The 288,358-nt window shown below is 46.4% G+C and overlaps 1 protein-coding gene across 3 annotated transcripts; it reads left to right on the forward strand.

Moving 5' to 3' along the window:
* The first annotated feature begins 90,845 nt into the window (after window positions 1-90,845).
* Window positions 90,846-227,056, forward strand: INTS3 (integrator complex subunit 3). 3 transcript variants are annotated; one of them, XM_077255031.1, is made up of 31 exons: window positions 90,846-91,020; window positions 93,866-94,089; window positions 94,967-95,050; window positions 95,682-95,765; window positions 152,702-152,815; window positions 152,944-153,028; window positions 153,164-153,230; window positions 189,171-189,315; window positions 189,798-189,927; window positions 190,786-190,883; window positions 191,529-191,720; window positions 191,792-191,879; window positions 194,304-194,383; window positions 196,793-196,884; window positions 198,151-198,257; window positions 198,430-198,561; window positions 198,659-198,815; window positions 198,914-198,968; window positions 199,049-199,152; window positions 199,222-199,266; window positions 199,404-199,523; window positions 200,637-200,790; window positions 200,873-200,941; window positions 201,041-201,116; window positions 201,201-201,314; window positions 201,393-201,441; window positions 201,875-202,042; window positions 202,375-202,475; window positions 224,541-224,613; window positions 224,771-224,924; window positions 226,796-227,056. In XM_077255031.1, the coding sequence occupies exons 2-31, from the start codon at window positions 94,021-94,023 to the stop codon at window positions 226,871-226,873; spliced, it is 3,084 nt and encodes a 1,027-aa protein (XP_077111146.1). In that variant the 5' UTR covers window positions 90,846-91,020; window positions 93,866-94,020; the 3' UTR covers window positions 226,874-227,056. The 3 variants fall into 3 exon arrangements, with proteins under 3 accessions (XP_077111146.1, XP_077111160.1, XP_077111152.1); XM_077255045.1 differs by having other exon boundaries at window positions 90,870-91,020; window positions 198,686-198,815; XM_077255037.1 differs by having other exon boundaries at window positions 90,876-91,020; window positions 93,958-94,089.
* Window positions 227,057-288,358: the final 61,302 nt, after the last annotated feature.

A 288,358-nucleotide genomic window follows, 5' to 3' on the forward strand; every position in this document is an offset into this window, starting at 1 on the left:
TTTTTGTTCCTCCGATATGTGATGGAGGATGTGTCAGTCAGGCATTTATTAAGTATTGTGTCATACTTGATGATAGGCCAATATTTGTCTAAGACTTCTTTCATTAGTGTGGAGTTATTTGAATACGTAGCAATAAATCTCACCTGATTGGATGTCTGATTGGATTCCTTTTTTGTTTTTAAAAGATTCATTCGATCTATCCTAGAAGCTCTTCTCTTGCATCTACGAATTGTTCTTGATGAGTAGCCACGGTCCAAGAATCGATTGGCGATATCCTCAGCATGTTTCTGATATGTCGCTTCTTCAGAGCAGATACGTTTAGCTCTAAGGAACTGTCCATAAGGGATACTGTTCTTAAGGTGTCTAGGATGTGCTGACGTAGAGTGCAGCAAGCTATTAACCGATGTCTCTTTCCGATGTAGATCACTTTGTAGCAGACCATCACTGCCCCTGTGGATACGCACATAACGGTGTCTGCCGCTCCCTGGTGTTGTCCTCCACTGTACAAAGCTGAGCTTCAATCTTCAGGCTCTCATTAAGTAGTTGTTGTTAATATGTGTGGTTGGGGCCTACTAACGGTGTCTGCCGCTCCCTGGTGTTGTCCTCCACTGTACAAAGCTGAGCTTCAATCTTCAGGCTCTCATTAAGTAGTTATCGTTAATATGTGTGGTTGAGGCCTACTAACGGCGTCTGCCGCTCCCTGGTGTTGTCCACTGTACAAAGCTGAGCTTCAATCTTCAGGCTCTCATTAAATAGTTATTGTTAATATGTGTGGTTGGGGCCTAGTAACGGTGTCTGGCCCTCAAAGGTGTTCTCCAGGTTTACTTGCCTGAGCTTCAATCTTCAGGCTCTCATTAAGTAGTTGTTGTTAATATGTGTGGTTGGGACCTACTAACGGTGTCTGCCGCTCCCTGGTGTTGTCCTCCACTGTACAAATCTGAGCTTCAATCTTAAGGCTCTCATTAAGTAGTTGTTGTTAATATGTGTGGTTGGGGCCTACTAACAGTGTCTGCTGCTCCCTGGTGTTGTCCTCCATTGTACAAAGCTGAGCTTCAATCTTCAGGCTCTCATTAAGTAGTTGTTGTTAATATGTGTGGTTGGGGCCTACTAATGGTGTCTGCCGCTCCCTGGTGCTGTCCTCCACTGTACAAAGCTGAGCTTCAATCTTCAGGCTCTCATTAAGTAGTTGTTGTTAATATGTGTGGTTGGGGCCTACTAACGGTGTCTGCCGCTCCCTGGGGTTGTCCTCCACTGTACAAATCTGATCTTCAATCTTCAGGCTCTCATTAAGTAGTTGTTGTTAATATGTGTGGTTGGGGCCTACTAACGGTGTCTGCCGCTCCCTGGTGTTGTCCTCCACTGTAAAAAGCTGATCTTCAATCTTCAGGCTCTCATTAAGTAGTTGTTGTTAATATGTGTGGTTGGGGCCTACTAACGGTGTCTGCCGCTCCCTGGGGTTGTCCTCCACTGTACAAAGCTGAGCTTCAATCTTCAGGCTCTCATTAAGTAGTTGTTGTTAATATGTGTGGTTGGGGCCTAGTAACGATGTCTGGCCCTCAAAGGTGTTCTCCAGGTTTACTTGCCTGAGCTTCAATCTTCAGGCTCTCATTAAGTAGTTGTTAATATGTGTGGTTGGGGCCTACTAACGGTGTCTGCCGCTCCCTGGTGTTGTCCTCCACTGTACAAAGCTGATCTTCAATCTTCAGGCTCTCATTAAGTAGTTGTTGTTAATAAGTGTGGTTGAGGCCTACTAACGGTGTCTGCCGCTCCTGGGTTTTCTCCAGTTTGGTTTTCTTGAGCTTCAATCTTCAGGCTCTCATTAAGTAGTTGTTGTTAATATGTGTGGTTGGGGCCTACTAACGGTGTCTGCCGCTCCCTGGTGTTGTCCTCCACTGTACAAAGCTGATCTTCAATCTTCAGGCTCTCATTAAGTAGTTGTTGTTAATATGTGTGGTTGGGGCCTACTAACGGTGTCTGCCGCTCCCGGGTGTTGTCCTCCACTGTACAAAGCTGATCTTCAATCTTCAGGCTCTCATTAAGTAGTTGTTGTTAATATGTGTGGTTGGGGCCTAGTAACGATGTCTGGCCCTCAAAGGTGTTCTCCAGGTTTACTTGCCTGAGCTTCAATGTTCAGGCTCTCATTAACTAGCTGTTAATATGTGTGGTTGGGGCCTACTAACGGTGTCTGCCGCTCCCTGGTGTTGTCCTCCACTCTACAAAGCTGATCTTCAATCTTCAGGCTCTCATTAAGTAGTTGTTGTTAATATGTGTGGTTGGGGCCTACTAACGGTGTCTGCTGCTCCTGGGTTTTCTCCTGTTTGGTTTTCTTGAGCTTCAATCTTCAGGCTCTCATTAAGTAGTTGTTGTTAATATGGGTGGTTGGGGCCTACTAACGGTGTCTGGCCCTCAAAGGTGTTCTCCAGGTTTACTTGCCTGAGCTTCAATCTTCAGGCTCTCATTAAGTAGTTGTTGTTAATATGTGTGGTTGGGGCCTACTAATGGTGTCTGCCGCTCCCTGGTGTTGTCCTCCACTGTACAAAGCTGAGCTTCAATCTTCAGGCTCTCATTAAGTAGTTGTTGTTAATATGTGTGGTTGGGGCCTAGTAACGGTGTCTGGCCCTCAAAGGTGTTCTCCAAGTTTACTTGCCTGAGCTTCAATCTTCAGGCTCTCATTAAGTAGTTGTTGTTAATATGTGTGGTTGGGGCCTACTAACGGTGTCTGCCGCTCCCTGGTGTTGTCCTCCACTGTACAAAGCTGATCTTCAATCTTCAGGCTCTGATTAAGTAGTTGTTGTTAATATGTGTGGTTGGGGCCTACTAATGGTGTCTGCCGCTCCCTGGTGTTGTCCTCCACTGTACAAAGCTGAGCTTCAATCTTCAGGCTCTCATTAAGTAGTTGTTGTTAATATGTGTGGTTGGGGCCTAGTAACGGTGTCTGGCCCTCAAAGGTGTTCTCCAAGTTTACTTGCCTGAGCTTCAATCTTCAGGCTCTCATTAAGTAGTTGTTGTTAATATGTGTGGTTGGGGCCTACTAACGGTGTCTGCCGCTCCCTGGTGTTGTCCTCCACTGTACAAAGCTGATCTTCAATCTTCAGGCTCTCATTAAGTAGTTGTTGTTAATATGTGTGGTTGGGGCCTACTAACGGTGTCTGCCGCTCCCTGGTGCTGTCCTCCACTGTACAAAGCTGAGCTTCAATCTTCAGGCTCTGATTAAGTAGTTGTTGTTAATATGTGTGGTTGGGGCCTACTAACGGTGTCTGCCGCTCCCTGGGGTTGTCCTCCACTGTACAAAGCTGAGCTTCAATCTTCAGGCTCTCATTAAGTAGTTGTTGTTAATATGTGTGGTTGGGGCCTACTAACGGTGTCTGCCGCTCCCTGGTGTTGTCCTCCACTGTACAAAGCTGATCATCAATCTTCAGGCTCTCATTAAGTAGTTGTTGTTAATATGTGTGGTTGGGGCCTACTAACGGTGTCTGCCGCTCCCTGGTGTTGTCCTCCACTGTACAAAGCTGAGCTTCAATCTTCAGGCTCTCATTAAGTAGTTGTTGTTAATATGTGTGGTTGGGGCCTACTAACGGTGTCTGCCGCTCCCTGGTGTTGTCCTCCACTGTACAAAGCTGATCTTCAATCTTCAGGCTCTCATTAAGTAGTTGTTGTTAATATGTGTGGTTGGGGCCTACTAACGGTGTCTGCCGCTCCCTGGTGTTGTCCTCCACTGTACAAAGCTGAGCTTCAATCTTCAGGCTCTCATTAAGTAGTTGTTGTTAATATGTGTGGTTGGGGCCTACTAACGGTGTCTGCCGCTCCCTGGTGTTGTCCTCCACTGTACAAAGCTGAGCTTCAATCTTCAGGCTCTCATTAAGTAGTTATTGTTAATATGTGTGGTTGGGGCCTACTAACGGTGTCTGCCGCTCCCTGGTGATGTCCTCCACTGTACAAACCTGAGCTTCAATCTTCAGGCTCTCATTAAATAGTTGTTGTTAATATGTGTGGTTGGGGCCTAGTAACGGTGTCTGGCCCTCAAAGGTGTTCTCCAGGTTTACTTGCCTGAGCTTCAATCTTCAGGCTCTCATTAAGTAGTTGTTGTTAATATGTGTGGTTGGGACCTACTAACGGTGTCTGCCGCTCCCTAGTGTTGTCCTCCACTGTACAAATCTGAGCTTCAATCTTCAGGCTCTCATTAAGTAGTTGTTGTTAATATGTGTGGTTGGGGCCTACTAACAGTGTCTGCTGCTCCCTGGTGTTGTCCTCCACTGTACAAAGCTGAGCTTCAATCTTCAGGCTCTCATTAAGTAGTTGTTGTTAATATGTATGGTTGGGGCCTACTGACGGTGTCTGCCGCTCCCTGGTGCTGTCCTCCACTGTACAAAGCTGAGCTTCAATCTTCAGGCTCTCATTAAGTAGTTGTTTAGTTGTTGTTAATATGTGTGGTTGGGGCCTACTAACGGTGTCTGCCGCTCCCTGGGGTTGTCCTCCACTGTACAAAGCTGAGCTTCAATCTTCAGGCTCTCATTAAGTAGTTGTTGTTAATATGTGTGGTTGGGGCCTACTAACGGTGTCTGCCGCTCCCTGGTGTTGTCCTCCACTGTACAAAGCTGATCTTCAATCTTCAGGCTCTCATCAAGTAGTTGTTGTTAATATGTGTGGTTGGGGCCTACTAACGGTGTCTGCTGCTCCCTGGGGTTGTCCTCCACTGTACAAAGCTGATCTTCAATCTTCAGGTTCTCATTAAGTAGTTGTTGTTAATATGTGTGGTTGGGGCCTACTAACAGTGTCTGCCGCTCCTTGGTGTTGTCCTCCACTGTACAAAGCTGAGCTTCAATCTTCAGGCTCTCATTAAGTAGTTATTGTTAATATGTGTGGTTGGGGCCTACTAACGGTGTCTGCCGCTCCCTGGTGTTGTCCTCCACTGTACAAAGCTGAGCTTCAATCTTCAGGCTCTCATTAAATAGTTTTTGTTAATATGTGTGGTTGGGGCCTAGTAACGGTGTCTGGCCCTCAAAGGTGTTCTCCAGGTTTACTTGCCTGAGCTTCAATCTTCAGGCTCTCATTAAGTAGTTATTGTTAATATGTGTGGTTGGGGCCTACTAACGGTGTCTGCCGCTCCCTGGTGTTGTCCTCCACTGTACAAAGCTGAGCTTCAATCTTCAGGCTCTCATTAAGTAGTTGTTGTTAATATGTGTGGTTGGGGCCTACTAACGGTGTCTGCCGCTCCCTGGTGTTGTCCTCCACTGTACAAAGCTGATCTTCAATCTTCAGGCTCTCATTAAGTAGTTATTGTTAATATGTGTGGTTGGGGCCTACTAACGGTGTCTGCCTCTCCCTGGTGATGTCCTCCACTGTACAAAGCTGAGCTTCAATCTTCAGGCTCTCATTAAATAGTTGTTGTTAATATGTGTGGTTGGGGCCTAGTAACGGTGTCTGGCCCTCAAAGGTGTTCTCCAGGTTTACTTGCCTGAGCTTCAATCTTCAGGCTCTCATTAAGTAGTTGTTGTTAATATGTGTGGTTGGGACCTACTAACGGTGTCTGCCGCTCCCTGGTGTTGTCCTCCACTGTACAAATCTGAGCTTCAATCTTCAGGCTCTCATTAAGTAGTTGTTGTTAATATGTGTAATTGGGGCCTACTAACAGTGTCTGCCGCTCCCTGGTGTTGTCCTCCACTGTACAAAGCTGAGCTTCAATCTTCAGGCTCTCATTAAGTAGTTGTTGTTAATATGTGTGGTTGGGGCCTACTAACGGTGTCTGCCGCTCCCTGGTGCTGTCCTCCACTGTACAAAGCTGAACTTCAATCTTCAGGCTCTCATTAAGTAGTTGTTGTTAATATGTGTGGTTGGGGCCTACTAACGGTGTCTGACGCTCCCTGGGGTTGTCCTCCACTGTACAAAGCTGATCTTCAATCTTCAGGCTCTCATTAAGTAGTTGTTGTTAATATGTGTTTTTGGGGCCTACTAACGGTGTCTGCCGCTCCCTGGGGTTGTCCTCCACTGTACAAAGCTGATCTTCAATCTTCAGGCTCTCATTAAGTAGTTGTTGTTAATATGTGTGGTTGGGGCCTACTAACGGTGTCTGCCTCTCCCTGGTGATGTCCTCCACTGTACAAAGCTGATCTTCAATCTTCAGGCTCTCATTAAGTAGTTGTTGTTAATATGTGTTTTTGCGGCCTACTAACGGTGTCTGCCGCTCCCTGGTGTTGTCCTCCACTGTACAAAGCTGATCTTCAATCTTCAGGCTCTCATTAACTAGTTGTTGTTAATATGTGTTTTTGGGGCCTACTAACGGTGTCTGCCGCTCCCTGGTGCTGTCCTCCACTGTACAAAGCTGAACTTCAATCTTCAGGCTCTCATTAAGTAGTTGTTGTTAATATGTGTGGTTGGGGCCTACTAACGGTGTCTGCCGCTCCCTGGTGTTGTCCTCCACTGTACAAAGCTGAGCTTCAATCTTCAGGCTCTCATTAAGTAGTTATTGTTAATATGTGTGGTTGGGGCCTACTAACGGTGTCTGCCGCTCCCTGGTGATGTCCTCCACTGTACAAACCTGAGCTTCAATCTTCAGGCTCTCATTAAATAGTTGTTGTTAATATGTGTGGTTGGGGCCTAGTAACGGTGTCTGGCCCTCAAAGGTGTTCTCCAGGTTTACTTGCCTGAGCTTCAATCTTCAGGCTCTCATTAAGTAGTTGTTGTTAATATGTGTGGTTGGGACCTACTAACGGTGTCTGCCGCTCCCTGGTGTTGTCCTCCACTGTACAAATCTGAGCTTCAATCTTCAGGCTCTCATTAAGTAGTTGTTGTTAATATGTGTGGTTGGGGCCTACTAACAGTGTCTGCCGCTCCCTGGTGTTGTCCTCCACTGTACAAAGCTGAGCTTCAATCTTCAGGCTCTCATTAAGTAGTTGTTGTTAATATGTGTGGTTGGGGCCTACTAACGGTGTCTGCCGCTCCCTGGTGCTGTCCTCCACTGTACAAAGCTGAGCTTCAATCTTCAGGCTCTCATTAAGTAGTTGTTTAGTTGTTGTTAATATGTGTGGTTGGGGCCTACTAACGGTGTCTGCCGCTCCCTGGGGTTGTCCCCCACTGTACAAAGCTGATCTTCAATCTTCAGGCTCTCATTAAGTAGTTGTTGTTAATATGTGTGGTTGGGGCCTACTAACGGTGTCTGCCGCTCCCTGGTGTTGTCCTCCACTGTACAAAGCTGATCATCAATCTTCAGGCTCTCATTAAGTAGTTGTTGTTAATATGTGTGGTTGGGGCCTACTAACGGTGTCTGCCGCTCCCTGGTGTTGTCCTCCACTGTACAAAGCTGAGCTTCAATCTTCAGGCTCTCATTAAGTAGTTGTTGTTAATATGTGTGGTTGGGGCCTACTAACGGTGTCTGCCGCTCCCTGGTGTTGTCCTCCACTGTACAAAGCTGATCTTCAATCTTCAGGCTCTCATTAAGTAGTTGTTGTTAATATGTGTGGTTGGGGCCTACTAACGGTGTCTGCCGCTCCCTGGTGTTGTCCTCCACTGTACAAAGCTGAGCTTCAATCTTCAGGCTCTCATTAAGTAGTTGTTGTTAATATGTGTGGTTGGGGCCTACTAACGGTGTCTGCCGCTCCCTGGTGTTGTCCTCCACTGTACAAAGCTGAGCTTCAATCTTCAGGCTCTCATTAAGTAGTTATTGTTAATATGTGTGGTTGGGGCCTACTAACGGTGTCTGCCGCTCCCTGGTGATGTCCTCCACTGTACAAACCTGAGCTTCAATCTTCAGGCTCTCATTAAATAGTTGTTGTTAATATGTGTGGTTGGGGCCTAGTAACGGTGTCTGGCCCTCAAAGGTGTTCTCCAGGTTTACTTGCCTGAGCTTCAATCTTCAGGCTCTCATTAAGTAGTTGTTGTTAATATGTGTGGTTGGGACCTACTAACGGTGTCTGCCGCTCCCTGGTGTTGTCCTCCACTGTACAAATCTGAGCTTCAATCTTCAGGCTCTCATTAAGTAGTTGTTGTTAATATGTGTGGTTGGGGCCTACTAACAGTGTCTGCTGCTCCCTGGTGTTGTCCTCCACTGTACAAAGCTGAGCTTCAATCTTCAGGCTCTCATTAAGTAGTTGTTGTTAATATGTATGGTTGGGGCCTACTAACGGTGTCTGCCGCTCCCTGGTGCTGTCCTCCACTGTACAAAGCTGAGCTTCAATCTTCAGGCTCTCATTAAGTAGTTGTTTAGTTGTTGTTAATATGTGTGGTTGGGGCCTACTAACGGTGTCTGCCGCTCCCTGGGGTTGTCCTCCACTGTACAAAGCTGATCTTCAATCTTCAGGCTCTCATTAAGTAGTTGTTGTTAATATGTGTGGTTGGGGCCTACTAACGGTGTCTGCCGCTCCCTGGTGTTGTCCTCCACTGTACAAAGCTGATCTTCAATCTTCAGGCTCTCATCAAGTAGTTGTTGTTAATATGTGTGGTTGGGGCCTACTAACGGTGTCTGCTGCTCCCTGGGGTTGTCCTCCACTGTACAAAGCTGATCTTCAATCTTCAGGTTCTCATTAAGTAGTTGTTGTTAATATGTGTGGTTGGGGCCTACTAACAGTGTCTGCCGCTCCTTGGTGTTGTCCTCCACTGTACAAAGCTGAGCTTCAATCTTCAGGCTCTCATTAAGTAGTTATTGTTAATATGTGTGGTTGGGGCCTACTAACGGTGTCTGCCGCTCCCTGGTGTTGTCCTCCACTGTACAAAGCTGAGCTTCAATCTTCAGGCTCTCATTAAATAGTTTTTGTTAATATGTGTGGTTGGGGCCTAGTAACGGTGTCTGGCCCTCAAAGGTGTTCTCCAGGTTTACTTGCCTGAGCTTCAATCTTCAGGCTCTCATTAAGTAGTTATTGTTAATATGTGTGGTTGGGGCCTACTAACGGTGTCTGCCGCTCCCTGGTGTTGTCCTCCACTGTACAAAGCTGAGCTTCAATCTTCAGGCTCTCATTAAGTAGTTGTTGTTAATATGTGTGGTTGGGGCCTACTAACGGTGTCTGCCGCTCCCTGGTGTTGTCCTCCACTGTACAAAGCTGATCTTCAATCTTCAGGCTCTCATTAAGTAGTTATTGTTAATATGTGTGGTTGGGGCCTACTAACGGTGTCTGCCTCTCCCTGGTGATGTCCTCCACTGTACAAAGCTGAGCTTCAATCTTCAGGCTCTCATTAAATAGTTGTTGTTAATATGTGTGGTTGGGGCCTAGTAACGGTGTCTGGCCCTCAAAGGTGTTCTCCAGGTTTACTTGCCTGAGCTTCAATCTTCAGGCTCTCATTAAGTAGTTGTTGTTAATATGTGTGGTTGGGACCTACTAACGGTGTCTGCCGCTCCCTGGTGTTGTCCTCCACTGTACAAATCTGAGCTTCAATCTTCAGGCTCTCATTAAGTAGTTGTTGTTAATATGTGTAATTGGGGCCTACTAACAGTGTCTGCCGCTCCCTGGTGTTGTCCTCCACTGTACAAAGCTGAGCTTCAATCTTCAGGCTCTCATTAAGTAGTTGTTGTTAATATGTGTGGTTGGGGCCTACTAACGGTGTCTGCCGCTCCCTGGTGCTGTCCTCCACTGTACAAAGCTGAACTTCAATCTTCAGGCTCTCATTAAGTAGTTGTTGTTAATATGTGTGGTTGGGGCCTACTAACGGTGTCTGACGCTCCCTGGGGTTGTCCTCCACTGTACAAAGCTGATCTTCAATCTTCAGGCTCTCATTAAGTAGTTGTTGTTAATATGTGTTTTTGGGGCCTACTAACGGTGTCTGCCGCTCCCTGGGGTTGTCCTCCACTGTACAAAGCTGATCTTCAATCTTCAGGCTCTCATTAAGTAGTTGTTGTTAATATGTGTGGTTGGGGCCTACTAACGGTGTCTGCCTCTCCCTGGTGATGTCCTCCACTGTACAAAGCTGATCTTCAATCTTCAGGCTCTCATTAAGTAGTTGTTGTTAATATGTGTTTTTGCGGCCTACTAACGGTGTCTGCCGCTCCCTGGTGTTGTCCTCCACTGTACAAAGCTGATCTTCAATCTTCAGGCTCTCATTAACTAGTTGTTGTTAATATGTGTTTTTGGGGCCTACTAACGGTGTCTGCCGCTCCCTGGTGCTGTCCTCCACTGTACAAAGCTGAACTTCAATCTTCAGGCTCTCATTAAGTAGTTGTTGTTAATATGTGTGGTTGGGGCCTACTAACGGTGTCTGCCGCTCCCTGGTGTTGTCCTCCACTGTACAAAGCTGAGCTTCAATCTTCAGGCTCTCATTAAGTAGTTATTGTTAATATGTGTGGTTGGGGCCTACTAACGGTGTCTGCCGCTCCCTGGTGATGTCCTCCACTGTACAAACCTGAGCTTCAATCTTCAGGCTCTCATTAAATAGTTGTTGTTAATATGTGTGGTTGGGGCCTAGTAACGGTGTCTGGCCCTCAAAGGTGTTCTCCAGGTTTACTTGCCTGAGCTTCAATCTTCAGGCTCTCATTAAGTAGTTGTTGTTAATATGTGTGGTTGGGACCTACTAACGGTGTCTGCCGCTCCCTGGTGTTGTCCTCCACTGTACAAATCTGAGCTTCAATCTTCAGGCTCTCATTAAGTAGTTGTTGTTAATATGTGTGGTTGGGGCCTACTAACAGTGTCTGCCGCTCCCTGGTGTTGTCCTCCACTGTACAAAGCTGAGCTTCAATCTTCAGGCTCTCATTAAGTAGTTGTTGTTAATATGTGTGGTTGGGGCCTACTAACGGTGTCTGCCGCTCCCTGGTGCTGTCCTCCACTGTACAAAGCTGAGCTTCAATCTTCAGGCTCTCATTAAGTAGTTGTTTAGTTGTTGTTAATATGTGTGGTTGGGGCCTACTAACGGTGTCTGCCGCTCCCTGGGGTTGTCCCCCACTGTACAAAGCTGATCTTCAATCTTCAGGCTCTCATTAAGTAGTTGTTGTTAATATGTGTGGTTGGGGCCTACTAACGGTGTCTGCCGCTCCCTGGTGTTGTCCTCCACTGTACAAAGCTGATCTTCAATCTTCAGGCTCTCATCAAGTAGTTGTTGTTAATATGTGTGGTTGGGGCCTACTAACGGTGTCTGCCGCTCCCTGGTGTTGTCCTCCACTGTACAAAGCTGAGCTTCAATCTTCAGGCTCTCATTAAGTAGTTATTGTTAATATGTGTGGTTGGGGCCTACTAACGGTGTCTGCCGCTCCCTGGTGTTGTCCTCCACTGTACAAAGCTGAGCTTCAATCTTCAGGCTCTCATTAAATAGTTTTTGTTAATATGTGTGGTTGGGGCCTAGTAACGGTGTCTGGCCCTCAAAGGTGTTCTCCAGGTTTACTTGCCTGAGCTTCAATCTTCAGGCTCTCATTAAGTAGTTGTTGTTAATATGTGTGGTTGGGACCTACTAACAGTGTCTGCCGCTCCCTGGTGTTGTCCTCGACTGTACAAATCTGAGCTTCAATCTTCAGGCTCTCATTAAGTAGTTGTTGTTAATATGTGGAATTGGGGCCTACTAACAGTGTCTGCCGCTCCCTGGTGTTGTCCTCCACTGTACAAAGCTGAGCTTCAATCTTCAGGCTCTCATTAAGTAGTTGTTGTTAATATGTGTGGTTGGGGCCTACTAACGGTGTCTGCCGCTCCCTGGTGCTGTCCTCCACTGTACAAAGCTGAACTTCAATCTTCAGGCTCTCATTAAGTAGTTGTTGTTAATATGTGTGGTTGGGGCCTACTAACGGTGTCTGACGCTCCCTGGGGTTGTCCTCGACTGTACAAAGCTGATCTTCAATCTTCAGGCTCTCATTAAGTAGTTGTTGTTAATATGTGTTTTTGGGGCCTACTAACGGTGTCTGCCGCTCCCTGGGGTTGTCCTCCACTGTACAAAGCTGATCTTCAATCTTCAGGCTCTCATTAAGTAGTTGTTGTTAATATGTGTGGTTGGGGCCTACTAACGGTGTCTGCCTCTCCCTGGTGATGTCCTCCACTGTACAAAGCTGATCTTCAATCTTCAGGCTCTCATTAAGTAGTTGTTGTTAATATGTATTTTTGGGGCCTACTAACGGTGTCTGCCGCTCCCTGGTGTTGTCCTCCACTGTACAAAGCTGATCTTCAATCTTCAGGCTCTCATTAAGTAGTTGTTGTTAATATGTGGAATTGGGGCCTACTAACAGTGTCTGCCGCTCCCTGGTGTTGTCCTCCACTGTACAAAGCTGAGCTTCAATCTTCAGGCTCTCATTAAGTAGTTGTTGTTAATATGTGTGGTTGGGGCCTACTAACGGTGTCTGCCGCTCCCTGGTGCTGTCCTCCACTGTACAAAGCTGAACTTCAATCTTCAGGCTCTCATTAAGTAGTTGTTGTTAATATGTGTGGTTGGGGCCTACTAACGGTGTCTGACGCTCCCTGGGGTTGTCCTCCACTGTACAAAGCTGATCTTCAATCTTCAGGCTCTCATTAAGTAGTTGTTGTTAATATGTGTTTTTGGGGCCTACTAACGGTGTCTGCCGCTCCCTGGGGTTGTCCTCCACTGTACAAAGCTGATCTTCAATCTTCAGGCTCTCATTAAGTAGTTGTTGTTAATATGTGTGGTTGGGGCCTACTAACGGTGTCTGCTGCTCCCTGGTGTTGTCCTCCACTGTACAAAGCTGATCTTCAATCTTCAGGCTCTCATCAAGTAGTTGTTGTTAATATGTGTGGTTGGGGCCTACTAACGGTGTCTGCTGCTCCCTGGGGTTGTCCTCCACTGTACAAAGCTGATCTTCAATCTTCAGGCTCTCATTAAGTAGTTGTTGTTAATATGTGTGGTTGGGGCCTACTAACGGTGTCTGCCACTCCTTGGTGTTGTCCTCCACTGTACAAAGCTGAGCTTCAATCTTCAGGCTCTCATTAAGTAGTTATTGTTAATATGTGTGGTTGGGGCCTACTAACGGTGTCTGCCGCTCCCTGGTGTTGTCCTCCACTGTACAAAGCTGAGCTTCAATCTTCAGGCTCTCATTAAATAGTTTTTGTTAATATGTGTGGTTGGGGCCTAGTAACGGTGTCTGGCCCTCAAAGGTGTTCTCCAGGTTTACTTGCCTGAGCTTCAATCTTCAGGCTCTCATTAAGTAGTTATTGTTAATATGTGTGGTTGGGGCCTACTAACGGTGTCTGCCGCTCCCTTGTGTTGTCCTCCACTGTACAAAGCTGAGCTTCAATCTTCAGGCTCTCATTAAGTAGTTGTTGTTAATATGTGTGGTTGGGGCCTACTAACGGTGTCTGCTGCTCCCTGGTGTTGTCCTCCACTGTACAAAGCTGAGCTTCAATCTTCAGGCTCTCATTAAGTAGTTATTGTTAATATGTGTGGTTGGGGCCTACTAACGGTGTCTGCCTCTCCCTGGTGATGTCCTCCACTGTACAAAGCTGAGCTTCAATCTTCAGGCTCTCATTAAATAGTTGTTGTTAATATGTGTGGTTGGGGCCTAGTAACGGTGTCTGGCCCTCAAAGGTGTTCTCCAGGTTTACTTGCCTGAGCTTCAATCTTCAGGCTCTCATTAAGTAGTTGTTGTTAATATGTGTGGTTGGGACGTACTAACAGTGTCTGCCGCTCCCTGGTGTTGTCCTCGACTGTACAAATCTGAGCTTCAATCTTCAGGCTCTCATTAAGTAGTTGTTGTTAATATGTGGAATTGGGGCCTACTAACAGTGTCTGCCGCTCCCTGGTGTTGTCCTCCACTGTACAAAGCTGAGCTTCAATCTTCAGGCTCTCATTAAGTAGTTGTTGTTAATATGTGTGGTTGGGGCCTACTAACGGTGTCTGCCGCTCCCTGGTGCTGTCCTCCACTGTACAAAGCTGAACTTCAATCTTCAGGCTCTCATTAAGTAGTTGTTGTTAATATGTGTGGTTGGGGCCTACTAACGGTGTCTGCCGCTCCCTGGGGTTGTCCTCCACTGTACAAAGCTGATCTTCAATCTTCAGGCTCTCATTAAGTAGTTGTTGTTAATATGTGTGGTTGGGGCCTACTAACGGTGTCTGCCTCTCCCTGGTGATGTCCTCCACTGTACAAAGCTGATCTTCAATCTTCAGGCTCTCATTAAGTAGTTGTTGTTAATATGTATTTTTGGGGCCTACTAACGGTGTCTGCCGCTCCCTGGTGTTGTCCTCCACTGTACAAAGCTGATCTTCAATCTTCAGGCTCTCATTAAGTAGTTGTTGTTAATATGTGTTTTTGGGGCCTACTAACGGTGTCTGCCTCTCCCTGGTGATGTCCTCCACTGTACAAAGCTGAGCTTCAATCTTCAGGCTCTCATTAAATAGTTGTTGTTAATATGTGTGGTTGGGGCCTAGTAACGGTGTCTGGCCCTCAAAGGTGTTCTCCAGGTTTACTTGCCTGAGCTTCAATCTTCAGGCTCTCATTAAGTAGTTGTTGTTAATATGTGTGGTTGGGACCTACTAACGGTGTCTGCCGCTCCCTGGTGTTGTCCTCCACTGTACAAATCTGAGCTTCAATCTTCAGGCTCTCATTAAGTAGTTGTTGTTAATATGTGTAATTGGGGCCTACTAACAGTGTCTGCCGCTCCCTGGTGTTGTCCTCCACTGTACAAAGCTGAGCTTCAATCTTCAGGCTCTCATTAAGTAGTTGTTGTTAATATGTGTGGTTGGGGCCTACTAACGGTGTCTGCCGCTCCCTGGTGCTGTCCTCCACTGTACAAAGCTGAACTTCAATCTTCAGGCTCTCATTAAGTAGTTGTTGTTAATATGTGTGGTTGGGGCCTACTAACGGTGTCTGACGCTCCCTGGGGTTGTCCTCCACTGTACAAAGCTGATCTTCAATCTTCAGGCTCTCATTAAGTAGTTGTTGTTAATATGTGTTTTTGGGGCCTACTAACGGTGTCTGCCGCTCCCTAGGGTTGTCCTCCACTGTACAAAGCTGATCTTCAATCTTCAGGCTCTCATTAAGTAGTTGTTGTTAATATGTGTGGTTGGGGCCTACTAACGGTGTCTGCCGCTCCCTGGTGTTGTCCTCCACTGTACAAAGCTGATCTTCAATCTTCAGGCTCTCATTAAGTAGTTGTTGTTAATATGTGTTTTTGGGGCCTACTAACGGTGTCTGCCGCTCCCTGGTGCTGTCCTCCACTGTACAAAGCTGAAATTCAATCTTCAGGCTCTCATTAAGTAGTTGTTGTTAATATGTGTGGTTGGGGCCTACTAACGGTGTCTGCCGCTCCCTGGTGTTGTCCTCCACTGTACAAAGCTGAGCTTCAATCTTCAGGCTCTCATTAAGTAGTTATTGTTAATATGTGTGGTTGGGGCCTACTAACGGTGTCTGCCGCTCCCTGGTGATGTCCTCCACTGTAAAAACCTGAGCTTCAATCTTCAGGCTCTCATTAAATAGTTGTTGTTAATATGTGTGGTTGGGGCCTAGTAACGGTGTCTGGCCCTCAAAGGTGTTCTCCAGGTTTACTTGCCTGAGCTTCAATCTTCAGGCTCTCATTAAGTAGTTGTTGTTAATATGTGTGGTTGGGACCTACTAACGGTGTCTGCCGCTCCCTGGTGTTGTCCTCCACTGTACAAATCTGAGCTTCAATCTTCAGGCTCTCATTAAGTGGTTGTTGTTAATATGTGTGGTTGGGGCCTACTAACAGTGTCTGCCGCTCCCTGGTGTTGTCCTCCACTTTACAACGCTGAGCTTCAATCTTCAGGCTCTCATTAAGTAGTTGTTGTTAATATGTGTGGTTGGGGCCTACTAACGGTGTCTGCCGCTCCCTGGTGCTGTCCTCCACTGTACAAAGCTGAGCTTCAATCTTCAGGCTCTCATTAAGTAGTTGTTTAGTTGTTGTTAATATGTGTGGTTGGGGCCTACTAACGGTGTCTGCCGCTCCCTGGTGTTGTCCTCCACTGTACAAAGCTGATCTTCAATCTTCAGGCTCTCATCAAGTAGTTGTTGTTAATATGTGTGGTTGGGGCCTACTAACGGTGTCTGCTGCTCCCTGGGGTTGTCCTCCACTGTACAAAGCTGATCTTCAATCTTCAGGCTCTCATTAAGTAGTTGTTGTTAATATGTGTGGTTGGGGCCTACTAACGGTGTCTGCCGCTCCTTGGTGTTGTCCTCCACTGTACAAAGCTGAGCTTCAATCTTCAGGCTCTCATTAAGTAGTTATTGTTAATATGTGTGGTTGGGGCCTACTAACGGTGTCTGCCGCTCCCTGGTGTTGTCCTCCACTGTACAAAGCTGAGCTTCAATCTTCAGGCTCTCATTAAATAGTTTTTGTTAATATGTGTGGTTGGGGCCTAGTAACGGTGTCTGGCCCTCAAAGGTGTTCTCCAGGTTTACTTGCCTGAGCTTCAATCTTCAGGCTCTCATTAAGTAGTTATTGTTAATATGTGTGGTTGGGGCCTACTAACGGTGTCTGCCGCTCCCTGGTGTTGTCCTCCACTGTACAAATCTGAGCTTCAATCTTCAGGCTCTCATTAAGTAGTTGTTGTTAATATGTGTGGTTGGGGCCTACTAACGGTGTCTGCCGCTCCCTGGTGCTGTCCTCCACTGTACAAAGCTGAACTTCAATCTTCAGGCTCTCATTAAGTAGTTGTTGTTAATATGTGTGGTTGGGGCCTACTAACGGTGTCTGACGCTCCCTGGGGTTGTCCTCCACTGTACAAAGCTGATCTTCAATCTTCAGGCTCTCATTAAGTAGTTGTTGTTAATATGTGTTTTTGGGGCCTACTAACGGTGTCTGCCGCTCCCTAGGGTTGTCCTCCACTGTACAAAGCTGATCTTCAATCTTCAGGCTCTCATTAAGTAGTTGTTGTTAATATGTGTGGTTGGGGCCTACTAACGGTGTCTGCCGCTCCCTGGTGTTGTCCTCCACTGTACAAAGCTGATCTTCAATCTTCAGGCTCTCATTAAGTAGTTGTTGTTAATATGTGTTTTTGGGGCCTACTAACGGTGTCTGCCGCTCCCTGGTGCTGTCCTCCACTGTACAAAGCTGAAATTCAATCTTCAGGCTCTCATTAAGTAGTTGTTGTTAATATGTGTGGTTGGGGCCTACTAACGGTGTCTGCCGCTCCCTGGTGTTGTCCTCCACTGTACAAAGCTGAGCTTCAATCTTCAGGCTCTCATTAAGTAGTTATTGTTAATATGTGTGGTTGGGGCCTACTAACGGTGTCTGCCGCTCCCTGGTGATGTCCTCCACTGTAAAAACCTGAGCTTCAATCTTCAGGCTCTCATTAAATAGTTGTTGTTAATATGTGTGGTTGGGGCCTAGTAATGGTGTCTGGCCCTCAAAGGTGTTCTCCAGGTTTACTTGCCTGAGCTTCAATCTTCAGGCTCTCATTAAGTAGTTGTTGTTAATATGTGTGGTTGGGACCTACTAACGGTGTCTGCCGCTCCCTGGTGTTGTCCTCCACTGTACAAATCTGAGCTTCAATCTTCAGGCTCTCATTAAGTGGTTGTTGTTAATATGTGTGGTTGGGGCCTACTAACAGTGTCTGCCGCTCCCTGGTGTTGTCCTCCACTTTACAACGCTGAGCTTCAATCTTCAGGCTCTCATTAAGTAGTTGTTGTTAATATGTGTGGTTGGGGCCTACTAACGGTGTCTGCCGCTCCCTGGTGCTGTCCTCCACTGTACAAAGCTGAGCTTCAATCTTCAGGCTCTCATTAAGTAGTTGTTTAGTTGTTGTTAATATGTGTGGTTGGGGCCTACTAACGGTGTCTGCCGCTCCCTGGTGTTGTCCTCCACTGTACAAAGCTGATCTTCAATCTTCAGGCTCTCATCAAGTAGTTGTTGTTAATATGTGTGGTTGGGGCCTACTAACGGTGTCTGCTGCTCCCTGGGGTTGTCCTCCACTGTACAAAGCTGATCTTCAATCTTCAGGCTCTCATTAAGTAGTTGTTGTTAATATGTGTGGTTGGGGCCTACTAACGGTGTCTGCCGCTCCTTGGTGTTGTCCTCCACTGTACAAAGCTGAGCTTCAATCTTCAGGCTCTCATTAAGTAGTTATTGTTAATATGTGTGGTTGGGGCCTACTAACGGTGTCTGCCGCTCCCTGGTGTTGTCCTCCACTGTACAAAGCTGAGCTTCAATCTTCAGGCTCTCATTAAATAGTTTTTGTTAATATGTGTGGTTGGGGCCTAGTAACGGTGTCTGGCCCTCAAAGGTGTTCTCCAGGTTTACTTGCCTGAGCTTCAATCTTCAGGCTCTCATTAAGTAGTTATTGTTAATATGTGTGGTTGGGGCCTACTAACGGTGTCTGCCGCTCCCTGGTGTTGTCCTCCACTGTACAAAGCTGAGCTTCAATCTTCAGGCTCTCATTAAGTAGTTGTTGTTAATATGTGTGGTTGGGGCCTACTAACGGTGTCTGCCGCTCCCTGGTGTTGTCCTCCACTGTACAAAGCTGAGCTTCAATCTTCAGGCTCTCATTAAGTAGTTATTGTTAATATGTGTGGTTGGGGCCTACTAACGGTGTCTGCCTCTCCCTGGTGATGTCCTCCACTGTACAAAGCTGAGCTTCAATCTTCAGGCTCTCATTAAATAATTGTTGTTAATATGTGTGGTTGGGGCCTAGTAACGGTGTCTGGCCCTCAAAGGTGTTCTCCAGGTTTACTTGCCTGAGCTTCAATCTTCAGGCTCTCATTAAGTAGTTGTTGTTAATATGTGTGGTTGGGACCTACTAACAGTGTCTGCCGCTCCCTGGTGTTGTCCTCCACTGTACAAATCTGAGCTTCAATCTTCAGGCTCTCATTAAGTAGTTGTTGTTAATATGTGGAATTGGGGCCTACTAACAGTGTCTGCCGCTCCCTGGTGTTGTCCTCCACTGTACAAAGCTGAGCTTCAATCTTCAGGCTCTCATTAAGTAGTTGTTGTTAATATGTGTGGTTGGGGCCTACTAACGGTGTCTGCCGCTCCCTGGTGCTGTCCTCCACTGTACAAAGCTGAACTTCAATCTTCAGGCTCTCATTAAGTAGTTGTTGTTAATATGTGTGGTTGGGGCCTACTAACGGTGTCTGACGCTCCCTGGGGTTGTCCTCCACTGTACAAAGCTGATCTTCAATCTTCAGGCTCTCATTAAGTAGTTGTTGTTAATATGTGTTTTTGGGGCCTACTAACGGTGTCTGCCGCTCCCTGGGGTTGTCCTCCACTGTACAAAGCTGATCTTCAATCTTCAGGCTCTCATTAAGTAGTTGTTGTTAATATGTGTGGTTGGGGCCTACTAACGGTGTCTGCCTCTCCCTGGTGATGTCCTCCACTGTACAAAGCTGATCTTCAATCTTCAGGCTCTCATTAAGTAGTTGTTGTTAATATGTATTTTTGGGGCCTACTAACGGTGTCTGCCGCTCCCTGGTGTTGTCCTCCACTGTACAAAGCTGATCTTCAATCTTCAGGCTCTCATTAAGTAGTTGTTGTTAATATGTGTTTTTGGGGCCTTCTAACGGTGTCTGCCTCTCCCTGGTGATGTCCTCCACTGTACAAAGCTGAGCTTCAATCTTCAGGCTCTCATTAAATAGTTGTTGTTAATATGTGTGGTTGGGGCCTAGTAACGGTGTCTGGCCCTCAAAGGTGTTCTCCAGGTTTACTTGCCTGAGCTTCAATCTTCAGGCTCTCATTAAGTAGTTGTTGTTAATATGTGTGGTTGGGACCTACTAACGGTGTCTGCCGCTCTCTGGTGTTGTCCTCCACTGTACAAATCTGAGCTTCAATCTTCAGGCTCTCATTAAGTAGTTGTTGTTAATATGTGTGGTTGGGGCCTACTAACGGTGTCTGCCTCTCCCTGGTGATGTCCTCCACTGTACAAAGCTGATCTTCAATCTTCAGGCTCTCATTAAGTAGTTGTTGTTAATATGTATTTTTGGGGCCTACTAACGGTGTCTGCCGCTCCCTGGTGTTGTCCTCCACTGTACAAAGCTGAGCTTCAATCTTCAGGCTCTCATTAAATAGTTGTTGTTAATATGTGTGGTTGGGGCCTAGTAACGGTGTCTGGCCCTCAAAGGTGTTCTCCAGGTTTACTTGCCTGAGCTTCAATCTTCAGGCTCTCATTAAGTAGTTGTTGTTAATATGTGTGGTTGGGACCTACTAACGGTGTCTGCCGCTCCCTGGTGTTGTCCTCCACTGTACAAATCTGAGCTTCAATCTTCAGGCTCTCATTAAGTAGTTGTTGTTAATATGTGTGGTTGGGGCCTACTAACGGTGTCTGCCTCTCCCTGGTGATGTCCTCCACTGTACAAAGCTGATCTTCAATCTTCAGGCTCTCATTAAGTAGTTGTTGTTAATATGTATTTTTGGGGCCTACTAACGGTGTCTGCCGCTCCCTGGTGTTGTCCTCCACTGTACAAAGCTGAGCTTCAATCTTCAGGCTCTCATTAAGTAGTTATTGTTAATATGTGTGGTTGGGGCCTACTAACGGTGTCTGCCTCTCCCTGGTGATGTCCTCCACTGTACAAAGCTGAGCTTCAATCTTCAGGCTCTCATTAAATAGTTGTTGTTAATATGTGTGGTTGGGGCCTAGTAACGGTGTCTGGCCCTCAAAGGTGTTCTCCAGGTTTACTTGCCTGAGCTTCAATCTTCAGGCTCTCATTAAGTAGTTGTTGTTAATATGTGTGGTTGGGACCTACTAACGGTGTCTGCCGCTCCCTGGTGTTGTCCTCCACTGTACAAATCTGAGCTTCAATCTTCAGGCTCTCATTAAGTAGTTGTTGTTAATATGTGTAATTGGGGCCTACTAACAGTGTCTGCCGCTCCCTGGTGTTGTCCTCCACTGTACAAAGCTGAGCTTCAATCTTCAGGCTCTCATTAAGTAGTTGTTGTTAATATGTGTGGTTGGGGCCTACTAACGGTGTCTGCCGCTCCCTGGTGCTGTCCTCCACTGTACAAAGCTGAACTTCAATCTTCAGGCTCTCATTAAGTAGTTGTTGTTAATATGTGTGGTTGGGGCCTACTAACGGTGTCTGACGCTCCCTGGGGTTGTCCTCCACTGTACAAAGCTGATCTTCAATCTTCAGGCTCTCATTAAGTAGTTGTTGTTAATATGTGTTTTTGGGGCCTACTAACGGTGTCTGCCGCTCCCTGGGGTTGTCCTCCACTGTACAAAGCTGATCTTCAATCTTCAGGCTCTCATTAAGTAGTTATTGTTAATATGTGTGGTTGGGGCCTACTAACGGTGTCTGCCGCTCCCTGGGGTTGTCCTCCACTGTACAAAGCTGATCTTCAATCTTCAGGCTCTCATTAAGTACTTGTTGTTAATATGTGTGGTTGGGGCCTACTAACGGTGTCTGCCGCTCCTTGGTGTTGTCCTCCACTGTACAAAGCTGATCTTCAATCTTCAGGCTCTCATTAAGTAGTTGTTGTTAATATGTATTTTTGGGGCCTACTAACGGTGTCTGCCGCTCCCTGGTGTTGTCCTCCACTGTACAAATCTGAGCTTCAATCTTCAGGCTCTCATTAAGTAGTTGTTGTTAATATGTGTAATTGGGGCCTACTAACAGTGTCTGCCGCTCCCTGGTGTTGTCCTCCACTGTACAAAGCTGAGCTTCAATCTTCAGGCTCTCATTAAGTAGTTGTTGTTAATATGTGTGATTGGGGCCTACTAACAGTGTCTGCCACTCCCTGGTGTTGTCCTCCACTTTGCAAAGCTGAGCTTCAATCTTCAGGCTCTCATTAAGTAGTTGTTGTTAACCCCTTCATGACCCAGCCTATTTTGGCCTTAATGACCTTGCCGTTTTTTGCAATTCTGACCAGTGTCCCTTTATGAGGTAATAACTCAGGAACGCTTCAACGGATCCTAGCGATTCTGAGACTGTTTTTTCGTGACATATTGGGCTTCGTGTTAGTGGTAAATTTAGGTCGATAATTTCTGAGTTTATTTGTGAAAAAAACGGAAATTTGGCAAAAATTTTGAAAATTTAGCAATTTTCACATTTTGAATTTTTATTCTGTTAAACCAGAGAGTTATGTGACACAAAATAGTTAATGCATAACATTTCCCACATGTCTACTTTACATCAGCACAATTTTGGAAACAAATTTTTTTTTTGCTAGGAAGTTATAAGGGTTAAAATTTGACCAGTGATTTCTCATTTTTACAACAAAATTGACAAAACCATTTTTTTTAGGGACCACCTCACATTTGAAGTCAGTTTGAGGGTTCTATGTGGCTGAAAATACCCAAAAGTGACACCATTCTAAAAACTGCACCCCTCAAGGTGCTCAAAACCACATTCAAGAAGTTTATTAACCCTTCAGGTGTTTCACAGCAGCAGAAGCAACATGGAAGTAAAAAATGAACATTTAACTTTTTAGTCACAAAAATGATCTTTTAGCAACAATTTTTTTATTTTCCCAAGGGTAAAAGGAGAAACTGGACCACGAACATTGTTGTCCAATTTGTCCTGAGTACGCTGATACCTCATATGTGGGGGTAAACCACTGTTTGGGCACACGGCAGGGCTCGGAAGGGAAGGAGCGCCATTTGACTTTTTCAATGAAAAATTGGCTCCAATCTTTAGCGGACACCATGTCGCGTTTGGAGAGCCCCCGTGTGCCTAAACATTGGAGCTCCCCCACAAGTGACCCCATTTTGGAAACTAGACCCCCCAAGGAACTTATCTTGAAGCATAGTGAGCACTTTAACCCCCCAGGTGCTTCACAAATTGATCCGTAAAAATGAAACAGTACTTTTTTTTCACAAAAAAATTATTTTAGCCTCAATTTTTTCATTTTCACATGGGCAACAGGATAAAATGGATCCTAAAATTTGTTGGACAATTTCTCCTGAGTACACCGATACCTCACATGTGGGGGTAAACCACTGTTTGGGCACATGGTAAGGCTCGGAAGGGAAGGAGCGCCATTTGACTTTTTGAATGAAAAATTATCTCCATCGCTAGAGGACACCATGTCACGTTTGGAGAGCCCCTGTGTGCCTAAACATTGGAGCTCCCCCACAAGTGACCCCATTTTGGAAACTAGACCCCCCAAGGAACTTATCTAGAAGCATAGTGAGCACTTTAAACCCTCAGGTGCTTCACAAATTGATCCGTAAAAATGAAAAAGTACTTTTTTTTCACACAAAATTTCTTTTAGCCTCAATTTTTTCATTTTCACATGGGCAACAGGATAAAATGGATCCTAAAATTTGTTGGGCAATTTCTCCTGAGTACGCCGATACCTCATATGTGGGGGTAAACCACTGTTTGGGTGCACGGCAAGGCTCGGAAGGGGAGGCACGCCATTTGGCTTTTTGAATGGAAAATTAGCTCCAATCATTAGCGGACACCATGTCGCGTTTGGAGAGCCCCTTTGTGCCTAAACATTGGAGCTCCCGCACAAGTGACCCCATTTTGGAAACTAGACCTCCCAAGGAACTAATCTAGATGTGTGGTGAGCACTTTGAACCCCCAAGTGCTTCACAGAAGTTTATAACGCAGAGCCATGAAAATAAAAAATAATTTTTCTTTTCTCAAAAATGATTTTTTAGCCCACAATTTTTTATTTTCCCAAGGGTAACAGGAGAAATTGGACCCCAAAAGTTGTTGTCCAGTTTCTCCTGAGTACGCTGATACCCCATATGTGGGGGTAAACCACTGTTTTGGCACACGTCGGGGTTCGGAAGGGAAGTAGTGACGTTTTGAAATGCAGACTTTGATGGAATGCTCTGCGGGCGTCAGGTTGCGTTTGCAGAGCCCCTGATGTGCCTAAACAGTAGGAACTCCCCACAAGTGACTCCATTTTGGAAACTAGACCCCCAAGGGAACTTATCTAGATGTGTGGTGAGCACTTTGAACCCCCAAGTGCTTCACAGAAGTTTATAACGCAGAGCCGTGAAAATAATAAATGTGTTTCCTTTCCTCAAAAATATTTTTTTAGCCCAGAATTTTTTATTTTTGCAAGGGTAACAGGAGAAATTGGACCCCAAAAGTTGTTGTCCAGTTTCTCATGAGTACGCTGATACCCCATATGTGGGGGTAAACCACTGTTTGGGCACATGCCGGGGCTCGGAAGGGAAGTAGTGACGTTTTGGAATGCAGACTTTGATGGAATTGTCTGCGGGCATCATGTTACGTTTGCAGAGCCCCTGATATGCCTAAACAGTAGAAACCCCCCACAAGTGACCCCATTTTGGAAACTAGACCCCCCAAGGAACTTATCTAGATGTGTGGTGAGCACGTTCAACCCCCAAGTGCTTCACAGAAGTTTACAACGCAGAGCCGTGAAAATAAAAAATCATTTTTCTTTCCTCAAAAAAGATGTTTTAGCAAGCAATTTTTTATTTTCACAAGGGTAACAGGAGAAATTGGACCCCAATATTTGTTGCCCAGTTTGTTGTGAGTACGCTGATACCCTATATGAGGGGGTAAACCACTGTTTGGGCACACGTCAGGGTTCGGAAGGAAGTAGTGACATTTGGAATGCAGACTTTGATGGAATGGTCTGCGGGCGTCACATTGCATTTGCAGAGCCCCTGATGTGCCTAAACAGTAGAAACACCCCACAAGTGACCCCATTTTGGAAACTAGACCCCCCAAGGAACTTATCTAGATGTGTGATGAGCACGTTCAACCCCCAAGTGCTTCACAGAAGTTTACAACGCAGAGCCGTGAAAATAAAAAATCATTTTTCTTTCCTCAAAAAAGATGTTTTAGCAAGCAATTTTTTATTTTCACAAGGGTAACAGGAGAAATTGGGCCCCAATATTTGTTGCCCAGTTTGTTGTGAGTGTGCTGGTACCCCATATGTGAAGGTAAACCACTGTTTGGGCGCACGTCAGGGCTCAGAAGGGAAGTAGTGACATTTGAAATGCAGACTTTGATGGAATGGTCTGCGGGCATCACGTTGCATTTGCAGAGCCCCTGATGTGTCTAAACAGTAGAAACACCCCACAAGTGACCCCATTTTGGAAACTAGACCCCCGAAGGAACTTATCTAGATGTGTGGTGAGCACTTTCAACCCCCAAGTGCTTCACAGAAGTTTATAACGCAGAGCCGTGAAAATAAAAAATAATTGTTCTTTCCTCGAAAATTATGTTTTAGCAAGTAATTTTTTATTTTTGCAAGGGTAACAGAGAAATTGGACCCCAACAGTTGTTGCCCAGTTTGTCCTGAGTACGCTGGTACCCCAAATGTGGGGGTAAACCACTGTTTGGGCGCACGTCGGGGCTTGGAAGGGAGGGAGCACCATTTGACTTTTTGAACGCAAGATTGGCTGGAATCAATGGTGGCGCCATGTTGCGTTTGGAGACCCCTGATGTGCCTAAACAGTGGAAACCTCTCAATTCTAACTTCAACACTAACCCCAACACACCCCTAATCCTAATCCCAACTGTAGCCATAACCCTAATCACAACCCTAACCCCAACACACCCCTAACCACAACCCTAACCCCAACACACCCGTAACCCTAATTCCAACCCTAACCCTAATCCTAACCCTAATCCTAACCCTAATCCCAACCCTAACCACAACTGTAACCCCAACACACCCCTAACCCTATCCGTAACCCTAACCACAAGCCTAATCTTAACCCTATTTCCAACCCTAGCCCTAATTCCAACCCTAACTCTAATTCCAACTCTAACCCTAAGGCTATGTGCCCACGTTGCGGATTCGTGTGAGATTCTTCCGCACGATTTTTGAAAAATCTGCAGGTAAAAGGCACTGCATTTTACTTGCGGATTTACAGCAGATTTCCAGTGTTTTTTTGTGCGGATTTCACCTGCGGATTCCTATTGAGGAACAGGTGTAAAACGCTGCACAAAGAATTGACATGCTGCGGAAAATAAAACGCAGCGTTTCTGCACGGAATTTTCCGCACCATGGGCACAGCGGATTTGGTTTTCCATAGGTGTACATGCTACTGTAAACCTGATGGAAAACTGCTACGAATTTGCAGCGGCCAATCCGCTGCGGATCCGCAGCAAATCCGCTGCGGATCCACAGCCAAATCCGCACTGTGTGCACATGCCATAACCCTAACCCTACCCCTAACCCTACCCGTAACCCTAACCCTACCCCTAACCATACCCCTAGTTCTAACCCTAGTTGAAACCCTAACCCTAGTGGAAAAAGAAAAAAAAATATTTTCTTTATTTTATTATTGTCCCTACGTATGGGGGTGATAAAGGGGGGGGGGGTTTATTTATTATTTTTTTTATTTTGATCGTTGTGATAGAACCTACCACAGCGATCAAAATGTACTTGTAATGAATCTGCCGGCTGGCAGATTCGGCGGGCGCACTGCGCATGCGCCCGCCATTTTGGAAGATGGCGGCGCCCATGGAGAAGACGGACCGACACCGGGAGCCTCGGTAAGTATAAGGGGGGGGAGATCGGGGCACGGGGGGGCGTCGGAGCACGGGGGGGTGACATAGGAGCACGGGGGGAGCGGACAGGACGGGGGAGCGGAGCACAGGACGGAGGGGACTACGGGACAGATCGGTTGCTTGGGGGGGCGATCTGTGGAGTGGGGGGGTCACTTCAGTATTTCCAGCCATGGCCGATGATATTGCAGCATCGGCCATGGCTGGATTGTAATATTTCACCAGTTTTTTAGGTGAAATATTACAAATCGCTGATTGGCAGTTTCACTTTCAACAGCCAATCAGAGCGATCGTAGCCACGGGGGGTGAAGCCACCCCCCCTGAGCTGAAGTACCACTCCCCCTGTCCCTGCAGATCGGGTGAAATTGGAGTTAACCCTTTCACCCGATCTGCAGGGACGCGATCATTCCATGACGCCACATAGGCGTCATGGGTCGGATTGGCACGGGTTTTCATGACGCCTACGTGGCGTCATGGGTCGGGAAGGGGTTAATATGTGTGGTTGGGGCCTAGTAACGATGTCTGGCCCTCAAAGGTGTTCTCCAGGTTTACTTGCCTGAGTTTCAATCTTCAGGCTCTCATTAAGTAGTTGTTAATATGTGTGGTTGGGGCCTACTAACGGTGTCTGCCGCTCCCTGGTGTTGTCCTCCACTGTACAAAGCTGATCTTCAATCTTCAGGCTCAAGTAGTTGTTGTTAATATGTGTGGTTGAGGCCTACTAACGGTGTCTGCCGCTCCTGGGTTTTCTCCTGTTTGGTTTTCTTGAGCTTCAATCTTCAGGCTCTCATTAAGTAGTTGTTGTTAATATGTGTGGTTGGGGCCTACTAACGGTGTCTGGCCCTCAAAGGTGTTCTCCACGTTTACTTGCCTGAGCTTCAATCTTCAGGCTCTCATTAAGTAGTTGTTGTTAATATGTGTGGTTGGGGCCTACTAATGGTGTCTGCCGCTCCCTGGTGTTGTCCTCCACTGTACAAAGCTGATCTTCAATCTTCAGGCTCTCATTAAGTAGTTGTTGTTAATATGTGTGGTTCGGGCCTAGTAACGGTGTCTGGCCCTCAAAGGTGTTCTCAAGGTTTACTTGCTGAGCTTCAATCTTCAGGCTCTCATTAAGTAGTTGTTGTTAATATGTGTGGTTGGGGCCTACTAACGGTGTCTGCCGCTCCCTGGTGTTGTCCTCCACTGTACAAAGCTGATCTTCAATCTTCAGGCTCTCATTAAGTAGTTGTTGTTAATATGTGTGGTTGGGGCCTACTAACGGTGTCTGCCGCTCCCTGGTGTTGTCCTCCACTGTACAAAGCTGATCTTCAATCTTCAGGCTCTCATTAAGTAGTTGTTGTTAATATGTGTGGTTGGGGCCTAGTAACGATGTCTGGCCCTCAAAGGTGTTTTCTAGGTTTACTTGCCTGAGCTTCAATCTTCAGGCTCTCATTAAGTAGTTGTTAATATGTGTGGTTGGGGCCTACTAACGGTGTCTGCCGCTCCCTGGTGTTGTCCTCCACTGTACAAAGCTGAGCTTCAATCTTCAGGCTCTCATTAAGTAGTTATTGTTAATATGTGTGGTTGGGGCCTACTAACGGTGTCTGCCGCTCCCTGGTGATGTCCTCCACTGTACAAAGCTGAGCTTCAATCTTCAGGCTCTCATTAAATAGTTGTTGTTAATATGTGTGGTTGGGGCCTAGTAACGGTGTCTGGCCCTCAAAGGTGTTCTCCAGGTTTACTTGCCTGAGCTTCAATCTTCAGGCTCTCATTAAGTAGTTGTTGTTAATATGTGTGGTTGGGACCTACTAACGGTGTCTGCCGCTCCCTGGTGTTGTCCTCCACTGTACAAATCTGAGCTTCAATCTTCAGGCTCTCATTAAGTAGTTGTTGTTAATATGTGTGGTTGGGGCCTACTAACAGAGTCTGCCGCTCCCTGGTGTTGTCCTCCACTGTACAAAGCTGAGCTTCAATCTTCAGGCTCTCATTAAGTAGTTGTTGTTAATATGTGTGGTTGGGGCCTACTAACGGTGTCTGCCGCTCCCTGGTGCTGTCCTCCACTGTACAAAGCTGAGCTTCAATCTTCAGGCTCTCATTAAGTAGTTGTTGTTAATATGTGTGGTTGGGGCCTACTAATGGTGTTTGCCGCTCCCTGGGGTTGTCCTCCACTGTACAAAGCTGATCTTCAATCTTCAGGCTCTCATTAAGTAGTTGTTGTTAATATGTATGGTTGGGGCCTACTAACGGTGTCTGCCGCTCCCTGGTGTTGTCCTCCACTGTACAAAGCTGATCTTCAATCTTCAGGCTCTCATTAAGTAGTTGTTGTTAATATGTGTGGTTGGGGCCTACTAACGGTGTCTGACGCTCCCTGGGGTTGTCCTCCACTGTACAAAGCTGAGCTTCAATCTTCAGGCTCTCATTAAGTAGTTATTGTTAATATGTGTGGTTGGGGCCTACTAACGGTGTCTGCCGCTCCCTGGTGTTGTCCTCCACTGTACAAAGCTGAGCTTCAATCTTCAGGCTCTCATTAAGTAGTTGTTGTTAATATGTGTGGTTGGGGCCTACTAACAGTGTCTGCCGCTCCCTGGTGTTGTCCTCCACTGTGCAAAGCTGAGCTTCAATCTTCAGGCTCTCATTAAGTAGTTGTTGTTAACCCCTTCATGACCCAGCCTATTTTGGCCTTAATGACCTTGCCGTTTTTTGCAATTCTGACCAGTGTCCCTTTATGAGGTAATAACTCAGGAACGCTTCAACGGATCCTAGCGATTCTGAGATTGTTTTTTCGTGACATATTGGGCTTCGTGCTAGTTGTAAATTTAGGTCGATAATTTCTGAGTTTATTTGTGAAAAAAACGGAAATTTGGCAAAAATTTTGAAAATTTAGCAATTTTCACATTTTGAATTTTTATTCTGTTAAACCAGAGAGTTATGTGACACAAAATAGTTAATAAATAACATTTCCCACATGTCTACTTTACATCAGCACAATTTTGGAAACAAATTTTTTTTTTGCTAGGAAGTTATAAGGGTTAAAATTTGACCAGTGATTTCTCATTCTTACAACAAAATTTACAAAACCATTTTTTTTAGGGACCACCTCACATTTGAAGTCAGTTTGAGGGTTCTATGTGGCTGAAAATACCCAAAAATGACACCATTCTAAAAACTGCGCCCCTCAAGGTGCTCAAAACCACATTCAAGAAGTTTATTAACCCTTCAGGTGTTTCACAGCAGCAGAAGCAACATGGAAGTAAAAAATAAACATTTAACTTTTTAGTCACAAAAATGATCCTTTAGCAACAATTTTTTTATTTTTCCCAAGGGTAAAAGGAGAAACTGGACCACGAACGTTGTTGTCCAATTTGTCCTGAGTACGCTGATACCTCATATGTGGGGGTAAACCACTGTTTGGGCACACGGCAGGGCTCGGAAGGGAAGGAGCGCCATTTGACTTTTTCAATGAAAAATTGGCTCCAATCTTTAGCGGACACCATGTCGCGTTTGGAGAGCCCCCGTGTGCCTAAACATTGGAGCTCCCCCACAAGTGACCCCATTTTGGAAACTAGACCCCCCAAGGAACTTATCTTGAAGCATAGTGAGCAATTTAAACCCCCAGGTGCTTCAGAAATTGATCCGTAAAAATGAAACAGTACTTTTTTTTCACAAAAAAATTATTTTAGCCTCAATTTTTTCATTTTCACATGGGCAACAGGATAAAATGGATCCTAAAATTTGTTGGACAATTTCTCCTGAGTACACCGATACCTCACATGTGGGGGTAAACCACTGTTTGGGCACATGGTAATGCTCGGAAGGGAAGGAGCGCCATTTGACTTTTTGAATGAAAAATTATCTCCATCGCTAGAGGACACCATGTCACGTTTGGAGAGCCCCTGTGTGCCTAAACATTGGAGCTCCCCCACAAGTGACCCCATTTTGGAAACTAGACCCCCCAAGGAACTTATCTAGAAGCATAGTGAGCACTTTAAACCCTCAGGTGCTTCACAAATTGATCCGTAAAAATGAAAAAGTACTTTTTTTTCACACAAAATTTCTTTTAGCCTCAATTTTTTCATTTTCACATGGGCAACAGGATAAAACGGATCCTAAAATTTGTTGGGAAATTTCTCCTGAGTACGCCGATACCTCATATGTGGGGGTAAACCACTGTTTGGGTGCACGGCAAGGCTCGGAAGGGGAGGCGCGCCATTTGACTTTTTGAATGGAAAATTAGCTCCAATCGTTAGCGGACACCATGTCGCGTTTGGAGAGCCCCTGTGTGCCTAAACATTGGAGCTCCCCTACAAGTGACCCAATTTTGGAAACTAGACCCCCCAAGGAACTTATCTAGATGCATAGTGAGCACTTATAACCCCCAGGTGCTTCACAGAAGTTTATAACGCAGAGCCGTGAAAATAAAAAATAATTTTTCTTTCCTCAAAAATGATATTTAGCCCAGAATTTTTTATTTTCCCAAGGGTAATAGGAGAAATTGGACACCAAATGTTGTTGTCCAGTTTCTCCTGAGTACGAAGATACCCCGTATGTGGGGGTAAACCACTGTTTGGGCGCACAGCAGGGCTCGGAAGGGAAGGCACGCCATTTGGCTTTTTGAATGGAAAATTAGCTCCAATCATTAGCGGACACCATGTCGCGTTTGGAGAGCCCCTTTGTGCCTAAACATTGGAGCTCCCGCACAAGTGACCCCATTTTGGAAACTAGACCTCCCAAGGAACTAATCTAGATGTGTGGTGAGCACTTTGAACCCCCAAGTGCTTCACAGAAGTTTATAACGCAGAGCCATGAAAATAAAAAATAATTTTTCTTTTCTCAAAAATGATTTTTTAGCCCACAATTTTTTATTTTCCCAAGGGTAACAGGAGAAATTGGACCCCAAAAGTTGTTGTCCAGTTTCTCCTGAGTACGCTGATACCCCATATGTGGGGGTAAACCACTGTTTTGGCACACGTCGGGGTTCGGAAGGGAAGTAGTGACGTTTTGAAATGCAGACTTTGATGGAATGCTCTGCGGGCGTCAGGTTGCGTTTGCAGAGTCCCTGATGTGCGTAAACAGTAGGAACTCCCCACAAGTGACTCCATTTTGGAAACTAGACCCCCAAGGGAACTTATCTAGATGTGTGGTGAGCACTTTGAACCCCCAAGTGCTTCACAGAAGTTTATAACGCAGAGCCGTGAAAATAATAAATGTGTTTCCTTTCCTCAAAAATATTTTTTTAGCCCAGAATTTTTTATTTTTGCAAGGGTAACAGGAGAAATTGGACCCCAAAAGTTGTTGTCCAGTTTCTCATGAGTACGCTGATACCCCATATGTGGGGGTAAACCACTGTTTGGGCACATGCCGGGGCTCGGAAGGGAAGTAGTGACGTTTTGGAATGCAGACTTTGATGGAATGGTCTGCGGGCATCATGTTACGTTTGCAGAGCCCCTGATATGCCTAAACAGTAGAAACCCCCCACAAGTGACCCCATTTTGGAAACTAGACCCCCCAAGGAACTTATCTAGATGTGTGGTGAGCACGTTCAACCCCCAAGTGCTTCACAGAAGTTTACAACGCAGAGCCGTGAAAATAAAAAATCATTTTTCTTTCCTCAAAAAAGATGTTTTAGCAAGCAATTTTTTATTTTCACAAGGGTAACAGGAGAAATTGGACCCCAATATTTGTTGCCCAGTTTGTTGTGAGTACGCTGATACCCTATATGTGGGGGTAAACCACTGTTTGGGCACACGTCAGGGTTCGGAAGGGAAGTAGTAACATTTGGAATGCAGACTTTGATGGAATGGTCTGCGGGCGTCACATTGCATTTGCAGAGCCCCTGATGTGCCTAAACAGTAGAACCACCCCACAAGTGACCCCATTTTGGAAACTAGACCCCCGAAGGAACTTATCTAGATGTGTGATGAGCACGTTTAACCCCCAAGTGCTTCACAGAAGTTTACAACGCAGAGCCGTGAAAATAAATAATCATTTTTCTTTCCTCAAAAAAGATGTTTTAGCAAGCAATTTTTTATTTTCACAAGGGTAACAGGAGAAATTGGGCCCCAATATTTGTTGCCCAGTTTGTTGTGAGTGTGCTGGTACCCCATATGTGAAGGTAAACCACTGTTTGGGCGCACGTCAGGGCTCCGGAGGTGAAGTAGTGACATTTGAAATGCAGACTTTGATGGAATGGTCTGCGGGCATCACGTTGCATTTGCAGAGCCCCTGATGTGTCTAAACAGTAGAAACACCCCACAAGTGACCCCATTTTGGAAACTAGACCCCCGAAGGAACTTATCTAGATGTGTGGTGAGCACTTTCAACCCCCAAGTGCTTCACAGAAGTTTATAACGCAGAGCCGTGAAAATAAAAAATAATTGTTCTTTCCTCGAAAATTATGTTTTAGCAAGTAATTTTTTATTTTTGCAAGGGTAACAGATAAATTGGACCCCAACAGTTGTTGCCCAGTTTGTCCTGAGTACGCTGGTACCCCAAATGTGGGGGTAAACCACTGTTTGGGCGCACGTCGGGGCTTGGAAGGGAGGGAGCACCATTTGACTTTTTGAACGCAAGATTGGCTGGAATCAATGGTGGCGCCATGTTGCGTTTGGAGACCCCTGATGTGCCTAAACAGTGGAAACCTCTCAATTCTAACTTCAACACTAACCCCAACACACCCCTAATCCTAATCCCAACTGTAGCCATAACCCTAATCACAACCCTAACCCCAACACACCCCTAACCACAACCCTAACCCCAACACACCCGTAACCCTAATTCCAACCCTAACCCTAATCCTAACCCTAATCCTAACCCTAATCCCAACCCTAACCACAACTGTAACCCCAACACACCCCTAACCCTATCCGTAACCCTAACCACAAGCCTAATCTTAACCCTATTTCCAACCCTAGCCCTAATTCCAACCCTAACTCTAATTCCAACTCTAACCCTAAGGCTATGTGCCCACGTTGCGGATTCGTGTGAGATTCTTCCGCACGATTTTTGAAAAATCTGCAGGTAAAAGGCACTGCGTTTTACTTGCGGATTTACAGCAGATTTCCAGTGTTTTTTTGTGCGGATTTCACCTGCGGATTCCTATTGAGGAAGAGGTGTAAAACGCTGCGGAATCCGCACAAAGAATTGACATGCTGCGGAAAATACAACGCAGCGTTTCTGCACGGAATTTTCCGCACCATGGGCACAGCGGATTTGGTTTTCCATAGGTGTACATGGTACTGTAAACCTGATGGAAAACTGCTACGAATTTGCAGCGGCCAATCCGCTGCGGATCCACAGCCAAATCCGCACTGTGTGCACATGCCATAACCCTACCCCTAACCCTACCCGTAACCCTAACCCTACCCCTAACCCTACCCCTAGTTCTAACCCTAGTTGAAACCCTAACCATAGTGGAAAAAGAAAAAAAAATATTTTCTTTATTTTATTATTGTCCCTACCTATGGGGGTGATAAAGGGGGGGGGTTTATTTATTATTTTTTTTATTTTGATCGCTGTGATAGAACCTACCACAGCGATCAAAATGTACTTGTAATGAATCTGCCGGCCGGCAGATTCGGCGGGCGCACTGCGCATGCGCCCGCCATTTTGGAAGATGGCGGCGCCCATGGAGAAGACGGACCGACACCGGGAGCCTCGGTAAGTATAAGGGGGGGAGATCGGGGCACGGGGGGGGGCGTCGGAGCACGGGGGGGTGACATAGGAGTACGGGGGGAGCGGACAGGACGGGGGAGCGGAGCACAGGACGGAGGGGACTACGGGACAGATCGGTTGCTTGGGGGGGCGATCTGTGGGGTGGGGGGGTCACTTCAGTATTTCCAGCCATGGCCGATGATATTGCAGCATCGGCCATGGCTGGATTGTAATATTTCACCAGTTTTTTAGGTGAAATATTACAAATCGCTGATTGGCAGTTTCACTTTCAACAGCCAATCAGAGCGATCGTAGCCACGGGGGGTGAAGCCACCCCCCCTGGGCTGAAGTACCACTCCCCCTGTCCCTGCAGATCGGGTGAAATTGGAGTTAACCCTTTCACCCGATCTGCAGGGACGCGATCATTCCATGACGCCACATAGGCGTCATGGGTCGGATTGGCACGGGTTTTCATGACGCCTACGTGGCGTCATGGGTCGGGAAGGGGTTAATATGTGTGGTTGGGGCCTAGTAACGATGTCTGGCCCTCAAAGGTGTTCTCCAGGTTTACTTGCCTGAGCTTCAATCTTCAGGCTCTCATTAAGTAGTTGTTAATATGTGTGGTTGGGGCCTACTAACGGTGTCTGCCGCTCCCTGGTGTTGTCCTCCACTGTACAAAGCTGATCTTCAATCTTCAGGCTCAAGTAGTTGTTGTTAATATGTGTGGTTGAGGCCTACTAACGGTGTCTGCCGCTCCTGGGTTTTCTCCTGTTTGGTTTTCTTGAGCTTCAATCTTCAGGCTCTCATTAAGTAATTGTTGTTAATATGTGTGGTTGGGGCCTACTAACGGTGTCTGGCCCTCAAAGGTGTTCTCCAGGTTTACTTGCCTGAGCTTCAATCTTCAGGTTCTCATTAAGTAGTTGTTGTTAATATGTGTGGTTGGGGCCTACTAATGGTGTCTGCCACTCCCTGGTGTTGTCCTGCACTGTACAAAGCTGATCTTCAATCTTCAGGCTCTCATTAAGTAGTTGTTGTTAATATGTGTGGTTCGGGCCTAGTAACGGTGTCTGGCCCTCAAAGGTGTTCTCCAGGTTTACTTGCCTGAGCTTCAATCTTCAGGCTCTCATTAAGTAGTTGTTGTTAATATGTGTGGTTGGGGCCTACTAACGGTGTCTGCCGCTCCCTGGTGTTGTCCTCCACTGTACAAAGCTGATCTTCAATCTTCAGGCTCTCATTAAGTAGTTGTTGTTAATATGTGTGGTTGGGGCCTACTAACGGTGTCTGCCGCTCCCTGGTGTTGTCCTCCACTGTACAAAGCTGATCTTCAATCTTCAGGCTCTCATTAAGTAGTTGTTGTTAATATGTGTGGTTGGGGCCTAGTAACGATGTCTGGCCCTCAAAGGTGTTCTCCAGGTTTACTTGCCTGAGCTTCAATCTTCAGGCTCTCATTAAGTAGTTGTTGTTAATATGTGTGGTTGGGGCCTAGTAACGGTCTCTGGCCCTCAAAGGTGTTCTCCAGGTTTACTTGCCTGAGCTTCAATCTTCAGGCTCTCATTAAGTAGTTGTTGTCAATATGTGTGGTTGGGGCCTACTAACGGTGTCTGCCGCTCCCTGGTGTTGTCCTCCACTGTACAAAGCTGATCTTCAATCTTCAGGCTCTCATTAAGTAGTTGTTGTTAATATGTGTCGTTGGGGCCTACTAACGGTGTCTGCCGCTACCTGGTGTTGTCCTCCACTGTACAAAGCTGATCTTCAATCTTCAGGCTCTCATTAAGTAGTTGATGTTAATATGTGTGGTTGGGGCCTAGTAACGATGTCTGGCCCTCAAAGGTGTTTTCTAGGTTTACTTGCCTGAGCTTCAATCTTCAGGCTCTCATTAAGTAGTTGTTAATATGTGTGGTTGGGGCCTACTAACGGTGTCTGCCGCTCCCTGGTGTTGTCCTCCACTGTACAAAGCTGAGCTTCAATCTTCAGGCTCTCATTAAGTCGTTGTTGTTAATATGTGTGGTTGGGGCCTACTAACGGTGTCTGCCGCTCCTGGGTTTTCTCCTGTTTGGTTTTCTTGAGCTTCAATCTTCAGGCTCTCATTAAGTAGTTGTTGTTAATATGGGTGGTTGGGGCATACTAACGGTGTCTGGCCCTCAAAGGTGTTCTCAAGGTTTACTTGCCTGAGCTTCAATCTTCAGGCTCTCATTAAGTAGTTGTTGTTAATATGTGTGGTTGGGGCCTACTAATGGTGTCTGCCGCTCCCTGGTGTTGTCCTCCACTGTACAAAGCTGAGCTTCAATCTTCAGGCTCTCATTAAGTAGTTGTTGTTAATATGTGTGGTTGGGGCCTAGTAACGGTGTCTGGCCCTCAAAGGTGTTCTCCAGGTTTACTTGCCTGAGCTTCAATCTTCAGGCTCTCATTAAGTAGTTGTTGTTAATATGTGTGGTTGGGGCCTTCTAACGGTGTCTGCCGCTCCCTGGTGTTGTCCTCCACTGTACAAAGCTGATCTTCAATCTTCAGGCTCTCATTAAGTAGTTGTTGTTAATATGTGTGGTTGGGGCCTACTAACGGTGTCTGCCGCTCATGGGTTTTCTCCTGTTTGGTTTTCTTGAACTTCAATCTTCAGGCTCTCATTAAGTAGTTGTTGTTAATATGTGTGGTTGGGGCCTACTAACGGTGTCTGGCCCTCAAAGGTGTTCTCCAGGTTTACTTGCCTGAGCTTCAATCATCAGGCTCTCATTAAGTAGTTGTTAATATGTGTGGTTGGGGCCTACTAACGGTGTCTGCCGCTCCCTGGTGTTGTCCTCCACTGTACAAAGCTGAGCTTCAAACTTCAGGCTCTCATTAAGTAATTGTTGTTAATATGTGTGGTTGGGGCCTAGTAACGGTGTCTGGCCCTCAAAGGGGTTCTCCAGGTTTACTTGCCTAAGCTTCAATCTTCAGGCTCTCATTAAGTAGTTGTTGTTAATATGTGTGGTTGGGGCCTACTAACGTTGTCTCCCGGTCCCTGGTGTTGTCCTCTATTGTACAAAGCTGATCTTCAATCTTCAGGCTCTCATTAAGTAGTTGTTGTTAATATGTGTGGTTGGGGCCTAGTAACGGTGTCTGGCCCTCAAAGGTGTTCTCCAGGTTTACTTGCCTGAGCTTCAATCTTCAGGCTCTCATTAAGTAGTTGTTGTTAATATGTGTGGTTGGGACCTACTAACGGTGTCTGCCGCTCCCTGGTGTTGTCCTCCACTGTATAAAGCTGAGCTTCAATCTTCAGGCTCTCATTAAGTAGTTATTGTTAATATGTGTGGTTGGGGCCTACTAACAGTGTCTGGCCCTCAAAGGTGTTCTCCAGGTGTACTTGCCTGAGCTTCAATCTTCAGGCTCTCATTAAGTAGTTGTTGTTAATATGTGTGGTTGGGGCCTACTAATGGTGTCTGCCGCTCCCTGGTGTTGTCCTCCACTGTACAAAGCTGAGCTTCAATCTTCAGGCTCTCATTAAGTAGTTGTTGTTAATATGTGTGGTTGGGGCCTAGTAACGGTGTCTGGCCCTCAAAGGTGTTCTCCAGGTTTACTTGCCTGAGCTTCAATCTTCAGGCTCTCATTAAGTAGTTGTTGTTAATATGTGTGGTTGGGGCCTACTAACGGTGTCTGCCGCTCCCTGGTGTTGTCCTCCACTGTACAAAGCTGATCTTCAATCTTCAGGCTCTCATTAAGTAGTTGTTGTTAATATGTGTGGTTGGGGCCTACTAACGGAGTCTGCCGCTCCTGGGTTTTCTCCTGTTTCGTTTTCTTGAGCTTCAATCTTCAGGCTCTCAATTAGTAGTTGTTGTTAATATGTGTGGTTGGGGCCTACTAACGGTGTCTGGCCCTCAAAGGTGTTCTCCAGGTTTACTTGCCTGAGCTTCAGCTTCAATCTTCAGGCTCTCATTAAGTAGTTGTTGTTAATATGTGTGGTTGGGGCCTAGTAACGGTGTCTGGCCCTCAAAGGTGTTCTCCAGGTTTACTTGCCTGAGCTTCAATCTTCAGGCTCTCATTAAGTAGTTGTTGTTAATATGTGTGGTTGGGGCCTAGTAACGGTGTCTGGCCCTCAAAGGGGTTCTCCAGGTTTACTTGCCTGAGCTTCAATCTTCAGGCTCTCATTAAGTAGTTGTTGTTAATATGTGTGGTTGGGGCCTACTAACGGTGTCTGCCGCTCCCTGGTGTTGTCCTCCACAGTACAAAGCTGATCTTCAATCTTCAGGCTCTCATTAAGTAGTTGTTGTTAATATGTGTGGTTGGGGCCTACTAACGGTGTCTGCCGCTCCTGGGTTTTCTCCTGTTTGGTTTTCTTGAACTTCAATCTTCAGGCTCTCATTACGTAGTTGTTGTTAATATGTGTGGTTGGGGCCTAGTAACGGTGTCTGGCCCTCAAAGGGGTTCTCCAGGTTTACTTGCCTAAGCTTCAATCTTCAGGCTCTCATTAAGTAGTTGTTGTTAATATGTGTGGTTGGGGCCTACTAACGGTGTCTGCCGCTCCCTGGTGTTGTCCTCCATTGTACAAAGCTGATCTTCAATCTTCAGGCTCTCATTAAGTAGTTGTTGTTAATGTGTGGTTGGGGCCTACTAACGGTGTCTGCCGCTCCCCGGTGTTGTCCTCCACTGTACAAAGCTGAGCTTCAATCTTCAGGCTCTCATTAAGTAGTTATTGTTAATATGTGTGGTTGGGGCCTACTAACGGTGTCTGGCCCTCAAAGGTGTTCTCCAGGTTTACTTGCCTGAGCTTCAATCTTCAGGCTCTCATTAAGTAGTTGTTGTTAATATGTGTGGTTGGGGCCTACTAACGGTGTCTGCCGCTCCCTGGTGTTGTCCTCCACTGTACAAAGCTGAGCTTCAATCTTCAGGCTCTCATTAAGTAGTTGTTGTTAATATGTGTGGTTGGGGCCTAGTAACGGTGTCTGGCCCTCAAAGGTGTTCTCCAGGTTTACTTGCCTGAGCTTCAATCTTCAGGCTCTCATTAAGTAGTTGTTGTTAATATGTGTGGTTGGGGCCTACTAACGGTGTCTGCCGCTCCCTGGTGTTGTCCTCCACTGTACAAAGCTGATCTTCAATCTTCAGGCTCTCATTAAGTAGTTGTTGTTAATATGTGTGGTTGGGGCCTACTAACGGTGTCTGCCGCTCCTGGGTTTTCTCCTGTTTCGTTTTCTTGAGCTTCAATCTTCAGGCTCTCAATAAGTAGTTGTTGTTAATATGTGTGGTTGGGGCCTACTAACGGTGTCTGGCCCTCAAAGGTGTTCTCCAGGTTTACTTGCCTGAGCTTCAGCTTCAATCTTCAGGCTCTCATTAAGTAGTTGTTGTTAATATGTGTGGTTGGGGCCTACTAACGGTGTCTGCCGCTCCCTGGTGTTGTCCTCCACTGTACAAAGCTGAGCTTCAATCTTCAGGCTCTCATTAAGTAATTGTTGTTAATATGTGTGGTTGGGGCCTAGTAACGGTGTCTGGCCCTCAAAGGGGTTCTCCAGGTTTACTTGCCTGAGCTTCAATCTTCAGGCTCTCATTAAGTAGTTGTTGTTAATATGTGTGGTTGGGGCCTACTAACGGTGTCTGTCGCTCCCTGGTGTTGTCCTCCACAGTACAAAGCTGATCTTCAATCTTCAGGCTCTCATTAAGTAGTTGTTGTTAATATGTTTGGTTGGGGCCTACTAACGGTGTCTGCCGCTCCTGGGTTTTCTCCTGTTTGGTTTTCTTGAACTTCAATCTTCAGGCTCTCATTAAGTAGTTGTTGTTAATATGTGTGGTTGGGGCCTACTAACGGTGTCTGCCGCTCCCTGGTGTTGTCCTCCATTGTACAAAGCTGATCTTCAATCTTCAGGCTCTCATTAAGTAGTTGTTGTTAATGTGTGGTTGGGGCCTACTAACGGTGTCTGCCGCTCCCCGGTGTTGTCCTCCACTGTACAAAGCTGAGCTTCAATCTTCAGGCTCTCATTAAGTAGTTGTAGTTAATATGTGTGGTTGGGGCCTACTAACGGTGTCTGCCGCTCCCTGGTGTTGTCCTCCACTGTATAAAGCTGAGCTTCAATCTTCAGGCTCTCATTAAGTAGTTGTTGTTAATATGTGTGGTTGGGGCCTAGTAACGGTGTCTGCCTTTCCTGGGTTTTCTCCTGTTTGGTTTTCTTGAGCTTCAATCTTCAGGCTCTCATTAAGTAGTTGTTGTTAATATGTGTGGTTGGGGCCTACTAACGGTGTCTGCCGTTCCTGGGTTTTCTCCTGTTTGGTTTTCTTGAGCTTCAATCTTCAGGCTCTCATTAAGTAGTTGTTGTTAATATGTGTGGTTGGGGCCTACTAACGGTGTCTGGCCCTCAAAGGTGTTCTCCAGGTTTACTTGCCTGAGCTTCAGCTTCAATCTTCAGGCTCTCATTAAGTAGTTGTTGTTAATATGTGTGGTTGGGGCCTACTAACGGTGTCTGCCGCTCCCTGGTGTTGTCCTCCACTGTACAAAGCTGAGCTTCAATCTTCAGGCTCTCATTAAGCAATTGTTGTTAATATGTGTGGTTGGGGCCTAGTAACGGTGTCTGGCCCTCAAAGGGGTTCTCCAGGTTTACTTGCCTGAGCTTCAATCTTCAGGCTCTCATTAAGTAGTTGTTGTTGATATGTGTGGTTGGGGCCTACTAACGGTGTCTGCCGCTCCCTGGTGTTGTCCTCCACTGTACAAAGCTGAGCTTCAATCTTCAGGCTCTCATTAAGTAGTTGTTGTTAATATGTGTGGTTGGGGCCTAGTAACGGTATCTGGCCCTCAAAGGTGTTCTCCAGGTTTACTTGCCTGAGCTTCAATCGTCAGGCTCTCATTAAGTAGTTGTTTTTAATATAACACTGCTGTTGGCCTACTAGTGTGGTTGGGGCCTACTAATGGTGTCTGCCGCTGCTTTCTGTTCTCCACTGTACAGAGCTGAGCTTCAATCTTCAGGCTCTCATTAAGTTGTTGTTTATATAATACTGCAGTTGGCCTACTATTTTGGTTGGGCCTAGTAATGGTGTCTGCCGCACCTTGGTGTTGTCCTGTGTTATTTTCCAGAGCTTCAATCTTCAGGCTTTCGGCCTATATTTGTAATATTAAACTGCATTGGGCCTACTAGTGTGGTTGGGCCCTTAAAACGGTGTCTGCCGCTCCTGGGTTTTCTCCTGTTTTGTATTCCCAAGCTTCAATGTTCAGGCTTTCGGCCTACATTTTAAATATTAAACTGCTTTTGGCCTACTACTTTGGTTGGGCCTAGTAACGGTGTCTGCCGCACCTTGTTGTTGCCCTGTGTTATTTTCCTGAGCTTCAATCTTCAGGCTTTCGGCCTTTATTTGTAATATTAAACTGCATTGGCCCTACTAGTGTGGTTGGGCCCTTAAAACGGTGTCTGCCGCTCCTGGGTTTTCTCCTGTTTTGTTTTCCCAAGCTTCAATGTTCAGGCTTTCGGCCTACATTTTAAATATTAAACTGCATTTGGCCTACTACTTTGGTTGGGCCTAGTAACGGTGTCTGCCGCACCTTGGTGTTGTCCTGTGTTATTTTCCTGAGCTTCAATCTTCAGGCTTTCGGCCTTTATTTGTAATATTAAACTGCATTGGGCCTATTAGTGTGGTTGGGCCCTTAAAACAGTGTCTGCCGCTCCTGGGTTTTCTCCTGTTTTGTTTTCCCGAGCTTCAATGTTCAGGCTTTCGGCCTACATTTTAAATATTAAACTGCATTTGGCCTACTACTTTGGTTGGGCCTAGTAACGGTGTCTGCCGCACCCTGGTGTTGTCCTGTGTTATTTTCCTGAGCTTCAATCTTCAGGCTTTCGGCCTATATTTGTAATATTAAACTGCATTGGGCCTACTAGTGTGGTTGGGCCCTTAAAACGGTGTCTGCCCCTCCTGGGTTTTCTACTCCACTGAACAAAGCAATGCCGCCTGGATAGTCCTGTTACCAATTTTGAACTGCATTTAGCCCACTTTATTATTTGGGCCTATATATGTGTTTCCTCCTCATCCTGCCCATAGCCCAGCCAGTGCTAGATGAGTCTTGTGGTACATTGACCCAGACCACTACATTCCCCTTGCACGCTACACAGCCACAATCTGACCCTGCTGAAAGTCAGGTTCCCCTTCCCGCATACTATACCACCTTATACAGGGACAAAGAGGAAGGTGCAGATGAAAGTGCAGGTTCCTTCATCAGGTGGGGGGGCCATACTCGTTGGCGACATCACTGGCACAGGGCCCCTCAGAGTACGCAAAAGTGTCGCTGCCGGTGGGAGGCGCCCCCACCGTGCAAACACACCGCCGTACTTTGAGGGGCCCTGTGCCAGTGCCAATGCGAACGAGTGGGCCCCCCCTGCTTGCTCAGGATCACAGCACTTGCAAACTTTAAATACTTACCTCTCACTGCTCCACTGCCGTGACGTAGTCCACGTTTCCTGGGCCCACTAAAAACTTGAACCAGCCCTACCCCCCACAACTTTAGCCACATGACCCCCAATTTCCAATGCACAACTATTATTATAAAGTTAATTAAGATTGACAAGCTTCAGAAACAAGAATGGATGTTTTTGCCACTAAAATGGGCACTGTAGGTGTTTTCCTGGCCCCCACTCACTGCCGACTATGCTTCCCCATTGACTTGCATTGGGTTTCGTGTTTCGGTCGATCCCCGACTTTTCGCGATAATCGGCCGATTGCACTCGACTCGACTTTTGAGATAGTCGGGTTTCGCAAAACCCGACTCGACCCCAAAAAAGTAAGTCGCTCAACCCTAATCACCACTATATAGGAAAATAGCTCCGCCCAGCATTTATCCATCACCACTATATAGTAACAAAGCTCCACCCAGCAAGTATACATCACCACTATATAGTAAGATAGCTCTGCCCAGCATGTATGCATCACCACTATATAGTAATATAGCTCCGCCCAGCATGCGCACATTACCACTATATAGCAAGATAGCTCCGCCCAGCATGTGTTCATTGACTATATATAGTAAGATAGCTCCGCCCAGCATACACACATTACCAATATATAGCAAGATAGCTCCGCCCAGCATGCATACATTAACTATATAAAGATAGCTCCGCCCAGCATGTATACATCACCACTATATAGTAAGATAGCTCCTACCAGCATGTATACATTACCACTTCATAGTAAGGTAGCTCCGCCCAGCGTGTATACATCACCACTATATAGTAAGATAGCTCCGCCCAGCATGTATATGTCACAGGTTCCTTCTCCGGTATCACACAATCAACAGAGCAAGAGAATATTGAACAATTCCAGAACCTTTATTTAGGCAAAAACATGAAAGGTCCATATAATCCACCACACTGAGGATACAACAGTCCAGAACACTAATGCAGTTCAGTAACAGGATAAAAGTCCAACAATCCAGCACACAGAGGATAAAAAATGGTCCATATGCTTCCCCTTCTCTTTAGGGGGGTGGGTCGCAGGGGCTCATTGTTTCAACAAGCTAGGTCAACGTGTCATTAGCATATCAGCAAACAACATTATTCACTGACCCTGTGGAGAGATAACAATACAGAACTGTGGGGAGAATTGTTGTGAATTTGCGTTTTGCTCCCTCTAGTGGTCATTAGTGATTTTACTCTGGAGCTTCTGTCTTCTCCTATATGCTCACCTGGGCCGTTAGTTCAGGGGCGTTGCTATATAAGCTCTCTGGACCTTCAGTTCAATGCCTGGCATCGTTGAAATCAGAGCTAATCTGTTGTGCTCTTGTGTACTGATCCTGGTTCCTGCTTGTTAAAGCTAAGTCTCTTCCTTGCTTTTTGCTTTTGTTTTGTATTTTTGTCCGCTTGTTCTAATCTGTATCCTGACCTTTGCTGGAAGCTCTAGGGGGCTGGTGTTCTCCCCCCGGACCGTTAGACGGTTCGGGGGTTCTTGAATCTCCAGCGTGGATTTTTATAGGGTTTTTGTTGACCAAATAAGTTATCTTGCTTTATTCTGCTATTAGTAAGCTGGCCTCTCTTTGCTGAACCTGGTTCATTTCTGTGTTTGTCATTTCCTCTTACCTCACCGTTATTATTTGTGGGGGGCTTGTATCTTGCTTTGGGGTCCCTTTCTCTGGAGGCAAGAGAGGTCTTTGTTTTCTTCTCCTAGGGGTAGTTAGATTCTCCGGCTGGCGCGAGTCATCTAGCGATCACCGTAGGCATGATCCCCGGCTACTTCTAGTGTTGGCGTTAGGAGTAGATATTTGGTCAACCCAGTTACCACTACCCTATGAGCTGGATTTTTGTATCTCGCAGACTTACACGTACCTCTGAGACCCTGTCCACTGGGGTCATAACAGTATGCCAGGCCAGTATTGAATGTTTGATGCATTGCAGAAGTGGGATTATAAGAAAGAAAATTTTGAGTTTTTTTTTTCCCTCTCTCATTTTTTTTTTTCTTTTCCCCTTTACCTCAGAGTGGCTTAAGCTTGCTGCAGACATGAATGTCCAGACCTTGATTACAAGTGTGGACCAGCTTGCTGCTCGTGTGCAGGGTATACAAGATTATGTTATCAGAAATCCTAGGTCTGAACCCAAGATACCGATTCCTGAACCGTTTTCAGGAGACCGATTTAAGTTTAGGAATTTCAGGAATAATTGTAAATTGTTTTTGTCCCTGAGACCCTGTTCGTCTGGAGACTCTGCTCAACAAGTAAAAATTGTTATTTCATTCTTACGGGGTGACCCTCAAGATTGGGCTTTTTCGTTGGCGCCAGGAGATCCGGCATTGGCTGATATTGATGCGTTTTTTCTGGCGCTCGGTTTACTTTATGAGGAACCCAATCTTGAGATTCAGGCAGAAAAAGCCTTGCTGGCTATGTCTCAGGGCCAGGACGAGGCTGAAGTGTATTGCCAAAAATTTCGGAAATGGTCCGTGCTGACACATTGGAACGAGTGTGCACTGGCTGCTAATTTTAGAAATGGCCTTTCTGAAGCCATTAAGAATGTTATGGTGGGTTTTCCTATTCCCACAGGTCTGAATGATACCATGGCCCTGGCTATTCAAATTGACCGGCGGTTGCGGGAGCGCAAAACCGCAAATTCCCTCATGGTGTTGTCTGAACGGACACCTGATTTGATGCAATGTGATAGAAAAACCGCAAATTCCCTCATGGTGTTGTCTGAACGGACACCTGATTTGATGCAATGTGATAGAATCCTGACTAGAAATGAGAGGAAAATTCATAGACGCCGGAATGGCTTGTGCTACTACTGTGGTGATTCTACACATGTTATCTCAGCATGCTCTAAACGTATAACTAAGGTTGTTAGTCCTGTCTCCGTTGGTAATTTGCATCCTAAGTTTATTCTGTCTGTAACTTTGATTTGCTCACTGTCATCTTATCCTGTCATGGCGTTTGTTGATTCAGGTGCTGCCCTGAGTCTTATGGATCTCTTATTTGCTAAGCGCTGTGGTTTTATTCTTGAACCATTAGAAAATCCTATACCTCTTAGGGGTATTGATGCTACGCCATTAGCAGAAAATAAACCGCAGTATTGGACACAGGTTACCATGTGCATGACTCCTGAACACCGCGAGGTGATACGTTTTCTAGTTTTGCATAAAATGCATGATGTGGTTGTTTTGGGGCTGCCATGGTTACAGACCCATAATCCAGTCCTGGACTGGAAGGCTATGTCAGTGTCAAGTTGGGGCTGTCGTGGTATTCATGAGGATTCCCTGCCTTTGTCTATTGCTTCTTCTACGCCTTCGGAAGTTCCGGAGTATTTGTCTGATTATCAGGATGTCTTTAACGGGTCCAGGTCCAGTGCATTGCCTCCTCATAGGGAATGTGACTGTGCAATAGATTTGATCCCAGGCAGTAAATTTCCTAAGGGAAGACTGTTTAATCTGTCGGTACCTGAACATACCGCTATGCGTTCATATATCAAGGAGTCTCTGGAGAAAGGACACATCCGTCCGTCTTCTTCCCCTCTTGGTGCGGGATTCTTTTTTGTGGCTAAAAAGGACGGATCTTTGAGGCCTTGTATTGACTATCGGCTTTTAAATAAGATCACTGTCAAATTTCAGTATCCTTTGCCGCTGTTGTCTGACTTGTTTGCCCGCATTAAAGGTGCCAAGTGGTTCACCAAGATAGACCTTCGTGGTGCGTACAACCTTGTGCGCATTAAGCAAGGTGATGAATGGAAAACCGCATTCAATACGCCCGAAGGTCATTTTGAGTACTTGGTGATGCCTTTTGGGCTCTCTAATGCCCCTTCAGTTTTTCAGTCCTTTATGCATGACATTTTTCGGAACTATCTGGATAAATTTTTGATCATTTATCTGGATGATATTCTGGTTTTTTCTGATAATTGGGACTCGCATGTGGAGCAGGTCAGGATGGTCTTTAAAATTTTGCGTGAAAATTCTTTGTTTGTCAAGGGCTCAAAGTGTCTTTTTGGTGTACAGAAGGTTCCCTTTTTGGGGTTCATTTTTTCCCCTTCTGCTGTGGAGATGGACCCAGTCAAGGTCCGAGCTATTCTTGATTGGACTCAGCCCTCGTCAGTTAAGAGTCTTCAGAAGTTCTTAGGTTTCGCTAACTTCTACCGTCGTTTTATCGCTAATTTTTCTAGCATTGTGAAACCTTTGACGGATATGACCAAGAAGGGCTCCGATGTGGCTAATTGGGCTCCTGCTGCCGTGGAGGCTTTCCAGGAGTTGAAACGTCGGTTTACTTCGGCGCCTGTTTTGTGCCAGCCTGATGTCTCGCTTCCCTTTCAGGTTGAGGTGGATGCTTCAGAGATTGGAGCAGGGGCCGTTTTGTCGCAGAGAGGCCCTGGTTGCTCTGTTATGAGACCTTGCGCCTTTTTCTCTAGGAAGTTTTCGCCTGCTGAGCGAAATGATGTGGGCAATCGGGAGTTGTTGGCCATGAAATGGGCATTTGAGGAGTGGCGTCATTGGCTCGAGGGTGCTAAGCATCGTGTGGTGGTCTTGACTGATCACAAAAATCTGATGTATCTCGAGTCTGCTAAACGCCTGAATCCTAGACAGGCCCGCTGGTCATTGTTTTTCTCCCGTTTTGACTTCGTTGTCTCGTATTTACCAGGTTCAAAGAATGTGAAGGCCGATGCTCTTTCCAGGAGCTTTGTGCCTGATGCTCCTGGAGTCGCTGAACCTGTTGGTATTCTTAAGGATGGAGTTATCTTGTCAGCTATTTCTCCAGATCTGCGACGTGTGTTGCAGAGATTTCAGGCTGATAGGCCTGATTCTTGTCCACCTGACCGACTGTTTGTGCCTGATAAGTGGACCAGCAGAGTCATTTCCGAGGTTCATTCCTCGGTGTTGGCAGGTCACCCAGGAATTTTTGGCACCAGAGATCTGGTGGCCAGATCCTTTTGGTGGCCTTCCTTTTCAAGGGATGTGCGGTCATTTGTACAGTCCTGTGGGACTTGTGCTCGAGCTAAGCCTTGCTGTTCTCGTGCCAGCGGGTTGCTCTTGCCCTTGCCTGTCCCTAAGAGACCTTGGACACATATCTCCATGGATTTCATTTCTGATCTTCCGGTGTCTCAAGGCATGTCTGTTATCTGGGTGATATGTGATCGCTTCTCCAAGATGGTCCATTTGGTTCCTTTGCCTAAGCTGCCTTCCTCTTCCGATCTGGTTCCTGTGTTTTTCCAGAACGTGGTTCGTTTGCACGGCATCCCTGAGAATATTGTGTCAGACAGAGGATCCCAGTTCGTTTCCAGATTCTGGCGATCCTTTTGTAGTAGGATGGGCATTGATTTGTCGTTTTCGTCTGCTTTCCATCCTCAGACTAATGGACAGACGGAGCGAACTAATCAGACTTTGGAGGCTTATTTGAGGTGTTTTGTCTCTGCTGATCAGGACGATTGGGTGACCTTCTTGCCGTTGGCTGAGTTTGCCCTTAATAATCGGGCTAGTTCCGCCACTTTGGTTTCGCCGTTTTTCTGCAACTCTGGTTTCCACCCTCGTTTTTCTTCGGGTCATGTGGAACCTTCTGACTGTCCTGGGGTGGATTCTGTGGTGGATAGGTTGCAGCGGATCTGGAATCTTGTGGTGGACAACTTGAAGTTGTCACAGGAGAGGGCTCAGCGCTTTGCCAACCGCCGCCGCGGTGTGGGTCCCCGACTACGTGTTGGGGATTTGGTGTGGCTTTCTTCCCGCTTTGTTCCTATGAAGGTTTCCTCTCCCAAATTTAAACCTCGTTTTATTGGTCCTTACAAGATATTGGAAATCCTTAATCCTGTATCCTTTCGTCTGGATCTTCCTGTGTCGTTTGCTATCCACAACGTGTTTCATAGGTCCTTGTTGCGGCGGTACGTTGTGCCTGTAGTTCCTTCTGCTGAGCCTCCTGCTCCGGTGTTGGTTGAGGGCGAGTTGGAGTACGTGGTGGAGAAGATCTTGGATTCTCGTCTCTCCAGACGGAGGCTTCAGTACCTGGTCAAGTGGAAGGGCTATGGTCAGGAAGATAATTCCTGGGTGGTCGCCTCTGATGTTCATGCGGCCGATTTAGTTCGTGCCTTTCACGCCGCTCATCCTGATCACCCTGGTGGTCGTGGTGAGGGTTCGGTGACCCCTCACTAAGGGGGGGGTACTGTTGTGAATTTGCGTTTTGCTCCCTCTAGTGGTCATTAGTGATTTTACTCTGGAGCTTCTGTCTTCTCCTATATGCTCACCTGGGCCGTTAGTTCAGGGGCGTTGCTATATAAGCTCTCTGGACCTTCAGTTCAATGCCTGGCATGGTTGAAATCAGAGCTAATCTGTTGTGCTCTTGTGTACTGATCCTGGTTCCTGCTTGTTAAAGCTAAGTCTCTTCCTTGCTTTTTGCTTTTGTTTTGTATTTTTGTCCGCTTGTTCTAATCTGTATCCTGACCTTTGCTGGAAGCTCTAGGGGGCTGGTGTTCTCCCCCCGGACCGTTAGACGGTTCGGGGGTTCTTGAATCTCCAGCGTGGATTTTTATAGGGTTTTTGTTGACCAAATAAGTTATCTTGCTTTATTCTGCTATTAGTAAGCTGGCCTCTCTTTGCTGAACCTGGTTCATTTCTGTGTTTGTCATTTCCTCTTACCTCACCGTTATTATTTGTGGGGGGCTTGTATCTTGCTTTGGGGTCCCTTTCTCTGGAGGCAAGAGAGGTCTTTGTTTTCTTCTCCTAGGGGTAGTTAGATTCTCCGGCTGGCGCGAGTCATCTAGCGATCACCGTAGGCATGATCCCCGGCTACTTCTAGTGTTGGCGTTAGGAGTAGATATTTGGTCAACCCAGTTACCACTACCCTATGAGCTGGATTTTTGTATCTCGCAGACTTACACGTACCTCTGAGACCCTGTCCACTGGGGTCATAACAGAGAATATCAGATGGCAAATAACAACTCAACACCATGAAAATAAGTCAAATAGAAATATACACAAAATGATACCCACATAGCATATCACACCATCACAACTTCTCCCCCCTCATAATAAGTGAGCACACTGTCACGATTCACACCGTGACTGTCAAGATCCCTTAGCCGCTGCCCACAATATGTCACGGATTGGGGTGACTTTAGACCAGCAGACGGCTATCACATGTGCAGGGGGCTTATCCTAGTTATTCCTCCACTGCCACAATGTGATGAAAAGAACACACACAATGCTATTGACCTCTTAGTTTACAGCAGGGGCTTATTTTAGGTATCCCACTGCTCTTCAATATACCATGAACTGCAGGGATTTGTGTATCCCGCTTACAGTTTCACTCAACACTTGCAGCTCTCTGGCGCCCCCCTTACTCTCAGGTCAGATTAGGTACTGCACCTAGGGTAATTAGTCGCCAGAAAGGCTGCCTGCTATGTACTGGCTATGGGGCGCGCTGCAGCGACGCGATAACTACTCCCACTCAGGCAGGAACAATAATTATCAAGCCGCAGTCGCTGCAATGTCACCCAAAGGCCTGCACACGGTAGTGCCGCCACCAGCTCTGATTAAACGGGGTCCGGAGCTAACCCAAACAGTAGCGTAATTCCCTTCAGAGACAGGGTACGGTTTAGAGCATGGAGAAATAACTGGCATGAAATAATATACCCATAAAGTTTATGCAGTGTTTATCAAAATTTCTACAAAGATGTTATAAATGAGACAATTGCAAATATGTACAAGGTAATTATGAAAATAAAAGGATTAAAGGAAGAAAAGATAACTCACATGTTCTTAGTTCATATCAGTTCAGGCAAACACCATGCTAGGGGGGGGGGGGGGGCTCCCAAAAATCCCAATGCATGAGGTACAGCTCTTCAGGTCAGACCCACATGTTCTTCCAGCAGCAGACTGACTGCTGGAGTCCGGCCAAAACAGTTATAGCTTAGGTCGGTGACATCACCAAAAAGGCTGGCTATCCCAGACCCTCCTCTCTCTACATTCTGACTAAGTATAAGCTAAATCTTTCTAAGACTTGTAATTCCGCTGCTGAACATATCCTAATCGCACCATACCCCTCATTCATCTCGTATCATCGCCGGCATTCCAGTGAGACCAAACATGTCCCACCTGTCACGCACACTGACAGAGAAATCCCTACCTCTGTACCAGATGGAGCTAGAAACCTGTGTTTCGAGGGATGGGTAGATCCTCCGAGTGTGATTATGACGATATATTTTTGAGTTCGTATTTTAAATCGTTTACCTAATATCTTTCAAAAACAGAACAAAGGACTTTCATGATTCTAGAATCTTCTCTAACAGTTAAAGCCGAGCACTGTCTACTACAGGAAATGCCGGTCGTAAATGCCTTTCGTCAATAAAACTCTCTTCCCCCATGCACAGTGGAAAGGCAGCTCAACTCTGAAGTAAAAGAGAAGGGGGGGTTTCTTAGCCCACATCCTGGGCTGACAAGAGAACTAAACTTATGATTTTTCATACCATATCGTGACACACACCATTAGGTCTACACAGACCTCTGGCCTGCTCACTTTAGTCCACTTTGCTCCACTGTTTATAGTTCCTTGTACAGTGGCAGGGGTTGCAATAATCATGAGCACTTGTCCATAAATTCCCGGGTCCTGGCTTTATGGTCATACCAGGCTTTTTGACTGGACTGGGCCGTTCGCCGATGTTGATTAGCCAAGGTAGCTAGCTGGGTGAGACAGTCTCTGAACTCTAGAACGTAGGGAATGATGGGCGTTCCGGTATCTGCGATATCTCCCTCCAATTGTTCTTTCAGAAGAGTGAGAGGCCCACGGACCTTCTGCTCCCACAAAATGACTTTGTAACTCCCCAATGTCATTTCCAAGGAGGATATCTGCAGGAAGTCCTCCCATAACGCCAATCCAACAGTTTTTCTCCAAAACCATAATCCAAATGTACCAAAGCTCTCTGTATATATTTGCGGACACCCTCTGCCAGGACAATGGGAATTCCCTGGCCCTGGTGAATTGCCTCGGGTCGAACCACACGGGGGTCAGCGATAGTCAGGAATGCCCCCGTGTCTCTAAAACCCTGTTGACAAAGCCATTCCGCGAAACGCGCGTCCGGGGCCGCCAGGTGAAATGCAGATTGCTCCCCTCTGAATTCATTAATGGGTAAGCGTGCAATGTTAATTATTGACATGTTGTAACGGTGGGCTGTGGACCCTGTGCTCTGTATAGGGCACGGGAGATTGTGTATTTTACACTGCCTGTGACAGTGTCCCAGCTAATACCTCTTTTTCGATTTTTTGCACTATCACCCATGTTTGGGATGTATTTTGTAGTATGCATCTGATCCGGCTACCTCTAAGTCTCCCTCTTGATACCTCTGCTTTATTGTGTACTGGATATGTTAATAATAATTGCATTTTAACATTTGTCATTGTGTAATTTATCTAATAAAATTTGTTCTGGTTTTTAAAATGATGATTTGGATCTATATACTCCTTGTTTTGTGTTTTATCCCGACACTTTGTATCCATCAATTAAGACATCCTGCTGGTGGCAATGCCGTTGCTCTGTATTTCTGATGGACAAAGGCCGGAGTCCGTACACTCCAGGAGGGGTATCTATGGTGCCGTGGTCGGTGGTCCACTCTGGTGGGGGTGGTGGTTTCTCTTCCTCAGGTGGGATGGAGGGCACAAGATGCACTGGATGAGGTGGGGCTGCGTGGGGCTCCCTCCGAATCCTTGAGGGACAGCCAGACTGCAAATGTCCAGGTTGCCCACACTTGTAACATCTCCTCTCTGCGATACCCCCAGGTCGTGGTCAGAACTGTTGGGGCCCAGGATTGTGAGCTGTGATTGTCATCGGCCTGTGGCGGGGTGGAGGGGCAGATATAATTGGAGGGGGACGGGGCACGGGAGATGGCTGTGGTTGATTGTCCAGAAGCCTCCTCCATTGTGGCCGGATAGTAAGGGCTTCATCTGCCAGGGCTGCAGCTCTATCCACGGTACACGGCTTGCGCTCCCGGACCCATTCCTGTTGTGAATTCTGTTCTTGGGCTCCCTCCGGTGGTTATAAGTGGTAGTGCTGCTGTCTTTGGATCGCAGCAGTCATCAGGTGTGTCCACTTATTGCAACTCTGACTGGGCTATTTAGTCTTGCTTTACCATTTAGTCAGTGCCAGTTGTCCATTGTTTCCTGGAGGATTCACTTCCCTGCCTGGTCTCTCTTGCTTTGCTGTTCCTTTCATCAAAGATAAGTTCTGGCTTTGTTTTTTGCAGTCCACATGCTGTGGGCCTGATCGTTCAGTGCTTTTCCATGTTTTGTCTTTCCAGCTTGGTCTGTATAAGGATTTTCTCAGCCACGCTGGTATCTCTGGAGATGCAGATATACCCTTCATGTCTTTAGTTAGATGTGGAGATTTTGTATTTTCTGTGGTGGATATTTTCTAGTGTTTTAATACTGACCGCATAGTACTCTGTCCTGTCCTTTCTATTTAGCTAGAGTGGCCTCCTTTGCTAAATCCTGTTTTCAGTCTGCGTATGTTATTTCCCTCTCCTCTCACAGTCAATATTTGTGGGGGGCTGGCTATCCTTTGGGGATTTTCTCTGAGGCAAGATAGTTTTCTGTTATGGTCCCAATGGCAGGGGACCTCAGAGATTACCGCAAAGTCTGCAAAACATAAATACTCGCTCATAGGGAAGTGGTAACTAGGCTGACCATATACCTGAACCTAGCGCAAACACTAACAGCAGCCGGGGAACGTGCCTACGTTGATCCTAGACGTCTCGCGCCAGCCGGAGAACTAACTAACCCTATCAGGGAAAATAAGACCTCTCTTGCCTCCAGAGAAAAGACCCCAAAGTAATACAAGCCCCCAACAAATAATAAAGGTGAGGTAAGAAGAAAAGACAAACGTAAGAATGAACTAGATTTAGCAAAGAGAGGCCCACTGACTAATAGCAGAATATAGTAAGAAGACTTATATGGTCAGCAAAAAACCCTGCAAAATATCCACGCTGAATATCCAAGAACCCCCAAACCGACTGACGGTGTGGGGGGAGAATATCAGCCCCCTAGAGCTTCCAGCGATATCAGGAATCACATTTTGTACAAGCTGGACAAAAAATAAGAACAATGCAAATGATCAAAAGTACGAAAGCAGGACTTAGCTTATCTTGCAAAGAACCAGGACTTGAAGACAGGAGCAAACAGAAGTGAACTGATTACAACGATGCCAGGCACTGGACTGAGAATCCAGGAAGTTTAAATAGCAACACCCATAGTCTAACGAAGCAGGTGAGTACCAACCTGGTAAAAGACAATCCAAGTGCCAAATCACTAGTGACCACAAGAGGGAGCCAAAAGGTATAGTTCACAACAGTACCCCCCCTTTAAGGAGGGGTCACCGAACCCTCACCAAGACCACCAGGGCGACCAGGATGAGCAGCGTGGAAGGCACGAACCAAATCGGCCGCATGAACATCAGAGGCGGCCACCCAGGAATTATCCTCCTGACCATAGCCCTTCCATTTGACCAAATACTGAAGCCTCCGTCTAGAGAGACGAGAATCCAAGATCTTCTCCACTACGTACTCCAACTCGCCCTCAACCAACACCGGAGCAGGAGGCTCAACAGCAGGAACCACAGGCACAACGTACCGCCGCAACAAAGACCTATGGAATACGTTGTGAATGGCAAACGACACCGGAAGATCCAAACGAAAAGAAACCGGGTTAAGAACTTCCAAAATTTTATAAGGACCAATAAAGCGAGGCTTAAACTTAGGAGAGGAAACCTTCAGAGGGACATACCGAGAAGACAACCAAACCAAATCCCCAACACGAAGTCGGGGGCCCACACCGCGGCGGCGGTTGGCAAAACGCTGAGCCTTCTCCTGTGACAACTTCAAGTTGTCCACCACATGATTCCAAATCCGCTGCAACCTATCCACCACGGAATCCACCCCAGGACAGTCAGAAGACTCAACATGACCCGAGGAGAAACGAGGATGAAAACGAGAGTTGCAGAAGAATGGCGAAACCAAAGTAGCGGAACTAGCCCGATTATTAAGGGCAAACTCCGCCAATGGCAAGAAGGTCACCCAATCATCCTGGTCCGCAGAAACAAAACATCTCAAATAAGCCTCCAGTGTCTGATTAGTTCGCTCCGTTTGACCATTAGCCTGAGGATGGAAGGCAGATGAAAACGACAAATCAATGCCCATTTTAGCACAAAAAGATCACCAGAATCTGGACACAAACTGGGATCCTCTGTTGGACACGATATTCTCCGGAATGCCGTGTAACCGAACCACATTCTGAAAAAACAAAGGAACCAGATCGGAAGAGGAAGGCAACTTAGGCAAGGGTACTAAATGGACCATCTTGGAAAAACGATCACACACCACCCAAATGACAGACATTCCTTGAGACACCGGAAGATCAGAAATGAAATCCATGGAAATGTGTGTCCAACGCCTCTTCGGGACGGGCAAGGGCAGAAGCAACCCGCTAGCACGAGAACAACAAGGCTTAGCCCGAGCACAAGTCCCACAGGACTGCACAAATGACCGCACATCCCGTGACAAGGAAGGCCACCAAAAGGACCTAGCGACCAAATCTCGGGTACCAAAAATTCCCGGATGCCCTGCCAACACAGAGGAATGAACCTCGGAAATGACTTTGCTGGTCCATTTATCAGGAACAAACAGTCTGTCGGGTGGACAAGAGTCAGGTCTACCAGCCTGAAATCTCTGCAACACACGTCGCAAATCAGGAGATATGGCCGACACGATTACTCCCTCTTTAAGAATACCAGCCGGCTCCGAGACTCCAGGAGAGTCAGGCACAAAGCTCCTAGAAAGAGCATCAGCCTTAACATTCTTCGAACCAGGCAGGTACGAGACCACAAAGTCAAAATGAGAGAAAAACAATGACCAACGAGCCTGTCTAGGATTTAGGCGCTTAGCAGACTCGAGATACATCAGATTTTTGTGATCAGTCAAGACCACCACACGATGCTTAGCACCCTCGAGCCAATGACGCCACTCCTCAAATGCCCACTTCATGGCCAACAACTCCCGATTACCAACATCATAGTTCCGCTCAGCAGGCGAAAACTTCCTAGAGAAAAAAGCACATGGTCTCATCACCGAGCAACCAGAGCCTCTCTGCGACAAAACAGCCCCAGCACCAATCTCAGAAGCATCCACTTCCACCTGAAAGGGAAGTGAGACATCAGGCTGGCACAAAACAGGCGCCGAAGTAAACCGGCGCTTCAGCTCCTGGAAGGCCTCCACGGCTGCAGGAGCCCAATTAGCCACATCAGAACCTTTCTTGGTCATATCCGTCAAAGGTTTAACAACGCTAGAAAAATTAGCGATAAAGCGACGGTAGAAATTAGCAAACCCCAAGAACTTCTGAAGACTCTTAACAGACGTGGGCTGAGTCCAATCATGAATAGCTCGGACCTTGACTGGGTCCATCTCCACAGCAGAAGGGGAGAAAATAAAACCCAAAAAGGAAACCTTCTGCACTCCAAAGAGACACTTTGAGCCCTTCACAAACAAAGCGTTATCACGCAAAACCTGAAACACCATCCTGACCTGCTTTACATGAGAATCCCAATCATCCGAGAAAACTAGAATATCATCCAGATACACAATCAAAAATTTATCCAGATACTTCCGGAAGATATCATGCATAAAGGACTGAAACACTGAAGGGGCATTAGAGAGCCCAAAGGGCATCACCAAGTATTCAAAATGACCTTCGGGCGTATTGAATGCAGTTTTCCATTCATCTCCCTGCCTAATGCGCACAAGGTTGTACGCCCCACGAAGATCTATCTTGGTGAACCACTTGGCACCCTTAATCCGAGCAAACAAGTCTGACAATAGTGGCAAAGGATACTGAAACTTAACAGTGATTTTATTCAGAAGCCGATAGTCTGTACAAGGTCTCAAAGACCCGTCTTTCTTGGCCACAAAAAAGAATCCCGCACCGAGAGGGAAAGAGGATGGACGAATATGCCCCTTCTCCAAAGATTCCTTGACATAAGAACGCATTGCGGCATGCTCGGGTACAGACAAATTAAATAATCGTCCCTTAGGAAATTTACTGCCAGGAATCAAATCTATAGCGCAGTCACAGTCCCTATGAGAAGGAAGAGCACTGGACCTGGACTCACTGAATACATCCTGATAGTCACACAAATACTCAGGAACTTCTGAAGGAATAGAAGTAGCAATAGACACCGGCGGAGAATCGCAATGAATTCCCTGACAACCCCAACTTGAGACAGACATAGCCTTCCAATCCAAAACAGGATTATGGGTCTGTAACCATGGCAGACCTAAAACGACCAAATCATTCATTTTATGCAGAACAAGAAAACGAATCACCTCCCGATGTTCAGGAGTCATGCACATGGTCACTTGTGTCCAATACTGCGGTTTATTTTCCGCCAGTGGCGTAGCATCAATTCCTCTGAGAGGAATCGGAACTTTTAAAGGCTCCAGGACAAAACCGCAGCGTTTGGCAAACGACAAGTCCATAAGACTCAGGGCAGCACCTGAATCCACAAATGCCATAACAGGGTAGGAAGACAATGAACAAATTAAAGTCACAGACAAAATAAATTTAGGCTGCAAATTACCAATGGTGACAGGACTGACAACCTTGGTTAGGCGTTTAGAGCATGCTGATATAACATGTGTAGAATCACCACAGTAAAAACACAGCCCATTCTGACGTCTATGATTTTGTCGTTCGGTTCTAGTCAGGATTCTATCACATTGCATTGAGACAGGTGTCTGTTCAGACAACACCGCCAGAGGTTTAGCGGATTTGCGCTCCCGCAAACGCCGATCAATCTGAATAGCCAGCGCCATAGAATCATTCAGACTTGTAGGAATTGTAAAACCCACCATCACATTCTTAATGGCTTCAGAAAGGCCATTTCTGAAATTTGCGGCCAGAGCACATTCATTCCATCGAGTAAGCACGGACCACTTCCGAAATTTTTGGCAGTACACCTCAGCTTCATCCTGGCCCTGAGAGATGGCCAGTAGAGCTTTTTCTGCCTGAATTTCAAGATTAGGCTCCTCATAAAGCAATCCGAGCGCCAGAAAAAACGCATCAACATCCGCCAATGCCGGATCTCCTGGCGCTAACGAGAAAGCCCAATCCTGAGGGTCGCCACGCAAGAAGGAGATAACAATTTTTACTTGCTGAGCTGAATCTCCAGACGAACGAGGTTTCAAAGATAGAAACAATTTACAATTATTCCTAAAATTCCTAAATTTAAATTGATCTCCAGAGAACAGCTCAGGAATAGGTATCTTAGGCTCTGACATAGGACTGCTAACAACAAAATCCTGAATGCCCTGCACACGTGCAGCAAGCTGATCCACACTAGTAATCAAGGTCTGAACATTCATGTCTGCAGCAAAGTTTCAAGCCACTCAGAGATAAAGGGGAGGAAGAAAAAAAACAAAAAAAACTCAGAAGTTCTTTTCTTTTAATCCCACTTCAGCAATGCATTAACTATTTATTGGCCTGGCATACTGTTATGGTCCCAATGGCAGGGGACCTCAGAGATTACCGCAAAGTCTGCAAAACATAAATACTCGCTCATAGGGAAGTGGTAACTAGGCTGACCATATACCTGAACCTAGCGCAAACACTAACAGCAGCCGGGGAACGTGCCTACGTTGATCCTAGACGTCTCGCGCCAGCCGGAGAACTAACTAACCCTATCAGGGAAAATAAGACCTCTCTTGCCTCCAGAGAAAAGACCCCAAAGTAATACAAGCCCCCAACAAATAATAACGGTGAGGTAAGAAGAAAAGACAAACGTAAGAATGAACTAGATTTATCAAAGAGAGGCCCACTGACTAATAGCAGAATATAGTAAGAAGACTTATATGGTCAGCAAAAAACCCTGCAAAATATCCACGCTGAATATCCAAGAACCCCCAAACCGACTGACGGTGTGGGGGGAGAATATCAGCCCCCTAGAGCTTCCAGCGATATCAGGAATCACATTTTGTACAAGCTGGACAAAAAATAAGAACAATGCAAATGATCAAAAGTACGAAAGCAGGACTTAGCTTATCTTGCAAAGAACCAGGACCTGAAGACAGGAGCAAACAGAAGTGAACTGATTACAACGATGCCAGGCACTGGACTGAGAATCCAGGAAGTTTAAATAGCAACACCCATGGTCTAACAAAGCAGGTGAGTACCAACCTGGTAAAAGACAATCCAAGTGCCAAATCACTAGTGACCACAAGAGGGAGCCAAAAGGTGTAGTTCACAACAGTTTTCCCTTTTCTATCTTTAGGGATAATTAGTCCTCCGGCTGTGACGAGATGTCTAGGGAGTGTTAGGTACATTCCACGGCTACTTCTAGTTGTGGTGTTAAGTTCAGGGTCTGCGGTCAGTACAGGTACCACCTTCTCCAGAGTACGTCTCATGCTGCTCCTAGGCCACCAGATCACAACACATTCCCGTACCTCTGCGGGGCACTTGGCAAGAAATTGTTCTTGTATAACATCTTCCACAGTAAAGGCGTTTTCTGCTTCCAGCCAACTCCGACATGCCTGGGACATCTTATGTGCATACATCCTAAACGATCCCCCCGTAGTGCATGGGAGGTCTCAGAACTTGGCCCTATATGAGTCTGGGGTAATAGCATGGTAATCCAGGATAGTCTGCTTTAGGCCGGTTTCACATTTGCGGTTGTGTCCGCAGCGTTTCTTCCGCAAATATCCGCATGCGTTGTGTATTCCTATCTTTAACATTAGGGACGCATGCAATTGCGATTGTTCGCGTTTTACCGCGTTTGACGCCGCATGCGTCGTTTCGTTGTCTGCAGCTTTTCGCGGAAATGCAACATGTAGTAATTTTTAGAGGCGTCAATTTACCGCCTGGAGATGTATGCGGTCGATTGCGCAAGGAATGCACCAAAAAAACGCATTGCTGTCTATATGAACGCATGCGTTTACAAGCACATGCGTTTGCTTGCGTTCGTGAACGCATGCGTTCCACAAGAGAAAAACATGTCTAGACACTGATAAGCCACCCCCCACATACAAGGTGATAAAGGGAGGGAGTGGACATTTGCAGGTCACTACTCAGCAGACACAGAAGCAGACGAGACGCAGGCTACATCCTTGGAGGAAAACAGGACACTGAACAATGTGAGTATATCCTATCCAATGCCTTTATTTTCTATCTCTACATGTCCTAATTTCTCCACATATGTCTTAAGATACCATGAAAAGGGAAGAAGCAGGAGGCGAAACGCGCGTCGGGGTGAGGGGACGCCATTAGCACAAGGTAACACCGTCTCTTTATTTTTCTATGGATATTATGGTCAGATAGGTTGCCCCAGTGTGGTTAGTTTAGGATTTTTTTTTAACTATTGTTACTATTTATTTAACCACTGTGTCAGTGATCTTAATGCTGCCCCATGGTGGGTATATGGGGATCTGTAACCGCCACATATATTGGATAAATTAAGCCATTGTGCTAATTACCTGTTATCATTATCCTGAAGTTGTAAATCCACTGATAATATCTAAGTATTGCTGAGTATGGATCATTAATATTTTGCCTTGTCTTTTTTGGTGTCCCCTATGGTAATTTTGCTTTTTTATTGTGAAATTTTAATATTATTAATAAACATTTTGTTTTTATATTGGGATCTCTTCGTTCTTCCCACAAAAATTTATGTACGATTAGTTATATATATATATATATATATATATATATATATATATATATATATGTCCTAATTTCTGCCATTTCTTTCTTTCTTTCTGCATGCATCAGAATGTCTTCTTCTGATGAGGAGCAACGTCCTGCGCCTTCTGAAGTAGAACATGTCAGTGAGGTGAGTTCTTGCCTCCTCAGATTGGTAAGTATTCACTGTCACATCTACACATATGACAATTTTGTTTTTTTATTTTTTTGGAGCTCTTCTTCTTCTGCGGCTGAGACTGGGCAGGAGCAGCGGAGTCACGGTCGGGTGGCAAGGCGGCAGCGTGTATGTATATAAGGCTGACTGTTTACTGTAACCTCACTTTACTATTCTTGAATCTTCCTTTCTTTACTTTCCTCTTTCTTTACATTTTTCTTCTGGACTCCTTTTTTATCTTGACTTTCCTTATTCATGCCATTTTTCAGCCTCTATTTTTTTTCTTTTCCTTATGTTAATGTATGCAACATTTAATGTCTTCATTTATGTTTTAGGTTCCAGAACGGGATGAGGACCTCATTGACAACGATATCTGTTGTGAATTAGACTTTTTTGGCTCCCTCTTGTGGTCACTGGTGATATGACTCTGGGATTGTCTTTCCTCAGTTTGGCACCCACCTGGGTCATTAGTCCAGGGGTGTTGCTATATAAGCTTCCTGGATTCTCAGTCCAGTGCCTGGCATCGTTGTAATCAGATCCTTTCTGTTTGCTCCTGTCTGCTGGTCCTGGTTCTTGCAAAATTAAGCTAAGTCCTGCTTCCTTGTTTTTTGGTTATCTGTATTGCTCTTATTTTCTGTCCAGCTTGTACTAAATGTGATTCCTGATTTTGCTGGAAGCTCTAGGGGGCTGGTATTCTCCCCCCGGGCCGTTAGACGGTTCGGGGGTTCTTGAATATCCAGAGTGGAAATTTTGATAGGGTTTTTGCTGACCGTATAAGTCATCTTACTATATTCTGCTATTAGTCAGTGGGCCTCTCTTTGCTAAATATCTAGTTCATTCTTACGTTTGTCTTTTCTCCTTACCTCACCGTTATTATTTGTGGGGGGCTTGTATCCAACTTTTGGGGTCTTTTCTCTGGAGGCAAGAAAGGTCTATCTTTTCCCTTCTAGGGTTAGTTAGTTCTCCGGCTGGCGCGAGACGTCTAGAACCAACGTAGGCACGTTCCCCGGCTGCTGCTATTTGTGGTGCTAGGATTAGATATACGGTTAGCCCAGTTACCACTGCCCTATGAGCTGGTTTTTTGTGTTTGCAGACTTGGTATTTATTTCTGCGACCCTCTGCCATTGGGGTCATAACAGTATGCCAGGCCTAAGTTGAATGTTTAATGCATTGCAGAAGTGGGATAATAAGAAAGGAAATTCTGAGTTTTTTTTTTTTTCCTCTCTTTGTTCCTCCCCTTTACCTCTGAGTGGCTTGTGCTTGCTGCAGACATGAATGTCCAGACCTTGATTACAAGTGTGGATCAGCTTGCTGCTCGTGTGCAGGGCATACAAGATTTTGTTACCAGTAGTCCAATGTCTGAACCTAAAATACCTATTCCTGAACTGTTCTCTGGAGACCGATTCAAGTTTAGGAATTTCAGGAATCATTGTAAATTGTTTCTATCTCTGAGACCCCGTTCATCTGGAGACTCAGCTCAGCAAGTTAAAATTGTTATCTCTTTCTTACGGGGCGACCCTCAGGATTGGGCCTTCTCGCTAGCGCCAGGAGATCCGGCATTGGCAAATATTGCTGCGTTTTTTCTGGCGCTCGGATTGCTTTACGAGGAACGCAATCTTGAAATTCAGGCAGAAAAAGCCTTGCTGGCTATTTCTCAGGGCCAGGATGAAGCTGAAGTGTATTGCCAAAAATTTCGGAAATGGTCCGTGCTTACTCAGTGGAATGAGTGTGCTCTGGCCGCAAATTTCAGAAATGGCCTTTCTGAAGCCATTAAGAATGTGATGGTGGGTTTCTCCATTCCTACAAGTCTGAATGATTCCATGGCGCTGGCTATTCAAATTGACCGGCGTTTGCGGGAGCGCAAAACTGCTAATCCTCTGGTGGTGTTGTCTGAACAAACACCTGATTTAATGCAATGTGATAGAATTCAGACTAGAAATGAACGGAAAAATCATAGACGTCAGAATGGGTTGTGTTTTTACTGTGGTGATTCTACACATGTTATATCAGCATGCTCTAAACGCCTAACAAGGGTTGTTAGCCCTGTCGCCATTGGTAATTTGCAACCTAAATTTATTTTGTCTGTGACTTTAATTTGCTCATTGTCTTCCTACCCTGTTATGGCGTTTGTGGATTCAGGTGCTGCCCTGAGTCTTATGGATCTGTCATTTGCCAAGCGCTGTGGTTTTGTTCTTGAGCCTTTGGTTAATCCTATCCCTCTTAGAGGTATTGATGCTACGCCATTGGCGGAAAATAAACCGCAGTTTTGGACACAGGTAACCATGTGCATGACTCCTGAACATCGGGAGGTGATTCGTTTTCTTGTTCTGCATAAAATGCATGATTTGGTCGTTTTGGGTCTGCCATGGTTACAGGCCCATAATCCAGTCTTGGATTGGAAGGCAATGTCTGTGTCAAGTTGGGGCTGTCAGGGAATTCATGGTGATTCCCCGCCGGTGTCTATTGCTTCCTCTACTCCTTCGGAAGTTCCTGAGTATTTGTCTGATTATCAGGATGTATTTAGCGAGTCCAGGTCCAGTGCTCTGCCTCCTCATAGGGACTGTGACTGCGCCATAGATTTGATTCCAGGTAGTAAATTTCCTAAGGGAAGACTATTTAATCTGTCTGTACCTGAGCATACCGCAATGCGTTCGTATATCAAGGAGTCTCTGGAGAAGGGGCATATCCGTCCATCCTCTTCCCCTCTTGGTGCGGGATTCTTTTTTGTGGCCAAGAAGGACGGATCTTTGAGACCTTGTATTGACTATCGGCTTCTGAATAAAATCACTGTTAAATTTCAGTATCCTTTGCCTCTGTTGTCGGACTTGTTTGCCCGGATTAAAGGTGCCAAGTGGTTCACCAAGATAGATCTTCGTGGTGCGTACAACCTTGTGCGCATTAAGCAGGGAGATGAATGGAAAACTGCATTTAATACGCCCGAAGGTCATTTTGAGTACTTGGTGATGCCTTTTGGGCTCTCTAATGCTCCTTCAGTGTTTCAGTCCTTTATGCATGATATTTTCCGGAAGTATCTGAATAAATTTATGATTGTTTATCTGGATGATATTCTGTTTTTTTCTGATGATTGGGACTCGCATGTAGAGCAGGTCAGGATGGTGTTTCAGGTTTTGCGTGAGCATGCTTTGTTTGTTAAGGGCTCAAAGTGTCTCTTTGGAGTACAGAAGGTTCCCTTTTTGGGGTTTATTTTTTCCCCTTCTGCGGTGGAGATGGACCCAGTCAAGGTCCGAGCTATTCATGATTGGACTCAGCCCACGTCAGTTAAAAGTCTTCAGAAGTTCTTGGGTTTTGCTAACTTCTACCGTCGTTTTATCGCTAATTTTTCTATCGTTGTTAAACCTTTGACGGATATGACCAAGAAAGGTTCTGATGTTGCTAACTGGGCTCCTGCAGCCGTGGAAGCTTTCCAAGAGTTGAAGCGCCGGTTTACTTCGGCGCCTGTTTTGTGCCAGCCTGATGTCTCACTGCCCTTTCAGGTTGAAGTGGATGCTTCTGAGATTGGGGCAGGGGCCGTTTTGTCGCAGAGAGGCCCTGGTTGCTCTGTAATGAGACCATGTGCCTTTTTCTCTAGGAAGTTTTCGCCTGCTGAGCGGAATTATGATGTTGGCAATCGGGAGTTGTTGGCCATGAAGTGGGCATTTGAGGAGTGGCGTCATTGGCTCGAGGGTGCTAAGCATCGTGTGGTGGTCTTGACTGATCACAAAAATCTGATGTATCTCGAGTCTGCTAAACGCCTGAATCCTAGACAGGCCCGCTGGTCATTGTTTTTCTCCCGTTTTGACTTTGTGGTCTCGTATTTACCAGGTTCAAAGAATGTGAAGGCTGATGCTCTTTCAAGGAGCTTTGTGCCTGACTCTCCTGGAGTCGTAGAACCAGTTGGTATTCTTAAAGAGGGAGTTATCTTGTCAGCCATTTCTCCGGATTTGCGACGTGTGTTGCAGAGATTTCAGGCTGGTAGACCTGACTCTTGTCCACCTGACAGACTGTTTGTTCCTGATAAGTGGACCAGCAGAGTCATTTCCGAGGTTCATTCCTCGGTGTTGGCAGGGCATCCGGGAATTTTTGGCACCAGAGATCTGGTGGCTAGGTCCTTTTGGTGGCCTTCCTTGTCACGGGATGTGCGGTCATTTGTGCAGTCCTGTGGGACTTGTGCTCGAGCTAAGCCTTGCTGTTCTCGTGCCAGCGGTTTGCTCTTGCCCTTGCCTGTCCCGAAGAGGCCTTGGACACACATTTCCATGGATTTCATTTCAGATCTTCCGGTGTCTCAGGGCATGTCTGTCATCTGGGTGGTATGTGATCGCTTTTCCAAGATGGTCTATTTGGTATCTTTGCCTAAGCTGCCTTCCTCTTCCGATCTGGTTCCTTTGTTCTTTCAGAATGTGGTTCGTTTACACGGCATTCCTGAGAATATTGTGTCTGACAGAGGATCCCAGTTTGTTTCCAGGTTCTGGCGATCCTTTTGTGCTAAGATGGGCATTGATTTGTTGTTTTCGTCTGCCTTTCATCCTCAGACTAATGGACAAACGGAGCGAACTAATCAGACTCTGGAGGCTTATTTGAGGTGTTTTGTTTCTGCAGATCAGGATGATTGGGTGACCTTCTTGCCGTTGGCTGAGTTTGCCCTTAATAATCGGGCTAGTTCCACTACTTTGGTTTCGCCTTTTTTTTGCAACTCTGGTTTCCATCCCCGTTTTTCCTCGGGACATGTGGAGCCTTCGGACTGTCCTGGGGTAGATTCCGTGGTGGATAGGTTGCAGCAGATCTGGAATCATGTGGTGGACAACTTGAAGTTGTCACAGGAGAAGGCTCAGCGTTTTGCCAACCGCCGCCGCGGTGTGGGTCCCCGACTTCGTGTTGGGGATTTGGTATGGCTGTCTTCTCGATTTGTTCCTATGAAGGTCTCCTCTCCTAAATTTAAGCCTCGCTTCATCGGTCCTTACAAGATATTGGAAATCCTTAATCCTGTGTCCTTTCGCTTGGATCTTCCGGTGTCGTTTGCCATTCACAACGTGTTCCATAGGTCTTTGTTGCGGCGGTACGTTGTACCTGTGGTTCCTTCTGTTGAGCCTCCTGCTCCGGTGTTGGTTGAGGGCGAGTTGGAGTACGTGGTGGAGAAGATCTTGGATTCTCGTCTCTCCAGGCTGAGGCTTCAGTATCTGGTCAAGTGGAAGGGCTATGGTCAGGAGGATAATTCCTGGGTGGTTGCCTCTGATGTGCATGCGGCCGACTTAGTTCGTGCCTTTCACGCTGCTCATCCTGATCGCCCTGGTGGTCTTGGTGAGGGTTCGGTGACCCCTCCTTAAAGGGGGGGTACTGTTGTGAATTAGACTTTTTTGGCTCCCTCTTGTGGTCACTGGTGATATGACTCTGGGATTGTCTTTCCTCAGTTTGGCACCCACCTGGGTCGTTAGTCCAGGGGTGTTGCTATATAAGCTTCCTGGATTCTCAGTCCAGTGCCTGGCATCGTTGTAATCAGATCCTTTCTGTTTGCTCCTGTCTGCTGGTCCTGGTTCTTGCAAAATTAAGCTAAGTCCTGCTTCCTTGTTTTTTGGTTATCTGTATTGCTCTTATTTTCTGTCCAGCTTGTACTAAATGTGATTCCTGATTTTGCTGGAAGCTCTAGGGGGCTGGTATTCTCCCCCCGGGCCGTTAGACGGTTCGGGGGTTCTTGAATATCCAGAGTGGAAATTTTGATAGGGTTTTTGCTGACCGTATAAGTCATCTTACTATATTCTGCTATTAGTCAGTGGGCCTCTCTTTGCTAAATATCTAGTTCATTCTTACGTTTGTCTTTTCTCCTTACCTCACCGTTATTATTTGTGGGGGGCTTGTATCCAACTTTTGGGGTCTTTTCTCTGGAGGCAAGAAAGGTCTATCTTTTCCCTTCTAGGGTTAGTTAGTTCTCCGGCTGGCGCGAGACGTCTAGAACCAACGTAGGCACGTTCCCCGGCTGCTGCTATTTGTGGTGCTAGGATTAGATATACGGTTAGCCCAGTTACCACTGCCCTATGAGCTGTTTTTTTGTGTTTGCAGACTTGGTATTTATTTCTGCGACCCTCTGCCATTGGGGTCATAACAGATATCCTCATCTCCCTGGTCCATGAGCGAGTTCCGTTGTGGGACACCCGGGATCCACTGCACTCAAACAACGTGACGATCCAGCGCCTATGGAATGAGGTGGCCATAGCGATGTGGGATGGCTGGGACAACGCCCCGAATCGGGTCCGAAGTGCATTTGGTAAGTATTGCAATGCAGTGTGAAGCAGCAGAGACCTTGGCCATGCTCACACAACTGTGTGTGATGAAAGAAACTCTCAGGAGTTTCTCTCATCACACACAGTTGTGTGAGCACAGCCAAAAGTCCTTTTTCTGACCTTTTTTTTTTTTTTTTTAACAGTGGCCAAAGTGAAAACACGTTGGCGTTCGATGAAGGACCGCTTCAACAAGGACCTGCGTCAAGAGAGCCGTGTTCCCAGTGGTTCAGGAGCAAGGATCAGAAAATACAAATACCATCGCGTTCTGGCATTTTTAAGACCGGTCCTTGCCCAGAGAACGTAAGTATTTTCCCCTTGCATTTGGTTGTATTGTATTGCCATAATCTGTATATTTCTTTTCCACAGGATTTTGCGTCTGGTTAATTCTTGGTATTAATTTTCTTTTTTCTTAGCACATGGAGCACTACTGTTGGCCCAGGTTCTGGAGCGGTCCTTCATCAGACAGTCACGGACCCGTCCCAGCCATCCAGCAGCGCTGCAGCAAGTGGGCCTGCCACACTAACTGGAGACCAGGAAGCTGGTCCATCAGGTGTTCCCCTTTCCCAGTCCTCTGCCACTGCCTCTTTTTTTGGGTGCTCCTCCTGGCAGCGGGCATCGGATAGGTCCATCATGCCCGAGTTTTTGCACTTGAGCTCGGTTTTTCACGAAGGACTCAAGGCTTTGGGTGACCGAATGGATATTTTACTTAGCCACATGAATACACGTATCCAGGAGGTCACCAAAAGCCTTGACCAAGTAAAAGCCGACCTCCAGAGGCCAGCACATCATTTTTTTAACCAAATTGAGCAGGGCATGTCGGAACACCTTACTCCGGATCTCCAGCTGAGTGTCATGCAGGCCTGCAATGCTGCTTACGTGCAGGCTATGCAGCAGAGTCGGTATTTTCAGCAGACAGTGGCGGCATATCCACCTGTGCCTTCACTGTCACGATTATCCTCAATGCCGACCTCTGCTGCATACCACTGCACGGCCACCTCTATTCCTAGCAGTGCCGGACACCAGTACAGCACCACCACCATGCCGAGTGCTGTTGGACAGCCCACCGCCACCACCATGACAACTGCTGCTCCTGCTTGGACCTCCTCCACTGACACCACGATGCAGCAGGACCCTGACATGGCCTTCCGTACCGCCACCAATACGATGCAGCAGGACCCTGGCATGGCCTTCCGTACCGCCACCACCACCACGATGCAGCAGGACCCTGGCATGGCCTTCCGTACCGCCACCACTACGATGCAGCAGGACCCTGGCATGGCCTTCCGTACCGCCACCACCACGATGCAGCAGGACACTGGCATGGCCTTCCGCTCTACGATCGCTATGGACTCTGGCATGGCTGCACGTTCTACGAGCACTATGGACTCTGGCATGGCTGCACGCTCTACGAGCACTATGGATTCTGGCATGGCTGCACGCTCTACGAGCACTATGGACTGTGATACAGTGCAGCCGGACCCTGACAGGTCACCCACCACGACCATGCCACGCCCATGAGCCCACCAAGGCTTCCCAGAACCCGGCAATCCCCCCAAAAAATCAGCAGACTCTAAGTATTCCTCCCCCTTCACCTCCCAGTGTGTCTGTAATGTCAGGTTTGTCTCACCCTTCCAGTGCGTCTCAAGCCTCTCGTGTGTCAAGCCTCATCCCCGAACTACCAGACCCCACTAGTTTCATTGCCTCTTCTCCTGCCACCTCTGCGTCATCTACGGTTAGCCAGGCCTCAGTGCTTCACACCCCCAGTTTACATCACTCTACCCTAAGCCGGCGCAGATGAATAAATATTTTTGTTGTTTAATAATAAAAACATTTTTTTGGCACAATTATGCTTGGTTTACTGTGTCTTTCGCCGCCGGCAACACACACCATGCGCCAAATAAACTTCACCACACACTTGATTTTTTGGCCACATCATATCTCCAGTAGTTAGCAAATAAAAGACTGCAGCTTTGTGTGTCTTTAGTATATTAGTAGAGATATGAGGTGGGCCAAAAAATTAATGTATTATCTCCATAATCTCTTCCTTCTGCTTAGTCAGTGACTAGTGTAGCAGTCTGAAGAGAAAATAGCGGAAATACAATGCAGAACTATACGCAACAGGTCAGGTGTCAAAAAAATAATTAGTTAGGACACCTGACCTGGTGAGTGGAGAACTGCCTTGTATAACCTCCATTTTCTCTTCTGTGTACGTAATCTATTCCACACAAAGTAAAGGGACGATGATGGTCATACACAGCATATCTATGCTCACCTGCACAGGTGTCAAAAATAGTGAATTCATGAGCCTGTTATATGGGCATCATGAATTCATTATTTCTGACACCTGACTTGATGACTATAGATCTCTTTAGTGTGACAGTCATTGTCTCTTCAGTCTGTGTCCAATGGATACTGCAGAACAGAATCAGGACGCAATGACGTCAACAAGCTTACCACTAAAGCAACATGGCTGCCATCACACTAGCAGTATGTGGTCAGTGTTTTATATCAATATTTGTAAGTCAAAACAAGGAGTGAACAAATTGTAGGTAAATTATGATATTAACATAATAACTAGCACCTCTGCCTTTATCACCCACTCCTGGTTTTGGGTTACATATACTGATATTAAAGACAGACCAAATACTGCCAGTTTTAGGACAGCCTTGGTTTCTAGAGGAAATACATAGGAGACACGGTCAACACAAACAAAAATAAAGTTTATTAATGAGACATATTATTCACATTTAAGAAAATTACTTGTACAGATAAAATTACAACAGGACATTTACACAACATTGTCCTGCCATGACACACGTCCAATATCAGAATCAAAAAAGGCAGCAAATTGGTCCCGCATGTGACCAACTTCAGCAGTTGACCGCAGCGGGTGATGCTGGTAATCGGGCAGTGGGTGTGCAACTGGTTCATCCAGTTCAATGTTGGTTTGCTCCTTTGCCATTATATAATTGTGCAGAACCACATAGGCTTTGACCACCTCGTCGACTGTCTCCATTTTTAGAATAATGGCTGATGCAAGAATGCGCCATTGACTAGAATGCCAAAGGTACACTCTACTGTTCTTCGGGCACTGGTCAGTCTGTAGTTAAAGATCCTCCTAGTGTGGTTCAAGTCCCGACTGGAATATGGCTTCAGTAGGTTTTCACACATCTGAAAGGCCTCATCCCAACCATAACAAATGGCATCGGTGGACCTTGAGTGTTGGGGAGCGGTTGTGGCCGTAGAAAATTAAAATTTTTGCCATACACACGGCGGCCCATATCAGAGTTCTTAAAAGTCTGGGAATCGTTGCCATGGCCAAAAGCTCCAATTTCCACGGTGATGAAGCGACAGTCCGCATCGGCTATTGCCATGAGCAAAACAGAAAAATATTTTTTGTAATTGAAGTACTCCGATCCTGTTCTGGCTGGTTTGATAATGCGAATGTGCTTTCCATCCACCGCTGCCAAACAGTTGGGGAAATCACACACATTCCAGAATTTTTCCGCAATTTCAAGCCACATTTCCGCGGTGGGTAGGGGTATAAACTCTTCCTGGAGCACATTCCACAAAGCCCGGCAGGTGTTCACAACTATTCCGGACAAGGTGGATATTCCGAGCCGGTATTGGAAGTGGAGGGATGATAAACTCTCACCGGTTGCAAGAAATCTGTAAGAAAAACAAACAAACAAAAAAAATTACAATCTATTCTAATTACGGTGTGGTTACGCTAAAGACAGAAAGGAAAATACCCAAAAAATACATGTCAGAACACCCAAAATTTGGACTGTCATTGGTTTAGATTTGGAACGTACCTTAATGTAACCAGCAGACGTTCCTCGGGTGGAATCGCTCTACGGAGCTGGGTGTCCTGTCTCCGTATGGCTCCTTGGACACGAGTAAGCAAATCCTTGTATATTCATGGAATTTCTCCGGGTTGGCATTAAGCTCGCCATACAGCGTGTGATAGGCTCCACGGCTCTCACGTAGTTCGATAATGGGGTGTCTCCAAAAACTTCTACGATGTCTCCTCCATCTTTCGCGATTTCTGTCTTGCTCCCAAGCAAACGCACAGGCAAGAAACAGCTTGATGCTTAAATCCAGATTGAAATAAAAGCTCTCCATGCGAAGATCCATTCTGACACAGCATACAGGAGCAAAATCTGAAGATTTCAGCTGTTCAAGGGTCTATATATTGAGATCCCATATTACACGCCCTCTGTAGTCCCATTGGCGGTATCTGGTTATCTCGATTTTTCTCCTGTAAAATTTGTCACCATGCACACCAAAAATGCAAACGCAGGAAAAAACACATAGAAAAGCGTGCAAACGCGGCGTTTTTTAACCGCATGCGTTTCCGCATGCGTCTAAAAAACGCCGCGTTTGTACGCGTTTCCAAGCGTTTTGTCCTGCACTTGCGGATGCGGATTAAACGCTGCGGATTCGAACGCCAATGTGAAACTAGCCTTACAATGTCATAATCCCGATTCCGCTGTGAGTCAATGGTTCGGTAAGCCTCCGCCAGGCTACCGTTCAGGAGTCCCACTAACAAACGCATCCAGCCAGAGTGGGGCACCTCCATCACAGCACACTGCTGCTCAAAGTCCTTGAAGAACCCCTCCACATCTCCGGAAGCCTATCAAATGGCTTAAAGTTCAGGCCCAAGTCTCTGGCTCTCTCCTGTAAACTGGATACAGTCCAATTTCTGTACTCACTCTGTGGGTGGTTCTCCATTAGGTTACGCTCTGTTGATCCCGCTGCTTGCCACCAGTTGTCACAGGTTCCTTCTCCGGTATCACACAATCAACAGAGCAAGAGAATAGTGAACAATTCCAGAACCTTTATTTAGGCAAAAACACAAAAGGTCCATATAATCCACCACACTGAGGATACAACAGTCCAGAATACTAATGCAGTTCAGTAACAGGATAAAAGTCCAACAATCCAGCACACAGAGGATAAAAAATGGTCCATATGCTTCGCCTTCTCTCTGATGTGCTGTCTTCACTTCATAGTTCCAAACAAGACTGATCTGTGACTCACCTCCCCATTCACAGGTTAGGGGGGTGGGTCCCAGTGGCTCATTGTTTCAACAAGCTAGGTCAACATGTCATTAGCATATTAGCAAACAACATTATTCACTGACCCTGTGGAGAGCTAACAATACAGAACTGTGGGGAGAATATCAGATGGCAAATAACTCAACACCATGAAAATAAGTCAAATAGAAATATACACAAAATGATATCCACATAGCATATCACACCATCACAGTAAACATCACCTATATATAAGATAGCTCCGCCCACCATGTATATGGAGCGCCCCCACGTAAGGGCAATGGGGTACTCGGCACCGAGTCCTTTAGTTCAGGGGATGTCACGGTGGCCCGACCCGGTCTGTGGTCCTTTGAGGGGCGTCCAACAAAAGGAATAGTTCTTATGGGGGAAAGGTATTTAAAGGGATAATATTCGTGACGCCACCTGTGGTATTCGGTCAGGGTGACCGACGCTGTTTAGGGGTCCGCTGGGGTGATGTTATGGCAGCTAGATGGTATACCTTCCCACAGGTGAAGTGTATCCCCAGGGCTTCCCGGAGGTGTAGATGGTGAATGGTGTGAGGCGCAGTGAAGAACTAGGACACAAGGTTGCAGTCTCTTTACCTTTACTGAAGGCTTCAGCATCCACAGTCCAGGGCACCAGGTCACAGGGCAGGCAGAGTCCGGCCGGTCTGAAGGCATATCCAGAGTCCCTTTATCCAGGTGGAAATCAGTAGCCTTCCTCTAGCGCCTGTGTGTTGTAGTACCTCCCTGCTGAGCTTCTCGGTAAGGTCCTCACAACTATTGTAGATGGAATGTTTCTTTCTCTTTGTCCCCCAGATGGTATGGATAGGACAAACCCGTATGACTGGTGGCCTAGGCTTTTTACAGGGACCCTACGATGCCCCAGCCCCAAGTTGCCACCGTGCCTCCTGGGTATATGGTTGGGCAGCCAACGTGGAATTAACTGTCCTGCCAGTCTCTGAAGCCAGGCTTGGAGACGATTGCTCCCTCGGTGTTCCGGCCACCGGATTCTGCACCTCAGGAGGAAGCCTTTTGCAGGGAAGAACTCCCTCTGGATTCCTCTCCTTGTGCTATGACTTCGCTTCTCACCCGCTACAATACAATTCTCTTTCGTGTCCTTCCTTAGGATGCTGCCACACGTGGGGCAGGCGCAGCTCCGTGGCTCTCTGTCTAGGCCTCTGACAGGATCCCACCCCTGTCAGGGACCTCTGTCTGCAGCTCTGTGATGTTCCTCCTTCCCCTCTGTCTGTCAGGAACTGCCTGTGTGAAGCCCAGTCAGCTTCTGACTCACAGGATGCTGCCTGGGTGAAGCCCAGTCAGCTTCTGACTAACTTTCTATCCAGACCACCAGTTTTACCTAAATGTGAGGAGTGTCCTAATAGATAGGAGCGTAGCTCCCCCTGGGTGGACTGGAGTGTGAAGTGTGGTGTACGGTTTGTGATACCTGGCAAAGAGATCTCCTTTATTGCCTTCAGACGTAATATCACCCCCCGGTGGCAGAACAATATTACTGTAACGACCCCCCCCCCCGTTGAATCCAGTACTCCCGGACTGGGAAAAGAAAACAACAATACATTAGCAAAAGACATGCAAAATTTTTGAAATGCTATAAAACTAATATAACAATGCTTCCCTTTATGGGAGGTGAGAACACTTAAACGTCACAAATAATAACATATTTACATTGCCAGCTTACTAACTATGAAATACTATTACCTATACAGGTATACTATCTATTAAGTGCAAGTTCCCTCTAAGGGTATACTATAAAACCTCAAAGTGCAACTCTATATGCTATTCTTACTCTTCTACACATGCAGGACTATCTGTCTACCCCCACGGGCTCACTGCATTTTTCTTCAATTTATTTAACCTCAATCTTTATTCAAAATACATCTTTTAATATTCTATTCGGGGCTACATACTACCAGCTATGTAAACATTATTACTATCTAACTGCTCAATTTTCGCAAACATTATCACTTTTAAGGAAAGTGCAACAAAATAACATTCCCTTTAAGGGTTATTCAAGTCTTCTCTGAGGTAGTGCAAACTATCACATCATCAATATTCAAGTCAGTTCAAAGGTGACGTGATGCGCTATGAGGGATCCGTTACGAACCCCTGAACGTTGGTCTTGGGTGGGCTACAAGACGTGTAATCCTGACCCGGAATTCTGCAGCACCAACAGGTTTTTCTTCAGGTCTGAAAGGCAAAGTTATTTTTACAGCATAATTAACAGCAGTTTCTGTTAAGAGGCAGTCTTTGTAAAAGCCTCCTTTGTAGAACCAGTAGGAAGCACCCTTAAGAAGGTGCAAACTATATACAGGCAGTTTGTGAACCATTCACTGTCCATGATCCAAATGTTCTCAACAGGCAATAATAAAACTTGTGCAAACCAGGTGCAACCGAAACATAGGATCCCTTTAAACAGGGGACCCCTTTAAGGAAATAACCCTGGACGGGTTCAGTACTTGTAAAGCAGCAAAGAAGGAACAGTTAACTATGTACATTCTTGTCGGTTTTCTTTTACTTGAACCATTCTGGAGGTAGTACCGGCGGGGGTAGTCCTTTTTGATATTGGTGACCACCTGGTACTACATAGAGTGCGTCCGCACTCCTGATGGGAGTCTGTGTGCTGACAATCCTCCGTGCTACCGAAGTTTGGGTACATTTAGAACACATGGTGACCGGTGCAGGGGTCACCTGTTCGGGTGGAGCTTGCGGTGTGTCCTTTGGTGCAAGTTTAGGGCTTTGAGGTGGCGATGTGGTGGCTTCCAGTTTGTATTTGTAGACATGGAGGGCATACCACCCCTTGTCCCCCCAATGGCGTGTATATGTGACACGGTCGCCTGGATACAAATCCTGACCTGGGTGTCCCTCCATGAGGTGTGCCTCCACATCACGCCGGTTCACAAACACTTCCGGATAGAGGCCTGGTTCTTTAATGAAACCCCAGCCTCCCTGCAGGCGAAAGGTTACGACTGTTCCGTAACGCTGTGGGCCCCAGTCCTCCTCACTCATCTGCCTGGCCCGGGTTTCAGCTTGAAGGTCTTTCTCACGCTCAGCCTGGCATCGACGCTCTGTCTCTCTCTCCTTTTGTTCCTGCCAGAGAGTTTCCTGTTGTCGGTATTCCTCTAGCCCGACCACCTCAATCTTTTCTCTCTCTGGCTGGGCCTCCCCAGGGAACCCGATCAAGTTGGTGGTGGCACGGGTCCACTCTCCCTTGATGTTTACAGTCTGCTTAGTGGGCTGCAGCGGGACGTCGGAAGTTTTCAGAGTCTCCCAGGGCCTTTCCCACTCTAGGCGACTACACACCCGGCCGTGTGGTGGGGGCGAGTCAACGGCCACTAACAGGGATTCCTCGGCTACCGGGGCCCGATCCTCCACCAAATTTCACAGTGGGTGCAAGACACTGTGGCTTGTACGCCTCTCCAATTCTCCATCTAACCATTAGACGACCAGGTGTTGATCTGGGGATGCTTCAGCAAAGCTGGAATTGGGCAGGTTAATTTTTGCGAAGGAAGCATGAATCAAGCCACATACAAGGTTATCCTGGAAAAATGATAATTACTTACGGGTAATTTGATTTTCCAGATCCATGACAGCACCGGTACATGAGAGATGGTCCCGCCCCCAAGAACAGGAAACCTGCATAGGAGATAAAAGATGGGGGCGGCACCTCTCTCCTCAGTTTGTTTACAGAGAATGTAAGGTAACCGCTATGTTAGTTTTAGGCATATATACATTATTTTAAACTCTAAGACTATTTATCTATTGTTATGTTAAGTGGTTATTACCCCATCTTTTGTTTGTGGGTTTTTTTAAGAGATTTTTTTTTTTTTTTTTTAAGATTTTTTTTTTTTTTTTTTGTGAATCACACACCATCACCAAGATAGGGCGGGAACTAGAGCAGTGCTGTCATGGATCTGGAAAATCAAATTACCCGTAAGTAATTATCATTTTTTCCCTTCCCCATGACAGCACCGGTACATGAGAGGAAGAAATAGAAAGAACCTCTAGGGTGGGACAACGGCAGATAGTACTTTTCTACCAAAGGCAAGATCTGATAGCCCTAGATTTAATCTATAATGGCGGAAGAAAGTAGAGGGTGAAGACCATACTGCTGCATTACAGATTTGCTCTATCGATGCATTTGCCCTCTCTGCCCAAGATGTGGAAATAGCCCTAGTAGAGTGGGCCGTAACACCAGGTGGAGGGACCTGCCCTGACGAGGAATAGGAAAGTGATATAGCCATACGGAGCCATCTTGCAATGGTTGATTTTGTGGCCTTTTTTCCCCTGTTTGCCCCCTGAAAGGAGACAAAAAGGGCTGAAGACTGTCGCCATGGTTTTGTCACTTCTATATATTGAAGTAGGCAACGTCTGACGTCCAAGCAATGGAAGGTTTCTTCTCCCTGGGATTTTGGATTGGCACAAAATGAAGGCAAGACTATCTCCTGGTCCCTGTGAAATTTCGAGTTGACCTTTGGTAAGAAGGCCAGATCAGATTTTATAATTACCCTGTCCTCTAGAAATGTAGTGTAAGGAGGGTCTATAGATATAGCCTGAAGCTCACTAATGCGTCTGGCTGAGGTAAGGGCAATGAGAAGGACCGTTTTTAAAGTAAGCGCTTTTTCCGATATGGAGGAAAGAGGCTCAAAAGGAGAGGAGGTCAAGGCATTTAAAACTAAATTTAAATCCCAGGGAGCGACCTTTGGACGAGGTTTAAATGGTCTGGCTGTAAAGGAGGCCCGAATGAACCTATACACCCAGGGGTGATCAGCCAATTTTTGGTCAAACAGGGCGCTAAGCGCCGAGACTTGCACTTTTAGGGTGCTGGTAGATAATCCTCTCTCCAGCCCCTTTTGGAGAAATTCTAGGATTTCTGATATAGGGACTTTCTGAACGGTATCTGTTATCCGTCGGCCTGAGAATTATAAAAATTTTCCCCATACCCTTTGATATTTATCAGCCGTGATCTTCTTTCTACTGGACAGTAGAATAGTAACCAACGGATCCGAGAACCCCTTTGCTAGCAGAAGTCCCCTCTCAAGTTCCAAGCAGTAAGGTGTAGGCTGTGAACCTGAGGATGTGTCACTGGACCCTGGTGCAGAAGGTTTGGAACCTCTGGAAGTATCCATGGGTCCGAGATGGACATACGTCTGAGCCAAGTGAACCAAGCTCTCTTTGGCCAGAAGGGTGCGATTAAGATTATGCGTGATTTCTCTTCTCGGATCTTCTTCAGGACTGTGGGGATTAATGGGATTGGGGGAAACGCATAGGCTAGTTGGAATCTCCATTGGTGCAGTAACGCATCTACTCCTTCCGGGTTCTCTTTCGGGTTTAGAGAGTAGAATCTTTCTACTTTTCGATTCTGCCTTGTGGAAAAAAGATCCACTTGAGGAAGCCCCCAGATGGCACAGATTTCTCCAAATATTTTTTGATTTAACGACCACTCGCCTTGGTGCAGGACGTGACGACTCAGAAAATCTGCGACAAAGTTGTCCGACCCCTTTAAGTGTGTACTTGTAAGAGATAAAAGGTGGTTTTCGGCCCAAATAAATAGTCTTCCTGCTTCTTCCATTAGGGGACTTGATCTGGTTCCCCCCTGTCGATTTATATACGACACCGTTGTGCTGTTGTCGGACAACACTACCAGATGTTTTCCTTTGACATCCTCTTCCGTTTGAAGAATCGCTTGCCTTACCGCTGTTAATTCCTTCAAGTTTGAGGAGGCTAATTGCATTTGTGGATCCCATAGACCCTGTAGGATCCGATCTGATAGATGTGCCCCCCAACCTAACGGGCTCGCATCCGTGGTTAGTACCACCGGATTCTGGATTGACCATGGGACCCCTTTTTTTAGATTTTCGGCATCTAGCCACCAGTTTAGAGAGTCCCGTACATGTTGTGACAATACGATTCTTCGATTTAAGTTGTAAGGTATTTTTGTTTGTTCTGACAGGATCTGCCACTGTAGGTCCCTTGAATGAAGTTGTGCCCATTGGACTGCTGGAATTGTTGCAGTTAGCATACCTAGGAGGGACATGGCTTCCCTCACCGAGACATATTGGGCTACCTGTATTTGTCTTACCCGTTGTTTTATGGCCTCGACTTTTCTGTCTGGAAGGATACAGACTTGTCTGATTGAATTTAATTGTATCCCCAGGAACTCTTGTATCTGGACCGGAATCAATCTTGATTTTTTTAAGTTTATTATCCACCCTAGTTTGGTAAGCAGCTCTCGTACTGTCGTAACTGCTTTTATGCAATCTTCTTGATTGTCGGCTATAAGGAGGAAATCGTCCAAATAGGGCACTAGTAGAATGTTTTTTCTCCTTACGAAGGATGCTACTTCCGAAATTATTTTTGTAAAAATACGAGGAGCCACTGATACCCCAAAGGGGAGACATTGGTATTGTAGGTGGGTGTAGACCTGCCCCAGCTGCACAACCAACCTCAGGAATTGTTGATGCTCTCTGCTGATTGGTACATGATTATAGGCATCGGTAAGGTCTATGACTGCCATGTAACATCCTGGATACAGCAGTTTTACCGCCGTTCTCAGAGTCTCCATTTTGAATTTTTCCACTCGGATGAATTTGTTTAATTCTTGTAAGTTGAAAATTGTTCTTAATGACCCATCCGGTTTTGGAGTGAGGAAAAGGGTGCTGTAAAACCCCCTCCCTATTTCCTGTGGAGGTACTCTTACCAGGACTTTTTTGTCTAAAAGAAGACGATCTTCTTTCTCGAGAACTAACTGGTTCTTTTTGGCCACCCGCGTAACTTTTATTCGGTGAGGAGGCAGGGAGATGAAGTTTAATCGTAGGCCGTCTGATAACAAGTTGATTATCCATGGAGACGGCTGTAAGGTTACCCACTGATGGACAAAAAATCGTAACCTTCCTCCCACCTGGAATATGGCGTCATTGTTTGGGATCAGGTTTTGGAGGTTTATTGAAAAGAAACCCTCTTTCTCTTTTCTCACCCCAGGGTTTCCCCCGTGTGGTTCTATCCGTTGGGCGGCCCCGGCCTCTACCCGATCCTCGAAAGGACCGACGATTGTCATACCAACGTCGTTTAAAGAAGGGAGGTGGAGGAAAGTGTTTCTTCTTGTCCGCCGCTTTTTCTAAAATTTCATCTAAAGCCCTGCCGAATAAATATTGCCCCTCACAGGGTACAGCACAGAGCTTCACTTTTGATTGAAAATCAGCATTCCAGTTTTTTAACCATAACGCTCTTCTTCCTGAATTAGAGAGGGCACTAGCCCGGGCAGCAAACCGTACCGAATCAATGGCCGCGTCCGCCAGGAATCCCGCTGCATTTTGAAGTGGAGGGATGACTTCTAGAAGTCTGTCTCTTGGACACTTGTTTTTTATTTGGTCGCTTAGTTCCTCCAGCCATTTAACCATGGCACGGGCAGTGCAGGTAGCCGCTACTCCAGGCTTGAACACCCAAGTTGAGGCTTCCCAGGCTGATTTTAGAAAGGCATCCGCCTTTTTATCTAGGGGGTCTTTTAGGGCCCCCATATCCTCGAAGGGAAGTGCTATGCCCCTGGAGGTACTTGCGATAGCCGCGTCCAACCTAGGCGCTTTTTCCCATTTCTCGCAAATTTCCTCATCAAAGGGATATTTACGTTTTAAGGCCTGGGGAACTGAAATCCTCTTATTCGGTTTTTTCCATTCTTTTTTGATAAGATTTAATATGTTATCGTGAAAAGGGAAAACTTTCCGTTTTTTATCCTCTAAATTACTGAACATGGAGTCCTGAATCGTTTGCTTTTCTTTTGGCGTCTCAACCCCCAGGGTGGACCTAACCAGTTTTAGCAACTTCCCCATGTCTTCTGATAACATATATGGCCGGCCACACTCTTCATCTGAAGAGTCCAGGTCCGAACCCTCCTCGGGCGGAAGTTCCCCCAGTTCACCCTCGGATTCTACATCAGATATTTGGGCAGGCGTAGAGGGTGGGTTTACGGAGCTCTGCAATCCATGATGTTTTAACTGCTCCTTTACTGTGCTCTGCACCTCGTTTCTCACAATATCCTTTATACTCTGAAGTAAAGATGATGACTCTTCGGATACAGTTTTTTCTATGCATGAGCGGCACATACGCTTCTCATATGCTTTGGGAAGGCTTCTATCACAGAGTGCACACACTTTATGCTTTTGTTTAGAGATAACTTTCTTTCCCTGCATATATATATACACAGAAAACACAGAGTTACTAACATGTTTTTTGCCTTACAAAGGCACTCACCCACCGGACCCTTAGTACCACGACAGGCTGTGGGTTCTCTGCTGGGATCGCTGATTCCTTTGGATCTGCCATCTTGCAGGAGACCGTTACCGGTGCCTGCTTGCCGCCTTGTAGTTTAAATATGGCCGGCCAGGAAGCGGTGTGTGCGCCCCTGAACTTCCTCCCCCCCGGGGAGTGTCAGCACACCGCTCCTTCAGCTTACAGCGTCACTTCCGGTTCTCACCCGGAAGTTCCTCCATTCACTCGGCGCCAGCGTCGTGATGGACACGCTTTCAGTTTCTCCCCCAGCCCAGCCTCCGGCCAGGAGCAGACGCCGGGGAGTCCGCAGTGGGGAGGACGCACCAGCAGCCAGGTATGGAGGCGACGCGCGCACGCCGCCGCCGCTGCTCCCACCGCGGACCTCGGTCAGAGACCGGCCTTAGCAAGGGAGACCTCTCCCCATGCAGCACCGCAGGTTCCCCGCAAGAACAGGAAACCAAACTGAGGAGAGAGGTGCCGCCCCCATCTTTTATCTCCTATGCAGGTTTCCTGTTCTTGTGGGCAGGACCATCTCTCATGTACCGGTGCTGTCATGGGGAAGGGAAAAAACAGGTGATTCCTTCTGCTCAGGCAATGTTCCCCAACTCGGACGACTGGTTTTTCCATAAGGACAATGTGCCATGCCACACAGCTAGGTCAATCAAGGTGTGGATGAAGGACCACCACATCAAATCCCCGTCATGGCCAGCCCAATCTCCAGGCCTGAACCCCATTGAAAACCTCTGGAATGTAATCAAAAGGAAGATGGATAGTCACAAGCCATCAAACAAAGAACTGCTTAAATTTATGCTATATAGGGGCGATCTGACCATCGCCTCTATGTAGCAGAGCCAATCAGGATATGGCAGCTTCTAGTCTCCCATGGGGACTATTGAAGCATGCCAAAACTAAAAAAAAAAAGTTTTTTGAAAAAAATATAACAAATATATAAAAGTTCAATTCACCCTCCTTTTGCCCCATTCAAAATAAAACAATTTAAAAAATATTAAACCTACAGATATTTGGTATCGCCTCGTTCAGAATCGAATGATCTATCAATAAAAAAAAAGGATTAACTTGATCGCTAAACGGTGTAGCAAGAAAAAAGTCAAAACACTAGAATTACGTTTTTTTTTGGTCGCCGCGACATTGCATAAAAAGGCCATGACGGGTGATCAATAGAACATATCTGCACCAAATGGTATAATTAACCCCTTCCTGACCCATGACGCCACGTAGGCGTCATGAAAGTCGGTGCCAATCCGACCTGTGACGCCTATGTGGCGTCATGGAATGATCGCGTCCCTGCAGATCGGGTGAAAGGGTTAACTCCAATTTCACTCGATCTTCAGGGACAGGGGGAGTGGTACTTCAGCCCAGGGGGGGTGGCTCCACCCCCCCGTGGCTACGATCGCTCTAATTGGCTGTTGAAAATGAAACAGCCAATCAGAGCGATTTGTAATATTTCACTATGAAAACTGGCGAAATATTACAATCCAGCCATGGCCGATGCTGCAATATCATCGGCCATGGCTGGAAACCCTGATCTGTCCCCCCCCACCGCCACCGATCTCCTCCCCAGTCCTCCATCCTGTGCTCCGCTCCCCTCCGTCGTCCTGTCCGCTCCCCCCGTGCTCCGATCCCACCCCCCGTGCTCCGATCACCCCTCTGTGCTCCGATCCCCCCCCTCATACTTACCGAGCCTCCCGGTGTCCGTCCGTCTTCTCCACGGGCGCCGCCATCTTCCAAAATGGCGGGCGCATGCGCAGTGCGCCCGCCGAATCTGCCGGCTGGCAGATTCGTTCCAGCTACATTTTGATCACTGTGATAAAACCTATCACAGTGATCAAAATAAAAAAAATAGTAAATGAACCCGCCCCTTTATTACCCCCATAGGTAGGGACAATAATAAAATACAGAAAATTTTTTTTTTTTCCACTAGGGTTAGAACTAGGGTTAGGGGTAGGGTTAGAACTAGGGTTAGCGTTAGAATTAGGCTATGTGCACACGGTGCGGATTTGGCTACGGATCCGCAGCGGATTGGCCGCTGCGGATTCGTAGCAGTGTTCCATCAGGTTTACAGTACCATGTAAACCTATGGAAAACCAAATCTGCTGTGCCCATGGTGCGGAAAATACCGCGTGGAAATGCTGCGTTGTATTTTCCGCAGCATGTCAATTCTTTGTGCGGATTTCGCAGCTTTTTACACCTGTTTCTCAATAGGAATCCGCAGGTGAAATCCGCATAAAAAACACTGGAAATCCGCGGTAAATCCGCAGGTAAAACGCAGTGCCTTTTACCTGCGGATTTTTCAAAAATGGTGCGGAAAAATCTCACACGAATCCGCAACGTGGACACATAGCCTTAGGGTTGGAATTAGAGTTAGGGTTTGAATTAGGGCTAGGGTTGGAAATAGGGTAAAGAATAGGTTTGTGGTTAGGGTTATGGTTAGGGGTGTGTTGGGGTTAAAGTTGGGGTTAGGGTTGGGATTAGGGTTGTGTTGGGGTTAGGGTTGTGATTAGGGTTATGGCTAGAGTAGGGATTGGGGTTAGGGGTGTGTTGGGGTTAGTGTTGGAGTTAGAATTGAGGGGTTTCCACTGTTTAGGCACATCAGGGGTCTCCAAACGCAACATGGCGCCACCATTGATTCCAGCCAATCTTGCGTTCAAAAAGTCAAATGGTGCTCCCTCCCTTCCGAGCCCTGACGTGCACCCCAAACAGTGGTTTACCCCCACATATGGGGTACCAGCATACTCAGGACAAACTGGGCAACAATTATTGGGGTCCAATTTCATCTGTTACCCTTGCGAAAATAAAAAATTGCTTGCTAAAACATAATTTTAGAGGAATGAAAAATTATTTTTTATTTTCACGGCTCTGCGTTATAAACTTCTGTGAAGCACTTGGGGGTTCAAAGTGCTCACCACACATCTGGATAAGTTCCTTGGGGGGTCTAGTTTCCAAAATGGGGTCACTTGTGGGGGGTTTCTACTGTTTAGGCACGTCAGGGGCTCTGCAAACGCAACGTGACGCCCGCAGAGCATTCCATCAAAGTCTGCATTTCAAAACGTCACTACTTCCCTTCCGAACCCCGACGTGTGCCCAAACAGTGGTTTAACCCCACATATGGGGTATCAGCATACTCAGGAGAAACTGGACAACAACTCTTGGGGTCAAATTTCTCCTGTTACCCTTGGGAAATTTAAAAAATTCTGGGCTAAAAAAATATTTTTGAGGAAAGAAAACACATTTATTATTTTCACGGCTCTGCGTTACAACCTTCTGTGAAGCACTTGGGGGTTCAAAGTGCTCACCACACATCTAGATAAGTTCCATTGGGGTTCTAGTTTCCAAAATGGGGTCACTTGTGGGGAGTTTCTACTGTTTAGGCACATGAGGGGCTCTGCAAACGCAACGTGACGCCCGCAGAGCATTCCATCAAAGTCTGCATTTCAAAACGTCACTACTTCCCTTCCGAACCCCGACGTGTGCCCAAACAGTGGTTTACCCCCACATATGGGGTATCAGCGTACTCAGGAGAAACTGGACAACAACTTTTGGGGTCCAATTTCTCCTGTTACCCTTGGGAAAATAAAAAATTGTGGGCTAAAAAATCATTTTTGAGAAAAGAAAAATGATTTTTTATTTTCACGGCTCTGCGTTATAAACTTCTGTGAAGCACTTGGGTGTTCAAAGTGCTTACCACACATCTAGATTAGATCCTTGGGAGGTCTAGTTTCCAAAATGGGGTCACTTGTGGGGGAGCTCCAATGTTTAGGCACACAGGGGCTCTCCAAACGCGACATGGTGTCCGCTAATGATTGGAGCTAATTTTCCATTCAAAAAGCCAAATGGCGTGCCTTCCCTTCCGAGCCCTGCCGTGCGCCCAAACAGTGGTTTACCCCCACATATGGGGTATCATCGTACTCAGGACAAACTGGACAACAACATTTGGGGTCCAATTTCTCCTGTTACCCTTGGGAAAATAAAAAATTCCGGGCTAAAAATCATTTTGAGGAAAGAAATTTTTTTTTTTATTTTCACGTCTCTACGTTATAAACTTCTGTGAAGCACCTGGGGTTTTAAAGTGCTCACTATGCATCTAGATAAGTTCCTTGGAGGGTCTAGTTTCCAAAATGGGGTCACTTGTAGGGGAGCTCCAATGTTTAGGCACACAGGGGCTCTCCAAACGCGACATGGTGTCCGCTAACGATTGGAGCTAATTTTCCATTCAAAAAGTCAAATGGCGCGCCTTCCCTTCCGAGCCTTGCCGTGCACCCAAACAGTGGTTTACCCCCACATGTGAGGTATCGGTGTACTCAGGAGAAATTGCCCAACAAATTTTAGGATCCATTTTATCCTGTTGCCCATGTGAAAATGAAAAAATGGAGGCTAAAATAATTTTTTTGTGAAAAAAAAGTACTTTTTCATTTTTACGGATCAATTTGTTAAGCACCTGGGGGTTTAAAGTGCTCACTATGCTTCTAGATAAGTTCCTTGGGGGGTCTAGTTTCCAAAATGGGGTCACTTGTGGGGGATCTCCAATGTTTAGGCACACGGGGGCTCTCCAAATGCAACATGGTGTCCGCTAAAGATTGGAGCCAATTTTTCATTGAAAAAGTCAAATGGCGCTCCTTCCCTTCCGAGCCCTGCCGTGCGCCCAAACAGTGGTTTACCCCCACATATGAGGTATCAGCGTACTCAGGACAAATTGGACAACAACGTTCATGGTCCAGTTTCTCCTTTTACCCTTGGGAAAATAAAAAAATTGTTGCTAAAAGATCATCTTTGTGACTAAAAAGTTAAATGTTCATTTTTTCCTTCCATGTTGCTTCTGCTGCTGTGAAACACCTGAAGGGTTAATAAACTACTTGAATGTGGTTTTGAGCACCTTGACGGGTGCAGTTTTTAGAATGGTGTCACTTTTGGGTATTTTCTCTCATATAGACCCCTCAAAGTGACTTTAAATGTGAGGTGGTCCCTAAAAAAAATGGTTTTGTAAATTTTGTTGTAAAAATGAGAAATCGTTGGTCAAATTTTAACCCTTATAACTTCCTAGCAAAAAAAAATTTTGTTTCCAAAATTGTGCTGATGTAAAGTAGACATGTGGGAAATGTTATTTATTAACTATTTTGTGTCACATAACTCTGGTTTAACGGAATAAAAATTCAAAATTTGAAAATTGCGAAATTTTCAAAATTTTCACCAAATTTCCGATTTTTTTAGAAATAAACGCAAAAATTATCGGCCTAAATTTACCACTAACATGAAGCCCAATATGTCACGAAAAAACAATCTCTGAATCGCTAGGATCCGTTGAAGCGTTCCTGAGTTATTACCTCATAAAGGGACACTGGTCAGAATTGCAAAAAATGGCCAGGTCATTAAGGTCAAAATAGGCTGGGTCATGAAGGGGTTAATTACTCCAGCTCGGCACTCAAAAAATAAGCCTTCAGCCAACTACAGATCAGGAAAAATGGAGACACTACAGGTATTGGAAAATGGTGCAATTTTTTTCTTTTTTTTAACAAATTTGGAATTCTTTTTCACCACTTAGATAAAAAACAATGTATATGTTTATTGTCTATAAACTCGTAATGACCTGGAGAATCATAATGGCAGGTCAGTTCTAGCATTTAGTGAACCTAGTAAAAAAGCCAAACAAAAAACAAGTGTGGGATTGCACTTTTTTTTCAATTTCATCGCATTATGATTTTATTTCCCGTTTTCCAGTACACGAGATGTTAAAACTATTGGTGTCGTTCAAAAGTACAACTTGTCCAGCAAAAAATAACCCCTCACATGGCCATATTGACTGAAAAATGAAAAGGTTATGGCTCTGAGAAGAAGGGGAGCGAAAAACAAAAACGAAAAATACTTCTGGTCATGAAGGAGTTAATCTGCGCACGCGCGCGCGCGCGTGCGTGTGTGTGGTGTCAGAGTTACTCTGTAAGGCCAGGGTCACACTAGCATATGGCATCGGATGCGATATGCTAATGACCCTCGGCTCCTGCTCTGCTGTCAGAAGGAGCCGAGTGTCATGCGTCTGTGCTCCGAGCCTCTTGCATAGAGCGAATCGGCGCACAGCTGCAGAGGAGGCGGGGAAATTAATTTCTCCATCTCCTCCATTGCCGGGGTCAGCGTATATCACACAACACTCGCACCCATAGGCTTGAGACTCGGCCGAGTGTCGGTGACATTTGTAGCATGCAACATTAAAACCGGCCGAGGAAAAAAACTGTGCTGGAGCTGCCCCATAGAGGAATACTGGTCCGAGTGCTATGCAATGTTTTCTTCGCTAGTGTGATTCCAGCCTAAGAAAGCAGAACATGTCTCCAAGGATTTACTTTTAGGGTATGTGCACATGGTCAGTAAACGCTGCGGGTTGGATGCTGTGTACTTGTGCAGCGTCCAGCTATTACAGAATATTGGATGAGATTTCAAGAAATATGCCACTATGCATGCACAGATCACCCGCGGAGACAGACATGCGTCAGGTCTCTCCAGACCGCAGCATGTCTATTTATCTTGCGGAGACGCTCAGTCTCAAGATAAAACTCACCTGTACAATGTATTGGACGCGGTGAATCCGCACGGTTCAATGATCACATGCAGATTCACCCGAGTACAATAGTCGGCAGCACTTGGATGCAGCGCTGTCGATTACTGACCGTGTGCACATACCCTTAAAGGGAACCTGTCACCCCTTTTTTTCCGTATGAGATAAAAATACTGTTAAATAGGGCCTGAGCTGTGCATTACAATAGTGTATTTTGTGGACCCCGATTCCCCACCTATGCTGCCGAAATACGTTACCAAAGTAGCCATTTTCGCCTGTCAATCAGGCTGGTCTGGTCAGATGGGCGTGGTGTCTTCCCCCAGATCTTGCTTAGTTTTCCGTTGGTGGCGTAGTGGTTTGCGCATGCCCAAGTCCAGAATCCACTGCACAGGGGAAGGAAAAGAGCGCGATCTGCGCTATTCCCCTGGTGATCGGTGGGGGCGGCCATCTTCCTGTGGCCGCGCGTGTGCAGATTGAGCACTCTGCTACCTGGGGCTTCAGGAAAATGGCCACGGGATGCCGCGCGTGCGCAGATGGAGATCGCGGCGGCCATTTTCCTGAAGCAGAGTTTGCTTCAGGAAAATGGCCGCCGCGATCTCCATCTGCGCACGCGCGGCATCCCGCGGCCATTTTCCTGAAGCCCCGGGCAGCAGAGCGCTCAATCTGCGCACGCGCGGCCACAGGAAGATGGCCGCCCCCACAGATCACCAGGGGAATAGCGCAGATCGCGCTCTTTTCCCTCCCCTGTGCAGTGGATTCTGGACTTGGGCATGCGCAAACCACTATGCCACCAACGGAAAACTAAGCAAGATCTGGGGGAAGACACCACGCCCATCTGACCAGACCAGCCTGATTGACAGGCGAAAACGGCTACTTTGGTAACGTATTTCGGCAGCATAGGTGGGGAATCGGGGTCCACAAAATACACTATTGTAATGCACAGCTCAGGCCCTATTTAACAGTATTTTTATCTCATACGGAAAAAACGGGGTGACAGGTGCCCTTTAAGAATAAGAATGTTATCCAGCACTGGCAGATGTCACAGCGCGGACTAATGTAGAAACAACATGTACAAATATCAGATATTAGAAAATAACTAAGGCTTCTTTCACACTTCAGTTGTTTGGCGTCAGTCACTTCCGACATAGTGACGGATCCGTCACAATTGTTGAGAAAACGGTTCGTTACTTGGGGGTTGTCTGGGAAAAGTATCTACTTTTTGGAGCATGCGCAATTGAAAAAGCGGATTGGGGCGACAGATCTGCCGAAATGACGGTCGCGACAGATCCGTCGCCCATAGGCGGCCATTCTATGGAATGACGGACGCGACGGATCCGCCGCGAACCATCATTTCGGCGTTGACAAAAAACTTTTCAATGTCCGTCTGTCTAGACAACGTCCGCCAAATTTCGACAGATCCGTCGCATGACGGATGGAACGGACGACCATCCGTCACAATCCGTCGCCAATGCAAGTCTATGCAAAAATAACGGATCCGCCCCAAAAAAATGACGGATCCGTTATTTGAGGAAACTGGCGGTTTTAGACTGACGCCAAACAACTGAAGTGTGAAAGAGGCCTAATACAGACTGGGGGCTCATACTCACTTGCGAGAGACTCGGATGAGTCTCGAATGTTAATACCCGCTGCTGCTGCCGGCACTCAGATCGGAGCGTGCGGCCGCATAGAAATACATGCAGCCACATGCTCTGCTCTTGTGTGCCGGGTGCAGCGCTGGGTATTAACATGCGAGACTCAGCCAAGTGAGTAGGAGCCCTAAGGCCGGCCTCACACTAGCGAGTTTTACGGACGTATGAGCGCATAAACTACGTCCGTAAAACTCGCAAAATAAACTGCACAATTATTCTCAATGGGGCTGCTCCTATTAGCCGTATATTACGGTTCAGTATTATACGGCTTTCTACGGCCGTACAAAATCGCAGCATGCTGCGTTTGTCACCGTATTGCGCAAAAAAAATCGCCAATGAAAGTCTATGGGGGCGAGAAAAATACGGATTCCACACTGACCAGCAGTGTGACTTGCGAGAAATACGCAGCGCTGTTAGTGAAAAGTCGGTAATTCAATTACCGGCTTTTCATTTCTCCTGCACAAACCCGACAGGATATGAGACATGGTTTACATACAGTAAACCATCTCATATCCCCTTTTTTTTTGCATATTCCACACTACTAATGTTAGTAGTGTGTATGTGCAAAATTTCAGCGCTGTAGCTGCTGAAATAAAGGGTTAAATGGCGGAAAAAATTGGCGTGGGCTCCCGCGCAATTTTCTCCGCCAGAGCGGTAAAGCCAGTGACTGAGGGCAGATATTAATAGCCAGGAGAGGGTCCATGGTTATTGGCCCCCCCCCGTGGCTAAAAACATGTGCCCCCAGCCACCCCAGAAAAGGCACATCTGGAAGATGCGCCTAGTCTGGCACTTGGCCAGTCTCTTCCCACTCCCTGTAGCGGTGGGATATGGGGTAATGAAGGGTCAATGCCACCTTGCTATTGGAAGGTGACATTAAGCCAGATTAATAATGGAGAGGGTCAATGATGACACCTATCCATTATTAATCCAATTGTTTGAAAGGGTTAAAAAAACACACACATACGATTTAAAAGTATTTTAATGAAATAAACACAGCGGTTGTTGTAATAATTTATTGTTCTCTCAATCCATCAGGAACACCCTCGCTTGGAAAAATAATAAACGCACAAGATACATACCTTCTGGTGAACCGTCTCGTCCCACGAAGTAATCCATCTGAAGGGGTTAACTAATATTACAGGCAGGAGCCCTGCTAAATGCAGCGGTGCTCCGTGCCTGTAATCCCTGGCGAATGAATGAAATGTAGGTCATTGACCTACATTTCCCTCAGTCGCGGTGATGCGCCCCCTGGTGGATGTCCTCATATGACCTGGAGCGTGGGAAAAAGTTCCCAGGCTGCAGTTCATGAGAAAATCCAGCAGAGGGCGCCTCACCGCGACTGAAGGAAATGTAGGTCAATGACCTACATTTCATTCATTCGCCGGGGATTACAGGCACGGAGCACCGCTGCATTTAGCAGGGCTCCTGCCTGTAATATTAGTTAACCCCTTCAGATGGATTACTTCGTGGGACGAGACGGTTCACCAGAAGGTATGTATCTTGTGCGTTTATTATTTTGCCAAGCGAGGGTGTTCCTGATGGATTGAGAGAACAATAAATTATTACAACAACCGCTGTGTTTATTTCATTAAAATACTTTTAAATCATGTGTGTTTTTTTAACCCTTTCAAACAATTGGATTAATAATGGATAGGTGTCATAATTGACGCCTCTCCATTATTAATCTGGCTTAATGTCACCTTCCAATAGCAAGGTGGCATTAACCCTTCATTACCCCATATCCCACCGCTACAGGGAGTGGGAAGAGAGTGGCCAAGTGCCAGAATAGGAGCATCTTCCAGATGTGCCTTTTCTGGGGTGGCTGGGGGGCAGATGTTTTTAGCCACGGGGGGGCCAATAACCATGGACCCCCTCCTGGCTATTAATATCTGCCCTCAGTCGCTGGCTTTACCATTCTGGCGGAGAAAATTGCGCGGGAGCCCACGCCAATTTTTTCCGCCATTTAACCCCTTATTTCAGCAGCTACAGCGCTGACATTTTGCACATACACACTACTAACATTAGTAGTGTGGAATATGCAAAAAAAAGGGGATATGAGATGGTTTACTGTATGTAAACCATGTCTCATATCATGTCGGGTTTGTGCAGGAGAAATGAGAAGCCGGTAATTGAATTACCGGCTTTTAACACATATCGCGCTGAATGAAATCTAAATACAGAATATATATATATGTGTCTCAATGACATATATATATATATATATACTGTATATATGTTTTCCCGAACATTTGAGCACATAAATCCGTTAGATGTCGGTTTTGCAAGCCTGCGCGAAAATCTCGCAGTACGGATGCCATACGGATTACATACGGAGGATGCCATGCGCAAAATACGCTGACACACCCTGACTACGGATCAATATTTTGGGAACATTTCTCTTTTTACGGCCGTAGTACGGACGTATAATACGTGGCGTATTGTCTTACGCCCAGTGTGAGGCCGGCCTAAGAGTGAGGGCCTGATCCCAGGAACTACAATCTGAGAAATGGCTAAAAAGTCTTCACTAGACACGAGTTACAGGCGTATAGCGAGGCCCAAGCTTTATAGCTAAGGGACTGGAGTGAGAACAGTGGGAAAAGCAGCACTATGTGCAAGAAGAGCCGTTTTCTGAGCCGGACTGCCGATCACAAATCAGGAATCACCCAAGAACTCAGCCCCTGGCAGGGCGCCCTCAAAAAAAATGTCCGCCTGTCGTCCTCACGGTCACTTGGTAGATGGACTTCCTCTCTTGTCTGTACCATCTCCTATTCTCCTTACTCCAGCAGTCGTAAACGTCACGAGAGAAGGCGAGGGAAACTGCCGTCAATCATGGCGTTCTTCGTGATGTGATTGGTTAGCCGCAGTAGAGAGGGCGGGAGCTTCCGGCGGTCGGTTGTTGGGCCTAGGATGGCTTCCTGTGTGTGCTAGGAGCGGGGGCGAGACTTCTTAACGCCGGTTTGAGACGGGGTGCATCTGAGAGAGGCCTTGCAGACCGGAAACTAGACGAATACCCACCGTTTGATTCCACGTCTCAGCGCTTTTCACCCAGGCTTTGAAGAGCCCCTTATAGGTAGCCAGGGGCACCCCATCTTTCCCGGAGGCCACTGTTAGGACCTGGGGTACCCCAACCTTCCCATAGCCCCCCTGTGTAGCCAGGGGCCTCCCAACCGTCTCAGATACCCCCCCCCCCCCCCGTGCTCTCCCAATCTTCCCATAGCCCCCATTATACCCAGGGCTCTCCTAATATTCCCATAGCCCCCATTATACCCAGGGCTCTCCCAATCTTCCCATAGCCCCCATTATACCCAGGGCTCTCCCAATCTTCCCATAGCCCCCATTATACCCAGGGCTCTCCCAATCTTCCCATAGCCCCCATTATACCCAGGGCTCTCCTAATATTCCCATAGCCCCCATTATACCCAGGGCTCTCCCAATCTTCCCATAGCCCCCATTATACCCAGGGCTCTCCCAATCTTCCCATAGCCCCCATTATACCCAGGGCTCTCCCAATCTTCCCATAGCCCCCATTATACCCAGGGCTCTCCCAATCTTCCCATAGCCCCCATTATACCCAGGGCTCTCCCAATCTTCCCATAGCCCCCATTATACCCAGGGCTCTCCCAATCTTCCCATAGCCCCCATTATACCCAGGGCTCTCCCAATCTTCCCATAGCCCCCATTATACCCAGGGCTCTCCCAATCTTCCCATAGCCCCCATTTTACCCAGGGCTCTCCCAATCTTCCCATAGCCTTCCAGTGTAACCAGGGCTCTCCCATCCTTCCCATATCCCCCCAGAGTAACCAATGGTCCACAATCCTTCCCATAGTCCCTCATTATAACTAGTGGTCTCACATCGTTTCCATAGCCCCCCCAGTATAACCATGGCTTTACCATTCTTCCCATAGCCCCCCCATAGTCTCACATCATGATCTCCCAGTGTAATCAGGAGTCTCCCATCCTTCCCATTGCCCCTCATTATAACCAGGGCTCTCCCATCCTTCCCATTGCCCCTCATTATAACCAGGGCTCTCCCATCCTTCCCATTGCTCCTCATTATAACCAGGGCTCTCCCATCCTTCCCATTGCCCCTCATAACTAGGGCTCCCCATCCTTCCCATTGCCCCTCATAACTAGGGCTCCCCATCCTTCCCATTGCCCCTCATAACTAGGGCTCTCCCATCCTTCCCATTGCCCCTCATTATAACTAGGGCTCTCCAATCCTTCCCATTGCCCCTCATTATAATTAGGGATCTCCAATCCTTCCCATTGCCCCTCATTATAATTAGGGATCTCCAGTCCTTCCAATTGCCCCTCATTATAATTAGGGATCTCCAATCCTTCCCATTGCCCCTCATTATAACTAGGGTCTCCCATCCTTCCCATTGCCCCTCATTATAACTAGGGTCTCCCATCCTTCCCATTGCCCCTCATTATATCTAGGATCTCCCATCCTTCCCATTGCCCCTCATTATAACTAGGGGTCTCCAATCCTTCCCATTGCCCCTCATTATAATTAGGGATCTCCAATCCTTCCCATTGCCCCTCATTATAACCAGGGCTCTCCCATCCTTCCCATTACCCCTCATTATAACTAGGGATCTCCAATCCTTCCCATTGCCCCTCATTATAACCAGGGCTCTCCCATCCTTCCCATTGCCCCTCAGTATAACCAGGGCTCTCCCATCCTTCCCATTACCCCTCATTATAACTAGGGATCTCCAATCCTTCCCATTGCCCCTCATTATAACTAGGGATCTCCCATCCTTCCCATTGCCCCTCATTATAACCAGGGCTCTCCCATCCTTCCCATTGGCCCTCATTATAACCAGGGCTCTCCCATCCTTCCCATTGGCCCTCATTATAACCAGGGCTCTCCCATCCTTCCCATTGGCCCTCATTATAACTAGGGTCTCCCATCCTTCCCATTACACCTCATCATTATAACTAGGGCTCTCCCATTCTTCCCATTGCCCCTCATTATAACCAGGGCTCTCCCATCCTTCCCATTGCCCCTCATTATAACCAGGGCTCTCCCATCCTTCCCATTGCCCCTCATTATAACTAGGGTCTCCCATCCTTCCCATTGCCCCTCATAACTAGGATCTCCCATCCTTCCCATTGCCCCTCATTATAACTAGGGGTCTCCCATCCTTCCCATTGCACCTCATCATTATAACTTGGGCTCTCCCATTCTTCCCATTGCCCCTCATTATAACTAGGATCTCCCATCCTTCCCATTACACCTCATCATTATAACTAGGGCTCTCCCATTCTTCCCATTGCCCCTCATTATAACCAGGGCTCTCCCATCCTTCCCATTGCCCCTCATTATAACTAGGGTCTCCCATCCTTCCCATTGCCCCTCATAACTAGGATCTCCCATCCTTCCCATTGCCCCTCATTATAACTAGGGGTCTCCCATCCTTCCCATTGCACCTCATCATTATAACTTGGGCTCTCCCATTCTTCCCATTGCCCCTCATTATAACCAGGGCTCTCCCATCCTTCCCATTGCCCCTCATTATAACCAGGGCTCTCCCATCCTTCCCATTGCCCCTCATTATAACTAGGATCTCCCATCCTTCCCATTGCCCCTCATTATAACTAGGATCTCCCATCCTTCCCATTGCCCCTCATTATAACTAGGATCTCCCATCCTTCCCATTGCCCCTCATTATAACTAGGATCTCCCATCCTTCCCATTGCCCCTCATTATAACTAGGGGTCTCCAATCCTTCCCATTGCACCTCATAACTAGGGGTCTCCAATCCTTCCCATTGCACCTCATAACTAGGGGTCTCCAATCCTTCCCATACCCCCCACATCTCTATGTAACTCACCTGATGAGTCTGTTATATTGTTACACCCATTTCCAATGCTTTTTAGTTACGCCCCGATTTTTTTTTTTTTTTAGGACAGCCCCCCTTACTTGATAGCTTCCCCATTTTCCTGTAAATGTCTGGGAGTTACGTCACATCCCCCCAAATATCCCCTCATTCCTTCTAGATAGTGTCGAGCCCCCCCCCCCCCCCTATTTGTAGCCAAGCAGTAGGAAGAGACGCCTCCAAAATGGAGCAGAAATCCAAAGGCAAATTGCTGATCACCACCAGCCTGGACGCCAAGGATGAACTGGAGGAGGTAACTTGTCTGGGGCAGGAATGCTGCTCTTGTGTGTCGGGGGCAGGGACGGCTTTGCAGCTTGTACATATCTGGGGAGCACCATCCCATCTGCAGTGATTATTCACACACTGTACATTCCCAGGTTACAGGGAGAACATTGGGTTGGTGTTTACTCAGTTGCCATAGTGTCTGTGGGGTCAAGTTAATGACCAATGAAACCATTGTGCTGTAATGAGGGCGTTGGTTCAGCTGCAGCGCTGACCTCGGGAGCTGCTGATCCTATCAGAAGATGGAAGCTGCTGAGTGGCCAGGCGGTTCTGGATGAATGCTGCTACTGGAAAGGGTTAATTAAGGCTGTGGTGGAGTGGTGTGCACTAGGAGAGCCCCACGATTGTGTCGTCCCTTGTGGGCTGCCCCCCGTATTTATACAGTATTACGATGTGTCCTGCATGTGTTTGTGGTGTCCGCTATGGACAGGGTTAATAACTCTTACAATAGCTGAGCCCTTGTGTTGCATCACTGATTCTTTGTGGGAGCGTTCGGGGCCTGGAGGGCATGGTTCAGAGGGAAAGTGTAATGGTTGGCAACTAATAACCAGGGGCTTTGATGCTTTGTCCAGATCGCCAGTTTGCTTGTTAGCGGCTGTGATAATTAGTCTCTGCATTCTTACTCAGGGGGGGGGGGGAGGAATCAGAAACCAGTGCAGAGGTCCAGGACCACTTTGTACTCTGCTTAGGCTACTTTCACACTAGTCCGTCGGCCCGACGTACTGACGGACAGTGTGTTAAAGTAGCACAACATACTCCTGAGACGCCCAATATTAGAGGGTGGCATTATAGGGGCTCGTCCCTCTAGAGAGCGGCCTCCCGTGTGACTGGCCTGTTGTGTCTTTCAGAGGCTAGAGCGCTGTGTGGCGCTAGTCACCTCCATGACTAACGGCGTGTCAGAGCGAGAGGCCAACGACGCGCTCAATGCTTATGTAAGTACTTTCACCGCTCCTTACTATGGATTCACTGTCCCTTTAAGAGCATCTGGCACCCCTGTTCTCCTCATCAAGGCTACCCTCTTACCCACCAATGTGCAGACCCCCAATCTGATATCTATATTCGGGGGCCACATTTCCTCCTCTTTATTTCTGGCCACTTTCACTTATAGTCATCTCCACTGTAGCACAGCCGTCCTGCATGAAGCTTCTGCTTGCTGCCAGTGAATGGAAATGACATTGGCAGAAAACCTTTCTTAAATCTCCACAACTGGAGATTCGTTACAATGTATCTGGCCCGTATAGACTCCAGATAATGTTAGCTGCTCCAATACATTGTAACAAACTGACAGGGTGGGAGATCTGAGCTGCCATGTTAACTAATCACCTTCCCCTTTCCCCATCCACAGCAGATCCTCTGCATACCTGCAGATTACCTCTGTGTCCACGCTCCCCCACCGCACCTGATTGCTCCAGTTCCCTGCTGTCCCTGAGCGCTCTGCTCCCCACCTCCTCTGATTGCTGAGCGCGCCACTGCCCCTGAGCTCTCTGATCCCATGCCACCAATAGGCGCTGAGCGCTCCGCCTCCCATAGCTTCCTTTATTCTGTCTTGTCTGCTTCTTCCAGGTCTGTAAAGGATCCAGTCAGCACGAGGAGGTCTGCCTGGGGCTGTTCACCCTGGTGCTGTCAGAGGCAGCACAGGCACAGAAGGTAAATGCCAACCATGACACGTTATGTACGAGGAGCGCGGGGCTCATTCTACACCTCACTGGGGAAGGGAGCAAATACTGGTTTAATAGCGCTGGGTCTATAACTTAGGCAGGTGATGGCGGTCCTGAGCCGGTGCTAGGTCTATAGCTGTGGCAGATAATCAGTGTCCTGGGCTCAGTGCCTATTCTATACCTGAGGCAGGTGCTGGGGGTCCTGGGCAGGCGCTAGATTTATTAGTGGCGCAGGTGATGGGGGTCCTGGGCTGGTGCTGGTGGTGGGGGACCTGGGCAGGTGCTGGGTTTATAGCTGGGGCAGGTGATGGGGGCTCTGGGTCGGTTTTGGGTCTATAGCTGGGAAAGATGAGTGTCCTAGGCCGGTGCCTGGTCTATAGCTTTGGCAGGTGATGAGGGTCCTGCGCCAGTACTGAGTCCATAGCTGGGACGGGTGATGAAGCTCTTAAGCTGGTGATGGGGGTTCTGGACCCGTGCCTGGTCTGTAGCTGGGGCAGGTCCTGAGCAGGTGCTGAAGCAGGTGATGGGGTCCTGAGATGGTGCTGCGTCTATAACTGGGGCCGGTGATGGGAGGTCCTGCTGGGTCTATAGCTGGGGCAGATAATGCATATCCTGAGCAGGTGCCTGGTTTATTTCTGGGTAGGTGATGGGGGTCTTAGCTGGTGCTGGGTTTATAGCTAGGACAGATAATGGGCATCCTGAGCCAGTGCCTGGTGTATAGCCTTAGACAAGTGATCGGGTCCTGGGCTGGTGCCTGGTCTATAGCTGGGGTAGGTGATTGGGATCTTGAGCCACTGCTGGCTCTATAGCTGGAGCAGGTGATGGGGGTTGTCCAATGCTGGGGCAGATAATCGGCATCCTGAGCCAGTGGCGTGCCTATAGATGGTGCCGTTGGTGTGGTTCCTGGGATGCTGCCTGGTCTATAGCTGGGACAGGTGATTGGGGTTCTGGGGCAGGTTCATGGGCTGGCTGTCAGTCTAAAGCTGGGGCAGGTGAATGGGGTCCTGAGCCGATGGTGTGCCTATGGCTTGAGTCCTTTGATGGGGTTCCTGGGCTGGTGCCTGGTCTATAGCTGGAGCAGGTGATGGGGGATCTGGGCCACTGGTGTGCCTATATCTGGGGCAGGCGATGGGGGTCCGGGGCCCGTGCCTGGTCTATAGCTGGGGCAGGCGATGGGGGTCCTGGGCCGGTGCCTGGTCTATAGTTTGGCGGAGAAGATGGGGGTCCTGGGCTGGTGCCTGGTAAGTTGATGAGCATCTTGGGCTAGTTCTCCTGCATGTTAGAGTGTAAGCTCCTGCGTCTCAGCCTCCACACTGAATTAACCCCTTCCATCACGCTGCCTGCGGCTGCCCAGTGCTCTCCGCTATCACATTCTCAGCGCTGTGGACAGGGGAGGCACCCTCCGATATTTGGTGAAACGTTAAGCAAACATGTTCTTCCTGGGAGAGGGCGCGACCCTGGCGAGCTCTGTGTTTTCTTTCTCATTTTTCTTGGGTAATAACAATCGGGCATGTGAGATCACGAAGAGTGCAGGAAAGTGCTGACTGTCAGCTCCTGAGATAGGCAGCAGTAGGATAACTGCACACCCAGGGCCACCTGCAAGAAGCCAGGCAGCACAGAGGATTTCAGGAGGAGGGTGCAGTGCATAATGGGAAGAGTCGGGCCTCGGCTGCACAGATTTCAGAGCAGTGTGCCGGCAGATGTTTGTGTGGGTGTTTAGGAACTGCACGGAGTCCAGGCTTTTTCTCTGGTATCGCTTGGGGTTTACAGCAGAGCGCGATCTCCCCCATGGACCCTAATGTATCCCCAGCATCTGGTGAGAGAGGCTGGAAGAATGCATGCAATCATATCATTCAGGAGCTGTGGAAAGTGAGCTGACAACCTGCGTGAAAAATTCTTATGTAGAGGTCCTTAGGAGTTGTCACGTACTCATGGTAGTGGCCACCAGTGGTGTGTACAGCGTCGCCCTGCTTGCATCTCTGTACCTGCTAACAGCAGTAATAGGAAGGAGTTCATGGCTCTTCTTCCTGCAGTATTCCATTCTCTCTACTGCAATGCCCTTCCTCGCTTTTTCTCACTTTCCTTTTTTGCTTTCGGGCTGGCTCGCTTTTTTTTGCTTTCCGGTTTTGAGCTGGCTCGCTTTTTCATTTTTTGGGGTCATTCCATTTCAAGTCAACTGGTGCAATTTTCCTGTTTTTGATTGCTTTGAGATGTTTTTCTTTGCAAATGGTATGTTAGAGAATGCAAAATGTGAAGACCAATATTTCAATATACTTTGTTTTCACAACTTTAAAACTTAATTTTAAGAAAACAATGTGAATTTCTGTTTTGCTTGCCTTTTGTTTTTGCTCATAACTCAGGCCTAAACCAAGCTAGAGAGGTGGAATACCCCGCTGTACTCAGAACTGTCCAGGCTTAGTTCCCATGTGTCACCAGGGTATCTGTTATTTTTCCCCATGCCGACTTCAAAGCAACATTTTGAAGTTTCCAAAAATTCAATATAATATAAAATTATCAAAAATTCCCATGTGTCTCATATGCTCCTTGCCACATCTCTACCAAAATTAGTTAGGATCACAAAGGGATCATACTTAAATAAATAAATAACTTTATGAACAGCCCCAATTTTAAAACCAGGAATTCAGACCTGCTCAGCCTGTGCTCTGTGTGCAGGGTCTGTGGTTTCCAAATAAATGAAGAAAAAAACGTGTGTTGTCCTGATCCTAAACCAGGCGAATGATTAGATAAATCTGTAAAGGAATGTTCCCACAATAGTGATGACGTGAGCCTTTTTATACCCGGCAGGAAACGCTGTGTCTATGAAGGTAAGAACACTCCTGACCACAAGACACTGGTTCTTGCCAATTTGAAAGAGGCCTATGATTTTTTTTTTCTACTTTTCCCCCTCCCATTCACCCCCATGACGGCACCACGGAGAGAGAGGGAATCCACCCTTCAAGGACAGGAAACCTACAGATAAGAATGGCGGTACCTCTCTCCCGCATCAGTTGGTTTCCTGTCCTTGATGGGGGACCTACAGTTGGCGTACCTGCAATGAGACATACCTGGGATCATCATGGGATGCCAGACCGAGTTAACGGGGGTTAAATGCCTTGGCTGGCATGGTATCATGAGGCGCCACCATTGGGGTCAGTGGGTCTTTAGGCTGTGTGGGGAGAGGCAGCAGAGAAGAGTCTCGCTGGACGCTGCCTCTCCCGGAAATCCTCCCTCTGGCTCTGCAGACAGCCTGCCGACAATGAGGCTGGACACACTCGTCCCGGTACTTGTGGGATCTGGTGCGCATGTGTGGTGCAGGCACGCCCCCCAGGATGCGGCTGCGCAAGGCATGACTAGGTAATCCAGTTGGGACATACACCGGTGATGAAGCGCGCATGTGCCGGATTCTGTCTGCTGATGCGCCGCTCCCCTCCCAGAGGTGGCTATGAAGGTCGTGCCAACGCATCAAGGACGTAAGTGTAGTGTCACGTGCAGGGGAGAACCCATCTACAAGAATGGTTCATCCTCCTAACCCGGTACACCTTCTTCCGTCAGAATGGTAAGTGATCTACTTGAAATTTCGCCTTATAATTAGGGTCCACCCTGTCCTTTTCTCTTTTCAGGGAAGGAAAAGTGTGGGCAAGACTAAACACAGGACCTGTGCACTTTGTACAGAAGAGTTACCCACTATATGGGGAAAAAAGACTGTTTGCTCTGCGCATGAGTTGCAATCTGTGAAGACACCCTGAGGTTTGCCTCAGATTTTGGGTCCTTAACCCCTTTCCGACATCAGGCATATTAGTACGCCGATGTCAACCACCCTCCCTTTGATTTTGATGTGGGCCCCAGCGGTGAGCCCACATCTTTCCTGGCACATGTCAGTTGTTTTGAACAGCAGACATGTGCCCAGTACAGCCGCGGACGGAATCGCGATCTACCTGCTGCATTTAACATGCGCTTCCGGCAATTGGGCCGGAGATCCGCACATCGGTGACCCCTATCACGTGATTGCGGGTCACCAATGGGTCGGCATGACAATTATCAGTCTCTTGCAGACCTCTGTGGTTGTCACTGCCGGCCTGATATGAACGCCGGTCGGCGCTCATAGCAAGTGAGTAATTCTGCTTTATACAGACAATCTGATCATCGCCTGTATATAGCTGAGCCGACCGGGTTATGGCAGCTTCTAGTCTCCTATGGAGTCTATTAAAACATGCCAAGAGTAAAAAAAATTTAAAAAAAAAAAAAAAAACCCTAAAAGTTCAAAGCCTCCCCCCTTTCGCCCCATTCAAAATAAAACCAAAACAAAAAATCTAACATACACACATTTGGTATCGCTGCGTTCAGAATTGCCAGATTTATCAATATAAAAAAAATTAACCCAATCGTTAAACTGCGTAGCGATTTAGAAAAGAAAGTCAAAATGCCAGAATTACGTTTGGTTTTGGTTGCCACGACATTGCATTAAAATGCAATATCGGGAGATCAAAAGATTGTATCTACACCAAAATGGTATAATTAACTAGATGGGTATTTCCTGAAGGAACTACAGATAGTGCTTTGGAATGGTGCCCGGGCTGCCCCTGCAAGACTTTCACACTTGGGTGCCCCTCAGGGTTGAGGATTTGGTGGGCAGGGCCCCTCGGGGTCCGATTTGGTGGGCGGGGCCCCTCGGGGTCCGATTTGGTGGGCGGGTCACTTTAAGAGCTGATATTATCTGGCAAAACTGTGTCTTGGTGGGGTCATGTAGAGTTCGTAGGCGTTGGCATAGTAACTGGGTCTGACTGCGCATATCAATGAGCTAATCAGCCAGGCGGCAGGTGGCAGTTACATTTCAAATTGCCTCAGAAATCAGCCCATTTATAACCCTATGGGAAAATTTCCCTATTGAAATGCATTGAGACACTTTTTTCAAACGCAAATTGCGCCAAAACTACAAATCCGATTGACACGAAAAATACTTAGCACACCTCTTGGGGAAGCTGGCTTCGAAATGACGCCTCACTGGAGTCTGAGTGCAGCGGTTCGGGCCGCATTAACTGCGGACTGAATAATAATAACTAGATGGGTATTTCCTGAAGGAACTACAGATAGTGCTTTGGAATGGTGCCCGGGTTGCCCCAGCAAGACTTTCACAGTTGAGTGCCCCTCAGGCGCCGGTTTGGTAGTTGTAGCCACTCCGGGTCCGATTTGGCGGGCGGCGCCACTCCGGGTCCGATTTGGCGGGCGGCGCCACTCCGGGTCCGATTTGGCGGGCGGCGCCACTCCGGGTCCGATTTGGCGGGCGGCGCCACTCCGGGTCCGATTTGGCGGGCGGCGCCACTCCTTGTCCGATTTGGCGGGCGGCGCCACTCCTTGTCCGATTTGGCGGGCGGCCCAACTCTGGGTCCGATTTGGCGGGCCGGGTCACTCTGGGTCCGATTTGGCGGGCTGGGTCCGATTTGGCGGGCCGGGTCACTCTGGGTCCGATTTGGCGGGCGGCGCCACTCTGGGTCCGATTTGGCGGGCGGCGCCACTCTGGGTCCGATTTGGCGGGCGGCGCCACTCTGGGTCCGATTTGGCGGGCGGCGCCACTCTGGGTCCGATTTGGCGAGCGGCACCACTCTGGGTCCGATTTGGCGGGCGGCGCCACTCTGGGTCCGATTTGGCGGCCCGGGTCACTCTGGGTCCGATTTGGCGGGCGGCGCCACTCTGGGTCCGATTTGGCGGGCGGCGCCACTCTGGGTCCGATTTGGCGGGCGGCGCCACTCTGGGTCCGATTTGGCGGGCGGCGCCACTCTGGGTCCGATTTGGCGGGCGGCGCCACTCTGGGTCCGATTTGGCGGGCGGCGCCACTCTGGGTCCGATTTGGCGGGCGGCGCCACTCTGGGTCCGATTTGGCAGGCGGCGCCACTCTGGGTCCGATTTGGCGGGCGGCGCCACTCTGGGTCCGATTTGGCGGGCGGCGCCACTCTGGGTCCGATTTGGCGGGCGGCGCCACTCTGGGTCCGATTTGGCGGGCGGCGCCACTCTGGGTCCGATTTGGCGGGCGGGGCAATAATTATAATAAGACTACAGATAGTGCTTTGAAATTGTGCTGTGCTATCACTTTAAGAGCTGATATTATCTGGCAAAACTGTGCTGGTCATTTACAGTTCGCAGGCGTTGGCATAGTAACTGGGCCTGACTGCACATATCAATGAGCTAATCAGCCAGGTGGCAGGTACATTTCAAATTGCCTCAGAAACCCGGCCATTATAACCTATGGGAAAATTTCCCTATTGAAATGCATTACAATGAGGGGAAAAAACATTTTCAAACGCAAATTGCGCCAAAACTACAAATCTGATCGACACGAAAAATACTTAGCACACCTCTTGGGGACGCTGGCTTCGAAATGACACCACTGGAGTCTGTGAGTGAAGCGGTTCGGGCCGCATTACGTGCAGACTGAATAATAATAAGAAGAATAAGAAGAAGTTTACCACGGTGGAATAACAGTATAGTGCTTTGTTCCAAAGCACTATAATAAGAAGTTTACCACGATGGAATAACCGTATAGTGCTTTGTTCCAAAGCACTATAATAAGAAGTTTACCAAGATGGAATAACAATATAGTGCTTTGTGCCAAAGCACTATAATAAGAAGAAGTTTTCCACGATGGAATTACAGTATAGTGCTTTGTTCCAAAGCACTATAAGAAGAAGTTTACCAAGATGGAATAACAATATAGTGCTTTGTGCCAAAGCACTATAATAAGAAATCGGATTACAATATGTTGCTTGAACCTAGAGGGTTCAAGCACCATAATAATAAGAATAAGAAGAAGTTTACCACGATCGGATTACAATATAGTGCTTTGTTCCAAAGCACTATAATAAGAAGAACAAGTTTACCACGTTCAGATTACAATATAGTGCTTTGTTCCAAAGCATTATAATAAGAAGAATAAGAAGTTATCCACGATCGGATTATAATATAGTGCTTTGTTCCAAAGCACTATAATAACTTCAGCTCGGCGCTCAAAAAATAAGCCCTCCCCCAACTCGAGATTAATGGAAAATGGAGACGCTACGGATATCGGGAAAATTGCACAATTTTTTTTTTAAACAAAGTTTGGACATTTTTTTTACCACTTAGATAAAAAGTTAAACCTAGACATGTTTGGTGTCTATGAACACGTAATGACCTGGGGAATCACAATGGCAGGTCAGATTTAGCCTTTAGCGAGCCTTGCAAAAAAAGCCAAACAAAAAACAAGTGTGGGAATGCACTCTTTTTGCTTTTTCACCACACTTAGAATATTTTTCCCATTTTCCAGTACACGATATGTTAAAGGGCCACTGTCACCCCCTCCAGCCGTTACAAACTAAAAGAGCCACCTTGTGCAGCAGTAATGCTGCAGTCTAACAAGGTGGCTCTTTTAGTTTTTGATTCCGTTATTCCCTCAATAAAGCGTTTTAAAATTTGTCCTAACTACCTGTCTGTAGACCTGGAGGCGGTCCGAAGCCTCCTCTGTGAATCTCCCAACGGCCGTCACTCTTCTCTTCTGGGGATGTGGTCGCCGCCCCCTTCGCCCTGTTTCTTCTTTAATCCAGCGCCTGCGCTGTGCGTGCCTGCCTGGGACAGGCGCAGTCTTCATTGTCCGTCATAGGTCAGATGTAGGGTGCCTGACTGCGCCTGTGCGGGCAGTGCGGCCACCCTGTTGCTGAATCCCCGCCCCGCACTGTTATTCATTATGCACAGTGCGGGGCTGGGGTTCCTGGGCATGCGCACTGCGCTGTTCAGACGCTCCCCCGCCTTCCAGCGTTGTTATTTGCGGCTGCTTCATTCCAAACGCTGGCAAGGAAACCTGTATATTACGGCAACGCTGGAAGGCGGGGGACCGGGGGAGCGTCTGAACAGCGCAGTGCGCATGCCCAGGAACCCAGCCCCGCACTGTGCATAATGAATAACACAGTGCGGGGCGGGGATTCAGCAACAGGGTGGCCGCACTGCCCGCACAGGCGCAGTCAGGCACCCTGCATCTGGCCTATGACGGACAATGAAGACTGCGCCTGTCCCAGGCAGGCACGCACAGCGCAGGCGCCGGATTTAAGAAGAAACAGCGTGAAGGGGGCGGCGACCACATCCCCAGAAGAGAAGAGTGACGGCCGTTGGGAGATTCACAGAGGAGGCTTCGGACCGCCTCCAGGTCTACAGACAGGTAGTTAGGGCAAATTATAAAACGCTTTATTGAGGGAATAACGGAATCAAAAACTAAAAGAGCCACCTTGTTAGACTGCAGCATTACTGCTGCACAAGGTGGCTCTTTTAGTTTATAATGGCTGGAGGGGGTGACAGTGGCCCTTTAAAACCAATGGTGTTGCTCAAAAGTACAACTCGTCCCACAAAAATCAAGCCCACACCTGGCCATTTTGATGAAAAATAAAAAAGTTATGGCTCTGGGAAGAAGTGGAGCAAAAAATGAAAATGCAAAACCAAAAATACATCTGGTCGTTAAGGGGTTAATAAAATCACAGGTAGAAAATACCCTTAGGTCCCTCCAGGATAAGGGGGAAAAAATGGGGGAAATCCAGAGACAGGTCCCCGGAGTCTGAGTCTAGCAGTTCAGAGGATGAAGAGAGGGATTCAGATAAGTTGATAATCATCTTCCTCAGGGGGCATGAGTGGTTGTAGCTGTCTCCCCTTAGACGAAACAGCCTCATCAAGGCAGTCAGGGCCACCATGGGGCTGGTAGGGCCACCATGGGGCTGGTTGACCCTCGTTCAACAAGATCAGTGCCGGGCATTATGTTCGGCGGGCTAGAACAAAGAGGAGATCCCTTCCCCCTAAATGAGAAAACCCAATTCCTAATTAAAAAGTAGTAGAAGAAACCCCATTGGGATGTCTTCTTTTTATTGTGGGTACTGTTGAACAAGAACCCCTTGGTCTTACTCCTTATATATTCCCACTTATCCTGGTTCCTGGGGGATTCATCCGGATAAGTTTCATACTCAGTAAAGATTTCTTATAAGGCCGGCGTCACACTAGAGTTTTATGGACGTATGAGAGGCGCAAAAACTACGCATTGCACACGGACCAATGATTCTCTATGGGGCAGCTCCTATCTGCCGTATATTTCTCAGCCGTATTTTACGGGTGTAGAAAATCGCAGCATGCTACATGCTACACATGGATCATCAGTGTGACTTGCGAGAAATACGCATCAGTGTTCTGTAGAAAAGGCCGGTAATTCAGTGCGGTGTACAGTAAAATCACACTGACAGGTTAGAATAGAACAGATAAAATTAATGTCTACACATAGTATGTTTACATATGTATATGTTTTCACAAATATTTGAGCCCATGGATACATTCTATGTCCGTTTTGCAAGCCGGCGAGAAAATCTCGCCATATAGATGCTATACTGAGGATTACATGCGCAAAATACGCAGCCACATCCTGCCTATGGATGACATACGGATCACTGTTTTGGGATCATTTCTGCATATTACGCATGTAAAATATGGACCGTATTTCCCTACGATGAGTGTGACACCGGCCTTAGAGGGATTGGAGATGATAGCGAAGTGAATCTTGTTGTCCCCCACTTTATCCAAAATATCATCAAGCGTAAGGCCAAACAAGAACTCGCCCTCACAGGAAATGGAGCAAAGTCTTGGCTTTGTCTGGAGATTTCCAGACCAACACTTAAGCCAGAGGGCTCGCCGGGCTGCAGTGGAGAAGAGTGATGATCTGGCTGCCAGTCTGACTGAGTACGCCGATGCGTCAGCCCAGAAAGCAGCAGCTCCTTTCATTACAGGGATGGAGCCCTAGAGGGTTTTCCCCAGGTGGGGGGGGGGGGGGGGGGAGGTTCTCTTTCTCCCTGCCTGGGAAAGAATATTCAACTTCACTTCCACTCACCTACCCTCCAAATTTCCTAATGACACCCCAGAGATCTTCAAACGAAGTGCAACTAGCCTTAGAGCGGGAGGTTCTGGGTCTGATAGGGAAAGCAGTTGTTCAAGAGGTCCCCTCACCGTGAAAATGGCGAAGGATTCTACTCGCCTCTGTTTCTGAGAAAAAAAGCCAGATAGAACTTTCAGAATGATCATCAATTTAAAGCAGGGGTCCCCAACCTGTAGCTCGGGAGCCACATGTGGCTCGCGAGCCTGTGATGTGTGGCTCTTGGCTGCTGCCAGCTTGGTGCATTAACACCAGTTGTAAATAACTATTAAGATTAGATCTCTAAATGGTTACTTTTGTGTGTAGCCCTGTACAGAAGAGCATCTCTGAATGGAGGTGAGATAGGAAACCGTGGAGCTTGACATACTGCCTTGGTGTAATATTCAATGGAAAAGCTTTGGTTGTCATTATAGCAGTAATTGAGGCTCTCGGTGTCACTACTCTGAGTGGGGCAGGAGCTAGTTGTGGCTCGTGACCCTCTCTGAGCTGATTGTGGCTCATGGGTAGAAGTAATAAGATGTATAACTATGTGCTTAATTCTAAAACTCCGGGCAAAACCGTCAATGAAAAAGACCTGGGTGTATGGGTGGATGACAAACTCACATTCAGTGGCCAGTGTCAGGCAGCTGCTACAAAGGCAAATAAAATAATGGGATGCATTAAAAGAGGCATAGATGCTCATGAGGAGAACATAATTTTACCTCTATACAAGTCACTAGTTCGACCACACTTAGAATACTGTGCACAGTTCTGGTCTCCGGTGTATAAGAAAGACATAGCTGAACTAGAGCGGGTGCAGAGAAGAGCGACCAAGGTTATTAGAGGACTGGGGGGTCTGCAATACCAAGATGGGTTATTACACTTGGGGCTGTTTAGTTTGGAAAAACGAAGACTAAGGGGTGATCTTATTTTAATGTATAAATATATGAGGGGACAGTACAAAGACCTTTCTGATGATCTTTTTAATCATAGACCTGAGACGGGGACAAGGGGGCATCCTCTACGTCTGAAGAAAAGAAGGTTTAAGCATAATAACAGACGCGGATTCTTTACTGTAAGAGCAGTGAGACTATGGAACTCTCTGCTGTATGATGTTGTAATGAGTGATTCATTACTTAAATTTAAGAGGGGACTGGATGCCTTTCTTGAAAAGTATAATGTTACAGGGTATATACACTAGATTCCTTGATAGGGCGTTGATCTAGGGAACTAGTCTGATTACCGTAGGTGGAGTCGGGAAGGAATTTTTTTCCCCAATGTGGAGCTTACTCTTTGCCACATGGGTTTTTTTTGCCTTCCTCTGGATCAACATGTTAGGGCATGTTAGGTTAGGCTATGGGTTGAACTAGATGGACTTAGTCTTCCTTCAACCTTAGTAACTATGTAACTATGTCTCTCTTTCATAGCTGGATGTGGCTCTCAAGGTCAGAAAGGTTGGGGACCTCTGATTTAGAGAAACTGAACAAGCTACTGAAAGTTCAAAACTTCAAAATGGAAACAATTAAAACATCTGTAAAAATGCTGTGTTCTGGACCTAAAGGATGCGTACTATCACGTCCCTATCCACAGAGACTATCGGAAATACCTCAGGGTAGCAGTCTGGATAAATGGAGTAGTAAAACACTATCAGTTCATGGCCCTCCCATTTGGTCTAGTCATAGCTCCACGCGTGTTAACCAAGATAGTGGCAGAGGTGATGGCATATTTGAGGGAACAAGATATCCTAATGGTCCCATAGTCAGATGATTTTCTGATCATGGACAACTCCCCCCAGCATTACAAGAACCAATTAGAGAAAGTCATGGATTCCTTTACCAACTTAGGCTGGCTTTTGAATCAAGGGAAATCTAAAACTGTGCCAAACTAAGTGCAGGCAAACCTGGGTATCATACTAGATTCAAGGAAACAGGAGTGTCACCACCCAACGGAGAAAGTTCACAAAATCATAGCCCTGATATCTCGAATAAGGGGCCTCCCGTCTACGACTTTACGGAAGGCGATGTCCCTCCTAGGTTCCATGACTGCCTTTATTCCGGACGTTCAATGGGTTCAGGTTCACACCAGAGCGTTGCAGTGGGAAATTGTCAGCCAAACACTCTCTAAAAGGAAATTTAGAAGGGCAGTTAACTGACACTGAAACGATCAGATAGCTCAAGGGGTCCGGGACAGAGGACTTAAGGTCAGTATTCTCAGACATGAAAGAAATATTGGCAGTGAAGTTTGTCCTATTAGATTTCTTAGAACACTCTCCAGGGACCCCACGTAAGACTATTCTCAGACAACCAGGGGTCGTAGCATACTTAAAGCGAACCTGTCACCAGGTTTGGCTGATAGAGAAACGGCCACTGCCTTTCAGGGCTTATCTACTGCATTCTAATGCTGTAGATAAACCACCGATTCGACCTGAAAGATAAGAAAAATAAGTTATTATACTTGCCTGTGGGGCGGTCCTGTCTTATGGGTGTCGCAGGTTGGAGTCCGGAACTTCCCATCTTCTTGTGATGCCACCCTCCTACTTGCTTCACAGGCTCCCCGGCATCGCGCTCCTGAGCAAGCGTACTTATCTGCCCTGTTGAGAGCAGAGCAAAGTACTGCAGTGCACAGGCGCCGGGCCTCTCTGACCTTTCCCAGTGCCTGCGCTCTGCAGTACTTTGCGGATAAGTACGCCTGTGCAGTAGCGCAATGTCGGGGAGCCTGTGAATCAAGCAGGAGGGAGGCATCACAAGAAGATGGGAGGCACTGGACCTGGATTTGCGACACCCATCGGACCGGACCGCCCCACAGGTGAGAATAATAACTTATTTTTCTTATCTTTCAGGTTGGATCGGTGGCTTATCTACAGCATTCTATAAGCCCTAAAAGGCAGTGGCCGCATCTTATATCTGCCAAACCTGGTGACAGGTTCCCTTGAAATCACAAGAGAGGGACCCGGTCCCGCCCTCTTCTGGAAGTAACCTGGTCCATTTTTCAGTTAGCCGAGGACAGCTTGGGGTCTCTGCACGCCAAATAAGAGGAGCGCCTCCTCCAGCATATGGTTGTAGCTTACGGACAGTGTTCTCATCTGCCATGCCTGAGTGAGGAGCATTGCATATAATTTGGAGGGTTGTGAAAATAAATATTATATCTTTTCCCTGTAGGAAATGTCTTATTTGTAAATATTTATAATCTTTAGGGTAAGTTCACACAAGGCATTTTTGCTGCATTTTTTTTATGCTACTTTTCAGCTGCTTTTTACAGTACCAGCAAAGCCTAATAGATTTCAGAAATCTCATGCACACACATTGGTTTCTTGTGTGATCAGTATTTTGTGCTTTGCTGCGGTTTTTGGACATAGAGCATGGTGTTGAAAAAACACAGGTATCATTTGCTGCGTTCTTGCTGCTGAAAATTCAAGGACATTAGCATGGACAAAGAGATAAAAAAAGCAGCAAAAAAAAAACGCACCTAAGGGTAAGTTCATACAGGGCGTTTTTGCTGGCTTTTTTTTTTCTGCAGGAAAGAAGCTGCGTCAAAAACAGAGGTTTATGTGCATTTTTTGTTACGTATTTGGTGGTTTTGGGGGGCGTTTTTGTTTTTTTGGTGCTTTTTTTTTTTTCTTTGTCCATGCTAATGGCCTTGAATTTTCAGCAGTAAAAACGCAGCAAATACCTGTGTTTTTGCTTCATTTTTTTCAACACCCATTCAAGTCAATGGGTGAAAAAACGCTGAGTGACATGCTCTGTCCAAAAAACGCAGCAAAGCACAAAATACTGATCACACAAAAAAACAGTGTGTGCATGAGATTTCTGAAATCTCATAGGCTTTGCTGGTACTGTAAAAAGCAGCTGAAAATTAGCATAAACGCAGCAAAAACACCATGTGTGAACTTAACCCTTTAACCTGTTTTGACGCAGCTTCTTTCCTGCCAAGAAGATCAGGCTTTGCTGCAGAAAAACAAAGCAGCAAAAACACCCTGTATGAACTTACCCTTATGTGGAAGGAGGAATTTCTCTGATCGTAGAGAAGGGCAACAATATTCCTTTCTCATACATGTCCCCAACCAGAAGGAATCCCAGGGATTTCCAGTTACGAGCCTGGAGGTCCAGAATAAACTTCTCCAAAGTCTCTATGGGGGCTCTAGAGAGCGGCAATTTAAAAATGTGCAGTTTATTGATCAATATGCTCCATACTCCCAGCACTGCTTCCACCGTTGGTGGCAGACACACAATTTTTTTTATCATCGCCTGGGTTAGGACTGGTTATGATATATGAGAAAAAATTGAACATTTGGGGATTTTGAGATGTTTCTCGATTTTTATCCAATGTCTATCATCCATATCATTCCACATCAACCTCAGTTCTTCAAATATAGCTGCCCTATAATACCTCACCACTGAGTGGCAGCCCAGTCCTCCCTCTTTTATTGGGATATATAGTATATCCGCTTTGACTCTATGCTGTTTTTCTTTCCATATGTATTTTAACCCCTTAGTGACAGAGCCAATTTGCAGCTTAAAGGGAACCTGTCACCCCCCCTCACCCCCCCACGGCCTATTAAAGTAGAATAGCCACCTTCAGCTGTGTAGGTGGCTCTTATGTTTATTATCCCTAGGAACACTGAAATAATGACTTTAGAAATTTCCCGTCATACCTCTATTGAGACAGGGAGGTATGTTTTCTTCCCCTGACTCAACCTCCTTGCAGCCGTCAATCATCCCTCTCCTCCGGGCGCCGCCTCCTCTTTGTTGTGATGTCACCGGCGCCTTCGTGTAGTGGAGGCCCTAGATCCCGCCCCGAAGTGTGTTATGATGTATTCACACTACGGGGCTGGGAATTTGGCGCCTGCGCAGTGGAGCGTGTCACCGTTCTCTATTGAAGATAGTGCCAATGTCTCGCGAGACTTCGGCACTATCTTTTACTTTGAATTTTTATGCCATTAAATCAGAGAGCTGTCACAAAAAATTCTTAAATGGCATTTCCCACATGTCTACTTTACATCAGCAAAATTTTGGAAACAATTTTTTTTTTTTTTCTGTTAGGAAGTTAAAAGGGTTAAAAGTTGACCAGCGATTTCTCACTTTTACAACACCATTTTTTTTTTTTTTTTTTTTTAGGCACCACATTACATTTGAAGTCACTTTGAGGTGTGTACATGACAGAAAATACTCAAGTGACAAATTCTAGAAACTGCACCCCTCAAGGTGCTCAAAACCACATTCAAGAAGATAACCCTTTACGTGCTTCACAGGAACTGAAGCAATGTGGAAGGAAGAAATTTTCACAAATGTAAAAAGAGAAAATGAACCACAAAATTTGTTGTGCAATTTCTACTGAATACGCCGATACCCATTGTGTGGGGGTAAACTGCTGTTTGGGCGCACAGCAGAGCTCGGAAGGAAAGGAGCATTGTTTGACTTTTTCAATGCAGAATTGGCTGGAATTGAGATCGGACCCCATGTCGCGTTTGGAGAACCCCTGTACAGTGGAAACCCCCCCACAAGTGACACGATTTTGGAAACTAGACCTCGCCCCCCTTCCCCAAGGAACTTATCTAGATGTCTGGTGAGCACTTTGAACCCCCAAATACTTCACAGAAGTTTATAACATAGAGCCGTGAAAGTAGAAAGTCATTTTTTTTTCCACAAAAATGCTCTCCAAAGTTGTTGTGCAATTTGTCCTGAATACGCCGATACCCCATATGTGGGGGTAAACCACTGGGCTCACGGCAGGGAGGTTTGACTTTTTCAACGCAGAATTAGGTTGGACGCCATGTCGCGTTTGGAGAGCCCCTGATGTGCCTAAACACTGGAAACTCCCCACAAGTGACCCCATTTTGGAAACTAGACCACCCAAGTAACTTATCTAGATGTGTGGTGTGCACTTTGAACTCCCAATTGTTTCACTAAAGTTTATAATGTAGAGCCGTGAAAATAAAAAGTATTTTTTCCCACAAATTCTTTAGCCCGCAATTTTTTTTATTTTTCCAAGGGTAACAGGAGAAATTGGACCCCAAAAGATATCCAATTTGTCTGGAGTACGCTGAAAACTACTGTATGGGCACAGTAGAAACCCCCCACAAGTGACCCCATTTTGGAAACTAGACCCCACAATGAACTTATCTAGATGTGTTGTGAGAACTTTGAACTGAAACCCCCCTCCCCCCCAATTCTAACTCCAACCATAACCCTAATCCAAACCCTAAATTTAGCCCCAACCCTAACCCTAATTTTAGCCCATCTCACTTTAGCCCAACTCTAGCCCTAATGGAAAAATGGAAATAAATATATATTTTTTTATTTCATTATTTTTTTTCCTATCTAAGGGGGGGTGATAAAGGGGGGTTCATTTACTATTTTTTTTATTTATTTCTATCACTGTGATAGGGTCTATCACAGTGATCAAAATGAACCAATAGGAAAAAATATATTGGTGCCGGCTGGCAGCTCTCGGGCGCACTGCGCATGCGCCTGCCCTTTTCTTACCAGAAGAAGCGGCCGTGGGGGTGGGGGGGGGGGGGAGCAGGAGGACTCGGGGTCACCGTTAGGGATCGGAGGACCCTGTTTCCTCTGATGTGCGACAACATCAGAGGAGAGCGAAATCGCAAATCAACCTTTTTTTTTTCCGGTTGCAGTTATACGGTTAATAAGGGCGATCACAACCCCGGAGTCGGTAAAAACTGACCCGAATCATGTTCTCTATGGCCTTGGCTACCGCAGCTGAGACTCCAGAGAAAATCCGACTCTGGGGAGCGCTATACACTTTTTCCACAGCGCGATTAATTAACGGCGCTGTGGTTTAAGTGCCCTTAACTATCGCCGTTAAAAGGCATATCAGCGGTTGTTAAGGAGTTAATATGATGTTTTGTAATTCTTTGTTTATTTTCATGGGGACTGTGATTGGGAGGTTGTGGAATACATACAATATTGGGGGGATTAGGAACATATTTTTAGGGATGCTATTCTTCCTAACCAGGACATATCGTGTTATTTCATGCGCAGCATGTCACCTTTAATCTTTTGTCTAGGAGCCTCATAATTTAATGAGAACATTCTATCTATTGAGAGCGCCAAGCGGATTCCAAGATAAATGTTTTTATTATCCCACTTAAAGGTGTACTTGGCTTTAAGGTTTACAGGATGTGGGATGGAGGGCGTTGGATTCAGAATTTGGCACTTAGGGACATTCAATTTATAATATGATACTCTGGTAAATTAGTCTATCACCTCCATTACTGTATTGAGCGACTCTTCGGGATTGATAAGGGATAAGATAATGTTGTTCGCAAATAGCCCAATTTTGTGCTCTACATTATCAAATTTAATGCCAGTTATTCCGGAGTGTGATCCAAATATTTTGGGGAGAGACTGGGCACCCCTGCCTTGTTCCATTAGTGCTATCAAATGTATGACATCATTCCTGAAATAAGAACTGAGGCTGATGGGTTAGAATATAGGGGGGCGATCGCTCGAAGAATCTTACCATCAAACCCAAATTTGGACATCACTTTGAACAAGAACTCCTAATGCACCCAATCAAATGCCTTTCGGCATCTATAGAGAGAAGCATAGAGGGGGTCTGCCTCCCCCTCTGGCTATATGGATATCATCAATCATCCTCCTAGTACAAGGCAAGGATTATTTCTGAGATCCTATTGGCTAGGATTTTGGTATAAATTTTAAGGTCTGTGTTTATCTGCTTCATGACTGCCCACTGTACATAAACATCGGAGCTTGCAGGGCTTTGTGCAGCGCTGATGTTTATGAACGGTGGGTGGTCTCGCAGCACTCAGAGGACCCCCAGGGTCCTGCAAGCTCTGCGATTCATGTAGAGCGCGTTGGCTTTGGCAGGTGACATCATCGGGGGCCTGAGTAGATCAGGTCCCAATGATGTAAACCCCTTGCTATCTTCTAGATGCCACGATCGCAGGGAGACCCCTGCTACAGTCACTTCTCCGATGAAACCCAACACCCCCCCCCCCCCAGTGATGAGATCCGATCACATCACAGGGGATCCACGATGCCCCGGCTGCAGGAGGTCACGTGATTACTGGCACAGACTAAGGCTGTGTGCACACGTTGCAGATTTTTTGCGTTTTTTTCGCTTTAAAAGCGCCTAACGCATACATTATTCATCCCATCATTTACAATGCATTCCGCAATTTTTGTGCACATGATTGCGTTTTTTCCATGGTAAAAAACGCAGCATGTTCATTAATTTTGCGGATTTTTTTGCGTTTTTCCCGCTATTTAACCCCTTTCTGCCATTGGAAGTACCATTCCGTCCTTCCCAAGGACGGAATAGTACATCCAGAGCGATCAGCCGCGCTCACGGGGGGGGGAGCGCAGCCGATCGCGGCCGGGTGTCAGCTGACTATCGAGGCTGACATCCGGCACTCTGTGCCAGGAGCGGTCACGGACTGCCCCCGGCACATTAACCCCCGGCACACTGCGATCAAACATGATCGCAGTGTTCCGGCGGTACAGGGAAGCCCCCTCCCTGCGCGCTTCCCTGAAATGATCAGTACAAGGCGATGTGCTCACCTTGTACCGAGCGTCTCCTCCCTGCAGGCCCCAGATCCAAAATGACCGCGTTGCTGCATCCGGGTCCTGCAGGGAGGTGGCTTCACAGCGCCTGCTCAGAGCAGGTGCCGGGAAGCCTCCCTGCTGTGCATGTCAGATCGCTGATCTGACACCGTGCACAGCAAAGTGTCAGATCAGCTATCTGTCACTTTACTGTGATGTCCCCCCCCGGGGCAAAGTAAATACAGTAAAAAAAAATTACATATGTGGGAAAAAAAAAATCCTAAAATTAAAAAAAATATATTGTTCCAATAAATACATCAGCTATCTGTCACTTTACTGTGATGTCCCCCCCGGGGCAAAGTAAATACAGTAAAAAAAAATTACATATGTGGGGAAAAAAAAAATCCTAAATAATATTAAAAAAATATATTGTTCCAATAAATACGTTCCTTTATCTAAATAATAAGAAAAAAAAAACAATAAAAGTACACATATTTAGTATCGACCCGACCTATAAGACTGTCCCACTAGTTAACCCCTTCAGTAAACACCGTTTAAAAAAAAAAAAAAAAAAAAAGGCAAAAAACAACGCTTTATTATCATACCGCCGAACAAAAAGTGGAATAACACGCGATCAAAAAGACGGATATAAATAACCATGGTACCGCTGAAAGCATCATCTTGTCCCGCAACAAACGAGCCGCCATACAGCGTCATCAACGAAAAAATAAAAAAGTTATAGTCCTCAGAATAAAGCGATGCAAAAATAATTTTTTATATAAAATAGTTTTTATCGTATAAAAGCGCCGAAACGTTAAAAAATAAGTGAGGTATCGCTGTAATCGTACTGACCCGAAGAATAAAACTGCTTTATCCATTTTACCAAATGCGGAACGGTATAAATACCCCCCCCCCCCTCCAAAAGAAATTCACAAATAGCTGGTTTTTGGTCATTCTGCCTCACAAAAATCGGAATAAAAAGCGATCAAAAAATGTCACGTGCCCGAAAATGTGACCAATAAAAACGTCAACTCGTCCCGCAAAAAACAAGACCCCACATGACTCTGTGGACCAAAATATGGAAAAATTATAGCTCTCAAAATATGGTAAGGCAAAAAATATTTTTTGCAATAAAAAGCGTCTTTTAGTGTGTGACGGCTGCCAATCATAAAAATCCACTAAAAAAACCTGCTATAAAAGTAAATCAAACCCCCCTTCATCACCCCCTTAGTTATGGAAAAATTAAAAAAATTAAAAAATGTATTTATTTCCATTTTCCGGTTGGGGTTAGGGTTGGGGCTAAAGTTAGGGTTTGGATTACATTTACGGTTGGGAATAGGGTTGGGATTAGGGTTAGGGGTGTGTTTGGATTAGGGTTTGTTATAATTGGGGGGGTTTCCACTGTTTAGGCACATCAGGGGCTCTCCAAACGCGACATGGCGTCCGATCTCAATTCCAGCCAATTCTGCGTTGAAAAAGTAGAACAGTGCTCCTTCCCTTCCGAGCTCTCCCGTGTGCCCAAACAGGGGTTTACCCCAACATATGGGGTATCAGCGTACTCAGGACACATTGGACAACAACTTTTGGGGTCCAATTTCTCCTGTTAACCTTGGAAAAATACAAAACTGGGGGCTAAAAAATAATTTTTGTGGAAAAAAAAAAAAAAAGATTTTTTATTTTCACGGCTCTGCGGTATAAACTGTAGTGAAACACTTGGGGGTTCAGAGTTCTCACAACACAACTAGATAAGTTCCTTGGGGGGTCTAGTTTCCAAAATGGGGTCGGTCACTTCTGGGGGGTTTCTACTGTTTAGGTACATTAGGGGCTCTGCAAATGCAATGTGATGCCTGCAGACCATTCCATCTAAGTCTGCATTCCAAATGGCGCTCCTTCCCTTCCGAGCTCTCCCATGCGCCCAAACGGTGGTTCCCCCACATATGGGGTATCGGCGTACTCAGGAGAAATTGGACCCCAAAAGTTGTTGTCCAATTTGTCCTGTTACCCTTGGAAACATACAAACTGGGGGCTAAAAAATAATTTTTGTGGGAAATTTTTATTTTTTATTTTTACGGCTCTACATTAAAAACTTCTGTGAAGCACTTGGTGGGTCAAAGTGCTCTCCACACATCTAGATAAGTTCCTTAGGGGGTCTACTTTCCAAAATGGTGTCACTTGTGGGGGGTTTTAATGTTTAGGCACATCAGTGGCTCTCCAAACGCAACATGGCGTCCCATCTCAATTCCAGTCAATTTTGCTTGGAAAGTCAAATGGTGCTCCTTCCCTTCCGAGCTCTGCCATGCGCCCAAACAGTGGTTTACCCCCACATATGGGGTATCGGCATACTCAGGACAAATTGTACAACAACTTTTGGGGTCCATTTTCTCCTGTTACCCTTGGTAAAATAAAACAAATTGGAGCAGAAGTAAATTTTTTGTGAAAAAAAGTTAAATGTTCATATTTTTTTTTAAACATTCCAAAAATTCCTGTGAAACACCTGAAGGGTTAATAAACTTCTTGAATGCGGTTTTGGGTACCTTGAGGGGTGCAGTTTTTAGAATGGTGTCACACTTGGTTATTTTTTATCATATAAACCCCTCAAAATGACTTCAAATGTGATGTGGTCCCTAAAAAAAAAAAGAATGGTGCTGTAGAAATGAGAAATTGCTTGTCAACTTTTAACCCTTTTAACGCCCTAACAAAAAAAAATTTTAGTTCCAAAATTGTGCTGATGTAAAGTAGACATGTGGGAAATGTTACTTAAGTATTTTGTGTGACATATCTCTGTGATTTAAGGGCATAAAAATTAAAAGTTGGAAAATTGCGAAATTTTCTAAATTTCTGCCAAATTTCCATTTTTTTTCACAAATAAACGCAGGTAATATCAAAGAAATTTTACCACTATCATGAAGCCCAATATGTCACGAGAAAACAGTGTCAGAATCACCAGGATCCGTTGAAGCATTCCAGTTATAACCTCATAAAGGGACAGTGGTCAGAATTGTAAAAATTGTCCCCGGTCATAAACGTGCAAACCACCCTTGGGGGTAAAGGGGTTCATGCATTGGGAAGCTCCGGAAAAAAACGTGTCAAAAACACGTAAAAAACACATGCGGATTTCTTGCAGAAAATGTCCGGTTTTGCTCAGGAAATTTCTGCAAGAAATCAGTAAAAATGAATGAGCCAGCCTATAAAGCAGTCACACTTGTCCACTCCTTCGGTGCACACCGTGAAAATAAAAGCGCAAAAACCTTTGCTTTTTCATCATGCCGCCAAACAAAAAGTAGAATAAAATGAGATAAAAAAGTAATATCAAAATAAAAATGGTACCTCTGAAAACGTCTTGTCCCGCAGGAAAAAAAATCCACCGTATAGCTCCAACAGCAGAATAATAAGTTATAGCTGTGAGAATAAAGCGATGCAAAAGCAATAATTTTTTCTATAAAACTTTTATTGTGAAAAAGGGGCAAAACGTGAAAAAATATAAATGAGGTATCACTGTAATCGTAGTGACCCGAAGAATAAAGCTGCCTTATTAATTTTACTACACACAGAATGTCATTAAAAAAAAAAAAAATTCCTTAATTCCTGGTGTTTGATTATTCTGTCTCCCAAAAATCAGAATGGAAAGCGATCGTGTCCGAAGATGGTATCAATAAAAACGTCAGCTCGACCCACAAAAAAAACAAGCCGTTACATGACTGTCGGCCAAAATATGGAAAAATTATACCTCTCAAGATATGGTGAAGCAAAGCTAGTTTTTGCAGTAAAAAGCTTCTTTTAGTGTGTGACCGCAGCCAAACATGAAAACCCTATATAAATCTGGTATCGCTGTAATCGCACCTACATGAAGAATAAAGTCGCCTAATCACTTATACCACATGAGGAACTGTGTAAAAAATTAAAAAAAATTCTTCGCCTTTTGTGCACTTCTGAAAAGGACACCGCTGAACAGAGGCCAGACGGAGTCCAGAGTAACTCTGTTGCCTCATTATAGTGAATGGATTGGGGGTTTCATCTGTCACGTCACTCAGATTTAGCTAGAAACCACAAAGTAAGTGGTCAGCGTAGAGCGGAGTATAAATGTGATCCCAAACGTTATGTAAAATGTTCCCAATAAACGCTTCCACTCAATCCACAAAAAAAGCAAATCCTCACTCAGGTCCGTCATCTGTTAACGGAAATATAGGGGGCTTCCACCTTACTTCTAGTACAAAGGCTCTGGAAAAGCGTTATGGCTACTCGCCCCTCTAAATTAAATTCAGCGCTCCCAAATTCAAATGCCCCCCTCTTTTCTGAGCCCCACAGGGTACCTAAACCACGTATATCATCCACATGTTTGGCATTTCTGTAGCGATGAGAGCCCACCTAATTTATGGTTGCATGTATCCAGAAGCACGGGCTGGGCATAACGTATTGGTGACTGCAATGTTCTGGTCACTACAACGTACTAATCACTATAACTGCGGATGGCATTTTTCATTCCGCAACAATCCACTGCTGCCCGTTTCTTGAGAACACCCATGGAGTCAAAATCATCACAACACTTGTAGATAAATTCCTAAAGGGGTATAATTTCCAAACTGGGGTCACTTGAGTGTGGGCTCTGCTTTTCTGGCATTTAGGGGCATTTTATATAGATTCTGGAAACTATTCTATAATTTGTTCTACAAGAGTCAAATAGCGCTCCGTCCCTTTAGAGTTTTGCTGTGTGACCAAGCAGTACTGTACCGCCACATATGGGGTGTTGCCAAGTTCTGAAGAAATTGTGTAACACATTTTGGTACCATGTTTACCCATTTCCCAGTGTGAAAATGTAAAATCTGGGGCTAAAACCATTTTTCTTGTAGTAAAAATGTAATTATTTTTTCTTCACTGCCCAATGGTATCAAATTCTGTAACACACTTGTGGTGTCAATGATCACTGCACCCCTAGATGAACTCATTGAGAGGTGTAGTTTGTAAAATGGGGTCACTTATGGGGGTTTCTGCTGTTCTGGCACCTCAGGGGCTCTGCCAATTTGACATGGCCCCCTCAAACCAATGCAGCAAAACCTGCACTTTAATATGGCGCTCCTTCCCTTTCTTGCCCTGCCGTGCTCCCAGACAGTAGTTTTCCGCCACATACTGGGTATTCGCATACTCAGGAGAAATTGCACAACAAACTTTGGGGTACATTTTTTCTTGCTACGTTTGTGAAAATAAAAAAGTGGGGGCTAAAATAGCATTTTTGTGGTAAAAATGTTTTTTTTATTTTGACGGCTCAATATTATAAAATTCTGTGAAACCCCTGGAGATTCAAGGTGCTCACCAGACATCTAGATAAATTCCTTGAGGGGTCTAGTTTCCAAAATGGGGTCAGTTGTTGGGGGTTTCCACTGTTTAGGCACGTCACAAGCTCCCCAAACATAAAATGGCGTCCGCTATCGATTCCATCCAATTTTGCATTCCAAAAGTCAAATGGCGCTCCTTCCTATCTGAGCCCTGCCGTGTTCCCAAACAGTAGTATTCCCCCACATATGGGGTTTCGGCGTGCTCAGGAGAAATTGCACAACAACTTGTATGGAGCAATTTCACATTTTACCCTTATGAAAATGCAAAATATGGAGGTTAAATAATTTATTTGGGAAAAATTAGTTTTTTACCCTTCGCCATGACAGCACCCACTGGAGAGATAGGGATCCGCCCCAAGGAACAGGAAACCTACAGAGACATAAAAGGGGGCGGTCCCCCTCTCCTCCTCAGTTTAGGTTTCCTGTTCCCAGGGGACAGGATCTCTGAAGACTACAGAAATCATACCTGGGCTAGGAGCATCCGCCTGTGCGGTTTCTGCGCGAACGGCAGGGGATGCAGTCCAGATGCAGCGTCGGGGGAGATTCCGTTAGACGGCTCCCCCCTCGTCTGGCCGGCATGTGGGATGGCTGAGTCCGGGAGAGATGACGCCAATTCCACAGGAGCAGCGCTGCAGAGGTGCGGCTTGAACAGGCTCCAGACGCGGACCACCAGGTAAAAGGGTCCGGGATCTGCGGCACAGCTGCAGCGGCAGCCGGTACACCGCTCCATAGCGCAGGCCGGGATAATGGCGGCCGCACATGCGTGGAGCGGTGTAAGAATCCCCAGAATGACCCGGAAGTAGAGGAGCACTTCCGGGTCACTCACACAGCGGTGGAGGGAAAAGCGCGGTTTCGCGCATGCGCAGTGCACCGCTGCAGAGTAAAAAAAAAAAAAAGAAGAAGTTTACTGACCGGATCCTGGCCTATAAAAAGGGGGAAGTTGCAAACGCACAGGCGATGCAACATGTCGTCCCCAGGCAAGACTGTGGACCCAGCAGGTGAGCCAGCCAGCAGAAGGTCCTCAGATGCCAGCCACAGGAGTGAGACCAAGGATTCAAGATCCAGAAAGTCGCAGCCTCCTATTTCGGTACCGTACAGCTTCACTGGGTGAGTGTGATTTCCCCTCTGCCTATAAAGCTGACACCCTTTTCCACAAATGTCTTCTTCTCCCAGGCCAAAAAGAGACAGAAATCTAAGCACAAGCAATGTGCGTTATGTGACGAGCCTCTCCCAGATTCCCACCCCAAAAAACTCTGCAATCAGTGTATGGCGGAAACAATGCAGAGTCCATCTATGTCGGTCACAGATATACGGGCCATAATTAGAGAGGAATTACAGGCCATCTCACAAGCCAGTACCCCTAAAAAATCCGGGAAAGAAAAGGCTATATCCAGCTCTGAGTCCGAGGAGGAAGGCGTTATCCACTCAGACTCCTCGCAGGCGTCATCCTCTTCCTCAACACATTCCGACATTAAGGGTCGAGCTTGTTTTCCTCTTGATGGGGTGGACAACCTAGTAAAGTCCATCAGGAATACTATAGGTTGTGAGGATACAAAAGACGACCAAACTGCACAAGACATCATGTTTGCAGGGTTGGCGGAGAGGAAGAGAAGAGCATTCCCAGTAATTCCTGCGGTTAAGGCTCTGATAAAGAGGGAGTGGGAGAAACAGGACCAGAGAGGTTTTCTCCCGTCAGCCTCCAAAAGGAAGTACCCCTTTAATGATGAGGAGTTAATTTCATGGACTAAAATCCCTAAGGTGGACGCTGCAGTCGCCTCCACCTCAAAACAGTCAGCCCTACCAGTCGAGGATGCGGGCCTACTTTCTGATCCTTTAGATCGGAAGGCAGAATCGTCACTGAAACGATCATGGGAGGCTTCCACGGGCATATTTAAGCCATCAATTGCCAGCACGTGCACAGCTAGATCCATGCTTGTGTGGATTGATCAGCTGGATCAACAAATCGAACAGGGGGTCTCCAGACAAAAATTGCGGGATGCGATACCACTAATTAGAGGTGCAGCAGCATTCATGGCCGATGCTTCAGCTGACTCTCTTCGCCTTGCAGCAAGGTCAGCCGGTCTAATTAATAATGCCAGACGTGCGTTATGGATGAAGAGCTGGAAGGGGGATACGCAGTCAAAGGCTAAGATCTGCGCTATTCCGTGTGAGGGTGAGTTTTTGTTTGGGAAAGCATTAGACGAGATCCTCAAAAAAGCAAAAGAGAGGAAAAAAGCCTTCCCTGACCCCTCAATTCCTTTCTATAGGAAGACCTTTAGGAAGAGGCCGTTCGGGAAAAGAACACAAAATGAAAGATCGTCACGATGGGCCACAAGAGAGGGAAAACAGGGTGGCACTATGTTCAAAGGCCCCCCCTTCCGTAGAGACAACAAATTCTGAAACACCAGACACCCCAGTAGGGGGCAGGTTAAAATTTTTCTTTCCCCAATGGCGAAAAATCACGTCAAGTTCCTGGGTGCTAAATATTATTAAGGAAGGAATGAAAATAGAATTCCTCCAAATTCCCCATGATTCCTTTATTTTAACAGCCCTTTCCTCACCAGTGCAACAGAAGGCCCTTGAACTGGAAATTAGAAGTCTTATAGTTAAAAATGTTTTAGTTAGGGTGCCAAAGGGACAAGAGGGTAAAGGGTTCTACTCTCCGTTATTTTTAATCCCTAAACCCGATGGTTCATTTCGAACAATTATAAATCTTAAAAAACTCAATACGTTTATTAAAAATTATACGTTTAAAATGGAGTCTATTAGATCGGCCATTAAGCTCCTTTTTCCAAATTGTAGAATGGGCGGCATTGATTTAAAAGATGCCTACTACCATCTCCCTATCCATAGTAGGTATCAAAAATACTTAAGAGTGGCAGTAACTCTTGAGGGGGAGATTCATCATTTCCAGTATACAGCCATGCCCTTCGGTCTCTCCACGGCACCCAGGATCTTCACGAAGGTAATGTTAGAAGTAATGGCCTACCTTCGCCAGAGAGACACATTAATCATTCCCTACTTAGATGATTTTTTAGTTGTAGGAAACTCATCCCTTCAGTGTGCGGAACGATTAGCTGACACTGTCTCGTCCTTAGAAAGCCTGGGCTGGATCGTCAACTATAAAAAATCCAGACTCACCCCACTTTCTCTTCAGACATTTTTGGGATTTAGTCTAGATTCCATAAAGCAAAAATGTCTACTTCCCCAAGAAAAAATATCTCTTATAGAGGGTAAAGTTGTGGCGGCCATTCACAAACCTCAAATGTCCCTGAGAGCAGGAATGTCCTTGCTAGGATCCCTCTCCTCCTGTACTCCAGCCGTTCAGTGGGCACAACTTCATACCCGAACATTACAACATCAGATACTTCGGGAACAGAGAAAATTTCTGGGGCACCTTGAATCGAAAATAACTTTATCCGAGAAAGTCTTATCCTCCTTAGAATGGTGGCTAAATAAAGACAACCTAGCGGGGGGTGTCCCTTGGGTAATATCACCATCCCACACGATAACTACGGACGCTAGTCCCCACGGGTGGGGCGCACACATGGGAGATAGATTCTGCCAGGGAACCTGGGATAAGAATGAGGATTTATATTCATCAAACCTAAAAGAATTGAATGCGGTAAACTATGCACTGCGTCAATTTCTCCCACAGCTACGAGGAAGCCACGTCCGAATCTGTTCAGACAACACTACGACAGTGGCGTATTTAAACAAACAAGGCGGCACAAGATCAGACGCTCTAATGTCTTCCGCAAACAGTACCTTAATCCTGGCCGAAAAGCATCTGTTGTCCCTCTCGGCAGTCCACATCAAAGGAGAGGACAATCAAGCGGACTTCCTAAGTCGACACACTCTTCATCAAGGAGAATGGTGTCTCAATCCTCACATTTTCCACAAGATAACATTGTTATGGGGCAAACCCCAAATAGACCTGTTCGCTACAAAACAAAACAAACAAGTCCAGAAATTCGCATCTCGGTCCCGTGCAGATCACCCGGACATTCTAGATGCTCTTCAAACACCCTGGCAATTCAAGCTGGCGTATGCTTTCCCTCCGATAATTCTGCTTCCACAAGTAATACGGAAAATCAGGGAAGAGCAGGCCAGGATAATACTAATAGCGCCATTCTGGCCCAAGAGACCATGGTTCTCGTGCCTGCGGTCGATGTCGGTGACGGATCCTTGGGTCCTTCCCTCAATCCCAAACCTTCTCTCCCAGGGACCTTTCTTCCACCCTCAGGTGGACAGCCTCCACCTGACGGCCTGGAATTTGAAAGGCAGATATTAAATTCCAGGGGGTTTTCAAAAGGCCTAATTGATACACTCCTGCTTAGCAGGAAACCATCTACAACAAAAATTTACACCAAAGTATGGAAGAAGTTTCTTCAGTTCCATACTAGTTCAAACCCCTCTGAAGTCCCAATAAAATCTATACTAGAATTTCTACAGAAAGGGAAAGAGTTAGGTCTGTCAGTTAACACACTAAAGGTCCAGGTGTCCGCTCTGGGTGCCCTCTATGGCCATAATATTGCTGGTAATAAATGGGTATCCCGCTTCATCACGGCCTGTGAACGAGTTACTCCTGTCCACATACCTAGAGTAGCTCCGTGGGATCTAAATCTAGTCTTAGACTCTCTAACAGAATCCCCATTTGAGCCTATAGACACAGCATCTTTAAAACACTTGTCGTTAAAAACAGCCTTCTTAGTAGCCTTAACATCGGCTAGAAGAGTCAGCGACATTCAGGCCTTGTCGATAGATCAACCTTACCTTCTCACATTTCATGACAGACTAATCTTAAAACCGGACCCCCTATACCTTCCTAAGGTAGCAGGGAAGTTCCACAGGTCACAGGAGATACATCTTCCTACTTTCTTTAAAGATCCCTCTACTCCTGAAGAACAAAAATTCCATACTCTAGACGTCAGGAGAGTAGTTTTGCAATATATTGAGAAAACTAGTAGTTGGAGGCAGAGTAGGGCTCTGTTCATATCCTTCCAGGGCAAAAAGAAAGGATATGGAGTCACAAGAGCAACATTATCCAGGTGGATAAGAGACGCTATCCGGTTGGCCTATTCCATGAAAAACGAAGAACCTCCGGAGGGCATCAAAGCACATTCCACCAGAGCCATGGATTCTTCCTGGGCCGAAAAAGGGAACGTGCCAATCGAAGATATATGTAAGGCTGCAACTTGGTTGGCTCCTTCCACTTTCTATAATCACTACAGGCTCGACCTGTCTTCTGACTCTGACCTACACTTTGGCAGGACTATCCTCAGCACGGTGGTCCCCCCCTAGGTGTTGGTCTCTGGAAATCTCTCCAGTGGGTGCTGTCATGGCGAAGGGTAAATAGCCGGATTACTTACGGTAATGCTCTTTTAATGAGTCCATGACAGCACCCAGTCACATCCCTCCCTAATAAAAGCCAATGTAATTACTTCTATGAAGTTTATATTCTGATGATACATTGTGATGATTGACTAACACTGGCGGTCCTCCGGGTACTCTGAAATTAAACTGAGGAGGAGAGGGGGACCGCCCCCTTTTATGTCTCTGTAGGTTTCCTGTTCCTTGGGGCGGATCCCTATCTCTCCAGTGGGTGCTGTCATGGACTCATTAAAAGAGCATTACCGTAAGTAATCCGGCTATTTTTATTTTTTCTTTATATATTTCCAAGGCTCTACTGTATAAACTTCTGTGAAGCACCCGGGTTCAAGGTGCTCAATACACATCTATATAAGTTCCCGAAGGGGTCTAGTTTCCAAAATGGTGTCACTTGTTGGGGGTTTCCACTGTTTAGGCATATCAGGGGCTCTCCAAACGTGACATGGCAACCGCTAATTATTCCAGCATATTTTACATTCAAAAAGTCAAATGGCTCTCCTTCTCTTCAGAGCCCTGCTGTGCACCCAAACAGTAAATTTACCCACATATTGGGGTATTGGCATGCTCAGGAGTATAGTGCATTTTCTCCTGTTACCCTTGCGAAAGTAAAAAAAAAATTAGGTCTAAACGAACATTTTTGTGAAAGAAAAGTGAATATTTATTTTTACTCTGTCGCCTCATTGGGGGACACAGGACCATGGGTGTTATGCTGCTGTCCACTAGGAGGCGACACTATGCATAATCTGAAAAAGATTAACCGTGGCTCCTCCTCTGCAGTATACACCCCTGGACGGCGTCAGCCTTCTCCAGTTTTTGCTTAGTGTTGCATAGGAGGCACACCTAAAAATTTTTACTCCGTTTTTTTCCGACGGATTACAGATGAAGAAAAGTGGGTCTCCTGTGAGACTCCCGGCATGGCTCCTTCCTCGGCCCCCTATTACGGGGTGCCCGGTTGAAGTAGAGATGGCTATTCCCCATGTCGCTCCTTCCCCAGTCCCTTGGGTGCTGGTTCGAAGTCGAGAGGTTGAGGTTGAGACGCCTCAGGTAGGGCCTGTACAGGCAGCATTCTACAGCTCCCAGCAATAGGCCAGCACACTGCGCCTGCATGCAGGGACCCCAGCCCAGCTGCGGGCTCCTGTTGGGGCCGGGGGGAGTGCAGGCAGGCATGGCACACAGACACGGCTCCCTGCGCCCCTGTCTCTGCGGCAGCACCAGCTTTATACTGCCTCAGGGGGACCCCTCATAGGGCCCCCCTTCCGCTTATAGCCCCACCGCTATCCTGCCTTTAAATCTGGGGGGGTCCGGTTCAGATCCGACTAAAACCCCCCGGACTTCAGCGCCGGCCTGGAGCCTTTCTGGGCATCAGGCATCTAATTTAGGCCCCAGCTTCGGCCTAGCTGAAGCCGCCGCCTCCTCTCCGCCCCCCGGATGACAAATATGACACTCTACAGTGTCAAAGGGGGTGGATCGAGACAGGAAGGGCGCGTTTTTACCCAGCTTTGCCGCCTTTTTCTCAGCTCTCCGCCCCCTTCTCCCCCTGCCTCTTCTCCTCGGCCATTTCTACTGCAGCAAGGATTAACCCTGCATCTCCCGGTCAGCAGGACCAGGCTAGCCAGTCTCCGGGGGGCACAAGACTGTGGATCTTCGGCGCTGGACCTAGGGGCATACTGGTGGGGTAAGATCACAGCTGGGCTGTTTTACTCGGCTGTGAATCCATATTACCTATAAGGCTCCCCTATAGGTTTCTCTACCCCTGTAAGGTCCTTTGCATAGCAGCCCTTCTGCACTCCAAGAGAACCAGGCAGGACTGCTATTATGCATTCTGTACAGCCTACTGGACCGCTCTCCCCAGTGGCAGCACGTAACGCGCTACTGCGTCAGAGCCCCAAGAAGCCCCTGCCAATGCCTCGGTGTCTAATGCCACGCCTGAATGGGTCACTCAGAGGTCGCAATCTATGACGCAGTCTATAGATAACCAAACCTCCACATTGCTTCAGGCTCTCCAGAGTCATGCCTCGGCTATGACCGCTACCCAGCAAAGGGAGAGCTTGACTCAGGAACAGAACAACCTGGCACATCCACGTCTAGGTCAGGACGCAAGCGGACCCATAGGTCAAGTCCATCTGCGTCATCCCATAGCACACGGTCATCCCCTTCTAGGGAGAGGCACCGTAGTTCCAAGTCATCTAGACCGTCCCCTTCCAGGGGCAGACATTGCAGATCTCCGCAGTCCCCGACCAGAGAAGGCCTCCTCCCCAGGTCACCCAGCAGGGGACGCCTCCGTGATACACAGGATTCGGAAGGCATCTGTGACTCCGACTCTGACAGGGAAACGGAGGGGTCCCTGATCCCAATCCCCCCCTAGCAATACAGCGCTTGTCGAGGACATAATCTCTTCCATCCATCGGGTGCTGGACATTTCTAATCTGCCACCAGAGGATTTCCTTTGAAGGACCTCTGAAGCCGCCTAAGGTTTTCTCTAACCACCCAGAGTTTAAAGCGATTCTTATAGAGCAGCTCTCACAACCTGAGAAATTCGCTAATCGCAAATATCTGGAGGCAAGGTACCCTTTCCCACAGAAGGACACCAAGGAATGGACAGATCCACCCGAAGTGGACCCCCCAGTCTCTAGACTAGCAGCACAGACTCTCCTTTCACTGCCAGATAGCTCAACCCTCAGGGACGCAGCAGACCGGCAGTTAGAACGCATGGCTCGTTCAATTTTCGAGGCGGCAGGGGCCTCCCTGGCTCCCGCGTTCGCTTCAGTTAGGGCTGCCAAGGCCATAGTGGCTTGGGCCAAAAATTTACAAGCTGGCCTCCAAGCATCTGCTCCTGAGCTGTCGGACCAAGCGGTTCAAACAGCAGTTGTAGCAGATTACATGCTTCATGCAGCTCTGTATTCAGCTAGGGGCGTAGCGGGGATAGCATCAAATGCCATCACGATTCAGTGTATCCTTTGGCTGCGGAATGGAAAGCTGACGCAGCCTCACAGAAGTCCCTCACGCACCTCCCGTATCTCAGTGGGTGACCTTTTGGTGAAAAGTTGGACACAATGATATCCAACGCCACCGGGGGGGGGAAGAGTACCTCTCCCTCAACTGAAACCTATACGCACTTACAAGAAGTGTAACAAAACCGATTCCGATCCTTTCGGAATTCCTCAGGCTGGTCCGTCTCGCATCCAGCACAAAATCGTAACCGTTCCCCACACAGGGACAACTCGTGGTCGACGCAAAGGTCGGACAAGACCTGGCAGTTAAAAGCAGGCCAGTCAAAGCCCGAAGGAGGTAAACCTCAGATTTTTTCCTCATGACTCACGGACCCCGGAAAACATACCACCCGTAGGCGGCCGACTGCTTTTCCAGCAAGTCTGGATGCCTACTACAGAAGACAGGTGGGTCAGGGAACTAGTGTCTTCCGGATACAAGATGGTGTTCAACCTCCAACCCACCGAATCGAGTCTTCCTCTCTGTTCCCCCCCAAAACCGCCAGCCAAGGCTCGTGCCTTCCACCAGGCGGTTCCCTCGCTTCTTCAAGCAGGAGTCATAGTACCGGTTCCCACGGCTGGGCGCTTCCGAGGGTTCTACTCCAATCTATTCGTAGTCCCCAAGAAAGGAGGCAGTGTACGGCCCATACTGGACCTAAAACAACTAAACAAATATGTACGGGATCGTCACTTCCGCTGGAGTCCCCTTCGGTCCATCATTGCGTCCATGGAGAAGGGAGAATATCTCGCCTTCATACAAATACAAGACGCATACCTGCATATACCGATTGCACCTGCTCGTCAGAGTTTTCTCAGGTTCGCAATCGACCAGGACCACTACCAGTTCGTGGCTCTTCCATTCGGACTCGCCACGGCTCCCAGAGTGTTTACCAAGGTCATGGCAGCCACCATGGACGTCCTGCACTCCAGAGGCATAGTAGTCGTTCCATACCTGGACGATCTACTCATCAAGGCTCCAACCTTCAAGGACTGCGAGCTCAGCATCTCAAACAATCGACACTGAGTCGCATGGGCTGGTTAGTCAACCTACAAAGGTCATCACCAACCCTGAGTCTGTCTCTGACCTTTCTGGGAATGCTATACAACACCTCCAGGGGTCTAGTGCTCTTTCCAAGGCGCTGGCTCTCCGCCTAGGAGTTCGCATCCTCTTCTGCAAACCCCCTCGATCTCTCCGGTTTGCCATGAGTCCTCAGCAGGATGGGGCAGCAATAGAAGCGGTCCCAATTTGGCCCAGTTTCACCTCAGGCCTCTCCAACTAGCCATTCTCATGTCCTGGGACAGGAATCCCTTTCTCTTGACAGGGAGTTCCAGGTAACGTCAACCAAGAGGTCCCTGCACTGGTGGCTCAATCCAACCTCGCTAGCAAAGGGGAATTCCTTTCTCACAGGTCAGTGGAAGGTTCTGACCACCGATGCGAGCCTGACGGGTTGGGGTGCAGTGCACCTACACCACAGGGCAAGTGGTCCCCAGTGGAAACGACCATGCCCATCAACATCCTGGGCATCAGACAATGCCACCACTGTGGCATATGTGAATCACCAAGGGGGGACCCGCAGTACCCAGGCGATGCGAGAAGTGTCATACATCCTCCACTGGGTGGAGGACACAGGCTCTGTTCTCTCGGCGGTCCACATTCCGGGTGTGGACAACTGGGAAGCAGACTTCCCCAGACGACAAGGAATAGATTCGGGAGAGTGGTCTCTCCATCCCGAATTATTTCGTCAGATCTGCCATCGCTGGGGGACGCCAGATGTGAACCTAATGGCATCCCACTTCAATGCCAAGGTCTCCAACTTCATGGCCAGAACACACGATATGCGGTCTCTCTAAGCAGACGCTCTGGTTCAGGACTGGACCCAGTTCCAGCCTCTGTACATTTTTCCACCTCTCCCCCTGTTATCCAGAGTGGTGAGGACGATCAAGCAAGATGGAGTTCCAACCATCTTAATCGCACCGGTCTGGCCCAGACGTACATGGTATGACGACGTCGTACATCTTTCAGCAGACGCCCCCTGGCGCCACCCCGATCGCCCGGATCTTCTATCACAAGGCCCGTTCTACCACCAGAACTCAGGGGCTCTCAATTTGACGGCATGGCCCTTGAAACCTGGGTTCTAACCCAGGCAGGGCTCTCGAGGGACGTCATTAGGACCATGATCAGGGCACGGAAGCCAGCCTCTGCCAAGATCTATGACCATACCTGGAAAGTTCTCTTTACCTGGTGCGAATCTCGCAGCCAGACCCAGTTCCCTTCTTCCCTCCCCGAACTACCTGGTTTTTTTTTCTCCAATCGGGTCTGGAGGCAAGGCTGTCCCTGGGCTCGCCTAAGAGCCAGGTGTCAGCCCTCTCAGTGCTTTTTTTCAAAGGCGCATTGCTACCAAGCTGCGAGTAAGGACTTTTCTTCAGGGGGTTTCCCGATTGGTTCCCCCCTACAGACGACCACTAGAAACGTGGGACCCCAACCTGGTCCTGACAGCATTGCAGGAACCACCCTTCGAACCCCTTAAGGAGGTCCCGCTCTGCCTTCTCTCCCAGAAGGTGTTTTTTTTCCTGGTGGCAATCACCTCGCTACGCAGGGTGTCTGAACTGACAGCACTCTCCAGCAAACGGCCCTTCCTGGTTTTTCACCAGGACAAGGTAGTTCTCCGTACGGTCCCATCCTTCCTTCTGAAGGTTGTGTCCAGCTTCCACCTCAATGAGAAAATTTCTCTGCCTTCCCTTTGTCCGGTCCCGGTTCATAGAGTGGTGAAGGCTCTGCATGCGCTTGACCTTGTCAGGGCATTGCGTATATGTGTCTGGGACTGCGTCCTTCCGGAGGTCTCTGATCCCTTTTCCTTCTTCCGGAAGGCGGCCGCAAGGGTCTGCCAGCTTCCAAAGCTACCCTTGCCAGGAAGATCACATCCACCATACAAGAGGCCTATCGCCTTAAGAATTCTCCTCTTCCAGCCGGTATTACGGCACACTCTACACGGGCGGTAGGGGCCTCCTGGGCCATGCGGCTCCAGGCTTCGGCACAACAAGTGTGTAAGGCGGCCACTTGGTCTAGCCCACGCTCGTTTACTAAACACTACAGGGTTCATACCCAGTCCTCAGCGGAAGCGAGCCTGGGTAGATGTGTTCTGCAGGCGGCGGTGCCCCAAGTATAGGGGCCTATCTGCACAATATTCGTCCATTGCTTCCCACCCAGGGACTGCTTTGGGACGTCCCATGGTCCTGTGTCCCCCAGTGAGGCGACAGAGTAAAGGAGATTTTTGTGTACTCACCGTAAAATCTTTCTCTTAGCCTCTAATTGGGGGACACAGCTCCCACCCTGTTGCCCTCTTCGGGCCGTTGTTACTGTTGAGTTCTCATATTGTTCTTTGAGCTCGTACATAGTGGCCTTCTTATAGGCATGTCTATGTTATTCATGTTACATTCCTGCTACTGCTTTTGCACAAAACTGGAGAAGGCTGACGCCGTCCAGGGGTGTATACTGCAGAGGAGGAGCCACGGTTAATCTTTTTCAGATTATGCATATTGTCGCCTCCTAGTGGACAGCAGCATAACACCCAAGGTCCTGTGTCCCCCAATTAGAGGCTAAGAGAAAGAGACTTTACAGTGAGTACACAAAAATCTTCTTTTTCCTTCCACATTCCATTCATTCCTGAGAAGCACCTGAAGGGTTAATAAACTTCTTGAATGTAGTTTTGGGCACCTAGAGGGGTGCAGTTTTTAGAATGGTGTCACTTTTGGGTAATTTCTTTCATATAGAACTCTCCAAGTGACTTCAAATGTGAGGTGTCCCTTAAAAAAAAAAAAAAAACAGGGTTAATAATGAAATCTGCCTAAAATTGACGGTTCGATCAGGGATTTTTCCTGCTTTGGGGATGGGTATAATTGTTGCCTGTATCATCTATTTTTGAATTTTCCCGGTTTGCGTAATATTTTGGAAAATTGAGGGATTAGTGTGTTTTGAAGTATTCCCTGTACGCCGGGAGACTTGTTCTTTTTCATTCCTCTAATTGTTGTATTTTTGTTTGGGAAATTGATTGGTTTCATAGATGTAATGTGTCCTCCAGTATCTTAGGAAGTTTTACGCACTCTTAGAACGGATGTATTAGTTGGGGGGTGGGTTGTGGTATTTTCCTGTAGATTGTGGAGGGAGGAATAGTAACGTAAGAAGGTATTGGCACTTTCCTTATGGTTACATATTATGTTTTCCAGTAGGTTGTAGATAGTTGAGTAGTAGTGTGAGAAGGTATTGGGGCTTTCCTTAGGGTTATATACGCTGCTCAAAAAAATGAAGGGAACACTAAAATCCCACATCCTAGATATCACTGAATGAAATATTCCAGTTGTAAATCTTTATTCATTACATAGTGGAATGTGTTGAGAACACTAAAACCTAAAAATTATCAACGTAAATCACAACTAATATCCCACGGAGGTCTGGAGTTGGAATGATGCTCAAAATCGAAGTGGAAAATGAAGTTACAGGCCGATCCAACTTCAGTGGGAATGCCTCAAGAAAAGGTAATGATGCTCAGTAGTGTGTGGCCTCCACGTGCCTTACAACGCCTTGGCATGCTCCTGATGAGGCGGAGGATGGTCTCCTGAGGGATCTCCTCACAGACCTGGACTAAAGCATCAGCCAACTCCTGGACAGTCTGTGGTGCAACGTCACGTTGGGGGATGGTGCGAGACATAATGTCCCAGATGTGTTCAATCGGATTCAGGTCTGGGGAACGGACAGGCCAGTCTATAGCTTCAATGACTTCATCTTGCAGGAACTCCTGACACACTCCAGCCACATGAGGTCTGGGATTGTCCTGCATTAGGAAGAACCCAGGGCCAACCACACCAGCATATTGTCTCACAAGGGATCTGAGGATCTCATCTCAGTACCTAATGGCAGTCAGGCTACCTCTGACGAGCACATGGAGGGCTGTGTGACCCTCCAAAGAAATGCCACCCCACACCATTACTGACCCAAACCGGTCATGCTGAAGGATGTTGCAGGTAGCAGATCGCTCTCCATAGCATCTCCAGACTGTCACGTCTGTCACATGTGCTCAGTGTGAACCTGCTTTCATCTGTGAAGTGTACAGGGCGCCAGTGACGAATTTGCCAATCCTGGTGTTCTGTGGCAAATGCCAAGCGCCCTGCACGGTGTTAGGCTTTGAGTAATGATGAGCGAGTGTTCTCGTTGCTCTGGTTTTCCCGAGCACGCTCGGGTGACCTCCGAGTATTTGACTGCTCGGAGATTTTGTTTTCATCGCTGCACTGCAGCTACTAGAAAGCTTGATTTACATGTGGGGATTCCCTAGCAACCAGGCAACCCTGACATGTACTCAGCCTGGCTAGTAGCTGTAAATCATTCAGCTGCCTTGATGAAAAATAAATCTCCTAGCAGTCATAAATACTCAGAGCTCATCCGAGCGTGCTCAGAAAAACCCGAGCAACGAGTTCACTCGCTCTTCACTAGCTGTGAGCACAACCCCCATCTGTGGACGTCAGGCATTCAGACCAACCTCATGGAGTCGGTTTCTAACTGTTTGTGCAGACACATGCACAATTTTGGCCTGCTGGAGGTCATTTTGCAGGGCTCTGGCAGTGCTCCTGTTCCTCCTTGCACGAAGGCTGAGGTAGTGGTCCTGCTGCTGGTTTGTTGCCCATCATACGGACCCCACCACGTCTCCTGGTGTACTGGCCTGTCTCCTGGTAGCGCCTCCAGCCTCTGGACACTATGCTGACAGACACAGCAAGCCTTCTTGCCACAGCTCGTATTGATGTGCCATCCTGGACGTGCTGCACTACCTGAGCCACTTGTCTGGGTTGTAGAGTCTGTCTCGTGCTACCACGAGTGTGAAAGCACAACCAACATTCAAAAGTGACCAAAACATCAGCCAGAAAGCATTGGTACCAAGATGTGGTCTGTGGTCCCCACCTGCAGAACCACTGCTCTAAGTATTCCCTTTATTTTTTTTGAGCAGTGTATTATGATTTTCTGAAGGTTCTAGAGGGATGTGTAGTAGTATAAGAAGGTATTGGCAATCTCCTTAGGGTTATATATTATGTTTTCCTGTAGGTTGTAGAGGGATGAGTAGTAATGAGAAGGTATTGGCGATCTCCTTAGGGTTATATATTATGTTTTCCTGTAGGTTGTAGAGGGTGTGTAGAAATATGAGACGGTATTGGCGATCTCCTTAGGGTTATATATTATGTTTTCCTGTAGATTGTAGAAGGATGTGTAGTAATATGAGAAGGTATTGGCGATCTCCTTAGTGTTACATATTTTGTTTTCCTGTAGGTTGTAGAGGGATGAGTAGTAATATGAGAAGGTATTGGCGATCTCCTTAGGGTTATATATTATAATATGTTTTCCTGTAGATTGTAGAGGGATGAGTAGTAATATGAGAAGGTATTGGCGATCTCCTTAGGGTTATATATTATAATGTTTTCCTGTAGATTGTAGAGGGATGAGTAGTAATATGAGAAGGTATTGGCGATCTCCTTAGGGTTATATATTATAATATGTTTTCCTGTAGATTGTAGAGGGATGAGTAGTAATATGAGAAGGTATTGGCGATCTCCTTAGGGTTATATATTATAATATGTTTTCCTGTAGATTGTAGAGGGATGAGTAGTAATATGAGAAGGTATTGGCGATCTCCTTAGGGTTATATATTATAATATGTTTTCCTGTAGATTGTAGAGGGATCAGTAGTAATATGAGAAGGTATTGGCGATCTCCTTAGGGTTATATATTATGTTTTCCTGTAGATTGTAGAGGGATGAATAGTAATATGAGAAGGTATTGGCGATCTCCTTAGGATTTTATATTATGTTTTCCTGTAGGTTGTAGAGGGAAGAGTATTAATATGAGAAGGTATTGGGGATCTCCTTAGGGTTATATATTATGTTTTCCTGTAGATTGTAGAAGGATGAGTAGTAATATGAGATGGTATTGGCGATCTCCTTAGGGTTATATATTATATTTCCTGTAGGTTGTAGGGGGATGAGTAGTAATATGAGAAGGTATTGGCGATCTCCTTAGGGTTATATATTACGGTATGTTTTCCTGTAGATTGTAGGGGGATGAGTAGTAATATGAGAAGGTATTGGCGATCTCCTTAGGGTTATATATTATGTTTCCTGTAGGTTGTAGAGGGATGAGTAGTAATATGAGAAGGTATTGGCGATCTCCTTAGGGTTATATATTATGTTTTCCTGTAGGTTGTAGAGGGATGAGTAGTAATATGAGAAGGTATTGGCGATCTCCTTAGGGTTTTATGTTGTGGTGTTTTGGTTGTTCTGTATGTGGGATAACCTTTGCTTGGTCATTTTCGCTGTGATTTTGTCTATTATTTTTCCCGCTTTGTTTCCCTGCCAGTAATATTTGGTTTTGCTTTTCTGTAGATTCTGCTCGTATTATGTTGGAGCAGTTGGTTTAGTTCATACCTTAGTTTCTGTAATTTTTAGAGAATTATGTTTGTGCGTCTTTTAGTGCGCGGCTATGTTTTGATTAATTTCCTCTATTTGGTGTAATATCGCTTTTTTGTTTTGGGACGCTATTTGTAGCAGTTTACCCCAAGTGTAGGCCTTGTGAGTGCACCATACTGCTGAGGACACCTCAGGTGTGTGATTAATTGTGAAATATTCTAATACTTCCTGTAATTGGGGCCTAATTTTATGGGATGTGATTAAATAATGATTTACTCTCCTTGAGGAATATGTCGGGTAGTTGTACCCCTCTGTAATCTGGCAAGAGATGGGGGTGATCCGACCAAGTGATCTTCCCTATTGTGGCTGTTTGAATATCCTGTAGTAACCATTTATCTGTGACCATTGGAATAATTCTGGAGTAGCCTGTATGTGAGCGTGAGTAAGAGGTGTGCAGACCCGCCAGACATCACGGAGTTCCTCCTCTAGGAGGGTCTGGGAGAGTGATCAGGTATTTTACTACTTTTTAGGAGGTACCGATTTGTCAATGTTGGGACAAGGAGTGTTGTTAAAGTCCCCGCAGATTAACAGGGTACCTTTTTAACCTTTGCTACCACCGCTAGATTGTCTTTAAGAAACATAATCTGCCTGGAGTTAGAGGCGTAAATAGAGACAATTGTGTAGGTCTTGTTATTTATGCTGCGGACTAGGATGAGGTATCTGCCCTCATCATCCACTGCGCTGGTGATTTAGCTGAAAGGCGACTACATTCTTTATCGCAATTACTACTCTCCTTTTTTGTCAATTGCATGGGAATTAAATCCATTTGGAAAATTTCTATTCTATCAAGGGGGTGTCGATGCTATTTAGGTGGGTTTCTTGAACGCGTAATGTGTCGGCTTTTAGGGATTGGGCTTCTTTCCATAGAAGGGATCTTTTGAATGGACTATTCAGTCCTTTGACATTAATGCTGGAAATGTGAAGAACGATGTACAAATTACAGATAAAATCTGTCACTACTAAAAAGTTAAGAAAAAATGGGGGAATAACAAAAAATAAATCTTAAATTTGTGAAATACTGTAACCTTTTCAGCAATAGAGTTCGGTTCTAAGTGACCCCCCAGGATATGCTCCGCTATCCAGTATATAGTGGGGGGGTATTGAGAGAAACAAAAAAAATTCTGCTCCCTTGCCTCCGCACACCATGGTGAAAAAGAAAAAGTTCTATCTTCTGCTTTCTTGTTCATGTCCACAGCTTCCTCATGGTAGTTGGCTTCTTCAGTGGGGAGCTTGTATCATCATCCACCGTTACCAGCGACCACTTCTGCAGCAGAGTCATGGCCTCTTGGGGGGTGGGGGGGATTGGAGTCAGACCTGTGTGGCTCCATTCTTGGTGACAATCAGCTTCACAGGGGAGCTCCACTTGTATGCGATCCCATTGTCTTGTAGAATCTTGATGACTGTGGGAACTCCCGAATTCTGTTCAGGATGACAGCAGAGAGGTTGGTGAATGCCAGGATATTCTTGAATCTCTCCGGGAGCTCCGGTCCGCCTGCTGCAGCTTTGCTAATGGCTTCTTTGAAGTGGTAAAAAATGAAGCCGGGCAAATGCATCCTTGGGTGCAGAGGCGGGAGCAATTTTGGGTTTGGGGATCCTATGCGCTGTATTATGAGGTCTCGCTGTTCCGCCTTGGGGACCAATGCTGTAGAAAAATCCGTTAGGAACTCCTCTAATGCGTCCACAGCAACGCTTTCTGGTATCCCTGTTGTGAATTCTGCTCTTGGGCTCCCTCCGGTGGTTGTAAATGGTAGCGCTGCTGTCTCTGAATCACAGCATTTATCAGGTGTTTTCACTTTTTGCAATTTGGACAGGGCTATTTAGTCTTGCTTCACCCTTTAGTCAGTGCCAGTTGTCCATTGTTCCTGGAGGATTCACATCCCTGCCTGGTCTCTTCTGCTTTGCAGTTCTTTTCAACAAAGATAAGTTCTGGCCTTGATTTTGCTGTCCACATGCTGTGGTCTTATTGTTCAGTTATTTTCCATGTTTTGTTTTGTCCAGCTTGGTCTGTATGAGGATTTGTTTAGCCAAGCTGGTATCTCTGGAGATGCAGATATACCCTCCATGTCTTTAGTTAGCTGTGGAGTTTTTGTATTTTCTGTGGTGGATATTTTCTAGTGTTTTAATACTGACCGCATAGTACTCTGTCCTGTCCTTTCTATTTAGCTAGAAGTGGCCTCCTTTGCTAAATTCTCATTTCAGTCTGTGTATGTTTTTTCCCTCTCCTCTCACAGTCAATATTTGTGGGGGGCTGCCTGTTCTTTGGGAATTTTCTCTGAGGCAAGATAGTTTTCCCTTTTCTATCTCTAGGGGTAATTAGTCCTCCGGCTGTGTCGAGATGTCTAGGGAGCGCTAGGTACATTCCACGGCTACTTCTAGTTGCGGTGTTAGGTTCAGGGTTAGGTTCAGGGTCTGCGGTCAGTACAGGTACCACCTTCTCCAGAGTACGTCCCATGCTGCTCTTAGGCCACCAGATCATAACAGTACAACTGGCCAACAATGAGTTAACCGCATCTCAGAAGAAGGGAAGGAAAGTGCTGAGCCATTTTTTTTTCTGTAGTGTTTTTTTTTTCTCTTCCCTCTTTGCCTCTGGGTGGCTCAGGAGTTCGGAGCTGGTATGGATGTTCAGGGATTGGCTTCTCGTGTGGATCAACTTGCTTGCTAGAGTACAGGGTATTTCCGATTATATCGTTCAGACTCCAGTTTTAGAGCCTAGAATTCCAACTCCTGATTTGTTTTTTGGGGATAGGTCCAAATTCCTGAGCTTTAAAAATAACTGTAAACTGTTTTTTTCTCTGAAACCCCGTTCCTCTGGTGATCCCATCCAGCAGGTTAAAATTATTATATCTCTGCTGCGTGGTGACCCCCAGGATTGGGCATTTGCCCTGGAACCTAGGAATCCGGCGTTGCTTAATGTAGACACCTTTTTTCAGGCGCTTGGGTTATTGTATGACGAACCTAATTCAGTGGATCATGCTGAGAAGACCTTGTTGGCCCTGTCTCAGGGTCAAGAAGCGGCAGAATCATATTGCCAGAAGTTTAGAAAATGGTCTGTACTGACTAAATGGAATGAGGATGCCTTGGCGGCAATCTTCAGAAAGGGTCTTTCTGAATCCGTTAAAGATGTTATGGTGGGGTTCCCCACGCCTGCTGATCTGAGTGATTCTATGTCTCTGGCCATTCAAATTGATCGGCGCTTGCGCGATCGCAGAGTTGTGCACACTATGGCATTGTCTTCCGAGCGGAGTCCTGAGCCTATGCAGTGTGATAGGATTGTGTCTAGAGCTGAACGACAAGGATTCAGACGTCAGAATAGGTTATGTTTTTACTGCGGCGATTCTGCTCATGTTATTTCTGATTGCCCTAAGCGTACCAAGAGAATCGCTGGTTCTGTTACCATCAGTACTGTACAACCTAAATTTCTGTTATCTGTGACCCTGATCTGCTCATTATCATCATTTTCTGTCATGACATTTGTGGATTCAGGCGCCGCTCTCAATTTAATGGACTTAGAATTTGCCAGACGTTGTGGTTTCCCCTTGCAGCCTTTGCAGAGTCCTATTCCTTTGAGGGGCATTGATGCTACACCGTTAGCTAAAAATAAACCTCAGTTTTGGACACAGCTGACCATGTGCATGGCGCCAGCCCATCAGGAAGATTGTCGTTTTCTGGTGTTGCATAATTTGCATGATGCTATTGTGCTGGGTTTCCCATGGTTACAGGTGCATAATCCGGTATTAGATTGGAAATCTATGTCTGTGACTAGTTGGGGTTGTCAGGGGGTTCATGGTGACGTTCCTGTGATGTCAATTGCCTCCTCCCCCTCTTCTGAAATTCCTGAGTTTTTGTCAGATTTCCAGGATGTATTCAATGAGCCCAAGGCCAGTTCCCTTCCACCGCATAGGGACTGTGATTGTGCTATTGACTTGATTCCAGGCTGTAAGTTCCCTAAAGGCCGACTTTTCAACATGTCTGTGCCAGAACATACCGCCATGCGGAGCTATGTGAAGGAGTCCTTGGAGAAGGGGCATATTCGGCCATCTTCTTCACCATTGGGAGCAGGTTTTTTCTTTGTTGCCAAAAAAGATGGCTCCTTGAGACCCTGTATTGATTATCGCCTCTTGAATAAGATCACGGTCAAATTCCAATACCCTTTGCCTTTGCTTTCTGATCTGTTTGCTAGGATTAAGGGGGCTAGTTGGTTTACTAAGATTGACCTTCGAGGGGCATATAATCTGGTTCGTATTAAGCAGGGGGACGAATGGAAAACTGCGTTTAATACGCCCGAAGGCCATTTTGAATACCTTGTGATGCCATTCGGACTCTAATGCTCCATCTGTGTTTCAGTCCTTCATGCATGATGTATTTCGGAATTATCTTGATAAATTCATGATTGTATATTTGGATGATATTTTGATTTTTTCAGATGATTGGGAGTCTCATGTGAAACAAGTCAGGATGGTATTTCAGATCCTTCGTGATAATGCCTTGTTTGTGTAGGGGTCTAAGTGCCTCTTTGGAGTACAGAAGATTTCTTTTTTGGGCTTCATTTTTTCTCCCTCATCTACAGAAATGGATCCGGTTAAGGTTCCGGCCATTCATGATTGGATCCAGCCCACATCCGTGAAGAGCCTTCAGAAATTTTTGGGCTTTGCTAATTTTTATCGCCATTTCATTGCCAACTTCTCCAGTGTGGTTAAACCCTTGACCGATTTGACGAAGAAAGGCGCTGATGTTACGAATTGGTCCTCTGCAGCTGTTTCTGCCTTTCAGGAGCTTAAATTCCGATTTACTTCTGCCCCTGTGTTGCGTCAGCCGGATGTTTCTCTTCCTTTTCAGGTTGAGGTTGACACTTCTGAGATTGGGGCAGGGGCCGTTTTGTCTCAGAGGAATTCTGATGGTTCCTTGATGAAACCGTGTGCCTTCTTTTCTTGAAAGTTTTCGCCTGCGGAACGCAATTATGATGTCGGCAATCGTGAGTTGTTGGCTATGAAGTGGGCATTTGAGGAGTGACGACATTGGCTTGAGGGGGCCAAGCACCGTATTGTGGTCTTGACCGATCATAAGAATCTGATTTATCTCGTGTCTGCCAAACGGCTGAATTCTAGACAGGCCCGATGGTCCCTGTTTTTCTCCCGTTTTGATTTTGTGGTCTCGTATCTTCCGGGTTCTAAGAACGTTAAGGCTGATGCCCTCTCTAAGAGCTTTTTGCCTGATTCTTCCGGGGTCCTTGAGACGGTCGGTATTCTGAAGGAAGGGGTGATTCTTTCTGCCATCTCCCCTGATTTACGACGGGTTCTTCAGAAATTTCAGGCTGATAAACCTGACCGCTGTCCAGAAATTGTTTGTTCCTGACAGATGGACTAGTAAAGTGATTTCGGAGGTTCATTGTTCTGTGTTGGCCGGTCATCCTGGGATTTTTGGTACCAGAGATTTGGTTGGTAGGTCCTTTTGGTGGCCTTCTTTGTCACGGGATGTGCGTTCTTTTGTGCAGTCCTGTGGGACTTGTGCGCGGGCCAAGCCTTGCTGTTCCCGCGCTAGTGGGTTGCTTTTGCCTTTGCCGGTCCCTGAGAGGCCTTGGACGCATATTTCTATGGATTTTATTTCGGATCTTCCGGTTTCCCAGAGGATGTCAGTCATCTGGGTGGTTTGTGACCAGTTTTCTAAGATGGTTCATTTGGTACCTTTGCCTAAGTTGCCTTCCTCTTCTGATTTGGTTCCGTTGTTTTTTCAGCATGTGGTTCGTTTGCATGGCATCTCGGAGAACATTGTGTCCGATAGAGGTTCCCAGTTTGTTTCTAGGTTTTGGCGGGCCTTTTGTGCTAGGCTGGGCATTGATTTGTCTTTTTCTTCCGCATTTCATCCTCAGACAAATGGCCAAACCGAGCAAACTATTCAGTCTTTGGAAACTTATTTGAGATGCTTTGTGTCTGCTGATCAGGATGATTGGGTGGCTTTCTTGCCATTGGCCGAGTTTGCCCTTAGTAATCGGGCTAGTTCTGCTACCTTGGTTTCACCCTTCTTTTGTAACTCTGGTTTTCATCCTCATTTTTCTTCAGGGCAGATTGAGCCTTCTGATTGTCCTGGGGTGGACTCTGTGGTTGACCGGTTGCAGCAAATTTGGGCTCATGTTGTTGACAATTTGGTGTTGTCTCAGGAAGGGGCTCAGCGTTTTGCTAACCGTCGTCGCTGTGTTGGTTCCCGGCTTCGGGTTGGGGATTTGGTCTGGTTGTCTTCCCGTCATGTCCCTATGAAGGTTTCTTCACCTAAGTTTAAGCCTCGATTTATTGGCCCTTATAGGATTTCTGAGATTATCAATCCAGTGTCTTTTCGTTTGGCCCTTCCAGCCTCTTTTTCCATCCATAATGTTTTTCATAGATCTTTGTTGCGGAAATATGTGGTGCCTGTTGTTCCCTCTGTTGATCCTCCAGCCCCTGTTTTGGTTGATGGGGAGTTGGAGTATGTGGTTGAGAAGATTTTGGATTCTCGTTTTTCGAGGCGGAGGCTTCAGTATCTTGTCAAATGGAAGGGTTATGGCCAGGAGGATAATTCTTGGGTTGTTGCCTCCGATGTTCATGCTGATGATTTGGTTCGTGCCTTTCATTTGGCTCGTCCGGATCGGCCTGGGGGCTCTGGTGAGGGTTCGGTGACCCCTCCTCAAGGGGGGGTACTGTTGTGAATTCTGCTCTTGGGCTCCCTCCGGTGGTTGTAAGTGGTAGCGCTGCTGTCTCTGAATCACAGCATTTATCAGGTGTTTTCACTTTTTGCAATTTGGACAGGGCTATTTAGTCTTGCTTCACCCTTTAGTCAGTGCCAGTTGTCCATTGTTCCTGGAGGATTCACATCCCTGCCTGGTCTCTTCTGCTTTGCAGTTCTTTTCAACAAAGATAAGTTCTGGCCTTGATTTTGCTGTTCACATGCTGTGGTCTTATTGTTCAGTTATTTTCCATGTTTTGTTTTGTCCAGCTTGGTCTGTATGAGGATTTGTTTAGCCAAGCTGGTATCTCTGGAGATGCAGATATACCCTCCATGTCTTTAGTTAGCTGTGGAGTTTTTGTATTTTCTGTGGTGGATATTTTCTAGTGTTTTAATACTGACCGCATAGTACTCTGTCCTGTCCTTTCTATTTAGCTAGAAGTGGCCTCCTTTGCTAAATTCTCATTTCAGTCTGTGTATGTTTTTTCCCTCTCCTCTCACAGTCAATATTTGTGGGGGGCTGCCTGATCTTTGGGAATTTTCTCTGAGGCAAGATAGTTTTCCCTTTTCTATCTCTAGGGGTAATTAGTCCTCCGGCTGTGTCGAGATGTCTAGGGAGCGCTAGGTACATTCCATGGCTACTTCTAGTTGCGGTTTTAGGTTCAGGGTCTGCGGTCAGTACAGGTACCACCTTCTCCAGAGTACGTCCCATGCTGCTCTTAGGCCACCAGATCATAACATATCCCCCCTGAAGCGCAGATAGTTGCTTCTGGAGCGGTCCGCCAGCTTCAGTTTTAGGCGGTGATCTCCTCATCTGCCTCATTATGAGCATCCACTAAGTGGTTGTGGGCTATGGAGACTCCTCCAACTTCTCCTCAATATGGGCTGTTATGTCTATCTGCACAGTGTCTTTCCGCAGTGCAGTGAAAGCTGAAGTAATGTCACTATGTATAGCCTGCTTTAGATCACCTAGCAGGGAGTTTAGTGTGGCCTCTGTGATGGGGGTGGAGAAGTGCCCTGTGTCAGGTGCATATACAACCCCTGGCAAAAATTATGGAATCACCAGCCTTGGAGGATGTTCATTCAGTTGTTTAATTTTGTAGAAAGAAAAGCAGATCACAGACGTGGCATAAAACTAAAGTCATTTCAAATGGCAACTTTCTGGTTTTAAGAAACACTAAAAGAAATGAAGAACAAAAAATGTTGTAGTCAGTAATGGTTCCATTTTTTAACCAAGCATAGGGAAAAATTTTGGAATCACTAAATTCTGAGGAAAAAATTATGGAATCATGAAAAACAAACAAACAAAAAACCACTCCCAACACATCACTAGTATTTTGTTGCACCACCTCTGGCTTTTATAACAGCTTACAGTCTCTGAGGCGTGGACTTAATGAATGTCAAACAGTACTCTTCATCAATCTGGCTCCAACTTTCTCTGATTGCTGTTGCCAGATCAGCTTTGCAGGTTGGAGCCTTATCATGGACCATTTTCTTCAACTTCCACCAAAGATTTTCAATTGGATTGAGATCCAGACTTATTTGCAGGCCATGACATTGACTTTGTGTCTTTTTTTCAAGGAATCTTTTCACAGTTTTTGCTCTGTGGCAGGATGCATTATCATCTTGAAAAATGATTTCATCATCCCCAAACATCCTTTCAATTGAAGGGATAAGAACAGTGTCCAAAATATCGACATAAACTTGTGCATTTATTGAAGATGTAATGACAGCCATCTCCCCAGGGCCTATACCTGACATGCAGTCCCATATGATCAATGACTGTGGAAATTTCATTTTCTCTTCAGGCAGTCATCTTTATAAATCTCATTGGAACGGCACCAAACAAAAGTTCCAGCATCATCACCTTGCCCAATGCAGATTTGTAATACATCACTGAATATGACTTTCATCCAGTCATCCACAGTCCACGATTGCTTTTCCTTAGCCCATTGTAACCTTGTTTTTCTGTGTAGGTGTTAATGATGGCTTTCATTTAGCTTTTCTGTATGTAAATCCCATTTCCTTTAGGCGGTTTCTTACAGTTCGGTCACAGACGTTGACTTCAGTTTGCTCCCATTCGTTCCTCAGTGGTTTTGTTGTGCATTTCCTGTTTTGGAGACATATTGCTATAAGTTTCCAGTCTTGACGCTTTGATGTCTTCCTTTGTCTACCAGTATGTTTGCCTTTAACAACCTTCCCATGTTTTGTATTTGGTCCAGATTTTAGACACAGTTGACTGTGATCAAACAACATCTTTTGCAACATTGTGTTATGATTTACCCCCTATTAAGAGTTTGATAATCCTCTTCTTTGTTTCAATTGACATCACTCGTGTTGGAGCCATGATTCATGTCAGTCCACTTGGTGCAACAGCTCTCCAAGGTGTGATCACTCCTTTTTAGATGCATACTAACGAGCAGATCTAATTTGATGCAGGTGTTATTTTTTTGGTAAGAAAATTTACAGGGTGATTCTATAATTTTTTCCCTATGCTTGGTTAAAAAAGTAACCATTACTGACTACCACATTTTTGTTCTTGATTTCTTTTAGTGTTTCTTAAAGCCAAAAAGTTGCCATTTGAAATGACTTTAGTTTTGTGCCACGTCTGTGATCTGCTTTTTTCTACAAAATGAAACAACTGAATGAACATCCTCCAAGGCTGGTGATTCCATAATTATTGCCAGGGGTTGTACTTGCGGTCTGACTCTTGTTTTCTCCGGGCTCCTGGGTGAAGATCTGCCCTTTTCCTCCTGTGCCTGCTCTATTGTGCTGAGGCTCCTCTCTGGTGAGGTCCGAGCCGGTGCAAGAGGATCAGATCTCCCAGACCTCTCCACACCGCCGCCAGCCGCATGGCGAGTGCCGTGCTGGCCATCTTGGATTTTTCCGGCCACCGGCTCAGACCGGTATCCTGCCTGGCCCTGCTCCTGGTGACGCGCCCCACCTTTGTCTGGACCATGCCAGAGGTTGTAAGCGATGGTGTAGGTTTCTCGTGCCGTTATGCGCTGCTTTGAGCCCCGGAAGGTACAGGAGCACGGAGCTAGTGCTTCCTGTGCCCGCTCATCTCCTCTTTTGGCCAAGCCCCCTTAACCCCTTCCCGACCTGTGACACAGCGTATGCGTCATGAAAGTCGGTGCCAATCCGACCTGTGACGCATATGCTGTGTCACAGAATGATCTCGTCCCTGCAGGCCGGGTGAAAGGGTTAATTCCAATTTCACCCGACCTGCAGGGACAGGGGGAGTGGTACTACAGCCCGTGGCTACGATCGCTCTGATTGGCTGTTTCACTTTCAACAACCAATCAGAGCAATCTGTAATATTTCACCTATGAAAATTGGTGAAATATTACAATTCAGCCATGGCCGATGCTGCAATAGCATCGGCCATGGCTGGAGACCCCGATCTGGCCCCCCACACGACATTGTTCCCTACCCCTCCGTCCTGTCCTAAGCGCCTTCCTCTCCGACCCTCCCCTGTCCTCCCCTCCGCCCCCCCCCCCAAACCCCCCCCCGCTGTCCGATCGCACCCCCACATACTTACCTAGTCCCGGTGTCCTCTGTCTTCTCGCATGGGCGCCGCCATCTTGGAAAATGGCGGGCGCATGCGCAGTGCGCCCGCCGAATCGGCTGGCAGATTCGTTCCCTGTACATTTTGATCGCTGTGATAGGTTTTATCACAGCGATCAAAATTAAAAAAAAAAGGAAATAAACCCCCCCCCCCCCTTTATCACCCCCATAGGTAGGGACAATAATAAAATACAGAAAATATATTTATTTTTGTTTTTCCATTAGGAATAGGGTTAGGGTTGCACTTAGGGCTAGGGCTGCACTTAGGGCTAGGGCTGCACTTAGGGCTAGGGCTGCACTTAGGGCTAGGGCTGCACTTAGGGCTAGGGCTGCACTTAGGGCTAGGGCTGCACTTAGGGCTAGGGCTGCACTTAGGGCTAGGGCTGCACTTAGGGCTAGGGCTGCACTTAGGGCTAGGGCTGCACTTAGGGCTAGGGCTGCACTTAGGGCTAGGGCTGCACTTAGGGCTAGGGCTGCACTTAGGGCTAGGGCTGCACTTAGGGCTAGGGCTGCACTTAGGGCTAGGGCTGCACTTAGGGCTAGGGCTGCACTTAGGGCTAGGGCTGCACTTAGGGCTAGGGCTGCACTTAGGGCTAGGGCTGCACTTAGGGCTAGGGCTGCACTTAGGGCTAGGGCTGCACTTAGGGCTAGGGCTAGAATTGGGGTTAGGGTTAGAATTAGGGTTAGAATTAGGCTATGTGCGGATTTGGCTGCGGATCCGCAGGGGATTGGTCGCTGCGGATTCGTAGCAGTTTTCCATCACGTTTGCAGTACCACGAAAACCAAATCCGCTGTGCCCATGGTGCGGAAAATACAGCACGGAAACGCTGCGTTGTATTTTCCGCAGCATGTCAATTTTTTTGTGCGGATTCCGCAGCGTTTTACACCTGCTCCATAATAGGAATCCGCAGGTGAAATCCACACAAAAATCACTGGAAATCCGTGGTAAATCCGCAGGTAAAGCGCAGTGCATTTTACCTGCAGATTTTTCAAAAACGGTGCGGAAAAATCCGCACACAAATCCGCAACGTGGGCACATAGCCTTAGGGTTGGAATTAGGGTTAAGACTAGGGTTAGGGGTGTGTTGCGGTTAGGGTTGGGATTAGGGTTAAGACTAGGGTTAGGGGTGTGTTGCGGTTAGGGTTGGGATTAGGGTTAGGGGTGTGTTGGGGTTAGTGTCGGAGTTAGAATTGAGGGGTTTCCACTGTTTAGGCACATCAGGGGGTCTCCAAACGCGTCATGGCGACACCATTGATTCCAGCCAATCTTGCGTTGAAAAAGTCAAATGGTGCTCCCTCCCTTCCGAGCCCCAACGTGTGCCCAAACAGTGGTTTACCCCCACATATGGGGTACCAGCATACTCAGGAGAAACTGGACAACTTTTGGGGTCAAATTTCTCCTATTACCCTTGGGAAAATTAAAAATTCTGGGCTAAAAAATTATTTTTGAGGAAAGAAAACGTATTTATTATTTTCACGGCTCTGCGTTATAAACTTCTGTGAAGCACTTGGGGGTTCAAAGTGCTCACCACACATCTAGATAAGTTCCTTAAGGGGTCTAGTTTCCAAAATGGGGTCACTTGTGGGGGAGCTCCAATGTTTAGGCACACAGGGGCTCTCCAAACGCGACATGGTGTCCGCTAATGATTAGAGCTAATTTTCCATTCAAAAAGCCAAATGGCGTGCCTTCCCTTCCGAGCCCTGCCGTGCGCCCAAACAGTTGTTTACCCCCACATATGGGGTATCAGCGTACTCAGGACAAACTGGACAACAACATTTGGGGTCCAATTTCTCCTGTTACCCTTGGAAAAATAAAAAATTCCGGGCTAAAAAATCATTTTTGAGGAAAGAAAAATTATTTTTTATTTTCACAGCTCTGCGTTATAAACTTCTGTGAAGCACTTGGGGGTTCTAAGTGCTCACCACACATCTAGATAAGTTCCTTAAGGGGTCTAGTTTCCAAAATGGGGTCACTTGTGGGGGAGCTCCAATGTTTAGGCACACGGGGGCTCTCCAAACGCGACATGGTGTCCGCTAAAGATTGGAGCCAAATTTTCATTCAAAAAGTCAAATGGCGCTCCTTCCCTTCCGAGCCCTGCCGTGCGCCCAAACAGTGGTTTACCCCCACATATGAGGTATCAGCGTACTCAGGACAAATTGGACAACAACGTTCATGGTCCAGTTTCTCCTTTTACCCTTGGGAAAATAAAAAAATTGTTGCTAAAAGATCATCTTTGTGACTAAAAAGTTAAATGTTCATTTTTTTCCTTCCATGTTGCTTCTGCTGCTGTGAAACACCTGAAGGGTTAACAAACTTCTTGAATGTGGTTTTGAGCACCTTGAGGGGTGTAGTTTTTAGAATGGTGTCACTTTTGGGTATTTTCAGCCATATAGAACCCTCAAACTGACTTCAAATGTGAGGTGGTCTCTAAAAAAAAATGGTTTTGTAAATTTTTTTGTAAAAATGAGAAATCACTTTTCAAATTTTAACCCTTATAACTTCCTAGCAAAAAAAAATTTGTTTCCAAAATTGTGCTGATGTAAAGTAGACATGTGGGAAATGTTATTTATTAACTATTTTGTGTCACATAACTCTGATTTAACAGAATAAAAATTCAAAATGTAAAAATTGCGAAATTTTCACCAAATTTCCGTGTTTTTCACAAATAAACGCAGACGTTTTCGACCTAAATTTACCATTAACATGAAGCCCAATATGTCACGAAAAAACAATCTCAGAATTGCTAGGATCAGTTGAAGCGTTCCTGAGTTATTACCTCATAAAGGGACACTGGTCAGAATTGCAAAAAATGGCCAGGTCATTAAGGTCAAAATAGGCTGGGTCATGAAGGGGTTAAACATGGTCCTTACAGCCCTGACCAAACCTCCTTTTGAACCTCTTGCAGAGGCTTCGCTGAGAATCCTGTCACTTAAAGGCTGAGTCACACATAACGATATCGTTAACGATATCGTTGCAACGTCACGCTTTTGGTGACGTAGCCAACGATCCCGCTAACGATCTCGTTATGTGTGACAGCGACCAACGATCAGGCCCCTGCTGGGATATCGTTGGTCGATGGGAATGATCAGGACCTTTTTTTGGTCGCTGATCACCTGCTGTCATCGCTGGATCGGCGTGTGTGACGCGTATCCAGCGATGTGTTCACTTGTAACCAGGGTAAATATCGGGTTACTAAGCGCAGGGCCACGCTTAGTAACCCAATATTTACCCTGGTTACCATTGTAAAAGTAAAAAAAAAACAGTACATACTCACATTCTGATGTCTGTCACGTCCCCCGGCATCCACAGGGTTAAAACTGCTTTCGGCAAGAGCGCTGCTAATATGCACGCGCTGCTGCCGAGAGCTTCCCTGCACTGACTGTCAGCGCCGGCCGTAAAGCAGAGCACAGTGGTGACGTCACCGCTGTTACTGCCGGCGCTGACACATTCAGTGCACGCCGGCGAGGACGTGACAGACATCAGAATGTGAGTATGTAGTGTTTTTGTTTTTTTTTTTTTTTACTTTTACAATGGTTACCAGGGTAAATATCGGGTTACTAAGCGCGGCCCTGCACTTAGTAACCTGATGTTTACCCGGGTGCTGCAGGGGGACTTCGGCATCGTTGAAGACAGTTTCAACGATGCCGAAGTCGTTCCCCTGATCGTTGGTCGCTGGAGAGAGCTGTCTGTGTGACAGCTCCCCAGCGACCACACAGCGACTTACCAACTATCACGGCCAGGTCGTATCGCTGGTCGTGATCGTTGGTAAGTCGTTTAGTGTAACGGTACCTTAAGACATCACTTTTAGAAGCTCTTCCATCAGCTTGTAGGGTTAGTAACATCCATACATTATCAGCTAGCCCTCCCTTCACACAAATCTTGGAGGATAGTTATTCTTAAGACCTACCTACCGAAAGTGCTGTCGCATTTCCATAGATCTCAGGAGATCACCTCTCCTTTTTCTCCCAATCCCAAGAACAGGGAAAAGAGAGTATTACATACACTAGACGTCAGAAGGTTCCTTGTCCAATACCTAGCGGCCACACAAGAGTGTAGGAAGGATAGGTCTTGTTTTGTGTGCTTTTGGCGTTCTCGAAAGGGACAAAAAGCTTCTAAGGGCACTTGGCAAGATGGATAAGGGACACCATCACTCTGTCATACTCCTCACATGGGGCGACTGCCCCGGAGAAACTGAAAGCTCATTCGATGAGGGCAGTGGCAGCCTCCTGGGCAGAAAGAGCCGGTGCCTCAATAGAGCAAATATGTATAGCCACTACGTGGTCTCTTCCCCCCCCCCCCCCCCCTACATTCTTTAATCACTATCGGCTGGATCTGGCCTCTTACTTTTGGCAGAAGGGTTCTGAAAGCGGTGGTCCCTCCCTAATGATGCATTCTCTGCATGGGAGAAGGAGAAAGACGTAGTTGCTTACTGGTAACAGGATTTCCCAGAGCCCATGACTGCACCCGTACATTCCCTCACTTAACGTGTGGGTGTGCACAATTATTTTTGTTAATTTTGTTACTTGTCACATGGTGTTTCTGTTAAACTTCATAGTAATGTTGAATATTGTTATTAACCTGGTGGTCCTCTCTTGCTCTGTAAACAACTGATGCGGGGGGGAGGTACTGCCCTTTTTTGTGTAGGTTCACTGTCCCTGAAGGGTGGATCCTATCTCCCTCCATGGTACCTTCATGGGCTCTGAAAAAATCCCTTTACCGGTAAGTAACTACGTCTTTTTAATTCAATTTCTGGCAGAATTGTGTCCTGCCTGGTGGTCGTGATGCATACTCAGTATGTGCCACCCTGCGACCTGATAATTGGATCCTGGCTGGTGGTTGTGGTGCATTCTCAGTGTGTGCCACCCTGCGACCTGAGAATTGGGTCCTGGCTGGTGGTCATGGTGCACGGTCAGTATGTTGCCGCACACCATGGAGCTTGTGACTGAAGGAGGGAAGCGGATGGCTGAGTATGGCTCTGCACAGCATGACCGCAGCAGAAGCTTTATACATGTCCACCATCACAAGATAGATTCTGGAGTGAAGCTGAGCGTCCCTTTCTTTGCCACTGCTCAGGGCAGAGGTGTATGTGACGGTGTAGGAGTCCTAGCAGCTCGGGCTGTACTCTACATGTCACATTCACACCAAATCTTAACATCCATGCAACTTTTCATCTGGAGTGAGAAAAATATTCCTATCGTCCAGTTCATGTACAAACCAGGACTGTGCAGAAGAGTGTGACACATCGGTAGCAGAAGCCGAAGCCATTGCAGGGACTTGGTGATACCTCACTGTCATCCCACGTAGGGAAGCTATGAAAACAAAGATGTTTCACTGTGCAACGGCCGTGGCGTGATTGGTGGCACAAATTGGTAATGGCTGACATAGTTGGTCATGTGACTGAGGATACGATCGGCATCGGCGGCTGATGTACGCTCCACATGATGATGTAGAAGTGACTCCTGCACCTTCTGCTCCAAGAGCAGCAGACACAAGTTGTTGTTACTCAGATAGGTAACCACATCCTATTATGGCTAGTTCAGATTTCATTCTACAGTTTGATGATTTAATTACTGTTTTATCCTTTTTAAAACTTTGAAAAAGCACATGTCAGGTGGTGAATTCACCCATCAAAATTTAGAAAATGACTCCTCCAAAACAAAATATTGACATAGATTTGTGACAAAGTGGTGCTTCTCCCATCTCCCGGATCCTGTCTCAATATGTAGACTGTGTAATACTATTAGCAGCAGATTCCTCCAACAACAAATATAGCTTTGTTTTTCCATTCACTGGGTCTTTTAGCTCATGTGCAGGAATTGCAGGACCTTAGGTATCCATGGTTACGACCACTAGCATCTAGCTGTCACTTTCAGTGGGTGTAACCATGGATACCTAAGGTACTGCAATGGCTGTACATGAGGGAAGATACCGCAAATCAGAAAAACGACGCTACATTTCTAACTGGAGGACTTTGCTAATATTACACCTTCTACATAGGATCCTGGAGATGGGGATAGCCCTTACAATTATAAAGTCACACAAGCCATCATTGTTTTTGTTTGTTTTTTTTCTTCAAAACTTCAGAAATCTATGGAAAAAAAAAATATAACTAATTAAGATCAAAATTCAAAACTGCTAATTTTTAATTAGCTAAAATAGCACTTCAAAAACACCAAAAAAATATCCTAAGATGTCAGGTAAAAAAATCAGATTAGGAACACTTGAAATGGAATGACTCTTTATTGCTTTCTGACTTTCTCGCATTCTATTCTCTTTTGCATTCTGATTTTTTTTTTTTCTCTTGCTTTCTTCACCCTTTGCCTTCCTGGCTGCTTTTTTTCCTCTGGCTTATTTCTTTTCCTTTTTATGCTTTTTCTCTCATGTTGCAGGTTATTTCTCTCTTGCTTGCCTGCCCTCTTTCTGCGTCTCCCTGATCGTTCTCGTTAGTTCTTCTTCCTGACATGGCTTTTAATCCCTGTCTTGGGCTCTGCTGCAGGATGCTTGGCTCCAGATAATTGGATCTGTCGCTTTGATGCCGACTTGACACTGAGCTGGGCCTGGAGGTTGAGTGCACTGAGCCACCCACATGGTAACCCTTGCAGTGCCAGGCAGTGTTGGAGACATCGCACCCCTGCCTCATCTTTTATTTGTGACGTGAAGCTTCTCGCACTGGGGTTTAGTGTGGCGCCTCGCTCTCTGGTGCGTGAATACAGAGGTTTTTTTGTACCTGCAAACACATCTAGTCTGCTCTGGGAAGAGTTATGGTAATGGAGGCAGTTGTGACATAATCATACATGATGGCGGCTGCTGAATTAGCTGTGAAACAAGCGAAAAAGGTATTTTTCTGAAAACTAAAGAGGAGGAAGTATTGAAGAGTTCACATAATGACGGCTGCTGGAAATTGGGGTCCTCTCTGCTCCAAAACCGACTGGAGGGTAACCACTCACAAGTGTGGGGTCCATAAAATGGGCAATCGCACACCCAGCTTACATGTTGATGATTCGCCCATTTCTTCCCTCTCTCCGCAGTGTTACCGCGACCTGGCGCTCGTCAGCCGCGATGGCATGAACATTGTACTCAACAAAATCAACCAGCTGCTAATGGAGAAGTATCTGAAGCTGCAGGACACGTGCCGGACGCAGGTAGGGGGTGCCATCTACACATTGGCAGAGGCAGGGGCTTCCTCCAGATGACAGCAATATTCTGCACGATGCCAAATTGGTGCAGTGTCGTACGTGGCCTCAATGAATGTATCAACATCTCTTTTCAGCTGGTGTGGCTGGTGCGAGAGCTGGTGAAGAGCGGCGTCCTGGGTGCGGACGGAGTCTGCATGACATTCATGAAGCAAATCGCAGGTGGGTGCCATACCCAGGCGCGTTGGCGTTCAAAGTGTCTTCTGTAGCAGGAAGGTAATGGATGATGCAGGATGGAATGACTGTAACCGCAGGATAACTTGTCGTCTTTCACCCATCACTGTGTGCCCACCCCAGGCGGCGACATATCTGCTAAGAATATATGGCTGGCGGAGAACGTTCTGGATATTCTGATGGATCAGAGGTGAGTGGTCTCCAGGGTCTCGTTATACAGTGTCGGTAGAAAATGCCTTGACTATATTGAGAATGGGGATCTGATTGCTGACGACAGCAAGTAAGCCCCTGACAAATCACAGCATTACAAGTGGAACCCCGACTCCATGTCATCATGCCACGCAGCGTATCCAATGTCTCCTTCTGATCTACCCAGTCTCGTACCCCTTACTGCCCTGGAGTGCCCAGATGGCGGTGTCGTCTCCAGTGTCTGCAGATGTCTTCAGCCGGGGTAGCAGGAAGTGCTGAGAGCGACTCCAGAAAAAGATCTACTGTTAGTGTAGTATAGGCGCTGTGAGTGCCTGTACACACGCCGTTCTTAATCTCATTGGTCATGTCCAATTCTAACCTACTACTAGACTGACAACCACTGGTGGCTTTACATTGCCTATATGGGTTTGGCACCCACTTTCCAAACTCCTGTAGATGACATTCCCTCGCTGCCTGGTTGGTGATCGCCGCTTTTCCTGAGCTCTGTGCTCATCTTCTGTGACCGCAGAGACTAATATTCAACGTTGGCTATTTTCAGGCTTCTAGGAAAGAAATCTAAAATGTCTGACTTATAAATAGGATGTGAGCTGTCTGCCATGAATCCTGCTAATTGCTCTTTGAGAAAGTCAGACATTCCTTAAATGTTTTGTTCTCTTGCTCGCTCTTATTTTCTGCTACTTCCATTAGACTCATGTGCAAGCAGTGAGAGCGACTGCGGGAGGAGACAACATATGTTTAAGTGTCTGCAAGGTTTCTGTGGAAAACGTCTTTCACCCCATAAGAAGCTCATCAGTGCTAGAAGAGTCGGAGGAGTCGTGGACTAAATGGTAGATGTAACGTGGCAGCAGAGAAACAGATACTTAGGGTACGTTCCCACGGTCCATAAACGCCACGGGTTGGATGCTGCGTACATTCTCAGCATCCAACCCGCAGTGTCCAGATGTTACAGCATAGTGGATGGGATTTCAAGAAATCCCATCTCCGCTATGCGTGCAGGAACGCCTCCGGCTTCACTGCGGAGACAGACATGTGGCGCGTGTTTACAGACTGCAGCATGTCTATTTATAAATACATTTCCAGGTCACCACCTGACAGCACACTGGAGGACGTCCTTCTTAGCCATGATGGGACAGGAAACACGAGAGGTTAAAAGGACCCTCCCCCTACCACCCTTCAGTGTTTTTCCTGTCCCATTATGGATAGGAACGGCGAGAGGAAGCTACCGTTCTGTGCGGGGGGATGTGGATCGGGGGGGCTTTGCCTCACCCTTCCCTCCATGAGGCACCCGCTGGCTGACACCCGCCCGAGGGTCCCTCTGCCTACCAGTGTAGCGCTGCTCCTGGTATGAGGATCGCTTCCCCCTGCCGGGGGCTCTCGATCCTTCCGTCACGCCCCCTGGTGCATGCGATCCTGCCGGTGGCCTCTGCAGATGTCGGCGTCTCCATGCGGCCGGCATGGGGGAAGGAAATTCCCGCTGCACCATCCTCTCTTTCCGGCCGCGCGTCACTTCCGGTTTGCGGCTGAGGGGGGCGGGCGGCGTCTCCGAAACAGGAAGCGGTAGTGAGCGCAGGAGCGCGGTACAGATGAAGAGATGAGCAGAAATATAAGGTATGTGCAGTAAGCGTTCTCCGGTGCATCATGGAGGACGCAGCTAGAGAAGGGCAGGAGTCCACAGCGCCAGTAAGTAGAGCAGGGCCGGTATTATGGATACTTAAAAAAAAAAAAAAAAAAAACCCGGAGCATGTGCTAGAGTTTGTTATTTTTCTATAGGCGGCCCCTTTACCAGAAAAATCGTTAAAGAAGCTGGGCAAAAGCAGGAAATGTCCTATTTGTGCAGCCAAGCTGAAAGATACCTGGCAGAAACCCCTATGTGAAGCATGCACCTGCAAAATCATAGGAGAGGAGCAGGCTTCTCTTATGTCAAATATGAGAGCCATGATAAGAGAGGAGGTCCAGGCTTCTGTATCAGGTCTGGTACTACCTCAAGCCTCACCTTCAGAGAGACCGAGCAAAAGGCAGAGGATTGATTACTCTTCGGAAGACTCGTTATCTGTTGTATCGGATATAGAGGAAGAAGAGGAGAGCAGAGACCCTCCAGAGAGAGGGAGAAAATACTTATTCTCAGCAGCAGACACAGGAGAACTGTTGGAGGCTGTGCGGCATACTATGCAGATAGAGGATCCACAACCATCTTGTTCGGTTCAAGATGAAATGTTTGGTGGCCTGCGCTCACAGACTGCGAAGGTGTTTCCAGTAAATTCCCATATCAGATCCATGATTCTGGATGAATGGGAAGAGGCGGAGAAGAGATTGACTATCCCTAAAGATTTCCGACTCCGCTTGCCGTTTGACCCGGAGGAAGTTAAGGAATGGGTCGATATTCCTAAAATAGACATTCCATTGGCTAAAGTGTCTAAAAGAACCTCAATCCCCTTTGAGGACTCTTCCAATTTAAAAGAGCCCATGGACAGAAAGGCAGATGGACTTTTGAAACGGGCCTGGGAGACTTCTTCGGCGGTTATCGGAGCTAATATCGCAGCAACATCAGTGGCTCGCTCCATGGACCTGTGGCTAAATGATCTTCAGGATCAATTAATAGCCAAAACTCCTAGAGATACTATCCTAAAATCTCTGCCTCTGTTAAAATTGGCAACCGCCTTTTTGGCAGACGCATCTGCGGAAACGGTTAGATTTGCGGCTAGAGGTCAATCCCTCTCTAATGCGGCCCGAAGAGCTATTTGGCTCAAAAGCTGGTCGGGTGATATGCACTCCAAAAATAAATTATGTTCCATACCCTTCTCTGGGGGCAGGGTCTTCGGACCGGTCCTCGACGATATCTTAGAGAAAGCCTCAGATGTAAAAAAGGGGTTCCCCGAAGAAAAGCCTAAAAAATTCCAGCCCTTTCGGAGACCCCGCTATAATCAGAAACAGGATTACAGGGGTAAAGGGAAGCAAGGTAGATGGAGCTACCAAAAAGGGGGAGACAGTAGACCCAAAACCAAAGACTCGAGTTACTCAGGTCAAAGGTCTAGCTACCATAGAAAATGACGCCATCAGAGTAGGGGGTCGGCTAGCCGGATTCCTAGAAGGTTGGAGGGAAATAACAACGAGTCCTTGGGTGTTACAGGTGGTGTCCCAAGGGTACAAAATCGAATTTTCCTCCCTTCCGCCCGAAAGATTTCTAGTGTCCAGCACACATCTAAAATCGTCATCCCCCCATGTGGTCGGATATACAGGACCTCTTAAAAATGGCGGCAATTGTTCCGGTCCCCTCCCAAGAAGAGTACAGAGGTCATTACTCAAATCTCTTCTCAATAACAAAACCATCGGGAGAGTCGAGAACGATAATAAATCTGAAGCACCTAAACAACTGGGTGGTATACAAAAGATTCAAAATGGAGTCAATTTGATCTACCATTCCTCTGTTGGGAAGGGGTATGGTGATGTGCACTCTAGACCTAAAGAGTGCATATTACCATGTTCCCATTTACTTAAACCATCAAAAGTTCCTGAGGTTCGCGGTAAACATGGAGGGGAAGATCTATCATTTTCAATTTCGCTGTCTCCCCTTCGGCCTGGCGTCGGCTCCCAGGGTTTTTACGAAACTTATGGTAGAGGTAGTCGCATACCTGAGAAATCAGGATTTGATGGTAATCCCTTATCTGGACGACTTTTTGGTAGCGGCAGAGTCAGTAAGCCAGCTCAGAATCAACTGTCAGTTCCTCATCTCCACTCTAGAGAGTCTCGGTTGGATCATAAATTGGAAGAAGTCAGATTTAATACCGAAATCCAGAATAAAATTCCTAGGAGTCATGCTCGACTCAGAAACAAGGATGTCCTATCTTCCGGAAGACAGGCTAAAGGGAATAGTGAAAAAGGTCCATCATTTCTCCCGAGGCCGAAATACGATCAGAGACGGGATGATAATCCTGGGATTAATGACGGCCTGCATCCCTTGCGTGAGATGGAGCCAGTTTCATTCCCGGCAGCTTCAGCAGGGAGTGCTGAGCAGCTGGAACAGAAGGCAAAATTCTTTAAATCAAAGACTGAATCTTTCTTTTCAGATCAAGAGGTCTCTGGTGTGGTGGACTCTCTCCAAAAATCTCCGGCTGGGAGTACCATGGCTTCAAACCCCGAGTGTGTCAGTCACGACAGACGCAAGTCAGGAAGGTTGGGGAGGTCATGTCCTGGGAAGATATTTCCAAGGTCTTTGGGAAAGAAAGGACAGCAAGAAATCATCAAACCACAGAGAGTTGCATGCGGTTTGGAAGGTCTTAACGGCGGCACAACATTTGCTGAAGAACAAGCATGTAAAAATCTTCTCGGACAATACGACGACCGTAGCCTTCCTTCGACATCAGGGGGGCCCAAGACATCTGGCATTACAAGATCTGGCGGAACAGATCTTCAAGTGGGCAGAAAAGTCGGTGCGGTCAATCTCGGCTGTACATCTGGAGGGATCCAAGAACCAGTTGGCGGATTTCCTGAGCAGGAAAAGTGTATCCCCTACAGAGTGGGAACTAAACGCCGAAGTATTCAGGGATCTTTGTCATCGTTGGGGGAAGCCGACTGTGGATCTATTTGCTACAAAGCAAAACGCAAAAGTCAAAACCTTTTACTCCCTAAACCCCTGGGAGAGCCCAGCGGCGATCGATGCCCTGTCACAACCCTGGAACGTCGGTCTCCTGTATGCGTTTCCACCTCTGGCCTTGATTCCAAGAACACTCAGGAAAATCTGCGAGGATGGGGCCAAAGTCATCCTCATAGCTCCTCACTGGCCGAAACGAAGTTGGTTTCCAATGTTAAGAAGATTATCAGTGGAAGAACCCCTCCGGCTACCAGAGAGAAAGGATCTTCTTCTACAAGGTCCAGTTCTACACCAGAACCCAGGAGCGCTTCAGTTGGCAGCTTGGATCCTGAACGGAAGGTCTTGAGGGCAAAAGGTCTTTCAGATGACGTCATTTCTACCCTTCAAGCCAGCAGAAAGCCGGTGACATCTGCCATCTACACAAAAATATGGAAAACATTCTGTGGATTCTGTGGGAAGATGACAGTTGATACTGACCATCCAGATATCCCAAAAATTCTTGACTTCTTGCAGTCAGGATTTCAAAAAGGCCTTAGACCTAGTACATTAAGAGTACAGATAGCGGCCCTAAGTGTATTTTTTGATTTTTCGTTATCTACCCACCCCTGGATTAGTCGATTCTCTAGAGCAGTCCAGAGGCTAAGGCCATTCATTAGGAAATCAGTCCCGCCGTGGGATCTTAATCTGGTCCTGAATTTTCTGTGTGATCAGTCCTGGGATATAACGGGAGACATAGACATTAACAAACTCTCTCTTAAAACCGCGTTTTTAGTTGCGATCACATCGGCAAAAAGATTGGGGGAACTACAGGCTCTTTCGGTACAGAACCCGTATTTACAGATCTTTGATGATAAAATAGTACTAAGACTTGATCCGGCCTTTCTCCCTAAGGTCGTTTCTGATACTAATATGAATCAGGAGATTGTTTTACCGTCTTTTTGCCAATTCCCTAAAAATCAAAAAGAAAGATTTTTTCATAACCTTGATGTAAGAGAATCAGTACTCAGGTACCTTGATCTATCTAGACCCTGGAGACAGGACAATAACTTGTTCGTTCAGTTCAGGGGTTCAAATAAGGGGAAAAAAGCGTCTAAAGCGACTATCGCACGGTGGATAAAGTCTACAATTGATTTAGCCTACAAAGCTAAAGGTCTAAATTCCCCGGTTAATCTTAAAGCCCACTCATCTAGGGCCATGGCCACATCATGGGCGGAGAAAGGGGGGGCTACGGCAGACCAGATCTGTAGAGCTGCATCATGGTCTAATCTTAGTACCTTTTCTAAACACTATAAACTAGATGTAGTTTCGCCTCAGTTGGCCTTTGGTAGAAAGGTACTTCAAGCAGTGGTCCCACCCTAAATACCATTCTCCTTTGGTATTTCTCCAGTGTGCTGTCAGGTGGTGACCTGGAAAACAGTAATTAGACTTACTGGTAATTGTATTTCCAGGAATCCATCCTGACAGCACTGTTAGTTCCCTCCCTATTGTTTGATCTTTATACTTATGTGATGTAACATTTGTATGATTGATTATTTTGTTGTAATAAAACTTGTGTTTGCATCCATCCAGATGTGTTACTTTGGAAAAACACTGAAGGGTGGTAGGGGGAGGGTCCTTTTAACCTCTCGTGTTTCCTGTCCCATCATGGCTAAGAAGGACGTCCTCCAGTGTGCTGTCAGGATGGATTCCTGGAAATACAATTACCAGTAAGTCTAATTACTGTTTTCCCATACGCTTTCACTAGGTGCGGTAAAACCGCATTATGTTCTTAGTCTCATGTGTATTAAGTGCGGAAACGCAGCTTACTACGCATGTGTCCTAATTTAAATAATGTCAAACCTGGTTTCAGCTGGAAGTACTCGTACACTGCAGTTTTTGCTGTTTGCGAGAACTGCAGTGAACGTGACCGCTGGAGACATCTCCGGTGATCATCTTCAAGCTCCACTGTGTCTGTGTGTGCATAATGCCACCTTTCAGCCAAAAGCATCCAGATGTAGCAGAGCTGGACTCGTCTTGGGACAGTATGTATATCTTCTCGGCAGACAAGTAAGGATATTGTTGCTTTTTTAATTTTAATTCTCTTACAGGAGAACAATGGCGTCGGTGGAATAGGCAACGCAATAAGTATGGTTTAATTAAGATTATTAAAGGAGTCTGTCAGTATTTAAATTAAGACGTTATTCTGGGTGTCTTTATTTACCATATAACTATAGGATTAGTAATGGATAGGTGTCTTATAGACACTTCTCCCTTACTAATCTGTGGGCTTTGATGTCACCTGACAATACAAAGGTGACATCAACCCCATAAATATTACCCCACTTGCCACCATTACAAGGCAATTGACAAGAGTCGGGTGAAGTGCCACATTTAGGCGCATCTTTGGATGTGCCAATTGTGGAGCGGCTGCTGGCTGCTAATTTTAGGCTGGTGAGGGCCAAAATCCATGGGCCTCGCGAGCCTGAGAATACCAGGCTGCTGTCTGCTTTTTCCTTGACTGGTTCACAAATTAGGGGGACCCCACGCTATATATATATATATATATATATATATATATATATATATATATATATATATATATATATATATATATATATATATATATATATATATATATATATATATGTATATATGTATATATATATATATGTATATATATTTTAACCACCCAAGGTAAGCAGACTGCTGTTGCCTGGTGTTATCAGGCTGGTAACGTTCATGGATATTGGATCCTTACCAGCATGAAATACCAGTCCCAGTAGTCTGCTTTACTCTGGCTGGTTAACATATATGGGGGACCCCACCCTATTGTTTTATTTATTAAGGAGGGGACCTCTGTGCTTTCCTCCACTTCGCATGCCATACTTCTGGCTGTGTCACAAGATTTACCATTATTTAAATTAGTACACATGCATAGTAAGCTTCGTTTCCTGCACTTAATACGCATGTAATTAGGAAGATAATGAGGTTTTACCGCATCTAATGAAAGTGTATGGGTAATTTATGCAGAGGAGACTGAGCGTCTCCGCTACATAAATTGACATGCTGCAATCTGGAAAGACGCGCCTCATGGCTGTCTCCGCAGGTAAGCCAGTGGCGTCCGTGCACGCATAGTGGGCATATTTCTTGAAATCCCATCCACTATGCTGTAACAGCTGGACTCTGCAGGTTGGACTTTGCGGATTACTGACCGTGTGCACATATCCCAATATATCTGAAAACAGGAAATCATTTTTTTTTCTTCCCAGAAGCCAACTTTCAATTAGCTTTATTTCAAGTGACAAAAAAACGCTTGCAATGAAAAAACGCATCAAAAACGTAGGTGACCTGCCAGTGACCTCAGATGCAGATTTGGTGCAGATTTCACCTGCGTCAAATACGGAGCTATTCCTGATCGTGTGCACATACCCTTAACCCCTTCATGACCTTGCCCTTTTCTGTTTTTGCGTTCTTGTTTTTCGCTCCCCACCTTCCCAGAGCCATAACTTTTTTTTATTTTTCCGTCAATATGGCCATGTGAGGGCTAGTTTTTTGCGGGACGAGTTGCACTTTTCAACGACATCATTGGTTTTAGCATGTCTTGTACTAGAAAATGGGAAAACAATTCCAAGTGCGGTGAAATTGCAAAAAAGTGCAATCCCACACTTGTTTTTTGTTTGGCTTTTTTGCTAGGTTCAATAAATGCTAAAACTGACCAGCCATTATGATTCTCCAGGTCATTACGAGTTCATAGACACCAAGCATGTCTAGGTTACGTTTTATCTAAGTGGTAAAAAAAACTTTAAACTTTGCTTAAAAAAAAAAGAATTGCTCAGTTTTCCAATACCCGTAGCATCTCCATTTTTCGGGATCTGGGGTCAGGTGAGGGCTTATTTTTTGCGTGCCAAGCTGACGTTTTTAATGATACCATTTTTGTGCAGATACTTTCTTTTGATCGCCTGTTATTACATTTTAATGCAATGTCGCAGCGACCAAAAATACGTAATTCTGGCGTTTCGAATTTTTTTCTCGCTACGTTGTTTAGCGATCAGGTTAATCCATTTTTTTTATTGATCGGGCGATTCTGAACGAGGCGATACCAAATGTGTAGGTTTGATTTTTTTGTTGTTTTATTTTGAATGGGGCGAAAGGGGGGTGATTTAAACTTTTTTTTTTTTTTTTTTTCATTTCTTTTTTAAACATTTTTTTTTTTTAACTTTTGCCATGCTTCAATAGCCTCCATGGGAGGCTAGAAGCTGGCACAACTCGATCGGTTCTGCTGCATAGCAGCGATCAACAGATCGCTGCTATGTAGCTGAATTTATATTACAATAACCGAACTTGTGGATATAGCCTATGATACCACACTCCCTTCTCGCTGGAGTGCCCATAGCACCCCAATGGGGAGAAAAACAAGGGAGCAAAACTCCCAAGTGCATACGTATTGACAATAACCTGAAACAACTATATAGAAAATATAAACATGACAATAAATTTGTCACAGAAGGTAAACTTTATTATAAATACAACAGCAATAAAAACAAAATATATCAGGATGGGGATAAGGTGAATGACTGCACTGGGAAAAGACCACATGTAAACACACTACTGTGAATCCAACAAGGAGGGTACCAGCCAGCGGTAATATAACATGGTAATGATCCAAATATTTGGTACGGCCAGCCAATATGACTACATATGGAGAACGGGAACGGTCAATAGGTACCAATGACCAAATGACTCACGAAAAAACTCTAATACCTAACTCCATACATATTAATCTGTATTGCACAAATGCCCATAAGGTGCCGATAGTTATTTAAGGTGCCTAAGTGGCATACCGCAGTTGGAGCTTACCCATGTGTGTGCCGGCGTGTGGTCAGTCTCCAGTGTAAAGCCCCGACGCGCGTTTCGCGTGATGTGCTTCCTCGGGGGGCTGTGTGGGTACTGAAAGTCCTAAGTTTATATAGGGCCATGTTGTGAAAAAACGTTGGTTAATCAAGCGGTGAATACGGCGCACTAGAAGGGAACATCCGGCCAGTACCGCCCTCCTTCCGGCCATCTCAGCAGCGTCCAGATCGGGGGAAATCCCCCATGACGTCAAAAGAGCTGGACGTCGCTGAGAGTAGATGCCTTAGGGGGCGCGGTCTGCATCGGAGTCCACTGCGCGTGCGCACCACCGCGGTGGCCATTTTGGAAAAGGGAAAAGCTACTGGAAAGCTTAAGAGGTACTGTACATACTGCAAAAAAGGGGAGGGAAGGGGAAAAGCCCTACACTATAGAGGATATATTCAGGACAACAGTATGCATATATGTTATTATAATCACGTTACAGAAAAAAGGAAAAAAGAACAAGTAAAGGGGCAACGACATAACAAAGCCAATTCATCACATCCAATGGTTAGGCCATAGCGTTCATTGTGCACTGCTGCCCAGGATGTCTCCACGGCTTCTCCCTTTGTTGGGTTGCATACTCGTTGTGTACCAGTGAGGTCACTGCGTCCAAACGCCATTGTGAGGGAATAGATAGATATGAATGAACCAGTACCGATATACAAAAGATCACTAAAGAGAAAAGAGACAAATACTATAAATACAACATGAAAAATAAATAAAACTGGATAAAAACAATAGAGAGACCAGAGGACGGTCTAATCATAAGAAAGGAACAAAGGACAACTTCTCATTAAGGCCATTTGGGGCCATAGTCCCCAACGAGACTATCCACCGGCATTCTATTTTCGCTAATGTCCTCTTAAGGTCACCGCCCCGAATACCAGCATGAACCCTATCGATGCCACGAACTTTCAGGGCATCTGGGTTACAATCATGTTTTTCTCTGAAGTGTCTCGGAATAGTCTTGAGTTCCGAGGTATCTATCACCTCCTTGGCAGCCACAATGTCCCTAACATGCTCACGGATCCTGACACGGAGTTCACGAGAAGTGAGGCCTACGTAGATTAAGTTACACGTACAGGTGGCGTAGTACACCACAAAAGTGGTACTACATTGAGATATAACTCATAATTCGATACTCCCTACCCCCACCTGCCGCCGAAAAAGTAGTCGCCCGTATGATATTTCTGCATGCTTTGCAGGAGCCACATGGAAAGCAGCCCCTCCTTGGGGGTCCAGCACCAAAAATACGGGGGGGAGCCGTAGTGTAGTGGCTCCGCACTAGTTGATCCTTGATACTTCTGCCTCTCCTTGCCGTGAGAAGAGGACGATCGGGTAAGATTTTATTGAGGGTTGGTTCAGTTTTTAGCACCGACCAGTGCCTCTGTAGGACTCCCCTAATGTCATCCCACTTGTTGTTAAAAGTGGAGATAAATCTCAGTGGTTGCTCCTTTTTACTAGAAGCAAACGCTGAGGTCCCACAGAGCAACCGGTCCCTTGGGGTGCTTTTAGCACGGAAATATCCCTTTTTGATGGTTCTTCCACTGTACCCCCGATCCCGGAAGCGGTCAAACAGATCCCGAGCCTGGCCCTCATAGACCCCATCCGTGGAGCAAATCCGTTTCATTCTAAGGAACTGGCCCACAGGTATAGCCCGTATTGTGGACCGAGTATGTGCAGAGGTGGAGTGTAGCAATGAGTTCACTGACGTCTCTTTTCTAAACACATCAGTTTGAATCACACCATCCTCACTTCTACAGATTTTAATGTCCAGAAAGTCAATACTTTCTGTAGCCACTCTGTGTGAGGCGGATGTTACGACCATTCTGATTTAGTCCACGGATGAAGTCAAGAAGGCCACGCTCGGGACCCTGCCAAATTAACAAAACGTCATCAATATAACGATACCAGCACTGCACGTGGGAGGCGGCGCATGCGCCCTCGCCGAAAATCTCCCTCTCCCAAAGTCCGAGAAAGAGATTAGCGTACGAAGGCGCACACGCCGCGCCCATGGCAGTGTCACGGTTCTGTAAAAAATATCGATCCTTAAACGTAAAGAAATTGTGTGTCAAAACAAAATGAAGAAGCTCCAGGATCAGGGTGCACAGTGGAAGGCCCAGATTGCTCATATTCAAAAAGAACTCAACAGCCTCCAACCCATCAACGTGCTTAATACACGTGTATAAGGATTCAACATCAACTGTTGCAAAAATCATATCTGGCTCTAGTGTCAGGCCATCGAGTTTCCTCAGGACGTCCGTAGTGTCTCTGACATAGCAGGGAAGCGATTCCACTAAAGGGTGCAGATAGTATTCAATAAATTTGCATACAGGGTCACAAAGTCCTCCCATGCCAGAGACAATAGGACGCCCCGGGGGTTCCAACGGGTCCTTATGGACCTTCGGCAGCAGGTAGAAGGTAGGGACAACCGGATGTTCCACCATAAGGCCTTTAAACACCTTTTTAGTTTTGATCCCCCGTGTCAGGGCCCGATCCAGGATCTCATACAAGGCACCAGAAAAAATAAGTAATGGATTACTGGTAAGAGATGTATACGATTCCCGGTCCCTCAATTGTCGGAAGGCTTCCCTCTCATACTTAACTGTCGGCCAGACCACCACGTTCCCCCCCTTAGGGTACCGTCACACATTGAAATTTTCATCGCTGCGACGGTACGATTCGTGACGTCGCAGCGTCGTATAATCATCGCTCCAGCGTCGTAGACTGCGGTCACACGTTGCAATCACGGCGCTGGAGCGATGCCGACGTCCCCGGGTAACCGCTGCGCTCTGCTCTCACTTTCCGGCCGGCACTCAGAGCAGGAAGCAGACGGCAAGGGACCTGAAGGACACCGACGGGTGAGTATGTACGGTTTGTTTTTTTACGTTTACGCTTGTAACCAGGGTAAACATCGGGTTACTAAGCGCGGCCCTGCGCTTAGTTACCCGATGTTTACCCTGGTTACAAGCGAAGACATCGCTGGATCGCTGTCACACACAACGATCCAGCGATGTCAGCGGGTGATCAAGCGACGAAAGAAAGTTCCAAACGATCTGCTACGACGTACGATTCTCAGCAGGGTGTCTGATCGCAGTAGCGTGTCAGACACAGCGATATCGTAACGATATCGCTAGAACGTCACGAATCGTAACGTCGTAGCGATGGAAATTTCAATGTGTGACGGTACCCTTATCCGCCGGCTTAATCACGACATCATGCTTAGATCCCAGTTCTTTAAGTGCCCTGCGTTGTGCTGCTGTCAGATTATCACCCCTCTTATCACTGGAAATTTTTTTTAAATCCTCCAATACTAATTTATTGAAGATCTCAATCTGGGGGCATAATGAGAAGGGGGGGGAACGTGGTACATCTCGGCACGACAGAAGCAGGGAAGGTACCTGTGGCTGATGACTCGTTCTCTGCTGCAAGCTCTTCTAATGCCGCTAGTGCCTCATGTTCCAAAGTTGTGTCTGGATTGAAGGTATCAAGTGGTCTAGCATGCAGTTTCCGCAGGATGACCTTCCTCAAAAAAAGCTGCGTGTCTTTCATAGCTGTAAAATAATTAAAGCTGTTAGTGGGAACAAAATTTAACCCTGAACTCAGGACCTGAACCTGATCAGAAGACAACACGTGCTCTGATAGGTTGATTACCTCTAAGTTGTTAGTTGATTTAGATTTTTTCTCACGGGACTGCGGTGGGGTAAAACGACGTTTATTCTTCCCCTTGTAATTACCAGCTTTCGCCACACCCAGTCTTTCATTAAGGGTGTTACCAGAATGGCTCGTACCCGCCTGTTCATCATCCATAGAGGATGCCGATGAGAAGGAGTTACGATGAATTGGGGGTTTGGACTGAAATGCCTGCTTCTTCTTCCATTTGTAAACATGATTATTTTTATAATCCAACACATCTCTCTGATATTTTTTGGTCTTAAATGCAACAATATCTTTTTCCCACTTTTGAAGTTCTCCCTCTAGTTCTTCATTGAGTTTTGTTTTGGCTGCCACTGACAATGTACCTAGTAATGTCTCCTGTAGGGCTCCAATCTCACTCTCCACCGACTGAAGGGATGTCGAGTTGGATTTAATCAGTAATTCCATATAACCTCTGGAACAGTTTGAGGACAGCTCCTCCCATTGCTCTTTTAGGAGTTAATGAGAAGTTGTCCTTTGTTCCTTTCTTATGATTAGACCGTCCTCTGGTCTCTCTATTGTTTTTATCCAGTTTTATTTATTTTTCATGTTGTATTTATAGTATTTGTCTCTTTTCTCTTTAGTGATCTTTTGTATATCGGTACTGGTTCATTCATATCTATCTATTCCCTCACAATGGCGTTTGGACGCAGTGACCTCACTGGTACACAACGAGTATGCAACCCAACAAAGGGAGAAGCCGTGGAGACATCCTGGGCAGCAGTGCACAATGAACGCTATGGCCTAACCATTGGATGTGATGAATTGGCTTTGTTATGTCGTTGCCCCTTTACTTGTTCTTTTTTCCTTTTTTCTGTAACGTGATTATAATAACATATATGCATACTGTTGTCCTGAATATATCCTCTATAGTGTAGGGCTTTTCCCCTTCCCTCCCCTTTTTTGCAGTATGTACAGTACCTCTTAAGCTTTCCAGTAGTTTTTCCCTTTTCCAAAATGGCCACCGCGGTGGTGCGCACGCGCAGTGGACTCCGATGCAGACCGCGCCCCCTAAGGCATCTACTCTCAGCGACGTCCAGCTCTTTTGACGTCATGGGGGATTTCCCCCGATCTGGACGCTGCTGAGATGGCCGGAAGGAGGGCGGTACTGGCCGGATGTTCCCTTCTAGTGCGCCGTATTCACCGCTTGATTAACCAACGTTTTTTCACAACATGGCCCTATATAAACTTAGGACTTTCAGTACCCACACAGCCCCCCGAGGAAGCACATCACGCGAAACGCGCGTCGGGGCTTTACACTGGAGACTGACCACACGCCGGCACACACATGGGTAAGCTCCAACTGCGGTATGCCACTTAGGCACCTTAAATAACTATCGGCACCTTATGGGCATTTGTGCAATACAGATTAATATGTATGGAGTTAGGTATTAGAGTTTTTTCGTGAGTCATTTGGTCATTGGTACCTATTGACCGTTCCCGTTCTCCATATGTAGTCATATTGGCTGGCCGTACCAAATATTTGGATCATTACCATGTTATATTACCGCTGGCTGGTACCCTCCTTGTTGGATTCACAGTAGTGTGTTTACATGTGGTCTTTTCCCAGTGCAGTCATTCACCTTATCCCCATCCTGATATATTTTGTTTTTATTGCTGTTGTATTTATAATAAAGTTTACCTTCTGTGACAAATTTATTGTCATGTTTATATGTAGCTGAATTGCAGGCTTGCTATGAGCGCCGACCACAGGGTGGCGCTCACAGCAGGCCGGCATCAGTAACCATAGAGGTCTCAAAGACCTCTATGGTTACTGTCCTGACTCATCGCTGACCCCTGATCATGTGACGGGGGTCGGCGATGCGATCATTTCCGGCCGCGTGGCCGGAAGCGCCGGTTAAATGCCGCTGTCAGCGTTTGACAACGGCATTTAACTGGTTAATATCGGCGGGTGAATCGCGATTTAACCTGCCGCTTTTGCGGGCACCTGCCAGCTGTTCAAAACAGTTGACATGTCCCGGCTTTGAGGTGGGCAGGGGACCCGACCTCCGCAGTAATAGTGCTGCTGAGTCTTTTATAGAAAGTGTCCGTTTCATGCTCCATAAGGCTCATCGGTGCAAGACAAGTTATAAATGAAGAGTGATGAGAACTAAACCAAATGGTAGATGTAGAGTGTCAACGGAGTCAGAAACTTCAATTTGTATGTACCAGTGAGTCCTCTTTAGGTCTGTTTCACTCTTTTTGGAGCTCATCAGTGCAGGACGAGACATCAAAATGTGCAGTTAGAGGGGGATTTAGATCAAATAGTAGATTTAGGGTACCGTCTCACAGTGGCACTTTGGTCGCTACGACGGCACGATCCGTGACGTTCCAGTGATATAGTTACGATCTTGCTGTGTCTAACACGCTACTGCGATCAGGGACCCCGCTGAGAATCGTACGTCGTAGCAGATCGTTTGAAACTTTATTTCGTCGCTGGATCACCCTCTGACATCGCTGCATCGGCGTGTGTGACGCCGATGCAGCGATGTCTTCACTGGTAACCAGGGTAAATATCGGGTTACTAAGCGCAGGGCCGCGCTTAGTAACCCGATGTTTACCCTGGTTACCATTGTAAATGTAAAAAAAAACAACACACTACATACTTACATTCCGGTGCCTGTCACGTCCCCGGCGTCCGCTTCCCTGCACTCCTCCTGCATCCTGTGTCAGCGCCGGCCGGCCGTACATCAGAGCACAGCGGTGACGTCACTGCTCTGCTTTACGGCCGCGCTTACACAGGATGCAGGAGGAGTGCAGGGAAGTGGACGCCGGGGAACGTGACGGGCACCGGAATGTGAGTATGTGGTTTTTTTTTTACATTTACAATGGTAACCAGGGTAAACATCGGGTTACTAAGCGCGGCCCTGCGCTTAGTAACCCGATGTTTACCCTGGTTACCCGGGGACTTCGGCATCGTTGGTCGCTGGAGAGCTGTCTGTGTGACAGCTCTCCAGCGACCACACAAGGACTTTCCAACGATCACGGCCAGGTCGTATCGCTGGTCGTGATCGTTGGAAAGTTGCTGAGTGTGACGGTACCCTTAGCTCAGTTACAGGGGAGTGGAGATAAGCATTGTATGTATGCCATCAAGTCTCCTATGGAGTATCTGTTTTCACAATTTTTTTTTTAAGCTAATCAGTGCAGAGCAAGCCCTTTATCTGTAGATTTGGAGGATATGTTGGCAACCCAGTAGTTAAAGCGCAGCTGGGGGAGAGTGGAAACGTTTCCATGATTATGTGGTTGTGAGTCCTCTATAGAAAGAGTCTGTTTAATTGGTCTCCCATGACGGCACCATGAGAGAGGGGATCCGCCCTTCAGTGACAGGAAACCTACAAACCTAAAAGGGCAGCACCTCTCCCACGCATCATGGTTTCCTGTACCAGACAGGGAATCTCGTCAGACATACCTGTACGAAGATTCGTCGGATTCCCAGGCCCGGACAATCGATTCAGGCAGCGGGGGTTCCCTGCCTCGGCTGGTTCAGGGTCTTTGTAAGCGCCACAGTGGGTCCAGGATAGACTGCACAATAGTGAGTGGAGCCGTGTCCGGGGAGGATTACCAGCTCCTGAAGGTCAGCGCCAGAAGATAGGCAAGTATACCATTGGAGCTATCCAGTTTGGTCTCTGGCGTCGCGCCACCTGGGTGTGTGTCCTAGGGCTCTGGGGACGTCCGGGGAACGCGCCGCTGCCAGGGCGATCCCGGATGTGGGCCGGGGCTGTTCTGGTGATGCGACCGGCGGACCCTGGTGACTTGGCCCGGGACGCCATGGTTATGCCTCGGGGGCGCGGCCTGGGCGAGCCGGATGTCGTGGCCAGCAGGGCCGGATAACATGGCAGCGGTAACGCGTCAAGGGCGGTCTTGGCTGCGGCCGTGGTCCGGGGACATCTGGGTCCCTCGGCTAGTCCGGTGAGGCAGTCTTGGCCCGTGGAAGAGGCAGGGAGCTCGGGGGGGGGGGGGGGGGTGTTGGAGTTGCATCCGATGGCGTGGTGGGTAATCTCTGGAGGGAGGAAGATGGCGCCGGGGACCAGGAACCTGCTGACCCGGATATCTGGGCGGGGTGTGCCCAAAGTTTATAAAGGGTACAAACAGACATTTCTTTTGGGCTTTGCACTTATTGAAGAGTATGGAGTCTGTCAAGCTGTAAGAGCAGGTACACCCTGCACAGCAGTAACATCTGCCAGACGTCCCGTGCATCCTGGCAAAGACCCCGTGTGAGTTCGGGAAGTAGCCATGCAAGCGAGAGTCTGGATTCTGCAGAGAGGTCCAGCTACAGGAGCTCCAGCAGAGTGGACAAGTCAGCAGCTTCCTGGAAGGATCCGTCAGCTGAGATGCGCACACGTCGTAATCCGGTACCTATTCATTTGGTACACTTGGTAAGTGATCTTCGTGAAAGTTTTTTCAGGGATGTAGTCCTCCCCTTATTTTCTTTTGATCCTGCCAGGGAAACTAGTGCGTAGGGAAGTCGAGGGCTAAAGTGAGGGATTCCGTGATGTCCCTATCCCAAGAAGAGTGCCCTAAGGGGAAGGAAAAAGGACAAAAAAACTCCTCTAATGACTTTATTGGGGATGAGGACTCTTCCTGGTCATCTCCTTCAGCTTCCTCTTCTTCGGAAGATTATTCTGGCTGCTTCTGTTTCCCCAGAGACCGGGTAGATAAATTAGTGAAGGCAGTGAAGGAGCATTATGGGGAATAGAGTCAAAGCCTGGGCAATCTGTTCAGATTGGTCTAGCCCGCCAAACATGACAAAGAAAGCGCAGGTCCTTCCCCTTGAATGATAAGATCCACTCTCTGGTATGCCGGGAGTGGAAGAGGCGGGTAAAGAAAGGTTCCCTTCCCCCAGTGTTTAAAAGGAGGTACCCTTTTGATGACTCAGTAGCAAGCTCCTGGGATAAAGCCCCAAAACTTTATTCGATGGTAGCCAAAGCGTCGAATAAATCCTCATTGCCATTTGGGGACCTTAAAAGACCCTCTGGATAAAAAGGCGGACACATTTCTTTAATGTTTTATGGGAGATGTCGGCAGCAGTTCTGAGGCCATCGGTGGCATCTACATGTATGGCCAGGTCTATGGTGATCTGGCTAGATCAACTCGAGACTCAACTGAAGGAATGCACCTCAAGAGAATGTATTCTAAGCTTGTTACCAATGACAGGGTGCCTCAGCGTTCTTATCAGATGCCTCCGCATACTTGGTCAGGTTGGCGGCAAAAGCAGCGGGCCTCCAAATGCTGCTCGGAGAGCGTTATGGCTGAAGTGCTGGCCTGGGGATATTCGGGCCAGGTCTAGACTTTGTACTATTCAGTGCAAGGGTGATTACCTCTTTGGACCGGTCCTGGATGAGCTTCTGGAGAAGGCAGGGGATAAAAAGAAATTTCCCAGTCTGTCGGCTCCCTCCTACAGACGTCGCTTCAGTAGGAGGAGGTATAATTGTGGAAAGCTTTCCACTGACCGAGCCAAGTGGGACAAGAAAAAACGAAAGGTACAGGGTTCATGTTTTGGGAGAACCTCACAAGTGTAAGAAACCACCCCTATGACTGCTTGCCCAGTGGCCTAGTGAGGAAAAACTAATAGTGACTGGGTTCGTAGCCTGATAACTCTAATTTCAGCCCAGATGTTTTTTTCAATCCCACTGGACAGGTTCATGACAACCCCTTCCCGGTCATCCCTCCCCCCCCTTGGAACGGAAAGCCCTGGATTCAGAGGTCCTGGAGCTTTCCTGTAAAGCAATCCTGGTGGAGGTTCCTTGGCCAGAAAGGGGAAACTGTTTTTACTCATCCCCCCCCCCCCCCCTCTTTCTGGATCAGAAGCCAGATGGCTCCTTTAGGACCATTAACCTTAGAACTCTAAATCGATTCTTGGTAGTACGCCCCTTTCTAAGTGGAGTCAATTAGATCAGCAATAAAGTTATTCTTTAAAAACTGTCTTATGGCAGTGTTGGATCTAGAGATGTGTACTATCACGTGCCTATTCCCCCCAGAAAGTCGGTGGTTCCTCAGGCTGGCGGTAGTCATAGAGGGCACTATTAGACATTTCCAATTTAGAGCTCTCCCCTTTGGGTCTTACCATGGCTTCTCGAGCCTTCACAACGGTAATAGCCGAGGTCATGGCTCATCTGCGTGAAACCAATGTCTTGATTATCCCCTACCTGGACGATTTTCTTATTGTAGGCAGGTAAGCTGATCATTGCCCAGCACAAGTTAGGGAGATAATGGCCACCTTGGAGCGCTTGGGGTGGCTACTAAACATTAAGAAATTGCGACTAGAGCCCTTGAAGCTGCAGCAGTTCTTGGGGCTTATTCTAGACTCAGAAATGCAGGCTTATCATCTGCCGCTTGATAAATTAATTAGCCTTCGACACAGTGATAAGAGCTTTGAACAGTTCCACTGTGTCCTTCAGGAAGGCTATGTCCCTGTTAGGGTCGCTAACCTCCTGCATACCAGCGGTCCGGTGGGCTCCGTTTCATACAACAACCTTGCAGTGGGACATTTTGTTTAATGACATCCCTTAGGGACTGATAACCTTGTCCCCTTTCATCTATATATTCACTAAGATGGTGGTTAGACCGGGATAATCTGTCCAGGATGGTTCCCTTGGAAAATCTCATAACTTGGGTTGTCGCCACAGACGCTAGCCCTACAGGATTGGGGGCGCATCTGGGGGAGGTTATAGTCCAGGGATCATGGCAAGAAAAGATTCTTCTAACCTGAAGGAGCTGATGGCAGTGGAGCTTGCTGTAAGAAGGCTCTTATATCCCTACAGGGTCATCATGTCAGGATCCTCTCCGATAATCAGGAAGTGCATTAAACAGCAAGGTGGATTGCTGCTGAGGGGAAAAAATAAAAATCTCTTTAAATCTTCAGCTTAGTGAGTGTGAACGAGCTGAGTGTGACCTGAGCGTAAGTGTGAACGGCGGTAAGTGTGACTTGTGATTCAGGGAGTTTACAAGGGAGGAATTACTGAATTGCTGTCTGTATTTTATTAATACTTTGCATTTATTTTTTATTTGGTGCATACTGCTGTGCGAGATGTGAGCACGTTGTGAATTTGGAAGCCCAGATTCTGAATCTAAATATGCAGCTGGCAACACTGAGATCCAGTGACAATATGGAAAGGAGTCTTCTGCTCACTGAGCAGACGCTCAATGGGATGGCTGAGGGGGGATGGTAGGTTGGAACTGCAGGACAGTGGAGCAGCAAGCTGGGTGACAGAAGGCCGGGTAGAGGGAAGAGTGCCAGGTAGGCTAGTCCTGATCTGGCACACCCCAATAAGTTTGCTAAGTTGGCAGATGAGGGGGTGCCAGTACAGGGGCAGCACTGCTGCAGCCAGGCATTTCCTCTGAAAGCTGGAGGAGTGGCTGCTACAGTAAGGAGGAAAATAGGAGAGCAGTGCGGGCCAGACAGGTGCTGGTAGTGGGGGGCTGAATTATTAGGAGAACAGATAGGGCAATCTGTCACAATGGCAGGGATCGTCGAACGGTGTGCTGCCTACCTGGCGCTCGAGTCCAACACATCGCTGATCGGGTGGACAGATTACTGGGAGGGGCTGGTGAGGACCCAGCGGTCATGGTGCACATTGGCACAAATGACAAAGTTAGTGGTAGGTGGAAGGTCCTTAAAAATGATTTCAGGGAATTAGGCTGCAAGCTGAAAGCAAGGACCTCCAACGTGGTATTTTCTGAAAAATACTGCCTGTACCACGTGCAGTTCCAGCAAAGGTAATCGGTTTTTGACAACTATGAGAGACAATTACCTTTCACAACTGGTTCAGGACCCAACAAGAAGGGGGGCACTGCTAGACCAAATATTAACAAACAGGCCAGACCGCATATCAAATATAAGGGTTGGGGGTCACTTGGGGAATAGTGATCACAAAATAATAATTTTTCATGTATCCTTCAATAAGATGTGTAGTAAAGGGGTTACAAGGACACTAAACTTCAGGAGGGCAAATTTCCAACGGATGAGAGATGATCTTGGTGCAATTAACTGGGACGATATCCTGAGACACAAAAATACACAAAGAAAATGGGAGACGTTTATTAGCATCCTGGATAGGACCTGTGCACAATATATACTGTATGGGAGTAAACCTACTAGAAATAGGAGGAAACCAATATGGCTAAATAGAGCTGTAAGGGGCGCAATAAGTGACAAAAACAAAGCATTTAGAGAATTAACCCCTTAGTGACAGAGCCAATTTGGTACTTAATGACCGAGCCAATTTTTACAATTCTGACCACTGTCACTTTATGAGGTTATAACTCTGGAACGCTTTAACGGATCCCGCTGATTCTGAGATTGTTTTTTCGTGATATATTGTACTTCATATTGTACTACATTTTTCTACAAAAATTATTTTTTTGTCCCCAAATTTTTATTTTCACAAGGGTAACAAGAGAAATCGGACCCCAAAAGTTGTTGTCCAATTTGTCCTGAGTATGCTGGTACCCCATATGTGGGGGTAAACCACTGTTTCGGTGCACGGCAGAGCTCGGAAAGGAAGGAGCGCCCTTTTGGAATGCAGACTTTGATAGAATGGTTGCGTTTGCAGAGCCCCTGATGTACCTAAACAGTAGAAACCCCCCACAAGTGACCCCATTTTGGAAACTAGACCCCCCAAGGAACTTATCTAGATGTGTGGTGAGAACTTGGAATGCCCAAGAGCTTCACAGAAGTTTATAATGCAGAGTCGTGAAAATAAAAAATATTTTTTTTTCCACAAAAAAGATTTTCTAGCCCCCAAGTTTTTATTTTCACAAGGGTAACGGGATAAATTGGACAACAACTTTTGGGGTCCAATTTCTCCTGAGTACGCTGATGCCCCATGTGTGGGGGTAAACCACTGTTTTGGTGCACGGCAGAGCTCAGAAGGGAGGGAGCACCATTTGACTTTTTGAGCTCAAAATTGGCTGTCGTTTTTGGAGACCCCTTGATGTACCTAAACAGTGGAAACCCCCCAATTCTAACTCCAACCCTAACCCCAACACACCCCTAACCCTAATCCCAACCCGATCCATAATCTTAATCACAACCCTAACGATAATCACAACCCTAACCCCAAAACAACCCTAATCTCAACCCTAACCATAACCCTAATCAAAACCCTAAATCCAACACACCCCTAATCCTAATCTCAACCCTAACCTCAAACCTAACCCTAATCCCAATACACCCCTAACCCTAATGCCAACCCTAACCCTAATACCAACCCTAATCCCAACTCTAACCCTAACTTTAGCCCCAACCCTAGCCCTAACCCTAACTTTAGCCCCAACCCTAACCCTAGCCCTAAGGCTACTTTCACACTTGCGTCGTGGCATCTGTCGCAATCCGTCGTTTTGGACAAAAAACGGATCCTGCAAATGTGCCCGCAAGATGGCTTTTTTGCCCATAGACTTGTATTGCCGACGGATGGCCACACGCCGCGTCCGTCGTGCACTGGATCCGTTGTGTTTTGGCGGACCGTGGTCACAAAAAAAACGTTCAATGTAACCTTTTTTTTGTACGTCGCGTCCACCATTTCCGCTCATGCGTGGCCGTAACTCTGCCCCCTCCTCCCCAGGACATAGTCTGGGCAGCGGATGCATTGAAAAACTGCATTCACTGCCCACGTTGTGCACAATTTTCGCAACGTGCGTCGGTACGTCGGGCCGACGGATTGCAATGGCCCCGTACCGACGCAAGTGTGAAAGAACCCTAACCCTAAATTTAGCCCCAACTCCTCTCTCCTGCCGGCCGGCAGATGGCAGCAGAGAGCGGGCGCACTGCGCGTGCGCCCGCCATTTTCTTTCCATGGGAAGGAGCCGGCGGGCAGGAGGGGACGCAGGAGGACCCAGTGACACCGGTAAGTATAGCAGGGTCCCCGAATCCCCCTATTTCTCTGTCCTCTGATGTGCGATCACATCAGAGGACCGAGAATTACCGATCGCTTTTTCTTTTTTTTTTCTTTTTTTTTTGTTTTTGCGACCGCCGGTAAACAGTTTATTACCGGCGATCGCAAAACAGGGGTCGGTAAGAACCGACCCTGATCATGTTCTTTGGGGTCTCGGCTACCCCCGGCAACCGAGACCCTAAAGATCCTCCGGGTACTGGCCGGCGGGAGCACTGGGCATGCGCCCGCCATTTTTTTGCCGGAAGAAGATGGCGGCACCCATCGGGAGCCACGAGGAGTACCGGGGAGACAGGTGAGTATCGGGGACCCCATTTCTCTGTCCTCTGATGTGCAATCACATCGGAGGACAGAGAAATTAAAAGGGAGATCGCGTTTTTTGTTTTTTTTTTGTTTTTTTGCGATCGCCGGTAAACGGTTAATTACCGTTAATTAACGGCGCTGTGGTTTAAGTACCCTTAGCGGCTGCCATTAAAAGGCGTATCGGCGGTCGTTAAGGGGTTAAAGGAAGTAGGTAGTGATGAGGCATAAAATAATTACAGAAAATTAAATAAATTCTGTAAAAAGCAAATCAAGGCAGCAAAAATTGAGACAGAGACTCATTGCCAGAGAGAGTAAAAATAATCCCAAAACATTCTTCAGCTATGTAAATAGTAAGAAACTTAAAAATGATAGTGTAGGCCCCCTTAAAAATACTCTGGGTGAAATGATGGATGAGGATGAGGACAAAGCCAATATGCTAAATGACTTTTTTTCATCAATATTTACACAAGAAAATTCCATGGCAGACAATATGATCAGTGATAACAAAAATTCCCCATTAAATGTCACCTGCTTAACCCAGCAGGAAGTACAGCTGTGTCTAATAATCAATAAAATTGACAAATCTCCGTGCCCGGATGGGATACACCCCCGAGTAATGCAGGAATTACCGTATATACTCGAGTATAAGCCGACCCGAGTATAAGCCGACCCCCCTAATTTTGCCACAAAAAACTGGGAAAACTTATTGACTCGAGTATAAGCCTAGGGTGGAAAATGCAGCAGCTACCGGTGAATTTCAAAAATAAAAATAGATGCTCCATACTGTTCATTATGGCCCCATAGATGCTCCACATAAAGCTGTGCCACATATAATGCTCTGCACCGTTCATTATGGCCCCATAGATGCTCCACATAAAGCTGTGCCATATATACAATGCTCTGCACCATTGTCCCATAGCTGTGCCATATAGTGCTCTGCACCGTTGCCCCATAGCTGTGCCATATAGTGCTCTGCACCATTGCCCCATAGCTGTGCCATATAGTGCTCTGCACCGTTGCCCCATAGCTCTGCCATATAGTGCTCTGCACCGTTGCCCCATAGCTGTGCCATATAGTGCTCTGCACCATTGCCCCATAGCTGTGCCATATAGTGCTCTGCACCATTGCCCCATAGCTGTGCCATATAGTGCTCTGCACCGTCCATTATTGCCCCATAGCTGTGCCATATAGTGCTCTGCACCGTTGCCCCATAGCTCTGCCATATAGTGCTCTGCACCGTTGCCCCATAGCTGTGCCATATAGTGCTCTGCACCGTTGCCCCATAGCTGTGCCATTGCCCCATAGCTGTGCCATATAGTGCTCTGCACCATTGTCCCATAGCTGTGCCATATAGTGCTCTGCACCATTGTCCCATAGCTGTGCCATATAGTGCTCTGCACCGTTGCCCCATAGCTGTGCCATATAGTGCTCTGCACCATTGCCCCATAGCTGTGCCATATAGTGCTCTGCACCATTGCCCCATAGCTGTGCCATATAGTGCTCTGCACCGTCCATTATTGCCCCATAGCTGTGCCATATAGTGCTCTGCACCATTGCCCCATAGCTCTGCCATATAGTGCTCTGCACCGTTGCCCCATAGCTGTGCCATATAGTGCTCTGCACCGTTGCCCCATAGCTGTGCCATATAGTGCTCTGCACCATTGCCCCATAGCTGTGCCATATAGTGCTCTGCACCATTGCCCCATAGCTGTGCCATATAGTGCTCTGCACCGTTGCCCCATAGCTCTGCCATATAGTGCTCTGCACCATTGCCCCATAGCTGTGCCATATAGTGCTCTGCACCATTGCCCCATAGCTGTGCCATATAGTGCTCTGCACCATTGCCCCATAGCTGTGCCATATAGTGCTCTGCACCGTTGCCCCATAGCTGTGCCATATAATGCTCTGCACCATTGCCCCATAGCTGTGCCATATAGTGCTCTGCACCATTGCCCCATAGCTGTGCCATATATATAGTGCTCTGCACCATTGCCCCATAGCTGTGCCATATAGTGCTCTGCACCATTGTCCCATAGCTGTGCCATATAGTGCTCTGCACCATTGTCCCATAGCTGTGCCATATAGTGCTCTGCACCGTTGCCCCATAGCTGTGCCATATAGTGCTCTGCACCATTGCCCCATAGCTGTGCCATATATGCTCTGCACCGTTGCCCCATAGCTGTGCCATATAGTGCTCTGCACCGTTGCCCCATAGCTGTGCCATATAGTGCTCTGCACCATTGCCCCATAGCTGTGCCATATAGTGCTCTGCACCATTGCCCCATAGCTGTGCCATATAGTGCTCTGCACCGTTGCCCCATAGCTGTGCCATATAGTGCTCTGCACCGTTGCCCCATAGCTGTGCCATATAGTGCTCTGCACCGTTGCCCCATAGCTGTGCCATATAGTGCTCTGCACCATTGCCCCATAGCTGTGCCATATAGTGCTCTGCACCATTGCCCCATAGCTGTGCCATATAGTGCTCTGCACCGTTGCCCCATAGCTGTGCCATATAGTGCTCTGCACCGTCCATTATTGCCCCATAGCTCTGCCATATAGTGCTCTGCACCGTTGCCCCATAACTGTGCCATATAGTGCTCTGCACCGTTGCCCCATAGCTGTGCCATATAGTGCTCTGCACCGTCCATTATTGCCCCATAGCTGTTGCTGCTGCTGCAATAAAAAAAAAAAAACACATACTCACCTGTCTTGCTTGCAGCTCCTCGGCGCCATCTTCCCGGCGTCTCTCCGCACTGACTGATCAGGCAGAGGGCGGCGCGCACACTATATGCGTCATCACGCCCTCTGCCTGAACAGTCAGAGCGGAGAGACGCCGGGAAGATGGCGCGACACCCGGCGTGTGGAACGAGGACAGGTGACTATGTCATACTTACCTGCTCCCGGCGTCCCGCTCCTTCCCCCTGCCTGTCTTCGGTGCCGCAGCCGCAGCCTCTTTCTCTATCAGCGGTCACCGGCACCGCTTCATTAGAGAAATGAATAGGCGGCTCCGCCCCTATGGGAGGTGGAGCCGCCTATTCATTTCTCTAATGAGCGGTCCCACGTGACCGCTCAGGGGAAGAGGCTGCGGCACCGAAGACAGTGTGACAGGCAGGGGGAGCGACAGGAGCGCCGGAACTAGGTGAGTATATGACAGTGCTCACCCGCCGACCCCACCACCGATCATGACTCGAGTATAAGCCGAGAGGGGCACTTTCAGCCCAAAAATTTGGGCTGAAAATCTCGGCTTATACTCGAGTATATACGGTAAGTACAGTCATTGATAGACCATTATTTTTAATCTTTAAAGACTCCATAATAACCGGGTCTGTACCACAGGACGGGCATATAGCAAATGTGGTGCCAATATTCAAAAAGGACAAAAACTGAACTCGAAAATTATAGGCCAGTAAGCTTAACCTCTACTGTGGGTAAAATCCTGGCATTCTAAGGGATGCTGTACTGGAGTATCTGAAGAAGAATAACCTCATGACCCAATATCAGCATGGGTTTACTAGGGACCATTCCTGTCAGACAAATCTGATCAATTTCTATGAAGAGGTAAGTTTCGTACTGGACTAAGGGAACCCAGTGGGCGTAGTGTATATGGACTTTTCAAAAGCTTTTGATACGGTGCCACACAAAAGGTTGATGCATAAAATGAGAATAATGGGGATAGGGGAAAATGTGTAAGTGGGTTAAGAGCTGGCTCAGGGATAGGAAAAAAAAAAGGGTGGTTATTAATGGAGCACACTCGGACTGGGTCGCAGTTAGCAGTGGGGAACCACAGGGGTCAGTATTGGGCCCTCTTCTTATTAACATACTTATTAATGACCTTGTAGGGGGCATGCAGAGCAGAATTTCAATATTTGCAGATGACACTAAACTCTGCAGGGTAATCAATACAGAGGAGGACAATTTTGTATTACAGGATGATGTATGTAAGCTAGAAGCTTGGGCTGAAAAATGGCAAATGAGCTTTAATGGGGATAAATGTAAGGTCATGCACTTGGGTAGACGTAATAAGATGTATAACTATGTGCTTAATTCTAAAACTCTGGGCAAAACCGTCAATGAAAAAGACCTGGGTGTATGGGTGGATGACAAACTCACATTTAGTGGCCAGGGTCAGGCAGCTGCTACAAAGGCAAATAAAATAATGGGATGCATTAAAAGAGGCATAGATGCTCATGAGGAGAACATAATTTTACCTCTATACAAGTCACTAGTTCAACCACACTTAGAATACTGTGTACAGTTCTGGTCTCCAGTGTATAAGAAAGACATAGCTGAACTAGAGCAGGTGCAGAGAAGAGCGACCAAGGTTATTAGAGGAGTGGGGGGTCTGCAATACCAAGACAGGTTATTACACTTGGGGCTCTTTACTTTGGAAAAGCGAAGGCTAAGGGGTGATCTTATTTTAATGTATAAATATGAGGGGACAGTACAAAGACCTTTCTGATGATCTTTATAATCATAGACCTGAGACAGGGACAAGGGGGCGTCCTCTACGTCTGGAGGAAAGAAGGTTTAAAGGGAACCTATCACCCCGTTTTTTTCGGTATGAGATAAAAATACTGTTAAATAGGGCCTGAGCTGTGCATTACAATAGTGTAGTTTGTGGACCCCGATTCCCCACCTATGCTGCCGAAATACGTTACCAAAGTAGTCATTTTCGCCTGTCAATCAGGCTGGTCAGGTCGGATGGGCGTGGCTTCTTCCCCCAGATATTGCGTAGTTTTCCGTTGGTGGCGTAGTGGTGTGCGCATGTCCAACGTCCCCAATCCTGCACGGGGGGGTGAAAATAGCAGCGATGTCCGTTATTCCATTGGTGGTCGGTGGGCGCGGCCATCTTCCTTTGGCCGCGCGTGCGCAGAAGCGGCGCTCTGCTGGCCGCGGCTTCAGGAAAATGGCCGCGGGATGCCGCGCGTGCGCAGATGGAGATCGCGGCGGCCATTTTCCTGAAGCCGCGGCCAGCAGAGCGCCGCTTCTGCGCACGCGCGGCCAAAGGAAGATGGCCGCGCCCACCGACCACCAATGGAATAACGGACATCGCTGCTATTTTCACCCCCCCGTGCAGGATTGGGGACGTTGGACATGCGCACACCACTACGCCACCAACGGAAAACTACGCAATATCTGGGGGAAGAAGCCACGCCCATCCGACCTGACCAGCCTGATTGACAGGCGAAAATGACTACTTTGGTAACGTATTTCGGCAGCATAGGTGGGGAATCGGGGTCCACAAACTACACTATTGTAATGCACAGCTCAGGCCATATTTAACAGTATTTTTATCTCATACCGAAAAAAACGGGGTGATAGGTTCCCTTTAAGCATAGCAGACGCGGATTCTTTACTGTAAGAGCAGTGAGACTATGGAACTCTCTGCCGTGTGATGTTGTAATGAGTGATTCAGAACTTAAATTTAAGAGGGGACTGGATGACTTTCTTAAAAAGTATAATGTTACAGGTTATATATACTAGATTCCTTAATAGGGCGTTGATCCAGGGAACTAGTCTGATTGCCGTATGTGGAGTCGGGAAGGAATTTTTTTCCCCAGTATGGAGCTTACTGTTTGCCACATGGGGTTTTTTGCCTTCCTCTGGATCAACATGAGGGCATGTTAGGTTAGGCTATGGGTTGAACTAGATGGACTTAAAATCTTCCTTCAACCTTAATAACTATGTTACATCAGGGCAGCATGGTGGCTCAGTGGATAGCACTGCAGCCTTTCAGCGCTGGAGTCCTGGGTTCTAATCCCACCTTGGACAACATCTGCAAGGAGTTTGTATGTTCTCCCCGTGTTTGCGTGGGTTTCCTCCAGGTTCTCTGGTTTCCTCCCACACTCCAAAGACATACGATGTTAATGTGTGCAAACTGTAATCAAGCGCTGCGTAATATGTTATCGCTATATAAAAATAAAGATTATTATTATTACATCAACCACCAAGGGGGAACGCGATCCAGACCCCTAATGGAAGTAGCGAAACGACTATATCAAGTGGCAGAGAAAAATTTTCTATCACGGACGTCTCTGCACATAAGAAAAGACAAAATCAGAGCAGACTTCTTAAGCCGCAACCTACTCAGGCAAGGAGAGTGGATGCTGAAAGATTCCATCTTCGACCAGATTGGGCGGATATGGGGTTTTCCATACATGGACCTCTTCTCCACCAGGAATAACAGAAAAGTGAGGCAGTTCTGTTCTCTCAGCCCCAGAGAAAACGCACTGGTGGTAGATGCCTTCCTAATCAGGTGGAACTTCAACCTAGCTTATACATTTTCCCCCCTCAGCCCTATTACCTCTAGTGGTGAGGATGATCAGAGAAGACAGCGCAGGGACTTTCATGACTGCCCGATTGCCCCCTTTTGGCCCAGAAGGGTGTGGTTCTTGTGGCTAAGGACCATGTCGGTCACCGAGCTGTGGGTACTACCGGAGTTCCCGGATCTCCTCGCCCAGGGGCTTGTCTACCATCCACAAGTGGACGGCTTCCCTTGATGGCGTGGAATTTTAAAGGTCGTTGTTGGGCGAAAAAGGATTTTCCCCTAATTTTATAACCACTCTCCTAAAGAGTAGGAAGGTGGTCAACTACCAAAATCGACACCAGAACCTGGAAAAAGTTCTTGGCTACCTCAGATTTTAGGGTTGGGGAAGGTCCTGATACGTCAGGTCCTAGAATTCCTTCAAATAGGGCTTTAAATGGGTCTTTCCACTACACTGTGTTCCACATTATTATGCACAAAGAGTTTAGGAGTGATAAGGTTAGAATTTTTTTGTTTGTCATTTAAACTCATTGATGGTGATGTGTGTCAGAGCTCTTTATATCACTGAAAGGAATTGCAGATACCTGTGCAAATTAGTTTGGCAGGTGTGTCCAAATAAAGGCAAGACTACTTAAGAAGGCTGTTCCACATTATTAAGCAGCCTACATTTTTTGCCAAAATGGAAAAGAAAAAGGATGTGTCGGCCGCTGAGAAGCAGCAAATTGTGGAGTATTTAGGTCAAGGCATGACTACAATCAACATTGCCAAGACACTTCATCGTGATCATCGCACAATCAAGAAGTATGTAGCTGATTCCCAGCACACACGTGTGCGTGCTGATAAGGAAAAATTGAGGACTCTTTCCAACAGGCAATTGCGTAAGGTTAAAAGAGCAGCTGCAAAAATGCCTTGTCATAGCAGCAGACTAGTTTTTGAAGCTGCTGGTGCTTCCAACGTCCCCAGAACAACAAGATGCAGGGTCCTTCAGAGGTTTGCAGCTGTGCGTAAGCCATCCTGTCGACCACCTCTATCCACTGCACACAAGCAGAAACGGCTCCAGTGGGCCAAACGATACATGAAGACTGACTTCCAAACTGTTTTGTTCACCGATGAGTGCCGTGCAACGCTCGATGGTCCAGATGGATGGAGTGGAGGATGGCTGGTTGATGGACACCCCATGAAAACACGGCTAAGGCGCCAACAAGGAGGAGGTGGAGTAATGTTTTGGGCTGGAATCATGGGGAGAGAGATTGTCGGCCCCTTTATGATCCCTGAAGGGGTAAAGATGAACTCCATAATCTATGTGGAGTTTCTAAAACAACACTTCCTGCCATGGTTCAAGAGGAAGAACAGTGCTTTCCGCAGCAAGATAATTTTCGTGCATGATAATGCACCGTCTCATGCTGCAAAAAACACATCTGCATCTCTGGCTGCTATGGGCATAAAAGAGGACAAACTTATGGTGTGGCCACCATCTTCCCCTGACCTCAACCCCATTGAAAACCTCTGGAGCATCATCAAAAGGAGTGTCTATGATGGCGGGAGGCAGTTCATATCTAAGCAACAGCTCTGTGAGGATATTCTGTCCACATGCAAAACAATTGAAGCAGAAACCATCCAAAAACTGACAAATTCAATGGACGAGAGTTTAGAAGCTTCTTTCGAACAAGGGGTCCTATGTGCAAATGTAACATCACCTAGAATAAAGTTTTCACTTGAATACTGTTTGATTTCATTTTGTAATAAGCTGATAATGCTTATAACTTCACAACTGACCATTTTTTTGTTAATAATAATAAAAAAAAAAAGGTTGAAAACTCTGCTGTGCATAATAATTTGGAACATGCATTTTGAGTGTTTATTTTTTTTAAAAAAGATACTGTTTTTATAGGCAGTTTGTTCCAAAACATTGCAATTATACTAGAATAGTAGATGACTGGAAAATAACAATGACTGCAATTCAGATAGGTAATTTAGAGAAAATATGAGGAAATATTATTTGCATAATAATTTGGAACACAGTGAAGTACCCTTAAGATCCAGGTATCAGCCTTGGAGGCCCTGTTTAGCTGTGATATCGCGAGTTTTTACTGGGTTGCTAGATTCAGCAAAGCATCGAATAGATCTAGGCCCAGCCTTAAGAGGATTGTCGTGGGACCTAAACTTGGTTCACACAGCTATCAGAGATCCCACGTTTGAACCCATCGAGTCAGCCCCTATAAAGGTGCTCTCCCTTGAAGTTGCTCTCTTGGTCGCATTAACATCAGCCCAGATGGTGAGTGATATGCAAGCTCTTTCTAGGCTCCCACCATATACCCAGTTCCTGGAAGACAGGGTTATGCGTAAGCCAGAACCATCTTGCGTGCCAAAAGTAGCCTCCAAATTCCAAAGGTTGCAGGAAATAGTTCATCCTTCCATCCCAATCATAAGAACCAGAAAGAGATGACGCTTCATACTATAGATGTCAAGAGGTGCCTGTTAGAGTACTTTTGTCACTAATTCTTGGAAGGATAAGGGTCTTAGGGTGTCGAGAAGTACTTTAGCTTGATGGATTACTGAGGTTATTTCATTACCTTAACGTCAAGTGGCCAGAAGGTCTGAGGGCTCATTCCACTCAAGCCATGGCAGCCTCCTTGGTTGAAAGATCGGAGGTCTCAATTGAACAGACATGTAAGGCAGCTACATTGTCTTCTCCGTCCAACTTTTATAAACCTTATTGGTTGGATATGGGTGCCTCCTCTGATCTCACATTTGGGATAAGGGTGCGTCAGGCTGTAGTCCCTCCCTAAGAAAATTCTTACCTCTCTGTAATTCTGTTGTTGTGCTGTCATGGGAGACCGAAAAGTATTAGTTACTTGCTGGTAACTGTATTTTTCGCAGCCTGCGACAGCACCCTTATATTCCCTCCCTTTACGTGTGGGTAAGCACTTCTCCCACTTACAAGTATTCCCGAGTGTGAAATCATCAGGTATTAGGTGTATTGTATGTTTCTGCCATTAACCATGGGAGGTCTTCTCGTGATCTGTAATCCAACTGATGCATGGGAGAGGTGCCTCCCTTTTATGTCTGTAGATTTCTTGTCCCTGAAGGGCGGAACCCCTCTCTCCTGGTGCCATCATTGGCTCCGAAAAATACCGTTAACGGTATGTAACAAACACTTTCACTCTCCTTCCAGCTCATCAGTTCAGGATCAGGCATCATCAATCTATTGAGTTACAGGGGACTTAAACCAAACAATAAATGTAGAGCAGCTGCAGGAGAGCCGAGACTGAAGTACTTAGGTAATTTAGAGAAAATATGAGGAAATATTATTTGCATAATAATTTGGAACAGTGTATTTAAGTACTTCAGTCTCGGCTCTCCTGCAGCTGCTCTACATTTATTGTTTGGTTTAAGTCCCCTGTAACTCAATAGATTGATGATGCCTGATCCTGAACTGATGAGCTGGAAGGAGAGTGAAAGTGTTTGTTACATACCGTTAACGGTATTTTTCGGAGCCAATGATGGCACCAGGAGAGAGGGGTTCCGCCCTTCAGGGACAAGAAATCTACAGACATAAAAGGGAGGCACCTCTCCCATGCATCAGTTGGATTACAGATCACGAGAAGACCTCCCATGGTTAATGGCAGAAACATACAATACACCTAATACCTGATGATTTCACACTCGGGAATACTTGTAAGTGGGAGAAGTGCTTACCCACACGTAAAGGGAGGGAATATAAGGGTGCTGTCGCAGGCTGCGAAAAATACAGTTACCAGCAAGTAACTAATACTTTTCGGTCTCCCATGACAGCACAACAACAGAATTACAGAGAGGTAAGAATTTTCTTAGGGAGGGACTACAGCCTGACGCACCCTTATCCCAAATGTGAGATCAGAGGAGGCACCCATATCCAACCAATAAGGTTTATAAAAGTTGGACGGAGAAGACAATGTAGCTGCCTTACATGTCTGTTCAATTGAGACCTCCGATCTTTCAACCAAGGAGGCTGCCATGGCTTGAGTGGAATGAGCCCTCAGACCTTCTGGCCACTTGACGTTAAGGTAATGAAATAACCTCAGTAATCCATCAAGCTAAAGTACTTCTCGACACCCTAAGACCCTTATCCTTCCAAGAATTAGTGACAAAAGTACTCTAACAGGCACCTCTTGACATCTATAGTATGAAGCGTCATCTCTTTCTGGTTCTTATGATTGGGATGGAAGGATGAACTATTTCCTGCAACCTTTGGAATTTGGAGGCTACTTTTGGCACGCAAGATGGTTCTGGCTTACGCATAACCCTGTCTTCCAGGAACTGGGTATATGGTGGGAGCCTAGAAAGAGCTTGCATATCACTCACCATCTGGGCTGATGTTAATGCGACCAAGAGAGCAACTTCAAGGGAGAGCACCTTTATAGGGGCTGACTCGATGGGTTCAAACGTGGGATCTCTGATAGCTGTGTGAACCAAGTTTAGGTCCCACGACAATCCTCTTAAGGCTGGGCCTAGATCTATTCGATGCTTTGCTGAATCTAGCAACCCAGTAAAAACTCGCGATATCACAGCTAAACAGGGCCTCCAAGGCTGATACCTGGATCTTAAGGGTACTTCACTGTGTTCCAAATTATTATGCAAATAATATTTCCTCATATTTTCTCTAAATTACCTATCTGAATTGCAGTCATTGTTATTTTCCAGTCATCTACTATTCTAGTATAATTGCAATGTTTTGGAAAAAAAACTGCCTATGAAAACAGTATCTTTTTCAAAAAAATAAACACTCAAAATGCATGTTCCAAATTATTATGCACAGCAGAGTTTTCAACCTTTTTTTATTATTATTTTGAACAAAAAAATGGTCAGTTGTGAAGTTATAAGCATTATCAGCTTATTACAAAATGAAATCAAACAGTTTTCAAGTGAAAACTTTATTCTAGGTGATGTTACATTTGCACGTAGGACCCCTTGTTCAAAAGAAGCCTTTGTCAGTTTTTGGATGATTTCTGCTTCAATTGTTTTGCATGTGGACAGAATACCCTCCCAGAGCTGTTGCTTAGATGTGAACTGCCTCCCGCCATCATAGACACTCCTTTTGATGATGCTCCAGAGGTTCTCAATGGGGTTGAGGTCAGGGGAAGATGGTGGCCACACCATAAGTTTGTCCTTTTTTATGCCCATAGCAGCCAGAGATGCAGATGTGTTTTTGCAGCATGAGATGGTGCATTATCATGCATGAAAATGATCTTGCTGCAGAAAGCACGGTTCTTCCTCTTGAACCATGGCAGGAAGTGTTGTTTTAGAAACTCCACATAGATTATGGAGTTCATCTTTACCCCTTCAGGGATCATAAAGGGGCCGACAATCTCTCTCCCCATGATTCCAGCCCAAAACATTACTCCACCTCCTCCTTGTTGGTGCCTTAGCCGCGTTTTCATGGGGTGTCCATCCTCCACTCCATCCATCTGATCCATCGAGCGTTGCACGGCACTCATCGGTGAACAAAACAGTTTGGAAGTCAGTCTTTATGTATCGTTTGGCCCACTGGAGCCGTTTCTGCTTGTTGCAGTGGATAGAGGTGGTCGACAGGATGGCTTACGCACAGCTGCAAACCTCTGAAGGACCCTGCATCTTGTTGTTCTGGGGATGTTGGAGGCACCAGCAGCTTCAAAAACTAGTCTGCTGCTATGACAAGGCATTTTTGCAGCTGCTCTTTTAACCTTACGCAATTGCCTGTTGGAAAGAGTCCTCAATTTTTCCTTATCAGCACGCGCACGTGTGCTGGGAATCAGCTGCATACTTCTTGATTGTGCGATGATCACGATGAAGTGTCTTGGCAATGTTGATTGTAGTCATGCCTTGACCTAAATACTCCACAATTTGTTGCTTCTCAGCAGCCGACACATCCTTTTTCTTTCCCATTTTGGCAAAAAATGTAGGCTACTTAATAATGTGGAACAGCCTTCTTAAGTAGGCTTGCCTTTGTTTGGACACATGCCAAACTAATGTGCACCGGTATCTGCAATTGCTTTCAGTGATATAAAGAGCCCTGACACACATCACCATCAATGAGTTTAAATGACAAACAAAAAAATTCTAACCTTATCACTCCTAAACTCTATGTGCATAATAATTTGGAACACAGTGTATATATTTGCTGGCGACGCTTTTTAGAAAGTCTTTAACTCCACAGGGTCAGCAGACTTCAGCCAGTTTCCCCTTGCAGTGTGGCCCTTGTACTAACATGTTTAACTTGTTATATTCACATGGATCCTGTAGCCCATCTGTACCGACCGTCTACTATGCTCCCTTCTTGTGTTTCAGAGAGTGGGTGATGAAGAGCAGCCTCCTCATTGCCATGTCCGTGTACACCTACCTTCGGCTGATTGTTGACCACCATGGGACCCCCCAGCTCCTGACACTGCGGCAGAAGGAGGTGGACTTCTGCACCATGCTGTTGAGAGAACGGGTAGCCTATCCCAGCCTTCCCCTGATGAGTGATCCCTCAAAGGTCCACCACTCAGTACAGAATCCTCTGGGAACGGCCAATGTTCTGTCCACATTACGGAGTGGTCACCCAGCAAACCCAGACACAGAAATTTCTGGAAGACTCCTCTCTCACTCTGCTCCCTCGCGACCTGTCTCGCGCTCCCTCGCGACCTGTCTCGCGCTCCCTCGCGACCTGTCTCGCGCTCCCTCGCGACCTGTCTCGCGCTCCCTCGCGACCTGTCTCGCGCTCCCTCGCGACCTGTCTCGCGCTCCCTCGCGACCTGTCTCGCGCTCCCTCGCGACCTGTCTCGCGCTCCCTCGCGACCTGTCTCGCGCTCCCTCGCGACCTGTCTCGCGCTCCCTCGCGCGCCCCCCCACCTCGCGTGGTCAGTGACTCCGGTATATCATGGCGGCTGCGTGTGCTCCTCGCTCGCTCACCTTTTTCTCTCCTTTCCTGGACAGTTTATGGACTGCTTCATGATTGGCCGGGACCTGGTGCGGCTGCTGCAGAATGTCGCACGCCTTCCAGAGTTTGATTCGTTATGGAAGGATATGCTGCACAACCCTCAGGCGCTGAACCCCCAGTTCACAGGTACATGCTCACAGTAATAGGCACAGGGTCACAGCCAAGTGCGTCTCGTCTGTGTGCTGCTGATGTCCTGCTCTGGAGATGGTGGGGGGCAGATGATTGTGCCCCCCATCCTTCAGGCAGGGCCCAATTAGCTCCCGTCCTCCACATCTGTGTATAGCAGCGCATTGTACTGGCTTCTCGGCTCAGTGATCCAGCTGGGGCTGTGGGGTAATGAGGACTAATAAGCGAGAAAACAGCCGCACTCTCTCGGGTTATAGCTTGCAAAGTGGTGTATTTATTCACATGTGTTTGACATTCAAATATATGTAGACATACAGCAGGATAAGAAAAAAAAGTGACGTTTCAACCCAGTTCCGGGTCTTTCTCAAACTGAGTAGCTGATGCTGTTTGAAAATTTGAAATTAGGTCCCAAAAGGGGCTCCTCTTGGTGTGGCGCTGGGGTATCCTGCTTCCTGCTTTCTTATCCTGCTGTATGTGTACATATATTTGAATGTCAAACACATGTGAATAAATACACCACTTTGCAAGCTATAACCCGAGAGAGTGCGGCTGTTTTCTCGCTTATTTGACTGGTATTGGGTTCTTCCCAAGTACAGCCTGCACCACCTGATTTGCTGAGTGTGCTCCATTCCCTTGAATTTATGGGTAATGAGGATTACCAGCCCCGCAGATCATCTCCTGCTGGTGAGAGTGGCAGGACTGCAGCTGGGAGATAATCATTATAGCCACCATCACCCAGCTCTCCCAGCATCCTGAGAGGGTCATCCGATGCTGCTGCGAGTGGCATCAGAGGAGATGAGCAGCACCTGGTGGAGGTCTGCCACAGCTCACCACCTTCTCCTTTTCTCAATCCTCCAGGAATCCTGCAGCTTCTTCAGTCTCGCACGTCCCGGAAGTTCCTGGCTTGTCGTTTGACCCCCGACATGGAGACCAAGCTGCTGTTCATGACTTCCCGGGTACGACTAAGTCCATCAGCCCACTGCACTCACCTCCAGAGCTGCAGTCACTAGTGTTACAAGATATCTTATACTCCGGTCACCTCCAGAGCTGCAGTCACTAGTGTTACAAGATATACTCCGGTCACCTCCAGAGCTGCAGTTAAGAGTCTTGCGTCATGTCCTGTGCTTGTCACCTCCAGAGCTGCAACCACTAGTGTTACATCATGTCCTGTGCTCTAGTCTCCTCCAGAGCTGCTCACTATTCATTGTGACACTGCTTGCACACTTTGCTTTGTGCTGCAGTTTGCAGATTACTTGCATTGCACCACATGCCCTTGCTGCAGCTCAGATTGTGAGTTAATCTGAGTACATAAGCTCTGCTTTGGGAAGGAGGGGGTCCGGCATAGCATCATGAACTTTGGAACAGTGACCCTCGCTCTGGCAATCGCTGGGGTGGAAACTGACGTCTCGTATGTAGAGTGCATACCCCAGCACACACAGCAGGGGGCAGAGTGTGTAATGTGAAGATTCCCTTAGGAACCACCTGACCTTTGATCCTCAGGTGGTGAGCCGTTATATGAACTCCGCATCACCTGTCTCATTAGTCTGGCCCCCGTGCCACGCAGTGACTCAACTCTCACTGTCTTCACCCCTTCCCCGCAGGTCCGGTTCGGGCAGCAGAAGAGATACCAAGACTGGTTCCAGCGTCAGTACCTCTCCACCCCAGACAGCCAGTCCCTGCGCTGCGATCTGATCCGCTACATCTGCGGCGTGGTGCACCCGTCTAACGAGGTGCTGAGCTCTGACATTCTGCCCCGCTGGGCCATCATCGGGTGGCTGCTGACCACCTGCACGGTGAGAGCGCATGACATTGTGCATGCGGTACATGCCGAACTTGTCCTGACCCCTCTGCCTTTGTCTTACAGTCCAATGTGGCCGCCTCCAATGCCAAACTCGCCCTGTTTTACGACTGGCTCTTCTTCAGCCCTGAGAAGGACAGTATTATGAACATCGGTGAGTCCGCCTCTGGTGGCCGTCGCCCCATTTTCCTCACGGTCACGGATCCCTATTCCGTGGTGTAACTAATTTGTCACGTGCCCGCTCTCAGCACGTGACTTGGGTTGTGCATGCAAGGGTTAATCTCCCCACTCTCAGTCCAGCATTCAACCTCTGTCCTATGCTGTAATGGGAGCATAAATCACACACCGACCCAGGTCACACACCCGCTCATACACGCTACCACCACTCACCGAGTACACGGGCTATGAGCCCCGGAAATATTAGTATTAATAATGTGTACCACTGATAACTCACACACCTTAGGCTATGGATTCTTTTAGAACATTCAAGGTTCAACTTGTTAAAGTTTTATACTTTAATACAAAAAGGTTCAGTGCTTACAGTGAGAAAAGGTATAAAAATATGATAATAAAAACATATAACTTAGGCAAAACAGTATAAAAATAAACAGGAGAAACTTATAGAAATCATCTAACTGGTAGTTTGCTTTCTGCTCCCTGAGGGGGACTGAATGGAGTTGGTGGAGCACTTCAGTGTCTCAGGCTGTCCTCACATGTGAACACGTTTCTCTGTATACAGCCCTAATTTATGTCTTTGGTCTGGAGGTCAGGTTTCTAGACCAGCCCCTCAGGTTAATATCATAATTGCTTGTTTTTTGATTGGACCACGGCCGCGCCCCCCAATGAATATATTATTTTCTTTTGAGATCCTTTGTGTAAAAGTTCTCACAGAGATACTATCAGGCCGTAATTAACATCTCTCTTCCAAGAGCTAGGAGGTGTGAAATGTTACCTTTCTTCTTGGCTTCCAGCAGGACCCCCTGGTGAGATTGGAGACAAAAGTCTACTTGTCTCAGAAAAATACATATTAACACCTGGGTTCGACCTGCAGCTTTTCAAGACAAGTGATACACTATTGCCAGTGACACAATAAATCTATACATAGTCCACTATGCATGTATGTATATGTATGTATATGTGTGTGGTGTATATATGTGTGTGTGTATATATACACACACACACACACACACACACACACACACACACACACACACACACACACACACACACACACACACACTCTAGATGGTAGCCCGATTCTAACGCATCGGGTATTCTAGACTATGTATGTATGTATGTAGTTTATTTATGATTATTTTAGAATATTACATTAAATACACAGGAGCCGGCCGCGACCAATTAGCGAAGCGTGGTTCAAATCCTGCACCAATTCGCGGCCGGACTGCACCTGTCGCTGATTGTTCGCGGCTGGCCACGTAGTATATAGCACAGCCACGTAGTATATAGCGCAGCCCATGCAGTATATAGCAATGTGGGCATCATATCCCTGTTAAAAAAAAAAAAATAGTTCTATACTCACCTTCCGTTGGCCCCGGATCCAAGCGAAGCGGTTACCGACGCCCCTCGGGCGCTCCAGACCCAAGAGTGCATTGCGGTATCGCGAGATGATGACGTAGCGGTCTCGCGAGACCGCTACGTCATCATCTCGTGAGACCGCAATGCATGGAGCGGTCACCGGAGCGTCGCGAGGAGTGGGAAAGGCCGGTACTGGATCCGAGGGGCCGACGGATGGTGAGTATATAACAATTTTTTTTCTTTTTTTTTTTAACATTAGATCTCTTAACTATTGATGCCGCATAGGCAGCATCAATAGTTAAAAGTTGGTCACACAGAGTTAATAGCAGCGGTAACGGAGTGCGTTACCCGCGGCATAACGCGGTCCATTACCGCTGCAATTAACCCTGTGTGAGCGCTGACTGGAGGGGAGTATGGAGCGGGCACTGACTGCGGGGACGAAGGAGCGGCCATTTTGCCGCCGGACTGTGCCCGTCGCTGATTGGTCGTGGCCGTTTTGCCGCGACCAATCAGCGACTTGGATTTCCATGACAGACAGAGGCCGCGACCAATGAATATCCGTGACAGACAGGAAGATGGAAGTGACCCTTAGACAAATATATATATATATATATATATGTATGTATGTGTGTGTGTGTGTGTGTATGTGTATATATATATATATATATATATATATATATATATATATATATATATATATATATGCCATAGACTGCGAGAAAGACAACCAAGATATGCTATGGACTTCCTTACCCCAACCTTGTACCCCATCCATCGCTCCCACAGTCCCTACTCGCTGTTCCCTACTGAACACGTGCTTTGGCAAAACTGATGTTTATTTAGTCCTGCCAATAAAGCTTCTTTGAATTTGTGTGTGTATATATATGTGTATATATATATATATATATATATATATATATATATATATATATATATATATATATATATATATATATATATATATATATATATATATATACATACATACACACACTCTCACGCACATTTCACCATGCTCACTGTGCCCACTTTCTCTCTGCAGAACCGGCTATCCTGGTGATGCACCACTCCATGAAGCCTCACCCTGCCATCACCGCCACTCTTCTAGATTTCATGTGCCGGGTAAGAGATAATGGCCCTGCTCTCTGCTGAGGTCGGGGCATCGCACATGCAGTGGTACTATAAGGCACAGGACGGAAGTTCCATGAATTAGTCACTACGCCCGCTTCTCTGACCACTGACATTTTTTTTTTTCAACCGTAAGTTTTTCTTTAGAATAAAGATGTCGTGTCTCACAGCATATTAACAATATGATCCGTGATCTTGGCATGCAGCCACGGGCATTGCCAGTCCTGGCTATCCTGTCTACATTACAGGACTGCCATTTAACACCAACTTGTTAACATAGCACAATATTGGGGATTAGCGGAAGGACAAAAGTGGTGACTATAAATCTATATAAGAAATGTTATATATTCTGTATGTGATATTCAGAATTATATAGTAATAGTATTCAACTGAAAAGACAGCCTTGTATCCATTTTTGTTAGAAATGTAAGTAGATTATTATTAGATATATTACACAGGTCAACAACAAAAAAATTTTTTTCTGGTGTCCAAAATATTTTAATGAATTTGGGGTATTATTGGGGTGCTGATTCTGAATATGCTATCAGTTTTGCCAGATTGGCTCAAGTTTTTGACATTTTTGGTATCTTATTTATAGCACTTGTTGGTAAATGCGACGCATCATCTCATTAATTTCTTTGGATTAGTACTTGAACTGAGCAGTTCTCAATATAGTTTTGTGTTAATTAGTGTTCTAAAAGTTTGTTCATAGCTTGATTTTTGCACTAACTTTATGTTGTCTGTTTTCCAGTGAAAAGCATGAACTCATCAAGAAGAAGTTGTCTTAACGATCCAGACTCATTCTGTTACATTTGTGGTGAATACACACTGCCAAAACATAGAAGAAACATAACAGACTTCGTAAAAAAAGTGTATTTTGCCTATTTTGGGGTTATGCTTGGGGACCAAGACAAGTTTTGGGCACCACACATAGTGTGCAAAGCATGTATCGAATTATTACGAAAATGGAGCAAAGGACAAAGAAAAAGCTTCAAATTTGGTGTTCCAATGGTGTGGAGAGAGCCAAACAATCATCATGATGACTGTTATTTCTGAGCAGTGCAAGTTCAAGGATTCAATAAGCATAAGAAACGAAAATGGGAGTAACATGGAATCTGCAAGAAGGCCTGTCCCTCATTGTGAAGATGTGCCTGTACCTGTGTTTACCATAAATAACAGTCATCATGATGATTTTTTGGCTCTCTCCACACCATTGGAACACCAAATTTGAAGCTTTTTCTTTGTCCTTTGCTCCATTTTCGTAATAATTCGATACATGCTTTGCACACTATGTGTGGTGCCCAAAACTTGTCTTGGTCCCCAAGCATAACCCCAAAATAGGCAAAATACACTTTTTTTACGAAGTCTGTTATGTTTCTTCTATGTTTTGGCAGTGTGTATTCACCACAAATGTAACAGAATGAGTCTGGATCGTTAAGACAACTTCTTCTTGATGAGTTCATGCTTTTCACTGGAAAACAGACAACATAAAGTTAGTGCAAAAATCAAGCTATGAACAAACTTTTAGAACACTAATTAACACAAAACTATATTGAGAACTGCTCAGTTCAAGTACTAATCCAAAGAAATTAATGAGATGATGCGTCGCATTTACCAACAAGTGCTATAAATAAGATACCAAAAATCTCAAAAACTTGAGCCAATCTGGCAAAACTGATGACATATTCAGAATCAGCACCCCAAAAATACCCTAAATTCGATGAAATATCTTTGGCACCAAAAATGCTGTTGACCAGTGTTATTATACTGCCCCGACATCAGCGGGGGCTACACGGTGAGGCCACATGTCCTCCGCCATAGAAAATCTTTTTCAGGAGCAATCGGCCCTCGCTTCAATCAATTTTATTTATAGTAAAGATGATGCCAAATATCTGACAAGCAGCTAACTGTTATTGTAGGGATGGAGCGTTACTCCCCCCAGCCATTAGGGGGGCACATTGCACAGAATCTGTGTCCTAGCATCCTGTGTCCTTAAATCAGTCATGGCTGCCCCCCGACCCCTCCACCGTACTCCGGAGATGATCAGAAAATGCAAGCAATGTTCCCAATTTTGGAGTTGGGCTGTAGGAAGTCATCCTGTGGGACCCTCCGCCCTCTGCTTTAATATTCCCCCCAATTGCAGATTATTGTTCTTTGCCCAGTCCTGGTATTTCTCATTTTCTTCTCATTCTGAATCCTCCGCAAAGCTTGTGTGACAGGCCGGCTGCAAGCCTGGAGGAGCAGGAGAGCTGTGTACAGAGGAGTGTATGGGGCATGATGTACTGGTGCTGGTCACAAAGCAGTCACTCGATACTGGGCTCATGTCACTACACACATAATACCGCTGAACTAGAGAAGTGTCCGACATCATGGCTGACATTTCCATGTCTTCTCATCTCACAGATAATCCCCAACTTCTACCCTCCACTAGAGGGGCATGTCAGGCAGGGCGTATTCAGCTCCCTCACCCACATCATGGAAAAGAGGGTCCTGGCGTGAGTATAATACTGCCCCTATGTACAAGAATATAACTACTATAATACTGCTCCTACGTACAAGAATAGAACTACTATAATACTGTCCCCTATGTACAAGAATGTAACCACTATAATACTTCCCCCTATGTACAAGAATATAACCACTATAATACTGCCCCCTATGTACAGGAATATAACTACTATAATACTGCTCCCTATGTACAGGAAAATAACTACTATAATACTGTTCCTATGTACAAGAATTGAACTACAATAATACTGCCCTCTATGTACAAGAATATAACTACTATAATACTGCTCCTATGTACAAGAATAGAACTACTATAATACTGTCCCCTATGTACAAGAATGTAACCACTATAATACTTCCCCCTATGTACAAGAATATAACTACTATAATACTGCCCCCTATGTACAGGAATATAACTACTATAATACTGCTCCCTATGTACAGGAAAATAACTACTATAATACTGTTCCTATGTACAAGAATTGAACTACAATAATACTGCCCTCTATGTACAAGAATAGAACTACAGGGTGGGCCATTTATATGGATACACTTAAATAAAATGGGAATGGTTAGTGATATCAAATTCCTATTTGTGGCACATTTGAGGGGGGAAGACTTTTCAAGATGGGGGGTGACCATAGCAGCCATTTTGAAGTCGGCCATTTTGGATCCAACTTAATTTTTTTCAATGGGAAGAGGGTCATGTGACACATCAAACTTATTGAGAATTTCACAAGAAAAACAATGGTGTGCTTGGTTTAACATAACTTTATTCTTTCATGAGTTATTTACAAGTTTATGACCACTTATAATACTGCCCCCTATGTACAAGAATATAACCAGGGCTGTGGAGGCGGTAAGCCAAACCTCCGACTCCTCAATTTCCATGACTCCGACTCCACCAAAATGGGCTCCAGGACTCCGACTCCACAGCCCTGAATCTAACTACTATAATCCTGCTCCTATGTACAAAAATATAGCTACTGTAATCCTGCCCCTATGTGCAAGACTAGAACTACTAGAATACTGCCCCTATGTACAAGAATATAGCTACTATAATACTGATCCTATGTACAAGAATATAACTACTATAATACTGCTCCTATGTGCAAGAATATAACTACTATAACACTGCCTCCTATGTACAGGAATATAACTACTATAATACTGATCCCTACGTGCTGTAGTACCACTACTTTGTGTGGATCTCTGTGGTGTGTTGTTGACCGATTGTGTGTTCCTTGCTACAGACATCTTGCTCCACTTTTCCACAACCCGAAGTTGGATAAGGAGCTGCGTTCGATGCTCAGAGAGAAGTTCCCGGAGTTCTGTAACCTGCCATCTCCGGCCTCAGAAAGTAAGGGCTGCACGTTAGTATGTGCCGTCTCGCTGTGTCTGCCCTCCTCGCTCTCTGCTGCTCCCGGTGATGACGACATCACTATCGTGTAGTACCTGCGCACTGTGCTGGTGCGGGGGGTGGCGGTGGGCGTGGTGACTCATTTACTATAGCGCCCTCTCTGTGCTTCCAGTGAAGGCGGAGGAGCCAGCTTCTCTTGAGATGGATAGCGGACTTGCAGACAAGGATGAGAGCTGCTATGACAGCGCGGAGGCTGCCTTCAGTGACGAGGAGGAGGAGGTGAACAGCAAGAGTGCTGACAACGGTAATGGCTCTGCTCCTGGCATTGTAGTGCACCTGGACTTTTTGCGGCCCCCAGTATTATTCTATATTGATTTAATAGCGGGGTTCCTATTGTATAGATGGTATCGGGGTCTCGCCCCCTACAGGGAAAAAGAGGGAGTTCCGCTTCCACCCCATCAAGGAGCCGATCGTCGAGGAGCCTGTGGACATCACCCCATACCTGGAGCAGCTGGAGGAGCCGCTTCGGGAGAAGGTGATCGCCCTGCAGAAAGAGAGGTATGAGGGCCTATGATTGGGCGGCTTTGTACCCTCTGATATTGCTTATGGCCAGGATTTCACCCTGTCTTATGGCCTTCTATGCACTTGTGTTGCAGTGACATGGAGTCACAGTGTGAGCTGATGCAGGACATCGTGGAGCAGATACTGGAGGTGAGTGACAACACAGATATCAGCCTCGAGGTACGTGGTGATGTCATCACTGGTAACATCCTGTCCCCTCTCCCCCACAGGATGACTTTGACTCTGAGCAGCTATCTGTGCTGGCCTCCTGCCTCCAGGAGTTATTCAAAGCGCATTTCCGTGGTGAGGTCCTACCGGAGGAAATCACAGAAGAGTAAGTACCCCCGCCATGGGCACTGGTTGCTCTTCTGGGCTGTCGAAGACTGTCCTCTGTTTTTCTCAGGTCTCTGGAGGAGTCAGTGGGGAAGCCGCTGTATCTGATATTCAGGTAAGTCCTTTTTCCTGCCCCTCTCCTGAACCCCCCTTCTTTCCCCTCGCCCCGCTTCCTTTAGCCTTGCCCCGCCTCCTTTAGGCTCGCCCCTCCTCCTTTAGCCTCGCCCCAAACTTCGCCTCTTCTCCTTCCAGAAACTTGATCCAGATGCAGGAGGACAGCAGTGGGTTCTCTCTGCTCCTCGATCTCCTGTCCGAACTTTACCAGAAGCAACCAAAGATTGGCTACCACCTGTTGTACTACCTGAAGGCCAGGTGAGGGCACTGCTTTACTCCTGCGATGCTACAGTACCTGCCCCCAGGTGAGGGTGCTGCTTTACTCCCGGGATGCTACCTGCTCACGGGATGCTACCTGCCCACGGGTGTGGGTGCTGCGTTACTGCCACGATATAACCTGCTACTACCCCTGGGTAAGGGTGCTGTGTTACTCCTGCGATACTACCTGCCCCCGGGTGAGGGTCCTGTGTTACACCCACTATGCTACCTGCTCCCCGGATGTGGGCCCTGCGTTACTCCCGCGGTATTACCTGCCCCTGGGTGAGGGTGCTGCGTTACTCCCGTGATACTACCTGCCCCTGGGTGAGGGCTCTGCATTACTCCCACGATGTTACCTGCCCCTGGGTGAGGGTGCTGCGTTACTCCTGCGATACTACCTGCCCCCGGGTGAGGGCTCTGCATTACTCCCACGATGCTACCTGCCCCTGGGTGAGGGTGCTGCATTACTCCCGCGATACTACCTGCCCTCAGGTGAGGGCCCTGCATTACTCCCACGATGCTACCTGCCCCGGGGTGAGGGTGCTGCGTTACTCCTGCAATGCTTCCTGCCCTCGGGTGAGAGCGCACCGTTACTCCCGCAATGCTACCTGCCCCTGGGAGAGGTTGCTGCATTACTCCCACGATGCTACCTGCCCCCCGGGTGAGGGCCCTGCATTACTACGTGATGCTACCTGCCCCTGGGTGAGGGTGCTGCATTACTCCCACGATGCTGCCTGCCCCGGGGTGAGGGTGCTGCGTTATTCCTGCAATGCTACCTGCCCCCTTGCGAGGGTGCTGCACATTACTCCTGCGATACTACCTGCCCCTGGGTGAGGGCGCTGCGTTACTCCCGCAATGCTACCTGCCCCCTTGTGAGGGCGCTGCACGTTAGTCCTGCGCTGCTACCTGCCCCTGGGTGAGGGCGCTGCGTTACTCCCACGATGCTATCAGTCCTACACCTGCCTTGCTCACTTCCTTCCCCTCATTTCCTCTCATCCTGTCATGTCGTCTCATTACCACTAATTAATCTCTCGCTGTCTCCTGCCTGTCCTGGAGTCGCCCCGCTGTGACGGTGGTGTCCCTCTGCAATTAACCCTTGCTCTCTGACTGCAGTAAAGCGGCAGCGGGGAAGATGAACCTGTACGAGTCGTTTGCTCAAGCCACGCAACTGGGAGACCTGCACACGTGTCTGATGATGGACATGAAAGCATGTCAGGAGGATGACGTGAGACTGCTGTGTTACCTGACCCCCTCCATATACAGTGAGGTGAGTGCTGGCACCCTTGCCGGCAGGGTTGAGCACTCTAAAGGTCGATGGCAGCTGCTCTTACCTTCTTTCTTCCCTTCAGTTCCCGGATGAGACCCTCCGCAGTGGGGAGTTGCTGAACATGATTGTCGCGGTCATTGACTCCGCCCAGGTACAGTGATGTTGCTTTCAGGATCTCTGCTGCTTCTCGGCCTGGTGCTGCCGCCGCTGTGTGAGCAGGACCTGGCTGTGACAAGATCTCTCCCTGCAGCTGCAGGAGCTGGTGTGCCATGTCATGATGGGGAACCTGGTGATGTTTCGCAAGGACTCTGTGCTCAACATCCTGAGTAAGTAGTTTTCCATCTGGCGTGGGTGAGGTATGATGGCAGTTTGTTTGGATGAGTAATTGCCCCCGTCCCTGTGTCTTGCAGTTCAGAGCTTGGACTGGGAGACTTTCGAGCAGTACTGTACCTGGCAGCTCTTCCTGGCCCACAATGTTCCTCTGGAGACTATAATCCCCATCCTTCAGCACCTGAAGTACAAAGGTCCGTGTCCCATCATCTTCAACATCACTTCTTGAATGTGCAAAAGTTTATGACCCCCTGACCTTCTGTGATTTACAGAGCACCCCGAGGCACTGTCCTGCCTGCTGCTGCAGCTGAGGCGTGAGAAGTGAGTGCTGATTTGTATCTGGTGCAGGTTTGTTTGGGAATTGGCATGAAGAGAGTCGGCACTAGGGCATGGGGGGAAGCGGGAGCAGGGAGAGCTGGCACCAGGACATGGAGGAGAGCTGGGGCAGAGAGCCGGTACCAGGGCATTGAGAAAAGCGGCAGAGAGCCGGCACCAGGGCATGAAAAGCAGTGGGGGCAGAGAGCCGGCATCGGGGCATGGAGAGGAGAGCTGGCGCTGGGGCATGGAGAGGAGGGGGGGCAGAGTCGGCACCAGTTATTGGAGGGGAGTGGGGGCTGAGAGCTGGCACCAGGGTATGGAGAGGAGCGGGGGCAGAGAACCTGCACTAGTGGAGATCACGGGAAACCGACGACGGATCATTCTCATATTCACTGCTATGCTATATTTTCTCCCACCATCCCTGTCGATGATTCAGGCCCACAGAAGAGATGGTAAAGATGGTGCTGAGCCGCCCTTATCACTCCGATGACCAGTTCACCACCAGCATCCTACGCCACTGGTGCTTGAAGCATGATGACCCCCTGGCTGAGCACATTAAGTCCCTGCTCATCAAGAACAACAGCCTTCCGCGCAAGCGGCAGAGGTGAGTGCCTTCTGCCCCGTACAGACACACCTACACCCAGTAGTACAGGCCCCTTGAGCAGCATGGCTCCCAGTGGAACAAGACTCCTGATCACTGTCCTTTAGTCTGTGCGGGACCGACACCCCAGCTAAGCCCATCACCCTGTGACATAAACCTGAGACATGGACACACTGCAGCTCCTATACCTGACTCTACACGGCTCCAGAGATGCCCCACCACATACAGGAGCAGATGCGAGGATGCATGAGGGGGTGTAATCTGGGATTTCTAAAGACTCTGCCCCATTGTGGTGTGTGTGATCGGATTTGATGACTCTTCCTTTTCCTCTTCAGTTTACGGAGCTCGAGCAGTAAGCTGGCACAGCTGACGTTGGAGCAGATCCTAGAGCATCTGGATAATCTGCGGCTGAACCTGTCCAACACCAAGCAGAACTGTAAGTGATGTGCTCCTGCGCGACTGGTTTCCACCTCTTGCAACACATCGTGTCACAGTTACTGCCCAATGTATCACAGGCTACTTGAGGAGACGCTGGGGTCTCTGGGTGCTCTCGTCCGCTAGCCTGACTCTATAGAAAGACCACATGGACCAGAGCTCATCCCACTGAACTCCCGTACTCCTTCGACGTGGCCAGATTACTACTCAGACACCGGAGGGTGAGGGTACCTCTACTCCGTTAAGACTATTGGATCACAAACAGTCAACAACATATAGTACATTCCCAGCAACTACACAAGATGGTGCAAATGTCACTCACCCTTCCGCTGGCTTGCCAGAGATTAAAGCCTCCACAACTGTGGGGCATCCAGGGCCAACTACCCCAGCTAGTAGCACCCCGCTTTTGGCGTCACCCACAGAGAAGAGTTAACGGCAAGCCTAAGAAGCTGACCTAGAACATTGAGGTATGTGGCCAGAAGACCGGATTGTACCAATCTGGGTTCTCCAAACGATAGTGATGGGCATTAGAGCAGATCTGAAGTTGTCATTCTTGAGCTGACGTCCTGTATTCACGCCGCTGACAGAAACAGGGCCCTTTTGTATCCCACAGCTCTTATTTCTGAACATTGTGCCACAGGATTGAGGGAAGGTAACCTCTCATTGTTCAATTAGACTGCAGATTTGTCCTATCAAGTTTTGCAGACTAGTAAACCGGGGGGGGGGGGGGGGGGGGGGCTGGTGCATTTCTTAATCAGCAGGCATTCCGCAAATTAACACGCAAGGGTTGATGGACAGTTTCGCATGAAGCAATGGCTCATGTCCCTTGACTTAATAAACAAAGGAACAGTACGTTTGGCATAATTCATCCCTGCAACAGTGGCCACATTGAGGCTATGTCATCACATTTCTCCCCCTTCTTAATTGATCCAGTTGTGGGTCGCTGTTGACTGGGCTGCCAGACGTGATAGGCTTCCAATCATTTTTCTCCACTTGTTGGGTTTGTCAGTCATCATTTCCATGATCTTTTGCAGTCGCCAGCTCAGAGAAAGATGACGGAGGTTTGGAGTATGGGTTATCCTCCGAAGGTGTGGCAGAAGGATCAGCATCAGAATGCTGCTTGGTTGGTTGTGGGTGATGACCGTAACAAACTGGCTTGATAGTCCTTGTCCTAGGTCGTTCCCCAAAATAACAGGTGTGAGGATGCTGTCCATAAGCCCCACCTCAACCTTTCTCTTATGTTGCCCCAGTCAAGCTGCACACTTGCTAGAGGGATATCCGAGTGCTGACATTCAGCCTTGGAGCTGGTCACTAGACGGCCTAGTAAATGATGTTCTGTGGGCAGGGCCGTATTTGCCGCTAGGCACTTGAGGGTACATGCCTAGAGCGGCACCTGAGGACGTTTTGTTTGTTTGTTTTTTAGTCCAGTGTCGGCCTTTGCAGTCGCCGTGCTAGGGCATTCTTAAGAGTGCCGCATTGAGTGCCGGAGGGAGACCCCCCAGCCAAGAAGAGCCCGGGCCCCTCGGAGCCGTGACGCGTGTGCTGCCCCCCTCCTCCCGCTATCCCTGTATGGCGAACATGGCCCCGGCGCTAAATGGAGCCGTACAGGAAGCTCCCCACAGGCTGAAGCTGAGCGCTCCGTCCCCGGCTACCGAGCACTATCTGCCCGTGTTGAAGTCAGAGCTGAACGGGGCTGGCCCAGAGGAACAGTCTCCTCCTGCTCAACGGGGGCGGCAAGGACTGCACCCAGGAGTAAGGGGGATCCGGACAAGCCTGGGGATGCGGAGGGCGGCCCGCATGTCCAGCCGGCAGCAGGAGCACGGGGCCCGGGCCCGCAGGCTGTGTCGGCGGTTGCAGGTGATCCAGGCCAAGCAGGTGGAACGGCACGTCTGGCAGCAGCAGGCTGGCCTGTTGGAGCTGCTGACAGAGCGGGGGCCCACGGGGCTACCGGCCTCTCGGCACACATAACTGGACTGGCTGGTGAGCAGCTCCACGGCCCTGCTGCGGTCGGCGCAGGGAGGATTAGACTCTGACGCAACTGAGAGCACCTCCCGGGGGGAGAGCGGCAGCGACGGGGCGACTACGATCCCGGACCAGGGGAGCTAGGAGGAGTGGTGGCGACTGCAGGAGCGGGGGGACCGGAGCGAGGAGGATCGGCTGCAGGACCAGGGGTGAGTGTGTACACTGATACTATGCAGAAGTATATACTGCATGACCGGGGGTGAGTGTGTACACTGATAGTAAATATGTGTATATACTGCAGGATCGGGGGTCAGTGTGCACACTGATAGGGGTATATACTGCAGGACCGGGGGTGAGTGTGTACACTGGTAGTATATAGGGGTATATACTGCAGAACCGGGGGTGAGTGTGTACACTGGTAGTATATAGAGGTATATACTGCAGGACCAGGGGTGAGTGTGTACACTGATACTATGCAGAAGTATATACTGCATGACCGGGGGTGAGTGTGTACACTGGTAGTATATAGGGGTATATACTGCAGGATCGGGGGTGAGTGTGCACACTGATAGGGGTATATACTGCAGGACCGGCGGTGAGTGTGTACACTGGTAGTATATAGGGGTATATACTGCAGGACCGGGGGTGAGTGTGTACACTGGTAGTATATGGGGGTATATACTGCAGGACCGGGGGTGAGTGTGTACACTGGTAGTATATAGGGGTATATACTGCAGGACCAGGGGTGAGTGTGTACACTGGTAGTATATAGGGGTATATACTGCAGGACCAGGGGTGAGTGTGTACACTGATACTATGCAGAAGTATATACTGCATGACCGGGGGTGAGTGTGTACACTGGTAGTATATAGGGGTATATACTGCAGGATCGGGGGTGAGTGTGCACACTGATAGGGGTATATACTGCAGGACCGGGGGTGAGTGTGTACACTGGTAGTATATAGGGGTATATACTGCAGGACCGGGGGTGAGTGTGTACACTGGTAGTATATAGGGGTATATACTGCAGGACCAGGGGTGAGTGTGTACACTGATACTATGCAGAAGTATATACTGCATGACCGGGGGTGAGTGTGTACACTGGTAGTATATAGGGGTATATACTGCAGGACCGGGGTGAGTGTGTACACTGGTAGTATATAGGGGTATATACTGCAGGATCGGGGGTGAGTGTGCACACTGATAGGGGTATATACTGCAGGACCAGGGGTGAGTGTGTACACTGATACTATGCAGAAGTACATACTGCATGACCGGGGGTGAGTGTGTACACTGGTAGTATATAGGGGTATATACTGCAGGACCGGGGTGAGTGTGTACACTGGTAGTATATAGGGGTATATACTGCAGGATCGGGGGTGAGTGTGCACACTGATAGGGGTATATACTGCAGGACTGGGGGTGAGTGTGTACACTGATAGTATATAGGGGTATATACTGCAGGATCGGGGGTGAGTGTGTACACTGATAGGGGTATATACTGCAGGACTGGGGGTGAGTGTGTACACTGATAGTATATAGGGGTATATACTGCAGGATCGGGGGTGAGTGTACACTGATAGGGGTATATACTGCAGGACTGGGGGTGAGTGTGTACACTGATGGCATACTGACATGCTGCAGGACCGGGGGTGAGTGTGTGCACTGATAGTATACAGACATAATACAGGACAGGGGGTGAGTGTGTACACTGATAGTATATAGGGCTATGTATACTGCAGGACCGCAGGTGAGTGTGTATATTGATAGCATACTGACATATGCTGCAGGACCGGAGGTGAGTGTGTACACTGATAGTACAGTATATAGAGGTATATACTGCAGGACAGGGGGTGAGTTGGAAACTTGAGTCGAAAGGTGGCAGATGCGATTTAACAATGGTAAATGTAAGGTTATATATCCTTCCACACGGCAATCGTTAAAAGCTGCCAGCCAATCAGAGGCTGGCAGCTGACGTCAGTGCGCACGTCATCAGCGTGTGACGTCATTGTCATTTGCCGGAAACACGGGGGCAGAATAAGAGACACAGGGCAGGATGGAGACAGATGGTGCAGGATGGATACAATGGAGGCAGATGGGGCAGGATCATGGGACAGATGGGGCAGTCTGGGACATCACATGGTGGCAGAATGGATCCTCATGAGGTCAGAATGGATCATCATAAGGACAGGATGGGAGAACATATGGCTGAAGCCAGGAATGAGATATACGGGGGCCAGGATGGGGGATATTATTACCATAGGGGCTAATTAACGGATATTATTACTGCCGTGATTTTTTTTATTTTATTTTTATAGGAACCCGTTTTAAATGGGGGGGGGGTCCTGTTACTATGCAGAACGACACTGTCTCCTTTTTTTTTTTCATCTTGTGTAGTTTAGAAGTTGGGGAGAAAATTAAGTAATGTGTTCTAGATAACTGTTATTTCCTGCAGAGACAAGCCCTGGCTTGAAGAAGTGATGGCGTTCTGTGCTGGATGAAGATGAAAAGCAAAGATGAAGAACTTCACCTACAGATGTCACTGATGAGTCAGTGTGTTACCTGTACACTGGTACTACACTGTGTATACTATATACAGCGGTCCTGTGTACAATGTCACCAGTGATCACTGTATTACCTTTACACTGACACTAGAGTGCCTTGCGAAAGTATTCGGCCCCCTGGGGCTTCAAACATAAAGATACCAAATGTAAGTTTTTGGTTAAGAATCAACAACAAGTGGAACACAATTGTGAAGTTGAACGAAATGTATTGGTTATTTTACATTTTTGTGGAAATTCAGAAACTGAAAAGTGGAGTGTGCAATATTATTCGGCCCCTTTAGCTTAATACTTTGTTGCGCCACCTTTTGCTGCTTTTACAGCTGCAAGTCGCTTGGGGTATGTCTCTGTGGTCAAGGCCATTAACTGGCAGAAACGATAATTTGCCTGTCGGTTCACCTGCCACCTGTATTAAATTTTTCACTTGAAGCAAAATTCCTCAAGTGCAGTGATTATGTGCTCTATTGTTTATGGGACCATCTGCTCCGTTCACTAGCACCATCCTATCCAGAAGAATTGAGTGCTAGCCTTCTGCCTTTTTACGACCTCCAGATATTAGGTGCGGCCCTGGAGACCATCTTTGGCCATATTCCAGGGTTCCAGCATGTATAGCAGCGCAGTGAGTTGGGCAAATGTTTGTAAACCTTTGTCCGGGTGGGGTTTCTGCTGGGTAGCAGGATAGCGCTGCTCAAATGGCTGGTGGCCACTCGAACCATTGGTTGTTCTGTCTACTTGGATCAGTGGGCAGTGGTCTCCAGCTGGGTCGGGTGACTGGAAACTAGTCTGCCAATTGGGCTGCTTGCTCTGGGGTGTCGAGTTTCCAGTCAGCTACCTGCTCTTGTATTTCTGGGGCCATCTTCTCCATAAGTTGTTTAAGCACAATCATGTTCCTGAGGGCAGCAGAAGCGGAGTGAACAGCCCAATCACCAAGCCATCATTTGCAGTGGTATCGGAGATGAATGTCAAATTCTACATAAGAGGCCCCTGAAGAGAGAACGTCAGGGACTTGGTGCGATATCTCTCGAAGGCGATGATAAAAAGGGACAACAGTGTGTTTATAATAGTCCAGGCAGGCCCAAGTGACTAGACAACATCCTGGGTCCAGTCAAACAAGACCATGGGTATTTGGCCCAATCAGCTGCGTCCACCTGGTGCATCATCAGCAGGGTCTCAAAACTTTGCAGCTTTTCATCAGCCTCGGTGTTGGACGCCTTAAATACTGGCACGACTCTGTAGCAGAGATGATTTCCTTGGTTGTGGACCATCAAGGAGGTAGGGGTTGCTGCTGGCTATAGGGAAACTGGAACTCCTAAAACTGATCACATTACACAAGCTCTCTCCCTGCTTGTTGTGACCAACAACTCCTGGATTTGGGCTGCTTGGGACTGGGTTCTTGATTTCAGACTGCCACTGGGCCAACCTCATTGTCCTCAACGACGTTCTGAGTATCACAACGGATCAAGTCCGTTTTCAGTAGCCTGGTGATGGAGCCTAAGCTGGCACAGGTCCTGTAGTTGAAGTTTCCTGTTGAGACTGTGTATCCACTCGTGTCCTTTTCACAGGGTGGAGCTGGTGGGGTTGCACATTGTGGCGCCCGAAATCTGCTGTGCATGCTTCACCTATGGTCTGCTGGGTCTGTCTTTGTGCCTCCCTGGTTGTGACATCCCAGGGCAGTTTCTACAAACACCAGTCCTCTGAAGCTCTCCCTGACTCAGCTGTTAGTGCTTTCATCTGCACAGATCAGGGCTCATCCCACTGAACGCCCGTACTCCTTCCTGTACTCGAACAACGCAGGGTGAGGGTAAAACTCTGTGGCAATACTTTATTGAACTACCAACTGTCACATATACTACAATCACAGCAAGTATACAAAGTGCCGACTTCGGGGCCAGCTACCACAACCAGTATCACTCAGCTTTTGGCGATAACCCACATAGAAGCAGTAGCAGCACTGTTAGGAAGCTGACCGAGCACAGCAAGGTATGTAGCCAAGTGACCAGATTGTCCTAACCTGGGTTCTCCAAACGACTTTGTGGGCTCAGTGTTGAGCAGTGGAGCAGATCTATATGCCACTTGCTGGAACCGTGGTTCCTGCGCTTGACATCCTGTATTCACATTGGTGACAGGAGTAGGGCTCTTTTATATCCAATAGCTCTCATTTCAGGGCTTTGTCTCACAGGATTGGTGGGAGGTAATGCCTCAATGTTTGATTGTTCAATTAGACTGAATATTTGTCATCCATGTTGTGCAGACTGGTACAAAATGGGGCTGATGCAATACGTAAATCAGCAGGCGGAATGCTAATTACAAATTAACAATGTTGATTACAAATTAACATACAAGGGTTGACTGACAGTTTCACAATAGCTTATGTATCTTGGAGAACAGTACGTCTGGCATAATTAAGAATAATTCACTTTCTCAACAATGGACAGATTGTTTTGTCACTCTACCAACACTTCACTCAACAGGCTACCAACACTTGTCTGCTTTGGGCTATTCACGCCCCAGATTATACTGTTTCTGCCCTACATTATCTGCAAGCTCCGCTCCCATAAATCTTCCAGCTATAAATCTGCCGTTTTAGAGCCTATATACGTAAATATATCACTCTGGACCCTGGCATAACTTAGTTGGGGGTGCAATACAGTGAATATAAAAAGTCTACACACCTCGGATACAATCCCAGTTTTTTGTCCTACTATGCAGAATCATTTCAGACCTTTTTTTACCTTTAATGTTGCCAATAATGTGTACAAATCCAGTCAGAAATGTTAGTGATAACTTTGTGAGTCCTTTGCTGTGTTGTCAGCTGTTTACATACCTGGCTGCTGTAAAATGTTTATGTTCATCCTCACAAATATTTGTTTTTCTCTGTGGGTTTGTGCAGATTATGGGTGACATTAGCCTGTAATCCAGGTGATTTTCCACTTTTTTCCTCCTCTTCTTCCAAGAGCCATAACTTTTTCATTTTTCCAGCCATATAGCCGTATAAGAGCTTTTTTTGCTGAACAAGTTGTACTTTAGAGTGACACCATTCATTCTGCCACATAGTATGCTGGAAAATGGGGGAAAAAGAATCCAAAGATTCCCAAGTATAGTTTTTTTTTATTATTTTTAACCCCTACCAGTTATGCGGGTGTCAGCTCTGTGTGACAGCTGACACCCTGCAGCAATGCCCATGATCGGTGATGGCAATGACAGCGACATTGAGGAGCATCGCAGAGGGAGTGAGCTCCCTGTGTGCTGCTATCAGCACAGTGCGATGCGATCGCATTGTGCTGTTGGTCTCCGTGGTGACCCCGGGCTGCAAGATGGCCGCAGGGTCCTGCAGGGAAGGTGGCTTGTGAGAGCCTGCCCAGAACACCTCATTCCTGCCTGTCAGACGCTGATCTGATACTCTGCAGTGCAGAAACATTGCAGAGTATCAGATCAGCGATGTCCCATCCTGGGACATTAACCCCTTACTGCCATCGTACGTAATAGTAAGTCCGATAGCAGTATTCCCTGCTTTGATGTGGACTCCGGTGGTGAGCCCGCATCAGAGCCGGGACATGACAGCTGTTTTAAACAGCTGGCACGTGCCTGCAATAGGCGCAGGTGGAATCACGATCCACTTGCACCTATTAACTAGTTAAATGCCGCTGTCAAACTCTGACAGCAGCATTTAATGCGCGCTTCCGGCCATCGGGCCGGAAATACGCGCATCGCTGACCCCCGTCACGTGATCGGGGGTCGTCAGTTTGTCGACAGAACAACCAGTGGTCTCCTTGAGACTTCTATGGCTGTTGATGCCGGATTGCTGTGAGCAAAACCCTGTGGTTGGCGCTCATAGCAATGCAGTAATTCTGTTATATAGGCGATCTGACCATCGCCTCTATGTAGCAGAGCCGATCAAGTTGTGGCGGCCTCCCATGGAGGCTATTGAAGCATGCCAAAAAAAAAAAAAGTTTTTAAAAATATAAAAAAAAATAAAAGTTCAAATCACCCCCCTTTTGCCCCATTTAAAATAAAACACACACAAAAAAATCAAACCTACATATGTTTGGTATCGCTGTGTTCAGAATCGCCCGCTTTATCAATAAAAAAAAGATTAACCTGATCGCTAAACGGTGTAAGGCTAAAAAAAAAAAAAGGTAACACCAGAATTACGTTTTTTTTGGTTGCCACAACATTGCATTAAAATACAATAACGGGCGATCAAAAGAACATATCTGCATCAAAATGGTATCATTAAAACCGTCAGCTCAGCACACAAAAAATAAGCCCTCACCCGACCCCAGATCATGAAAAATGGGTAACGGAAAATTGTGCAATTTTTTAATTTTTTTTTTTTATCAAAGTTTGGAAAAAAAGTTTTAACACTTAAAAAAACCCAAAAACCTAGACATGTTTTGTGTCTATGAACTCATAATGACTGGGAGAATCTAATGGCAGGTCAGTTTTAGCATGTAGGGAACCGAGCAAAAAAAGCCAAACAAAAAAAAAGTGTGGGATTGCACTTTTTTTGCAATTTCGCTGCACTTGGAATTTTTTTCCCCGTTTTCTAGTACAAGACATAGTAAAACCAATGGTGTCGTTCAAAACAAGCCCTCACATGGTCATATTGGCGGCAAAAAAAAAAGTAATGGCTCTGGGAAGAAGGGGAGTGGAAAACGTAAAACCGAAAAAAGCTCTGGGGGTGAAGGGGTTAAAAAAAAAACTTGTGTAAAATCCCCCAAATAAAGAAAAACGAAAAATACGAAAAAGGTTAATCCATTAAATACATTTATGTGAAAAAACACAAAAAAACATTTAGTATCGCTGCGTGCGGAACAACCAGACTTAATCTGTCCCACTAGTTAACCCCTTCAGTGAACACCATAAAAAAATAAAAACAAGGCTGAAAACTATGGACACTTGGAATGATATTAAAAAAAACAAAAAGCAATTCCTGAATTGCTGGATTTTACCTCTCAGAAATTGGAATAGAAAGCCAACAAAAAATGTCATGTGCCTGAAAATGGTACCAATAAAAATGTCATCTCGTCCCGCGAAAAAACAAGCCCTCACGTGACTCTGTGGGACGTAAGATGGAAAAATTATAACTCTCAAAATGTGGGGATGCAAAAAAAATAATTTTTGCAATAAAAATCATCTTTTAGTGTGTGACAGCAGCCAATCATAAAAACCCGCTATACATGTAATTGCATCGACCCGAAGGGGTATAATTTCCTAAATGGGGTCAATAGAGGGGGGATTCTGCTCTTCTAGCACGTAGGAGCTCTGTATATGGAGTTTGCAAACTATTCTAGAAAAATCTGCATTCCAGGAGGCAAATAGTGCTCCGTCTTTCCCAAGTTTGAACCTGCAGCTAAGTACTGTACAGCCACATACGGGGTATTTCTACATTCAGCAGAAATTGTGGGACAAATTCTGGTGCCATTTTTAAATGTAATATTTGGGGCCAACACACAATTTTAGTAGTAAAAATTATTTTTTTCACTAAATTATATAAAATTGTGACACACTTGTGGTGTCAAGATGATCACTCCACCCCTAGGTGAATTCATTGAGAGGTGTAGTTTTTAAAATGCGGTCACTTTTGGGGGCGTTCTACTGTACTGGCAACTCAGGGGCTCTGCCAATGTCACATGGCCCCTTCAAACCAATGCAGCAAAATCTGCCTTGTAATATGTCGCTACTTCCCTTCTGAGCTTTGCACTGTGCCTCAAAAGTAGTTGTCGACCATAGGAGAAATTTTAGTCCATTTTCTTTTGTTACCCTTGTAAAAAAGCAAAATTTAGGGCTAAAAAAAAAAAAAACATTTTTGTGGGGAGAAACATTTTTTTTTTTTTTCACGCCTTAACATTAACTTCTGTGAAGCACCTGTGGGTTCAAGATGCTCAATACACATCTACAGAAGTTCCCTGAGGGGTCTAGTTTCCAAAATGGTGTCACTTGTGGGAGGTTTCCACTATTTAGGCACACCTGGGGCTCTTCAACTACAAAATAAATGCTACATAGCGTTCGCTAATTATTCCAGCCATTTTTACATTGAGTTAAATGGCGCTTGTTCTCTTTCAAGCCCTGCTGTGCACCCAAACAGTAGTATTCCTCCATATATTGGGTATCTGCATACTTTAGGAATAAATGGACCATACAATTTGTTGTGCAACTTCTCACGTTCCCCTTGTGAAAGTGAAAAAAAATTGGGTCTAAAGGAAAGGTTTGTGAATAAAGGTAAGTTTATTTTTCCTTCCACATTGCATTAATTCCTGTGAAGCACCTGAAGGGTTAATAAACTTCTTGAATGTGGTTTTGAGTACCTTGAGGGGTGCAGCTTTTAGAATTCTCACTTTTGGGTATTTTCCATTATTATATAGACCCCTCAAAGTGACTTCAAATGTGAGGTGGTCCCTAAGGCTATGTGCACACGTTGCGGATTGTATGCGTTTTTGCCGCATTTTTTCGCAGCGAAAACACATACACAACACAACCCATTGAATTAAATGGGATTCCGCAATGCTGTGCTAATGCTGCATATTTTTCCGTGGCGGAATCGCATCGCGGAAAAATAAGCAGCATGCTCATTCTTTGTGCGGAATCGCGGCGATTCCACACACATAGGAATGCATTAATCCGCTTACTTTCCGCATGGGGCTATGCCCACCATGCGCACAGTAAGCGGTTTATGTGCGGATGGTACCCGGGTGTGGAGGAGAGGAGACTCTCCTCCATGCCTTAAAAAAAAGAATTCGAATAAAAAAGTTATATACTCACCTTCTGGTGGCCCTCGGATCCAGCCCAGGCCTTAGCGATGCTCACGGCAGCTTCCGTTCCTAGTGATGCCTTGCAACAATGAGCTGTGATGACGTAGCGGTCTCGCGTGATGCTACGTCATCTGGGGTCATTGCCGCGATGCATTACTGGGAATGGGAGCATCGCGAGGATCGGGAAGGCTGCCGGGGACGCCGGAAGGTGAGAATGTCACAATTTTTTATTTATTTTTAACATTACGTCTTTTTACTATTGATGCTGCATAGGCAGCATCAATAGTAAAAAGTTGGTCACACTTGTCAAACACTGGTTGGAAAACATTAGCATTCTGCAAGCTAATTACGCTTGTAAAACGCTCGTGTTTAGCGGGAAAACGCATGCCAATTCTGCATGCTTATTTCCCGTGGCAGGGAGTTGCGGAATTGCAGCGGAAATTTCCGTGGCAATTCAGCAATGTGTGCACATAGCCTTAAAAAGGATTACGGACTTTTTTTTTTGTTTGTTTTAAAAATGAGAAATCGCTGATCAACTTATAACCCTTATAACTTCCTAACATTTAAAAATTCTGCTGATATAAAGTAGATATGTGGGAAATATTATTTATTAACTACTTTGTGTGACATAACTGATTTAAGGTCATAAAAAAATCAGTATTAAAATTGCCAAATTTAAAAAAAAAAAAAAAAAAAAAAAAAAAAAATTACCGCATTTTTTCACAAATGTAAGTCCTATCAAAGAAATTTTAAAACTGTCATTAAAAAATAATCTCAGAATCCGTGATGGATCCATTGAAGCTCCAGAGTTATGACCTCAACATAACATGGACAGAATTTTTAAAAATTGGCCTGGTCAGGAAGGGGAAAACCGCTTGGGGCTGGAAGAGAGAAGTGGTTTGTTACGGATCCCTTCTCCGTGGTGTAACCAATTCTTCACGTGTCCGCTCTCAGCACGTGACTTGGGGTTGAGCCTGCAAGGGTTAATCTCTCCCCACTCTCAGTCCAGCATTCAACCTCTGCCCTATGCTGTAATGGGAGCATAAATCACACACCCAGGCCACACACCCGCTCATACACGCTGCCACCACTCACCAAATACATGGGCGATGAGTCCCGGAAATATTAGTACTAATAATGTCTACCACTCATAAGGCTCACACACCTTAGGCTATGGATTCTTTTAGAACATTCAAGGTTCAACTTGTTAAAGTTTTATACTTTAATACAAAGAAGGTTCAGTGTTTATAGTAAGAAAAGGTTATAAAAATATGGTAAAAAGACATACAACTTATGCAAAACAGTATAAAATAACAGGAGAAAACTTACAGAAATCATCTAACTTGGTAGTCTGCTTTCTGCTCCCTGAGGTTAGGATGAATGTAGATTGGATCACACCAGCTCGGCCGCCCCCATTATGTGAACACGTTTCTCAGTATACAGGTCTAATTTATATCTTTGGTCTGGAGGTCAGGTTTCTAGACCAGCCCTCAGGTTAATATCATAATTGCTTGGTTTTTGATTGGACCACGGCTGCGCCCCCCAATGAATATATTATTTTCTCTTGAGATCTTTTGTGTAAACGTTCTCACAGAGATACTATCAGGCCGTAATTAACATCTCTCTTCCAAGAAGCTAGGAGGTGTGAAATGTTACCTTTCTTCTTGGCTTCCAGCAGGGCCCCCTGGTGAGATTGGGGACAGAATTCTACTTGTCCCAGGAAAATACATATTAATAACTGGGTGTGAACCTGCAGCCTTCAGGACAGATGTTCCTAGTCACACAATACCTATACATAAGGTCACTGCACATACATACACTGTGTTCCAAGTTATTATGCAAATTGGATTTAAGTGTCAAAACGATTTAATTGTTTTGTTTTTCAAATAAACTCATGGATAGCATTGTGTCTCAGGGCTCAATGGATCACTGATTCCAATTTTAAACACATGTGATAATTAGTTTTCCAGGTGATTCTAATTAAAGGAAAACTACTTAAAAATGATCTTCCACATTATTAATCAGGCCACAGTTTTCAAGTAGCATGGGAAAGAAAAAGGATCTCTCTGCTGCCGGAAAGCATCAAATAGTGCAATGAATTGGTCAAGGGATGAAAACATTAGATATTTCTTGAACATGTAAGCGTGATCATCTTCTGTTAAGAGATTTGTGGCTGAATCTGAGCACAGTCGTGTTCGTGCTGATAAAGGCATAATGAGGAAGGTTTCTGCCAAGCAAGTTCATCGGATAAAGAGAGCAGCTGCTAAAAAAAGCCATTACAAACCAGCAAACAGATATTTGAAGCTGCTGATGCCTCTGGAGTCCCTCGAACCTCAAGGTGTAGGATCCTTCAAAGGCTTGTTTTGGTTCATAAACCTACTATTCTGCCACCCCTAAACAGTGTTCACAAGCAGAAACGGTTGTAGTGGGCCCAGACATACATGAAGACTAATTTTCAAACAGTCTTGTTTACTGATTAGTGTCGAGCAACCCTGGATGGTCCAGATGGATGGAGTAGTGGATGATTGGTGGATGGCCACCATGTCCCAACAAGGCTGCAACGTCAGCAAGGATGTGGAGGAGTCATGTTTTGGGACAGAATCATGATGAAACAGCTGGTAGGGCCCTTTAAAGTTCCTGAAGATGTGAAAATGATCTTTGCAAAGTATATAGAGTTTCTGACTAACAACTTTCTTCCATGGTATAAAAAGCAGAAACATGCCTTGAGGAGCAAAATCATCTTCATGCATGACAATGCACCATCTCATACTGCAAAGAATACCTCTGAGTCATTGGCTGCTATGGGCATAAAAGGAGATAAACTCATGATGTGGCCACCATCTTCCCCTGTCCTCAACCCTATAGAGAACCTTTGGAGTATCATCAAGCAAAAGATCTATGAGGGTGGGAGGCAGTTCGCATCAAAACACCAGCTCTGGAAGACTATTCTGACTTCATGCAAAGAAATACAAGCAGAAACTCTCAAGTTCAATGGATGCAAGAATTGTGAAGGTGGATATAGAAGAAGGGTTCCTATGTTAACATGTAACTTGGCCTGTTAGGATGTTTTGGAGTTAAATAGCTTTTTTGTTCAGTGAATGTGACCTCTTAATGCTTCAAATTCCACAAATGAGCATTTTCAGTTCTTTAAAACATATCAAATATCTAGAGATTCTACTGTGCCTAATAATTTGGAACAGTGCATTTTGAGGTTTTTGTTCATTTTGGAGATTATACTGTTATGATTGGGAGGTTTCTTCAATAAAATTTGATGTATACTCTAAAGCAGCGGTCCCCAACCTTTTTGACCTTGAGAGCCACGTTCAGCACAGAGAGGGTCGCAAGCCACATTCAGCTCCGAGAGGGGGTCACGAGCAACATCCTGCTTCTGTCCCCCTCAGTCATGTCAATCAAAGCACCCATCACAAGTATAATGATAACCCGAAGCTTTTTCACAGAAATCACTTCAAAGCAGTACATTGAGATCCAGAGGTTCCAACAATGTCCCAATTCAGTATTCTCCCAACACACTGTTGCATCCATCTTCAAGAACCTCCTCTAATAGGTAGTATCATCTACCAGAGTACCATATCTAAAACATCTCTAAACCCTTAAGACCAGTATATGTGCATCCAGATCTTATCTTCTGTGCTGGGCTACTCAAAAATTCACCATTTTGAGATGTACTCTTCATACCTGTTTGCTAGACCTGGAGCTAATGCACCAAGCTGGCAGACAGTCACGAGCCACAATTCCTGGGTCCGCGAGCCACATGTGGCTCCCGAGCTACAGGTTGGGGACCCCTGCTCTAAAGGGTGATGACTTTTATTAGACTGACTGTCATTTGGACCGACCATTTAAGAAAATCCGAGACAAATATCATTTGCGTAATAATTTGGAACATAGTGTGTGTGTGTATGTATATGTATGTATATGTGTATATATATATATATATATATATATATATATATATATATATATATATATATATATATATATATATATATATATATATATATATATATATATATTAGCGAGAGAGAGAGTACAGACCAAAAGTTTGGACACACCTTCTCATTTAAAGATTTTTCTGTATTTTCATGACTGAAAATTGTACATTCACACTGAAGGCATCAAAACTATGAATTAACACATGTGGCATAATATACTTAACAAAAAAGTGTGAAACAACTGAAAATATGTCTTATATTCTAGGTTCTTCAGAGTAGCCACATTATGCTTTGATGACTGCTTTACACACTCTTGGCATTCTCTTGATGAGCTTCAAGAGGTAGTCACTGGGAATGGTTTTCACTTCACAGGTGTGCCCTGTCAGGTTTAATAAGTGGGATTTCTTGCCTTATAAATGGTGTTGTGTTGTGCAGAAGTCTGGTGGATACACAACTGATAGTCCTACTGAATAGACTGTTAGAATTTTGTATTATGGCAAGAAAAAAGCAGCTAAGTAAAGAAAAACGAGTGGCCATCATTACTTTAAGAAATGAAGGTCAGACAGTCCGAAAAATTGGGCAAACTTTTAAAGTGTCCCCAAGTGCAGTGGCAAAAACCATCAAGCGCTACAAAGAAACTGGCTCACATGAGGACCGCCCCAGGAAGGAAGACAAAGAGTCACCTCTGCTTCTGAGGATAAGTTTATCTGAGTCACCAGCCTCAGAAATCACAGGTTAACAGCTGCTCAGATTAGAGACCAGGTCAATGCCACACAGAGTTCTAGAAGCAGACACATCTCTACAACAACTGTTAGAGGAGACTTTGTGCAGCAGGCCTTCATGGTAAAATAGCTGCTAGGAAACCACTGCTAAGGACAGACAACAAGCAGACTTGTTTGGGCTAAAGAACGCAAGGAATGGACATTAGACCAGTGGAAATCTGCTTTGGTCTGATGAGTCCACCACCGTGTCTTTGTGCGACGCAGAAAAGGTGAACGGATGGACTCTACATTCCTGGTTCCCACCGTTAAGCATGGAGGAGGAGGTGTGATGGTGTGGGGGTGCTTTGCTGGTGACACTGTTGGGGATTTATTCGAAATTGAAGGCATACTGAACCAGCATGGCTACCACAGCATCTTGCAGCGGCATGCTATTCCATCCGGTTTGCGTTTAGTTGGACCATCATTTATTTTTCAACAGGACAATGACCCCAAACACACCTCCAGGCTGTGTAAGGGCTATTTGACCAAGAAGGAGAGTGATGGGGTGCTACGCCAGATGACCTGGCCTCCACAGTCACCAGACCTGAACCCAATCGAGATGATTTGGGGTGAGCTGGACCGCAGAGTGAAGGCAAAGGGCCATAAAGTGCTAAGCATCTCTGGCAACTCCTTCAAGAGTGTTCAAAGCAGTCATCAAAGCATAATGTGGCTACTCTGAAGAACCTAGAATATAAGACATAATTTCAGTTGTTTCACACTTTTTTTAAGTATATAATTCCACAGGTGTTAATTCATAGTTCTGATGCCTTCAGTGTGAATGTACAATATATATATAGAGAGAGAGAGAATATTTGTACATACTAGAGTATAAGCCGACCCCCCCCCCTAATTTTGCCACAATAAGCAGGGAAAACTTAATGACTCGAGTATAAGCCTAGGGTGGGAAATGCAGCAGCTACCGGTAAATGTCAAAAGTAAAAAGATACCATTAAAAGTAAAATTGAGACATCAGTAGGTTAAGTGTTTTTGAATATTGATATTGAATCAAGAGCCCCATATAATGCTCCATAAAGTTTGATGGGCCCCATAAGATGCTCCATATTAAAATATGCCCCATATAATCCTGCATAAAGGTTAATAATGGCCCCTTAAGATGCTCCATAGACACATTTGACCCATATAGTGCTGCACAAACGTTGATTATGGCCCCATAAGATACTCCATATAGACACTTGCCCCATACAGTGCTGCACAAACGTTAATTATGGCCCCATAAGATGCTCCATACCGACACTTGCCCCATTTGCTGTTGCTGCGATAAAAAAAAAATCACATACTCTCCTCTTGTCGCTCAGGCCCCCGGCACTTGCAATATTCACCTTTCCTGGATCCGGTGCCGCTCCGTCTTCAGCGTCTTCTGCACTGACGTTCAGCCAGGGGGCGCGCACTAACCACATCCCCGCACCCTCTGACCTGAGCGTCACTGCAGACGATGCTGAACACGGAGCGGCACCGGAACGAGGAAAGGTGACTATTGCGCAGCGCTCCCCCATCCCATTATACTCACATTCTCATGGCACGGTCCCTCCAGGTCCCTGGTTCCCCGGCACCGCAGCTTCTTCCTATATTGAGCTGTCACCGTTACCGCTCATTACAGTAATATTCAGCTCCACCCTTATGGGAGGTGGAGCTGCATATTCATTATTGTAATGAGCGGTACCATTTGACCGCTCAGTACAGGAAGTTGCGGTGCTGGGGAACCAGGGACCGCGCCAGGAGCAGGTGAGTATAATTAGACAGCCCCCGCTCCCCGACCCCTGGGTATGACTCTAGTATAAGCCGAGAGGGGGACTTATATATATATATATATATATATATATATATATATATATATATATATATATATATATATATATATATACACATACACATACACATACACATACACATACACATACACACACACACACACACACACACACACCACCACATGGTTAAAACAAAAAATTCAAAAATGTAAAAAAAAGTTGCTGTTGTCACTGTGAGGGCTTATTTTATACAGGTTGATTTGATTATTTTATTGATTATATTTTCTGATAGATAACGATGTTTTGATTGCCTTTTATTGCAATGTTGCGGTGACTAAAAAAATGCAATTCTGACCTTTTGATTTTTTTTCTGTCATTATGCCATTTACTAATCAGATTAACCTATATATATAATTGTCTAAGGGGTACTTCCGTCTTTTTGTCCAAAACTTCCGTAACGGAAATCCCGCGTCGCTTATTGATCTCGCCAGCTGCCTGTCACAGCAAAAAAAAATTTTGTTAGGGAGTTATAAGGGTTAGGCTAGGTTCACATTTCGTTTTAGTGTGAGCGCTAACGGACAGCGTTGTATGGCGAAATTAACGCCGTGCAACGCGTCCGTTAGCGCTCCCATTGCAAGCAATGTTAAAGCGCCTTGCTAGCGCATGCCATTTTCGGCACGCGCTAGCGATGTGCCGTTCTTTTGTGGCGCGCCTCAGACGCTGCTTGCAGCGTCCGCGGCGCGCCCGAGGTCCGTTCCCCGCTCTGGAAGATCAGGGATCTGCGCTAGCGGGGACGTTTAACGCGACCCCTAAAAAGACATTGCGTTAGCGCAATCCGCTAGCACTTAGTGCTAAACGGATTGCCCTAACGCAATCTGAACCTAGCCTTAAAAGTTGACCAGCAATTTCTCATTTTTACAACACCAATTTGTTTTTTTTTTAAAGGACGACATCTCATTTGAAGTCATTTTGAAGGGTCTATATGATAGAAAATACCCAAGTGTGACACCATTCTAAAAACTGCACCCCTCAAGGTGCTGAAAACCACATTCAAGAAGTTTATTAACCCTTCAGGTGTTTCACAGGAATTTTTGGAATGTTTAAATAAAAATGAACATTTAACTTTTTTTCACACAAGATTGACTTCAGGCCCAATTTGATTTATTTTACCTAGGGTAGTAGCAGGAGAAAATGGACCCCAAAAGTTGTTGTACAATTTGTCGTGAGTACGCCGATACCATATGTGGGGGTAAACCACTGTTTGGGCGCATGGCAGAGCTCGGAAGAGAAGGAGCGCTGTTTGACTTTTCAATGCAAAATTGACAGGAATTGAGATGGGACGCCATGTTGCGTTTGGAGAGCTACTGATGTGCCTAAACATTGAAACCCCCACAAGTGACACCATTTTGGAAAGTAGACCCCCTAAGGAACTTATCTAGATGTGTGGTGAGCACTTTGACCCACCAAGTGCTTCAAAGACGTTTATAATGCAGAGCCGTAAAAATTAAAAAATCATATTTTTTCACAAAAATAATCTTTTTGCCCCCAATGTTTTAATTTCCCAAGGGTAAGGGAAGAAATGGAACCCCAAACGTTGTTGTGCAATTTGTCCTGAGTACGCTGATACCCCATATGTGGGGGTAAACCACTGGGCGCATGGCCGAGCTCGGAAGGGAAGGAGCGCCATTTGACTCTTCAATGCAAAATTGACAGGAATTGAGAAGGGAGGCCATGTTGCATTTGGAGAGCCACTGATGTGCCTAAACATTGAAACCCCCCAAAAGTGACACAATTTTGCAAAGTAGACCTTCTAAGGAACTTATCTAGATGTGTTGTGAGAACTTTGAACCCCCAAGTGTTTCACTACAGTTTATAACGCAGAGCCGTGAAAATAAAAAATCATTTTTTTCCCACAAAAATGTTTTTTTTAGCCCCCCGGCATCATGTTATAGTGACAGATCGCTGATCTGACACAGTGCACAGCAAAGTGTCAGATCAACGATCTGACATGTAGGCTTACCAGTGCTTGCTCTGAGCAGGTTCTGGTAAGCCACCTCCCTGCAGGACCCGGATGTAGCCCTGCAGCCATTTTGGATTCGGAGCCTGCAGGGAGAAGAAGGTAGGAGACCCTCGGAGCAACGCGAACACATCGCCTTGCCCCGAGGGTCTCAGGGAAGCATGCGGGCAGCCCCCTCCCTGCGCGATGCTTCCCTATGCCGCCGGAACACTGCGATCATGTTTGATCGCAGTGTGCCGGGGGTTAATGTGCCAGGGGCGGTCCGTGACCGCTCCTGGCACATAGTGCCGGATGTCAGTTGCGATAGTTGACACCCGGCCGCTCTCCCCCCGTGAGCGCGGCCGATCGCATATGACGTACTATCCCGTCACTGGGAATTAAGTCCCAGGTCACCTTGACGGAATAGTACGTCATATGGGATTAAGGGGTTAATGGCAGAGTTGAATGTGTGATCATCCAATCACCTGTACTATACATAGCATGGCTTCAGCCCTGCTGTGTGTAGCAGAAATTATGGTCTATGAACGACAGCCTCGGACTAGTATTTACAGGAGGATCGGAATGACAGGCACAAGGGTCTAATAAGACCTCTGGCTGTCATGACAACCCAACGGCGCACCAATGGGTGGGATTTGTGTCGCTCTTCCTGTGTGTGTGTCAGTTAAACGCCGCTGTCAAATGCCAATTTCAGTGACTAAAGGTACCGTTACACTAAACGACTTACCGACGATCACGACCAGCGATACGACCTGGCCGTGATCGTTGGTAAGTCGTTGTGTGGTCGCTGGGGAGCTGTCACACAGACTGCTCTCTCCAGCGACCAACGATCAGGGGAACGACTTCGGCATGGTTGAAACTGTCTTCAACGATGCCGAAGTCCCCCTGCAGCACCCGGGTAACCAGGGTAAACATCGGGTTACTAAGTGCAGGGCCGCGCTTAGTAACCCGATATTTATCCTGGTTACCATTGTAAAAGTAAAAAAAAAAAAAACAGTATATACTCACATTCTGATGTCTGTCACGTCCCCCGGCGTCCACAGGGTTAAAGCTGCTTTCGGCAGGAGCGCTGCTAATGCACGCGCTGCTGCCGAGAGCTTCCCTGCACTGAATGTGTCAGCGCCGGCAGTAGCAGCGGTGACGTCACCGCTGTGCTCTGCTTTACGGCCGGCGCTGACACATTCAGTGCAGGGAAGCTCTCGGCAGCAGCGCGTGCATATTAGCAGCGCTCCTGCCGAAAGCAGCTTTAACCCTGTGGACGCCGGGGGACGTGACAGACATCAGAATGTGAGTATATACTGTTTTTTTTTTTTTTACTTTTACAATGGTAACCAGGGTAAATATCGGGTTGCTAAGCGCGGCCCTGCGCTTAGTAACCCGATATTTACCCTGGTTTCAAGTGAACACATCGCTGGATCGACGTCACACACGCCGATCCAGCGATGACAGCGGATGATCAGCGACCAAAAAAAGGTCCTGATCATTCCCATCAACCAACGATCTCCCAGCAGAGGCCTGATCATTGGTCGCTGTCACACATAACGAGATCGTTAGCGGGATCGTTGCTACGTCACCAAAAGCGTGACGTTGCAACGATATCGTTATGTGTGACTCAGCCTTAACTGGATGGATCTATGATCCACCCAAGACTGATAGACACTTGGTGACTAATTAAATCAGCCATCAAGTGCGGGAGAGATGCCAACTCAGCGTGTGAGCCTGCATCCAAGGCAGGAACACTAACGATGACGTAAATATACGTCATCGCTCGTGAAGGGGTTAAAGAGGGGGAAAAGTCCTGAGATGATTCTTCTTTGTAGGATATTTTTACAAAAATGTTGCATGTTACAGGGGTGTGTAGACTTTTGTATCCACTTTATATAGAGCATTATATATAGATACAGGTACAGGTGCATCTGACTGCCTTCTGGACATCTGTCAAGTCAGTCTGTTTCAGTAGCTCCACAATCGTGGGGAAGACTTCTAAGGGACCTTTTTAAATGCTTAGGAAACCTTTGCAGGTGTTTTTGTCAATTATTCTAATTTACTGAGATAATGACTTTTGGGTTTTCTTTGGCTGTAAGCCATAATCAACAGTAACAGAAATAAACACTTGAAATAGATCACTCTATTTGTAATGACTTTATATAATGAGTTTCACTTTTTGTATTGAACTGAAATAGATTAACTTTTTGATTATCTAATTTTGTGAGAAGCACTTGTACTGTATATCCCAGTATAACTGATGTGGGTGTCCCAGGTCTGTTCCTTGTTGTGTAACGGAGCCTTTTTCTTAGTTTTCAGCCAGACGCCCATATTGCAGGCTCTGCAGCATGTCCAGGCCAGCTGTGACGAGGTACACAAGATGAAGTAAGTGCAGCACCACCCCCACCCCCTGCTAGTACGCGCAGTGAGGAAGGAGAGATACTTGGTTTGGCTGCCACCTTGTGGCCATTTTAGGTACTGGGTGTATATACTGGACTTGGTGCGGCTGTTGGTGCTGAGAACTTTTCTGACATTAATTAAGGTTCAGTGACCTCTTTGCACTGGCTGAGGAGTACGAAGACTCCACCAAACCCCCCAAGAGCCGGAGGAAAGGTCCAATGACTAGTCCTCGCAGCCGGAAGAACACGGCGCAGCCCACAAACACTGAGGAGGAGTCCGTGTCCAGCAGCGCATCAGTGAGTAAAGGGGCACTGCTGACTGACAGGGCAGGGCTTGGTAAGTGGTGAGTTCAACGTGGTGGGGAGAGCACCCCCAGAGGAGAAGCGATGACTGACTAGTGGGAAGAAGAAAAGCGATGGCAGTCTGGTTGGGGAGAGGACCAGGGTGTAGAGGCAATGGCAGCCTGGTGGGGAGAGCGTCAGGGAGGAGAAGCAATGACTGACTACTGGGAAGAGGACCAGGGAGGAGAAGCGATGGCAGTCTGGTTGGGGAGAGGGTCAGAGAGAAGAGTTCGATGGCAGCCTGGTTGGGGAGAGGATCAGGGAGGAGAGGCAGTGGCAGCCTGGTTGGGGAGAGGACCAGGGAGGAGAGGCAATGGCAGCCTGGTTGGGGAGGCACAGAGAAGAGACGCAACAGCCACCTCGTGGGGAAAAGATCAGGGGAAAAAAAGGTGATGGCTGGCCAGGGAGGAGAGGTGATGACAGCCTGGTGGGGAGAGGATCAGGGAAGAAAGGTGATAGCAGCCTGGTTGAGAAGAGGATCAGGGAGGAGAAGCGATGGCAGTCTGGTTGGGGAGAGGGTCAGAGAGGAGATGGCAAGCTGATTGGGGGAGAGAATCAGGGAGAAGAGGTAATGGCAGCTTGGTTGGGGAGAGGCACAGAGAGGAGATGCAACAGCCACCTGGTGGGGAGAAGATCAAGGAAAAAAAAGGTGATGGCTGACCAGTGGGGAGAGGATCAGAGCGGAGAGGTAATGGCAGCCTGGTTGAGAAGAGGATCAGGGAGGAGAAGCGATGGCAGCTTGGTTGGGAAGAGGATCAGAGAGGAGAGGCAATGGCCTGGTGGGGAGAGGGTCATGGAGAAAAGGGTGATGGCTGACCAGGGGGGAGAAGTGATGGCAGCCTGGTTAGGGAGAGGATCAGGAAGGAAAGGTGATGGCTGACCAGTGGGGAGAGAACCACAGTGGAGGAAAAGTGACCAACGGTCATACAGTTGGGAGAGGATTGGGGAGGAGAGCTGACAGCCGTCCAGTTGGGAGAATACTAGGGAGGAGAGGCAATGGCAGCACGGTGGCTCAGTGCTTAGCATTGCAGCACTGGAGTCCTGGGTTCAAATCCCACCAAGGACAACATCTGCAAGGAGTTTGTATGTTCTCCCCATGTTTGCGTGGGTTTCTCTGGGTTCTCCGGTTTCCTCCCACATTCCAAAGACATACTAATAAAGAATTTAGATGGTGAGCCCCATCGGGGACAGCAATGTGCGCTGCGGAATATGTTGGCGCTATAAAAGAAAAAATTATTATTATTAATCGCCACCCAGATGGGAGAGGAAAGGCGAGGGCTGCACTGCGGCAAGGGCACCAGGTAGGAGAGCCAATGGCTGCACGGCAGGAAGGGGGAGAGGAGACATCCAAATGGCCAGAGAGGGGGGAACAGACAGCAGAGGTGACAGCTACTTGGCGGGGAGGGGACGACTGCACAGCTGGGAGAGATGAGGGCTCTATGGTGGAGGAAAGATGACTGCTGACTGACGGAGAGGAAAAGGAAGACTGGAGAGGCAGTGTCTGCCCAGATTCGTGAGGAAAAATGAGGGCTGCATGGCGGTGAGGTGACTGCCACACAGTGGGGATGGGGAGGAATGGATGGATGAGAGAGGCGACAGCCACACGTCAGGGAGGGGATGGCTGCCTGGTGGGCAAGGACTGGGGGGAAAAAACAACTGCTTGGCGGGGAGGGTTCTGGCGAGATAATGTCTGCCTGGTGGGGCAAAGGCTGCCTGGTGGGAAGGAGACCAAGAAATTTTATTCTTTTTTACGTGTAGGAAGTCAGAGGATTGGGGCAAGTGCAGATTTTGGGTCACCTGTTATGTTTTCTCATTGTCACATTTAGGAGGAGGAAGATGCGAAACCAAAACCCTCAAAGAGGAAAAGGAAGGGTTCAATGGCGGTGGCCTCGGACAGTGACTGACCGGCTCCGGATGTTGTCGCGTTTTTGTTCACCTGTCTGTAGTGGGCAGCTGTCATCTTTGGCCAGCCCGGGCAATTTAGCAGATCTCATATTTTCTTACTGAAGTGTAAATAAACGACTCTGGCACAGAATGTCGGTGCCAAACCCCGCTTTTATAAAAAATAAATATTTTAAAACACAAGAGATTCCTAATATCTGGACCTGCTAGTATCCAATGTGCTGCAGCCGCCATCACAACAGCACAGGATTCAAGAAGTATGATGTGATCACACACCTAACATTACACCGCCGGCTGATCTTCAGTTACTGCTGACAACCAGCCTGTGTATCGTGTGACAAGTTGTCAACCCTGCCCTCTGGGGATAACATGACAAACTCCTCTGGGTCTCCTCCTAGTTACCCCGCAGTATCACCAGGCAAGTCAGATGCCTCTTGATGTGGCTTTTGTAGAGGATCAGCTTATGTCGCTCACTGTGACATAGTGCTTGATTTTCCAGAGTGCATTGCCTCCACTCGCTCGCCTTAAATTACTTAGATCTCACGGAGCCACTGCCTCTTAGGGCACTGCTCCATGGCTGGCTTATGGTGTCATTGTGGCTCTGTCTTGGGAGGGCTCATGTTCTGCTTTGCTCCTTGTGGCTCCTCTTCCAGTGCATCCACCTGTCCTCATTCAAATCAGATATTCTGTTCCTGACATCAAATTTTAAGTGACTTTAACCCCCCCCCCCCTCCCAAGTGTTGATTAGGAGGACTATTGGATAAGTGGTCCTCGGTGGGCTCCTGGAGGGCTCTTCCATTGTGATTCCTCCCTGCTATAAATTTTTTGTCAGATTTGTATAATTCTCAAAATTTCATGCCCTCCCTCAGATAAATGATGGGTCAGCGAGGCCAGATCGGTTCTCCTGCGTGATTAAAAAGGTGGAGTTAGCTCAGCGCTCAGTGGTGGGGTGTGCCTGCTTGCAGGTGGACCTAAGCTGCTGCTCTGTGGTGGCTGTCTTGTCATTGATGACGGACCTGCTTGTGGTCTCTGGCATAAGGAGGCCAAGATTCTCCTGTACGAGCTATTTCTCCTATACAGCTGCAAAAAAAAAAAAAAAAAACGTTTTCAGCCCCTCTTTGTGATCCCATGATCAGCAGCCACTGGAAAGCCAACTTATTGTCCACTGCATTCCTCTAAATGTTTCCTTGATTGAATTTACAGTTTTCAGCTCTAACAAAACTTACGCTAATGAGGTGCATTTTGAACTAAATTATGCAAATAAGGCAGAGAAATTGGTGGGGCCAAGCCTAGTAAGCCCAGATAAGGGTCAGGAGCCTTGGATTCTCCTGTGTTTTGGGCAGAGAAGGCAGGACGGAGTGCTGATTGCTGGGAGCAGAGGAGGTGGGACGGAGTGCTGACTGCTGGGAGGACAGGAGCAGAGGAGGCAGGATGGAGGGCTGCCTGCTGGGAGGACAGAAGCAGATGAGACGGGACAGAGCACTGACTGCAAGGAGGACAGGAGCAGAGGAGGCGGGATGGAGCGCTGACGCTGGGAGAAACCCGATTAACAAGAGGGGAGAAGGTGTATGTTAGGAAAATGTATATCTCCACAGAAATCCAAGTGTCAGAGACTGGTAGCTCTGCAAAAACTGTTTTGCATACGAATACATGTAGAGAAGAACAGAAAGGACACTATTGTAGGTGTTTACTATAGGCCACCTAGACAGACTGAAGATATGGATGAACTCTTTTTACATCAGATGCCTCTGTTCTAGTGATGAGTGAGTATACTCTTTGCTCGGGTTTTCCGGATCACGCTCGAGTGGTCTCCTAGTATTTGTGAGTGCTCGGAAATTTAGTTTTTGTTGACGCAGCTGCATGATTTACAGCTACTAGCCAGCCTGATTACATGTGGGGGTTGCCTAGTTGCTAGGGAATCACCACATGTATTCAAGCTGTCTAGCGGCCTTAAATCATGCAGCTGCGGTGATGAAAACTAAATCTCCGAGCACTCACAAATACTCGGAGATCACCTGAGCTTGCTTGGGAAAACACGAGCAATGAGTATAATCGCTTATCACTACTCTGTTCTCAAAATAGTACCACGTAGTGATCATGGGAGATTTTAACTATCCAGATAATTGTTGGGAATCTCTCAGACAAAAGTAATAGGTCCATAAAATTCTTATATTCTCTTGCTGACAACTTTCTTTCAAAGGTACAAGAGAGAACAAGAGGATCTGCAACTTGGAAACCAACAAGGAGGAAATGGTTGAGGAAGTAAAGGTGTCTGGAAATTTAGGAGGCGGCAATCATGTTATCCTCAAATTTTGGATTACAAAAGGAGGAAGACCAGCGAGGAATCAGACTCTAAGGTTGGAATTCAGACAGTCAGATTTTAACCCCTTTCTGACCTCAGACGAGATAGTACGTTCGAGGTCAGATCCCCTGTTTTGATGCGGGCTCCAGCGGTGAGCCCGCATCAAAGCCGGGACATGTCAGCTGTTTTGAACAGCTGACGTGCCCGCAATAGCGGTGGGTGGAATCGCGACTCACCCGCCACTATTAACTAGTTAAATGCCACTGTCAAACGCTGACAGCGGCATTTAACTACTGCTTCCAGCCATCGAGCTGGAAATAATGAGTGCATTGCCTGACCCCTGTCAAATGATCGTGGGTCAGCGATGCGTCGGCATAACAACCAGAGGTCTTGAGACTTCTATGTTTGTTGATGCCGGATTGCTAGGAACGCCACCCTGTGGTCGGCGCTCATAGCAAGTCTGTAGCTCGGGAGCCACATGTGGTTCGTGGCCCCATGAATTGTGGCTCGCGACTGTCTGTCAGCTTGATGCATTATGTCCAGGTCTAGCAAATAGGTATAAAGAGCACATCTCAAAATGGTGAATTTTGTGAGTAGCCCTGCACAGAATTGCAGATCTGGATGCACATTTACTGTTCTTGGGGGTTTAGAGATGTTTTAGGTATGGTACGCTGGAGGTTTGTACTACCTGTTAGAAGAGGTGCTCAAAGCTGGATGTGACAGTGTGTTGGAAGAATACCCCTGGATCTTAGTGTACTGCTCTGGAGTGATTTCTGTGGAAAAGTTTTGGTTATCATTATACCTGTAATGGGGGCTTTGGTTGACACTACTTTGAAGGAGGTGGGAGCTGGTTGTGGCTCACGACCCTCTCTCAGTGCTGAATGTGGCTCGCGACCCTCTGTCTAAGCTGAATGTGGCTCTCAAGGTCAGAAAGGTTGGGGACCACTGCTATAGAGGCATGGCAAAAGTAAAAAAAAAAAAAAGTTTTAAAATATATAAAAGTTTAAATGGCCCCCCTTTCGCCCCTTTCAAAATAAAACAATAAAAAAACCTCAAATATGCACATATTTGGTATCGCTGCATTCATAATCACCCAATCTATGAAAAAAAGATTAACCTGATCGCTAAACTGCGTAGCGAGGAAAAAATATCGAAATGCTAGAAATAAGTTTTTTTGGTTGCCACGACATTGAAGTAAAATGCAATAACGGGCGATCAAAAGCAATCATATCTGCACCAAAATGGTATCATTAAAAACGTCAGCTTGGCGCGCAAAAAATAAGCCCTCACCTGACCCCAGATCATGAAAAATGGAGACGCTACGGGTATCGGAATATAGCGCAATTTTTTTTAAATTTTTTTGTAAGCAAAGTTTGGAGTGTTTTTTCACCACTTAGATAAAAAAATAACCTAGACATGTTTGGTGTCTATGAACTCGTAATGACCTGGAGAATCATAATGGCAAGTCAGTTTTAGCATTTAGTGAACCAAGCCAAACACAAAACAAGTGGTGGATTGCACTTTTTTTTTTTTTTGCAATTTCACCGCGCTTGGATTTTTTTCCTTGTTTTCTAGTACAAGACATGCTAAAACCAATGATGTTGTTCAAAAGTACAGCTCATCCTGCAAAAAAATAAGCCCTCACATGGCTATATTGATGGAAAAATAAAAAAGTTATGGCTTTGGGAAGGGGGGGGGAGCGAAAAAACGAAAATACTCCTGGTCATGAAGGGGTTAATGGACTTAGAAAGAGCGTAGGAAAGGTCCAATGGCTGGATGTTCTAAAGGACAGAAATGTCCAAGAAGCGTGGGACATTTCGCTAAATTAAATTCTCTGCACAATCTGTAATAATCACGAAAACAAGGAAGAATTGGAAGCATTTAAAGGGCCACTGTCACCCCCTCCAGCCGTTATAAACTAAAAGAGCCACCTTGTGCAGCAGTGATGGTGCAGTCTAACAAGGTGGCTCTTTTAGTTTTTGATTCCGTTATTACATAGTTATTAACCCCTTAAGCCCCGAGGGTGGTTTGCACGTTAATGACCGGGCCAATTTTTACAATTCTGACCACTGTCCCTTTATGAGGTTATAACTCTGGAACGCTTCAACGGATCTTGGCGATTCTGACATTGTTTTCTCGTGACATATTGTACTTCATGTTAGTGGTAAAATTTCTTCGATATAACTTGCGTTTATTTGTGAAAAAAACGAATATTTGGCGAAAATTTTGAAAATTTCGCAATTTTCCAACTTTGAATTTTTATGCCCTTAAATCACAGACATATGTCACACAAAATACTTAATAAATAACATTTCCCACATGTCTACTTTACATCAGCACAATTTTGGAACCAAAATTTTTTTTTGTGACGGAGTTATAAGGGTTAAAAGTTGACCAGCAATTTCTCATTTTTACAACACCATTTTTTTTTAGGGACCACATCTCATTTGAAGTCATTTTGACGGGTCTATATGATAGAAAATACCCAAGTGTGACACCATTCTAAAAACTGCACCCCTCAAGGTACTCAAAACCACTTTCAAGAAGTTTATTAACCCTTCAGGTGTTTCACAGGAATTTTTGGAATGTTTAAATAAAAATGAACATTTAACTTTTTTTCACACAAAATTTATTTCAGCTCCAATTTGTTTTATTTTACCAAGGGTAACAGGAGAAAATAGACCCCAAAAGTTGTTGTACAATTTGTCCTGAGTACGCTGATACCCCATATGTGGGGGTAAACCACAGTTTGGGCGCATGGCAGAGCTTGGAAGCAAAGGAGCGCCATTTGACTTTTCAATGCAAAATTGACTGGAATTGAGATGGGACGCCATGTTGCATTTAGAGAGCCCTTGATGTGCCTAAACATTGAAACCCCTAACAAGTGACACCATTTTGGAAAGTAGACCCCCTAAGGAACTTATCTAGATGTGTGGTGAGCACTTTGACCCAACAAGTGCTTTACAGAAGTTTATAATGCAGAGCCGTAAAAATAAAAAATCATATTTTTTCACAAAAATGATCTTTTCACCCCCAATTTTTTATTTTCCCAAGGGTAAGAGAAGAAATTGGACCCCAAAAATTGTTGTGCAATTTGTCCTGAGTACACTGATACCCCATATGTGGGTGTAAACCATTGTTTGGGCGCAGGGCAGAGCTCAGAAGGGAAGGAGCGCCATTTGACTTTTCAATGCAAAATTGACTGGAATTAAGATGGGATGCCATGTTGCGTTTGGGGAGCCCCTGATGTGCCTAAACATTAAACCCCCCCACAAGTGACACCATTTTGGAAAGTAGACCCCCTAAGGAACTTATCTAGATGTGTTTTGAGAGCTTTGAACCCCCAAGTGTTTCACTACAGTTTATAACGCAGAGCCGTGAAAATAAATTTTTTTTTTTTTTTTCACAAAAATGAAATTTAGCCCCCAGTTTTGTATTTTCACAAGGGTATCAGGATAAATTGGACCCTAAAAGTTGTTGTCCAATTTGTCCTGAGTACGCTGATACCCCCTATGTGGGGGGGAACCACTGTTTGGGCGCATGACAGAGCTCGGAAGGGAAGGAGCGCCATTTGGAATTCAGACTTAAATGGATTGGTCTGCAGGCGTCACGTTGCATTTGCAGAGCCCCTGATGTACCCAAACAGTACAAACCCCACACAAGTGACCCCATATTGGAAACTAGACCCCCCAAGGAACTTATCTAGATGTGTTGTGAGAACTTTGAACCCCCAAGTGTTTCACTACAGTTTATAACGCAGAGCCGTGAAAATAAAAATTATTTTTCTTTTTCACAAAAATGATTTTTTAGCCCCCAGTTTTGTATTTTCACAAGGGTATCAGGATAAATTGGACCCTAAAAGTTGTTGTCCAATTTGTCCTGAGTACGCTGATACCCCCTATGTGGGGGGGAACCACTGTTTGGGCGCATGACAGAGCTCGGAAGGGAAGGAGCGCCATTTGGAATGCAGACTTAAATGGATTGGTCTGCAGGCGTCACGTTGCATTTGCAGAGCCCCTGATGTACCCAAATAGTACAAACCCCCCACAAGTGACCCCATATTGGAAACTAGACCTCCCAAGGAACTTATCTAGATGTGTTGTGAGAACTTTGAACCCCCAAGTGTTTCACTACAGTTTACAACGCAGAGCCGTGAAAATAAAACATATTTTTTTTCCCACAAAAATGATTTTTAGCCCCCCAAATTTTTATTTTCCCAAGGATAACAAGAGAACTTGGACCCCAGAAGTTGTTGTTCAATTTGTCCCTAGTACGCTGATACCCCATATGTTGGGGTAAACCCCTTTTTGGACGCACGGAAGGGAAGGAGCACTGTTTTACTTTTTCAACGCAGAATTGGCTGGAATTGAGATTGGACGCCATGTCGCGTTTGGAGAGCCCCTGATGTGCCTGAACAGTGGAAACTCCCCAATTCTACCTGAAACCCTACCCCTAACCGTTTACTGAACATTTTCTGACAGTCATAAGTGCCACGTATATAAGTGCCACGTATATAAGTGCCACGTATATAAGTGCCACGTATTTAAGTGCCACGTATTTAAGTGCCACGTATTTAAGTGCCACGTATTTAAGTGCCACGTATTTAAGTGCCACGTATTTAAGTGCCACGTATTTAAGTGCCACGTATTTAAGTGCCACGATATTTAAGTGCCACGATATTTAAGTGCCACGATATTTAAGTGCCACGATATTTAAGTGCCACGATATTTCAGTGCCACGTATTTCAGTGCCACGTATTTCAGGCACTGAAAAATACGTGGCACTTAAATACGTGGCACTTAAATACGTGGCACTTAAATACGTGGCACTTAAATACGTGGCACTTAAATACGTGGCACTTAAATACGTGGCACTTAAATACGTGGCCACTGAAATATCGTGGCACTTATATACGTATATAAACGTATATTTCAGTGCCACGTATTTCAGGGTAGGGGTAGGGTTAGGGTTTTTTGTTTTTTTTCTTGTTTTCTTGTGTTTTTCTATAAAAACGCATGCGTTTTACCGCGTTTACATGCATTTTTTCACACATGCGGTTTTTTTAAAAAACGCATGCAGATAAAAACGCAAGTGTGAAACCAGACTAAGACGCTTTTTATAGCAAAAAAGTTTTTGCGTCTCCACATTTTGAGACCTATAATTTTTCCACATTTTGGTCCACAGAGTCATGTGAGGTCTTGTTTTTTGCGGGACGAGTTGACGTTTTTATTGGTAACATTTTCGGACACGTGACCATTTTTTATCACTTTTTATTCCGATTTTTGTGAGGCAGAATAACCAAAAACCAGCTATTCATGAATTTCTTTTGGGAGAGGCGTTTATACCGTTCTGCGCTTGGTAAAATTGATAAAGTAGTTTTATTCGTCGGGTCAGTACGATTACAGCGATACCTCATTTATATCATTTTTTTATGTTTTGACGCTTTTATACGATAAAAACTATTTTATAGAAAAAATAATTATTTTGGCATCGCTTTATTCTGAGGACTAAAACTTTTTTATTTTTTTGCTGATGATGCTGTATGGCGGCTCGTTTTTTGCGGGACAAGATGACGTTTTCAGCGGTACCATGGTTATTTATATCCGTCTTTTTGATCGCGTGTTATTCCACTTTTTGTTCGGCGGTATGGTAATAAAGCGTTGTTTTTTGCCTCGTTTTTTTTTTTTTTTTCTTACGGTGTTTACTGAAGGGGTTAACTAGTGGGCCAGTTTTATAGGTTGGGTCGTTACGGACGCGGCGATACTAAATATGTGTACTTTTATTGTTTTTGTTTGTTTTTTTTAGATAAAGAAATGTATTTATGGGAATAATATTTTTTTTTTATTATTATTATTTATTTAGGAATTTTTTTTTTATTTTTTTTTTACTTTTTTACTTTGTCCCAGGGGGGGACATCGCAGATCTGATAGTGTGCACAGCACTCTATCAGATCTGCGATCATACTTTCATCGGAGCAGGCTGCAGCTTTCATCTGCAGCCTGCTCCGACCCGGAAGTGCTCCCTGCAGGACCCGGATACAGCCCCTCGGCCATTTTGGATCCGGGGCCTGCAGGGAGAAGACGTTCGGTACGAGGTGAGTACATCACCTTGTACCGATCGTCTCAGGGAAGCCCGCAGGGAGCCCCCTCCCTGCGCGATGCTTCCCTGTACCGCCGGTACACCGCGATCATGTTTGATCGCGGTGTGCCGGGGGTTAATGTGCCGGGGGCGGTCCGTGACCGCTCCTGGCACATAGTGCCGGATGTCAGCTGCGATATGCAGCCGACACCCGGCCGCGATCGGCCGCGCTCCCCCCGTGAGCGCGGCCGATCGCGTATGACGTACTATACCGTCACCGGGAATTAAGGCCCACCCCACCTCGACGGTATAGTACGTCATATGGGATTAAGGGGTTAAGGTTGAAGGAAGACTGTAAGTCCATCTAGTTCAACCCATAGCCTAACCTAACATGCCCTAACATGTTGGTCCAGGGGAAGGCAAAAAAAATTCCCTCAATAAAGCGTTTTAAAATTTGCCCTAACTACCTGTCTGTAGACCTGGAGGCGGTCCGAAGCCTCCTCTGTGAATCTCCCAACGGCCGTCACTCTTCTCTTCTGGGGATGTGGTCGCCGCCCCCTTCGCGCTGTTTCTTCTTAAATCCGGCGCCTGCGCTGTGCGTGCCTGCCTGGGACAGGCGCAGTCTTCATTGTCCGTCATAGGTCAGATGCAGGGTGCCTGACTGCGCCTGTGCAGGCAGTGCGGCCACCCTGTTGCTGAATCCCCGCCCCGCACTGTGTTATTCATTATGCACAGTACGGGGCTGGGGTTCCTGGGCATGCGCACTGCGCTGTTCAGATGCTCCCCCGCCTTCTAGCGTTGTTATTTGCGGCTGCTTCATTCCAAACGCTGGCAAGGAAACCTGTATATTACGGCAACGCTGGAAGGCGGGGGACCGGGGGAGCGTCTGAACAGCGCAGTGCGCATGCCCAGGAACCCAGCCCCGCACTGTGCATAATGAATAACACAGTGCGGGGTGGGGATTCAGCAACAGGGTGGCCGCACTGCCCGCACAGGCGCAGTCAGGCACCCTGCATCTGACCTATGACGGACAATGAAGACTGCGCCTGTCCCAGGCAGGCACGCACAGCGCAGGCGCCGGATTTAAGAAGAAACAGCGCGAAGGGGGCGGCGACCACATCCCCAGAAGAGAAGAGTGACGGCCGCTGGGAGATTCACAGAGGAGGCTTCGGACCGCCTCCAGGTCTACAGACAGGTAGTTAGGGCAAATTATAAAACGCTTTATTGAGGGAATAACGGAATCAAAAACTAAAAGAGCCACCTTGTTAGACTGCAGCATTACTGCTGCACAAGGTGGCTCTTTTAGTTTATAATGGCTGGAGGGGGTGACAGTGGCCCTTTAAAGAGACCAGGGTGCATGAACACATAACTTAATCACTTGTTAAAAAGGAAAAACGAAATGTGTAGCAAATGGAAAGGGGGAATATTTAAAGAAGAGAATAATGCTTTTACCCTTCGCCACGACAGCACCCCACATGAGAGAGAGAGGGATCCGCCCCATAGGAACAGGAAACCTACAGAATAAAAGGAGGCGGTCCCCTCTCCTCCTCAGTTTAGGTTTCCTGTTCCTACAGGGACCCGGCTTACCTACAGATGAAGAGGATCCCTGGGCCATGCACCCGCCTGCGCCGGTGTCTGAGGGAACGGCAGGGGCTGCAGTTCCAGAAGCAGCGGCGGGGGAGCCCCTGCTTGCAGCCTCCCCCCTCGTCTGGCCGAACTTCCATTGTCTGGGTCCGGTCACCGTGGGTCCGCTTGGCACCATGAGGACGTGCGCGCTGCAGCGGCTGGCTTAATACTTCTGGCCGCCGCATGGTTAGTGAGAGCGGCGCGTCTAACCCGGAAGTCGCTGGAGCACTTCCGGGATGGTCCGGGGAGGCAGGAGAATGGGCGGCAGATTTAAAAATGCAGCGCTGGCGTCGGCCCGGTGTGTGTAAGATGGCTTCACCGGCCGACGAAGCGCACCTGCCCACAGTGCAACAGCGTTCTCCCAGCAAGGAGAGAAGCGCTAGGAGCAGCACAAAGAGTGGTGGTCGACCTCCAGAGAAGGGATCTACCACCAAACGAAATCCGCCTCCAGAACCGGTACCTGTCAGCTTCACTGGATGAGTTTTTGAAAGAGTCTCTTCCTATATGCTGATATATGTTCCTCCTGTATCCTTCCTCTAGACTAAGAAAAGGACACACAAGTCCAAGCACAAGGAATGTGCTTTATGTACGCAGCCCCTCCCAGATGATTATGCTAAAAAACTGTGTTCAGAGTGTATCATGCAAACCTTACGGCAGGAAAATATAATGACTCCATCAGCCATAATCCGGGAAGAAATGCAGGGTTTGGAGCAGACAAGTAGCACCAGTACCCGTCAGCCTAGCAGGTCCCGATCTCCAGTCAGTTCAGAGTCAGAGGATGTACGTATATCCTCAGGCGAAGCGGGATCTCAGCCGAGCTCATCCGAAACTGAAGGGGGGCTTTGTCTACCCAACAGCAGTGTGGATAACTTAATAAAATCTGTCAGGAGCACGATGGGGTGCTCAGATGGAAAGGAAAAGAAATCGGCTCAGGACATAATGTTTGCGGGGTTAGGACAGAGGAAACGTAGATCCTTCCCCGTCATACAAACCATTAAGGAAATTATTAAAAAAGAGTGGGATAAGCAAAACAGAGGTTTCCTGCCATCATCCTCTAAAAGACGCTATCCCTTCAGCGACGAGGAGCTAAATTCCTGGTCAAAGGTGCCGAAGGTTGATGCCGCTGTAGCCTCCACAACCAAGCAGTCGGTCTTACCGGTGGAGGATTCAGGGGTCCTGACAGACCCGCTGGACCATAAAGCAGAAGCTTTACTAAAAAGGTCGTGGGAAGCCAACACGGGCGCGTTCAGGCCCGCCATATTATTCAGCATGGGCCCCATACTTAATGCATTGGATCGACTCTATTATACTGATGTCGTTGCAGTTAGTCTGCCTTGAGCCTGTGGGCATATGGACCGTTATATAGTGCATGTCTTGGTTTTCCCTGTTGTTCATTAACCTGCTCTACAGCTTTTTATATGTGTATTTATGTACTAATAAAGTTATATATTTTTATGGGAAGTTCTGACTGCGAGTGTGTTTAGTTTTGTACCATATGGTTGTCAGTTGTTTCCTGACTACAGTCTGGATATACATGCATTGAGGTACCTTTTGTGATTTTTTTTATTTGCACTCTTGTTTATGGGTACCTCTGCATGACTATGTATTTAACAATCTCCCTTTATATCATTATAGCTGTGTTCTGCACAGGTTCCTTGTTTGTTGATACGATGGACTACCGGGCGAGAGAACGTACCTGGCTTACTCAGCTGGATCAGGTTTTTAGTTCAGGGGGATCCGATGCGCAGCAGATTATTGATCACAGTTGGGACAATAAGTTTACGGATATTAAAACATTACTTTTTAAGAGATCTAGACTTTGGTGGAACAAACTCTTTCTGGAAAAATACAATGCCAGTAATATGATTCCTAGGGGATTGAGGGTGCGTGTCATCCCCACGTTTCCAGTTGAAGATGAACATTTTATCAGCAAGTGGGAGGAGGCATGTAATGCATGTTCTAAGATATTTTTGCAGCTATTAATCAACCAGAATTCTGCTAATATTGATACATTGGATAAATCTATTGATGAAGTTCAAAAGGATATACGCACGGGATGTCCATCCGAATTAATAGAGCAATTTGAATTAGATCTGAATAAGCAATTGGATCAGCTGGTTAAGAAAATTCAAGATAACCAGATTACCAAATTCAATAGAGACCGCAAGGACTATCAAAATAAGAGGGTATACTTGTGGAGAAACATGAAGAATTCCAATATACATAAAGCATCATCCTCTACGTCTATCTCCTCTTTGAGCGGGTATTCAGAGACATCTATCTCCTCTGCTACTTCATTAGGGGTTAATACTACTCAGAGACTGCGTGACCATGCATACCATCCCTACAGGAGACGCCCCTCTGATTCGTTTGGTGCGGGTGGTAGAGACATTAAGGTGATTAACCTGAGTAAGCATGCACTCACTGAGGTGGATATTTCTATCCTTGGTAGAGGTTTGTCTTTCTCTCCCACACCGGGGTATGATACTTTTACCACGGTAAAGGACCTACATATTTTCGCTAGATCATTGTTATTCAAAAGACATTTTTATAATGACGAATTCCAACGTCTTTTCCCCACAGAAGAGGAACAGGAAGCGGTAAGAATTTTGGAGGAACTGGCTCTCGAGCATGAAAATAAAGGAGGTAAGATCCCTCCTTGTATTCGACCACGCTCTCAGAAGTTCCCCCCTTTCCTGTCCCAGCATCGATCTGTTTGTGCGGGTGGTGACGGAGGATTTACAGAAAATACCAAAATTTGGGGGTAGGGATAACTTGACCAGGGAAGAGAGAGTCCGTCTTAGAGCCCTCCAGAATCTTCCCGATGTAGTGCTGAAGCCGGCTGACAAGGGGGGCAACGTCGTGGTCTGGCCCACATCTATGTATGAAGGTGAGGCGTTTCGGCAACTGAACAATGCCGTAAATTATAAAAAAACTTACTGTACATATAATCCTCTCTCCGCATTTGTTACGAAATTGGAGATTATCTTGAAAAGGGCTATTGACCACGACGTTGTCTCCAGGGATCTGGCTTCGGCGCTACAAGTGAGGGAACCTACTATCCCCACGTTATACCTACTACCCAAAATTCACAAAGGTACTATTCCACCACCCGGCAGACCGATCGTGTCTAGGAGGGGGAATTTTCTTGAAAAAGTGAATAGGTGGATCGATTTCTATTTGCAGCCTCTAGTATGCAACCTTTCCTTCCTTTCTCAAAGACACTGGGGATCTACTGCGCAGGGTCGATGGTCTGTGTTTTGAGGGTGATACTCTTCTAGCTTCCGTGGATGTTGAGTCCCTCTACACTAACATCCGGCATTCTGATGGCCTTCGGGCAGTGAGTTATTTTTTGGGTATGTCCAATCTTTCTATACCATTGAGGGACCTCATTCTGGAGCTACTTGAGTTCACCCTCACCCACAATTTTTTCTTATTTAAAAGATCCTTCTACCTACAGCTCCAGGGTACAGCCATGGGAGCGGCCTTCGCGCCATCCTATGCCAACCTGTTCCTGGGGCTGTGGGAGAGGGATCTTTTCCTGTCAGACGAACAGGGATCAATGGAGCGTGTCCTATTATGGACACGCTACATTGATGTCTGGCAGGGCACGGCCATCGACCTTGCCCAGTTTGTAGCATCTTTGAATGACAATGATCATAATATACGTCTTACCCCGGTGTGGGACAGTGAGAGGATAGATTTTCTCGATGTCACCATCCATAAGGATGAATTTGGTCTCTTGCAGACTGATGGAAACTTACAGCTACTAACACTCTGCTGCATGCTTCTTCTTGCCACCCGCGCCATATGATTAGAGCTGTTCCTGTGGGTCAGTTTCTCCGCCTTCGTCGTATCTGCTCTAACAATGCGGATTTTGAGGCGAGGGCGGAGGAACTGAAACTACGTTTTTTCGCTAGGGGATATAGCCGCCGTAGTGTTAAGCACGCATACCACCGGGCTAAACACTCTCTGCGTAATAATGTTCTATACAATCGTACATTGAGACATTCCAAAAGTGTTAGTAAGGTGAGGTTTGTGACATCATTTAATCCCCAACACGAAAAGATTCGCATGGCGCTGAGCAAAGCTTGGCCTATTTTAAAAGTTGACCCCATAATTGGTAAATTTTTACCAGATGGTCCCGCAATGTCATTCCGACGGGCAAAAAATCTCCGGGATTGTCTAACACAAAGTCACTATGAATTTTTGGACTCAATTCGGCCAAGTGGTGGGTGTGTTCCGTGCGGGAGGTGTGTGGCTTGCCCCAATGTTGAGAAATGTACCTCGTTTGTAGATTCTGGGGGCACTAAGGTATACAACATTAATCAGAATATATCGTGTGTGTCTAGGTACGTAATTTATTACGCTACGTGTCCATGTGGACTTATTTACATTGGGCTGACGACACGTCAGCTCAAGGTACGTATTAGAGAACACGTTCTTGGGATCCAGGCAGCCGCCACCTGCACGGACCCATCTATCCTTAAGACATTACCACGGCATTTTTGGGAGTTCCACCAGTGCAATGCCTCTGGACTCAGGGTCCGGGGTATTGATCTCTTGAATATCAACATTAAGGGGGGTAATCTCAGTAAACGTCTAGCCCAAATAGAGACTAGATGGATCTGGACTCTCCAGACCATCAGTCCCAAGGGGCTCAATGAGAACATCTCCTTTGCTCCCTATCTGTGATCGATTCTCCTGCGCATCCCCTTGGTATGCACCGTATTTGTAGGTCCTTGTTTTTAATGGTTTTATTCTTTGTTCATAATTAGGTATTCTTCTGCTTGGAGGATGTGTTCGTAGGATGGAGGTTGTGCTCTGGCATCACGGGTGTACCGGTGTGTCTTGTTTTTCAACATGGATTCCATTATGAAAGTCATCCATCTCCTATGGACTGATGTGTGGTCACACATGTTTGGGCTGCTATCTATTCATGTTGTATATTTTACATTTTACATTTTGTACCTTACCATGGTGCCATTTATATTATCTGTCCCATGTATGCGTCGTTTCTTATTTTTATTCTGTTCCCTTATCTGCGGCTGTAGTTGGGCGGTTTTGCCCTTTTCTCTTCCCCATTCCAATATGGCCGCGGCCGCCTCGCGCATGCGCATGCACGGCCCAGCGTTCCCATCACTATGCGGTGAGTGATCACGTGGGGCCCCACGTGTTTCCTCCGGGCTAGGTGATGCGGACGCTGTACACATCGCTATTTGCGATGGGCGGCGCGCCTTTTGGCGCACATACTGGACATTTCCGGTTGGATTCATATATAAGAACGATTGCATGTCCACCCTCCACGCCCCCTGAGGAAGGAGCGGTGAGCTCCGAAACGTACGTCGGGTGCGCTCTCGGCGTCTGGCTGTGAACGGCATCAGGTAGTTACATATGTTATATACTAGTTCCTTAATGCTATACTACTATGTGTGTTCTCTGGGGTATTGATTTTTCATACTATTCAGCATGGGCCCCATACTTAATGCATTGGATCGACTCTATTATACTGATGTCGTTGCAGTTAGTCTGCCTTGAGCCTGTGGGCATATGGACCGTTATATAGTGCATGTCTTGGTTTTCCCTGTTGTTCATTAACCTGCTCTACAGCTTTTTATATGTGTATTTATGTACTAATAAAGTTATATATTTTTATGGGAAGTTCTGACTGCGAGTGTGTTTAGTTTTGTACCATATGGTTGTCAGTTGTTTCCTGACTACAGTCTGGATATACATGCATTGAGGTACCTTTGTGATTTTTTTTATTTGCACTCTTGTTTATGGGTACCTCTGCATGACTATGTATTTAACAATCTCCCTTCATATCTAGTACCTGCACTGCAAGGTCACTACTAGTGTGGATGGAACAGATTAGAGGTAGAACTTCAAGAGAGTCAATCCTGCCGAAATTCCCTCTAATTAAAGAAGCAGTAGCATTCCTGGCTGATGCCTCCGTGGATTCGCTACGCCTAGCAGCCAGGTCAGCCGGCCTAGTGAACACAGCCCGGCGAGCACTCTGGCTAAAAAACTGGAAAGGGGACGCACAGGCCAAAGCAAAACTTTGTGCGATCCCCTGCCAGGGTGAGTTCCTTTTTGGAAAGACGCTGGATGAACTCCTGAATAAAGCAGGAGAAAGGAAGAAAGGCTTCCCTAACCAGTATCTTCCATCTTACAGGAGAGCCTTCAGAAGACGCCCCTTTACCAGGAACAAGCCGTTCGAACAAAGGGAGCGATGGGAGTCGAAGGACCCGAAGCAAAAAGGTGCCTTTTTTAGCGGGTCCCATAATCCGAAACGCAAATACCACTAACCAAGAAGTGGGCAGCAGATTAAAATTCTTCCTTCCCAAATGGGAACAAATAACATCTAGCCAGTGGATTCTGCACATTGTACAATACGGCCTAAAATTGGAATTTGATCGAATCCCTTGGGATTCCTTTATAGTAACATCACCAAAAGGACAAGATCAACAAAGGGCTCTGGAATCAGAGATCCTATCTCTTCTATCTAAAAAAGTCCTGATAGAAGTTCCCCAGGATCAAGAAGGGAAAGGGTTCTATTCCCCTTTATTCTTGATCAATAAGCCAGATGGTTCGTTCAGAACCATCATAAATCTCAAAAGATTAAATTCCTTCCTGCGTAATCATACCTTCAAAATGGAATCCATTAGTTCTACCATAAAACTTTTATTCCCTAGGTGTGTCATGGCCGGAATAGACTTAAAAGATGCCTATTATCATCTTCCCATACATGCCGAGCATCAGCAGTATCTAAGAGTAGCAGTCATTCTGGAAGGACAGGTTCGTCACTTTCAGTATGTAGCAATGCCATTTGGGCTTTCTATGGCTCCCCGCATCTTCACTAAGATGATATTAGAAGTGATGGCTTATCTACGCCAACGGGACACCTTGATAATACCCTACCTAGATGATTTTCTAGTAGTAGGGAACTCTATACTTCAGTGTAAAACTTGTTTATCTAATACGATCTCGTCCCTACAGGAGTTGGGTTGGATCGTCAACTTCGAAAAATCCCGGCTGAATCCAGAGACCGTTCAAATATTTCTAGGAATCCAGCTAGACTCCGTAAGTCAGAGATGCTTCCTTCCTCACTCAAAAAGACTGACTATACAATCAAGGGTGTCAGAGGCAATGAACAAACCCTACATTACACTTCGAAAGGCCATGTCTTTATCGGGATCTTTATCATCATGTATCCCAGCTGTACCGTGGGCACAAATTCATACTCGTCTATTACAGTATGAAGTGTTGTCAGCTCAGGGGAAAGATGGACATCTGGAAAGTAAAATAACTCTTTCCAGAGATGTCTTAAAATCTCTATCCTGGTGGCTAGACATGGAACACCTTTCAGGGAGTGTACCATGGATAATAGACCCTTCTAAAATAATTACCACCGACGCCAGCCCTATTGGGTGGGGTGCACATATGGAAGATAGTCTGGCCCAAGATACTTGGGACCAGACAGAATTGACGTGTTCCTCCAATTGGAAGGAGTTAAAAGCGGTAGAATATGCCTTAAATCATTTTCTTCCGCAGATTCAAGGAGCAAATGTAAGAATTTACTCGGACAATTCCACCACAGTGGCATATGTGAACCGTCAGGGTGGTACAAGGTCAGGAAGTCTAATGACCATAGCTGCAGACATCTTCCAGCTGGCAGAGACTTATCTAACATCCCTAACAGCCCTGCACATCAGAGGTGTAGAGAACATCAGGGCAGACTACCTCAGCCGAAACGAGCTACGTCAAGGGGAATGGACCTTAAACAAATCCATATTCAGAATAACAGAATCATGGGGGATACCACAAATAGACCTATTTGCCACGAGAGACAACTGGCAAGTAAAAAGGTTTGCTTCCCTGAACGTCACGGATCACCCATATATGTTGGACTCTCTCCACCATCCTTGGAGGTTCAAACTGGCATACGCCTTTCCTCCGATGTCTCTGATTCCACTAGTGATCAGAAAAATCAGGAGGGAACAAGTAAGAATGATTCTCATTGCACCGTTCTGGCCGAAAAGACCATGGTTCTCTTGTCTCCAGACCATGTGCCTATGCGACCCATGGATTCTCCCATCAGACAAGGAGCTGCTGTTCCAGGGCCCCTTTTTCCACCCGCATGTGAAAGGTCTTCACTTGACGGCGTGGAATTTGAGAAGCAACTATTAAGTTCAAGAGGGTTCTCAGTAGAACTAGTAAACACCCTCTTACTGAGCAGAAAAAGATCTACCACCCTAATATATAGTAGGGTATGGAATAAATTTTTAGATTTTTACACGGTACCGTTCACTAAGCAAGTTCCGATCACACCTATTCTAGAGTTCTTGCAAAAAGGCTGAGAATTAGGCTTATCTGTAAATACTTTGAGTTCAGGTCTCGGCATTAGGAGCCCTATATGGATGCAATATAGCAGCTAATAGGTGGATCTCCAGATTCATAAAATCTTGTGAACGTAGTAAACCGGTCCATATTCCCTGTCTACCTCCGTGGGATTTAAATCTAGTACTAGAGGCCTTAACCAGCTCCCCATTTGAGCCACTAGATTCCATACCTTTAAATGTCCTGACATATAAAGTAGCCCTATTGGTAGCCCTAACCTCAGCTAGACGGGTTAGCGACATCCAGGCCCTATCAGTAGACCCACCCTTCTTACTGATATTTCATGATCGGATAGTCCTAAAACCAGACCCCTCATACCTCCCTAAGGTAGCGTCCACCTACCACAGGTCACAAGAGATATTTCTCCCTTTTTTGATTCACCTGTAACTCCAGAACAACAAAAGTTCCACACCTTAGATGTCAGAAGAGCCATCCTGACTTATATAGAAAGGTCTCAGACATGGAGGGAGAGTAGGGCTCTGTTTATCTCCTTTCAGGGCCACAAGAAAGGACATGGGGTCACGAGAGCTACCATATCTCGATGGATCAGAGATGCTATCTGCTTGGCCTATACGTCAAAAGGCGAGATTCCTCCAGTGGGTATAAAAGCGCACTCAACACGAGCCATGGCTTCCTCCTGGGCGGAACAAGCAGATGTACTGATCCATCTAATATGTAAGGCCGCAACTTGGTCTACACCTTCTACCTTTTACAACCATTATAGACTCGATCTATCTACATCTTCTGATCTGACCTTTGGTAGAGCTGTTCTTAGTACAGTAATCCCACCCAAAGAATGACTCTCTGAAAATCTCTCGTGGGGTGCTGTCGTGGCGAAGGGTAAAAAGCCGGATTACTTACCGGTAATGCTCTTTTAATGAGTCCACGACAGCACCCATTTACTACCCTCCCTAAGTTATGCACAGCTCTTCCTTTTAAGTTCACAAATAATGGTTGTATAGAGTTTAAGATATTTATGTTGCTGAATAAGAATTAATACTAAAGCTTTTGCGGTTCCCTTTTTGTACTCTGTAAACTAAACTGAGGAGGAGAGGGGACCGCCTCCTTTTATTCTGTAGGTTTCCTGTTCCTATGGGGCGGATCCCTCTCTCTCTCATGTGGGGTGCTGTCGTGGACTCATTAAAAGAGCATTACCGGTAAGTAATCCGGCTTTTCTGCAGGGAAAGAGAAGAGCTAAAGCCAATAATGAAGCGAGGCCAGGGAGACCAAAAGTACCAAAAATTTATTTTAGGTGTATGTCAAAAGCAAAAGAAAAGTCAAAGATGCTATAGGACTTTTACAGGATCAAAAGGGTGATGTGGTCAAAAATGATATTCAGTAGCTGAATTTTTACATTCCTATTTTACATGTTTGTTCTCTAAGAAAGGAAATGTAACCTCAACTGATCTTCATGGTGCCGTTGACGAAATAAAAGAATCCACACTATCCATAAACTGAGAGATGATGAGGGAACTATCCATAAACTGAGAGATGATGAGGGAACTCTAGCTAATTTACATCTCCTTGTCCAGATGAATTACTTCCTAGGGTACTGAAAGAGTTAGCAGGGGAAATTGCAGAACTACTAGCCAGAGTCTAAGAAAAATCCTGGAGAACAGGAGAAGTCCCAGAAGATTGGAGAAGGGCAAATGTTGTCCCCATCTTTAGAAAAGGAAAGAAGACGGAGCCAGGATATTACAGGCCAGTGAGCCTTACTTCTGCACCAGGAAAGATCTGTGCATAAATTATTACACAGCATGTATGTAAGTACTTGGATAAGAATACAGTAATTAACCAGAGCCAGCATAGGTTTGTAGCAAATAAGTAATGCCAGACTAATCTAATTTCCTTCTATTATGGAATCACTGGCTGGGTGGATCAGGGAAATGTGGTAGATTATAGTATATCTCGACTTCATCAAAGCATTTTGATCTCGGCCTGGATCTCAGATCTCGGCCTGGGGTGCTTTTGGGTGGACTTGGTGGACTCGTCCTTTTCCCGCCATCTGCCGCCATTTTGGACTTCTGGCTGGGGCTGCAGATCTTGTGCTCTACGAGTGAGGGAGACGTGCTTTCCTCCCCTGAATTTCCTTAGTCTCCTGGGCTTGATGTTTAACTCCTGCTGCCCCATACACCTTAAATAATAAAACAGCCACACCGTCTACCTTTTGTGCTCAGAGAAATTGCCTTTTGTGGCTACTCTACCTTCTCAGTAATATACACGCTCTGCTGTTATCTTTCTTTCTGGACTTGGGGCTTATCACCCTCAGGACTCCTTGTTAGCTACAATATAAGGAGTTTACTCGACCCTTTCATTTGCTTTTGATTCTTTTTTAATCTTTGAAACCAACACTGCTATCTCAATTTTGTTTGTTTTTTCGTTTTTTTTTACATGCTCTTCCAGTGACACCTAGTGTACATACTAGGTACTGCGCTGTAAAATCCATTATAATAATAAATAATCTTTATTTTTATATAGCGTTAACATATTTCACAGCGCTTTACAGATTGCACATATTATCATTGCTGTCCCCGATGGGGCTCACAATCTAAATTCCCTATCAGTATGTCTTTGGAATGTGGGAGGAAACCGGAGTACCCGGAGGAAACCCACGCAAACACGGAGAGAACATACAAACTCTTTGCAGATAGTGTCCTTGGTGGGATTTGAACCCAGGACCCCAGTGCTGCAAGGCTTCAGTGCTAACCACTGTGCCACCGTGCTGCCCCATGTGGGCTTAACCAAATCTTCATATGTACAAGTTGTAAACATATGTAAAGGCACAGATGATTGGCCTCGGGGAGACCAAAACATCCAACACCGCGGAGACACCATCACGTGTTTCTCAACGCAGTGATCCAGAACACTGCCCCCATCCCTTATGGGAAATATGCAAACGCATGTAGGATGGCTGCAGAGACACCATCACGTGTTTCTCAATGCAAGCAGTGAATAGCCAGACCTTTCCCCGGGAAGGAACAACCACGGGAAGGGCAGCATCCAATAAAGGAAACATCCAATACAGGAAAACCACCTATGCCAAGCATGGTATCCATCCACAGACAGCTGTTTCGGGGTGTTTGCCCCTCATCAGTGTGGAGTAGGAATCTGGCTATTAGGAGCAGTGCCTAGTAAAAGGCTGTAAAGGCACAGATGATTGGCCTCGGGGAGACCAAAACATCCAACACCGCGGAGACACCATCACGTGTTTCTCAACGCAGTGATCCAGAACACTGCCCCCAACCCTTATGGGAAATATGCAAACGCATGTAGGATAGCTGCGGAGACACCATCACGTGTTTCTCAACGCAAGCAGTGAATAGCCAGACCTTTCCCCGGGAAGGAACAACCACAGGAAGGGCAGCATCCAATAAAGGAAACATCCAATACAGGAAAACCACCTATGCCAAGCATGGTATCCATCCACAGACAGCTGTTTCGGGGTGTTTGCCCCTCATCAGTGTGGAGTAGGAATCTGGCTATTAGGAGCAGTGCCTAGTAAAAGGCTGTAAAGGCACAGATGATTGGCCTCGGGGAGACCAAAACATCCAACACCGCGGAGACACCATCACGTGTTTCTCAACGCAGTGATCCAGAACACTGCCCCCAACCCTTATGGGAAATATGCAAACGCATGTAGGATAGCTGCGGAGACACCATCACGTGTTTCTCAACGCAAGCAGTGAATAGCCAGACCATTCCCCGGGAAGGAACAACCACGGGAAGGGCAGCATCCAATAAAGGAAACATCCAATACAGGAAAACCACCTATGCCAAGCATGGTATCCATCCACAGACAGCTGTTTCGGGGTGTTTGCCCCTCATCAGTGTGGAGTAGGGATCTGGCTATTAGGAGCAGTGCCTAGTAAAAGGCTGTAAAGGCACAGATGATTGGCCTCGGGGAGACCAAAACATCCAACACTGCGGAGACACCATCACGTGTTTCTCAACGCAGTGATCCAGAACACTGCCCCCATCCCTTATGGGAAATCAACACAACACTTAGTGAGCGGGCAGCATCTGCATATCAAATAAGCACTGGGGGGATCACCACCTGCATACTACATATAGTAGCAACCAAAAAAAGACAAAGTGTATGCAGACAAATTTGGGATCACCACACTGAATCCAAGTTCAAACAAATAACATCTTTATTTAGGAAAACATCACACAGACATAAAAACATGCTTAAAAGCACCCCCTAAAAATGTGACCTGGGGTAACGGGTCCATACAAGTAGTAAATGAATGTTATAACATAACATATAGCCTTAAACAACCAATACATAGATCATAAAAACCATAGTGACCAGCATGTGGGCGTTATATGGTGCTATATAATATAATACCACAAACCAAATGGTACACCCTCAATGTTCTGTGCCCCACAGCAAGAAATCAAAAAATAGGGTGGCACATAATGCACCTAAAGGCATACTGAACACAGTATGGATAACCAAACCCTAAAGTTCAGGTCCCCTGTATGCTCTATCAACTCACCCTGCCTAACACCCGGGTGGTAAAAGGGCTCCTAGCAGCGCTGGTTATGTAGATTTATGACAGGCTATGTCATAGTTGTGACCCACGCGGCCCGCAGCGTCTTCCTCAAGGTCAGTATAGTTTGTGCAGTCCATTTCCCCAACTTAAATAGCTAAATAATTACTTTTTACACCTACCAGGTGTGAGCAGCACTATGAGCAGTAGAAGACATGGCCCTCTGTTTTCGGCGTCTGCCAGTAACTACTGTGCAGGTGCACCTGCACGCCTTAACAATGAGCCTACAATAGGATAATAATAGATCTAACTCCATACAACAAATAGGGCTAAAGGAATTACCGTGCCTCCAATCAGTAGTCTGAGTGGTGGCACCAAACGATAACCACTCGTGTATACATAGTCCATAGACCCGAGAGTGGTCGCGAGTTCGATCCCGCCCATGGTAAGCTCAAAAGAGAGAGGAGGTGACATTAGGTAGACATGCCGAAATTAAAGACATATGCCATTATATATTCAGGCCTCTAAAAGACACCCGGATATATAAGACCAGGAAATCTGTATGCGCATACATTTTCAGTTTTTTCTTATTGTTATTTCTTGATGGGTGGGGTAAACTTCCCCCATCCAAATCAAGGAAAGACAAAGGACCCAGGATGAGGTCAAATGTGTATCCATGACATAGAGGCGACAGAAATGATAGGGTGGCATAACAAGCTATATCAATGTTGTACGATTGGTGACCAGATAGTATAAACAACGGAGAATCCCTTATTTACAGAGAGTAAGTCTACATGAAATGTAAAAACACCCCACGTAGAACAATGGACTGAAAAAAAAAAAAAAAGGGAAGAATATATATTGTATATATTTGTACTATTTATACTAGTTTTAATCATAGACAGTCCACAAGAAGTCATATAAGATGTGTACATATATCCGTCCTGCAGGCATCCGACCATCTGCAGATGACCAATATCCACTCCTTTTAACTAGAAGCAGCTTGTTCAGACGTCCCCAAAGCCAGATGCTGTGAATAAAAGGGATCACTAATTCTTTCCCATTGGACCTGTAACAGTAAAATAAAGGAGGTAGGAATGGAAGAAATTGACAAGAACATATACAAAGAAATAATCAAATACATGAATGGAATAAGAGCTTGACCAAGCCGAGTCCATACCCGTTACAGTTTACAATATAGCATAAAGGTGAAAATCCTATAGTCTTTTGTAAAAACCTGTATATAGGAGCTCGCCATTCAGACCACCTGGTATCAAGCTCTTCAGCTCGTATATCCACCGAGATTCTCTCCTCAGTAGCTCATCTGATATTTTACCTCCCCTAATGTTTGGGGTGACCCCCTCCAATCCCATCACACGAAGAGTCCTAGAACTGCCATTATGATGTTCCAGAAAGTGAGTGGCTACCGTGGTCATCTGTTTGCCTTTATCCCGATCACTTCTGGCCGTGGATATACTCGAGACATGTTGCTGCACCCTACGGCGCAATTCTTGCGTCGTTTGGCCAACATAGATTTTGTTACATCCGCAGATCAAGGCATACACTAGATTACGTGTACGACAATTGAAATAGGATCTCGATTTTACCCGAAAGGGCAGGGAAGGAACAGAGATACCAGTATCGGCCACCATAAGTGGACATACCGAACACCCCCCACATGGATACGAACCAAGTAGAACATTACCTGAGTGTGTTCTGGATGTACATCTCCTGAAATGGCTCCTAGATAGATGATCCTTCAAATTTCTTGCTCTTCTAGCCACAATTTGTGGTCCATTGTTGACAAGTGTCCTCAATCTCGAGTCACTCAATAAGATCCCCCAATTGGCCTTCATCAATCGACGCACATCATCCCACTGATTATTGTATCTTGTTACAAGACTCAATTGGTCTTTGCTGGCTCTTTGTTGTGTTTTGAGAACTTCTTCCCTTGATTTTTGTCGTGAAGCTTCGAAAGCCCTTGAAACAATCCTCCGTGGATATCCGCGTTCATGGAAACGATTTGTGAGCTGTCTCGATTCGTCATGGAAGTCCGTTAGTGTGCTACAGTTTCTCCTTACTCGGAGAAACTGTCCCTTTGGGATGCTGTTACGTAGGTGACTCGGGTGGAAACTGGAGTAGTGCAAGACACTATTCGTGGCAGTTTGTTTCCGGAAGAGAGTGGTATTAATCCGGTTTTCCTTGACTATGATTTTCAAGTCCAGGAAGTCCACCGAACTTTTGGAGTAGTTGGATGTCAGTTGGATATTGCATTGGTTCGTGTTAAGTTCCTCGACGAACTCTTCAAACGCCTCTGCCGTACCTGTCCACAAAACAATATCGTCGATGAATCGGTACCACCTCAAAACATTTTGTTGGAAGTGCCGATTCTTAGATACTTGAGTTTCCTCCCACCATCCCATAAAGAGGTTCGCATATGGGGGCGCGCACCTAGCCCCCATAGCTGTTCCAGTCACTTGTTTATAGAAAACCCTATCAAAGGTAAAGTAGCTCTTTTCCAAAACCATTTTCAGAAGATCCAAGATAAAGGAGTCGTGCCCCCTACTCCCTGTTGTATATTTATCCAAAAAATAGGCTATTACTGAAATACCTAGATCATGCTGAATATTAGTGTACAATGCTTCAACGTCCATTGTGGCCAGAATGACATCCTCAGGTAGTTTAAGAGGGTCCAGCTGTTGGATCAGGAATGAAGAATCACGTATGTACGAGTCCAACTTGAGTACGATCGGCTGTAGATAGAAATAAAGATAAATACACGACTTCTCATAGAGCCCACCGATCCCCGAGACTATAGGTCTACCCGGTGGCTCCGTCACAGATTTGTGTACCTTAGGCAACATGTAAAATGTGGGAACCACTGGGTATTTTACCATCAGGAATTCAAGTTCCCTCTTATTGATAATATTCTGAGCATGAGCGTTATTCAGAAGCCTATCCAGGCTTGATTTAAAAATCAGAGTAGGGTCAGAGGGTAGGACAACATAGTGCCTGGATAGGCTTCTGAATAACGCTCATGCTCAGAATATTATCAATAAGAGGGAACTTGAATTCCTGATGGTAAAATACCCGGTGGTTCCCACATTTTACATGTTGCCTAAGGTACACAAATCTGTGACGGAGCCACCGGGTAGACCTATAGTCTCGGGGATCGGTGGGCTCTATGAGAAGTCGTGTATTTATCTTTATTTCTATCTACAGCCGATCGTACTCAAGTTAAACTCGTACATACGTGATTCTTCATTCCTGATCCAACAGCTGGACCCTCTTATACTACCTGAGGATGTCATTCTGGCCACAATGGACGTTGAAGCATTGTACACTAATATTCAGCATGATCTAGGTATTTCAGCTATAGCCTATTTTTTGGATAAATATACAACAGGGAGTAGGGGGCACGACTCCTTTATCTTGGATCTTCTGAAAATGGTTTTGGAAAAGAGCTACTTTACCTTTGATAGGGTTTTCTATAAACAAGTGACTGGAACAGCTATGGGGGCTAGGTGCGCGCCCCCATATGCGAACCTCTTTATGGGATGGTGGGAGGAAACTCAAGTATCTAAGAATCGGCACTTCCAACAAAATGTTTTGAGGTGGTACCGATTCATCGACGATATTGTTGTTTTGTGGACAGGTACGGCAGAGGCGTTTGAAGAGTTCGTCGAGGAACTTAACACGAACCAATGCAATATCCGACTGACATCCAACTACTCCAACAAAAGTTCGGTGGACTTCCTGGACTTGAAAATCATAGTCAAGGAAAACCGGATTAATACCACTCTCTTCCGGAAACAAACTGCCACGAATAGTGTCTTGCACTACTCCAGTTTCCACCCGAGTCACCTACGTAACAGCATCCCAAAGGGACAGTTTCTCCGAGTAAGGAGAAACTGTAGCACACTAACGGACTTCCATGACGAATCGAGACAGCTCACAAATCGTTTCCATGAACGCAGATATCCACGGAGGATTGTTTCAAGGGCTTTCGAAGCTTCACGACAAAAATCAAGGGAAGAAGTTCTCAAAACACAACAAAGAGCCAGCAAAGACCAATTGAGTCTTGTAACAAGATACAATAATCAGTGGGATGATGTGCGTCGATTGATGAAGGCCAATTGGGGGATCTTATTGAGTGACTCGAGATTGAGGACACTTGTCCCCAATGGACCACAAATTGTGGCTAGAAGAGCAAGAAATTTGAAGGATCATCTATCTAGGAGCCATTTCAGGAGATGTACATCCAGAACACACTCAGGTAATGTTCTACTTGGTTCGTATCCATGTGGGGGGTGTTCGGTATGTCCACTTATGGTGGCCGATACTGGTATCTCTGTTCCTTCCCTGCCCTTTCGGGTAAAATCGAGATCCTATTTCAATTGTCGTACACGTAATCTAGTGTATGCCTTGATCTGCGGATGTAACAAAATCTATGTTGGCCAAACGACGCAAGAATTGCGCCGTAGGGTGCAGCAACATGTCTCGAGTATATCCACGGCCAGAAGTGATAGGGATAAAGGCAAACAGATGACCACGGTAGCCACTCACTTTCTGGAACATCATAATGGCAGTTCTAGGACTCTTCGTGTGATGGGATTGGAGGGGGTCACCCCAAACATTAGGGGAGGTAAAATATCAGATGAGCTACTGAGGAGAGAATCTCGGTGGATATACGAGCTGAAGAGCTTGATACCAGGTGGTCTGAATGGCGAGCTCCTATATACAGGTTTTTACAAAAGACTATAGGATTTTCACCTTTATGCTATATTGTAAACTGTAACGGGTATGGACTCGGCTTGGTCAAGCTCTTATTCCATTCATGTATTTGATTATTTCTTTGTATATGTTCTTGTCAATTTCTTCCATTCCTACCTCCTTTATTTTACTGTTACAGGTCCAATGGGAAAGAATTAGTGATCCCTTTTATTCACAGCATCTGGCTTTGGGGACGTCTGAACAAGCTGCTTCTAGTTAAAAGGAGTGGATATTGGTCATCTGCAGATGGTCGGATGCCTGCAGGACGGATATATGTACACATCTTATATGACTTCTTGTGGACTGTCTATGATTAAAACTAGTATAAATAGTACAAATATATACAATATATATTCTTCCCCTTTTTTTTTTTTTTTTTTTTTTTTTCAGTCCATTGTTCTACGTGGGGTGTTTTTACATTTCATGTAGACTTACTCTCTGTAAATAAGGGATTCTCCGTTTTTTATACTATCTGGTCACCAATCGTACAACATTGATATAGCTTGTTATGCCACCCTATCATTTCTGTCGCCTCTATGTCATGGATACACATTTGACCTCATCCTGGGTCCTTTGTCTTTCCTTGATTTGGATGGGGGAAGTTTACCCCACCCATCAAGAAATAACAATAAGAAAAAACTGAAAATGTATGCGCATACAGATTTCCTGGTCTTATATATCCGGGTGTCTTTTAGAGGCCTGAAAAAAATAGCATATGTCTTTAATTTCGGCATGTCTACCTAATGTCACCTCCTCTTCTTTTGTAGCTCTTTTGAGCTTACCATGGGCGGGAATCGAACTCGCGACCACTCTCGGGTCTATGGACTATGTATACACGAGTGGTTATCGTTTGGTGCCACCACTCAGACTACTGATTGGAGGCACGGTAATTCCTTTAGCCCTATTTGTTGTATGGAGTTAGATCTATTATTATCCTATTGTAGGCTCATTGTTAATGAGTGCAGGTGCACCTGCACAGTAGTTACTGGCAGACGCCGAAAACAGAGGGCCATGTCTTCTACTGCTCATAGTGCTGCTCACACCTGGTAGGTGTAAAAAGTAATTATTTAGCTATTTAAGTTGGGGAAATGGACTGCACAAACTATACTGACCTTGAGGAAGACGCTGCGGGCGTCGATACGCGTGGGTCACAACTATGACATAGCCTGTCATAAATCTACATAACCAGCGCTGCTAGGAGCCCTTTTACCACCCGGGTGTTAGGCAGGGTGAGTTGATAGAGCATACAGGGGACCTGAACTTTAGGGTTTGGTTATCCATGCTGTGTTCAGTATGCCTTTAGGTGCATTATGTGCCACCCTATTTTTTGATTTCTTGCTGTGGGGCACAGAACATTGAGGGTGTACCATTTGGTTTGTGGTATTATATTATATAGCACCATATAACGCCCACATGCTGGTCACTATGGTTTTTATGATCTATGTATTGGTTGTTTAAGGCTATGTGTTATGTTATAACATTCATTTACTACTTGTATGGACCCGTTACCCCAGGTCACATTTTTAGGGGGTGTTTTTAAGCATGTTTTTATGTCTGTGTGATGTTTTCCTAAATAAAGATGTTATTTGTTTGAACTTGGATTCAGTGTGGTGATCCCAAATTTGTCTGCATACACTTTGTCTTTTTTTGGTTGCTACTATATGTAGTATGCAGGTGGTGATCCCCCCAGTGCTTATTTGATATGCAGATGGTGCCCGCTCACCAAGTGTTGTGTTGATTTCCCATAAGGGATGGGGGCAGTGTTCTGGATCACTGCGTTGAGAAACACGTGATGGTATTTCTGCGGTGTTGGATGTTTTGGTCTCCCCGAGGCCAATCATCTGTGCCTTTACAGCCTTTTACTAGGCACTGCTCCTAATAGCCAAATTCCTACTCCACACTGATGAGGGGCAAACACCCCGAAACAGCTGTCTGTGGATGGATACCATGCTTGGCAGAGGTGGTTTTCCTGTATTGGATGTTTCCTTTATTGGATGCTGCCCTTCCCGTGGTTGTTCCTTCCCGGGGAAAGGTCTGGCTATTCACTGCTTGCGTTGAGAAACACGTGATGGTGTCTCCGCAGCTATCCTACATGCGTTTGCATATTTCCCATAAGGGATGGGGGCAGTGTTCTGGATCACTGCGTTGAGAAACACGTGATGGTGTCTCCGCGGTGTTGGATGTTTTGGTCTCCCTGAGGCCAATCATCTGTGCCTTTACAGCCTTTTACTAGGCACTGCTCCTAATAGCCAGATTCCTACTCCACACTGATGAGGGGCAAACACCCCGAAACAGCTGTCTGTGGATGGATACCATGCTTGGCATAGGTGGTTTTCCTGTATTGGATGTTTCCTAAATTGGATGCTGCCCTTCCCGTGGTTGTTCCTTCCCGGGGAAAGGTCTGGCTATTCACTGCTTGCGTTGAGAAACACGTGATGGTGTCTCCGCAGCTATCCTACATACAAGTTGTAAACATAGCCTCTAACGTTAACAGTACGACATAATGGTCAAATCACAAAAAGAACTTGAAGAAATAGCGAACAAAGCCGTTGCAGACGAACAGAAAAAAAAATACCTGGACAAATATTTAAAGAAAAAAATCAGATTCCTCTCAAACCTCTGCAAGACGATCCCTTAAAAAATCTACCTTTTTTGATAATCTAGACGATACTGACCCTAGCGGAGACGACTCAGACAGGAGCTGCATCTTCCATCATGGAGTCACTATCTCTAGAGCTTTTATGAAAAAATTAATGGCCCAAAACATGAAACCTATCCTGGATGAGTTAGCGGGTATGCGCTTGGATCTCCAACAATTGTGTCATAGAGTCGAAGCTCTAGAATCTGCCAATACAGAGTGTCGACGCTTTAAAGTGCCTCAATGAGCAAATCCTCAAACAGCAACAGCATCTTAATGCAGCCTTACTAGCTGCAGAGGACCAGGAAATGGGAGCAGAAGAAAAAACATACGTATAAGAGGCATTCCTGAGTCTTTCGCAAATGAAGCTCTGGAAAAGGTAACCAGAGAAATCTTTGCCAAGATAGAGCTGCTGCAATCACTATCGAGAGAGTACATCGAGCACTGAGACCTAAACCAAGGCAAGATGAACCCCCCAGAGATGTTATCTGTGGTCTCCTCAGCTATGTGGACACGGCTGCCATCTTAAAAAGCGCTAGAGAACAAGACAAAATCTTGTATGACAATTCGCAACTTCAACTCTTCCAGGACTTAGCCCCATCTACTCTTGCAAAGAGAAGGATTCTCAAACCCCTTCTTTCAGCTTTAAGAGCTAAAAATCTTAACTATAAATGGCTATATCCCTTCGGTCTTGCTATTAACATAGGGGGCCGACAAGTTTCCATTCGTTCCCCAGAAGATCTACTTAACGCTTGGGACTCCTTAGGCATCCCTCCGATTGACTTGCCTTCTTGGTTGCCGATTGACACCAGCTGGAACCTTCCTCCACTAACGAGACCTCAGGATTGGTCTTTGAAGAAGAAACACACTTCTAAAACCAAGAAGCAGGATCCCAAGAAACACCCACCTTGATTTCACAACACTTTAAACACTGTCTCTGCTTTTCAATTGACTACTGAAGTTGTACGAGCATATTGTCTTTTCCCTATGATTTAATTCTTACTATGTTGCACTCCATCTGCCATTTAATCTTCTTTCCTTTCTCTTTCCCCTTCCCTTTACCTTCTCTCACACGCTAGTTTGCAACTTGGACTACCTCGCCTATCTCTGGGTCTATCTACCCCCACCCCTGCGTTAGGCGAGCTAATGTTTGTAAAAAGTTTGTTTACTTTGTTCTGCTCCTTTTCCAGGTTCTCGGCTGAGTCAGAATTCCTCACGAAATATGCTAATGGCGAGTAGTCGGGTTGGTCCGGGCTCTGTCACCTTGGCTTCATTTAACGCTAAAGGTTTGAACTCCCCAACTAAACGTAACCAAATCTTTACCCTTTTAAGACAACAAAACTCACAAATCATCTTTTTTCAGGAAACCCATTTTAAAGTCGGTAGAGTCCCCAACATGTCTTTTTCTTCCTATCCCACTTGGTTTAACAGCTGTAGCTCTTCTTCCTCAAAGGGAGTGAGTATTGCTCTTAGAAAGGTCTCCCATTCTCATTAAAAGACAGTTTGAGCGACCATGAGGGCAGATATATTTTCGTCAAGGGATGGCTTGCTAACACTATGGTCATCTTGGTGAATGTTAGGGGCGTATAGATTCGCAAAGTGCAATGGATCACAAATACATTAGACACTTTACAACTCTTTAAAGAAGGACTTCTGATCGTGGGGGGGAGATTTCAATTTAACACTTCAGCCTGAGATAGATGCTTCTAGCAGTTCCTCTCCCATCTCTCACACATTACGACGTAAACTTTTGAACAAACTAGATGCTCTCCAACTCATAGACCCCTGGCGTCTTTCTCACCCTACCACTAAGGACTACACGTTCTTGTCCCCTCCTCACTCCTCATACCACCGAATTGACTTTCTCCTAGCCCATGCTCAAGCTTTACAACTAATAAGACACCAAAATAGAAGCTATCACCATTTCAGACCATGCACCTATTTTTATTGATCTCATTATCAACTCACTACCCTGCCCTGCCTTGCCTTATCGTGGAGATTAAACAAATCTTTTAGATTCTCCAAATAATATGGGGAAAATAAAAACTGTACTCACAGTATTTTGCTGAAAACATTACTGAAAATCAACTCCTAATATATGGGAAGCCCATAAAGCAGTCCTCAGAGGGGAATTAATTTCTATCGCTTCCTATGCTAAGAAACAAAGGGACAAGGAGATCATGTTGCTTTTACATCAAATCAGTTTAGCAGAATGTCTACATAAAGTCAGTCTCTCGGGATTCCCATCAGGACCCTGCTTTTCTCCTCAGCAAACTTAAACATTTGCTAAACGCCAAATCTGCAAAAACGTTCTTACACTGCAGACATAGGTTTTATATGCATGGGAATAAATGCAGCAAGCTTACCTCCCAATTGCTCAAAAATCAAAAAGAGAGAGCGTTTCTAAAGCATATCCATACCAAGGCGAACAAGAGGGTGGCTAGATCCGACGAGATTGCTGAAGCTTTTCGACAATACTACGAATCACTTTACAATTTAGATACACCTGTACCTATGAGAGAGTGCCCTGCTGCTGAAGACAGGATTCATAGTTTCTTGGCTCCCCTCTCCCTCCCCAAAGTCCTTCCCAATGATCACTTAGCCCTTCTATCTAAAATTACTTTCCAAGAAATTAAAGATGTCCTTCAATCCTTCAACCATCCCAAACAACAAAACTCCAGGTCCAAACGGTTTCCCTGTAGGTTACTACAAGAAATTTTCAGATATTCTTCTCCCCCACCTCGCTGACCTCTTCAACTCCTTTCTGGAAGGGAAGAGTCCACCTAGTCAATCCCTAGAGGCGTATATTACCGTTATTCCCAAGGAGGGCAGAGACGGCAGATTCTGTAGTAACTATAGACCAATTTCTTTGCTCAATACCGACCTAAAATTATGGGCAAAGATTCTGGCGGCCAGAATCAATAGTGTTTTAGAAACACTAATTCATCCTGACCAAGTTAGCTTTGTTAAAGGTAGAGAGGGCAAGGACAACTGTTAAAACCCTCCTAGCTATTTCTCATGCTAAGCGCTCTGGCATTCCCCTTGCCATTCTGTCGACAGACGCCTAGAAGGCCTTCGATAGAATCAGCTAGCACTACCTGATTTGTACTTTACAAAAGTTTGTGTTTCCTCCTCCGTTTATAGAGGCTATCATGACTCTCTACACGACTCCAACTGCTAAGGTCAGAGTGAATGGATTATTTTCGAATTCCTTCATGATTAGGAACGGCACTAGACAGGGCTGCCCTCTCTCCCCTTCCCTCTTCGTATTGATGATGGAGACCTTGATCCAGTATATTAGACAGGACCCTGATATTAAAGGATTAACAGCGGGCCAGTATGAATTCAAGACAGCTGCTTTTGCTGATGATCTTTTACTCCTGATCTCTAATCCCAAAACAGCCTTCTCCAGTCTTTTAAATTTATTTAATGAGTTTGGTATATATCTCAAATTTTAAAATTAATATGAGCAAATCGGAAGTTCTGAATATCTCGATACCAGATTCAGTAACCACGATTCTCAGACAAACTACCCCTTTTAATTGGCCTCCTGAGAAATTAAAATTCCAAGGGATTTATCTCGCTTCAGACCCCACCACACTCTTCAAATTTAACTTTCTCCCTTTACTAGCTAAGATACAAGCTTTGCTCAAAGCTTACGATTTACCTTATCTCTCCTGGATGGGTAGGATTAATGTTATTAAATCCTACATTCTTCCAAAAATTTTCTATGTAATGAATGTGACGGGGTGTACGGCAGAGCAAGAAGGGACAACAGGCCAAGGGATGATTCCACAGATTTATTATCAAGAACGCTGGAACAACACATGCAGGTAGATCTACAGAGTCCACAATTAGTCCAACGGAACAGGTTCGGGGGCACCTCCCGATAATCCTTGTGCCAGCTAACAAAACAATAGTCCACACGAGTCCAAGGGATCACAAAACAATCCCACGAACGACGAGATATGTCCTCAGCTCAAGTCTCGCCCCGTTCGCTTCCGCAGTCACAGATGGACATGGGGTCTTGCCTCAGCTAAGAATCCCCACTCCTTCTCCTTCAAAGGTCAACTCACATCTGATCTCAAAATAAGAATGGATTGTCTGAGCTCCTGGGATCCGCCCATGAAGGGGGGTAGGGGTCACACCTTCTATTCAATGGTTGGGTCCATCAGAAGATTCTAGACTGCTCGGCTCCGTAGTATGTACATTTGACTAGCCACCTGCTGTGAGGAAGCATGGCTATTCCTTCACTAGTTGACAAAGCTTAATTACATTATAGCTTAGGGCTGCAAGTATTGGGGGAAGGAGACATTGTTACAGGTAAACTCCCAGCACAAGAAAATACATAAACTACAGCTAATAGAAACCAGAGAACAGTTACATACATCAAATGGCATACTATTCAAATACACGACAGGGCAAAAGTACAGATCATGACAATCAATATGATTCCCATCCCTCTCCCCGCTTCTTTCTTCTCTTCCGTGAATAAATTGGTTGCAAATTATGTATGGAGGTCTAAAAGAGCCAGACTCCCCCCTAAAATTCTTTCCCTACCAAAAAATAAAGGCGGACTTGGCCTCCCCAACTTTAAGACTTACTACCTCGCAATTCACCTCGCTAGATGGTTACGTTTGGTTAAGCCTAACCCAGACCCTAGAAACCCTAATTTTGAAATTAATCTGATGGGTATCAAGGGAGATATTTTTCTTTGGTCCTCCTGTGCTCCCCCCACTCACTCACTCGATGTTATAACTCACAACACCTTAGCTATTCGACGCTCTCTAGTTCCTAATAAAGTGCCTCATTGTTATTTCTTAGACAATATCCCATTGAAAATCATCCCCTGGCTTTATGGCCCCAATAATACTGATGCTTTTGGTCTGTGGGACTCTTTACCTAACCTACCAATTTCACACCTTCTTTCCAACCAAATTCCCTGCATAGACGCTTGGCCAAGGGACACCAAGAGACGACCCCGTGACCCTTTACAAAAGCACCATGTAAATTTTATAATTTCCAAATTTGTCAGGATTAAAACATAACTCTGGCTCTGGCTAGAATTTCTGGTAGGCCTCAGATCCCCTCCCCCTAAACTCATTTCTAAAATCTACGCTAATCTTATTAGTCCTCCCACCCAGTTCAAACCACTTTACCCATCTAAATGGGAATCGGAATTAAAACTGTCTGTCTCCCCAAGAATCGAGCCATATTTTGAGTAACTCTCATTGCTTCTCAAGATGCATCTCGCTACAAGAAAATTCCTTTAAAATTCTCTCACGCTGGTATAGAACCCCCGAAAAATTATTCTACATGGGTTTTACTTCCTCCCCGCTCTGCTGGAGGTGTTTAAAATCAGTGGGCTCCCTGGCACATATTTTTTGGCTGTGTCCTATTATCTCCAAATACTGGTTAGATATCAATAAATATCTCCGTCGCTTAAGCTGGATTACACAGGACCTAAAACCTCAAGAAGTTTTACTCTCGCTCCCTACACAAGCGTTTAAACCCCAAAAACATGACTTACTTCCTCTTTTGTTAGCAGCGGCAAAGCACCTGATTTCAACTAATTGGCGACAACCGTCCCCCCTACTTTGAGTGGATAAGTAAAGTTCAGGACATTTATAGAATGGAAGAACTGTCAAGCTGGGATTCCGGTACACACAAAAAATTTCTACTCACTTGGCAGCCCTGGGTTAATAACAACCACCCCCTCCCCTGACTGTGCCATTCATCCATTTATTGCCCATCCTTTTCCCGAGCCTACCTTTACCACTGGATGCCATTAGAGCCAAGGTGCGGAGCCCGACCTTAACTAAATACGATTATTGTATTCCAGCTATAGTTCCATTGTTTGCTCAACCCCCTCATGTTTTTACTGACTCTTTTTCACAGGTCTCTGGGAGATACATTTTCGGTCTTGTGGAGACACCACTATAACCTCTCGTTTTTATTACCTGGAAAATTGTTCTTCCCCTTTGATTACCTAGTTATGTGATCTATACCCGGTCGCTCACATGAGGTTTGATCCGAATGCTTTTCATCTTTGTTATAATGTCGCACTTTTCTTCTTCTGGATCAATTGTGTACTAGAATTTCTCAATGATCATTTTGTGATTGGCCAGTGTGGGCCACACTACTTGACCCTGTTATGTTGTGTTATGAAAAAACTTTTTTCTTAAATAAAGAATTTAAAAAAAAAAATGACCAAGTATGGGATTGACAAGGCTATTTTAGGTGGATTCATAACTGGCTCAGTGATCGTACTCGAGTGATAATAAATGGTTGCACATCCAACTGGAAAAGTGTTGCAAATGAGGGACCACAAGGCTCTGTCCTGGCCCCAGTGTTGTTCAACATCTTTGTCAATGATCTAGATAAGGGAATTGAAGATAAACTAATCAAATTTGCAGATGATGCAAAGCCAGGAGGGAAGCTAAAGGTACCGTCACACTCAGTGACGCTGCAGCGATATAGACAACGAGCCGATCGCTGCAGCGTCGCTGTTTAGGTCGCTGTAGAGACGTCAAACACAGCAGCTCCACAACGATGCAGGAGCGATCCTGTGACGTAACGGTGACTCACTTATCATTCTCACAGGTCGTTAGCTCCATGTAAAACATTGCTGACATCGTTGCTTTTGCTGTCAAACATGACGATACACGCCGACCTGACGACCAAATAAAGTTCTGGACTTCTAGCTCCGACCAGCGATATCACAGCGGGATCCAGATCGCTGCTGCTTGTCAAACACAACGAGATCGCTAACCAGGACGCTGCAAAGTCACGGATCGTTGTCGTTCTCGTAAAGTTGCTGAGTGTGAAGGTACCTTAACACTAGAAAATACAGGATTCAGAAGGATCTAGATATGCTTGAACAATGGACAAAGACTAATAGAAAGGTTTAAGGAGAGAAATAGAAGATTCTACATCTGGGCAAGAAAAACAAAAATTACATCTACAGAATGGGAGGAATAGAACTAAGCAAGAGCACGTGTGAAAAAGACTTGGGTATACTAATAGATCACAGACTGCACGAGTCACCAGTGTGATGCAGCAACAAAAAAAAGCAAACAGTTCTAGGATGTTTTAAGAGAAGCAGAGTCTAGATCACGTGAAGTAATTCTTCCCCTCTACTCTTCCTTGGTCAGGTCTCACCTGGAATACTGTGTCCAGTTCTTGGCACCACATTTTATTAAAATTTTTGGTCTTAAAAAATACATTGAAAAATTCAGAGTAGAGCTACCCGGAGGGCGTACAGACTGCAAAGTATGGCCTTACAGGAACAGTTAAAGGTTCTAAGAATGTTTAGCTGCAAAAAAAAGAAGGCTAAGAGGAGACTTATTAGCTGTCTACAAATATCTGAAAGCATGTCACAGGGTAGAGGGATCATCATTATTTTCATCTACACATGGTAACATGAGAAGCAATGGAATGAAACTGAATGGGAGAAGATAAAGATTATATATTAGAACAACTTTTTGACAGTAAGGGTGATCAATGAGTGGAACAGGCTGCCACAAGAGGTGGTGAGTTCTCCTTCAATGGAAGTCTTCAGAGGCTGGACAGACATCTGAGATGGTTTAGTGAATCCTGCATTGAGTAGGAGGTTGGACACGATGACCCCAGTGGTCCCGATGACCCTTCCAACTCTAACATTAAATCACAAGAAAAGGGAACACAACCCAGAGTGCCAAATAACCAAGGGGGTGTATATATGTCAGTGTAGTGATTAATTAATCAAAATTGTAAAATATTAAACCACCACCTTAAGTAAGCACTACTGTGAGAATGGACCGAAATAGAAATGGAAATTCGGGAAAAAAACAATTAAAAAAAAATCAAGAAAGAAAACAAACTACAAGTCCAGAGTATGACAAATACATAAATTTATTTTATTTTATTAGTATGCCAGGTTAAAAATGATCGAAGTTCAAAAGCTACTTCAAGTAATACTCCAATAAATTAACATAGTATATTTGTATGCTACTAAAAAGGGGGCGCATTCTACCCAGGTTAAATAAGATAGATGTTGAAATATTAGTGTACAACTATCCAAAGATTAAAAAAATGAAAAAATGTCATAAAGCGTAAAACTATATAGTGTACTAGCTGAAGAGCCCGGCATTGCCTGGGCATAGTAAATATCTGTGGTTAGTTATAGCACCTCACTTCTCTTATTTTCCCATCACGCCTCTCATTTTCCCACTCACATCTTTTTCTCCCTTTCACCTCTCATTTTCCCCCTCACTCCTCTTATTTTCCCCCTCACTCCTCTCATTCCCCCCTCACTCCTCTCATTCCCCCCTCACACTTGTCATTTCGACCTCACATCTGTCATTTTCCGATCACTCCACTATTTTCCCTCACTCCTCTCATTTTGCACTCACACTTTTTCATTTTCACCTCACACCCCTCATTTTCACCTCACACCTTTCATTTTCCCCTCAGTATATACGTTTGTTATCTCCCTTATATATAGTATACACCTGTATGTCATCTCTTCTGTATATACTATATACCTGTATGTCATCTCCTCCTGTATATAGTATATACCTGTATGTCATCTCCTGTATATAGTATATACCTGTATGTCATCTCCCCTGTATATAGTATATACCTGCTGTGTCATCTCCTCTATATAACTATGTGTCATCTCTTTTATATAGTATATACCTGTATGTCATCTCCTGTATATAGTATATACGTTTTGTTACAGAATCCCCCAGCACCCAGAATATGTTATTCTTGTTATTATGGGCAGAGGGGACAAGATATCCCCCTTCTGTCCTTCCCCACCTTTGTAATTCCCACAGTAAATATCGGCAGGCTCCGGCCACCTGCGGCTATTGTAATGTATGTCTGGCCTGCCGCTTTTGAATTGGCCTGCCCTCTGTATCTGTGTGATATGTATCCTGTGAGTAAAGAGTTGTCACACTGGAAATACGTGGAGAAGCAGTGATATTTTACAGTTATATGAAAAGGTTTGGGCACCCCTATTAATCTTAAGCTTAATATTTTATAAAAATTGTTTTTTTTGCAACAGCTATTTCAGTTTCATATATCTAATAACTGTTGGACACAGTAATGTTTCTGCCTTGAAATGAGGTTTATTGTACTAACAAAATGTGCAATCTGCATTCAAACAAAATTTGACAGGTGCATAAGTATGGGCACCTTTATCATTTTCTTGTTTTAAATACTCCTACCTACTTTTTACTGACTTACTAAAGCACTTTTTTTGGTTTTGTAACCTCATTGAGCTTTGAACTTCATAGCCCGGTGTATGCAATTATGAGAAAAGCTACTTAAAGTGGCCACTTGCAAGTTGTTCTCCTGTTTGAATCTCCTCTGAAGAGTGGCATCATGGGCTCCTCAAAACAACTGTCAAATGATCTGAAAACAAAGATTATTCAACATAGTTGTTCAGGGGAAGGATATAAAAAGCTGTCTCAGAGATTTAACCTGTCAATTTCCACTGTGAGGAACATAGTAAGGAAATGGAAGAACACAGGTACAGTTCTTGTTAAGGCCAGAAGTGGCAGGCCAAGAAAAACATCAGAAAGGCAGAGAAGAAGAATGGTGAGATCAGTCAAGGACAATCCTCAGACCACCTCCAGAGAGCTGCAGCATCAACTTGCTGCAGATGGTGTCACTGTGCATTGGTCAACTATACATTGCACTTTGCACAAGGAAAAGCTGTATGGGAGAGTGATGCGAAAGAAGCCGTTTCTGCAAGCACGCCACAAACAGAGTCGGCTGAGGTATGCAAAAGCACATTTGGAGAAGCCAATTTCTTTTTGGAAGAAGGTCCTGTGGACTGATGAAACCAAGATTGAGTTGTTTGGTCATACAAAAAGGCGTTATGCATGGCGGCAAAAAAACACAGCATTCCAAGAAAAACACTTGCTACGCACAGTAAAATTTGGTGGAGGTTCCATCATGCTTAGGGGCTGTGTGGCCAATGCCGGCACCGGGAATCTTGTTCAAGTTGAGGGACGCATGGATTCCGCTCAGTATCAGCAGATTCTTGACAATAATGTTCATGAATCAGTGACAAAGTTGAAGTTACGCAGGGGATGGATCTTTCAGCAAGACAATGATCCAAAACACCGCTCCAAATCTACTCAAGCATTCATGCAGAGGAACAATTACACTGTTCTGGAATGGCCATCCCAGTCCCCAGATCTGAATATCATTGAACATCTGTGGGATCATTTGAAGAGGGCTGTCCATGCTCGGCGACCATCAAACTTAACTGAACTGGAATTGTTTTGTAAAGAGGAATGGTCAAAAATACCTTCATCCAGGTTCCAGGAACTCATTAAAAGCTACAGGAAGCGACTAGAGGCTGTTATATTTGCAAAAGGAGGATCTACTAAATATTACTGTCACTTTTCTGGTGAGGTGCCCATACTTATGCACCTGTCAAATTTTGTTTGAATGCAGATTGCACATTTTCTGTTAGTACAATAAACCTCATTTCAAGGCAGAAACATTACTGTGCCCAACAGTTATTAGATATATGAAACTGAAATAGCTGTTGCAAAAAAAACAATTTTTATAAAATATTAAGCTTAAGATTAATAGGGGTGCCCAAACTTTTTCATATAACTGTATATGCGCCCATGTAATGAAGCCATTCCAGTCAGCGTCTTTCGTTCAGAATCCAGCCAAAACAGAGTGGACCTCCTAAAACACGGGGTGGTACTAAAGAGGTACTCCAGCACGGTAGACCCCGTTACGTGTGTCATCTCCTCCTGTATATAGTATATATGTGTGTCATCTCCTGTATATAGTATGTACCTGTGTGTCATCTCCTGTATATAGTATGTACCTGTGTGTCATCTCCTGTATATAGTATATACGTGTCATCTCCCCTGTATATAGTATATACCTTTGTCATCTCCTGTATATAGTATATATCTGTGTCATCTCCCCTGTATATAGTATGTACCTGTATATAGTATATATCTGTCATCTCCCCTGTTTATAGTATTTGCCTGTGTGCCATCTCCCCTGTATATAGTATATACCTGTGTCATCTCCCCTGTATATAGTATGTACCTGTATGTCATCTCCTCCTGTATATAGTATATACCTGTGTGTCCTCTCCTGTATATAGTATATATCTGTGTGTCATCTCTTCCTGTATTAGACCTCGTTCACACATTATTTGCTCAGTATTTTTACCTCAGTATTTGTAAGCTAAATTAGCAGCCTGATAAATCCCCAGCCAACAGGAAGCCCTCCCCCCTGGCAGTATATATTAGCTCACACATACATATAATAGACAGGTCATGTGACTGACAGCTGCCGTATTTCCTATATGGTACATTTGTTGCTCTTGTAGTTTGCTTATTAATCAGATTTTTTTTTTTGAAGGATAATACCAGACTTGTGTGTGTTTTAGGGCGAGTTTCATGTGTCAAGTTGTGTGTGTTGAGTTGCGTGTAGCGGCATGCATGTAGCGACTTTTGTGAGATGAGTTGTGTGGCGACATGCGTGTAGCAACTTTTTGTGTGTCGAGTTGCATGTGGCAGGTTAGTGTAGCAAGTTGTGTGCAGCAAGTTTTTCACGTGGCGAGTTTTATGTGTGGTGCGTTTTGAGTATGTGCAAGTTTTTGTGTGAGGCAACTTTTGCATGTGTTGCAACTTTTGTGCATGTGGCAATTTTTCCGCGTGTGCAAGTTTTGCGTGTTCCATTCCATGAGGTGAATTTTGCAGATGTGGCGAGTTTTGCATGTGGTGAGTTTTGCGCCTGGCGAGTTTTGAGCGGCGACTTTTGTGTTTTGACTTTTATGTGGCGAGGTTGGTGTATGTGTGGTGAAATGTGTGCTGAGGGTGGTATATGTGTTCAAGCATGTGGTAGTGTGTGGCGCATTTTGTGTGTGTTCATATCCACGTGTGTGGTGAATATCCCAGGTCGGGGCTCCACCTTAGCAACTGTACGGTATATACTCTTTGGCGCCATCGCTCTCACTCTTTAAGTCCCCCTTGTTCACATCTGGCAGCTGTCAATTTGCCTCCAACACTTTTCCTTTCACTTTTTCCCCATTATGTAGATAGGGGCAAAATTGTTTGGTGAATTGGAACACGCGGGGTTAAAATTTCGCCTCACAACATAGCCTATGACGCTCTCAGGGCCCAGACGTGTGACTGCAAAATGTTGTGGCTGTAGCTGCGACGGTGCAGATGCTGATCCCGGACACACACACACACACACACACACACACACCTTTATATATTAGATTACCAAAACTTTATGTATAGTGGATATATCAAACATCAATAAACAGAGTAAAGTGCAAAAAGAAATTCAACAATACGTAGTTGTCACAGTGTACCGCAGCAATATTGGGTACAAAGGTAATAGTGCTAATACTATGATTACACCACCAGGGTCAGTGTATCCACATCACATCATATATTAAAGGGAACCTGTCATCCCCCTCAGGCGTTTGTAACTAAAAGAGCCACCTTGTGCAGCACAAATGCTGCATTCTGACAAGGTGGCTCTTTTAGTTATGATGCCTGCACACGCTGAAATAAATGTTTATAAAATGCGCCCCTCATACCCTGAAATCGCCAGGGAGGCAGGTCTTTCCTTCCTAAGCCAGATGCCTCCCAGTTGTCACTCCGGGCCTGTGCGCGCCGGGCACCGCCTCCTCTTGCTTCATTATTGTCCCCGGCGCCTGCGCATTAAGTTTTTTTTCGGGCTGCGCAGTTGCACTGCCCTTCGTACTTACAATGCAGGCGCCGAGGACGATAATGAAGCAAGAGGAGGCGGCGGCGCTTGGCGCGCACAGGCCCGGAGTGACGACTGGGAGGCGTCTGGCTTAGGAAGGAAAGACCTGCCTCCCTGGCGATTTCAGGGTATGAGGGGCGCATTTTATAAACGTTTATTTCAGCGTGTGCAGGGAGCATAACTAAAAGAGCCACCTTGGCAGAATGCAGCATTTGTGCTGCACAAGGTGGCTCTTTAAGTTACAAACGCCTGAGGGGGATGACAGGTGCCCACACCCGCAGTGCCAGAGTCCTGCAGCACACCATATAGTGCCACACATCTGATAAGGGGATCATACCGCTGCCTACACACCTGATAACGCCGCCATATGGTGCAGAACAGTGACCAATGTGGCCACATCCTGCGTACAGCATCATGCATAGCCATGTCATGCTGCCATACTCTGTCATATAAGTCCAGTGCACAGGGTCATACCGCAGATACAGCGGCTATGACAAGCTGTAAAGCATTGTCAGGTGTCCAAGGACTGTCTCACATTACTATGCTGCCAGTGAGGCTATGGGTTCTCTACTGTAAGGAGAGTGAGGCTGTGGGTTGTCTACTGTAATTGTACTGTAAGGATAGCGAGGCTATGGGTTCTCTACTGTAAGGGCAGTGAGGCTGAGTTTCTCTACTGTAAGGGTAGTGAGGCTGTGGGTTTTCTACTGTAAGGGTAGTGAGACAATGGATTCTCTACTGTAAGGGTAGTGTGGCTATGGGTTCTTTACTGTAAGGGAAGTGAGGCTGTGGGTTCTCTACTGTAAGTGCAGTGAGGCTGCGGGTTCTCTACTGTAATTGTACTGTAAGGGTAGCGAGGCTATGGGTTCTCTACTGTAAGGGTAGTGAGGCTGAGTTTCTCTACTGTAAGGGTAGTGTCATGAAGAGACTAGGTGGGCGAGAGCTTATAACCCGGGCCCCTGCAATTTCCCTAAGATTAGGGAAATACTGACTGGCCCTCTACCTGAAGTTTACACTGAAGGGTGTGTGTTGTGAATTTGCTTTTTACTCCCTCTAGTGGTTACTAGTTTTTTGACTCTGGTTTTTCTGTCATTCCTTTTATCCGCACCTGGGTCGTTAGTTAGGGGTGTTGCTATATAAGCTCCCTGGACCTTCAGTTCAATGCCTGGCAACGTAGTTATCAGAGCTAGTCTGCTGTGCTCTTGTCTACTGATCCTGGTTCCAGTTATATCAGCTAAGTCTGCCTTTTGCTTTTTGCTATTTGTTTTGGTTTTGTATTTTTGTCCAGCTTGTTCCAAATCTATATCCTGACCTTTGCTGGAAGCTCTAGGGGGGCTGGTGTTCTCCCCCCGGACCGTTAGACGGTTCGGGGGTTCTTGAATTTCCAGTGTGGATTTTGATAGGGTTTTGGTTGACCATATAAGTTACCTTTCTTTATTCTGCTATCAGTGAGCGGGCCTCTCTGTGCTAAACCTGGTTCATTTCTGTGTTTGTCATTTCCTCTTACCTCACCGTCATTATTTGTGGGGGGCTTCTATCCAGCTTTGGGGTCCCCTTCTCTGGAGGCAAGAAAGGTCTTTGTTTTCCTCTACTAGGGGTAGCTAGATTCTCCGGCTGGCGCGTGTCATCTAGAATCAACGTAGGAATGATCCCCGGCTACTTCTAGTGTTGGCGTTAGGAGTAGATATATGGTCAACCCAGTTACCACTGCCCTATGAGCTGGATTTTTGTATTCTGCAGACTTCCACGTTCCTCTGAGACCCTCGCCATTGGGGTCATAACAGGTGTGCATGTCCAGGCCTCGAACCTCACCCTGCCACCTGATACAACCCTGAGCTGGAAACCTTCGCCCTCCACCCAATGAATGCAATACACCAATACCCACATTTAGCACAGACAAGGATAAAGGAAAATATACATCACGCTGCAGTCACTCAGGAATACACTATAAATGTGCAGGGCAAAATAAACACAAATATAGGAAGGAGTAAATAAGACAAAGGAAAATACACCACCAGCAACGATACTCCAACGACCAGCTCTCCACTCCAGACCGAGATAACAAATGCGCAAGACAGAAGCTATAATCGGCGACGCCCAATGGTCAGGAGAGCTATTTAAAGGCAATGAGCATGGCCCAGCTTCCAATCCGAGGATCAGGTAAATTAACCCCGGAACAGCTGGACAAAATCTAGCCGACGCCAATGAGCAAATAGTGGTCAAAAGCGGAACTACCGCTGTCTGTTGGACGACCTGGTCTGAACAGCGTCCGACATGACATTACCCAGCCTTCTACGAGGGACCCCAGGGCCCTCACGGCTTATAGGACCCGGCTTGTCCGGATGGCGACGATGAAAAAACCTGACCAGCCGATCCGCATGAATGTCCGAGGCTGGTACCCAGGACCTCTCTTCAGGCCCATAACCACGCCAGTTGTTATGATCTGGTGACCTTGGAGCCGCATGAGAGACTTTCTCAGGAGTAGGTGGTACCTGTACTGACCGCAAACCCTAAACTAACACCGCAACTAGAAGTAGCCGTGGGATGTACCTAACAAGTCCTAGACATCTCGACACAGCCGGAGGACTAAATACCCCTATAGATGGAAATGGGAATTCTATCTTGCCTCAGAGCAGAACCCCAAAGGATAGGCAGCCCCCCACAAATATTGACTGAGTATAAGAGGAAAGACACACGCATGCAGAAAAACAGGATTTAGCAAAAGAGGCACTTCTAGCTAAATAGAAAAGGATAGGACAGAATTCTAAGTGGTCAGTATTAAAATCCTAAAAATATCCACAGCAGATAATACAAATATTCCACATCTAACTAAAGACATAGAAAGTATATCTGCATCTCCTGAGAATCCAGCATGACTGAAAAATCCAAACAAAGTCTAAGCTGGACAAAAACACAATAAATTGCACTGAATTGCAAAGCACACTTCATGTGTGCACAGAGACAAAAAAAACAGACACTTATCTTAGATGAATTGGCAGCAGGGCATGAGGAGCCAGAGAGAGATGCAATCCCTCCAAGTACAATGGACAACTGGCACAGACTCATGGATCCTGCACACCTAAATACCTAATAGAGCTGCAATCAGCAGAAACACCTGCCCGGATTAGAACCCCAAGACAACTGCACTACCACCAACAACCACCGGAGGGAGCCCAAGAGCAGAATTCACAACAGCCAGTGTACCAAGTACTGCAAAGTGCGGCGCACCACACGAGAGTCAACCACCTTGGAGACTTCAAATTCCAGGTTACCATCCACCAAGACTGGAGGTGGCATAGGTGCCACGTCCACAGAACCCACCACCTTCTTCAGAAGAGACCTGTGGAACACGTTGTGTATCTTATACACCGTAGGGAGCTCCAGTCGGTACGCTACTGGGTTAATGACGGCGGTGACCCTAAATGGACCAATAAACCGTGGACCCAATTTAAGGGACGGTATTTTGAGTCTTATGTTTTTTGTGGATAACCACACCCAGTCATCCACACTCAGGTCCGGACCTGGCACACGCCTACTGTCAGCCACACGTTTGTACCTAGCACCCACACTCAACAGGCGCTGTTTAACTCTCCTCCAAACTGATGACAATTGTGCTCCTAACTGGTCCTCCTCCGGAACGCCGGAAGAGCCCCTCTGACTCAAAGTGCAAAATTGAGGATGTAGCCCATAAGCACAAAAAAACGGAGACTCCCCAGATGACTCCTGGCGGTGATTATTGATGGCAAACTCAGCCAAAGGAAGAAAGGTAGACCACTCCTCCTGGTTATCAGAGACAAAGCAGCGTAGGTACTGTTCCAAATTTTGGTTCATACGCTCAGTCTGACCATTTGACTGAGGATGAAACGCCGAAGAATGGGACAACTTGATCCCCAGCCGTGAGCAAAATGCTTTCCAAAATTTTGCCACAAACTGAGACCCCTTATCAGACACGGTCATACGGAACCCCATGAAGTCTGACCACCTCCTGCACAAATACCTGAGCCAGAGTCTTAGCGTTAGGCAACGAAGGCAAAGACACAAAGTGCGACATTTTTGAAAACCGATCAACAATCACCAAGATGACCGTGTTCTCAGCTGATGAGGGCAAATCAGTGATGAAATCCATGGAGATTTCTGTCCATGGCTTACTAGGTACCTCAAGAGGAAGTAGTGTGCCAACAGGATGGGAGCGGGGCGTCTTAGCCCTAGCGCACGTGGTACAAGCTGACACGTATGAGACCACGTCCTGTCAGATCTTGGGCCACCAAAACCGACGTGACACCAACTCCAAGGTACCTCTAACCCCTGGGTGGCCAGCCAGAACAGCATCATGATGCTCCGCCAAAACCTTTAGGCGGAGATGAAGCGGTACAAAAGATTTGTTGATAGGAAGCTCAGATGGTACCTCCTCCTGAGCCTCGGCAATCTCAGCCTCCACCTCGGTAGTGAGAGCCGAAACCACAACACCCTTTTGGAGGATGGGTACTTGATCCTCCCGAGGTTCTCCCCCCGGAAAACACCTGGACAGAGCATCTGCCTTAGTGTTTTTAGACCCCGGTCTGTAGGTGACAACAAAATTGAACCGCGTGAAAAACAATGCCCAGCGAGCCTGCCTGGGGGACAGACGCTTGGCTGACTCCAAATAAAGCAAATTCTTATGGTCTTTAACAACAGTGACCTGATGAATCGACCCCTCCAAGAAGTGTCGCCATTCCTCAAAGGCCAATTTGATTGCCAACAACTCTCTGTTGCCGATATCGTAGTTACGTTCGGCGGGCGACAATTTCTTGGAAAAATAGGCGCACGGACGCAAACCGCTCAAGGATGAGCCTTGTGACAGCACCGCCCCCACACCAACCTCAGATGCATCGACTTCCATCACAAAAGGTTTCGATACATCTGGCTGCACCAGAATGGGGGCTGAAACAAACCTGTTTTTAAGAGATTCAAATGCACACACAGCAGCCTCAGGCCAAACGGAGAAATTGGTACCCTTTTTAGTCATGTCAGCGGTTTAGCAATGGTGGAAAAATCCTTGATAAATTTCCTATAGTAGTTAGAAAACCCAAGGAACCGCTGAAGTGCTTTCAGGTTATCAGGCCGTTCCCAATGCAACACCGCTTGCACCTTAGCGGCGTCCATTTTAAAACCAGAGGCAGACACGATATAGCCCAAGAAAGGCAACTCCTGTACCGAAAACACACATTTCTCCAGTTTTGCATACAGCTTATTCTCTCTGAGAAGCTGTAACACCTGCCTGACATGATCTAAATGAGTGTCACGGTCGCAAGAATATATGAGGATGTCATCAAAGTACACAATAACGAATTTCCCCAAAACATGCGAGAACACATCATTTATGAAATGCTGAAACACTGCAGGTGCGTTTGTCAACCCAAATGGCATCACCAAATTTTCAAAATGACCCTCAGGGGTATTAAAAGCCGTCTTCCACTCATCACCTTGACGGACTCTTATGAGGTTGTACGCCCCCCTGAGGTCAAGCTTGGTAAACCACTTAGCACCTGCCACCTGGTTGAACAAATCCGGTATCAATGGCATAGGGTATGGATCACGAACCGTAATCTGGTTTAACTCCCGGAAATCCAGACACGGCCGTAGTCCACCATCTTTCTTCTTAACGAAGAAGAACCCTGCTGCCACCGGAGAGGATGAAGGCCTGATGTGCCCTTTGCTCAAACTTTCAGCAATGTAATCCTTTAGTGCTTGTCTCTCCGGACCGGAGATGTTAAACATCCTAGCTTTGGACAATTTAGCCCCTGGTTTAAACCTGATAGTACAGTCATAGGGACGATGTGGTTGCAACTCTGAACAACCCTTCTCAGAGAACACATCCACAAAATCCAGAAGTGACTCAGGGACACTTGAAGTCACAGCAGCAACACATGTGGCCAAGCAATTCTCCTGGCAGAAATCACTCCACTGAATTATGTCCTGAGTTTTCCAGTCTATCACCGGGTTGTGTGTAGACAACCATGGAAAACCCAGAACCAATGGTGCCGGAAGACTCTTAAGCACCTTACATGTAACCTGCTCAGAATGAAGAACCCCAATGTGGAGTTTAATCTCGGACACAAACTCAGTAATCTCCCCCTGTGGGAGAGGAGCAGAATTGATAGCGACCACGCGGATAGGATGAGGCAGTTTTTCGATCCTAAAACCAGCAGTGCGCGCAAACTCCTCATCAATGAGATTTGTGGCAGAACCACTATCCACAAAAACAGTGATTGGCAGCTCTCTGCCAGCAACAACAACCTTGGCAGGGAGCATGCACTGAGATACCATCATGGAGGACATACACAAGCTCAGATTGGACTCCTCCACACCCTCTGAACTTAGAAGTCTTTCCGCTGTTGCACTCTTCTTTGACAGCAGAGGACAGATATTAATAAAATGACCAGTTTTACCGCAGAAAAAGCAGGCTCCCTGCCTCCCATGTACAGGAGCCTGATGCTTAACATGTGATACCCCTGCGATTTGTATAGGTTCCGTGGGCTCACCTGCAGAAACCTCACGTAAACCCAAACCTCCTCCCACAGATGACGTCACATGCTCTCCCAGACGCAAACGGCGATCAATACGGATAACAAGACTCATAGTGGAATCTAGTGAAGTAGGAGTCTCGTACATCAGGAGGGCTTTTTTAACCCTGTCAGAAACTCCATGAATAAAATGACTCCGCAGCGGGGAATCATTCCACTGAGTGTCGACCGCCCAGCGGCGGAATTCAGAACAGTAATCCTCTGCTACTCGCTCCCCCTGGCAAATAGTGCGTATCTTAGATTCTGCTAGAGCCATTCTGTCAGGCTCGTCGTAGATGTTTCCAAGTGCAGAAAAAAAACTCTCCACAGAGTCAAATGCAGCTGACTCAGAAGGCAAAGAAAACGCCCATGTTTGGGGATCCCCGCTTAATAATGACAACACTAGGCCCACACGCTGAGCCTCATTACCCGACGAGGTCGGACACATCCGAAAATATAGTTTGCAAGCCTCACGAAAAGTAACAAATTTACTGCGTTCCCCAGCAAACTTTTCAGGCAAAGGATACTTAGGTTCAGCAACTTTATCTGTAACAACGGCTTGCACATTAGATACTGCTATTCCCTGTTGCTGCACTGCCCCCCTCAACTCAGTGACCTGTAGGAACAGCGCCCTCAACTGGCGGTTTATGGAAATCATGGGATCCATGGAAATAATGTGGCCGATTATAATGTCATGAAGAGACTAGGTGGGCGAGAGCTTGTAACCCGGGCCCCTGCAATTTCCCTAAGATTAGGGAAATACTGACTGGCCCTCTACCTGAAGTTTACACTGAAGGTGTGCATGTCCAGGCCTCGAACCTCACCCTGCCTCCTGATACAACCCTGAGCTAGAAACCTCCGCACTCCACCCAGTGAATGCAATACACCAATACCCACATTTAGCACAGACAAGGATAAAGGAAAATATACATCACGCTGCAGTCACTCAGAAATACACTATAAATGTGCAGGGCAAAATAAACACAAATATAGGAAGGAGTAAATAAGACAAAGGAAAATACACCACCAGCAACGATACTCCAACGACCAGCTCTCCACTCCAGACCGAGATAACAAATGCGCAAGACAGAAGCTATAATCGGCGACGCCCAATGGTCAGGAGAGCTATTTAAAGGCAATGGGCATGGCCCAGCTTCCAATCCGAGGATCAGGTAAATTAACCCCAGAACAGCTGGACAAAATCTAGCCGACGCCAATGAGCAAATAGTGGTCAAAAGCGGAACTACCGCTGTCTGTCGGACGACCTGGTCTGAACAGCATCCGACATGACAGGTAGTGAGGCTTTGGGTTTTCTACTGTAAGGGTAGTGAGACAATGGATTCTCTACTGTAAGGGTAGTGAGGCTATGGGTTCTCTACTGTAAGGGAAGTGAGGCTGTGGGTTTTCTACTGTAAGTGCAGTGAGGCTGTGGGTTCTCTACTGTAATTGTAGTGTAATTGTACTGTAAGGGTAGCGAGGCTATGGGTTCTCTACTGTAAGGGCAGTGAGGCTGAGTTCTCTACTGTAAGGGTAGTGAGGCTATGGGTTCTCTACTGTAAGGGTAATGAGGCTGTGGGTTTTCCACTGTAAGGGTAGTGAGACAATGGATTCTCTACTGTAAAGGTAGTGAGGCTATGGGTTCTCTACTGTAAGGGAAGTGAGGCTGTGGGTTCTCTACTGTAATTGTAGTGTAATTGTACTGTAAGGGTAGCGAGGCTATGGGTTCTCTACTGTAAGGGCAGTGAGGCTGAGTTCTCTACTGTAAGGGTAGTGAGGCTATGGGTTCTCTACTGTAAGGGCAGTGAGGCTGTGGGTTCTCTACTGTAAGGGAAGTGAGGCTATGGATTCTCTACTGTAAGGGCAGTGAAGCTGTGAGTTCTCTACTGTAAGGGCAGTGAAGCTGTGGGTTTTCTACTGTAAGGGCAGTGAAGCTGTGGGTTTTCTACTGTAAGGGCAGTGAGGCTGTGGGTTCTCTGCTGTAAGGGAAGTGAGGCTATGGGTTCTCTACTGTAAGGGCAGTGAAGCTGTGAGTTCTCTACTGTAAGGGCAGTGAGGCTGTGGGTTCTCTACTGTAAGGGCAGTGAGGCTATGGGTTCTCTAATGTAAGGGCAGAGAGGCTGTGTGTTCTCTACTGTAAGGGAAGTGAGGCTATGGGTTCCCTACTGTAAGGGCAGAGAGGCTATGGTTTATTTACTGTAAGGGGCAGTGAAACTAGAGGTTCTCTACTGTAAGAGTAGTTTTGGTATTTACTGTAAGGTCACTGGTGTCATGATCTGTACTTTTGCCCTGTCCTGCATTTGAATAATATGCCATTTGATGTATGTAACTGTTCTCTGGTTTCTATTAGCTGTAATTTATGTATTTTCTTGTGCTAGGAGTTTGCCTGTAACAATGTCTCCTTCCCCCAATACTTGCAGCCCTAAGCTTTAATGTAATTAAGCTTTGTCAACACTAGTGAAGGAATAGCCATTCTTCCTCTCAGCAGGTGGCTAGTGAAATGTACATACGACCTAGACTAAGTGGAGCCGACCAGAATAGAATCTTCTGGTGGACTCAGCCATTGAATAAAAGGTGTGACCCCTACCCCCTTCATGGGCGGATCCCAGGAGCTCAGACAATCCATTCTTATTTTTGAGATGAGATGTGAGTTGACCCTTGAAAGAGAAGGAGTGCGGATTCTTAGCTGAGGCAAGACCCCACGTTCATCTGTGACTGCGGAAGCGAACGGAGCGAGACTTGAGCTGAGGACATATCTCGTCGTTCGTGGGATTGTTTTGGGATCCCTTGGACTCGTGTGGACTATTGCTTTGTTAGCTGGCACAAGGATTATCGGGAGGTGCCCCCGAACCTGTTCCGTTGGACTAATTGTGGACTCTGTAGATCTACCTGTATGTGTTGTTCCAGCGTTCTTGATAATAAATCTGTGGAATCATCCATTGGCCTGTTGTCCCTTCTGGCTCTGCCATACACCCCGTCACAAACTGGTGGCAGCAGCGGGATCAGAGTAGAAGGAATGGAGGACAACGGCCCAACATCGGGAACCAGCACTGCAGAGTACAAGAACTGGACTGTGGTGAACTTACAAACAAAGGCCCGTGAACTGGGAGTCAGCTACAAGGGGCTCTCCAAGGAGCAGCTAATTGAGGCTTTGGAAGGAGTTCGCCTGCAAGATTACGCTGAGGAGGGATCCTCACAGCAAATGGAGGAAAGACTGCAGCCGGAGGTAAATACCCAAAAAAGTCAGTGGGTTGTATGGTACGAGGAGGAGTTGGCATTGCTGGGAGAGGAGGCCACCATCGCCGATAAGAAGGAGGCCATTCACAGAGCTCAGGAGAGGGAGGCCATTCACAGAGCCGAGGAGAGGGAGGCCATTCACAGAGCTCAGGAGAGGGAGAGGGAGGCCATTCACAGAGCCGAGGACAGAGCTCAGGAGATGGCATTGCTGGAGAGGCAGATCGCTTTGGAAGCAGCTAGAAGCTCCAGACAGACTGTAACCCCAGCACCCACCATGAGGGAACTCCCCAGAGTGTCCCGCAAAGACTTCAAGCCGTTTAATGAGGCTTCAGGAGACATCGAGGGCTTCTTCTAGGACTTTGAGCATCAGTGTCGATTAATGGAAGTCCCGGACAGAGAGCGAGTCCGACATCTGGTGGGGCTCTTAGAGGGTGGAGCTGCCGCAGCCTATAGAGCTATGGGCCCTCGAGAGAACTGTGAGTATGCGGAGATTAAACTGACTATTCTAGAACATTATGCTGTGACACCACTTACAGGACTCAGTTCCGTACTTTAGCCTGCGATGAGGAAGTGTCTTTCAAGATGTATGCTTCAAGATGTATGCCCACAGACTCAAACAAATATGTAATCGCTGGCTGGAAGCAGAGGAGGCCTTAACCTGGGAGACCTTTCTCCAGGTTATCCTAAAAGAGCAGTTTTACTTCAAGTGCCCTGCTGAGATCCGGGAATGGGTGCGTGAGAGGAGACCAGCCACTGTGGAGGAAGCTGCAGCTCTAGCTGATGAGGTTCTCACCATCAAGCCTCAGTGGAAAAAACTACTACTCAGTGAGAAAAAAACTACCAGCCCCCCAACGCTGGCAGCCCCTGGTCCTTCGGCCTCCAATATTTACCATCCCACTAGACCACCAACTCATGGTGACCTTCGTATGACTGTGCCTCGCACTACTCCTGCTCCACCTTTGGGAATACGACATGGAGGAAGAATCCCAGAAGCGCAGATGTTATGGATGTGGGCAGCCTGGGCATCTGCAATTCCAATGTCCAGGTGTTCGGAGGCAGAACCGCTACAGACTGCCTTTGCCCGTTCATTATCTACAGACCCCCTCACCAGGAGAAGGGCTGGATATAGTCCCTGATGACTTGCCAAGTGACTTGGATCCCCTGGATCCCCTACCAGGAGTCTATGGGGTGCGAGCCCCAGCCACCTGTTCTTCTGAGCTTCAGCACAAGCATCTACAGGAGGTCGTGCTGGATGGCCAAAAAGTTGTTGGCTTCCGTGACACTGGGGCTTTCCTCACCATAGCCGATCCCCGAGTAATTCAACCAGAAGCAATTCAAAAGGGACCAGGAATTGCTATTGTATTGGCTGGAGGCACCCAGAGATATATTCCAAGAGCTAGTGTGACCCTGGATTATGGCTTTGGGGCCAAACAATGTATGGTCGGTGTGATGAGCGGCCTCCCTGCAGATGTTCTTCTGGGAAATGATGTGGGAAATCTTCAATGCCACTTTGTCGGTGCGGTAACCAGAAGTCAAGCCAAGAGGGCAGCGGATGTGGACGTGTACAACCCATCCATGGAAATGAGGCCGCCAGAAATGCCGTCACAGCCGGTGAGTGATTCTTCTTGTGGGGATAATATGAATGTTACTTGGGATAAAGTTCAGTTTAGAAAAGAGGTAGAGACTGACCCCACCCTTGCTAGTTTTAGAGTTCGAGCTGAGATAGGGCAGCTAGGGGAGAACGGGGAAAGAATTATCAGAGAAAATGGACTTCTATATCGGGTTACCAATGCCGACTCCTTAGATAAGCCCTGGACATATAGCAAACAGCTGATTATTCCTCAGAAGTACAGAATTCCCCTATTACACCTTGCTCATGACATTCCTATGGCTGGCCATCAAGGCAAAACTCGCACGGAGAGATGATTGACTCAAACTTTCTATTGACCGGGGATTTCCCAAGCCGTAGCGCATTTCTGCCGAACTTGTGACATATGTCAGCGTAGAGGGCGACCCGGAGATCACCCAAAGGCACCCCTGCAACCTCTCCCTATAATAGAAGAACCCTTTCAAAGAGTAGCTGTTGATATCATTGGACCTCTTGCTAAGCCAAGTAAATCTGGGAAGCAGTACATTCTCACTGTCGTGGACTATGCCACCTGATATCCAGAAGCTGTGGCCTTGTCAAGTATTTCTGCAGCCAAGGTGGCCGAGGCCTTGGTTACCATCTTTACCCGAGTAGGATTCCCCAGTGAGATCTTGTCAGACCAAGGCTCCCAGTTCATGTCAGAGCTGGTCCAGTGCCTGTGGCGCACTTGTGGAGTACGAGCGATCCGAACGACCCCGTATCATCCCCAAACAAATGGACTTTGTGAACGATTCAATGGCACTCTGAAGAATATGCTAAGGGCCTTCACGGACAGAGATTCAGACTGGGAGAAGTACCTACCCCATCTCTTGTTTGCCTATCGGGAAGTTCCCCAGGAGTCCACTGGGTTTTCCCCCTTTGAACTACTCTATGGAAGAAAGGTCCGAGGACCCTTAACCCTGCTCAAGGAATACTGGGAGGGGCAAGTTGAGGATACAGGAGCCCCTGTTGTCCCTTATGTCTTAAAGCTGCGAGAAACCCTGGCTCAACTTGCTAGTTTTGCCCAGAGTCATGTGCGGATGGCTCAAACCAGACAGAAGACATGGTATGACCGTAAAGCACGCTATCGGGAGTTTGTAGAAGGACAACAGGTCTTAATGATTGTTCCCCATCGGCAGAATAAACTGCAGACCACATGGGAGGGTCCCTTCCGGGTTCTCAGAAAACTAAATGACACCAATTATCTTCTTGCTTTAGATGATCAGGGGCTAAGACAAAAGACTGTTCATGTGAATATGATTAAGGAGTACCATGACAGGAACATTCCAATGATAGCAAGCTGCCAGCTGGCTTCAGAAGATGGTCAAGAGGATGAGGACTCCCTACCTGATCTCGTGGAAGCAGCGAGAGCCCCATCCACTGTGGAACAGGTTCCACTGGGAGATCACCTGGATTCCTTACAGAAAAAACAGATGCTGGGAGTGCTTCAACAGAGACGGGCTGCTTTCTCATCCCAACCAGGTCGAACCACCATCACCCAACATCATGTGGACACTCAGGGTATCCGTCCCATACAACAGGCTCCTTACCGGGTACCTGAATCAGTTCGACACACCATGCAGCACGAACTGGAGGAGATGTTACAGCTTGGGGTAATCCAGGCCTCCCATAGCCCTTGGGCCTCTCCTGTGGTGTTAGTACCCAAGAAGGATGGGAGTACTCGGTTTTGTGTGGACTATCGACGACTAAACGACCATACCGTCAGTGATCCGTACCCAATGCCCCGTATTGACGAACTTCTAGACCGCCTGGCTTTGTCCCGATATGTCACTACCTTGGATCTCAGTAAGGGCTACTGGCAAATCCCTCTGACGGAGGAAGGGAGAGAACGGTCCGCTTTTATAACCCCCTTTGGTCTGTATGAATTTCTAAACATGCCCTTTGGAATGAAGACTGCCTCTGCAACCTTCCAGAGAATGGTGGACCAGATCCTCCAGGGATGTGGTGACTTTGCTTGTGCCTACTTGGATGATATCGCAATCTTCAGCCAGACGTGGGAAGAACATCTGAACCAAGTAGCCATTATTCTTGACCTGCTTCTTGCAGCAGGCCTAACCATTTGACCAGATAAATGCCAATTGGGGATGGGTGAAGTTCAGTACCTAGGGCATAGAGTGGGAGGAGGGAAGCTCCGTCCTGAACCTGCCAAAATCCAAGCTATTAGAGACTGGCCTGTACCCCAAACTAAGAAACAAGATATGGCTTTTTTGGGCACTGCCGGTTATTACCGAAAATTTGTTTCTCATTTCAGCACGGTGGCCAAGCCTCTTACCGACCCGACCAAGAAAACGATGCCCCGGCTGGTAGTCTGGACTCCAGCCTGTGATGAGGCTTTTAACCGGCTGAAGGATGCTCTGGTCTGCGACCCTGTTCTGGCTGCTCCAGACTACAAGAGGAGATTCATTGTGCAGACTGACGCCTCTGCTTATGGACTGGGAGCTGTACTCAGCCAGGTGAATGCAGCTGGGGATGAGCACCCCATTGCCTACCTCAGCCGGAAATTGCTGGACCGAGAAGTGGCCTATGCAACTGTTGAAAAAGAATGTCTGGCTGTAGTGTGGGCCCTCAGGAAACTAAGACCGTATCTGTATGGACGAGAATTCACTGTGGTTACTGATCACAATCCCCTCATCTGGCTGAACAGAATCTCTGGGGACAATGGACGCTTACTACGATGGAGCCTGGCTCTGCAGCCCTATAACTTTACCATACAGTATAGAAGAGGCAGCCAACACCAAAATGCAGATGGACTGTCCAGGCAAGAGGAGCCCTGAGTCTGGTCAGCCATGCCTGTGTGTACTTAACCAGCGACCTGTGGAGGTCCCTAGTACGTACACAAATTGGGGGGGAAGGGATTGTCATGATCTGTACTTTTGCCCTGTCCTGCAGTTGAATAATATGCCATTTGATGTATGTAACTGTTCTCTGGTTTCTATTAGCTGTAATTTATGTATTTTCTTGTGCTAGGAGTTTGCCTGTAACAATGTCTCCTTCCCCCAATACTTGCAGCCCTAAGCTTTAATGTAATTAAGCTTTGTCAACACTAGTGAAGGAATAGCCATTCTTCCTCTCAGCAGGTGGCTAGTGAAATGTACATACGACCTAGACTAAGTGGAGCCGACCAGAATAGAATCTTCTGGTGGACTCAGCCATTGAATAAAAGGTGTGACCCCTACCCCCTTCATGGGCGAATCCCAGGAGCTCAGACAATCCATTCTTATTTTTGAGATGAGATGTGAGTTGACCCTTGAAAGAGAAGGAGTGGGGATTCTTAGCTGAGGCAAGACCCCACGTTCATCTGTGACTGCGGAAGCGAACGGAGCGAGACTTGAGCTGAGGACATATCTCGTCGTTCGTGGGATTGTTTTGGGATCCCTTGGACTCGTGTGGACTATTGCTTTGTTAGCTGGCACAAGGATTATCGAGAGGTGCCCCCGAACCTGTTCCGTTGGACTAATTGTGGACTCTGTAGATCTACCTGCATGTGTTGTTCCAGCGTTCTTGATAATAAATCTGTGGAATCATCCATTGGCCTGTTGTCCCTTCTGGCTCTGCCATACACCCCGTCACAACTGGGGCCATGGGTTCTTTACTGTAGACAGGCTATGGGTTATTTACTGTAAGGGTAGTGATACTATGGATCCTTTATTGTAAGGGCAGTGAGGTTATGAATTATTTACTGTTAGGACAGTGAGGCTGTGGGTTCTTTACTGTAAGGGCAGTGATGCTATGGATTATTTACTATAAGGGCTGTGGAAAGCAGGCCCAAAGTCTGCTCCTTATTTGAGATGAAAGTTTAGCGGGACAGCGGGTTTTGGTAGATTTGCAGTGGTATGATACTCCTTGCATTTCAATATGATCGCTTGCACAGTGCTCCTTGGGATGTTTAAAGTTTTGGAAATCATTTTGTATCCAAATTCGGCTTTAAACTTCTTCACAACAGTATCACGGACCTGCCATATTGTGTTCCTTGGTCTTCATGATGCTCTCCTGTGCTTCAAACAGAACTCTGAGACTATCACAGAGCAGGTGCAATTATTCAGAGACTTGATTACACACAGGTGGAATATATTTATCATCATTAGGCATTTAGGACAACATTGGATCATTCAGCGATCCACAATGAACTTCTGGAGTGAGTTTGCTGAACTAAAAGTAAAGGGGCCGAATAATATTGCACGCCCCAATTTTCAGTTTTTGAATTTCCACAAAAATGTTAAATAGCCAATAAATTTAGTTCAACTTCACAATTGTTCCACTTGTGGATTCTTCACCAAAAATTTACATTTGGTATCTTTGTTTGAAGCATGGTATGTGGGAAAAGGTTGAAAAGTTCCAGGGGGCCGAATACTTTCGCAAGGCACTGTATGTACTCCTCAGGATACGCATGGAGGCGTATCTGTAATGGTGACAATGAAACTGTCCAGCATTATTGTAAATGGCCGGTATGTGTCGCAGGGGGAGTCTGCACTTGTCACGGATCCCAGGGAGGGTACCTTTATCATCCCCGCAACTCACAATAATATGCCATAAACCGGGGTTGTTTGGTTGCCCAGTTCTTTTCTGAAGGGGATTTATCTATATCCAACTTCAAGTTTGGAACTTGCAGCTCTCTGGCGCCCCACTTACCCTCAGGTCAGACAGGGTACTGCACCTAGGATAATTAGTCACCAGAAAGGTTGCCTTACTATGTTCTGGCTAATGGGCACGCTGCAGTGAGGGCAATATAACTAACTACTCCCACTCAGGCAGGAACAATAATTATCAATGCTGTCTCCCAAATGCACAGGATGAATCCGCTGCCACCAGCTCCGATTTCTTAATAACAGGTCTGGAGCCAACCCAAATTAGTAGAGTAATTCACTTCAGAGGACGTGACAGTACGTTACAGAGCATGGAGAAACAAAGCTAGTAATTTTATATATTTTACTCCAAAAAGGTAGGCAGTGTTTACAGAAGGATAAAAGGATATTATAAAAGAAGACAAGTATTGTATGTACAGTACAATTACAAATAAAATGGGATTAACATTGAAAAAACACAGTTATATAATTTCAGATCATGGCAAACTATGTGGCTTGGGGGGAAGGGCGAACATATATCCCAGTGCATGACAGACTCTCAGCTAGACCCGGGACAAAAGACTAGTGAAGACTCACTTATCTCCGTGCCCAAATCCAAGGCACTCCCCCTGTGGTGACCTCTCAGAGGCTGAATACTCCCCGTTCTTAGAGTTATGACAAGCCATTTCTATACATAATTCACTGTATGAACCTCATAGAAGAACAACACAATGATCATGATGCTCACCACGTCATGGGGTCCCTTTAAGTATAAACACGGAGTAAATATATGACCCGCTCACAGAGAAAACCGTTCTTTGCATTTCATTGGGTTTAGATCCTGGCGATTTCAGTGAGTTATAGATCTGTCGGTGGCCATTCGGAATATGCAACTTTTATATCACTATCCCTGATCGGTACCATGATACATAACTTTTCAAGAACAAAGGAGTCCCATGCGGTTTGAAAGTTGCTGTACCAGTTATAGCTGTTATCAGGCGGGAGGGGGGATGAGGGGTTTAGAATTACATGCAGGCAAGTGAGGAGAGCTTCGTAGGCAGTGTGAAGAAGGGGGGTCTGTGGGGGAAAACCACAGCTGCTGTGTGTGTCACACTAGCAGAGAGATGCACCAGCTCAGTGTATATTCATTACAGCACTGTAAGGCTACTTTCACACTTCCGTTGGTACGGGCCCGTTGCAATGCATCGGGCCGACGTACCGACGGACGCTGTAAAATAACTGCAAGACGTGGGCAGCAGATGCAGTTTTACAACGCCTCCGCTGCCCATTCTGCAGTCCGGGGAGGAGGGGGCGGAGTTTCGCCTGCGCATGCGCTGTCGAAAATGGCGGACACGACGCACAAAAAAAGTTACATTGAACTTTTTTGTGCGTCACGGCCGCCAAAACACGACGCATCCATTGCACGACGGATGCAACGTGTGGCCATACATCGCAATGCATCGCTAATGCAAGTCTATGGACAAAAAATGCATCCTGCGGGTAACTTTGCAGGATGCGTTTTTTTCTCCAATACGACGCATTGCAACGTACGCCATAAGACGGAAGTGTGAAAGTAGCCTAAGCCTCAATAATGTTGTCCTGGGACCTGTAGTCCCACAAGTATTTGTATAGTTGTAAAGGGAGGCTTGCAGGGTTGGTCAGAGAGCTGGGTGGGTCTGGCCAACCACACACACCTTCCATCCAGGGGAGGGGCTACAGGTACATAATGTGACCATGGTGTGGTCACATGGTTCAGAGTGTTTGGACCTGAATGGTCTGTGTTGTAGGTCCTGAAAGAGGTCAGGTCTGTGTTGGAAGTTCCAGCGAGTGGAGACTTACTGAAGAGCACGTGGATAGATCATGGACCTGGATGGTCAGTGTTGACAGCTCCTGTGAGTGGAGACTTCCTGAACAGCACCTGGTGAGACCATGTACCTACAGAGCCTGGGACGGCATCTGTGTTGGCGAAGCTAGGACTGACAAGGAATCAGCGTGAAGAGCGGAGCTCCTGGAAAGTAACCCCAGACAAGGGGGGTTGTAATACATGGCAGAGTTTATCTGCTACATGAACAGACTGGTGGTCATGACATGTTCGTGGATTTAATGAAACTTTACGTTATGTGGTTTATGATACCTGAAACCAAATAGACTGACTTATGTGAGGAAATCACTCCTGTGTGTTTTAATCCCGTGCCAAGTATCACAAAAAGGTGGGTGACCTTTTGCCAGCACATGGCTATCACATGTGCAGGGGGCTTATCTCAGTTATCCCACCACTGCTAATGTGATGAAACCACAAACAAGGCTATTGACCTATCAATTTACCCCAGGGGCTTATTTTAGTTATCCCACTGCTGCTACAATATGTCACGAACTGTAGGGATTTATGTATATCCCACTTTCCAGTTCTGCTTCGGAACTTGCAGCTCTCCGGAGCCCCACTT

This window comes from Ranitomeya variabilis, chromosome 1 (genome assembly GCF_051348905.1).
Source record: "Ranitomeya variabilis isolate aRanVar5 chromosome 1, aRanVar5.hap1, whole genome shotgun sequence".
Taxonomy (NCBI): Eukaryota; Metazoa; Chordata; class Amphibia; order Anura; family Dendrobatidae; genus Ranitomeya; species Ranitomeya variabilis.

What these genes read in the sequence shown, in the direction of transcription:
- INTS3 (XM_077255031.1), top strand. Translation starts at nt 94,021, where the DNA reads ATGGAGCAGAAATCCAAAGGCAAATTGCTGATCACCACCAGCCTGGAC. An exon ending in CTGCAGCTGAGGCGTGAGAA is followed by an intron (nt 201,442 to 201,874) that starts GTGAGTGCTGAT and finishes TCGATGATTCAG; the next exon opens with GCCCACAGAAGAGATGGTAA. An exon ending in CCGTGTCCAGCAGCGCATCA is followed by an intron (nt 224,925 to 226,795) that starts GTGAGTAAAGGG and finishes TGTCACATTTAG; the next exon opens with GAGGAGGAAGATGCGAAACC.